The 277138-nt window shown below is 43.1% G+C and overlaps 2 protein-coding genes across 5 annotated transcripts; both read left to right on the top strand.

Moving 5' to 3' along the window:
• Positions 1-29800: 29800 nt before the first annotated feature.
• On the top strand, positions 29801-67008 carry ETF1 (eukaryotic translation termination factor 1; the record flags this gene model as incomplete). The annotated part of the gene is made up of 11 exons (XM_084638013.1): positions 29801-29955; positions 30041-30148; positions 51110-51285; positions 52413-52552; positions 56686-56824; positions 57933-58123; positions 58693-58822; positions 59945-60100; positions 60760-60824; positions 62391-62538; positions 64868-67008. The coding sequence occupies 11 exons, from the start codon at positions 29801-29803 to the stop codon at positions 64948-64950; spliced, it is 1491 nt and encodes a 496-aa protein (XP_084494139.1). The 3' UTR covers positions 64951-67008.
• Positions 67009-99856: 32848 nt separating this feature from the next.
• On the top strand, positions 99857-225521 carry FBXW11 (F-box and WD repeat domain containing 11). Of its 4 annotated transcripts, XM_084635727.1 has the most exons (15): positions 99861-100036; positions 109997-110076; positions 122612-122713; positions 165003-165065; positions 167756-167981; positions 190533-190719; positions 192147-192237; positions 205823-205960; positions 206600-206718; positions 207757-208006; positions 209275-209393; positions 210101-210211; positions 211247-211325; positions 212914-213102; positions 222986-225521. In XM_084635727.1, the coding sequence occupies exons 3-14, from the start codon at positions 122663-122665 to the stop codon at positions 213073-213075; spliced, it is 1596 nt and encodes a 531-aa protein (XP_084491853.1). In that variant the 5' UTR covers positions 99861-100036; positions 109997-110076; positions 122612-122662; the 3' UTR covers positions 213076-213102; positions 222986-225521. The 4 variants fall into 4 exon arrangements, with proteins under 4 accessions (XP_084491852.1, XP_084491854.1, XP_084491853.1 ...); XM_084635726.1 differs by lacking the exon at positions 109997-110076 and having other exon boundaries at positions 99857-100036; XM_084635729.1 differs by lacking the exon at positions 122612-122713 and having other exon boundaries at positions 99862-100036.
• Positions 225522-277138: the final 51617 nt, after the last annotated feature.

The following is a 277138-nucleotide window of genomic DNA, read 5'->3' as shown; positions in this document are numbered from 1 at the left end:
ATAGTGATGCAAAAGGGGTGTCTTTCTTGCAAGCTGGCTGGTCTTCGATCTGAATTAATTTTGTGGTAGTGAAAGTTGCTGCTGTGATATTCCTTGTGTCTGATTTTCTGGTGGCTTCAGTGGGTATCTGTTTCTGTCCTTGGATGAAGGTAATCCATCTACTGGAGACTAAGGGCCTTTCTGTTCACAGCTGTCACAGGGACTGTAACTTGCAAGTTTTAGCTCTACCTTGGCATAGCAGCCCACAGGGATGGGGAGGTTTGGTCTCCATGGCCCATTCAGACCTTGGCAACACCCAAGGTCCTAACAGCAATAGAAATTTCAGTAATGTGGACACTTCTATGCTTAAGAACTAAACTGAGACCTCAACTCGCGTCATGGGTGAGATTCAGATTTTATAAACCCAGAGGCTATAAGCTTTTTGACACAATCTGCCTTGACTGAGGGCTATTGTGCTGCAATTTTTCCAGGTTTCGTTCTAGAATCAGTAATTATCTGGTGTGAAAAGGACTGTTGGTAAGAAAGGGTTGGACTTCCTCAGAAGCTAAGCACACAGCTCCATGGGCAAATGTCTGGCTGTGGAAACGTGCACAAAATTACCTACTTTGGAGTGGCACTTGGTGTAATTGCATATGCAATTTAGACATGCAGGTGTGCATGCATTTGGCACATCCAGCTGTATGCTTAACCTTTCCACAATATGGAACTAGACCATGGTCCTGTATGCAATATCTGTTTATGGCAGGCACTGCTTAGTACTGTATCTCCTGATGAGAACAGTCTCCTTTACAAACCTAGGTTGCACACCAATGTGACCATCTAGTTGGTTTCTTCACAATCTGTTGGCATCATCAAAAGGGATTCTCCAACAAAAGTTGCTGATTGTCTGGAAAAGAGCAGGGAGAGACTTTCCTTGGCTCAGGGGTGTTTTGGGTGGTTCCTAAAAATGGTTAAATAGAACCTGTGATGGTTTTGGCTACTTCCTGCCTTAGCCCACAGGCAAGCAGCATGCACAGTATTAAACACTGTCTCAGTGCCAGAGCCAGGAACAGAAGCCTGGAATCCTAAATGCCAATCTCTTGCTTTTGGATCTAGTCTGCAGTTGTAGGACCATCAGGACAAAAGCATTGTCTGAAGAAGACTCTGCTCCTAAATAGCCTCCAGGGGTTTTAATTATTGGTCATAGCTGACCTTTACTTATTGAATGAATCTTTTCTTTTACTGCTCGAGCTCCCAGCTGCTTATGTCTGTTGCATGGAAAGATGCTGTTTTTAATGCTTATCACTAGCTCTGCCTTTTCTTTGGAAAACTAAATTATTAAAAGAGTCAAAAAGGGGTGGAATCAGGGGATTTTTCTTTCATGGTGAGAACAGCTCCCTGCTGCAAAAAACTGCTGAGCTGGCAAGAGATGCAGCATTGCCGCTAGACAAATGGCTATTATCGCTCATAAAAGGAGTGGTTCCTGTCCCAGAGAGTACCTGCTTTAGCAACATGCTCCTCTGAAGACACCTGGCAGTAGAGAGGGCGTATTTTAGATTCATTGAGTTTGGTCATTCTGAATATAAACTGATATTCATCTTGGGAAGCCTGTGTCCTGTGCAATGCTAAGGTTTTTGAATAATATGTGCTAATCCCTGCATAATAATTCAGCACCTTTTGCACAGCTGCAGTGGGGGCTGGGGGTTTTACTGGCCAACGTCTGTGCCATGTGCGTTCATTTGGGTGCATGAAAGAATCCCTCACCCAGAGCTTAGGGCTGGGTGATGCATATGATGTAAAGTCTAGGGACTCAAAACATGAAGTTCAATTGAACACGTCACTAGCAGCTGACGGCTCTGTGGGGGGACCTTGGAAAATCAGGTTGTTTTAAGTAATAATAGATAGTGCTATTAAATTTAATAGATTTAATAGATAGTGCTATTAAAACACTTGCTTCCAGGCTTAAACCAATCTCTAATGATTAGATTTTAGAAAGAGACCTACTGTGAGGGGCAGATTAGCCCTCATCTGCCTTCTGTGAGGTTCTTGCACCTTCCTATGGAGAATAGGCGCAGGTGTAGACAGGACACTGCACCAGACTGACCAGGGGGCTGATGGAGTCTGGCAATTCCTACATTTTCAGATCATATAAACTTGAGGAATGTGCCGTTTAAACCAAAGGAGGGAAAATGCAGAAAAAGCTACCAAGCATCTATAGGTTTGCACTGAAAGGAAGAGTTTCATTCAGTAAGATGCTCTGGATACCGATCAACTTTGTTCATTAAACATTAGAGACAGGCGTGAGCCAATACCCCAGATCCACATAACCCTCAGCCACTGGAAGACTCAGAATCCCAATCTGAGCCAGTTCTGCAGCTGGCCCTTCTCTGGCTAAAGGGGTGAGCCAAACCTCAGCTCCAAAAGTGCTTGTAGTTTGTGAGCTTCAAAATCTGGAGCTAAATCTCTGTGTCTTGGGCTCATTTCTAGCAATTGTTTCATTTGCCTTGGTCAGTGCAAGCATGTTGACCCCTTCAAGGCTGATTCATGTGTGCACAACTGCTGTAACTATCCTTGGCTGAAATGCAGTTTTGTAATGTTCTGTAGCAATATTTTATAGCTATAGCTGAGAGGAATGGGACTCTTTCTCCACTTTCTCCAGAGGTGCAAGCACACCATGTTACATGGCTGTGTCCTTTTGTAAAGTGCATTTCTACGCTGAAATATGACCTGGTGTGAAAGGATGCTTTCTTAATTCAATAGCTCTTTTTCCTGAGGACTAGGGTGACCAGATAGCAAGTGTAAAAAATTGGGACGGGGGTGGGTGGTAATAGGTGCCTATATAAGAAAAAGCCCCCAAAATCAGGACTGTCCCTATAAAATCGAGACATCTGGTCACCCTACTGAGGGCTGTGTCCCAACATAACTCTCAGAAAATGAGATGGATTGTAATCCTGCTCTTGCATCATCAGCGAGTTGTTAATTTGGCTCTGATTGCAGTGGTCTTACTTATGGTTGTGATGCATAAATTAAGAAAAAGCCCAGCTTGACTCTCAGATCCCAGGGTGAGTTTTTTATGGCTAGTAGTTAGAAACAAACTATCTACCTTTATATTGTAAACTGAGCTGAGCAGATCTGGTCTGGAGTGATGGAAAGATGAACATGGAAACCCATGATGATATTTTTGCACAGTGACTCTTCAGAGTAGAACCATTCCTTGAAGTACTAATCTAAAATGGAGGGATGTGACTGAACTACCAGAGAAAATTGAAGGTGTCCAGTTATCTATCTATCCCCACTAGGGCTGTCGATTAATCACAGTTAACTCATGCCATTAACTAAAAAAAATGAATCACGATTAATCGCAGTTTTAATCACACTGTTAAACAATAGAAAACCAATTGAAATTTATTAAACATTTTGGATGTTTTTCTACGTTTTCATATGTATTGTATTCTGTGTTATAACTGAAATCAAAGTGTATATTATTTTTTATTACAAATATTTTCACTGTAAAAGTTATAAAAGAAATAATATTTTTCAATTCCTCTCATACAAGTATTGTAGTGCAATCTCTTTGGTGTGAAAGTGCAACTTAAAAATGTAGATTTTTTTTTGTTACATAACTGCACTCAAAAACAAAACAATGTAAAACTTCACCACCTACAAGTCCACTCAGTCCTACTTCTTCTTCAGCGAGTCGCTAAGACAAACAAGTTTGTTTACATTTACAGGAGATAATTCTGCCCTCTTCTTATTTACAATGTCATCAGACAGTGAGAACAGGCATTTGCATGGCACTTTTGTAGTCGACATTGCAAGATATTTACGTGCCAGATATGCAAAACATTCATATGCCCCTTCATGCTTTGACGACCGTTCCAGAGGACATGCTTCCATGCTGATGACGCTCATTAAAAAAATAATGCATTAATTAAATTTGTGACTGAACTCCCTGCGGGAGAATTGTATGTCCTCTGCTCTGTTTTACCCGCATTCTGACGTATATTTCATGTTATAGCAGTCTTGGATGATGACATAGCACATGTTGTTCATTTTAAGAACACTTTCACTGCAGATCTGGCAAAATGCAAAGGTAACAATGTGAGATTTTTAAAGATAGCTACAGCACTCAACCCAAGGTTTAAGAATCTGAAGTGCCATCTAAAATCTGAGAGGGACGAGGTGTGGAACATACTTGCAGAAGTCTAAAAAGAGCACACGTTCATGTGGAAACTACAGAACCCAAACCACCAAAAAAGAAAATCTACCTTCTGCTAGTGGCACCTGACTCAGACAATGAAAATGAACATGCATTGGTCCGCACTGGTTTGGATCGTTATTGAGCCGAGCCCATCATCAGCATGGACACATGTCCCCTGAAAGACAGTTGAAGCACAAAGAGACATATGAATCTGTTAAAAACAACAAGGAGTCCGGTGGCACCTTAAAGACTAACAGATTTATTTGGGCATAAGCTTTTGTTAGTCTTTAAGGTGCCACCGGACTCCTTGTTGTTTCTGTGGATACAGACTAACACGGCTACCCCTGATACTTGACACTATGAATCGTTTAAAAAGAAAAGGAGTACTTGTGGCACCTTAGGGTATGTCTACACTACGAAATTAGGTCGAATTTATAGAAGTCGGTTTTTTTGAAATCGGTTTTATATATTCGAGTGTGTGTGTCCCCATAGAAAATGCTCTAAGTGCATTAAGTGCATTAACTCGGCGGAGCGCTTCCACAGTACTGAGGCAAGCGTAGACTTCCGGAGCGTTGCACTATGGGTAGCTATCCCACAGTTCCCGCAGTCTCTGCTGCCCATTGGAATTCTGGGTTGAGATCCCAATGCCTGATGGGGCTAAAACATTGTCGCGGGTGGTTCTGGGTACATATCGTCAGGCCCCCGTTTCCTCCCTCCCCCCGTGAAAGCAAGGGCAGACAATCATTTCACGCCTTTTTTCATGAGTTACCTGTGCAGATGCCATACCACGGCAAGCATGGAGCCCGCTCAGGTAACCATCACCCTATGTCTCCTGGGTGCTGGCAGACGCGGTATGGCATTGCTACACAGTAGCAGCAACCCCTTGCCTTGTGGCAGCAGACGGTACAGTACAACTGGTAGCCGTCATCGTCATGTCTGAGGTGCTCCTGGTCGCCTCTGTGAGGTTGATCAGGAGCGCCTGGGCAGACATGGGCGCAGGGACTAAATTTGGAGTGACTTGAGCAGGTCATTCTCTTTAGTCCTGCAGTCAGTCCTATTGAACCGTCTTATGGTGAGCGGGCAGGCGATACAGACTGCTAGCAGTCGTACTGTACCATCTTCTGCCGAGCAGCCATGAGATGTGAATGGCATGCAGTCCTTCTGCACCGTCTGCTGCCAGCCAAAGATGTAAAAGACAGATGGAGTGGATCAAAACAAGAAATAGACCAGATTTGTTTTGTACTCATTTGCTTCCCCCCATCCCCTGTCTAGGGGACTCATTCTTCTAGATCACACTGCAGTCACTTACAGAGAAGGTGCAGCGAGGTAAATCTAGCCATGTATCAATCAGAGGCCAGGCTAACCTTCTTGTTCCAATAAGGACAATAACTTAGGTGCACCATTTCTTATTGGAACCCTCCGTGAAGTCCTGCCTGAAATACTCCTTGATGTAAAGCCACCCCCTTTGTTGATTTTAGCTCCCTGAAGCCAACCCTGTAAGCGCCCCTCCCAGCGTCAGAGCAATGGCAAACAATCGGGCATCTGAGAGTGCTGTCCAGAGCACTCACAATGGAGCACTCTGATGGGGCTAAAACATTGTCGCGGGTGGTTCTGGGTACGTGTCGTCAGGCCCCCGTTCCCTCCCTCCCTCCGTGAAAGCAAGGGCAGACAATCATTTCACGCCTTTTTTCATGAGTTACCTGTGCAGACGCCATACCACGGCAAGCATGGAGCCAGCTCAGGTAACCGTCACCCTATGTCTCCTGGGTGCTGGCAGACGCGGTACGGCTTTGCTGCACAGTAGCAGCAACCCATTGCCTTCTGGCAGCAGATGGTGCAATACGATTGGTAGTCGTCCTCGTCGTGTCTGAGGTGCTCCTGGCCACGTCGGCTGGGAGCGCCTGGGCAGACATGGGCGCAGGGACTAAATTTGGAGTGACTTGACCAGGTCATTCTCTTTAGTCCTGCAGTCCTATTGAACCGTCTTATGGTGAGCGGGCAGGCGATATGGACTGCTAGCAGTCGTACTGTACCATCTTCTGCCAGGCAGGCAAGAGATGAGGATTGCTAGCAGTCTTATTGTACCATCTTATGCCAGGCAGGCAAGAGATGAAGATGGCTAGCAGTCGTACTGTACCATCTTCTGCCGAGCAGCCATGAGATGTGGATGGCATGCAGTCCTTCTGCACCGTCTGCTGCCAGCCAAAGATGTAAAAGATAGATGGAGTGGGTCAGAACAAGATATAGACCAGATTTGTTTTGTACTCATTTGCCTCCTTCCCTGTCTAGATCACACTGCAGTCACTCACAGAGAAGGTGCAGCGAGGTAAATCTAGCCATGTATCAATCAGAGGCCAGGCTAACCTCCTTGTTCCAATAACAACGATAACTTAGGTGCACCATTTCTTATTGGAACCCTCCGTGCAGTCCTGCCTGAAATACTCCTTGATGTACAGGCACACCCTTTGTTGATTTTAGCTCCCTGAAGCCAACCCTGTAAGCCGTGTCGTCAGTTGCCCCTCCCTCCATCAGAGCAACGGCAGTCAATCGTTCCGTGTCTTTTTTCTGTGCGGACGCCATACCAAGGCAAGCATGGAGGCCGCTCAGCTCACTTTGGCAATTAGGAGCACATTAACCACCACACGCATTATCCAGCAGTATATGCAGCACCAGAACATGGCAACGCGATACCGGGCGAGGAGGCGACGTCAGCGCGGTCCCGTGAGTGATCAGGACATGGACACAGATTTCTCTGAAAGCATGGGCCCTGACAATGCATGCATCATGGTGCTAATGGGGCAGGTTCATGCTGTGGAACGCCGATTCTGGGCTCGGGAGACAAGCACAGACTGGTGGGACCGCAGAGTGTTGCAGGTCTGGGACGATTCCCAGTGGCTGCGAAACTTTCGCATGCGTAGGGGCACTTTCATGGAACTTTGTGACTTGCTTTCCCCTGCCCTGAAGCGCATGAATACCAAGATGAGAGCAGCCCTCACAGTTGAGAAGCGAGTGGCGATAGCCCTGTGGAAGCTTGCAACGCCAGACAGCTACCGGTCAGTTGGGAATCAATTTGGAGTGGGCAAATCTACTGTGGGGGCTGCTGTGATGCAAGTAGCTCACGCAATCAAAGATCTGCTGATATCAAGGGTAGTGACCCTGGGAAATGTGCAGGTCATAGTGGATTGCTTTGCTGCAATGGGATTCCCTAACTGTGGTGGGGCTATAGACGGAACCCATATCCCTATCTTGGCACCGGAGCACCAAGCCGCCGAGTACATAAACCGCAAGGGGTACTTTTCGATAGTGCTGCAAGCTCTGGTGGATCACAAGGGACGTTTCACCAACATCAACGTGGGAGGGCCGGGAAAGGTGCATGATGCTCGCATCTTCAGGAACTCTGGTCTGTTTCAAAAGCTGCAGGAAGGGACTTTATTCCCAGACCAGAAAATAACTGTTGGGGATGTTGAAATGCCTATATGTATCCTTGGGGACCCAGCCTACCCCTTAATGCCATGGCTCATGAAGCTGTACACAGGCAGCCTGGACAGTAGTCAGGAGCTGTTCAACTACAGGCTGAGCAAGTGCAGAATGGTGGTAGAATGTGCATTTGGACGTTTAAAGGCGCGCTGGCGCAGTTTACTGACTCGCTTAGACCTCAGCGAAACCAATATTCCCACTGTTATTACTGCTTGCTGTGTGCTCCACAATATCTGAGAGAGTAAGGGGGAGACGTTTATGGCGGGGTGGGAGGTTGAGGCAAATCGCCTAGCTGCTGGTTACGCGCAGCCAGACACCAGGGCGGTTAGAAGAGCACAGGAGGGCGCGGTACGCATCAGAGAAGCTTTGAAACCAGTTTCATGACTGGCCAGGCTACGGTGTGAAAGTTCTGTTTGTTTCTCCTTGATGAAACCCTCCGCCCCTTGGTTCACTCTACTTCCCTGTAAGCTAACCACCCTCCCCTCCTCCCTTTAATCATTGCTTGCAGAGGCAATAAAGTCATTGCTGCTTCACAGTCATGCATTCGTTATTCATTCATCACACAAATAGGGAGATGACTACCAAGGTAGCCCAGGAGGGGTGGTGGAGGAGGGAAGGAAAATGCCACACAGCACTTCAAGCACAGCACTTTAAAAGTTTACAACTTTAAAATTTATTGAATGACAGCCTTCTTTTTTTTGGGCAATCCTCTGTGGTGGAGTGGCTGGTTGGCCGGAGGCCCCCCCACCGCGTTCTTGGGCGTCTGGGTGTGGAGGCTATGGAACTTGGGGAGGAGGGCGGTTGGTTACAGAGGGGCAGCAGTGGCAGTCTGTGCTCCAGCTGCCTTTGCTGCAGCTCAACCATACACTGGAGCATACTGGTTTGGTCCTGCAGCAGCCTCAGCATTGAATCCTGCCTCCTCTCATCACGCTGCCGCCACATTTGAGCTTCAGCCCTGTCTTCAGCCCGCCACTTACTCTCTTCAGCCCGCCACTTACTCTCTTCAGCCCTCCACCTCTCCTCCCGGTCATTTTATGCTTTCCTGCACTCTGACATTATTTGCCTCCACGCATTCGTCTGTGCTCTGTCAGTGTGGGAGGACAGCATGAGCTCGGAGAACATTTCATCGCGAGTGCGTTTTTTTTTCTTTCTAAGCTTCACTAGCCTCTGGGAAGGAGAAGATCCTGTGATCATTGAAACACATGCAGCTGGTGGAGAAAAAAAAAGGGACAGCGGTATTTAAAAAGACACATTTTATAAAACAGTGGCTACACTCTTTCAGGGTAAACCTTGCTGTTAACATTACATACATAGCACATGTGCTTTCGTTACAAGGTCGCATTTTGCCTCCTCCCACCGCGTGACTACCCCCTCAACCTTCCCCCCTCCCTGTGGCTAACAGCGGGGAACATTTCTGTTTAGCCACAGGCAAACAGCCCAGCAGGAATGGGCTCCTCTGAGTGTCCCCTGAAGAAAAGCACTCTATTTCAACCAGGTGACCATGAATTATATCTCACTCTCCTGAGGATAACACAGAGAGATAAAGAACGGATTTTGGTTGAATGCCAGCAAACATACACTGCAATGCTTTGTTCTACAGTGATTCCCGAGTACGTGTTACTGGCCTGGAGTGGTAAAGTGTCCTACCATGAAGGACGAAATAAGGCTGCCCTCCCCAGAAACCTTTTGCAAAGGCTTTAGGACTACATCTAGGAGAACCGCAAATGCCAGGGCAAAGTAATCCTTTCACATGCTTGCTTTTAAACCATGTATAGCATTTTAAAAGGTACACTCACCAGAGGTCCCTTCTCCGCCTGCTGGGTCCAGGAGGCAGCCTTGGGTGGGTTCGGGGGGTACTGGCTCCAGGTCTAGGGTGAGAAACAGTTCCTGGCTGTCGGGAAAACCGGTTTCTCCGCTTGCTTGCTGTGAGCTATCTACAACCTCCTCCTCATCATCATCTTCTTCGTCCCCAAAACCTACTTCCGTATTGCCTCCATCTCCATTGAAGGAGTCAAACAACACGGCTGGGGTAGTGGTGGCTGAACCCCCTAAAATGGTATGCAGCTCATCATAGAAGTGGCATGTTTGGGGCTCTGACCCAGAGCGGCTGTTCGCCTCTCTGGTTTTCTGGTAGGCTTGCCTCAGCTCCTTCAGTTTCACGCGGCACTGCTTCGGGTCCCTGTTATGGCCTCTGTCCTTCATGCCCTGGGAGATTTTCACAAAGGTTTTGGCATTTCGAAAACTGGAACGGAGTTCTGATAGCACGGATTCCTCTCCCCATACAGCGATCAGATCCCGTACCTCCCGTTCGATCCATGCTGGAGCTCTTTTGCGATTCTGGGACTCCATCATGGTCACCTGTGCTGATGAGCTCTGCATGGTCACCTGCAGCTTGCCACGCTGGCCAAACAGGAAATGAGATTCAAAAGTTCGCGGTTCTTTTCCTGTCTACCTGGCCAGTGCATCTGAGTTGAGAGTGCTGTCCAGAGCGGTCAGAATGGAGCACTCTGGGATAGCTCCCGGAGGCCAGTACCATCGAATTGTGTCCACAGTACCCCAAATTCGAGCCGGCAACGTCGATTTAAGCGCTAATCCACTTGTCAGGGGTGGAGTAAGGAAATCGATTTTAAGAGCCCTTTAAGTCGAAATAAAGGGCTTCATTGTGTGGACGGGTGCAGGTTTAAATCGATTTAACGCTGCTAAATTCGACCTAAAGTCCTAGTGTAGACCAGGGCTTAGAGACTAACAAATTTATTTGAGCATAAGCTTTCGTGGGCTACAGCCCACTTCATCGGATGCATGAATCTTTAGTGCATCTGGCACGTAAATGTCTTGGGACGCTGGCTACAACAATGCCATGAGAATGCCTCTTCTCACTTTCAGGTGACATTGTAAACAAGAAGTGGGCAGCATTATCTCCTGCAGATGTGAACAAACTTGTTTGTCTGAGTGGTTGGCTGAACAAGAAGTAGCACTGAGTGGACTTGCAGGATCTAAAATTTTACATTGTTTTATTTTTCATGCACGTTTTTTGTACATAATTATATATTTATAAGTTCAACTTTCATAGCACAGAGATTGCACTACTGTACTTGTATTAGGTGAATTGAAAAATACTATTTCTTTTGTTTTTTTACAGTGCGAATACTTGTAATAAAAAATAAATGTAAAGTGAGCACTGTATACTTCTGTGTTGTAATTGAAATAAATATATTTGAAAATGTAGAAAACATCCAAATATATTTAAATAAATGGTATTCTATGATTGTTGAACAGTGCGATTAATCATGATTAATTTTTTAAATTGTGCGATTAATCGCGATTAATTTTTTTAATCGCTTGACAGCCCAAATCCCCATACATTCTATCTATCTAATCCCTAAGATTCCCCATACATCTCATCTATCTATCTCCTTGCACTTATCTCCATGATATCTCATGCATAAACTGGCTTCTCATTGGATGATTTCTGTAAAGCTGTGTGTAATCCACCTTCCTACTGTTTGGAGGGGGGACTATGACAGGCCATATATGACCACAGGCTGATTTTTTATTGGGGGCGGGAGGACGGGACGGGACGGAAATCAAAATGCTCAGAAGGCTGAAAATTTTTACTCCCTCTTCTCCAAGGCCGAAGCAGCACTTGAGCAATAGCCAGGTGCTTGAGTGAAGCCGCACTACTCAACCAACTCAGACTGACATCTCCCTTGGCATTGCACTATTAGTACACAAGCAGAAGACTCCTGTTCCACACTCAGAAATGATCCACACACAGAGGGACAGAATCTCAGCTGGCGCCAACTGACATAGCTCCATTAGCTTTGGGGAAGCTACGTGGATTCACACTGGCTGAGGCGCTGAGCCCGTGAGGTTTGCTCATGTTGATGGTAGGCTTGTGTGCGCATCAGAGAAGTAAGGAATTGCATGATGTCTCATCTCTTGTAGTTATAGTGGGCAACTCTACTGAGCTGCACCTCGCCGTCATCATCTGGAGCAGGAACTGGTGGATCGGAGCTGACACTGAATAATGTAGCCTTCTACCCATAAGTCACCATTTCAAATCCAGCCCACCTTGCCAGTGACCAGTGGTTACTATGGTCTGAGTTCTGTTCAGGTGACCACATTGCTCAGGTGCGCAGACTCTGTGGTGGTGGGGGCTGTATAAGTGATCAATAGATAGATGCTAGATACACCAAATCACGTGAAATGACTGTGACACTTCATGTCTCCTTGAATCAAGGTGTCTACACCACAAAAACTGCCATTGCGTCTTGTTAGTCTCCGTAGAGCTGCCAAGAACTGAATGGGTCATCGTGACTCAACTCCACTCTCAGCTCTTGCAATGGTCCCGCTAATTCGGGGGGGCGGCCTACGGGAGGCAGCTGACAATGCGGCTGTACTTATTCACTGGCCAGAGAGCGCATTCCAGGCTCCCCGCCTGTCCGTCAGGCAAACTTCACCAGCACTGGCCTCACCAAAATACCATGCATGGGCTCCAGCTGTCACGCAAAGGCACACTGTGCCAGCTCTCTTCAGCCCAGTCTCTGATAATGCACGCTGTGACTGGCATGCTACAGGGGATGGGCTTGCCTAAGCCAGGATTCTACCTACTTGACCTCATTGACGTTGTCACTTCAGCCTGCTTCTCATCTGAAGACACACTGCCCACAACGGCCTGGCAGACCCAGCTTACTCAGCTGGTGTGAGTTGGACATCGCCAGAGCTATGATGACCTATACCAGCCGAGGAGCTGAGCTTACACGGCATTCCAGGCTTAACAGACAGCAACGTGTTGCCATTAGCTTCAACTACACAAAGGATAGCTCAGTGAGGGGGAATTGTTGGACCAGAACCTCCTTCATCGTTCCAGATGCCACGCCAGTGGCTGCCCTTAGTTACACTCAAGTAAATGGGGAGTAAGTCCAGTGGAATCTGACTGGATTTACACTGCTGTAACTGAGAGCAGACCCTTGGCCTCCTGTTCATACTTGATTTACAGCATTTAATTAACGAGACGAAAACTGCCCACAGCTAGCGCTTTCCCCTTGTGAATTGCACATAAATCCTCACGTATGCTGCTCAGAGAGGGTTGCCACTCAAGAGAAAACTCCACCGCTGTGTGGCTTAGGGTGTAGGTAAGAAACTGGACGGAACTAGCAGTGGGGAGCCAAAGAATCCTGGCTGTCCAAGCCCTAGAGCATGCGGGCATTGGGGAGACACAGGCAGCAACCCCTGGAAGGCAGGCTTCAATCTAGTAGCCTGCACTTGTGTGGCAGACAGCCAGCATTTTCAGTGACCTTGGCATCGCGACTAGAGAAAGTCGCACTCTTTTCCTGCAGCACCTTGTGCATGAAGGTACTTTGCCTCCAGCACACGGCATGTCCTCCTTCTAGCACACGCTTGCCTCTGCTTTGTTTTGCATGTGCCACACATTTATTGTCATGCCTTTGGCCTTCCATTGTCTGGCCCCCTTCCCAGCCCCCAGGTACTGTGTGAATGAGAATATCTTACATTGCTGTGCCACCTTCCATCCCAGAGGGCCTAACGAGCTACGTGCCAGTGTTCAGCCCACCCTAAGGCCCCTTGCCCTGCCCCTGTAGCACAATGGGCTGAGGATTTCCAGGCACAGAAGAAGCGCTGCGAGGTGTAGAGATCACACAGCCAACTCTATGATGCTCCTCAGTCCCACCCTGCCATGGGCTGTGCTGGGAGGAGAGGGGGGTGGCCAGAGTGCTGCTGTGCTCTGGTAAGCCCCAGCTGGCATAATGGCCCTTTGGGGGCTGTGACCAGCTAGCATCTGTGAGGGGAGCCCCAAATAGTATACAGCCACCTTTGCCCTCCTCCTCAACCCTTCAGGTCCTGCACAGAGTATAGCCCCGGGCCTAAATTTATACAGGAAAAAACTGCCACTGAATGGCTGCCACCTCTGGGATGGAACATAGCAGCTGTTTAATGGCACACAATATGGTCAATGGATTTGCCCCGGTGATGAATTTACCCCCCCTCACAGAGGACATTCCAAAACATAAACACTCCCTCCAAACAGTGTTTCATAGCTTGTTTGCCCACTGGAGTCTCTTAGGGCTTGAGCCTGCAAAACCCTACTCACATGAGTAAGCACGTTTGGGATCAGGCTCTTATTCACATCGCCATCACTGTGGGGGTCAGGATGGAATTTCCCACAATGCACAGCACGGCACCACTGACCCAGTTTTCCTCACCAAGATGCCTCTGAGGGATGGCCACAGCCCCCAGGCAGGCTATCAGATGTGATGGAGCGATGGTCTGAGGCGGGCTCATGGGATTCAGCCCAAGAGAAGAGAGCCTCACCATGCTTTGTGTTCTGTGGCACTCCACACACACACACAGTGCTGGGTTGTGTTTGCTAAGTCTAAACGCTGATACACAAAAACAAAAGAAGCCGAAAGAGTCCCTCTTTGCCCCAGCAGGCCAGTGTGGCACTGCCAGCTCCTAAAGCTACCTTGGCAGCTTTGCTACCCCCTGAACTGAGAACATGCCGCATTTGCTGGCTCCCATGTCAGATTCCCTCAGCGCTACTGTTACAAGTCGGGGTTAGGTGCCAATTAACAAATCCTTGAGATACAGCATCACTGAAGCACCATCCCAGAGGGAGAGGAGCTGGGCAGGACTAGAGCTTGCCAGTATCCACCCCTGCAAGGGCAGGGCACCCACTGCACAGTTCCTCCTCTCCACCTCACATCTTTCCCTCCCCTTCCTCCTGGAGGGCTCACTGCCTGCTGACAGTCTACAGGGTAGAACTGGAGTTCCGCATCTTTCTCTTGTGCCCTTCCTCTTCCCCACCCCCCATCATCAATATCATTCACGTGACTCCTGTCACTTTGGCTAACCACCTGGCATTCAGTCACTGACCTCCAGTGCTAAAAGTGTGAGCTGCTTCAGCTTGGGCTAAACAGTCAGGCTCTCCAGCTGGGGCTGGCTTGTGACCTTTTTGGATCAGGCTCAGAGGGAGACCTATAACACACACTGACGAGTGCATTAAACACATTCATGGTCTCAGGAACAGAGCTGATGCTGCAAACTCCTTCTCTCCCATACTGAAGCTTCTTGTTGGTGCATGTCTCTGAAATCTGCCCTTCCCTCTTCCTCGCTCCAGCAGAATTGCCCAGGACTTGCTCTGTAAAAATAAAAACATTTTTAAAAATTTCTTGCAAAGAGTAATTAGTATTTTGGACACAATCTAATTGGCTGTGCTCAGTAATACCAACACAGCTCCAGAAGGAGGGAAGTGCCCCTAGCCCTGAAGAGAAATTCCTCCTGAACATGGTGATCATCTTAACACTGGGCATGTGAGAGAAAATTCCCCTGCTTACACTGTTACTCGGGTCCGTACCACAAGATATTGCGGGTGTCCACGTTAGTTTCCATTTCATTCCTCAGTCCTGCTGATGTGGATTCAGCTGCTAGATCTGGGAGCAGAGAATGCCTACCCCCCGAGCACTCGCTGTGAAAAACAAGCCCCTCTGCAAATGTATTGTGATGACAAGGATGATACATTTATACTGTGGTAAATGTACCATAATCTATATACATACACTGCATATATAATCTGGAGAGCCAGTCCTAGCCCAAAAGACAGTTCTACCCATAACTGGCAAAGAGAACAACAACAAAAACCTGATGCTGACAGGCTAGAACTAGCTACCCAGCAGCTAGACTGAGAGGAAACCAGGGCAGGAGGCAGAGAAACTGCAGTGTCTCGTTCTGCAGCTGCTTGGGGCAGCAGCATAATAATCATTTCATTAACATACAGAGAGACTGCTTCACTCCTGTTTTAAAATAGTATTAAGTCACTGCAGGAGCTGGGATTAACACTGATGATGAACCAGCCTGGGAAATGATGGTCAAATAGCTGAATTCAGTGGTCCACACCCATCAGACAGGGGGAGACAAACTCTTATCTGTAGCAATATAGTCAGGCCTATATCCCAACCACAGCGCTAGATGCCATGGATGTCTGAGTTCTACTCCTTCTTCTGCAATTGTGTTGCTTTGGGCAATAGCTCCATGTACTAGTTTCTGAAGGACTCTTGAAAAGCAGAGTGGACAGGAATAATGCTTCCTAATGAATGAGAAGGAATTGGTTAACGGCTGCACAGTACGTGGAAAATGTAAAGCAGGATGGAAGCGCTCTGCAGCGCTGGATGAACACTGTGGAAAAATTGTCTGTGAGCAGTTGTTCAAATGAGCCTTGGCTGGGTTCATGGCTTTTTTCTTGTTCATGATTCATGGATGCTCAAATGTGAGTGAGTTACTAGCAGGCCTGAGTGTGGAAACAAACCAGTTTCAATGATTAATAAAGAATGTTCGCAGGGAGCACATTTTACATTTTGCATTGTACAGAAAGCTGCAAGTGTAGGCTTTCTTTCCAGACCAGAAAATTACTATAGGGGATTTTGAAATGCTCATAGTGATCCTGGGAGACCCGGCAGACCCCTTACTCCCATGGCTCATGAAGCCTTACATGGGAAACCTGGACAGCAGTAAGGAGTGGTTTCACAACAGGCTGAGTAGGTGCAGGATGACTGTGGAATGTGCATTTGTCAGATTAAAGGTGCACTGGCAATGCCTTTATGGCAGGCTAGACCTCAATGAGGATAATATTCCCATGGTCATAGCCGCGTGTTGCACGTGGCACAATATTTGTGAAGGGAAGGGTGAAAAGTTTCCTCAGGGGTGGACTGCTGAGGAAGAACACTTGGCAGCTGATTTTGAGCAGCCAGACACCAGGGCTATTAGAGAGGCACAATGGGAGGCTATTTGAATCAGGGAGTCTTTGAGGCAAAGTTCTAATAAGTGATGGTCACATAAACACCACCCTATACCGGAAACCTACTGACCGCTACACTTACCTACATGCCTCCAGCTTTCATCCAGACCACACCACACAATCCATTGTCTCCAACCGAGCTCTAAGATACAACCACATTTGCTCCAATCCCTCAGACAGAGACAAACACCTACAAGATCTCTGTCAAGCATTCTTACAACTACAATATCCACCTGCTGAAGTGAAGAAACAGATTGACAGAGCCAGAAGAGTACCCAGAAGTCACCTACTACAGTACGGGCCCAACAACGAAAGTGACAGAACGCCGTCACCTTCAGCCCCCAACTAAAACATTTCCAGTGCATCATCAAGGATCTACAACCTATCCTGAAAGACGATCCCTCACTCTCACAGATCTTGGGAGACAGGCCAGTCCTCGCTTACAGACAGCCCCCCAACCTGAAGCAAATACTCACCAGCAACCACACACCACACAACAAAAACACTAACCCAGGAACCTATCCTTGCAACAAAGCCCGTTCCCAACTCTGTCCACATATCTATTCAAGGGAACCATAATAGGACCTAATCACATCAGTCACACCATCAGGTGCTCGTTCACCTGTACATCTACCAATGTGATATATGACATCATGTGCCAGCAATGCACATCTGCCGTGTACATTGGTCAAACCGGACAGTCTCTACGCAAAAGAATAAATGGACACAAATCAGATGTCAAGAATTATAACATTCAAAAACCAGTCGGAGAACACTTCAACCTCCCTGGACACTCAATTACAGACCTAAAAGTCACCATTATTCAACAAAAAAACATCAAAAACATACTCCAACAAGAAACTGCAGAACTGGAATTAATTTGCAAACTGGACACCATTAAATTAGGCTTGAATAAAGACTGGGAGTGAATGAATCATTACACAAAGTAAGAACTATTTCCCCATGCTAATTTTCCCCCTACTGTTACTCTCAACTTCTTGTCAACTGTTTGAAATGGACCATCCTCATTATCACTACAAAAGTTGTTTTTTTCTCCTGCTGATAATAGCCCACCTTAATCAATTAGTCTCGTTAGAGTTGGTATGGCAACCCCCATTTTTTCATGTTCTCTGTATATCTATCTATCTATCTATCTATCTATCTATCTATCTATCTATCTATCTATCTATCTTCCTATTGTATTTTCCAATGCATGCATCTGATGAAGTGGGCTTTAGCCCATGAAAGCTTATGCTCAAATATATTTGTTAGTCTCTAAGGTGCCACAAGTACTCCTCATTCTTTTTACTTTGAAGATAAGAACCAGTAATGTATATTGCTATGCTCTGGACTACAATGTTTAATGAAATCAAGTTTTGTAAGGAAGCACTTGTGATTTTTGTGGCCTCGGATTCAATGTAAGCAAATGACTTAACTGCTTGTTTATTAGTTGCTGCCATCGGCTATCACAATTTGCGGGAGACAAATAAAGACTTTGTATCATTCAAAACATTTTGCTTTTATTGCACAAAACCACTGCAGCACCAAACACACACACAGAAATTCTTGTGGGGAGAGGAGGTATCAGGGGAGGGCCAACTTTCAGAACCATGCGTAAGTCCAGCTATCATTTGTGGAGGTGGAGTGAATGGGATAGCGAGAAGCCCCAGACAGTGGAAAGGAACTTGTGAGTGGAGTTTGGGAAGGACATGGGAAAGAGTTCTGAATGTGCTGAAGGGGAGAGCAGGCATGCATCTGCTCAGTCTGGAGTGTTATGGGGCACTGTAGCATCTCAGTTTGCTTCTCCATAACTTTAATCATCCTCTCTGTTGGGTTCCTAGCGTAGGCTTCATTTTCTCGTCCGTCCTGCCTTTCGATTTCCCTCCAGGGTCCACGTTCCCTGTTTTTGGAATCCGAGCATTGCATCACCTTCTGGAACATGTCATCCTTGCTTCATCTTGGGCACTTTCTTATCTAGTGGAGGTGCTCGGCTGGTGTGTAGGAGTGCCTTTCAAGGTTACATCTGCAGAAGCACAAGGAACAATACACAGAAGCATGATTCTTAAGCACACACACAGCATTGAAACAGTACAGTAAAATACACCTCTAGAAATATACTGTCACGGAGTCCCCAGGCGATGCTCTGGAACTGCTCCCTATGAAGCCAGTCAGGACTCTGGGGGAGTCTCCTTTCTGTGAGCAGACTGTCTTCAGGACACACAGCTCACACAACTTCCACCTTCCTGGGTCTGACCTCAAAGCATTCAGCATCCTCTGCCCCTCTGTGCACTTCCCACAGCGAGTCCGCCCAGGTGGGGTCCTGGGGGAGCCAGAGGTCCTGCACCCCAACTTCGCAGTCAGACGTGACTCTCAGCCAGCCAGTAAAACAGAAGGTTTATGAGACGACAGGAACATGGTCTAAAACAGAGCTTGTAGGTACAGAGAACAGGACCCCTCAGCCGGGTTCATTTTGGGGGGCAGTGAGCCAGACAACCCCGTCTGCATTTCACCCCATGTCCCCAGCCAGTCCCAAACTGAAACTCTCTCCAGCCCCTCCTCCTCTGGGCTTTGTCCCTTTCCCAGGCCAGGAGATCACCTGATTCCTTTGTTCTCCAACCCTTTAGCTCTCACCTTGCAAGGGGGAAGGGCCCAGGCCATCAGTTGCCAGGAAACAGGATGTTGGCCATTCTCTGTGTCCAGACCCCTGCACACACCTGCCCTCTAGGGCTCTGCAATGATCATACACCCTTATCCCACCACCTAGATACTAAAGAACTGCATAGGAGAAACTGAGGCACCCCCACAATATTCAGAGGAAACATTAAGAACAGTCCCGCTTCGTCACATCTCTCCCCCCTTCGAGACCGAACTGAGTGGGCTCACTTTAGCCAGTGACCTGGAGAAGTTTGAACCCACCAACGTTCCCATGGATGCCCCAGCATCTCTCCCATTCCTTGGTGGGAGTTACACCAGGCCATTCCAGTTTTACGCCCTTCCAGTTTCATGCCCTCCCTTAGGTTGGGGGTGGTCGATAGCACTTGCATGCCACATGTGGGAAGGTTTATGCGGCCCGTGCCCTTTTGCCACCCCAAAACCCCCAGGGGTCAAACTGGGATCGGGTCTTCTCCCAGAGCTCCAGTCTGGAGGGCTACAATTTGGGCTCTCTTGGTTAAGAGCCCCCATCTTGACCTGGGCCACATACAGTTCACTTACAGAACTAGCATGGAGACATTCCTTTCTCAACAACCTTGTCTCCCCAACAAGCTGGCCAAACAGAGCCACTTGGTTATAGGACTGTTTAACTTTCTTAACAGCTTTCACGCCATCTGAGACCTTCTCAAGGCTATCCACACTGGATCTTTCAACAGGAAAGTCAGTGGCTTCATTCACAACAGAAAACTTCTGGCTGTTAGGAACTGAAACTTTCTTGATTAAATCACTTTCACACCCTTCTGTTGCCGTAAACTGCTTGCAAAGACTACCATGAGGATTCCTTTCCCCAGGGGCTTTTCTATGCAACAATTCACCCTTCACAGAAATTCTGCCCTTACCCTCTTTACCTAGGGCTTGCTCTAGAGGAACACTTTCCTGAGCAACAACAGACTCTTTCTGGGTCTCACTTACATCCAGAATCACCTCTGGCCCATCAGGTGGATTCCTACACAATCCCCTTTCAGGCAAACTTACAGCCTTCCTAGATAAAAGGTTAGAAGCATTCTCCTTCCCTTTGCCACACAAAGTTCAGGAATCTTTTCCTTCTTCCTACAGGTTTCCACACCCTCAATGGGTAACACAATCAAATCACCTTTATGCTCTCCTTGTGCCCTGGCTAGGATCTCACCCTGATCAGACAGAGTTCCTACACCCTTTCCCAGCCACACACTAGCAACAGGCAAAATACAAGCACCAGAATTGTCTGGTCTCTGGAATTTTACATAGACACTAACTGGATGCGACCTAGTTACAGGGCCATTCTCCCTAGCAAACACAGACTTAGGACCATTCCCTTCCTGGGCTTTAGCTGAATCCAGAACCAACTCTGAGACAACTGCACTATTCTCAACCATCACAGGCTGAAAGACCCCTTCTGTCTGCTCCACAGACAAAGAAGAGCCGGACACATTTTCTTCTTTACCAGACACACAGCTTGGGATCTCCTTCCCCTTGTCCCAGCACACAAGGCTGTTCACAGACAACTGCTTGGAGACCAGGGTAGCTCCCTCCATAGGCAAATCAATACCCCTGACAGACACAGGCACATTCCCTTCACTGTCACAATTCTCCACCCAGGTAACAGGTAAGGTACAGGGACATTCATCTTCCACTATCCTCGCCTTCCCACACTGCTGACTAGACAAAGCCATCAGCTCACAAGGCTGCCTAGGCTCATCCAAACTTTCCTTACCAAGCACCTTGCCACTCCCAACAGATAACCTGCCCTGCCTGTGTCTCCCTGCACTCAGCTGGGGTCTCAGCTCCCACTGTGCTCAGCGCTGCCCTTCCTGTCCCAGTGGGGGTAGGCAGCGAGCTCGCTGCTTTCCTCACTGCATCAGAGCTAGTGTGAGCCCCCTGAGCCCCCTCTCCAGTGTGCAAGGGGACAGGGAGCATCTCTCTGTCCCACCCAGCCCCAGGGGTCTGGTTACAGGCAGGCAGGTAGCCCAAGCCTAGCAGCTCCTCTCCGCTGCCAGCCAGGTCATCTTCATTTTCACTGACCATTTCCCTCTCAGCCGATTCCCTGGATTCAAATTCAAACCCTCGGCCGTTACAGGAGCAGGGCTTGGATCCTGTCCCAAAGAGACACAGTCACTCCCCAACAGGGTCTCCCAGCTGATATCCTGGAGAACCCCAACGACCAGCCAGCCCCACCCCTCCTGGGTCTGCACAGGGATCTGGGCCATAGGCAGGGTGAGGGGCTTCATCCCTGGGACCCTCACCCAGCTCACACAGCCCCTCAGCATCTGAGGCTGCACCACCAGGGGCATTACAACAGTTCTCTCTGTCCCGGGATCTCACCACCCCAGGAATGTCTCCCCATTGACCATCACCTTCCGCTCCCACCGGAGGTCCGAGGGGCTTGACCCCAGGAAACTCCACACAGATATATAGGTTGGGACCAGGAGTGGGAGCCTGTCCACCTCCCCCGCCCCAATCTGGCTGACGGAGTCTATGGCCTTGGGACCCAGCAAGGGAGCTAGACACCGGGGCTTTTCCGCAGGATCCCCCTGGTTCAAATCGCCAGCCTGCTCAAAGGCAGTGAGGTGGGCATCCACATCCCCTCCCTCCTTAACGAGGGGCAGCAATTTAGTATCGAGGTTCCCTGCGGAACTGGCACCCCGGGGTCTATCCCCACTCACCCCTGGGAGGTCCCCTATGCCTCTCCGCTCCACCATTGCCAGTTCATGCTGCTGCTGCTTCTCCTGCAGCTCTTTCTCTGGCTCTTGCTGTCTCTCACAGTCCTCTTGCTCTCTTGGACTCAGCTCCAATCCCTTCCGTCTCTGATCCCCGGATGGGGAACCTGATCGTGAAGACCCTCATCTGGTCGGGGACAGGAGTCTGTATAGGGGAAACTGAGGCACCCCCACAATATTCAGAGGAAACATTAAGAACAGTCCCGCTTCGTCACATATACCAATCACTTTCTCACTGACCCTTGACAAGCACACATGCCGGTAAACACCCCAAGCATGGTGAGTTTACCCTGGGGTGGGGAGCATTGTACATGGGGAGATAATCAATATGAAAGAGTTGTGGTGCAGTTGACTAGGAACAATATTCTAAATTTTCCTACCCTTTTCCACAGGCAGGGGTCATTATGGCAGATATCTCATTCCTGAGGGTAAGACGGAAGAAAGAGTGCATCTACTACACACTTGCAGCTTCCACCCCAGTCCCTATGCTGCTTGCCTATGTACTGCTTTGGTCCCTGCGCAAGTGATTGCAGAATGGTTCAGGAAAATTTCCTTCAATGGGGGAAGAAACAAGTAGCTCTGCCAAGGAACCTCCGGCAGAGGATTGGCAAGTGCATCCAGGAAAGTTTCCTAGAGATCTCTCTGGAGGATTCCAGTGAAATCTCAGTGTGCATCAACACCTTATTCTGCCATAGTGTTTAGCTTCATGGGGAAATGTCCAGCACACAGAAACACAGCCAGCCTTGTACATGTCTATGGCCTCAACCCACCTCCGCACTTCACAAAGCAAAACCACTTACCTGTGGTCTCCTCTCCTGCTTCTTGCTTGCCGAATTGCAACTGCCAAGACTGGCTAGACACCTCTGGGGTGGAGAACAGCTCCTGACTGGACGAACCACTGAGCAATCCTGCATGGTCTCTACATCCTCCTCCACCTCTTCATCAATGACTTGGTCCTCAGAGCTAGGTCCACTTTCTGCCGGCTCCAGCCCCGCCGAAGTATCTATGGGGCTCTTGGCTGTGGAGGTGGGGTCGTAGCCGAGGATAGCATCCAACTCCTTATAAAAATGATAGACCTTCCTTGCCTTCTGTTACACCTGCCCCATCTCCTTGATCTTTGCTATGCACTGCAGTGTGTCCCACTCATCGTCCTTTTCGCGCACACTTCGAGAAATCTGCCCATAAGTATCGAAATTCCTACGGCTGGAGTGCTGGGACTGCACAGCCTCCTCTCCACAAATACTGAGCAGATCCGTCAGGTCCCCATTAGTCCAAGCGGGAGAGCGTTTGCTGCATGGTCAGCTGGGAAGATGAGCAAACAGGAAGTGGAATTTCAAAAACTCCCGGGGCTTTAAAGGAAGAGGGACGGACAGTTGCTTATCTGGCTTCAGGGCAGCAGAGTTGGAATTGCTGACCACAGCAGTCATGATGGGCATTGTGGGACACCTTCTGGACGCCAATTACAGTGAAAAAAATCAAGCATATTGTCTACACTGGCACTTTGGTGACAAAACTTGTGCGTAAAAAGCCTTATGACTCTTGTTGAGGTGGTTTTATTTTGTCACCGAAACTGAGGAGTTTTGTCACCAAAGGTGGCATTGCAGTGTATACACGTCCACTGTTTTGTCGCCAAAAGCTGCCTTTTGGCAAAAAACCTTGGCAGTCTAGACAAGGCCTTGGATATATGCAAGGTCTCAGCTCTCCCGGCTCCTGCTCTGGTTTCTCTTACCTTAGAAAATAACATGGACACTCATTAATAAAAGCCTTCATCAGTCGATAGTTAAGATTGGGATTTAAACTCAAAAAGTCAGGAAATTCAGCAATCAACAGTGAATTCCTTTTTCTTTTTCTTTGGTGGCATCTCCATCACAGGAGGTTGCCAGTCATGGTGGCTCATTCTGTATGGTCCTCTGCTAATCTCTTTGTGGAGGAATGGTCCTTTTGATCCACCCAGGTTTCCACCTCATCCATTCAAGATCTTCTTTTTCTGTGATCCCTGTAATTGCCAATTTCACAAGTCTGGTTCAAACTGAGGGTGTGATGCTCTGTACTTCGGGGGGGGGGGGACGGAGACAGACACACACCCTACACCCTAATGTTCATATTTATAAAATGATTCTGTTGTATCCAATGCAAACTTTATCATGTTGGGTGTCTTTGGAAGGCTCATGATGCACTGACCATGGTTGTTATAGTAATTGTTACAGTAATGTTATAGTAAGGTTATAGGTTATAATTTCATGTATATGGTTATGAGGCTGAAAATGTATCCTTATGGCGTAAAGAAAGCCCATGCAAAAACTCTCCAAGAACAGAGAGGCAGACAAACCCAGCCCAGCCTCACAGGAACAATGGACACTGGCTTTGGCAGTAACAAAAGAATCTGTTAGACCCCTTCGGCCAGAAATGTAAAGAACGTGCTCGCAACAAAATGGAATGGTGTGGCGTTGACTTGCGTTCATGGTGGGATGGACGAGGACAAGCTGGAAAAAGGTGACAAAGGTGACAGAGATTGGTCTGTCTCCCGTGGAACTTTACAGCCTGACAGCACAGATACTGAAAACAGTACTGTACTCTGACAACTAAAAAAAACAACAACAATGAGGAGTACTTGTGCCACCTTAGAGTCTAACAAATTTATTTGGGCATAAGCTTTTGTGGGCTAAAACCCACTTCATAAGATGCATGGAGTGGAAAATACAGTAGGAAGATATATATAGCAGTACCTGAAAAGATGGGAGTTGCCTTACCAAATGCTGGGTCGAGACAATTCAATTAAAGTGGGCTATTATCAACAGGATGAAAAAATAATTTTTGTAGTGGTAATCAGGGTGGCTCATTTCAAGCAGTTAACAAGAAGGTGCACTGGAGAGGTTTTAATTGGGGGCTGAAAGTGACGGCTAGTGGCATTCTGTTACTTTCTTTGTTGGGCCTGTCCTGTAGTAGGTGACTTCTGGGAACTCTTCTGGCTCTGTCAATCTGTTTCTTCACTTCACCAGGTGGGTATTGTAGTTTTAAGAACGCTTGATAGAGATCCTGTAGGTGTTTGTCTCTGTCTGAGGGATTGGAGCAATTGTGGTTGTATCTTAGTGCTTGGCTGTAGATAATGGCTTGTGTGATGTGGTCTGGATGAAAGCTGGAGGCATGTAGGTAAGTGTAGCGGTCTGTAAGTTTTCAGTATAGGGTGGTGTTTATGTGACCATTGCTTATTTGCACTGTAGTGTCCAGGAAGTGGATCTCTTGTGTGGACTGGTCCAGGCTGAGGTTGATGGTGGGGTGGAGATTGTTGAAATCCTGGTGGAATTCCTCAAGGGCCTCTTTCCCACGGGTCCAAATGATGATGTCATCAATGTAGCGCAAGTAGAGTAGGGGTATTAGGGGACGAGAGCTGAGGAAGCGTTGTTCTAAGTCAGCCATAAAAATGTTGGCATACTGTGGGGCCATGTGGGTACCCATAGCAGTGCTGCTGACTTGAAGGTATACATTGTCCCCAAATGTGAAATAGTTGTGGGTGAGGACAAAGTCACAAAGTTCAGCCACCAGATTTGCCATGACATTATCAGGGATACTGTTCCTGACGGCGTGTAATCCATCTTTGTGTGGAATGTTGGTGTAGAGGGCTTCTACATCCATAGTGGCTACGATGGTGTTTTCTGGAAGATCACTGATGGATTGTAGTTTCCTCAGGAAGTCAGTGGTGTCTCAAAGATAGCTGGGAGTGTTGGTAGCGTAGGGCCTGAGGAGAGAGTCTACATAGCCAGACAATCCTGCTGTCAGGGTGCCAAACCTGAGATGATGGGGCATCCAGGATTTCCAGGTTTATGGATCTTGGGTAGCAGATCGAATACCCCTGGTCGGAGTTCTAGGGGTGTGTCTGTGTAGATTTGTTCTTGTGTTTTTTCAGGGAGTTTCCTGAGCAGATGGTGTAGTTTCTTTTGGTAACCCTCAGTGGGATCAGAGGGTAATGGCCTGTAGAATGTGGTGTCAGAGAGTTGCCTAGCAGCCTCTCGTTCATATTCCGACCTATGCAGGATGACGACAGCACCTCCTTTGTCAGCCTTTTTGATTATGATGTCAGAGTTGTTTCTGAGGCTGTGGATGGCATTGTGTTCTGCATGGCTGAGGTTATGGGGCAAGTGATGCTGCTTTTCCACAATTTCAGCCCGTGCATGTTGGCAGAAGCACTTTATGTAGAAGTCCAGTCTGTTGTTAGGACCTTCAGGAGGAGTCCACACAGAATCTCACTTTAATTGAATTGTCTTGACTCCCCACTTGGTAAGGCAACTCCCACCGTTTCATGTACTGCTATATACATCTTTCTCCTGTATTTTCCACTCCATGCATCTGATGAAGTGGGTTTTAGCCCACGAAAGCTTATGCCCAAATAAATTTGTTAGTCTATAAGATGCCACAAGTATTCCTCGTTGTTTTTGCTGATACAGACTAATACGGCTACCATTCTGAAATCTGACAACTCAGTAGCTTTAGTTAGGATGGACCAGAACTCTGGTGGGCTTTCTGTGGGGCTAAAGAGGGGAGCCTGTGGGATGGACAGATTTGTAGAGTGCGGGATTGATGCTGGGGCTCCTGGGTTGTGTTACCAAACTCTGTTGCAGACTCAGTGCACGACCTCAGGCCTGATCTACACTTAAAAGTTAGGTCTCTATAGATGCATGGGTCAGAGGTATGAAAAAACACCCCCTGAGCACCACAGCTATGCTGATCTAACCCCCAGCATAGATGCCGCTATGTTGACAGAAGAATGCTTCCGTCGATGAAGCTAGTGTTGTTCAGGGAGGTGGTGTTCGCTCACCAATGGAAAACCCCCTTCCATCACTGTAGTCTGCATCTACACTAGGGGGTTAGGCTGGCATAGTTACGGAAAACACAGTGTGAACATACCCACAGACAAACCTCATTATCATTCATCACTGTATCCATCTGTGAAATGGATCTGATAGGAGTGGGGTTGTGAGCCTGGTCTACACATATTTTGTGCATGCTTTAAATCAGCTGGCTTCTAAACTGATTAAATTAACTCAGTTTAAGAGTGTCCACACTATGGGCCTGCCTACACTGACAAAAAAGGTGAATTTTTCAGTCGAGTTAGCTGAACATCCTTGAACCCCCTCCAGCAGTTTAACACCTTTAAGATGCTTTGAGCTGGTTGTGTTGTAATCTATCTGGCAAATGTTTTGTGGACAGGACTGAGGGGGTTACACTGATTTAACTCAACATAGTTAAAAAAGTCCACAAACTGGGACTAGCGCATCCCTTAATTATGAGTGTTTAGATGTAGTTTTGAGATTCTGAGCTGAAAGGCAAAATGTGGTTCTTATATTTAAACTAAAAATACAGAGGTAGGGCCTGTAGAAATGGCTGAGCTCAGCAGAATATTGGTCACTGCAAGTGACCTGGCTGTATGGATCTACAGAATAAAGAAGTCCATTAAGATACGTGTTTGGCTCCAGTGGCCTGTATTGTCCAGCATCCCTCTTCGAGGACTGGTACTGGGTATGTTACTAAATGTACCAGGTTCTTAGCAGCACACATAGCACTTTTCCATGGGGCTCTCATCCAGATGCTCTGGGGGTGTAATGTCAGGGCAAGCTGCTGTCATCCCAGATCTCAAGAAGAACATGGTCCCATCTGTCTATGGGCACTGTCCACACTCAAAAGCAGTGCCCCACCTGGCAGACATTAGCCATCAGTGTGGCACACCAGCGGCTCCAGCAGTGATTCTGGGAGCCTGACCAGTCCCTACAAGTGAGCAGTGTGATGAGCAGCTGACCTCAGTTTCTGGGTCTATGACACCTTGCGAATGCCGCCTCAGGCTCTTCAGGGTGGCTTTTAAAAAATTAGCAGAAATCTAATTTTTTTTCTGAACAATTAGTGAGCAACTGAACATTCACCCTGGCTCCCATTTTGAGATAATGGCTTGAAAAGACGCTGACACCAAGAAACAGATAAGAGTTCCCAGGGAATTTTGAGAGTTAGGCTGTTTCTCTCCCAGTTCTCACTGTGTCCTCAAAAGGTTAAATGAACCCCACTGCTTCTGGGAGCTGTAGCAGGAAGTGTGGAATAAATACTCACAGAGCACTGTGATTGCAACAGTGTAGTATAGTGTTATGATGGATGTGGGTCAAAACTGCAACCATCTGTCTCCCAAAGCAGATTATGTAGTGACAGTACACTGCAAGGTTGGTACCTACAACAGTGCTCTTTTACTGGTTCAGCTAGCAATGGTGCAGTTTTCCAGGGCAGACACAGCCTGATTTGTGCAAGGTTATGCAGGTTGTCTAAGGAAGAGCCATGAATTGAAACATTTCCTGACTCCCAGTCCAGTGTCTTCACTGCAAGACCAAGTTTCCTCTTGCTCTGCTCAGTAACTTAACAAACTTAAGGGCCAATCCTGGACAAGGAATCCTTGAGTAGAACAGCCTTTTGTTGGTCAGCCAGGGCATACATTAGTCGAAATGTGCAGCTGGAAAATACAGGCCCCTGCTGCATATTCCTCTTACTCCTGCAATGGAGATGAATTATTGGGTGAAGTCCTCTGAGCTGTATGATATGGTGTCAAACTAGATGATCATAATTGTCCCTCCTGGCCTTAATAATCTGTGGAGCAAGGATAATGGTTTTCCAGCTGGTGTGTGGTCATTTTGACATACGGAACTTGGTGCAACTATGTCCCTGTCAGGCCACATTTACTGTCAGACTAGCTGTTCGCCAAGTATCAGTGACTGAGCGGGTGTGTGAAACATTTCTGTGGATGTTTATGAACATAAGAACGGTCAGACTGGGTAAGACCAATGATCCATCTAGCCCAGTATCCTGTCTTCCGACAGTGGCTAATTCCAGGTGCTTCAGAGGGAATGAACAGAACAGGCAATCATCAAGTGATCCGTCCTGTTATTATCCACTACCAGCTTCTGGCTAGAGACAGCCAGAGCATGGTATTGTATCCCTAATCATCTTGCCTAATAGTCATTGATGGACCTATCCTCTATGGCTCCATGCATGGGAAACCATAGCTCCATATAGGCAGCGAAGGAGCAATAAGAGCTCCGTTTTTCATGCAGAGGGCGCTGAGAAGCAATGATGGTAAATAATGACCAGTGAGAATGAGGTGGCTTTCCAAGGATGTGCTCTGTGCCCGTGACAGCACATTGCCTGGGCAGCGTGTTTTAACACGATTCTGTGTTCAGAGTATGTGTGTGTGTGTACGAGGAGAGCTACGTAGGCCCAGCTCCTCAAAAGTATTTAGATGCCTTGCTCTCACTGATTTCCATTGGGCCGCATGGTTTTGCTGCGCTCAGCTGGACACATATGCATGAGGAGAACCAGAGGGTGTTGGGGGGGTCTGATCCAGCCTGGCCACCCCCTGCCACCCACTCTCAGTCCCGTGGCAGGGGGTGAGCAGGCTGGCTCCAGCAGGACGGGGCAGGATCGGACCCCACCTGCACCTAGGCAGGAAGTGTGGCACTGTCCCAGTGGGGCTGGGGCTGGTGTGCAAGGCTGCTGTGCCCTGGCTCTCTACTTCCATAGCTCCCGCCACGTGGGCAGGACCCGCCCTGGCCCGGTAGCCCGTCCCTGCCGCGCCAGCTGATGCTTCCCCACACGTGGTCCTTGCCCTTTAAGAACCACCACTTGGCCTGACGCGGCACTGCTGAGACATCGCGAGATCCAGGCCTCTCCCTCTGTGACCAGTTCTGCCCCCTCCCGGCCCGGAGAACTACAAACCCCGACATGCGCTGCACGGGGGGCGGAGGCTGGTCTGAGGTAGTCAGCCAATAGCGATGGGGAGAGCGCGGCCCGGCGGGATCAGCCAATGGCGAAGAGCGACTGGAAAGGCGCCGATTGGCGGATCCGGAGAGTCCCGCCCCCTTTTCTCCTCCCCGCCCTCTCCGGGGTCCCTCGGAAGTGATGTCACAGGCCCCATGTGAGCGGATTGCAACACATGCAGCGCGGAGAGGGGGAGAGAAGCCGGTTTCCGACGTCAGAGCCGCCTCGAGCCCCGAGCCGCCCCCGCCGCCGCGCAGGGAGGAGGAGCCGCCGCCGCCGGGGGGACAGGGCCTGAGGTGAGCGCCGCTCCGGGCGGGGTCGCGGGGCGCGCGGGCCGGGACTAACCGCTGTGCTCTGTGTCCGCCGGCCCGGCCGCCGCAGGGAGGAGGCGGAGGAGGAGAAGATGGCGGACGACCCCAGCGCTGCCGACCGGAACGTGGAGATCTGGAAGATCAAGAAGCTCATCAAGAGCCTGGAGGCGGCCCGCGGGTGAGCAGCAGCGGGGAGCGGGCGGGGCCTGCGCGGGGCCGGGGCTGAGGGGGCCGGGGTGGGGTCTCCCCGGTCCCAGCTGGGAGCGGACGGGCGGCCGCCACTCCCGCGTGTCCCCGGCTGGGCGGAGGCTCGGTTTCCTCGCTCTGCTGGTCCGGGGGCGGGCTGGTTTCCGCCGCTGGCCTGCGCGGGGCAGCGTTTGAACCGACCCCGGGCCGGGCGCGAATCGCTCGGGCCAGAGCGAGCCCCACCCGGGTGGAGGGGGCCTCGCCGGCGCCAGGCTTCCCGGGCAGCGGGCCCCTGAGGCTACTCCGCCCTGGGCGATGAGGGCCAGGGGGGACAAGCTGTTGGGCCGCCCTCCCCTCCCCGTGCGCGGCTCCCGCGGGTTTGGGAGCGGCACCGTCGGGCAGCAGGGCGGGCAGTGAGTGAGGAGCCGCTGGCAGCTCTGCCAAGGCCCGGCACCGAGGTGATCATGTTATGCTCATCAGTGCTGGAGCCCTGCTGACAGGTTGGCGGGATCTGAACGCGAAGATGTCCCTGTGTGAGGACAGCCAGGGTGACACAAAACATGAGGTGGAATTGATCAGGGTAATTAAATTTTTGTGTTTTGGGGTTTAAATCAGTGCGTCTTCCCCGGTGGACAAATGACCCCATAATAATCCCTTGTGGGTGTCCTGCGGCTTCTTCTGAAGAACTAAGTACTGAGCGCTGCCGTACAGGATACTGGACTGGATGGCTTCATGGTTTGATCTCATGTAAATTCCCTGTGTGTTGTGGCATTCTCCCTTAAACATCTGCATAGGCATCTAGATAAAGTTGGGGATCTAGAACAGTGGGCTCTCCGAATTGCCAGAAGTTCAGAAATGTGCAACATGGGATGCTTTGGGAGTCCAGATACAGAGGGGAAAGGAGGTTTAAGTTGGCTGTGATACCTTAACTAGCTGCTGGCATATACTAATAGCAACTGGATACATTCTTGGCAGAAAGTAAGCTATCCTAGCATTAGTAGCTTGTAACTCGAGATGTGCACATATCACTGAGTAAGTCTGGCAGTTGCCATGTGGTATGCATTTTGGTCAGAGGTGGTTTGAGATGAAGTTCCTAAAAGCTGGCATTTTCTCAGCAGAGCTAAAATGCGGGGGAATGTTAGGTGTGTATAATGAAGTAACCATTACATGCCCACACTAAGCTAGAACACTGAATGTCTGTTCCAGCTCAGGGAGTTTTAAGATATTTTCCATTCCCTTGCAGTTGTTCCAGTATCACCGGGTGGGGGAGGGGGGAAGCTTCAGCTTTCTTTAGCAGCCTCTAATAATCTGTCTAAACAGGCTGTTGAAACAAGCAGGTGCTTTCAGTGTTTCAGTTGATTTCGGCTGAAAATAAAAACCTTTGTGTTAAAGGCTGGAGTATTTTAAATGCAAGAGGGAGAGTGAAGTGCTCTCTATAGAGACACAATGATAAAAGTTTCAGTACAAAAGCAAAGCATGGAATTGATTTTTCTTTTTTGGGGGGGAGTGGGGGGGAAGAGAATTGCAGTGTCTTCCTCAAGGCACCATTGTGAACCTAGGAAATAGGTTTGTGTTGCAGTCGGTAGGTCTATGACTTGCTTCATTAAGCAAAAGCTCTCTACAGCTGTTTGCCCATGGAAACACCACAGCCCCTCTGTGTTTTTCAGCACTGAAGACTAATCCTGTGCATCTAAGGGAAGTGGGGAACTGTCTGAGTGCTGCTTTTCCTGGTGGCTGCAAGAGCACCAAGCTGAGCATTCCAGGGGCACAGCCCTCCTCTTGAATGGGGTGGAGTTGGGAACTCCTAATGGCCCAGTTATCATGTCAGCTGGATTTTAAGAATGTCAGCTTCTAGTCTGGGGTTTGTGGAGGCTTGTGCAGACAGTCCTAATGCTGGGTTGGGTTTTACCCTAGATGCAAGGGCATGCTGGAGAAAAGTGGGCTCAGGGTTTGACTTTTGTTCAGTTCTTCTGCAGTCAGCTAGGTAGAGCTTTATATACTTCCTCTACTTTCTTTGGTGTGAGTGACTAATGGTATCTTTTCTCTTTACTACCACAGCCAAAAAGTGATTGTCTTGCTGTAAAGGAGTGAGAACCCTTGACTCCCTCAAAAGCTGGCAGCTAACCCTTCTCAGAAGTATATGGTCACATTACATTATAAGCCACTGAGTCCGTCTGTGCCTCAGGCCCTTTCTCCAGTACTTTTCCTTAGCAATTTAGGTGCAAAAAAAAGAATTGTTTGAAGCTTCTTTGCCTGGATGTTGAAAAGAAGTCAGTTCTTCACCCCTTGTTTGATGATCTTACAGAGACAAGGTGGGTGAGGTGATATCTTTTATTGGACCAACTACTGTTGGTAGAAGAGACAACTTTTAGGTGTGTATAGTGAAGTAGTCATTACATACCCACACTCATCTAGAACACTGAATGTCTGTTCCAGTTCAGGGATCTGTAGGATACTTTTCCTTCCAGTTGTTCCAGTATCACCAGCTGATACTGAGCTATTCTTCAGAGCTGTGTTGACCTCATGTATGTTTCCCTGGGGGTGGTTATGGCCCTGGGTTAATGTGACTAACGAGTGTATTTTTGCTGATTATCTAGTCTGGCTCCATAGGAGCCTGAGCTATATCTACACTGTAGCCTGGAGCGAGCCGCCTACCCCAGGAGGAGTCACTTGTGCTAGCTGTGTGAACATTGCAGCCCAGACAGCAGCTTGGATGCTCAAGCCCACCAAACCCATGAGTCTGAGCTCGGGTGGCTAGCCCAAGTCTCTGCTGCATTTTTAATGCACTAGCTCAAGCCCTGCATGGTTGGGAGAGCTATGGCTATTAGAGCTATTGTGTCGCTAATGAAGACAGCTTGTATCTTTGAATTCAGAATGCAGTAGGAAACTAAGCAGGTATGGGGTGGTACAGGTGTGTGCTGGAGTTTCCTGTTAAACTGCTTGTGAAGTCAGCCACTGTGCCCTAACATCCCTCTCTGTTTAGAGAGATGCTGATGATTGCTGGGCTGCATGGAACATTCAGTAGCCATCATGTACTACTAGCATTCTGGTGCTCAGTTTCAAAGTGAATCATAGAATAGAATCATAGAATATCAGGGTTGGAAGGGACCTCGGGAGGTCATCTAGTCCAACCCCCTGCTCAAAGCAGGACCGATCCCTAATTAAATCAAGTGTATTGACATAAGCAGGGTTAGTCCAGAAAGATAGTTCTTTAGAGTTTTTGTTTGCAGTAGATGACTATTGCAAGGGTCAGTAGTGAGAGAACTCAGCTAAGCACAGAAACCATGAGCTTCAGAAAAAAGGCAGCGTGGAAACTAACAGTGAATGCAGTTAAGGGGGAAAGAGTTTTGTACAAAGGATAAAACCCTCTAAATAAAGTGTTTTGGTGCAAAGCACCAGGCTGTGGACTAGAGAAATAAGGGACACGGTGGGTGGAGGAAGAGGAGCGAGTTATGTGTTGGCTAATATATAGTAAAATCCTAGTGAAGACAAGGTAGTCTAACTTAAACTTGTGCTAGCAGGTCAGGGAAACACCAGATCCTAGGATTCATCTAGCTCTGCAATACATGCTAGAACTGCAGCTACCATGTCTTCATTAGGATTTTACTTTGGTTTGGTCTTCACTTAAAAGTTGTTGTCATAGGTACCCTGGTCAGGCAGGTGGGGGGAAAATGCACACTCTGACCGACACAGCTATGCCAACAAACCCTTTAGTGCAGATGTAGTTGTGCTGGCAGAAGGGGGTTTCTGTCAATGTAGCTAACACTGTTCAGGGCGGTGCTGTTCCTGTGCTGACAAACTCTTCTGTGGGTGTAGGCTGCACCTATGCCAGGGGTACGTTGATGGCTATGCTGACATAGGCTCCATAATGTAGACCAGGGGTTCTCAAACTTCATTGCACTGCGATCTGCTTCTGACAACAAAAATTACTACACAACCCCAGGAGGGGGGACTGAAGCCTGAGCCCTGCTGCCCTGAGTGGGAGAGGGCCAAAGCCCAAACCCCACTGCCATGGGTGGGTAGACAGAAGCCAAAGGGCTTCAGCCCCAGGCAGGGTGCTTGTAACTTGAGCACCTCTGCCCAGGACTGAAGTCCTCAGGCTTCACCACTTGGGGGGGGCCTCTGGCTTCTTCCTCAGGCCCCAGCAAATCTAAGCCAGCCTGGTGACCCCATTCAAATGGGGTTGCGACCCACTTTGGGGTCCCGACCCACAGCTTGAGAACCACTGGTGTAGACATGTTAACCAGAGGGTCCGAGACTGAGAGAGGTCTTTTAAAAACATGTTAACTAACTGTGTTGTAAAGAGCCTAGTGTAGACAGGACAGGTTATGCTCTAATGTGTTGGTTGCAGGAACCCATAAGTCGATCCCTGATGAACACATTATATCTTATGCTGCTCCTCAGATGGGGATAGGCTCAGCAACTACCTAGTAGCTCGAAGTTCTTCAGCACAGGAGAATTGAACCAGTGGAACAGGTTTTTCCTGTCCTCAGGAGTCATTTCCTTTCCCTGTGAAGTTGGAGGACCAGCTCTGAGAATTCTAGGATGGGTGGGTGGCAGGCATGATCCTGGAGAAACAGGGTGATGCAAAGGTTAGGGACTCAGAAGTGCATTAGTAAGGAAGGGTGGAGATGCGGTAAACAGTAACCAAAAGCAGTGTCCCAGTTCCATGTGCTGGGTGTAACTGAGGTGGGTCTAGGTCTGTACAGCACAAGGTAATAAGTAGACACATGATGGCAAAGCTATTCTGGCTCTTTTTTGACCACTTGTAAAATCTCAGTGAAATCTGCAGGGTGTTCCCGAAAGGGTTAACAAGTGAGTGCGATGCCAGGGCATACTTTTATCATGTCTGTGGAATAGATGAGGTAAGCAGCAGGGATGTGGCCAGAAAACTGAGGGAATGGAACAGGACTCCATATTTACCAGATGCTGACTAGGCAGAGGCCAGTACAAAAGAGGGGTCCCACCAGAGAGATTTGGGGCAACATCCCAGACAATACCAGCTCCTGGAAAGGTGGTGGGATTCCTGTCAAGGTGCTGTCCTTGGACCCTGCTCTCTTTCTCTTCAGCATCTGGCTAGTTAAGTACCCATTGAATCAAATTTCTCTTCCCTTTGCTGCTGGAAGGGAACAGCTGTGGTCAGGGAGTGTCTGATGGTCCAAACTAGCCATGTCTTATTATTAGTTACTCCCCTTTCTCCCAAGTTAGATGAGCTGCAAACTGATCGTTGTAAAAGTTAATGAGGCAGACTCCTCAGGGAATGATGAGGGAAGGAGAGTAGCTATCTGCTTCTTATTGTGTGAGTGAGAGCAGACAGGGCCTGAAAACCTACGTACTTGTGACCCTGGTGACTAAACTATTACTAGCCAGTGGCAGACTGGCTGGGGGCCAGTAAGGTGAGTGCAGTACCCTGGAGAGAAACCCAGCCCCTAGTCATCTCCAGCTGCAAGGGAAGGGGAGAGTGCTGAAATTCTTACTAAGGTGCAGTGCTTGGTCATTTTTTTGGATCATCTTTGGCTATTACATTCTTACATAACTGACTCTTCACATTGTCCATGTGCTGGGAGAGGAGTTCTCTTTGAGCCTCCTGGCTGCTGCAGCAGTGGGCTGGTGTCTCCACTGCTCTAACTATTCCTACCCACTGTGGTCTGGCTGCTGCAGAGGGCAGAAGAGAAAGGGTATTGGCCACTGTACTCCTCCCTAGCCTCTTTTTATTTGGTTGGTCCTCTTTCATCCCTCCCCCTTTGAATAATTCCCCTGCCTGCTTCTGTTGCTGCCCACAGCTTTCCCACTAGCCGTATAAAGCTGACACAATCTTTGAATTTTCTTGGTGACCAGGGTGGCTGAACTAGATAGCTGTGAAACTGCCAGACTCATTAACTTCAACTGTTGCTGCTTGGTAAACCTGAATAGTGGCTCAGTTTCTGCAAGCCATCTTGATCACGCTCTTATCAAGCTGAGGTGAAACGTGTTGCTGCCCCGTTTGGGGGGTGAATGGATTTTCAAACCCAGAGTAAGGGAGTACAAAGGAGGACTGATAGAGGAACTGTTCTCCCTACAGTAAGGAGGAACACTCCTGATGGTGCCTGTACAGCAGAGCCTAATGACATGAGCATGTTGGCCACCTAAATCCATCAGATAAACTGAGGGTATTGGGGAAAGGGAGATGATCATGAGGATGAATGCCTACTAGCCAGCAAATAATCTCCAACAACTGCATTCAGGACTGCTGAGCCTGTGAGCCCTTATGTGAATCCATCCTTACAGGGCTGGAAGAGAAGGGTGATGGAGCTGTAGCAGCAGCTCTGCACCCGAGTAGAGGGATTCCCTTTCAGGGGAAATGGATCTTGCTAAATGCTGTTGAAGGGAAATAGATCTTACTAAATGTTGTTGAAATGGGGGGCAAAGCAGAAACTTGGAAGGAGTGTTGTGGGGGCTGATAGTGTCTGCAAACACAAGTAAGGCTGACAAATGGATGGGTAAGAGTTGAGGGCAGTAGCCGGTGAAGTGACTGTGGAATACCCCTGACCCTCTAGGATTGTATAGTAGCTTTACTGGCCCATGATAGATCAGGTTTGCTTTTCTTCCAAACTAAGTAAATAGCCTTAAAAAGAGGGGTTCACTTGGGAACTAAAGCAGATGCTTCCTTTCATAGCAAAAGGAGAAATTGACCTGTTCAGAAGCAATTCTGCACCTAATCCTAAGAACTAAACCAACCGGGGTGGGCCGGGGGGAGTCTTAGTGATCGGGATCATCCCTGTGAAGGCAGAGCCGTGCAAGCTCTTGAAGAGACCTGCTGGATAGCATGCATCTCCCTGCATGTCTTAGATGTAGGAAAGTAAACACAGTAAATACAGGTTTCAGAGTAACAGCCGTGTTAGTCTGTATTCGCAAAAAGAAAAGGAGTACTTGTGGCACCTTAGAGACTAACCAATTTATTTGAGCATAAGCTTTTGTGAGGCATCCGATGAAGTGAGCTGTAGCTCACGAAAGCTTATGCTCAAATAAATTGGTTAGTCTCTAAGGTGCCACAAGTCCTCCTTTTCTTTTCACAGTAAATACAAAGTGAGGTAAAAAGACTGAGGTTCAAAGTTGCATGCAGGAATGCCTGCAAAATAGCATACTTAATAGCTGATCTGTTTCAAAACTGGTTATACTTATAACTTAACAAAAGGTGGTACCCAGTATGTGTTGCAGAAAGCTGCCATTGTTTCTGAATTTTCCTCTGACCCATCAGGCAACTTACTGACCCATGTGGAATGGCCCAGTTACAGGAGTTGCCTCAGGCTGCCATTGCTTTCCAGCCCTGTGCTACACTAATTGAAATCCATTCTGGGTAATGGCACGCTGTCAAAGCTGGGAGGGCTTGAATTAGATCTACATGCATTGTTTTGGTGCATGTTCGTACCATGCCAGTCTTGTGAGCTGGCAAGACTTTTTGGGCCCCCTGGAAGTTCACGTACCCTGCTGGCTCTGGAGAAAAGGCAGATTTAGTAGTTGGTGTGATATTGGCATGACGGGCCTCTTAACAAATGACCCATAACTTTTATTAAGTGGGGATTTTGTATGCTTCATAGCACTAACCTTGAACAGCTGACGTTACGCTCCTGTAAGAATGAATGGGCACTCTGTTTTGAGTGAGATGTCCCTTTACACTTTTGCCTAGTTCCTGTCCTGTCTGAGGACAGGGCTCTGGCTAAAGGAAAAGGTTCAGTAGGGGCATGCTGGCATTTTGTTGGTGTGTACGAGAGAGACGGCTTGTCTGTTTTGATGAAGATAATAAAGAATATATCAAAATTCAGCAACATGAGTATTTAAACTACTTATCGAAACAACAGATCTTCCTGGCTGTGAATGGCTCACTCTATCAATAGCAGGCATAGCATAAGGCCTTGTTAATACTGGGTTATGCTGCCTCAACTACACTGGTCTAGTTAATGCAGTACAGCCCTCCCTAGTGTGGATCCCCTCTGGCTATTTCTGTGTTGGGCGGATGGATTGGAGAACAGGTATTAGGCACCTTTATAGCAGTATAATTGCATCCACATGAGGGTTTGTACTGATACCGCTATTTCAGTAAACCCGCCCCTTCCCCCCCCCCAAAACAAAAAATAAAAAACCTGACAGTTATACTGATCAACATCCAAGTGGAGGCCAGGCTTAAGAAGGAACAAGCTGCAGTACCCGTTCTCATTTTGCACACACTCTTCTGGCGCTCTCCCCACAAGCAAAGCCCTTGCAGCTTGAATTGGTATCCTCATTTCCATCTTGACCCTACCCCACCTCTGGATCCTGGTGAGTGGGAGCTGGAAAACTCACTCTGTCTGGTTGAATAGGAAACTTTCTCAGTCCTGAGTCTGCAGCTTTCCCTGAACGTTATCCACTTCCGCAGAATCTAAGCTTTCCTCTTAGTGTCCCTTGTGGTTCTGGAAAAGCTCCCAAAGGTGAGCAGGAGTGTAAGCAGTTCTGTCTTCCTGAGCCTGCACTGCAGCCATCCAGCTCCTGTGTTGTTGCTGCTTAGAACTCTACCGAAATGCAGCAAAGTGCAAACTGACCAGAGCCTTGTCCATTGGGTCTGCTGCTGGGCATACCCCCAGGGTAGCTGTGAAACTCTGTAAAAAAATCAAATAGGCTTTACCTTGCTGCAGCAGGGCAAACTCTGAGCAACAGAGGCCAGCAGTAGACTGCTCACTGAGGAGAACCTGAAATCTGAGACTGGGGAAGGCTGGGTTAGCAGAGACCGCTCATGCAGCGAATGGAAGAGCTTTGGGAGGGGAGAGGATCACATAGAACAGCAGCCAGAGGTAGGAGGGAAGTATCTGTATCACAAAGGCTACAAAATTGCCTGGGAATGGCACCCTGATAGGAATCCCAGCGCTTCTAGGGCAGTGTGGTTTGACTGATCACCTAGGCACTGCCCTGGGCAATATAGCCACTTATTGCGATGTAATCCTGTGGACATTAGGTGACAAACTGTGCACTCTGTGAGGGGTAGGTTTGAATGGAAAATGGACAGGGAGAGATTAGAAAAGTTAGAAGAGCAGGGTTGAAAATTCAGGGGAGGGAGGTGTAGAAGGCAACAACACATGGTGGGGAATAAAAGGGGTTTAAGGTGATGGGGAGGAAGGATGGATACTGGTAATAGCAGAGGAAAAGATAGTGCCAAGATGTGAAGGCAGGAAGGAAAAGCCTATCTAATGGCATGCGGGGGGTGGGGGGAAGAGAGGGAGGGAACAGGCTGTATTTTAAAAAGTTGACTGCAAACAGGACACAACTGTCATCCCGCAGCAGGACTTTGGGAGAAGAGTGTGACAGTATGCACATTAACTGGGGCTACTTTCCAAGCCCTCTAGTCTTCCCTGTCTCCCTCTGTGGGCTGGAGGGATTTGCAGCCCCTATCACAATCTGTCTTGAGGCTTGGTGGGGTGAGTGGGGAGGGAAACGGGACTCTGGAATGTCTGTGAGTGGCCAGAGGAGTGCAGGAAGGAGATAAAGGTACTCCCGTCTGCACAGTCTCAGAGCATGTCTGCTTTCAAGCATCAAGCTTTAGGCGTCCTCCCATGCACTGAACAGAGTAATCTGGAATTGTAACGTGGTGGGTTCACCTTTAATAAAACCCCTTTGCCTGTTCTTGCATCAGGGTTGGGGCAGTTCCAAAGTAAATGACTCCATATTCAACCTGAGAGAGAAGGCTTGAGTTAGGTCCCAACTATTAGATCTTTATCCACCAGTAACACTACGTGAGATTTACGTTACTGAAGGGAAAATAAGTCTCTTGTTTTGGGCTGAGGGTCCCTCAGTCAAGTCTGCAGCATGTGAGAAGAGTTCTATGTCTTCTGTTTCTCCTGAAGGCTCACCTAAATCTGTTTAATAGAGATGTTGCTTAGCTTCTAGGGAGTTCTCTGAATAGTTACTGCTCTGATAGATGAGAGAAGTGCATTAAAAGTCATACAATTGACTATGTTAACTATTAACCTTAAGGAGAAGCTTTAGACTCCATAACTTAAGTTACATATCATCACTAACCTAATTCCTGTCCCATTAGTCAGCTTTTTGGAATCTCTGTAAATCTCTCTGCCTTTGCTTACAGTGTCCTGCTGCTATGAGATCTCTAGGAGGTAGAGCAATGGCTATTGTCCTGTTAGTGAGATGTTGCAGGTTAGCAAGAGACGCTTTCTCCTTGAAGAAAAGATAGAGGACTAAAACTGACAGTCAGCATGTGCTCTCCCTGTCAGTTTCCCTTGTTCCTAATAAACTTGTCCTGTTAACAGATCCCTTTGTGCTTGAAGCTAAGAGGCACCAATGAAAGTAGACTTCCTTACTTTATGGTTATTCTTGTGTTCTGTGTTCTAATTGGATTGCTAAACAGCTACTTCAGTTACATTGTATAAAGAGTGCTTTATGAAACCTGATGTTGGCCATCTTCGACCAGAGAGCCCATCAAAGCTATTAGCTGTTTAGCCCAGGCTGAAGGGAGGGCTAAATGTATGTTGTGTGAGCTGGCCATTCTTGATAAGGAGTGTTTGCAGAAAGACTGCTTAGGGTATGGCCCTTTTTTGGTAGCCAGACTTCAGGTTAAAGCAGGGGTTCTCAAACTTCATTGCGCCACAACCCCCTTCTGACAACAAAAATTACTACAAGACCCCACGATGGGGGACCTGAGCCTGCCCAAGCCTTGTCGCCCTGGGTGGGTGGTCCAAAGGCCAAGGGCTTCAGTGCTGAGGAGGGCTGGCTGATGCCAAAGCCTGAGCCTCGCCACCCAGGGCAGTGGGGCTCAGTCTTTGGCCCCAGACTCCAGCAAGTCTAACACCAGCCCAGGCGACCCCCTTAAAATGGGGTCCCGACCTACTTTGGGGTCCCGACTCAGTTTGAGAACCACTGGGTTAGAGCATGGTTTTGCATCCATGCCCCTCCTGACTAATAGGCATTGATGGATCTATCCTTCATGAATTTATCTAGTTCTTTTTTTAACCCCATTATACTTGTGGCCTTCACAACATCCTCTGGCAAGGAGTTCCAAAGGTTGACGGTGCGTTGTGTGAAGAAAGACTTCCTTTTGTTTATTTTAAACCTGCTGCCTATTAATTTCATTTGGCGACCCCTAGTTCTTGTGTTCTGAGAAGGAGTAAATAACACTTCCTTATTTACTTTCTTCCCACTAGTCCTGATTTTATAGACCTCTATCATATCTCCCCTTAGTTGTCTCTTTTCCAAGCTGAAAAGTCCCAATCTTATTAATCTGTCCTCATACGGCAGCCGTTCTGTACCCCTAATTTTTGTTGACCTTTTCTGAACCTTTTCCAATTCCAATATATCTTTTTTGAGATGAGGTGACCACATCTGCACAGTATTCAAGATGTGGGTGTACCATGGACTTATAGAGGCAATATGATATTTTGTCATCTTATCTATCCCTTTCCTAATGATTCACAACATTCTGGTCACTTTTTTGACTGCTGCTGCACAGTGAGTAGGTGTTTTCAGAGAACTATCCACAATAATTCCAATTACTCATAGTGATGACATACAGTGAGTACTATGCTTGCTCTTGGCTTATTGGTAATGTGTATTGTTACCCAGCTGTGCAGCTAGGTTACTTGGATGCTGACCTTTGTGTTGTCCTTAGGCTTAGGAGTTAAATATGCAAATGCTGAGTGGCTGCCATTCACCCTTGGGAGCTGGTTCTTTCTAAGGCAGCATTACACTCTTTTGTAAAGAAGAGCTTGCCTTCTGCAGTATGTCATGGAGCTGGATAAATATAAATCCAGGGGGTGGGTGTCCGAGACCCCTGTTCTAACTAGTCTTTCAGGACACGAGTTTTCCTCGTGTCATGTGTGTAACTGTAAAGGGGAGCTGGCCATTTGCCCATTGCCTTCCTTGCCTGTCAATTCCAGAAGTGTTTCTTCAAGCTTTTTTCTTCCCCTGCTCTTAACTTTTCTATTGAGCTATGCTAACTGTGCAGATGTGCTTCAGGACAGCTTGCTGCATGTCTTTCATATCTGATGCATTGGCAGTCAGTGTAAAGAACTCTCTGGGGTGCATCTGATTGCCAAGCTCTGATGCCTCTGGGTTTGGGAAAACTACACCATATGATGTCAAGGAAGCATTTGGAGTGACCTCTGTGCCCTGTAATCTTCCTTCACAAGGGTGCATGAAGCACTACCAAACAGCATGGTTCTTGCACAGAGCATCATTCAGGAACAGATCATGACTGAAACTGACTTATCTGAAAGATAGACACAGTGAGAGGTGGGAGTGGGAAACTGAGAAGGGGACAACTTGCTGTGCTTACTGGTGAGTGCTTTGCAATCACTTCACTATTCCCTGTGTACCCCTGAGGCCTAAAGATCTGAATATGCAATTCTGGCCTTGCTTCAGTAATTCAGGATACATCTTGCTCCAAACTGACTAGCCTAATAGTGTAGTGCAGCTAAAATCTTTTGAATTTGGAAAGTACAGTAATTGGTGGCAGAGTATGGTGGCAGAACTAAGTCTGCTAGTGAGTCATCAGTGTCTGAAGTATAAAAGTGTTCACATGGGTTACCAATATCTGCCTCACTGCTCCAGGAGCACCCTGGTGCTCCAGGCCTGCAAGGTTCCACTCAGAACATGCCCATACCTTGATGCTTTGAAATTCTTGGCTGAAAGGTGAATACAGCAGAGTGGCAGTAACTAATTCAGTTTCTGCTCCCCTGTGTGGGAGCTATGGGATATAGAGAGAGAACTTTACCCACCAATGAAGTGCAGTGACCATGGGCAGATCAGTGGTTCATTACCATCATACGTCAGTGCTCTGCAGCAGTACATGGGCAGCCAAAAATGCCATAGTCTGCTGGAATGGTAGGGCATTCATGGCAGCAATACGGCATTACCTGAGTTGGGATCTAGTAAGGAGACGAGCTGTGGCAGAAGTTTTCAGAGCAATAGTTGCAGCTTAGGGACCTCCAGAGGGGTGGGCGAAGGGAAGAGGCCAAACTAGAGGCTTCAGTGGGGAGTTGGTGGGTCTGACATGTTACAAAAGCCCAGCAGTGGCACCGGGCCTAGTTCCTGCTGGATGAAAGTATGAGGAGGTACATGACCTTGTTCTTCTCATGACCTCCTCTCCTCTTCCCCCTCCCCGCAGATGTGCCATGCATGCTGAGTGCAGGAGTCATTGCTTGCAGCAGGCCAGCAGCTGCTCAGGGGAAGTATTGCCTCTGGGTAGCATCTCACTGAGTGTAAGCAGTCTTGCATCGGCTCCTTCACTCGACACCCACCTGTCTCATCCTTGTGGGGCTCTCTCCCACAGGCCAGAGTGGGGTCCCTGTCTAGACAAGGGGTTGGGGGAGAAGAGCCTTGTCACTTAATGTCTCTTGCTTGTCAGTCTCGGTGCTTGGCTCCCCAGCTTGCGTCCAAGGGTTGTGCAGCAGCTGGTGACTGTTCCTGCAGCTACTCTCCAGAACTCCCCTCCATGGGGGGACCATCTCTTCCCTGAGGCAGTCCTTGGTGAGACAGGAAGTGGGGGACCTTGGACAATCCAAATGATCCTCGGTGTGGCATCTTTGTTTAATGCTGCCTAATCTGGCACATGGGGCTGAACAAAAGCAGGGATTGAGTTTACAGGGTGAGAACTATGTTGTGGGAGACTGGGCCCAAGCTGTCACTTCAGTCCACAATGCTGTTAAGCATTGCAACTCCCTTCAGTGCTTCTAAGCTGCTCCAGTTTGCCACAGGGTGGAGTGGGGTACTACAGGGCAGCTGAGGTACTAGCTTTGCACAGATCAGAAGTGCCTTTCAGGGCAAGGAATTCCATTTCCTTCGAATTCCAGTTCTCCCTCCTTACACCCAGATCAACAGTTAGAGAAGGAGCAGATCGTACTTTTGCCACCACAATCCCAAGTAGAGGGTCCTTCTCTTTCCCAGCTGCTATCAGATACTTGATCCCAACTTCCTTCCACCTAGCAACTGGCCCTTTTCTCGGTAGTTGAGCAGCGCATTCCACGTGGTCCAATGAAGATGCTGCACAGAACGCTAGCACCTCCCGCAACCTTCCTTTGAAAGGACGCTGTGCAGAACATGGGGTGGTGCTTTGCATCTTGGTGCACTTGAGAGACCCACACAAACGGTAATGTATTGATGAAAGAGAACATGGGGCTCTTACTGAGTCTATATTGAGAGGTGCAAAATATTTGCCACTTACAATGAGTAAATGCTCCAGATGACCTGGGTTTGAACTCAACCTGTATTTGGGCCCCATCAGTTGTTGCTTGAAACTCGCCCTGTCCAAACTGTTAGCTAATTTCTTGGCTCTCTTTAAATATCTGTGAATCATTTGTCTGCTGCTCAAGGGACATTTCAAGATTCTGATTACTTGGAATGGATCACATGGCGTTTTGCCTGTTCCTGATGGGCTGAGACCACCTCAGGAAGGGCCAGTTCTGAAGAAAGCATTTTCACTTCTCTTCTTGGAGGTTGTGTTAGTTCCTCTCTGGCAGCAGGATATGTCAGCTCCTTGAAGACTGAGCCAGGGCTTTCTATTATTGGGTGCGTTTCAAAGTGATGTTGGTCTATCAAGTCCTGAATGGGTTTGGGCAGTGGCTACTTGACACTGCCTCTCCTTGTTTCTGCGGCAGTGCTGGTGCCTATCTGGGAAATGATTACCCTGTCTGCATGCTTCCCAAAACATGACTTTCAGGGTGCCATGTAGGTAGGATAGCATTGTCAGGTACTCATCCTATAATGCTAGGTGCAGAAAACAGACTGAACAGAATTGGGGCATTGCCTAGTTGAGGGTGAGTGTCGGTATTCAGTAAAATGGTATGTGTATAAGACAGATTTAACAAGAAAACCAAGACTCTCAATGATTTTGAGACTTGTATATGCAAAATCCATGTTGAACACCCATCCAGCACTCTGAGCATAGAAATGTAGAGGTAAAGTAAAACGCCGCCAGAGCGGCAGCAGCACCTCTTCCTCCCACCCTACCATAAACCCTTTGATTTAGAGCCACGTGGTCAGCATGTGTTATACTTTCCCACTAAACACCAGTCCAACGCAGTCTCTACTTTGTGCCGGGAAGGTCAGCAAATTCAGGGTATTTCAGACCTTCGGGGGGCCAGAGCATCCCAAAGGAAAGGAGGAGGCCTTACAGGACTGCCAGCAGCTCCTGAGCAAGGGGATCAAGCTCAGGGGCCTCATTGCAGCTGTGGCAGTATGGCCTGGGGAGAGGCGAGGCAGCGTCAAGTCAGAGTGAGTTTCCAGATACTGTATATTTGCAGAATCCTGCCTTTTCTGAGCCTTCCTCCCCCACTAATGTAGCATTCTTTGTTTTTGCTGTATTGGATTCTTGAATTTAATGGACACTTGCTGAGCTTCAAACACCTGGAGGCCAGTGGTGCCTATTGATCATTCAGAAGTGTGGGCATCTGGATGAACATGCAGTACTGACTGAAACTTTCAGTGCACAGCTTCCATCAGTCTCCCATTTGGCTATGGGACATGTGTCTCAATGAGGCATAACCTGTAAGTCAATTATGTATGGCAGTGGGGAGTTGTTCTGCCCAGCCCATTGCCACCACATTAAACATGGAGGGACTTTGCTTGTATTCTCTAGTCACTTTTGGAGGGAGAAAATACGCAAGTACATCCAGGAAGGCGATTCTTCTGATAGCAGTGTCTGGGCTCGACGGTTCAATAGAAAGTCTTCCAGCTACAGTATGTAGCTAGGATAACTTATCTGCACATCTTGTTTGTGGTAGGCTCTTTGCAGTCTCCTGCAGTTAAAGAAATAAGGGCTTAGAATAGCCCTTTGAGAACATTGCTCCCAGCTTTTATTTCCTTCAACTAAAGCAAGCCAACTCTGCACTTGACTGATAGCATTTAGTTATTGGAGAGACCAGATGGGTGAAGGTAATATCTTCTATTGGACCAACTTCTGTTGGTGAAAAGGGCAAGCTTTCGAGCTCCACACAGCTCTTCGTCAGCTCTGACTACTGACATTCCTTACGTTTGCTGATATCTGCTCATTACACCTTGTGGTGATAGAGTAAAATGGTCTATTGTGGAACAGCTACTGCTCAGTTGCTTTTTCTGTGTATCTAACAAAGGTTCCTCTGATATTTCAGTGTAGGCCACTAACTCTTATTTTATGTAGCAAGGTTGGTTATAAACAGTTATCCTCCCTTGCCAGCATCAGGTCAGTACGGCAGCCTAGAGTGAGCCTTGTTCCTCAGATTTCCATCTGTGATCGCTGCTTGCTCTCCTAGCACTCTGAAAGGAGTGCTGAGGGAAGAATCGCTGTCACTATGAATGATCTGTGCAGTACCAAACCACATTGGAGTCTAGGGCAAGAGGCAGCCAGTTTGCTGAGGTGATGCTGTTTGGGAGGCTGTGTACACCCCTTCTGGAAGAGACTAAACTGATTGCCAACTTGGCTTATCCGTTGAAACTTGAAAATGTGAAAACCTGTTCAGCTCTGCCTAGAAACCAAATCCCTTCTCAGCAAGATGGCCGCCTCTGGTAGGAAGCTCAATTGCCAATAGTAATTAAAGTAACCTTTTACAAGTACAGAAGGCAGCTTGCTCCAGTGCAATGTGCCACCTGTCTTGTGAACATTCATACGGTGGCTGTGCTCTTCCTTCAGACTGTCTAGAAAAGACACAGAAATGAGCACAGCTTGGAGTGGCAGCTCCCCAAGCTGGATATTCAGCACAGCCATGCCAAACTGGTTGTCTAAAATGTCTGCTTTGGAAGTTCCACTATTGCTTCACACGAGAGCCCAGAGGCATTTTTTCTGGTCCTGCAGATTCCACAACAGCCTCCAGAGGTTGCAGTGAGATGGACGAGGCACTTGGGGATACTCCGACTGGGAGGTGCAAGAGGATTTTACAGGGAACAGGAATATCTTTAAGTGCAAGCTGTTGCTGAATGCCTCTGTGCCTGATCAGCAGGGCACAAATCTGTGCTGCTCAGTTTTTTCATTTTGTGCTTTACAGGAATAGCTTGGCCATGTAGCAGCATGATGAGTTACAGATATGTAATTGCTTTGAGACAGGAAAGCTGCTTTCCTATGGTAAGCTATTGCTTTGAGCTGGCATCTTACTAGATTTCTAGTTTCCTAGGTCCACTTAGTATTAAGTTACAGAAGCTGATGGGCCTGCCTCTCAAAAGCATTCATGGATCCCAGTTCGGGTAAGTGAAACTACTTCAGAGCAAAAAAATCGCTCTGAACCCAGAATGTTAAGACTTACTGTGTTTGGGTTGTCTGTTGATCTTCCTTACCTTCCTTTTTAATGAAAAATAATTTGGCTGCTTTTACTCACTTACCCAGCAGATGGCAGCAGAATGCTTGGCATAAACTGCTGAATGGACCTGAATAGTCATGGTAGTGTCTGGCAGAAATGGCTCAGTAAACTGGAAAATGACACTTGAATAACTGAGCTGTCTGTTTTTCCATGCCAGCTTCAAGCTCAGACAGTGCAATGCCTTTCTAATGGCAAATGGCCTTTCTAATGGCAAATGCTGTCTTACATGATGCTGCAGGAACCGGTTAACACTGAAATGGCCTTCACTGTGTGAATGGTAGTGAAGCATGTCAAATCAGAGGAAAGCACCTAGCACGTTTCACATGAACTGGGAAGGCAGAATTCATTGAAGTGCTGGGTAGAAAGCAGAGTATTAATGCTAATCAAACTCTGGCTTGAGCAGAGCAATTCGATGTGCATTCTCCCTCCTCTTTGGGCGCCTTTGCTCTTGTATTGCTAACTGCAGTAGCAGACTACAAGGATCTCTGAAGCCGGTTGTCCCATTATGGCCGAAGATAGTGGGAAGATACCCACTGTCTCATATGTTCTAGTCTGTTTTGAATGTGGCCATGAGTGTTTCATTGCAATGGGGTTCCTTACTGCTATGTTGGGATAGGATTTACAGGTGGCATGGTAGTTTGGCAATGTACTGTGGTTTCCCCAATTCCCTTAATCATGGGTTGTCCAAACAACCAATTTCACGCTAGCGTGACAGAATGAGTAATCCAACATGCAGTGATGGCTCCTGTCTCAGGGAAGCCTGCAAGATGTGGGATTGCCTGATCTGCTTGCTGCCGTAGCTTATGTAGAGCTGTGAGGGAATGGTAGCAGGAACTGGGCAAGCTGTGCCAGTACCTATGTATCAGATCTTTGTCTGAAGCTAGAGTAGGAAGATTGGCACGCTCTAAGATAGTGTGAAATTCTAGGCGAAGAGGGGCTTGAGGAGCATGGGTTGATGGGGAAAGAACAATGAAGTTGGGATGTGAAGGCTGATCTCTGCCATTCACTGAAGATCCATCAGTTATGGATGATCTCATACTGGGCCAGGAGCACACTTATGGAACCTCCTAAGTGCTCTCTCCGTATTTTGTTCTACACCAGGGCACTTTTCTGCATCAGCCTATGATCTCTTTCCATCGCTGTTCTCAGTGGAGGAGGGAGAGAGAGACTTGTGTGAAATCTCCAGGGCTCTGCTGTTAAAAAGCAGTGCACAAAGTGTATAAATCTGCACATGGCAAAAAACCTTCTCCCCTGTTGGAGCAGGACTATTCTTAATTCATGCCACACATAAATTGTTTTCAACTAATAGTGTGAACTAGGGAGATTTCTAGTCTCCAGGTGTCTCAGGATGCTTTCAGAGGAGATATCTGTAGCTGTTTTTCTGAAGGTAGCATTCATTGAAGTTAGCTCCTATTCTCATCAGCCTTTCTCTTAAAAAAGAACCAGCTGGGAGTGTTAGACCATTGCGTCTCCCACAGGTTCATGCCATTTAGTGAGGTAGCTAACTGCTTGAAAGAGTGGTACGAAGTACTCTGTGGCTGCTATGACCTGGAAGTCAGAGCTGCACTTGCAGATCCGTGGCTCACGTTCCCTTCAAGGAATAACTTGCATGCAAATGACTCTTCACAGCTGTTTTTCTGTGTGGTGGTTAGGGATATTTAAAACCAATTAGTCATTTTTAAGGTTAAGGACTTGTTTAAACTTATGCTGTTGGGTCAAACTTGGCCCAAAATGTAGGTCTTGGAAAACACCAAGGACACTTGTTCATTCAAAGGCTAATGGAAATTAAGCTTTTCTTTTAAAAAACCTTCCCCTGTGTGTTTGTCGCTCAGTACTTTGGAGGACTATGCTAGTACGTGAGAATCTGAAGAGAAAGCTGATGAGAAAATGACACCTCTACTTTCCCTCCCAAACTGAGTGGCAAAAACCAGTCTGGCTCGCAAAAACCAATCTGGCTCTTAAACTGTTCTTGCTTGGCAAAGTCAGTAGTAACACTAATTATAGTTAAAATAAAGGGATGTCCAGCTTTTCTGGTAGTTCACTTGTTTAGATGCTACATGCATCTCTTGTTCGTCCCAGGCAGTTACTAATGGGTCAGTTTGAAAAAGAACAGGGGGATGAGGGCTCCAGAAAAGAGGAGCCCCCTGTACTTAGCACTGACTCTCAAGACTTTGAATCTCATGATACTTGGTATCTGTCTTCAAACCCCAGCTCCTGGATTCCTGTGATTTTGAGAATCTCACTTTCATTTAGAAGTAAATTTTCAGCCCTTGTGGCTAGAGAAGTTCAAAGTAAACCCCAGAGGGCTCAACCCAGAAGACCAGATCAAAAGGAATCCCAATCCCATTTAAAGCCAATCTGTGACTCTTTAGGGGGCCTGTCTCATGATTTTTTTTTTTTTTGGACTCTTGGAGTTAGCAATGCTGAACGAGCAGATGTGCTTGCACAGTCTAGAAGCAGCTTTGCAATCCCATACCTGTTTGTTTAAAACTCGTTAGCTTAAAATGGCTTCCATGGTTGCGTGCAATGGGAAGGGGCTTGTGGTTACGCTGCAAACTGTTATTTCCTGAGTCACTTTCGCTTCAGACGTTTGTATAAAAACTGAAATGGAAAGAGGCGCAGAAACCAGCTTAGGATCTTCATGCTCCGTAGCTGTTGTCCTGTGAGAACAAATAGAACTGATTAAAAGATGACCCTGCAGTGAGAAATGTGGAGGTGTGACGTTTGTTTACATAGTTCTCATTAGCCTTCCAATGTCCACATCCTTTAGATGCAAGGTGACCAGGTTGGAAAAGCATGCTTCTGACAGATCTACATTGCTGACTTTACTTATTGGCAGGGGCTAATCCAAATGCTGATTTGTTAGTACACCAGTCTGCTAACAGTGCCACAGTCAGGGAGCCAATATTCTTGTGTGACGAATTTAGTCCTATTAGACGACAAGCAGTGAGTGGTGGAAGGAGAATGAGCACAGTGTGAATGGGGAGGTGATATGCCCATCTTGTCCTAGGGCAGTGGTTTTCAAACTATGGGTCACAACCCAGTATTGGGTCATGGAATGTAAGGCACTGGGTTGCAGTGGCTCTGATCAGCACTGCTGACTGGGCCGTTAAGTCCCATTGGCAGTTCTACCCGGCTAAGGCAGGCTAGTTCCTACCTGTTCTGACAACATGCTGCAGCCAGCAGCAGGTCAGGCTCCTAGGCAGGGGAGCCACAGGGCTCCACGCACTGCCCCCACCCCAAGCACTGGCTCCCAGCCAATGGGAGCTGGTGAGGATGGTGTCTGCAGACAAAAGATACACGGAGCCACTTGTGTGCCTCAGCCTAGGAGCCAGACCTGCTGCTGACCGCTTCCAGGGCGCAGCATGGTCCACGGAGCCAGGACAACCTGCCTTAGTAGCACCGCTGACCAGGAGCTGCCCAAGGTAAGCCCATGCCCCAGCTCCGAGCCCCAACCCAGAACCCCTTCCTTTATCCTAAACCCCTCATCCCCAGCTCCGTTGGGTCATGGGGATCAACAGTTTTCTTAAACTGAGTTGACAGAAAAAAAAAGTTGGAAAATCAGTCCTAGGGCATTGTTCATACCAAAGACATTCTTGTATTCTCCCCACCCTAAGCAATATGTGCTGTCTTAATTTCTGTGATTAGCCCCATTTTTTTTCCTTCCTCAGCAATGGTACCAGCATGATTTCGTTGATCATTCCCCCCAAAGACCAGATTTCACGAGTGGCAAAAATGTTAGCGGATGAGTTTGGTACCGCATCAAACATAAAGTCTCGAGTGAATCGCCTTTCAGTACTGGGAGCCATTACATCTGTACAGCAAAGACTCAAACTCTATAACAAAGGTAACACAGGGCCTGTGTGGGACTCCTGCTTGCTAAACGTTTCCCCAAGGCAAACTGTCTTTACTACAATATTTGCTTGGGCTGTTACAGCAAGCTGGCCAAAGCAGACCATAAGTTGCTGTTCAGTTGCATGTTGTCTATTGCTGCTTTGCACTAGTAAATTTCTCCCCTGCCATTAAGATGTTTAAAGCAAGTCACCCGGGGTTTGGGGGGAGCAGGGGCGGGACTCCTCCAATCCACTGCTTTGAAACCCTAGCACATTTTGTTAGCCTATGCAATCTCCAGCATGTTGGTACAAGGGCCAGCACAGTGGGGCCCAGTCCTCACTGCGAGGACCTCTGAGCACTGTCATGAGTGGGCTCCTGGTTGCCTTTTTCTTTGGCTGTCTTTGTGGGCCCAATTCTGAAACTTTAACAGTTTAAAATGGTGTGGATTCTTCAATGTTAAATCCATGCTTTCCTGCTTAACTTGGCCTTGGCTTATCTTTTAGCCTCTCTGTGTATGAAATGTGACACGGATGTGCAAATCTGGGGAGGAAATAAAGCCTGCCATCAAGGTGTACACTGGAAAAGGGTCTAATTGTGCAGCTCTTATTCAAGCAAGTAGTCTGACTCCAGTAGGACTGTGCACACAAATAAGATCTGTGGGATCAGGCCAGCTGTCGGAGAGCTGCCATGTAGGAATTGGTAGAGTTTTTATGGGGTGATGCTGTTTAACTCATTTCCACACAATAAATATTTGCCTTCTAGCTGGTTTAAGAGCTGGGTACATGTTCTTAACTTAGTCCCAGGGAAGTCTTTGTCGTCATAATGCATCAAGTTGCCAATAAATAACTCTCCTGTTGGCAAGCTCAGTCCTTTTAGCTAGCTTCTAGAAGTGCATTTGTGCATTGCTCCCCATATAGCTATGATGAGAACACACAAATTAGTCCTTCAGGTTTCTTGAAGGAACAAGTGAGGTGGGGGTGGGTAGTGGGCTGGGGGGTGGCAACTCCTGTAATAGTGTGTGGGGAAATTTGAAATTAAATCCATATGTCCTCAGATCATTGAAATCCTGGTGTTCATTGTAAGCAATACTGAATGTAATATTTGGTGATCTAAAATTATGGTACTTCGTGTCCTTTACAGTACCTCCAAATGGTCTGGTTGTTTACTGTGGAACAATTGTGACAGAAGAAGGAAAAGAAAAGAAAGTGAACATTGACTTTGAGCCTTTCAAACCAATCAATACATCGCTGTATTTGTGCGACAACAAATTCCATACGGAGGTAGGAGAAATCCTGTACTGCTCACAGGTCTTGCTGTAGCCAAAGCATGGTGATGCATTTCAAACAGCTGTGCTAGACTTACTAAATAATTCATATCGTACTTGTATCCAGACTCCCGAGAGCAGTAGATCTTAACGGGAAACCAGCCGCTCTGTGTAAATGCTGTGGGATGACTTATAACTGGCTTGTGTTCAGAAATGCATGATATTTGCTGATCGGGGTTTTCTCATGGAGAGATCCAAAGTTCTTATGTCCTTAAACTCTGCTGCAGCTAATCTTAATAACCGAAGTGGGTAATTTTGGCTGAGCCTGTATAATCCACAGGCTTTTCTTTGGAGTTGGTGGCGGGACTTGTCTTGCACCAGAGTACTGTGACTTCATTCAGAGCCATGCTTGAAGTGAGGCTTCGTAAAAAAGAGCTAGGAAAGCTTGGCAGCAAGGTGTGCGTGAGAGCTAGTGACATTAGTGCTAATGTCACTAGTTCTCACATGCACCTTGCTGCTAAGTTTTCCTAGCTCTTCTTGCTGGAGGAAATGGAGCAGCATGTTGGGTGAGGATTACCATGCACTTGGGGCCGAGCCATTCAGGTTTATTAATTCAAACCTTTGAACCAAAAGCATGGCTTTGTTTTCAGTTACTATAAAAGCAATGAATGACAGATTTTATATATAGAGAAAGATATTGATCATTACCTTCTCCTGAGGCATAGGCAGGTCACAATGGATTCTCCTTTGAGGGTCCCTCTTATCCCCCAATGGTTCAGCATATTTATACTTTTTCACATTATCTGACCATCCAATCAACATTAAGCATTCTTACATATGAGCAGGCTTCAGTTTACATCACTTGCTGTCCGTGCAATTTTCATGTCTCTCTCCCAATTGGTTTACTTGGATCATACCATTCAATGCAGGGACTTTTTGTCCGTATCTTGTGTTTGTGTTTTGTTGTACGGATTAACTTCCTCTTTTCTATGGGCTTCAACACACATCACCTTTATCCTACATAGCGCTGTAATCATGACTTACACAGCTTCATAAGGACGAATTTAGCAAGCAACACTCATGTCAAGCAAAGACCAGGCTGAAGCCAGTTAGCTTAGCATAAGTATTACCCTGGCCTGCCTAAACTCATTACACTTCTAGCAAGCACCACTCTATCCTCTGACAGCAGAGGGTTAATTACTACTCTGGCAACTGCCCTACTGAGTTGCATCAGTGACTGAGGAGGCAGATTGCAGCCACCCTTGTGAAAACAATGTTGAGGTCCCTTCCACCTGGACCAGGAGGGAGCATGGCATGGCATGCTGGAACTTAAAGTCCTTCCTGGCTGTGTTTTCACTTTGCAAAGGCCTTAAAGTTCATGGTAGAGTTCTGGCTGCACTTTGCACTTGTGAATTTTACATGCATCTTTCTGAGGTATACTTACCTGGCATCTAAAATGAAAGCATGCGACTGAAGTAGGAAGTCAGTATTTGGGGGCACATATGTGTCAGTGGCTGGAGTCTCACCGCAGCTCTCCACTCAGTGTTCACGCTTGGGTTGTCGCATCGAATGGTGATAAGGTCCATTGCTAGCCTCATAGTGGATTATAAACTCTCTGGGGCGGAGACTGTCTTTTTGTTTTGTTTGTACAAAACATGAGATACCTACTCCAATCCCACTTCTCCTTTTGGGGATATCCTACTCCTGGGAGGACTCACAAACACCCCTTTGGCCTGCCAGGAGTTGCTGGCACTGGCGGCAGCTCCCTGCCTAGGTGGTACACCAGCCTGCTGTCCAGGAGGGGCAGCGCTGCTAGAAGTTCCAGCTCACACTCTGCTGGGGAAGACCATATGGAAGAAGGGAAGGGAAACCACAAAAAAGAATAAAAAGCAAACCCAAGGAAATGGGAAAGACCAGGAATACAAAGGCATGAGACATGGCAACTGCTCCAGCATACTGTGTGGGAACCCTGAGGTTTGAGACAGGAACAGTAGTCTGCAATCTGTCACAGACATTGGGGCCTCCAACAAAGTTAGAACCTTTGGCTTCAGTGGGCTAAACTCCTTCTGAAAAATGTAGCTGTAGCCCAGCAAATAACTTCTTAGCTGGCGTTGCACTGGTCAGCAAGAGATTGTCATTTACTTTGGAAAATTGTAATAGCTAGAAAGTGATATAATAGCACCTTGTTTCTTGACCTGTCTGCTTTGCCCATCTCCACCGAGTAGTGCTTAGTTCCAGTTTTCCTAGCTCTGCTTGTGGTGCAGAATCTGTATACCTATGAAAGAGCATGTTGTATTCTATTCTGTAGTGCCAATTGCCACTTACGACCGGATGCCACAATTGCTGGTCATTTTGACGGGTAAAACGGAAGGTGCAACGCTTGACTCCTGAGATCCCAGTTTGCAGCTGGGATACAGGAGGTGGCAGCTTAGTTTTGGCAAACAGAAGTGGATGGAGGTCATGGAGCAGCAAGAGACACCCAGGCTGAAGGAATAGCCTGAACAAAAGCAGGAGGCCCTTCCATTAGGCTCTATAACTAGAACAATAGAATCCATGGCAGAGCAGTGATGAAGGGGAAATTACTGGTGACCATTTGATACTTAATTTAAATTAAGAGTGAATCAGGAACACACAGATTTTAGTCACTTACATCTTGGCAATTGTGAGATCTGCTAAGATTTCCTCAAGATTCTTTATTGCATGTGTGAAATTGAAGTAACTTCCCAAAAGGGGTTTGAACTCTGAAATCTGTCTAAAGAGTGGATTTATGATCACTTTTTGATACCTTGGCTGGAATGCTCTTCCTGGTCACACAATTTGCTTGGCTCTCTCCCAGTTAAATAGATTGCAATGTAATAGGCCACTACTACTACTACACCTCATAAATTTAATAAAATATTTAGCTTGGCCCAGGTCCTCCATTAAACCTTTATTTTCCTGATATTTAGCTCAAATACTGGATTTTGGATAAAGGTGACTGACGCTTTTTGTTCCATCCATTCAGTCCAATAGTCTACTCTGGGAGACATGCAGACAGCTTAAGCCCTGTGATAGCAAGTTAACAGCATCATTTCTCCAGCATTCAACAAGCTGCTGAGAACTTGTCAATTTAAAATTTATTTCAGGAACCAGTTAGATTCTGAAACTCCTGAATTAGGATTGGGCAAGAAACAATCTAACTTCAAATGCTAATCTTTGCTCACTGGCTACTTTAAATATTCCTCCCTGCTTCCATAAACTGGAAGTGGAAGCAGTTTTTGGAAGGAGGCAATTGATAAGACCTAGCCAATGAGCAACCATTCTAAGGCTTGCTGGCTCAGAAGGGAACAGTCAACTCAGAACATGCTGGAGAATCAGACCCTGCTTAACCTTCTTCACTGCAGTAGGAAGAAGACATGAGATATCTGACCTTCCAATAGGTGTTGTGGCTGTGTCCCTCTTCCACCCATAGCAAATAAATCAATAGAACTGTTATTACTAATCACCCATTAGTCTGTAAGGCTGAGCTTTTGTCACAGTTGTCATGGATTTCATACTATCAACATTGTGAGTCTCTTGCTGGTAGACATGTGATAAAGTTGAAATTCCTTGATAGCGGCCAGCTAAAGATTGGGCTGCATTGTTGACTAATAAAGTAAACCTAACAGCATTGCACTGATAGAGCCAGATCAGAGGACTATGTGAGACATAATCCCCCAGACAGGAGTATTAGGAAAACTAGTTTAGCTTCCTCTCCACACATCCAAACAGAATAGGATTTTAACTTGAAGAGCTAATTTGGATACACAGAGGTAACCCTCCAGTTTTTTCTCCTGCTAAACCTGTCCCTTTAAGCAATGGACAGTTGGTCAATGGCACTGCAAATGATGGGGACAACTTGTGTCTGACTCCAAGCACCGGCATCTTGCTCCAGCAGTGGTACCGGGTATAAGAAAGTAACTAAGAATCAAGAGTTTTCTCGGGTATTTTTGTCAATTTCATCTTGGCTGCTTCATAAAAATATCCATGATCACCAAACCATTGTTTCGGTGATCTGTACTGTGCCTGGTGTTCTCATTTCATGAACTGCTGCTCTGCTTAGTAATCAGACCGAAGTGCTGATGTTGGCTGATAGTGGTTATTACTAACCATGTTGTGTTCACATTTCAGGCTCTGACAGCACTACTGTCTGATGACAGCAAGTTTGGTTTTATCGTAATAGATGGTAGTGGCGCACTCTTCGGAACTCTTCAAGGAAACACAAGAGAAGTCCTGCACAAATTCACTGTGGATCTCCCAAAGAAGCATGGTAATCAGTAACAAAGATCTTAACTGCCTCAAGCAGAAAGGGAATGTGGAGGCAGGGAGAGGAATGTAAAGTACAATTAGTGATTCCAAGGCAGTGTGTAATTCCACACTCAGGAAGAAATATTTAGCTGACTTAGACAATGAAATGTTAAGAGACAGACACATTTGAAAGAATGGAACCAGTAGTGTCCAAATCCTGTAGTCCATTTCCCTGCCATCTTCTGTCTCATAAACTGTTAGCAAATCAACATGACCCATATAAAAGGACACTTTCCAGTCAAATTTGACCCCAAACTTGGTGTTCACAAATGAATTTTCCAAAACAAAGACCAGTAGCTCTTAAATTGCAGTTGAAAGTGCCTTTGAATCTTGCCCTGAAAGTGTGTGCATTTCAAACACTGGCCTATTGCATGAGAACCCCAGTGGAACTGACTTGGCCCCTTGTGCTGTCAAAGCAACAAGAAATGCCAAAAGGTTTAATGGTACTGAGTTCAGTAAACTAGACTCTAAATGTTCAGTCTGATGTAAGCAAGGATATTATCTTCCTTTTGTCTCTAAATATTCGTGAATTAAGTACTTAACCAGCAGTTGCTTAGTCTTAGTTGAAACAGAAAGACAGTTAACTAATTTTGCCCCAGCGGTATCCCCATTAAGGAAGTTTGCCCCAATGTAGCTAAACCCGTATAGACCCCTACTGCAGAGGTACTGTGCTAGTATGTAGCAAGGCTTAAGTTAGTACAGCATAGTCTGGTGACGTACCAAAGTAAACTGCATTGGTGTAAGCCTCACTTCTCCAGGAAGAGCGTGTGCCGGGGGAACTATCAATTCAGTTACATTACTGCAAATGGCCTTAATGCGAGCAAATCTTAGCCATTCTTCAGTGTTTCCTTGTGACATGTTTTCATGTGGGAGACATGTAGAAAGTCACCTGATGGGTGGGTCCTGCCTGTTCACTCTTTGCTGTTTTGAGTTCCCTTATCTCTGCTTGTGATAGACTAATTTGCATCATATCTTGGGTTCCGTTGCTCTACACCCAGTTGGGGCCACACGCCAACAGGTTCTGTGGCAGTAGACCTCAATGGCTACATCCCATCTGTTCTCTCTGAAAGGTAGAGGAGGTCAATCTGCCTTGCGTTTTGCTCGTTTGAGGATGGAAAAGCGACACAACTACGTGAGGAAGGTAGCAGAGACGGCTGTGCAGCTGTTCATTTCGGGTGATAAGGTGAACGTGGCTGGTCTCGTTTTAGCTGGATCAGCTGACTTCAAAACTGAACTAAGTCAATCTGACATGTTTGATCAGGTAAGTGAAAGTGGACTTGTGCTAAATGAAACCTACAGCCTGCCTGCTTACGGACTGTGACTAATGTCCTCATGGTGCTAGTGGTGGCAGTGGCTCATGGCTGACACATGCTCTTCAGGAGAGACCCAACTAAAGTACCTTAATGTAAGAATACAATTAAAATGTAAAATTGTTGTATTCTGTAGGGGGGCCCCTTTCTAGAAAGGGAGCTATATCCCAGTGACCTGAAAGAAGCTAGGATTTCACTTAGTAGTGGAGCATACCTGATGGGATGCTTGTCTTTTCTGGCTAAAAGTGGAATTCATGTTTTTGTTATATTCCAAAGCGAAAAGCAGAGGCTTTAGTAGAACTCAACTCCTCTAAACTTGATCTCTTTGGCCCTGCACTCTGAAAGTTGTAGTTACACACTGAATGTTCAGAACTATTTTGTTTCACTTCCATGCAGAGGTTCAGAAGTCAGATTACCAGTGTAGCTTTTGTCAGGCATTTTTATTCTGATGAGTTTCTGAAGTAGTTTTATGGCAGTGCTGCTCAATAGGTTGGCTAACACTGACTTTCTTTGTATGTAGAGGTTGCAGTCCAAAGTGTTGAAACTAGTTGATATCTCGTATGGTGGAGAAAATGGATTCAATCAAGCAATTGAGTTGTCCACTGAGGTCCTCTCCAATGTGAAATTCATTCAAGAGAAGAAACTAATAGGTATGAATAGGCCTACATAGCTAGCCTCTCATGAGTTGGATACCCATCCTGCTTTAGTACTCACCCCAGTGCTGCTGCTGGATTCAGTGCACTAGCTCAGTCCTCATGTGAAAGTTGGGCAGAAGGGGATGTCACTGATGACCTCCATTCTCCAAGCACCACCTCAAACACTGCTTTCAGCTTGGAATAAATCCTCCACTCTCTTCTTTCTGCCTTGCCACAGAAGTGGTTAGGGCACTGCACCTGGGTTCAATTCCTTGCCTGCTACTGACTTGCTGTGTGACTTTGGGAAAGTCACATCAACTCTCCCTCAGCTCCCCATCTGTAAAACAGTCCCTTCTGGCTGTAACACATCGTTCATAGCATCCGAAAAGGAGTCCCCACCTGTACAGACTAAACAGCTCGTTGGATGTTACCTGCCTCGATAACAATATTAGACTGATGTGATCTTGTGAATAGCCTGCTAGGGAATGACTGGATCCTTAAATACCCATGGAAATACAGCTGGAGCTGATGATGGAGATTGCTCTCCCTTTCCTACCAGTTTGCCTCCATTGTGATCTTTCCATCCATTCTACCCTATTCTTTATCCTTTCATCAGGGTCAGCTTTAGTTTCTCAGGCCTCCTAGTACAGTCGGGGAAAACTCCTCTGCTCTGATCTCTCCCATCTCCAAGAAAATGAGGATTAGACTTTTGCTTTTCTTTGAAATTGCAACAGAAATGATCCTCTCGTCACACACCAGTAGGAAAGCTTAGTAAGACCCACTCTGGGGGATTGTAACAGCAGCTGCCTTACGCTGAAGGGGAATAAAGTTTAATGCCTGCTTGTGGTTGGTGGCTCGGTGTCAGGTTAGCCTCTCCATCTCACTTCGCAGTGCTCCTGAGAGAGCTGCCTAGCTGGCACTGAGACTTCCAAGCTGAGGGCTCTGGGTGACATGTTGCCAGCTCCCTAGCTGGTGATGGATCATTCAGATTCTGCCTGGAATACTAATGAGTGGCCTGTATAGCCAGGCACAAAACCGTCTCGCTTTACTGTAGCTTTTCTTCAAACGAGGCTTAGTAAAACTTCATGTGACATGATCTGTGTTCACGAGTGTTTCTCTGGTTTCTCTCGAACGCAGGCCGATACTTCGATGAAATCAGTCAGGACACGGGGAAGTACTGCTTTGGCGTTGAAGATACACTGAAAGCTTTGGAAATGGGAGCGGTAGAGATACTGATAGTTTATGAAAATCTGGATATAATGAGATACGTTCTCCACTGCCAAGGCACGGAAGGTATGTCATACTTCAGAGCTGGACTAGGAGCCTGGAGGGGATTAGCTGTTCAGTGTTCCTTGGGAGAACTCTGCTGTTAGGCAGGAGCCTGTGCTTTAAAACCTCCCTTTAAGGAGTTTTTCACAGAAATCCTATAGACAGTCACTAGCTTGTCACTTCCCTACTTGCATGATGATGTGGGAGGAGAAACAAGCAGAGACTGGGTGGGGTGGCATAGCAATGGTGGGAGGGGGGCTTGGCTAGGCAGGATATAGCTTTGTGAAATAGTGTTTAAACCCTGCGTTGTGATTGTATTTACACTTCCATAATACAGTGGGAGATTGACTTGACCCTGCAGCATCTAGCCACCAGCCCATTTCCCTCTCTCCTCTTCCCCACCCCCCTTCCATCACCACCACCACCCACATTCCTCCATCCTCCTTTTGGCCAGATCCAAAATTCTCTTCCTGCCCCAGCAAGGGCATTACATGTCCAAAGACCTTTTCTGACTTGGCACCTCATGTGCTCAGAGCCTCCATGTGCAGTCTTGCACTGTGCGTTCCCAAACACAAAGGAAGGGATTCAGAGACCTTTAAGACCCCTGTGTTGCACTGGCTTCTGCAGAGTTTCTAGCCTGCTGCTAGTTGCATCAAATCTCTAACACTGTTTTTCTCTCTCAGAGGAGAAGATTCTATATTTGACACCAGAACAGGAGAAAGATAAATCCCACTTCACAGATAAAGAGGTATTTCAATTCCTGGTCTTGTAGTACACTCAGAAAGGATGATTATGCTGTACAGGTGCACGGCTTTGATTGACTCTAACTATGCTTAATGCTCCACACTTAGCTAATGCTTGAGTGTTTCGCACCAAATTATGCTCTCTGGCTCCTTACAAAGTCTTGATTTGATGGGCTGCGCTGCAGTCTTTCCTATTCGCTTTAAATGTTACTCCAGATTCTCACCTTGTTGGCTTTTTCCTAATTGATTTCCTTGCTGTTCAGTCTTCATTCTCTGGTCAAATGAGCTTGAAAGGTGAAGTAAAAGGGACTAGGTGAGCACAACTGAATCTAGCTCTTCTGCTTGAGCACATTCTTTTTGGTCCATTCCTCACCGCCCCGCACCTCGTGCAGCAGTTTACACCAGCGTGAAACATCGCCATTCTGATTGGGTGGCATTAGCACTGGTCTAAATGACTGCTCAAGGTGCAGGGCAATGGAGAATCGCCCCCTAGATATGCTAGGGTTGGTGGACAACTATCCACCATAGTGTGTACATTTGGGGGTAATTCGCCATCCTTAACTAGAGGACCTTAAGTGCTTTTCCATACAACTTTCCCCTTTCCTTGACTTGTCATGGAAGTCAGGCAGGACCCTGTCCCCTTGGGAAAGACAGCCCTGAAAAGAGACTGAGCTGCTGCAGTTTGACCACATGGCTAGTGTAGCCACTTCCGTCTTGTTTTGTTTTGCTGTTATGGCTGCCATTTAGAGGGCCTGCCGAGGGCCCTAATAGTGGTGGCGGCACAAGGCTCTCGGCTGTCGTGAGAGTGGTCAGTGGTGGATAGACCTTTAAACCACTGATCCCCCTGCCTTAGTGCTCATCTAGGACACACTCTGTTCAGGGCCCTCAAAATGAAGAGCATTCATGGGATGATTGTAGGGTGTCTGGTTAAAATGGCCACATTCATCCCACTGCCTTAGATTCCCTCCCCTGCACTCGCTCCCAAGTGTGGAAACTAACTGTAGACAAGACTTTCCAAAACTTCCTCTTTCTGAGCTCTCCCTAGCAGGCCCAGCACCAGAGTCTCTCTTCAGGCCTGTGCCGCGGGCATGCCTGGATGCCCATCAGCTACATGCTTAAACAATGGTGTGCCTACAGAGCCAGGACTCTGACAGCACCAGCAGTCCTTTTGTTTGTGAGACCAGAAAGTGCTTATGAAGTTAATGTGAACTGGGACGAAAGAGACCCCTCAGTAGATGCCATGATAATTGAAGTCAAAGAAACAGCGCTTAAGCCGTGCTTGCTATAGTGGCACAGGTACGGCACTGTAGTTATGCTACTGTAGCACCCATAATGCAGACACTTCCTAGAGCAGTGGGGTTTTCTGTCATTGTAGGAACTCCACCTCCTTGAGCGATGGTAGCTAGGCTGATGGAAGCATTTGTCTGTCGACATAGCTAGGTCTGTGTCACAGGTTAGATCTGCATAACTGTGGTACTCAAGTGTGGATTTTTCACCCCTGAGTGCCATAGCTGTTGACCTAACTTTTAAGTGTAGACCGGGCCTTACTTTTTTTTTTTCTTTGTTTTTAGACTGGCCAGGAACACGAACTTATAGAAAGTATGCCCCTGCTGGAATGGTTTGCTAACAACTACAAGAAATTTGGAGCAACGTTGGAAATTGTTACAGACAAGTCACAGGAAGGATCCCAGTTTGTGAAAGGATTTGGAGGAATTGGAGGTAAATTGCAAGAGGAAAAACTAGGCTAAGCCGAAAACGTTGGCCCTATGTAACCTGCTGTTAATCTGGTTCTGAAGCCAGAATAGGAGAGGGTACATTCCCATAGTGTCATGTTTCTCTCTGCTCAGTGAGTCAGTGACTGTCTTCAATTATCTATGTAGTAAGGGCCCCATTCAGTAAAACAACTTTGTGTACGGTACATCATATAGCAGGGGATCTCAAACTGTGGCCCAGGAACAACTGGTGTTCCACAAAGCGCATTTTGGTTCTCAGTGGAGAGGTGGCTGGTCCCATGATGCTGGCTCCCCTTGTATCAGCTGAAAAATGACATTACTGCCCTATCACTCCAGTGCCCATAGTCCTAGAAGGATGAACTTCCTGATTATTGTTCACTTAAGCATTGCTAAGGATCAGGGCCTTCAGAGCACTTGGGGGCGGGAACTACTCTGTCAAATAGAACTCTGCTCATGATCCCCAGTGTCAGACATTTTACCTAGGCCCTCCTTGGGGGGAGATGAATTCAGAGCTGATGGGTGACTCTCAGGTGAAGGCCTAATCTAAATGATTTCATACTGCGATAACTGTCGGGTGATTTCTTTTATAGCTAGTTACACCTTTACACCCCACCTTGTGGACCTGTTTATGCCAGTACAAAGGCTTTTTATACCCACTATAGCTTCTTCCCCTTTCTGTATGGGAGTGAACTATCCCAATATAACTGCATCCATGCCAAGGAGTTGTACTGCTTTAGTTATACTGGTGCAACTTGTCTGGGTGTACCCTGTCATTTTAGCTGCAGAATGGATGGTGGGGTCACATCCACACTAGACTCCCTGCCCTGTACAGTCTGCCTCAGCCATATTCCAGGTGTTGGGTGGGGGAGAAAATCAGTCTCAGAAACTGCCAGCAATGGTGCTAAGTGGAGCAGGGTTTGACAGTTGTCTGTCTGTCCAGCTTGGGACTACCAAGTCACTTCACATTGCCACGAGTACTGACTAGCCCAATGTCTTTCAGTTACGGGGTCTCCAGTGGGAGCCAGACACGCTAGCCTGCTGCAAACACAGACTCAGGTCTGAACAACATCCCCCAAAAGCTGCAGGCTTAACTGAAAACAGCTTAAGAAGTGTTCCTGTCTCCAACACTCAGATGCCTAGCTCCCAATGCGGTCCAAACCCCAAATAAATCCGTTTTACTCTGTGTAAAGCTTATACAGGATCAACTCATAAATTGTTTGCCTCTATAACACTGATAGAGATATGCACAGCTGTTTGCCCCCCCCCCCCCCCCGGCCGGGTATTAATACATACTCTGGGTTAATAAGTAAAAAGTGATTTTATTAAATACAAAAAGTAGGATTTGAGTGGTTCCAAGTAATAGCAGACAGAATAAAATAAAACACGCAAGTCTAAGCCTAATACAGTAAGAAAAGTGAATACAGATAAAATCTCACCCTCAGAGATGTTTCAATAAGCTGCTATCACAGACTGGATGCCTTCCTAGTCTGGGCACAGTTCTTTCCCATGGTACAGCCCTTGTTCCAGCTCAGATGGTAGCTAGGGGATTTCTTATGACTACAGCCCCCTTTGTTCTGTTCCACCCCCTTATATAGCTGTCGCCAGCACATGGCTATGTTTACTTGTAAGTCTTCCTGTATACCTATCTACAGTCAGTTGTCCTAGTTGATGGGAGCCATCAAGATTCCAAACCACCATTAATGGCCCACACTTTGCATAATTACAATAGGCCCTCAGAGTTATATTTCATATTTCTAGTTTCAGATACGAGTGATACATTTATACAGATAGGATGACCACACTCGTAGATTATAAGCTTTGTAGTGATACCTTACAATAGACCTTTTGCATGAAGTATATTCTAGTTACATTATATTCACACTTACTAGCATATTTTCATAAAATCATAGAGTGCAATGTCACAATAAGAATTTAAAATTTCTATAGCAGGGATAGGCAGTTATTTTTTGTCACGGTCCAGACTCCAGAGAAACATTTTTCACACTGCAGTAATAATCAGTAAATAGATTTCATGGTCCATTGGCGGTCCGGATTTGGCCTGTGGTCCACCTATTGACTACCTTTGTTCTATAGCATCTTAATTCCACACAGACCAAATACTAGACTCTGTTTAAAAAAAAAAAAAATTGTGGTCTCCATCCTCTATGGTGCAAGTCAGTTTTGAGGAGATCCACAAATTGCTGACTAGCCCATACGTTAAATGGATCACAGTGTATTGTAAGATATATTTTGTACTGAGCCCTTTCTGGTACATTGAACTAGGAAGAAGCTAAAAGGTGTCTTGTTTTTACTAGGTATCTTGCGGTACCGAGTGGATTTCCAGGGAATGGAATACCAAGGAGGAGATGATGAATTTTTTGACCTTGATGACTACTAGGTAGTCGACCTGGGTCCGGCAAAACGTGCCTCCCCCCTCCAGCATCCAACCCAAGGAGCAAATGGTGGAAAACCCAACAGATCCCTGCCTTAGAATTGGAACATTTCCAGAACTTGATCCATAAGCATTGGATTTAAAAAAACAAAACCCTACACTTTGATTTGTCATAGTGTCAGTACAGCAGCAAACTACTAAGTTCCTGTATGCCACTTTGGACTAATTTAAAAGAATCCCAGTTTTTACTCTTACTCGATGGTGAAATTGGTTGCTCTTGTATTTTATGAAAATGATTTTTTTAACCGTCATGATACATTAACTGCTGTAAACCTTCTTCCTTCAAAAATTAATAGAAGTAAGATCATACTGGTTTGTTTCTTTTATTTTGATTGGAGAAAATCAATTGCTGCATTTTGCAGTGGCATGACCCATTTACATGGCATTCTCAGCTTAGACTGCAGAAGAAGAAATGTAGTGAGTTATTGGAGACACTCTTTCTCTGTTTAATATTGGGAGAATAAGAGAAGACACTCAGTGACAAGGTGTGGCTGGAACATGCAGATAGCTTGGGGGGCTGCTTTGACGAGCCAAACTCTTACCTTAATCCGTTTCGCAAAAGCGCTACTTGTACAAATTAGGAAGCACACTTCATTGATTGCAATGGAAATGCTACCAGAGTCTTAGCGGGCTTAATTTGGGAATTGAGTGGTGTGGCCTTCACTCTTTTCAGTCTTGACAGAAATAAACACATGATGTAAGGGAAGTAAGGTGGAACCCCTTTGGGTCTCTCTCTCTTTTTTTGGTAAGATTTTCCTATTTTTGCTTTAGGACTGCATAAAATTTCCTTGATTATGTGAATTTGATTGTTGGTGAACCCATAAATGGAAGCAGGTATTTCACAGGAGCAACTAACAAGATGTGACTGTGATTAAACCCTTGGCACTGGTGGATTTGGAAAACTTGATGCTACTGTTGAACACTAAGGTACCCCATTGGGAAATCCCAGCTCCCCAGCACCAAGGACTTCATAATGGATCAGCAGGTGGTCATGTACATCTGAGACTGAAGTCTAGTCTAGCCTTAGAAGTGGGTTCAAACTTCTGATTATACCCAGACTCTCAAGCAATGTCTTTGTAATACCTATTAATAGAATACATTTTGAAATTGTAGAAATGGTTACGTTTACCTAGAGCCAAAGGTTAAAATCAGCATTGGCACAAGACCTTTCTGTTCTCTTGGGATAGCAGTTTTCTGATGGGTACTCTGACACTTTAGTGCCTAACTGCTGTCCTTCACTGATTCTTCCTCAGTCACTTTTAGCATGTTGGTTGGAAGCCACTTTTTGTTCCCAAGTGGCATACTTGCATATCGTTCCAATAATCCTGTTTCACTTGAATGGAGGGGAGTGTTTGTCTTAAAACATAGCTTCTGACTGTCACACTGTACTCCTAGAGGTCCAAAATGACTGTCAATGTGAGCAATATAACTTGTACCGCTGTTTTATAACCCAGCAAACAGGTAGTGTTTGCCATTGTCTACAAGGGATGTTCCCATCAAAGCTGGGGTCTATGAAAGTTTCGCAGTTGGGTCTGCTACAGATTTGCACAAAACCCAAGCGCCAGTGAGTTTGCGGTCTTTGAAGCAGTATGTTTGGATTTTGCCATTGTAAATGGGTCTAATGTGACATGACAAGACCAGAAAAATTGGATGTAAATTTACATTTTTGAATATACTGCTTGTTGTTTCACATGATACATTTAGGGTATGCAGCTCCTTTTTGTAGTTTTTATTTTTACTATTTAAGTTTGGAAATGATGCCAAATTTTTGTATTTCTTTAATCAATGTGTTCTCTTTGGTGATATATATTGCATTATATATTGATGTGTATCAATATATACTGATATGTATTACACTTACACATACAAACACATTAAAAGGTGGGTGAGAAATCCTAGCCTTCGCATACTATATAGCCTCTGCAGAGAGATCCCAAGCAGTGATATCTTGGTGTTGTGATGTACAGAAATGGAGAAGAGTATTAAACCATATTTAAGAATATAGCATGGACTCTTGATTTTCTTTTACTACAGTAATTACTCTTACGGGGGTGATGTTGCTTTACTGGCCTCATGAACTCTCAGCAGAGGCCACCTAGTCAAACAACCTTATTCAATTCTCAAACCTAGGTAGAGCATCTTGTTTCCATTTAGCGCAAAAGCTTCCCCGACTGGCAGCCCAGAGTGCACTGGTCTTTGTTTGGCTTCCTAATGTTGAGCTGAAATGTAGAATATTAAAAGCATGAGAGGAAAAAACAAATCAAATGCAAGCACTCTGGAACACTGATAAATGCAGTTCTTAAAGATTAGCTGCTTGTTTGTGAACTGAGCGTGGTAAGTGTTGGGCAGTGCCTGGGACGACTGCAGAATGGTGGGTGGTCATCTTCTTGAATGAGATGCAGAAATCACATTCCTACTAGTCTTGTATCAAAGCAAACTATCAATGCTTTCTAACAGCCTTGTCCTCTCACCCCTGTGTTAGTCTGAGTAAGGTAAATTCGGTTCAGGATAGTGCCCAGTACTTGTGGGCCATCCTGTTCTGTGGTCAGTGGTGTTCACTTTCTGTCCCAAATCATTACATTAAATGGGGCCTCCCCAGTAGGTGATCACATTTTCATTAGAGGGGCCAATGATTGTAAAATAGCATATGTACACTTGGTTGAAAGGTGCTTTCATTTAAGCTTCCCTGTTTATGATATGCACCAGGAGTTTGTGTTGTACTCTTGGATAACTGCAATTGAAACTTGTTAGCATTGGCCAGCTTTGTTTTGATATTAGGCTGCATTGTAACTTTTGAGCAGTGCTATTGTCATGGGTTAGTTTATCGTACTGAAATGTGCTTTCCATATGGAAGATGAGCTGGCAGGCTGGGGTTCATTAGCCCCGACTGCTGCCCTGTGTGACTGATCTCCTCACCTGTTACAGATCTCTGGATGAGGTGAGGCTTGTTTTCCTAGCACAGCAAGGGTTGAAGGAACAGATACCAAGTAATTGACATGGTAGCTTGGAATAGTGGAAAATGGAATCATTTTTAATAGAAGATAAAGGGGAGAATGCATCACTGCTGTGGAACTTGTCTGATGGTGGAAGAAGACTGAATTTTTATACCTTCGAGGAAGGGAAAGCAGCATGAGCTGAAACAGCACAAACAGCCTTCATTGTCAGGCATGGGATTGCAGCAGCCAGTTGGGTCTTCCCCAGCTGTTTGACACACCTCCTGGCCAGGTGCAGGATTGGGCATTTCACAACTAAGCAGCTGGCTGTACTGGTGCTGAAATGATTCAGTAATGAGTGAGAATCTAATGTTTCTAAAGTGCATTGTAGTGGTAGCCTGAAACTTCTGGGGGACTTACATTGGAAATAAGAGATCACGTTGTAATCCTTAGTGATTCCTTGTCATAAAAATACAAGCTACGTCTCCTCTAAGGGAGCTAGGGCTGGCGTCTGAACTCCAGCTTGGCAGTAACTTTTTCTGTACCACTAACAGCCATCAAATCTGGTTGCTAGACCAGCCTCTTGTGGCAGACTACTGGCGCCATGGTTCCTTTATATCAACACTCCAAACTATGCATCGCCGATCCAGCTAATCTCACTCATCCAGCTTTGCTGTTCTGCAGTGGGCTTTTCCTCTGCTCCGTAATCTCAGGCAGAGTCAGATTTGTGAGCTGCCAGTAAGGGCTTGGCTCCTGCTTCTGGAGAACTCTGCAGTTGGATCCTCCTCCTGGTGGCAGCAGGTAATTTCCAATCCCCTGATCCCAACTTTAGAGCAGCAGAGAGCCTATTAAACTACCAGCTTGGCTCCAAAATGGCTTCCTTCTCTTCCTGCAAAGAAAAATAACCACCTGACTTGCTGGGCTGCCTTGTTCCTCATGCCAGCCGGACAAGCCCACCACGAGGCACCTCTTTGCACTTATGGCCTGCTGTGCTCCCAGCAGCCTTGCCAGGTAAGGAGATTTGCAACTTTTCTTCTTCTACCAGCTTATTTTAGCTCCTGCTCATTCTTCCCACCCACTCTTTGCTGGGAGCAATTTCCTGGCATTTTCCACCTGCGCCTGGCAACTCCGTAAGATGACGAACACTATCCCTGCTTCACCCTCGGCTATCCAGCAGAGCAAAAACAAGCAGGGGAAGATGCGGCTGAGATCTCAAGCGCAGGCATGTGTCAGTGCTGGATCAGCAGGAGGACTTGGTGGCCCAGTCAACACCAACTGCTCCTTGGGTCCTAGCTCTGTTAGGCCACCAGCTCTCTCCTGTATCAAACATACAAATGAGGTTCCCATAAACCATAGATCTCAAACCTGTGCCTCAAGTAGTGCTGTCTCTCACCCTCTGGTCATGCTGCTGCTGGTTGCCAATGCATCTCTGGCTGGGGATACGTGCTGTTCCTTATTGGTCCTCTCCCCATCAGCAGAGGTGACTGCAATAGCCCATGGTCACCTCTTACAGGCAACAGTATGCCTAGAGCTTTCACCTAATCCCTTCCAGCTGCCTTCCCGCCACAAACGTGCAGGGGTCACATGTGGCCTACTCAAGCCAGGCTGCCTCATGCTTCCTTGTGGGAGCTATAAAGATGGACTCCTACTTCACACATTCACCTACTCTTAAAGTAGTATCAAAATCCAATTTTGCCTGCATCCCATGTTCCGCTAGTGCCCTGGAGAACTTGGTGCTTGGGCCTGATGGTGGTGTCCTTAAATCAACTACTTATCTTCCAGCTCAGGGATGATTTAAAAGTCCTTGTCTTTTTCAGGTATGTGGGTCTAGGGAGACTCTGGCAACAGCATGGATATTTGAATGGAAACAAAAGACAGGCTGTTCCACAAGGACACCTGACTATGCTAGTCTTGATCTACGAACTCTGAGTAACAATTGACTTCATAGCACAGAGTAGAAGAATCAAGATGAGATCAGCACAAATCCGTCAGGTCCTAGAAAATGTAGTGGATGGTCAAAAATGCAGCTCTGTGGAGCTGGGCAAAGGTCGCTTCTATACACACATCTAGCAGCCCTCCAGCAGAATAACAATCGGAAGGTACATGCGCCTCGATACAAACTCTCCAGAAGCAATTAATGAGCCAGCAGAATCAGGCTGCTGTAAGGGATTGGGATGGACTCCTATTCAAGTGGGTGTACTACTGTGCTGCCATAAGGCCATGACTGCTGTGACCCACAGGGATTCTCTCTACCAAAGGCAGGTCCAGAGCAGATTTGCTGGTCTCCCTATGCTGGGGGTAATTGCTGCAGCCATCCGTGTCAGCCTTGCTGTAGCTCCAATGCAGCTTTGTTCTACAATCCCTCTGAATCTGTTGGGTGGCAGCATTGTTTAGCTTGGGGGTTCTCAACCTTTTTCTTTGAGGTGCCCCCCCAAAATATGCTATTAAAACCCTCCACAGCCCACCTGGGCCTCAACTACTTTTCTGCATATCCAGTAGATTAAAAGCCAGGGCTGGTGTTGGGGGGTAACCAGCAGGGCAAAGTTGCTCAGGCTTTGGCTTCAGCCCCGTGCGGCTTGGGCTCTGGCTTTCTGCCCTGAGCCCCAGAGTGTCAAACACTAGCCCTGCTGTCTGGTTTATTTTGGCAGATGCTCTGAAACCTGCTCACAGTGCTCCTCCCCTCTTCTCCCCCCCCTCCCCCCCACCCCTGCCCGGCGGCCCTGGACACCTGGTTGAGAATGGCTGGTTTAACTCACCAGCCAAGTAATATCCAAAAGTTGCATATCCTCAGACTTGTGATCGCTGGCATTTAATCTGCAGAGCTGGCAATGCTTTGGAAAGGGACGCAGACTCGAGTCTGATGGAACGCAGCTGAGTGTGTACACTTCCAGACAAAGCTGCGTAGAATCCTAAAGCTTAAGCTCACAAGAGACCATTAGACCCAGTGTAGCCTCCTGTATATCTCAAGTCACTAAAATTCACCCAGTGACCCCTGTACTGAGCCTAACCTGTTTCTGACTAAAGCATAACTTGTGTGTTTGGCTGAAGCACGTCTTTCAGAAAGGCATCCAGGCTTGATTTGAAGCCATCAGGAGATGGAGAATCCACCACTTTCTTTGTCCAGGATGACTAGCAGAGCGATTTACCTCTTGACATGTTGGGAACTTCTTGTAGAGCATCCTGAAAGAGCATTTTAATCCACTGTGAAGGTGGTAGAATCAGGCTGGGATCCAAAATCCTGTTCCTATCATCTTTTTGCATGGCTACCCTGTTGAGATGCAGAGATTTGAAAAAGTAACTTAATAGTTTGGCTCAGATCTTCCATCTGACCTTAAAATAACCCAGGTAGTCTTCTGAGCACGTGTTGCTTATTTGCTTCTGCTAGGGCTGCCTCAATATGCAGAGAACTACTTTTGTGCCTAGCTGGGAATGCATCCTGATAATTCAGTAGCTAAAATTTGTGAAGGGCTTTAACTCATGCCTATCAGAGTACCTCTAATGTGGCATGTGCCTTCTCATCAACCATCAGGCACTGGTTCCTTTACAGAATTGGTTAGTTAAGGTGAGTTCCTCACACTCTCACGGTTGTTTTAGATAAGGTAAACTGGCCATCTGCAGCACTTGTACACTGGCTCCTTTCCCTGGATGTGTTTGCATTTGTTTAATTGGGCATCAGATTAGAGATGTTCAGGCTTTTTTTCCACTTTAGTCTACTTTCAAACTACCTGAACCAGTCAGGAAAGAGGTCCACGAATTGGACTGGTTAGCTAGTCTGCTTACCATTGTTTAAAAATGTCCCACATTCCAACTTCTTGTCCATCTGCACCGTCATTAACCACCTTACGTCCCTTCTGCTAAATCCATGTCCTCTTCTGATATGTTGCAACCTGGAAGTCTGAACACTTTTTTGCATTTGTATGTGAATTGTTTTGGGGGGCTTCTGTGGGAGGTGCTGGAACGGCATTAAACTGTATCCCAAATGTGAGAAGGAAGAGGGGTTGGACCTGTGAAGAAAAGAGGAGCCAGCTGCTGAGGGGATTACTGGAGAAGCTTCCATTAAGGGCTGGGTTGGAAGGAAGCGCACGGTACCTTGAGGTACTGGGGTAGTGTTAGGAGCAGAAGGGCTAAAAATGGATGTGGGGCTGTTTCTTGGGGTGTTTGGGATGGTGGTGGGGGAAGTGTTATGTATATGTGGGAATTGTTGCATCTCTGTAGGTGAGGTGTTGAAATGTTGGCAGCACAACCCTGCATGGTATTTAGGTGGTGTCAGTTACTGGGTAAGTGCACCCCTGTCCCCCCGGTCTCGGGCTGGTCTCGGCCTCAGGCTGGCATCTCAATTATTTTCCAGGAAGGGGTCTCTGTAGGTCTAAGCTGTCTGTAGCCAGCTCACACCCCGCCACCCCTGCAGGCTTCCTAGAAGTCTGGCTGTCATTCATTCCCTTAACAAACCATTTCTCCCTCCCCCTTCTCAAGGGCAGAATCAAAAGTTGTTTTGAGTCAAGTCCTAGCCTGGCAAAGCAAAGTTTGCCTCTTCTGTGGATATAAGGGCCTCAAAAGAAATAGGGGTACCAGCCAACCCCTCAAAAAAAAGTTTTTCCTATTGGCTGGTACCCCTAAGTGTTTATCTGAAGGTTGCTTACCTAGATCCACCGTGCTACTTCCCTGTTGGCTTTCCCCACAGCCCCTTACTAAGGAAGATCAATGAAATCATACAGGCATGTCTTAAATTAGATATATACTCACTTCACCTCCCTGCCCAGGTCAAATACCATGTTCATAAAACCAGTACATCTTCCTATGCTTAAATTATTACATAGCCTCATCACCACTGGCCCAGGACAATTCCCGTCCAAGAGGAGGATACGTGTCGTGACTGGCTGCATAGACTTTGCAGCTGTTACTGGATCTGTATATCAGGGCTGCAGTGTACTTGTTCTGAGCTTTACCTGTGGGAAGCAAAAGTTCAGTGAAGGTGCAACCTCTCTGATTCAGCAGCTGTGCACAGGTTTGGTTACACACTTGTTTGAAACCCAGCAGAGGAGGGTTTTCATACCCAACCCTATGCCACAGCAGGTCTGCCCCTTGGACCAGCAGTAATCAACCAGTCTCTACTGCCTTTATTTCACTCAGAAGCTGTGTCTTGCCTTGTACAAGAACAGGTGCCAGAAGAGAAATTGGGAATATTAAGAGGGAGACATAAGGGGCAAAGCTCTGAGTCTGACCTGCTTTGGGGCAGCCTCATTCCGGGATGAAGTTCAGTCCAGTCCATCTCTGTAACTATCTCCTGCTGGGAAACTGTCTAGGACAGAGGTGGACAAACTGCAGCCCACAGGCTGCATCTGGCCCATCAGACCTTTTAAGCCAGCCCTCAAGCTTCAGCTGGGGAGCAAGATCGGGGGCTTGCCTCGCGTCGTATGTGCCATGGCTCCGTGCAGCTCCCGGAAGCAGTGGCATGTGTCCCCTCTGGCTCCTGCACATGAAGGCAGCCAGGGGGATCCACATCCTGCCCCCACCCCAAGTGTCGGTTCTGCAGCTCCCATTGGCTGGGAACTGCAGCCAATGAGAGCTGCAGAGCGGCATCTGCGGATGGGAAAGCATGCAGAGCTGCCTGGCTGTACCTCTGTATAGGAACCAGAGTGGGGACATGCTGCTGCTTCCGGGAGCTGCTTGAGGTAAGCGCTGCCCAGAGTCTGCACCCTGACCTTCTCCTGCCCTCCTTTGGCTCCCAGCCTGGAGTTCTCTCCTGCACCCCACCCCCGTCCCAGCCCAGAGCCCCCTCCTACACCCTGAACTCATTTGGCCCCACCCCAGAGCCTGCACCCCCAGTTGGAGCCCGCACCCCCTCCCACCCCTCAACCCCCCAATTTTGTGAGCATTCATGGCTTGCCATGTATGTACTGAGCAGAGGCAGCTGGGAGCGCAGGTAGAAGGGTAAGATTAAGCAGCCTGAGGGAGGAGAAGAGAACATTCCTTGGTGGCTGAGACAGCTGGCAGGCCTCTGTCTAGCCAAGGGCATTGTTGTTTCCCCCTCCAGTCCCAGCCTGTGTTGAGTTTTCCCGTGTTAGTGAGGCTGCGTGAGTTGCATGCAGCTGCCATAAAGCAATCTCCCTTTGACATTCCTGATCCCCACCCAATGGCAATTCTCCAGCCTGAATACCAGCCAACTTCAATATTTTCTCCTCAAAATAATGAGTAGGTAAGTAGGGCAACGCTGCCCGGTTAGGTCCGGTATCCTCTGCTAGCTGAGCAGAGGGGGAACTCCCGCAAGTCATCCAGGTGGAGTCCTGGACAGAGACTCCCCTTTGCGGCAGCTGGGAAGTACTGTCATAAGAGTCAACGCCTCAGGAAGCTGCGCAGGCGAATACCAGCTGCTGTATGCTCCTCTGCTAATCGCTTCCTGGCCGCCCACAGGAGACCGGGTGCTCCAGCTTCTGCCTGACACCAGTCGTCCTCTCCTGTGTGTGAACACCCTGCTGCCGGTTTGACCTGGTTGTCCGATTAAGTGGGAGGTGAGGCGCAATGGCTGGGAATGCAGGGCAGCACCTACTCCACATAAGAGTCTCAACCCATCCCAGCAGCAGTCCTCTTCCACCCAGATTCATGCTCCATAAACACCCTTGGAACACCCAGTTTCCCCCAAGCCTTTTGCATGGAACCTTCAGTGTTCTTGGACTTTTCCTCCTGTTGATTGTATTTCTGAGATATCCACAACGTCACGGAGGGGGGCCGTGAAATGACTTATGGACCTGCAGCTGTAGAATACTGCTCTGCAGATCTCATAGGTGAGAGAGAGAGAGTGTGTATTTCTAAGTCACAGAACTGAGTGGCTGCTGTGCACCACTCATCCTCCCAGCGTGGCTTTGTTCTTGTCTGAGTTACAAAGTCGTCAGTAAACCCATGTGCAATCACACTGGAAACAATGCGTGGGGGAGACCCAGGTGGGAGACGGCATGATCCCGCGCCGCAGCGAGGGGCATCTACAGCAAAACAAAATGGTGGTGAGCAGGGATGTTCCCCCTCCCCCACCTTGTGGTTGCACCTCCTGTGATACACAATCTGTGGCAACCGAATGTCACAGTGCTGGGCCTGATGTAGACCGCTCTCCTTGGCCCAAGCCTGATCCTGAAACTAGGGTCTCTGACCTCCATCCCCTGGGAGCAGATGGCATGTGGGGGCCGTGCTGATGGCTTCACTTCCCCCAAACACAACTTAATCGTAAAATATCAGGGTTGGAAGGGCCCTCAGGAGGTCAGCAAGTCCAACCCCCAATGTGGAATGTTAATGTGGAATCTCCCTGCATTTCACAGGAATCACTTCCTCTGTCTTGATTCAGGCCCCTAGAATGAAACTGAACTCGCGCTGGCCCTTGAAAATGTGTTCTGGTCATCACATGCCTTCCGCGGGTGTAATGATCTGACCAGCTGAGGGGTCTTGTGAGCACCAAGGAAAGCAGAGATTCTGAATCACAATTCAGTATGTTATCAGCAGTAATTACTTGTACTGCAGGAGCAGCTAGAGGCCCCTATTTTGCAAGGTACAGTACAAAGCCAGATGAAAATATGGTCGGGCCCCGGAAGAGCTTAACTGTTTGTGTTGTCCTTTATCAAATCAGTCTGCTCCTTGTTAATCAACTTCTGGATTTTCATGTTAGCTCAGATTGTTGCCAGTGCATTTTATATTGTAAGTTAGTATGGGATCCATTGGATTTAAGCATTATGCAGAACTGCCAGCATGCTTTGGTCACTGGAGAATGCTTGAAATACCCTGAAGGGCAGCGGAGAGGGTACTTTTTTTTAGGGACATTCAGAGCTAAAATGTTCCCTGCCATACACTGGAACAGGATATTGAAATGCGTGATTTTTTTCTACATTCTCTTTTCACGTGTTCCTATTAAACCAATCCCTTTAAAGCTCCACCTCCCTTTTCCATGTCCCCTGCTCATAGATGAGCTGGGAGTAGGTGGTGGTCAATGGGGTTTGGCCTGAGGCTTGGTTTTTAAATGATCTAGAGCAGTTTAGTGAACCTGCACATGAGCGTATACATGTTAAGCAAAGCAATGGGCAGAAGCAATAACCTGGCTGGCCTGCTCTCTAATACCTTCTGGGACCATGGGGTAAAGGGAAAGGCAGATTCCATCCTCTCTGTTGCTAAAGCCTCTTCTGGTCAGGGACATGAATGACTGGATCTCAGATATAGACAAAGTAGCAATTTACGTATCAGCCAAGCCTTACCATCCCAGCTGCCCCCTGCACCAGGCCTTGGCATCCTCTCAATCCACTCTGTTCTTGCTGCCCCCGAGTGAACAGCACATCCTCATGACACTCAGCAGTGTCTCACGGGGGCTCAGTTAAGTCCAGAACTGCTGGAGGGAGCTTCTGTTGGGTTGGTTGTTAAATAGAAATATAAGTTTTATCTCTACTTTGTTGGTAAGACTCTCTGGATAACAGCTGAACTGGCGCGGTTGTGCCGGCAGAGCTGCCATGCAATGAAACCTCTCTAATACAGAGAGCTTAATTTGTCATGAGACTATTTAAAACTTTTGGTCTGATTCCCATTTACACTAAGGCCCCTTTACACCACAGCAGCAGTGTTGAGGGGCCTAGGGTAACTGAGAATCAAGCCCTTTGTCTTTGGTTTGGCTAGCCCTGACTGACTCATATGCCTCATAAATTGTTCTCCTTTGGCCCTGCAAGGGAGGCTGTAGGCCAGGGGTGGGCAAACTTTTTGGCCTGAGGGCCACATCCAAAACTGTATGGAGGGCCGGGTAGGGAAGGTTGTGCCTCCCCAAAAAGCCTGGCCTACGCCCCCTCCCACTTCCCACCCTCTCACTGCCCCCCTCAGAACCTCCAACCCATCCAGACCCCCCTGCTCCTTGTCCCCTGACTGCTCCCTCCCGGGACCCCCCCGCCCCTAGCTGCCCCCCTGGAGCCCCATCCCCTATCCAACACCCCCTGTCCCCTGACTGCCCTGCCCCCTGTCCACACCCCTGCCCTCTGACAGGCCCCCAGGACTCCCACGCCTATCCAACTATCCCTGTACCCCCCAGAACCTCCACCCCATCCAACTGCTCCCTGTCCCCTGACTGCCCCCCGGTACCTCCTGCCATTATCCAACCCCACCCCCTTACCATGCTGCTCAGAGCACCAGGACTGGCAGCCGAGCCGCCTGGCCAGAGCCAGCCATGCTGCCACGCAGTCTAGAGCAGCGGGGCAGGCCGATAGCTCTTGCAGCCACGCTGTCCGGCAGGAGCTCACAGCCCAGCCACCCAGAGCACTGGTGGCACAGAGAGCTGCAGCTGCAGGAGATGGGGGACAGCAGGGGAAGGACCGGGGGCTGGGCTAGCCTCCCCGGCTGGGAGCTCAAGGATCAGGCAGGCTGGGCTGCAGTTTGCCCATCTCTGCTGCAGGCTCTGCCACACAAGTAGTGTTGAAGAAATTGCATTTGGGCAAGTCAGTCTCTAATTTAGGAGGCTCTTAGGTTCCTTATTAGGGTGACCAGATAGCAAGGCTGAAAAATCAGGACAAGAAGTGGGGGGTAATTGGTGCCTATAGAAAACAAAGCTACGAATATTGGGACTGTCCCTATAAAATTGGGACATCTGGTCACCCTATTCTTTACTGACAGTTTAAACTGACATTTGACTGACTTGAATTCAGTTTTTTGAAAAGAGAAATAATTGTGAAGTGGGATGAGTCATGGAGTGAGGGTTTTGTCTTCAGTTGTTGTGTATCTGTTTTTAATATAGTGCTGAGGGTTCGGACATGATTTGTTGTTTTATCATTCAATTTCTTGATGTCTGTGGTTTGTGATTTGAGAGTTGGATGTTGTTGAAGCTCCATTGGGCAACTACAGAGCAGGGGCATTATGACCAAAGACCAATCAAAAGGTGGGAACAAGGAGACAGGTAAGCATCCAGTGCAGCCAGCTCTCTGCAAACCACACCAGCAAGTGCTTGGCAGAGCCCCAGTTGGACATGGACTACAGTTTGGAAGCTTATAGCAGGGTGTGAGCTGATCACTTGCCAAGCTCAAGAAGCTGTTTCCCCACAATGTAGATAATTGCCCCCATTGACTAGCTGTAATGTGGGTTAATGCTGGTTTTGCAATCCCCTGAAACAACAGATGCTGGAAACAGGAGCACCGCCTAGACGACCGGACCTGGTGTGGTAAGTCCAAGGATCCTATGTAAATAATAACCATGACATAAAAACAGATTTGTCTCTAGACTGAATGGTTCCAATTAGCTGCTCTCATAGAGGAAGTGCCTCTCTCTTTTCGCACAAGTAGGCAATTTTTGAGCACTTAATTTGTTTTGCTGCATTCCCAAGGGCTGCTAAATTGGTCCTGGTCTCTTCACTGAGATGTAACATTAGTAGATATGACTTTGATAGATTTTGATGGATTAAGCCACTTTGGAAAGGCTCCATGAAAAGCAGCATCCAGGATACAATTAAACAAAGGGATATAGAGGTGGATGGGGCCAAAGACACGGTTCTAAAAACAAGATGTTTCAAAGTGTGGACACCCACAAGAAAAGTGTCTCCTTTCCAGGAAGCAGGTGTCTGTCCCACAAAGCTCTTTTGTTGCTCTGTAGCAGTGGTTCTCAAAGCCGGTCCGCCGCTTGTTCAGGGAAAGCCCCTGGCGGGCCAGACCGGTTTGTTTACCTGCCGCGTCCGCAGGTTCGGCCGATCGCAGCTCCCATGGGCCGCGGTTCGCTGCTCCAGGCCAATGGGGGCTGCAGGAAGGGAGGCCAGCATGTCCCTCGGCCCGCGCCACTTCCTGCAGCTGCCATTGGCCTGGAGCGGCGAACCGCAGGCAGTGGGAGCTGCAATCGGCCAAACCTGCTGACGCGGCAGGTAAACAAACCGGTCTGGCCCACCAGGGGCTTTCCCTGAACAAGCGGCGGATCGGCTTTGAGAACCACTGCTCTATAGCACTCAAGGTTTGCAAATGTTGCAAGATACAAGCTGAACAGGGCAGGGGCAGCTTCGCTGAAATCAGTCAAAAGAATTGGGCCTGCTGTCTCCAAGCCAATTTGGCCCACAGCCTTGTGTTACTATTATAAATTATGGGACCCCCTTGCTGGCCAGCCAGTGCCTGGGATTTTCCAGACCTCTGATGTTCTTTGCTTTTGCTAACTCTTCTTGTGTGCAGCTTTCAGACTGCCGGGATTCCTGCTTTGCTGGTGAGGAGACAAGTCCCTCACCTGGTGGAATGAAAGGTCACTAATAGGGGTGGTGTTGCTCTTTAGATGGTCTCACTGGGGCCCCTTTGAGCTGCTCCTGTGGTGTAACTGGGCCCCATAACTAGTTTGTCAGAAGAGGGAGGGAGGGGCTTGGGAGCACGCTGCAGTGTGGCTCTTCTTGGCTCGCTCAACAGCCCCAAGCTGGAGCAATTATGAGTAGGGTTGCCAACCCTCCAGGATTGTCCTGGAATCTCCAGGGATTAAAGATTAATCTTTAATTAAAGATGGTCATGTGATGAAATCTCCAGGAATTTGTCCAACCAAAGTTGGCAGCCCTAACTATGAGCAGCCCTGACTCATACATTCACAGCTCCTGACTTGTGCTGATATCATATAATTGTATATTCCTCCAGTGTATTTTAAGACTGAATCTCTGCCCGGACTAGGTGGTAATGACCAGTCCTTCTGCAATGAGGATAAGTTAAGCTTTGTGAAACCCTGCTCAGCTGATGCTTCCCCAGGTGAGCAGAACCAGTCACAGCAGCTCCTGCAAAATCTCAGTTTCCTTTGAGTTTCTGCCATTTCCAGTTGCAAATTTTAAAAAAATAAAAATAAAAAAATGGAGTACAACCAATACAGCAGGCGCTGCGGTTACGCGGCTCAGCCTATAGGGGGAGCTTCACTGTCTCCACTCCCCAGCAGCAGGGAGGTGCATCTGCCATTACTTTAGCTGCATCTTCCTGGCTCCATGAACCTTAGACTGACCTAAGGGGCTGGGCTCCTCTGCACTCCCCTCCCTTGGGCCAGGCCTCTTTCCTGCCCCCAGCCAGATGAAGGTAAACCCCAGAAAGCTGCTGCTTTGCCATGCTACAGCCTGCATGCCCAGCTCCAGCATTGCCCACTCAGGCAGAGGGAAAGAAAGAAAAGAGATCCCAGCAACTCCCGTGGCCCCCTCCTTAAGCAAGGAAGGCTAGAGCAGCAGAGCCCTGGGCTTCTCCACAGCAACTGCGGCTGCAGTGCTGCCTGGGGCTTCGATGGGAACACAGAGGCGCTTGGCACAGGGGAAGAGACTAGGCCTGGCTGGGGAAGAGGAGACAGCTGCGAAGAGCTGCTGCTGGTCAGAGGGGAGAGCAGAGGAATTTGGTGGGGGGTGACTGGTGACTCAGTTAGGGTCTGGCTGAGCCAGGGGATTGAGCAGAGTGTGCATGGCAATGGGGTGTGTGTGTGTGTGTGTGTTATACAGGGTCAGATTTAGCTGTGCCCTTTCTCTTTAAGGATTGAAGGTCTGCTGAGGGGGCCAAAATGGGCAGCTTTGGTTGCAGCAGCAGAATTGGGTGTACTCCAAGGGTACGTCTACCCTGCAATTAGACACCCGCAGCTGGTGCGTGCCAGCTGATGGGCTCACGGGGCTCAGGCCAAGGGGCTGTTTAATTGTGGTGTAGACATCTGGGCTCGCCTTGGGGCCTGGGCTCTAGGACCCTGTGAGATGGGAGGGTCCCAGAGGTCTCCCAAGCATTACACTGCAATTAAACAGCTCCTTAGCTGGAGCCTGAGTCAGCTGGCGTGGGCCAGCCGCAGGTGTCTAATTGCAGGGTAGATGTACCCTGAAAGACCTGAGAAGCAATGGGGCTTATGCAATCTAGGTGTGTTTTCATACCAAGTTAAATAAAACTACAAATTTCAAACTGCCCCGCTCTGGGAGTGTAAAGTGCATTTTAACTCCTGTTGAATTGTGTGCATGTGTGTGCACATGCTTGTGAGAAAGTCAATGTCTGGATGTGCGTGCAGTGTGTGTGGGGGCCAGTTGTGTGTCTTGATGTTTGGGATGGGCTATGAGATTTTTGCCCTGGCTGGTACATTTTCTTGCCAATTTTGCAAGACTATATATACAAATAAAATATAAACATTGGATGCTGATAGGGTGACCAGATGTCCTGATATTAGTCTTATATATGTCAACTATACTTCCGCCACCCCTCCCCCTGAAAAAAAGTGTCTAGATTTTTCACACTTGCTATCTGGTCACCCTGTATGCCGAAGCTGATCTTCGGTGACGAGCAACAGTTGGGTTTTTACTTGAGACTGGCTGTTAAAAGTCAAACACGTGTACAGGAATCTTTGGGGATACTTTAAAATAGCTGCTGAACATTGTTGCCCATTGCAGCTGATGGTTGCTGCAGATTTTACTTTTATATAAGCATCCTCTGGCGATGTGGCACCCAGAATTCACTTGGCTGGAAGGGAGGTAATTTGGAGGGGACTAGTCAGGTTGGTTTGGGGTCTCTTCAAGGTCAGGGATCTGCAAGACAATTTAGCAATTGCCAGTTACGTTCCTTGCTCCCCAAATATTTTTTGTGCTTCCTTCAAATGTTCAGCTAAAACACGGTTTCCAGCAGATGCTCGCTTTTTAGATTTGGTTTTCCTCCCAAGCGTGCCCTTGGACAAATGGCATTTCCCAAGTAGACCGAGAGGGAATCATTCGTCTGAGTTGGAATTGGTCAGCAGCTGCCTCTAGATTGCCTCTTTTTTTTTTTTTTTAACATACACAGCAGCATTTTTTTTTTTAATTCCAGAAGTTCAACAAGCTGCGCTGTTCATTCACTTCCAAAACCAGGATGTATAGCACTAGATGACGTCTCCGTGCTGCTCTTGCCCTTTGTTTTTATCTCATTTCGAGGAGGAACAAGCCCCCGCTGCATCTGCTTTGTAACTGTTGGCCACAATTTATTTTACAAGCAGTTCTTTCATTATTCATTTTAACAATTGTATATTTATGCCTTTTGTGATCTTCTGCCTGGGGATTTAACCATCTCAAGAACCAGCCCAACAGGTGAACTATCCAGTTTCTCAGCAACTCAAGAAAAACTAAAGGTCATACATTTCCATGGCTTACATGCCAGTAAGCTTACTACAAAGCCTGCCTCAGTTCTGTGCATGAGTTAAAACCCATGATGAGATGTGGATGCTATAACAATAGTCCCACACAAGACAGGCAGTGGTATAAAAGCAGTCTCTGTGTAGAACTGTGTTGCCCAAACTCCCAAAAGCTGAGCTGCCCTTCAGGAAGATGAAACCAAGAGCACTCTGCTTCAGCCTGCCATGTGTTGGTAAAGGCCCTGTCTTAAATAAGCAGTCACTTACAGCAGATTGTGTCCATCTTCCTAATTCATCAATTATAAAGCCAGAAGTGACCACTGTTGTCATAAATATAAAGGGAAGGGATTAAGAAGCTCTGATACAGTACTATAAAATCTTCTTACCTGTAAAGGGTTAAGAAGCTCAGGTAACCTGGCTGGCACCTGACCAAAATGACCAATAAGGGGACAAGATACTTTCAAATCTGGGGGTGGGGGAAGGCTTTGTCTGTCTGTGTGATGCCTCTGCTGGAGACAGATCAAGAAAGCAAGCAAGCAATCCGGCTCCTATAGAGTGAGTAAGTAATTTAACTAGAAAATGTGTTAGATTTTCTTTTGTTTTTTGGCTTGTGAAATTCGCTGTGCTGTGTATTTTTTTGTAACTTAAGGTTTTGTCTAGAGGGATTCTCTATGTTTTGAATCTGACTGCCTGTGAGATTATCTTCCATTCTAATCTTAAGAGTGTTTCTTTATCTTTTTTTGTTCTTCTAATAAAGTTCTGTTTTTTAAGAATCTGATTGGGTTTTAGGGTCCTAAAAACCCAAGCCTGGTCTGTGCTCATCTTGTTTGTTCTCAAACCTCCCAGGAAAGGGGGTGTAAGGCTTGGGGGGATATTTTGGGGGAATAGGAACTCCAAATGGTCCTTTGCCTGATTCTTTGTTAAATCACTTGGTGGTGGCAGCGTACCCTCCAAGGGCAAAGAGTTTGTGCCTTGGGGAAGTTTTACCCTAAGCTGGTAGAAATAAGCTTAGGGGGTCTTTCATGCGAGTCCCCACATCTGTACCCTAGAGTTCAGAGTGGGGAGGGAACCCTGACAACTGTGATCACCTAGTCTGACCTGCCCCTATGTGGCCCAGACAGCTGTGGTACCCACTTCTAACACGGATGTCCACTTGTCCACTAATCTCCCATCCCCCTGCTTCTGAACTTATTGTCCCAATGCAGGGGCCATCTATGCCACCCAAACATAGGAATGCTCCACCGCAAATCATGGCTTCTCAAAGAACTAGGCAGCTCCGAGCAGGTGCAAACTGTACTATTACACAGCAGGACACAATCTACACGCATCACCTATATCCATAAGTGGTCTACGTTCATGGCATGCTGTTCTGCCAGGCAATCCGCTCCTACTTCTGCACCTCTTCCAGTCATACTGGACTACCTTCTGGAGCTCAAACAATCTGGGCTTTCCTTCAGCTCCATAAAGGTACATCCAGCAGCAATCACAGCATTTCACCAGAAGATCGGTGACACCACTATCTTCACCCACCCTATCACAAAAAGATTCCTCAAAGGCATCCAGACCCTGTTCCCAGACATCAGACCACCCACTCAACCATGGGACCTCCACTTGGTCCTCACATGTTTGACACAAAAGCCATCTGAACTACTAGCATCCTGCTGTCAACTAGACCTATCTATGAAAGCTGCATTCTTAGTGGCAATTACATCTGCCAGATGTGTAGGAGAACTTGGAACTCTCATGGTTGACCCACCCTACACTATCTTTTTTTAAGGCTAAAGTCATGCTCCAAACGCATCCCAAATTTCTCCCAAAGGTACATTCATCCTTCCACCTTAATGAACCTATCCATCTACCTACCTTCTTTTCTAAACTGCATGCAAACTCTTTTGAAACAGCAGTGCACACACTTGATGTGCACAGAGCAGTGTCATTTTATTTGGATAGGACTAGGCCATTCAGGACTTCACCTAAACTTTTTATCTCAATCGCAGAGAGATCTAAGGGCAAATCAATATCCACCCAGAGAATATCCAACTGGATATCAGACTGTATTCATTTATGCTACCAACTAAAGAAGATACATCCTCCAACTTCTATTAAGGCACACTCTACCCGTTCTATGTCAACGTCTGTTGCATTCCTATGTAACATTCCCCTCATAGACATCTACCAGGCTGCCACCTGGGCTTTGGAGCACCCCTTTCCCAAACACTGCATCCTTCCTCAGGGACCCTTGACTAACACTCGAATGGCCAGAGCTGTGCTGTCCACAGCTTTCTCACCAGATCTGAAGTCCCTATCATCCTAGAGATACTACTTTTCAGTCACCTGGAGTGGAGCACCCACAGGGACCTCTCTCTCTCTCTCGAAAAGGAGGTTACTTACCTGTCCACTACCCACCCTCCTCCCCTCTACTTCAGAGTTTGGAGTGATCCCCATTGTAGAGAACGAGCTGAGGAGTCACGGCCGCGCATGCGCTGTTAAGGCACCAGCAGCATACGAGGCAGGCACTGCATGTGCACAGCCCATGTGGGTACTACTGTACAAATCTCTGAGCGATGGCGCAGTGACGCCCCAGCACCTGGAGTGGAGCATCCTCAGGGATGCTCCTCTCAAAGAACGTCAGTTACTGCACAGGTGAGTAACCTCCTCTTCTACTTCCATCTCTACTACTGACTTGCTGTGTTGACTTGGGAAAGTTATTTAACCACTCTGTGCCTCAGAGTTTCCATCTGCACAAGGTTAAGGCTCATCTCCGTCTCAGGGTATTGTGAGGCTTAATTGTTTGTTCAGCACTTTCACATCCCTGGGTGAAAACTGCTATGGAAGGGCCAAGTATTATTATTCTCTGAGGGCATTGCAGGCTCCTAGGTTGGGAGTTATAGTGAGAAGCCATGGATTGTGGTGCCTTCCGTATGCCCATGACATCCATGCCTGTCTTATCTGAACCAGATGTGCTCTACATGGGGCTACACCTTAAGACTTCAGAGACTTGGACTAACGTGGCTGCTTGCTTGTGAAGTGTGGCATCTCCATGAACACTGTCTGCCAGTTGATTTCCTGGTGAAGTTCTGTTTGAGTCTTAAATGCTTTGTGTCCGATCTACTTGGGAGGTCCCCTCTCCCTCTGTTTGATATTGGCCTCAGCAGGGGTTCCTCTAACAGGGAGGTGGCTGCTGCTAGGTATTTTCTACATAGATCCCAGGACTTTGGAACTCATTTTTAGCTTAGTTCCAAATAAACCTGAAACTCTTGCTATTCAGGACGCACTGCAAAACCCATCTGTTTCCTCCGGCTTTTGAGGAAAAGGGAGAGGACTTGGTGTTGAGATGTAGAGGGAGAAGAGCGTTAATTGTTTCCTATATTGTGTGGTTTAGCTGATTAGCTTAGTGGGTTGGGGTTGAGGCTTTTTACATTTTTATGCCCTTTGGGCCAGATTTTCAAGGACATCTAGGTGCCTAAAGATGCAGATAGGCACCTAGTGTGATACTCAAAAGCACCTAAGCAGGTTAGGTGCTTTACTCTCATTGACATCTATGGGACTCGGACACTTCTCTAAATCTCACTAGGTGCCTTGCTGCATCTTCGGGCACCTAAATCCCTCTATAAATCTGATCCTTTTGTGACTATATATTTTCTAAGTTGTGCAAAGGCCTAGAGCTCTGAGAAATAAATGAAAATAGGAAACACTCAGACAAGAGCTTGTTTAACATTAAGGGCTAAATTCATTCCTGGCATGACTCCACTAAAATCCATACAGTTGCACTGGGGTGAATTGGGTTTAATGTATTTCATCAATTGTTTGGCTATCGTGATGTCTCTTTTTTGTCTCTTCCATGCTGTTCTTTACCTTCCTACTTGGCCGCATAAGCCTCTAGTCCCTTGTTAGGCTTTTGTTTTATTTGACTGGGTTGGATTTTGATTTTGTCTTCCCCAGCTGGATCGTAAACACTTCCCTCTTCTGCACTTCATGTTTCTCGCAGGCATGAAATTCCATCCAATTTTCTCTAGCTCACTTTGCATTCCTTAAACATCTGCTTTCTTTAAGTCCAATGTGTGTGATTGACCATTCTGCAGACCCTCCTTTACATTTCAATCTTGATATGATCTGATCCTTGCTGATCTTCAGCTTCTGCCTTGTTTATTATACCTGGCTCATCTCCATTTAGTGGACCAAATTCAGAGGCGATGTGTAAGGTGATGTTACTGAAACTCACCAGGGCTGTGTCTACACTTACGGGGGCATGTAAAGTACAAGCACTACACGTGTAACTACATGCTACAGTGAAAGGCAGGCCGTGTCCACACTGGTAGCTGCATACGGCAGTGACACCCACCAGTGAAAGGCTCCAGCACCAGTGAAAGGCTTCGGCAGCCCCCTTTGCTGTCATGAGGAAAGGCTGTGGCAATAGGGAGGCAGCAAGATGCTACATTGCTATTTTTTAGCCGTATAGATATGGGAGGCACTGCTTGGGAGTGTAGAGAGCCATGTAGGGAATTACACTCCCAGCTAGAAGTGCAGTCATACCCAATGTAACAAAGATTCTCTGTTGTGACAGTTTGGTGCAGCAGAGGGGTGTGTGTGTGTGTGGGGGGGGGGGCATTAGCCAGTTACAGCTACCTGACATTCTGGCCATTTCTGCACCAGCCTCAGCAACATTTGGAGCAGCATGGGGGCTGGTCTAAATTCTTTTAACTGGCAATGATCCTCCACAACCATCCTCCAGCTGGGAAGCACAATGCTGTGGCCACAACTCCACTTCATCCCCTATGTTGGGACCAAAAGGAGGGCTCAGTAGCATAGGAGCTGACTACCAGCTCTACACCTGCTGGGAACTCCCGGTTCCTACCTCACCCTGGGGAAATCCTGAACGGGGGAGATAGAAACAGTCTCTGACTCTTTCCATCTCCAAAGTAACACAAAGGGGACAGAGCAGGGCAGAGAATGTGGCCCAATCTGTTAATTAGGAGATCAGTACCTCTCCAGTTCAAGTGCAGATCATGTAATCCAAACAGGCACTGAGCACTGAATCCAAACCCCTCCTCCCTACCCCAGCCAGTACAGTATTTAATCTCCTCCTTCATAATACAGGTTATTATGGAAATTAAAGAGATGCTATAAATATGTAAAAGTACACCAAGTCTGCTAAAAGAGCTGGCATTCATTTCCAAAGTTTCCATCTGTTTGAAGGTGAAACTTGTGGTTGCATGCCAAAAGGGGCAGTGGGGATCTTACATCTCAAACTGCCTTGGATTTATTTTACTCCGTGGGCATTGGAAAAAGACTTGATGCAATCCAGCTTGCATTTGTTGCCACAGAAGAGATGTTTGATAGTCTTGGTTGAACACTGCCGGTGTCTGAGAGCAAGCATGTGAGCAAATCCAGGGCAATAATCCCATTGCAAAGTTTAATAGATGAAAATAATAACCTGAAAAAAATAGCTCAGACATAGGAAAAAAAATACGCTGGTGGTTTTTCTTTCTCTTACCAAGATCCACAGGTGATTTAATCCATCATTCTCCTGGTGCTCTAACTGAAGACTTCACATGCTAAATTGCATTTGTTTTTCTTGTGTCCTTTTTCACCTGTCATCTGAGCTACTCCCATGAACTGTTACTGTTTTGCTTTGTAAGGTGGATATGCCTAGTGGGGGGAAATTGGCATATATTCTTCCAATCCATCAGTGGAGTCTCTCTCAAGAGGTGGGTCACATAAACATCTTATTACATCTGGCAAGATGTCTTGGCCACCAGCTACACAGATGTTAAGTGGTAGCATGTGGAGTTGGAGGGATGAATTGCCAGTGCTGCAATATGAAGGATTTAGTACCATTCAACATTTTGATGTTCATTGGCTTCACTGGCCAGCTGAAGATTGGCCTGTTTACACAGCAAGACCATACAAACTGCACTAGAGGAACAGTGTTTTGAGGAGGGGCCTGCTCATTTTTGGCAACAGGTAAGACATACAAATCCACATACTCAGGGTCATTTAATTTCTAGCTTCCAACAAATCTTTCCCAGACCCTTTCCAGGTATGTCATGCCCAAATCTTGGTCAAATGAGCAAAGCAAGGATAAAAGGACTTTGTGTCCAGGACCTACACAGGGGCTGGGGAGATACTCCTTTCTCCTAACATGCAGGCAGAATCCTGAGTGACGTAGCATCATCTACATGCTGACTACACACATAATTAGGACCCTACCAAATTCATGGTCTGTTTTGGTCAATTTCAGTTGTAGGATTTTTAAAATAGTCAATTTCACCGGTTGAGATATTTACATTTGAAATGTAATGGTGGGGGTCCTGACCCAAAAGGGAGTCATGGGATTGCCACCCTTACTTTTGCCCTGCCTGGGGAGTGTAGCGGCTGCTGGCCTGGCGCCCAGCTCTGAAGCCAAAGATGCAGCCAGCAGTAGCAAAGAAGTGAGGGTTGCAGGGTAGGGGAGGGGTCATCAATTTTGGGGGAGGGGCAGGGCTGGCCTTATGGGTAGGTGACCACCCACAGCCCCATGATCAGGAGTGCTGTGGTTCCTTCCCCCACTCCTCCTCCAGCCAACCAAAGGCTCCTCTAACTCACGAGCACTGGGCAGAGCTGGGCGCATCCCAGCCAGGGTCTTCTACTATGGGCCGGGCAACAGCTGCTAGTCCCAGCGGGGCTGGGGAACGATGGGATTTCCTTTTCCCCTGCATGGCCGCTCCTGCGCTGAGTCAGACCTAACTCCAGGAACCTCCCCCAGATGCAGGAAGCTCTACGGGTGCACTGCCTTCAGAGATAGGTCTGACCCAGCTACAGCAGTGGCCCCTGCAGGGGAAGAGGAAGTCCCATCCCAGCCAAGACTAGCAGCTGGAGCCCAGTGCACGGTACAAGCTCCCCTTCCCTACAAAAGCCAGATTTCATAGTCTGTGATGTGTTTTTCTCAGCTGTAAATTGTGTAGGTCTTCACACATAATGTGACCAGTGGATTCCACACAGTCATAAACTCATTGGCTATATCCTTGCATTTCCCCTACTTCCCAAATCCCCCTATGCATTTGTTGAGAGGCCCCACCGTGGCCTGCAAGGGGGACGTTATACTCATGTATGCTCTCTTGATGGCTGGAGCTACCTCACAGAGCACAACGGCACTGGTTCCACTTATCCAGGCCTTCTGCGACCCTTATTCAAACTGAAGCAGCAAGCACTTTATCACAAAAGAGCTTTTGTTTTGCACATTTCACCAACACACTCCTTTCCACTCCAGAAATCCTGGCTCTGTGCTGTAAATTCTTCTGTGTGGAGATTCCTTGTCAGAGAGGGATCAGTTAACCTGCAGGAGCTCCATTAGACATCAGATAATGTGACACAGTTGGAACTAACAAGCACTGTTGCTTTGGCTATTGTGTGCATTATCCTGTCTTTTATATAATTTCAGTTCTGCCTGGTAAAGATAGGAAAAATGTCAAACTGGTCACGATTCATTTTCTGCCAGGCTTGGGCTTTGCTGATTTATCCAAGTAAAGTCCAGTGTTCTTTTGATTCCTCCTCACTCGCAGTAATCTGTCTCCTAATCTAGTTACCTTATGTCATATGAGATCTGTATGAGGAACGGTTGTTTATCCCTTAGTGTCTGGCTGGAGTTACTGTATCTATTATTAGGCACTAGTAAGAAGTTATTAAAAATCTGTTCATTTTTTCAGTGCTTTAAAAATCCATCAGCACCCCATCACATTTCAGATAAAATATATTTTCCCCTAAGGTGGAAATAAACATTTTGATCCTCAGAGTGCACTTGTCTCTGCCATTATAATAACATTTATGATATCATCCTTTCACCAGCTATATGTTTAAACAATTATTTTTCTAAACAGGCTCATTTGCTATGTAGCTGCCCTTGTATTCTAGTGTGGTAACTTGTTACTGCCCATTTGGTGACCTCTGATCCTTATCCAATCAGCAATGCATGCAATACAAATAGCATGGGCAGAATTCAGTGTTTATTTTTGTATAATTTTGAGTGATAATATCTATATTTTAACTATTTTTTTCCGATTTTTATCAATTTAAATTTTCACAGTGGGGGAAATTCTGAGGGTAGAGTGAATCAATAATTATTTCATGGCAGGTGACATTGAGATTCAAAAAGATCAGGTTTATACCTGTGAAAATACAAATTCTCATCACATGTGAAAACATCACATGTGAAAATATACAAAGTAAATATCCTTAAATCAAACTCTAATTTCTCAAGCTGCATTTTTCTTTCTTTGCCTAACTGTAAATTTTGATTTTTATTGATGGAAATATTTTTTCATTGGTTTGCGTGTGTACAGTCATCAATGTTTATTGCTATTTACCAATAAAGATCTAATCCTTCCAAGCCGAAATACAAATCATAGGGCCTGTATTTTAGAGGGTGAAATAATTAGACGGGGATTTTCAAAGGAACCAAAGGAAGTTACATATCAGCCAGTGCCCACTGAATTAAGCCTAACTGCATTTCTATTCTCTGTAAAAGAGTTTTAGATCCTTCTGGAATCTTAAATTTCCTACACCAAGAAAGCTACTTAAAATTCCATGGACAAACCACTTAGTATCAGAGTCCACATACACTAATGAGGATTAATATGACAAAACAGAGGTGAATTGGCAGATAAAGTAGCTGTGTCACTTAGGAATGACAAGTCCCCCGTTCTCTAGCCCTGAGTTCCATTCTCCCAAGTACCTGCATGGAGTTTCACCATCATTTTGGTCACTTTGCCACACCATGTAGAGGGAGGTAAAACAATAGAAATATGTGGTGGGCCATGCACTGGCAAAAAATAGCTAAGCCGGGTGCTCACCATTTCGCACAACTGTCTTTCACCCATTTAATACAATCTGCATAGTCCTTTGACTGGCCTGGTGGTGGAGAGTGATGGGGGCAAGGCCTGTGTTGGGGGAGGAGACTCCTAGCCACTAGTATGCTGTGCCCAGAACAAGTCCAGTAAAAGTTATGCAAAGTTGACAGGGCTTTGAAACCGCATTTCCTTCCTTAAACGGTTTGCGATTTCAGTCAACGGCAGTATGATTAGTAGGCCAGAATAGCTATTGTGGGGAGAGAGGTTGGAGATGAACATAGTGAGTCCTTCTGTGTGGTTAGCTGGGGATCCCTTGCTTTCACTAGTTTTGCTGGTCCCCCCAACACACACTGCTTGCCCTGTTTCTGATTGTCCTCTCTGCATGTCTCTGTGTATGAGAGAAACACAAGGCCTTTATACTTATGTAGGGAGAAGGCACAAATGATGATGATGGATAACTGAGCTGGTTGAAAAATTTCTGCTGCATCAGTTTTCCTCAAAAAATGATGATTTGACAAAATCAGTGTTTTGTGGGAACATATTGATTTTGTCCAAATTTTTGACAGTTACCTTAACATTTTGTTTCGATAACGTCAAAGCACTGTGTTGTGACAATAGTGTTTCAACTTTACTCTGATACAGTCACAACACAGCGCTTTGACTTTCTTTGTGAATGCCCCACAGCTTTGGAATTCGCTTCCAACTTGGTTTGAAATAGCTCAAATCTGATGACCTTCAGGGTACATTGCTAGGCTCATCTCTTTTCCCAGGCAGTTGAAAATAGGAGTGGGTGTGTGAATGTGTGTGTGAGATTATAATTTTAAGGGTGGGAATTGTTTGAAGGAAGGGGATTTTTTTGCTGCATTTAGGATGTATTTTTGTTGTGCATGGCTAGGTACTTTTAGTAGCATTTTTATGCATCTAAATAAATAAAATAAATTCCTCTTGGAACCTCCTGTGGACTTGAAGCAGGCACTTACGTCACTAAGGAAAAGAGTCTGCACATGCTATTTTCACTTGTTCATACTCTAACCATTTTTAAAGAAACATTAATATAGTAAAGCACACATTCCTCACTGAGGATTCTGCACTGGCCAAGAGTTAGATCAAATCTCTTTAGGGATGTTAGTCAAACAAAACTAGGAGGGTATAAAAGCATCTGAAAAGAACTGTTGACCAAAAACCGCTTTCCCCCCACACCAATAACTCAAAGAACATGGAACAGTTTTTGTTTAGCCTTTTTTCACACACACCACAGCACCAAAAACGACATTCAGAATTAAAGAGAAATATAAAAAAATTCAGGCCCAAAGATAATTGTTAGGAAAGTACTTAGAATGAAAGTTACTAAGTCAGTTGTCATTGCCATGGCTACAGCGTCATTAATGGTACACTGTTATAGCAGATTGCTATTTGTGATGTTTTTTTGCCCCTAATTTCCAATGCTTACAGCTGCACTGTGTCCCTGCTGCATCATCAGATCTGAGCCTGTGTGACCTTGGTAACCCAAAGCACCTGAGATTTAATCACCACTGCTTTGTCTCCAGACTTATTAACATACTGTCCCTCCAACCGCCTTTTCTCAGCCAAAGTCTGCAGATGCTTGAGCTGAATCTGTCACTCTGCATCACCATGATGGAGCTGGTAGAGGATGATCCTGGCTCTTTGCTAGCAGGCTGGGTGCCTGGAAACGGAATGCAGACATTAAAGAGTTTGGCAAATGTTTGAAAAAGCAGCTCACTGCTAAGAATGCTGATTGCAGTTATTTCGATGGAGCTTTCTGGGACACCATCCTGTGGTCAAGCAATTTAATCGTTCCTTGTAAGTGTGGTTTGTGTCAGGGCAGTGCACCTCCTCTTTTCTGAGCTGTTGTGTTCGTCCCATTGTCTGTCTGTCTGCAACTAACCTAGATAGAAAATTTCTCAGGGCAAGGATCAGCCACTGGCTTTTAGAAGCTGAGCATTCTCAGTACTCAGTCAATAATAATATTGTAACAAATCTTTGGCCACCTAGATCTTTATAGTTGATCCTATGCTGCATACCAGGGTCACTCAGAACTTAAGAGCAGCAATGGGAATAGAATTTAGATACACCTGCTCCAAAAGTACAGGCTGCTACCACTTGAGCTAAAGGAGAATCTCCATTGGATGTTAGCAATATAAGGTCTAAGACACATATTTAAGCATGCCTCATTTCATACAATAGAGGGCACTGGTACACACACAACAATCAATGCATTATGTACTGCCCTAATCAGACAGTTGGTCTTCAAGAACAGGCATTGCACAGGAGTTCAGTTCTCAATTCTAACATAAGTGTACTAAATTCTTTTAATCTAGGACTCTGACAACCATGGCAACTTGGAATTTCATGGCAAGAGCAGGGATCTAATTCAGAATTTCCTCCTCCAAAAGCACAGGTTTCTACCATTTGAACTAAGGAGCAATCTATCAGCTTCTAGCAGTATAAAGTTTGACAGAAGCGAGCATTTCTAACTCCATCCAGTAGAAGGCAGTGCTGCACATACATACTAGTCTGTATGTTACTATATGTAAAACTTGGGCTTTACCACTGTAAGTTGTTCAGTTTATGGGGAATCACCTTTCAAATCTATATTTGGTTGTGGTAGCAAGAACTGTTTTATTTAAACAAGACAAGTTTTAGGGTTTTTTTGTTTTTGTTTTTGTTTTGACTTCTGAATTACAGGGTGAATTGAAATGGAAAGCATTATTACTAAGGAAGCAATAAGGATGACAATGAAAAGGTTAAAAGAATGTTGGGAATTTAAACATGAACCCCAGTTATGTTTAGTTAAAATAAAAAATAATTATGGTAAAAATAGTTATGGTAAAATAATAGTTATGGTAAAAATAAACTTTTATTAAAACCTCATATCAATAGATTTCTAGGTCCAGGTTCAAAACTCTGTATAGAAATGACAGATATCTCAATTACTTTCACTGCAGCCCTGTGGAGGAAATTCATCCCTCGGCAGAGGCCAGCAAAACATCTAAGTTAAGGCTGATTTTGAGGGCTTTAGTGGTATTTATGTGATCCATAGTGTGGCGAGAAATTTCACCTCAGTTGCCTGAAATGCAATGGTAAATTCCACTTCCGAGGGAGAATGAGTAAGCATAACTCCATAGAAATACACTGGAGCCCATAGGAATATATAGCGGTCATCCATAGGTCAGTTAAGAGAAACCCCATAGGAATATATTGTAGTCCATAGAAATACATGAGGCTTCCAGACAGGAAGTAGCTAGGATTCATCTAAAGGTCAGCTAAGAAAACTCCCATAGGAATGCACTGAAGCCCATAGGAATGAATAGGGATGATAGGATTGCATCATTTCTGGGTGATGCAATCAAGGCATAGGATAACATCACTTCCTGTGGAGGATGACTTATCCCAATCCCATAGAGATACATTGTAGCCCCATAGAAGTCTATGGAGTGGGCCGAGCTACGGAAAGCTGAAAGCTGATTGGCTGAGCTTGGGAGAGCAAATCGTATAGAAGGACGACAGCCAGCCAGCTAAAGTTCTGTAGGGAACGGACCGGCAAGAGAGTGGAACGCTGCCAGACACCTGTAAGAAGATGTCTATATAGAAGAAGCTAGCTAAGAAGAAACATTGGAACTCTGCAAAGAAGGAGCTGCCTGCAAAGTAGCAGCTGCCCACCTAAGGTTCCAAGGTTGCCCCTGGCAACGGCTGCTTCTACCACCTGGCTAGCAGAGGCCACTGCAGCAGCTATCACAGCCACCCAACAGGCTCCTGCTGTTTCTGCCTGAGGAGCCACTTCTACCTCAGGAGCAAGAAGCCTCATCAGACTGCAGCCATTGCAGGAGATTGCTACCGGCGCCCCCTAAACATCACACTCAAAACATAGACCGAGCAGAAGGATCTCTAAGACAGTTCAGAGGGATTGTTAAAAAACCCTTGTAAGTCCAATCTTTTTTATTTACCATCCTAGCATGTATGGGTTTTGCTTTTAAATAAAGCTGGATGCCTGTGGTCTGAGATCTCTCCCTACTCATTTAGTAACTGCCAGGCCAGTGCTTACTGGATGTTTAGTTTTACATGTTTACTATTGAATGTTAGTTAATATATTGTTATATGTTTAATTGCTATATTGTTATAAGGTATAGAGTATTAATTGAATGATTATATTGTTATATGCAGTAGAGATAATTGAAAATGTAGTGTTGTCATTTGCTGCGCTGCTTCATTCCTTTAATTGTAACTCTATTATCTCTGTCTCTACTCTTTTACTGTACCCACTCACTTCTAAATAAATATTTTTGTTTTCGAAGAATTTACTGCTTGTTTACCTATTCTTGATCAGAGGGCTGTATCCATGTCCTTTCAAGGGAAAGTTAGCCAACTGCGGCTTTTCCTGGAAATTCCTTTAGGCGGGCCACAACCTTAATTACCAGAATAGAATAATTAAAAATAAAAGATTTTGAATTAAAAGCAGCATTTGTATACAAACATCATTGGCTTAATTTAATTGAATAGAAATCTTCCGGTAACAATAGACCCTGTGCTAGCCCTCTGCACACACATGAATTTCACCCACTGTTGGTGGGATGCCAATAATGATAATACTGCAGTGGGTATGAAAATGATGCTAGCAACAAGTTTGCAATCATGGTGAAAAAACTTATCCTAAGTTTCTGAGTGGATTTCTAATGCAAGCCTATATGTGACATCTGCAAACCTACTACTTGCAAGGGTAACACATTTTATGCAGACTGTCTCCATCCTGAGGACTAAACTCAATCATCACTCGCCCTATAGAACCAGGACCATGCAAAACTCAAATGCATACACAGGGGATGAATATAAAAATACTCACAGAATGGGACATACCTATACACTCTCACAGAATGGCCATGGGACATACCTACCATAGATTTAGGGGACAGTTTCTTTCACTGTGTGGATGTATAAGGTGGACTGAGTTAACTATTCATAGCTTTTAACCCTTCATTCCTGACTCATAAATATTTCTGTATACTTTTAATTGATTGTCACTGGTAGAAGGTTGCAAAGCTCAGCTAGTAGCAACTACAGTGTAGTAGTATTTTTTCTTACTTATATATTCTGTCACTGCTTTTTCTCTCACCATGGGCTTTAGTTGTTTTACATGGTAAAAAAATCAATGAAAAGAATATATATGTCAATGAAAACAATTGCCTTTAAACAAACAAATATTACAATTAAGAAACTGAAAGTGAAACTCACTATAAACAAGAAGTGAAATTGATTTTTTAAGGGGTATAAATGACAAATAACATCCCATTACCCTATGTACAGATGGAGCTAGCAGTAACCTCAATTTCTTAATCTCATATCTTAATACTTTCCAGCTGTACTGGTGTGTGCTTAAGTCTTTAAGGAATCTGGACGTAAAGCTCCGTTGTATTGTTTCAACTGTCATTTTGGATAGAAGAGAAAACATTCAACTGTACCATTAAGATGAATATCAGTCAAAACCCTTACCTGAAAGTTAGGGTTGCTAGAAAGGTAGTGCAAGAGTTACAAAAAAGAAATGCCAGGAATGTTACAATTAATAAACCGTACATTGTGAACAGGTATGGAAATGGTAATTGAATTCAGCAACTAGGGATAATGGGCACTCATTCTCAGTTACACTAAGGCAGCTTTTCATCCCTCTGGCAGTGGAAAGGGGCAGAAATGGCATCTAAAACCACTCCTTTGTTTAGGGGCTTCCCTGGCTGGCATAAAGCTGCTCTCAGACCACAGTAATGGGGGCTTATAGTCATCTTTGTGTTCTCCATTGCTGCCCCAAATGCAGCAAAAGGCAAATTGGGACTCAGGCCAAACATACCACAATTCTGAATTAAATACTAGAATATTAAACTGTGTGAAATTATAAGTGTGACAGGATCCTCCTGGGGTGCACCCTGGGACTGTGGGATTGCTGTGCCCTCTGAACTCTCTCCAGCCTGGGCTGTCTCTCACAATGCCTTACTAGTGACCAGCAGCAACTCCTCCAGGTGCTGTTATCACTCAGCACAACCACATGTGGAGACCCCACACCCAACTAGATTGCATGAATGCTCCCAGAGTCACTCATGAATCACACAGAGATGGATTTTAAAAGATGGATTTTAAGTGATATTAAGTAGTAGGCAAAAAGTGAGACTTGGTTACCAAAATAAAATAAAATATAACTATACAGTCTAAACTCTCAACCCTATTAGACTGGGCAACATCTAGATAAAGCAGTTTTTCTCACCCCACTGGATATTGCAGTTCACAGTATACCGATTTCACCTTTGAAATCTGTGCCAGTCCCCTCCATTGGAGTCTCAAGTCTTCAGCATCCTTGTTGCTTACAGTGTAGGTGGGTGAATGAGAAAGGCCAAGCATGGGGTCCCTGTGGTCTCTTTTGTGCTTGGAGAATGCAAGTCCAGGAATGTCTGGGGGCATTGCTGAGTCTCCAGGCAAAGTTGAGCAATTCCCCTGGTGTGGCCTCATGCAGGTGAGTCATTGAATTGTAGCTCACTTGCTGGACAATGGCTATTGACACCCCACCTGGATATTGGTTACTCTCCTTGTTGTTGTCTCTGGGAAGTTAATATCTGGCAGATTCCCCAACTTACAGTATGTTTTAGTGACAACCATACAACACATTCACATAACTTCATATGCATTGATGATATACATATATGGATAGAGAAATGACTTTCAGCAGGTCATAACCTTTTCCTTGGTATCTTACAAGGCAAGCTTTATATGTTAGATCACGATTATATAAAAATGAGGAATATGGGGGTTACAGGGGGCTCCCCCAACGTATAGAATGTCATAATAAGGGCCTTATATCTTTGAGTGACCTGGATGAGCTTTTCTCTGTTCATTTTATCCAACTGCCAAAAAAGTGGCTAAGCTTGGGAGAACCAAGGTAGTTAGTGCAGAGCAGGGTACTGGAGGGACTTGGGGCAATCTGGGGCAGGAAGGAGAGTGGAAGGCAGCCAGATGGGGTGGTGGTTGGAGGGGGTGGGAGAGCTTTAAGGCATTGAGTAGGAGGCAAATGAGAGCAGCCTCATCCATTTTATTTCCCATTATACCCCTTCAATCCATTCCCCTCTGAGACTCTGCTTCCCTCATTCTTTTCCCCCTTCAGTAGAGGTTAAAGTAAGGGGGGCAGTGGAGGGAACATAGATCCCTCTCTCCTCGATGGCTGGTGCTGCTGAAAGTCTAAGGAGAGTTCTTGCTCCTGTTTCAACCTACTTTAACCACTGCCCCTTTTTAAGCGCTTTTCCTGTTCTGTTCCTAACCCTTAAGTTCCTATTTCTCTTTAGCTTCTGCCCCTACAATGGTGTTCCCTTCTGGTAAGGGTTGGAGTGGCAGTTGGATGTTGCCAACTCCTTTCTCTATCCTTGCTGGCAGATCCATTCTAGCTGGGCTCCAATACTAGGAGCACTGAGAGCGATGGAGAGGTGCTACAATAGCCCCGACACTCAGGAGGAGTCACTAAATTGCAATCCTGCTCAGTTCCTGAAGCCCTGCTGGGTGCATGAAAGACACTGCACTTGAAACTGGAGTGAGCACACAGGGACTATAACATCAAACCTTATGTAATAATTTGAATGTTCTCAAATGTAAGAGCATACAACTACACTAATACAGGAATTTCAGGTCCCACCCAGAAACTGTTCAGGCCCAAGTTTGAGAAAGTCTGATGTAATTTTCACTTAATCTGCTTATGACCCCCTCGAGGCTATATTCAGTGAGAAAAGTCAGAGCACAATAGTGCTCTGGACCTACCCAGTTCCTGCTCCCTATGCCAGGTGGCTGCATGGAGGTAGTTTCTGAAAGGATCAAAGTGAGGGAGATCTACTGCGTTTAAGTTGGTGTCAAGGAGATTTGAGTCATCAGAGAATAGGCCTATGTGAGGATAAAAGACTATTATTTTTTATTACTTATATAGTAATGTAGAATTGTATATTGCTTTTTAACACAGTTAAAGATATAGATCCTGCTATTCAGAGGTATTGAGCACTTCAACTGCTAGCCAGGTCCCAAGGTCCAAAATGCTTGCAAAATAGACTGATTTGAGTACCATGTGATGGGGTGATACACGTAGGGAGGGTAAGAGTAATGGAACTGATCCTATGACAGTGCAATCATGTGGCAAGCTAACAAGTTTTAGGGAGCTTGATATTAGGGTTGCCAACAGGCCCTTATGACAAGGGACATCCCTTATTTTTTCATCTCTGTACAACAAGATCCGGAGTTGCTGAGTGTTGCAAAAAGCAGCAAGAAATGAAAATATAGGTGAGTACTGCTTATTATTAATACTAATACCATCAGGAGAAGTGGAGTGTGGTGCTAAGAAAACAGTCCCTTATTTTTAAAATATGTTTGCAACCTTACTTGGTATGGCCACAAGTTGCTAACCCTGACCCAGAAACAGTCAGGGATCCTGCAGCACCTAATAGCCATGGTCCTGGGGGGTCTCTGTTCCACACGGCATGTTATGGAGTGTCCTGCAGGTGTCTCTCACCCAGGTGCTGGGCAGGCGGGTTTGTCTGTGTGACAGACCTGCCCGGGGGATGGAGAACGCAAAGGGGGCATTTCTGGTGTATCTCAGGGAAGCATGCACAGGCAGGTGAGAGGTGCGCTCAGGCCCCAGGCATATCCCCTGTCACCCCCACTCAGGCTAGGGAGTGCCCTGCAGGCCTAGCAGCCTGGACGGGTTGAAGGCACGTGAAGCTGTGACCCCACTCCATTCTCCATAATAGCCTCTGGCCCAACTTTCAAAGGACTCCAACTCCCAGCAAGCACTACGATGGCCTCCTGGCCCAGCTTCCCCGGATAGCCTCTGGGCCCGATACCTGCTGGGCATTGTAGTCCTTGCCTCGCTGAGTGGGGAAGGGGCCGCGGAGCTTGCCGGGAGTTGTAGGCTCTGTGGGCGTTCCGGTTCGAGGGGTAGGGGGCGTTGGTGCGGCGCTTCCTGTTCCGGGAACGCGGCGCGGGTACGCCGCGGCGGCTACAGCGTGCGTCCGTCCGTCCGGCGGGCGGGGGAGGGAGCAGCTGGCGGTGCGGCGGCGGCGGCCCGAGGAGCCAGTGGGGTTTCGGTTCCGCGCTGTGGGAGGCAGGCGCGGGGGGGGAGGGGACGAGGAGCCGCCCGTCGCTATGGAGCCCGACTCAGTGATTGAGGACAAGACTATCGAGCTGATGGTGAGTGACCCCCCCCGCCGAGGCCCGCCGACCGGAACAGCCCCCCTCCCCCCCGGGGGCTGTCGCCGCTTCCCCAGGTTCTCCTGTAGGCCGGGGCTCCCCTTCGTTCCGCCGGCAGGAGAGCGGCGGGGCGGAGAGGGCCTGTAGGTTCCGCGCTGAGCCAGGAGTAGGCCCCGCCGTGGGGGGAACGGGCCTAGGCCTTGGGAGCCGGGGGCGCTGGGACTAAAGCCCGCCGCGGGGGGGCTCCCTCCTACCCGCCTCGAGCGAAGGTGACATTTGAATTCGCCAGGGCCTTGTGGAAGGTGCGAGATTGGGATCATCCCTCTGCCCCCCAATGGCGGCTTGGTGAGCAGGGCTGGGCTTTGAGAGCCCCCTGCCTTTCCTAAGGTCAACAAACGAGCCTCCCGCACCCTTCGTGGCATCCCACTCTAGTCCCGCTCCTGTCCTCTGGCCCCCACATTCCCCCCACTCCTATTCATTGTTCCCCAGAATAACCTCGTCCTGTCAGTCAACAAATAAGCCACTCCCCCCAAAAATAGACCCCCCCCCCAACCAGGCTCTCAAAGCCTTCGTTATGAGAGCTATTGGAAAGGGCCTGTGATTGGTTTTATTTTTTTAGGATTTGACAAGTAGTTTAAAAGATTTACTGAATTCTACAAATAATTGTTGATCTGCATGGATTTTGCGGGCATATGTTAAAAAAATGCTAACTAAATGCTTTTTTAAACAAGATGACATTCAGAATTTAGTCATTGTCCTTTTTTGTTCGTGGAGATCCTCCTGAGATGCAGCATCTTGTTTTTTAACTTTCTCTTGAGTATAGATTATAATGAAACAGTGTTTGCTACCTGGTCTTTTTGAATCACTTGGTTAAATAGATTACCAAGTACGTAAAGGGGTTTGTCTTAGAATGTAAAAAAAATTATGCCTTAGCATTCAGGTCTGTTTCAACCAAATATATTTTGTAATTAATACTGTATTTTTACAGTGATTAGTTTATATAAAATCTTTTTGGAGTTATTTTTACTCCTTAAGCCTGAAGTTTTTAGTTTGTTTGAAAAGAGATTTTTTTATTTCAGTGAGCAAGCATTTACTGAGTTAATTTATATTTTACAGTAGCAGCAGTAAACCTTTTGTGTATTGTTCAATGCAGTAAATAATTCTCCAAACTGTAACTTAACAAAACCTGGGTACTACAGTTGATGTACCACAAGACTAAATGTTAATGCCGATAAATTTAGGTTGCCAGAAAGTTGGCTGTGGGGAAGATGGAGGGAGATTTTTTTTTATAAAAATAGTAAGAGCAGTCACAAAACATTAGAGGAATTCCAATAAGATCAATTTAGGGGGGGAAATTATGTTTTTAAATTAGTTGCTGGGGAAGATTAGAATGAGTGATCAAGATTAATATTTTCTGTGTGCTAGTGTGCCTGCACTAAACATTACCTATTAATTAGAAATTTAAATGTGATGGTGCATAGCTGTCCTTGTTCTGTTTTTGTACGTTGCCTAGCACAATGGGGTCTTGTCCATGACTGGGGCTCCTATGCACTACACTCGATAATTGCCTTGTTCTGTTCATTCCATCTGAAGCATCTGCACTGTCCACTTTTGGAAGACAGGATGCTGGACTAGAAGGACTATTGGTCTGAGCCAGTATGGCCAATCTTCTTTCAGAGATACAAATAATGTAGATAATAAGATCTCTCTTGCATGCTTTGACTGACCATTGGAATTGTGCTAGGTGCTGTATAGGCATAAGATGACACAAATTGGCATTTTTTAGGCACTTCCACATGCTGTTAGTAATCTAGTTGGAGCAAACTGCCTGGTTTGGGAAGCCTGTGAACTCCCTTTATAAAATTTCACAGCACGGCTGAGCATTGTTATATCTTGTTCTTTTTACTAAGTAGCAGAAATTCGAGAGCTTCTCTGAAAGTCATTTTACTGTCATGCTTCCTGCATTTCATTAACTCATTGTTGCTGATCATGGAGGTCTGTAGCTAAATAGCTGTTCTTAATGAACTTACTTCCTTGATCCTTACTGATTTAGTGGTGCCACATTTTAATGTTGATGACATCAGAATCGCCTTCATGTTAATGGCTTGTAATGTTACAAACAATAGCTGGTGATACCAGTCAAGGCATCAGTTGGAGGAAAAATCTAGTTGTTCAGGAATGAGTTTTATGTAGATACAAGTAACAAATAGGATTGCATATAAAATATGCAAGCTGAATTCTAGTGGCTATTTTATGTCATATAATGGGTGGTTACTCATGGTGGTTGTGTGCTAAAATTTAACGTGTCTTTAAGCCAGGTAGGTAGAGTTCTTTTGCTTAGCTTTCTTGGCGGTCTTTTGACTTCCTCATCTGCATTTTAATAATTTCTGTTTTTGCTGTGTTGCTAACTAACAGAAGCAAATAAAAATTTTGAATTATTTAATTGTGGCAAACCTAGTTATGATCACTTCTGGGAAATGGGGGGGAAAAGCAATGATGGGATTTTGAAAAAATACTTTAAAGAACAAAAATCAAAGCTTCTTTGTGTTATGCAATAGGAATCCAATAAAATGTATGGATACTTTGGCTAATGTATGTATAGACTTGCAGTGCTCGTAAAGAGTGAATGTGTGGGGCTAAAAGCCAGAGCTTCTGTTTTCTATAAAATTAATAAAAATAAAGTTTAACAAGATGAAGAGAAAAAAATTATTTATATAGAAAACAGTTTGTAAATATGGCTGTATTTTTACACTTACTTTCAATGCAAATAAAGGCAGTATTAAAACATACTTTTGTTTCTGAGCTAAAAATTATACTGAATCTACACAGTCTCATAATCATTTTTTTCACAACTTGATAATGTCTTGCCTTGTTTCTCAAAAGAGATATTAGGCTTAGGAATCTGTGGAAAACTGGGAACTGTTAAGTAAGCACAAATGGAAAGCACTATGTAGAAAAAGAAGAATAGCCAAGGCCATTTGAATAGAATATGCAAGCTTTTTTTTGTCAACTGTTCTTAATGTTCGCCAGCATCTCTAAAATGGAGACCATTTTAAAACACAAGCTTTATTTCAGCACTTTTGCGTTTTAGAATGTTTCTTATAAGTGAAATAAGATACAAGCATTAAGATTATAAAGGCAAGCTTTTTTGTGCCTCCCTGTTTGGTATAGCAATTAGCATTTTGGTTACTGCATCAAAGGCTGGGAATGAATGTGTTTGACTATATGTGTGACTTTTTTTTGTTTTTTTGCAAATGTCTGGTGAGTGTTCTCAGTAGCAACTGGAATGTAATTCTGAGTGAATTCAGGGATAAACAAAAGATAATGTATCAATATTTTAATAGCACGAGAGTTTCAGAACATGATGTTCTAGCTTTCAATTGTTCCTTAGCTTGATTGCATTTATTAAAAAATCTGAACACTAGTGTGACGATGGTTCTGTTTGTAAAGCTAAGTGTGAAATATTTTAAGGTTTCTAAGTTGCATCTGTTATGCTCCAAATAAGCTTTAGTGAGTGTGCTGCCTTTGCTCATTTATTTAAACATTCTATAGGGCAGCTTGTATTTTAGATAACCTTATTTTACTTTTGCAAATCTTTCCACCTTGACGTTTTAACTTTACTAGTACTTAGCCTCTGGTGAAGATGGTCGATCATCTGGCAATGTTACTTTGGGGCTTTTATGTGGTATTAGTAGCTAAGGTTGAATAGCCTCTTTTTGCAGGCATGGAGTACGTTGCTTGAAGAACATACTCTGGAAATATGAAACCTGGAAGTCTAACTTGTTTCTAGACTCTAGCAGATGTGCCATCTGGACTATGAAATTTAATCTGACACAATTGCTATGACTATAATATCAAATATCATAGTAAAGTAGTAGTTACCCAGTTTTGGTGAAATGCATTGTATAGACTGGACAAATCACTAGAAAATACACAGTGAGGAAGTAAGCAGCACAGATAATTGACTAGAGTGGTCCCAAAGGCTTTTTTTCTATCCCTAACTTTCCATGAGCACATAAAAATAACACTTTTGAATTACACTTTGTAAAGTTAGATAAACTTAACCTTCCTGCCACTCTCAAGAAATCAAATTATTTTCTGCACTTAATCCTAAGACGATACGAAAACGAGCAAAATTTTCACCCATCCGTTTTGATAAATGGTATTTTTGGCTCCAAGTTCTGAATGGAATTTAAACTCTGAATATAATGTAACATTCAGTTTCATTATCCTTTCAGTAAAATCCATTCTGTGGTCTTTGACACTACTAGAAATATATATTCATCAAAGATGATTGATGACAACTTGTGTGTTTTGTTTTCTGTTTAAAAGTGTCCTTTCCATTCTGCTACACTGTTTGTTTTATTACCATGTTTTTTAATTGGTAGCAGAAAATTTATTGGTGACTTGTGATTTCCAAGGAGGCACTAGAGGGGAAAATATTGTATATCTAATATAAAACAAAATACATATTTGTCAGATTAATGGTGCACCATAAGATCTGGTTACAGGTAGAAACACAAATTCTTATTCTCAGGCCTTAGGTGTCTTGGTGGATCCATAAGACTTGTTTATCAAGGTAGGCAGCCAAGCATGTTCAAAGATTTTTCAAGTGCTGATCTTGCTGTCTTCAGTATTTCTACAACACTCTTGGTGTGCATGTCACTTTACAAACACAGATCCCTGCCCTGAAGAGCTTACAGTCTAAATTTAACATAACAATGGAGTGGGAGGCTTATAGAAGGACAAGGATTTTCAGTAAGATTAATTTAAGATTTGAAAAGCACCTGTTTATACCCTTCTTAAACATGTGTTTTGAAAATGGATCTATGAAACACATCCTCCTTAACAAGTTACTTTTATTGCCTGGAGCTTCTGCCCATCTAATACAAACAGCCCAGCATTTAAGTGCCTCAGTGTAAATAATAAGTGAACTACAATTGAAGCTCCTGCCAAAAACTCTCCTCCTGCTCCTGGAAAAGCCATGCAATGTGTGCTGAAGGTCTTCAATCCAGAAGGCAACTGAATTCCAGAATCAAGTGTTTCACATGAGCACACCTCATCAGCAGCTTCTTCCCAACCAGGTGGGTGCTAGCTTAAGCTACCTGGATGATCACAGTTGGGGGAGGTAGCTGTGACCCAAACAATGTAGGACTTAAAAAATAAAAACCCTTCAAGATTCCACCTGGAAACTAATCTGCAACTCAGGCAGCTCTCAGAGCAGCACTGTAATGTACTATCTGTACAAAACACTGCTAAGCAAGTGAGCAGTTGCATTCTTCACCAGCTTAAGTTTCTAAACGGTTTTAAGGTGCAGTCCAGTGGCATGGGCCTAGGGATGTGCAGGCTGCTGCTTCCTGCAGCCCCCATTGGCCTGGTGCGGCGAACCGCGGCCAGTGGGAGCTGCAATCTGCTGAACCTGTGGACACGGCAGGTAAACAAACTGGCCCTGCCTGTCAGGGGGCTTCCCCTGGCGGGCCACGTGCCAAAGGCCTGATCTAAAATATTGGTTGTAGACCTGATGGACACCACCACAGTGTTGCTAGAACTATGGAGTTACATGCCAATGCATTCGTATGATCATCTTGCACTTGTATTATCTGAAAATTTCAGTTGGACTTCTCCTGTTTCTAAAACTGATTGGAAGTGCATGGTATATCTCTGGGTACCTTGCATATTTCACAGACAATGGTGATTGTATCAGCATCCTTAAGCAGGATTATTCTAAGCATTACTGCAGACTTGAACTTCTGGTATTCATTGCATGATCTTTCCTGGTTACTTCAGTGCAGGTTGTACCATGGGGCTTGTGGATATGTTTTGAAGGTTGAATGCAGCACCCTGTTTTCTTTCCTCCTTTCCTTCCCTGTCCTCTGAAACACTCTTGCTACCTGATGTGTCAATGCGGCATTTGTTCTTTGATGCATATTGTTTACTGCAGTAATGTTATCGACTTCAGAAGTCACTGTTGCACTGGCATCTTGACCTTTTAATCTTAGACCTTTTTCCTACAGTGGTACGTTTCTTACTGCTTTTAAGCATTGTGGCATGGTGTGCAAAGTGAAACTGCTATTGCTTCTTACTTTGCAGCTCAGAGGTTCTAAATGAAGTAGATGGTATAGTAAGTATGCCAACAGGAAAGGAAAAGATTGGGGAGAATAGGGAAGCATAGAGGTAAGGGAGTGCTGCTCTAACATGGATTTTTTTTCAAAGAAGGGAGTGAGGAAACAAATGGAAAGAGAGAAGTAGGAATATATACGAAGTAATTTTAAATGAGTGTTTATTAACATACTTCATTATGTTCCTGCTTTTTCCTATAGTGACATTCTTTTATACTGATGTTACTATCTATGTTTTATTGTTATATTCTCTAAGTTCTCAGTGTGACATTTGCAGCCGAGTATTGTTAGTGGCTCATTACTTGTAGAAAATATCCACTTCTCTGAACTTTTCAAATTTGAATGGAGAAAAGATTGTGTCAGTGGGCACGACCATACATTTCCACTTAGTTCTTTCTCTGATGGGGGGGGACACACTTCCCATATGCACCCATGTTAGCATTAAGGACATTTTATTAAACTATGGTAGATCGTAAACATTTTGCAAGCCTGTGGCATAACAAAATCCTTCCTCCCAATTTGTGATCTCCCTGATGTGACTACTCTGGTTAACCTGCTTTGCTATACTGTACAGCCCATCATATTCCATGTAGTGTTTTCCACAAGTTATCTCCCAGTGTTTTAGTAGTAGATGGCCTGTACCTTCTGGTGCTAAAATACTTGAATGCATGTCATACTTAAAAAAATAATTGGTTTGAGAAAGGAGTAACTTCATAAAACTCAAGTAAATTTGCTTCCAGTAAAAAGAAGCTGGGGAAATCGAAGACACCTGTTTATTCACACACAGCTATAGCCCTGGCAGTAGTAATCCAAGCTTTTCCACACAGTTGCACTTGTGCTTTAACCTTCATCATTAGGGGTTAGAAGGTATTTCAGCTACCAACTTTCACCCAATAATTTACAAATAAGGGTGAAAATTGTGGTGGTCTTTTTGATGTAGGCACCTGTTCACTAGGAACTGAGAACAAGGGTCTTTTTTTATATAAGCTGCTAAATTGCTGTTAAGGATCAATTTTAAGTAACTGATTGATTTTTTTTTTTTTTTTTTTGAATCAGTGACCTAGAGGTGAAAGGCTCATGATATTGTGTCAATTCTGTGAGCCATACAGCTGCATCAGTAATTCTAGTTTTGATAAATTCTATCCTTGAATATTAAATTCTAATCTCTATGGATCTTTACAACTTGTATGTCATTTGTGGATGTACACTTTTCTGCGGTGATGGCTGAGATGACTTCATTTTATTAACAACTTACTGAGCTTTTAAAAATATGTAGCAATGCCAATTGAACATAACATTTTTAGTCTGTGGCAGCAATTTTTACAACATGTTAATTTTAATCTTCAATCTTTGTGTATGGCAAAAAGTTTCAGTTTGGTTCATTGAGCATTTATAGTTGATTAGAATTGTTAAACAAGAAGATTTCTTTGCCCAGACAACCAAAATTAACAAGGAAAATTTGACATTCAAATTGGGTCTCTATGAAGCAGGTTTTCACTTCCAAAGTAATTGAGACCTACGCTGCAACATATTTACACAGAACTTTTTGGAGATGCTTTCATGGTGACTTGGTCATTCCTTCTCATGACCTTCTGACTCTATTGTTGCTTGGAGAAATGGTTCATTTAGTTATTTTGGGTGGTTTTCTTTCTACCTGAGAAGCTATGTTGTGCTCTTCATGTTTGAGAGTTATATGCCTAGACATCTTGTGGCTTGCTTAGTTGTGATGTACATGGCAACTACTGAGGTCCTTTTGAAATCATAGATTGGACGTAATGTCAAACTCTCAAGTCCATTTGTCATCTTGAAATGTTATTTTGCAGCAGACTTATTGATATGTCTGCAGTATGTAACAAAGGAACACAGAGGTGCAGAAGATCCTTTCTCCGGTTGGTTCCAGGCAGTATCAGATTTGATAAATTAGTGGTACACACAACTAATGTGAATGATGGCAGTTTTTCTCCCATCTTTCTCTAAAGTCCCTTTGTTTTGATGTATGTGGCACTTCCTGAGGAGATACTAGAACAATGAATGCACTGGTGTGTGGGAGGGGTTGATGAGGAAAGCAGAAATATTGGAACATATGGCCCTTCTGTGGCCCTGACAGTATCTTCCCAAGTTCTGGAAAAAGTTTTCTTTCCTAATGTGGGGATATATAGATACTCTAAAAAATTATCTTTAAAACTTTACTTTTTTGAGCAATATCTGGACCAAGGGAATTCAGTCTCTTTAGGTTACAGATCCACAGTCAGTGGTGCAAGAGGCTCAATAAGAGATCTGCAGAATTCATCTTCTAGTGGTTGTTCTTGAAGGCTTCCTCTAATACAAAAAGAAAGGGAGTACTTGTGGCACCTTAGAAACTAAGGTGCCACAAGTACTCCCTGTTCTTTTTGTGAATACAGACTAACACGGCTGCTACTCTGAATCCTCTAATACGGTGGTTCTCGAACTTTTGTGTGTGTGTGGACCACTTGAAAATTGCTGAGGGTCTTGGCGGACCACTTAGTGATCTTTCCAAATGTTTGTACTGTTAGCTAACGATTATAAAGTGCTCTGGATAAAAGCACATTATATATTAAAACAACCCCTTAATTAACTTTTTTTGTTCTACAAATCACACAACTCATATTTTAATATCAGTAGTCTTACCTTTCTAATGTGATGTGTGCTCTCTCCCCCTCTGTGGCAGCCGCTGAGCTGGGGCTGGGAAAGAGGGTGGTCTCTCTCCCGCCACAGAGATGAGGCTGGGAAGGAGGACCATCTCTCCCTAGCAGCCGCAAGCCTGGAGCTGGGGAAAGTCGCCTCTTTCTCCCCACGCCTCTTCTAACCCCACTGCCCCCTACCGCCTATTTCCCCCCCAAGGCCAGCACCTCACCTTACATGTGCTATGCCTGCACAGCTCCACTAATTAGGTGGGTGGCCCTTCATTCTCTTGTGTGTGGCTGCCCAGGTGTGCACCTTAGAGAGAAGTACCTGAATGGAGCTCACGGACCACTGGTGATTCACAGACCACAGTTTGAAAACCTCTTCTCTAATAGGTTTGCCACTTAAACCCACTTTATAACCTGAATATACACCTAAAGGTAGCATATGAACTGCCTTTGATTTTAGGCTTTGTCATTTGATTTTGGCAGTATAAAGGACAAATTTTTCTAATAATTATCTTGATTAAGAGAATTATTTATCTTACCGTACAGTCTTCTATGACTAGTTTTTCAGAAAGACAGTGATACTACAAATATACTGAATTCTGGTATGATTCAGATAAGAGAAGCTGTTAAGGTTACCTGTTTCTAGGGACACTCAGGAAAAATTGAATTTGTTTTGGGACTCAGAAAAAGGCCAAGAATCATTATAGTAAAATGGTTCAAAACGTGTGTGGAGGCAGTTTTAAAAAACATTTTGAGAGAGAACCAGCATCATGGGTTAATAAGCGATGTCTGTTTTGGAAACCTGTAAATTAACCTTCTATTAATTAATGAAACATTTTCCCTGGGTGTAAATGGTAGTTGAGGCTTTAGCACATGCTTCATTCTCTGAGTTATAGTTTGTTCTCATCCCTCTTAATCTTGGTAAAGAGATTTTTTTGACCTAAAAGCACTTGTTCTGGATTGGTTGATTCAGGGCATGGGAAAGAGCAATTTCTTCTCTGTAAATTAGTTTCTTTGTCTTAGATCCACCAATCCGGTGACCCCTCTAAATTTAGTTGCTACTGGAGTCATGGTAAGCTGTATAGGTTGCCTTGTCTTTCTAACAGCATTAGGAGTACGTAATTGGGATTTCGTTCAAGAAAGAAGTAGGTACACCAAGCTGAAGATGATTGGCTGCTCTCTTTTGACAGACAAGTCTGAGAAGGAAACCCCATTCGAATCCCCATTCATTCTGGATTGGTGGATCTGGAGCTCAGAAACAAAGTTTCAGGTAAGAAATTACCCTGTACTATATCTTACTGCTTCTGCTTAGTTGCATTTGTCTGAAAGTTCAACACTTTGCTTTTTCTGCATTATCTCCCTGAAAATATTAGAGGATGAAAAAACGTTAGCTATTTACCGTGTGTGTTTTAGTTTAAAAACAATAAATACGTTTGGTATATACATGTATAACTTTTTAGCAAGTTACTTTTACTCATGGATACATTTTTAGAACAGACTACAATCCATAAACTTTGTATCTCCCAGTGAAATAGAAAACCATATTTAGGCATGCATGGATGTTCAAAGTAGGTAGTATACATGATAACAGCTTGAGTAAAAAAATACTCTGGCTTTTTTGGAGGGGCTAAAAAAGTTGAGACTTTCAGGACCATTTTTGTTAGGCTCAGCAATGTAACAATTAAGGCTTATCTAGCCTATGATTTTTAACCATGTACTATCGTGTTCTCTACAATTTACAATTGTTAATTTATACAAGGAAAAAGTGTTTTTCTTTGTGTGCAGTACAGTTTCTAATTGTGCATGTATTGACGAGCTAAAACACAATTAGAAATTCTAGTGTAGATAGCATTTGTTGTATGACATTTTTAAACTCTTAATAAAAGTTACATTTAGAATGTAGTTAGTTTATAAAACACAAATAAGTCAGTTTGAATGATTGGCTTTCATGAGCAATTTTTGTTGATTTTACAGTAGATTGGTATAAACAAATTGCTTTTGCTCAGTTGTAGTTTAAGTGACCTACAATAGATTTCTCTCTCTGAGAGAGATTGAAATATCTCTAAAATACTACAGTGTTACATTTTTTTTTTTTTTTAACAGCCCTCAAAGGTATTTGTGTGTAGTAGGGAGGTGGGGATCTATTTTAAGTACACAGGAGATTGCTGGACAGAAAAAGGGTACTTGTTTTAAGTTAGCAGAGGGCTATCTAGGCCTTTTACTTGTGCTGCCATCCAGCTTTACTCTCACTTAAATTACTTTATAGACTTCTCTTGACAAGGTATTCCATATATTTCCAGTGCTCTTCATCCTCTGTCCTCTCATTAGTGTATAATTCCTAATGGTAGTAACACTAAACTCAGCGTGTTGAGGACAACACACCCCTTGTTAGCTTTTCAGGAGTCTCCCGTTTCCTGTATTTTTAGATTTACATCTGATTTAACCTTAACTACCATCCAAGTTTGATACTTCTGGGGCATCTCTGTATGTTCTCTTCTGAAGAGAATCATTACTTGTATTTAAAACAATTCTTAAGTTAATCAGTTTTTAATATAGAAGTAACTTTTGTGGTTAGGTCTTGTGCTCTTGTGTGATGTTTCTTGTTTTGCTGAATTATACACTCATTTCCTTGGTCTGTAGTCTTTTATTTATATATGAAAAATTGTAGTGAGGTTTAACAGATTAAAATATAAATTAATGATTTTCCTTACTGGCGTCTGCAGCTTTTGGGTTTCATTTTATTTTGGCTGACTTGGATCTTATTTGGGTAGGACGAGGGAAGTCCTGGGTATGTTTCTTTCTGTTGTATCATCAATTTCTGAACTATGAAGGACAAATTGAAACTTTCAGGCTAACCTGAATTTAAGAAATATTTGCTGCTGTTTGAAATTGGAGAAGATCACATGTTGTGGATTTTTTGGGTCCTATGTACCTCTGTGGCTGAACCTAATTCTGGAATTACAATGGGAAATATTTTAGAGTAGCAGCCGTGTTAGTCTGTATCCGCGAAAAGAAAAGGAGTACTTGTGGCACCTTAGAGACTAACCAATTTATTTGAACATAAGCTTTCATGAGCTTCAGCTCACTTCATCGGATGCTTATGCTCAAATAAATTTGTTAGTCTCTAAGGTGCCACAAGTACTCCTTTTCTTTTTAGTGGGGAATATGCTACTGATGGCATATTTGGTAGTTATCTGTTCTTTTTTTAAAACCATGAAAATGCAGCAGTGAACTTGATGTGGTTTTTGAAAAATGAAGAAATCAAAATAGGGAAACTACATTCCTGGTTGCCTTATGCAAACCATTTAAAATAAAAATTTAAAAATTGAATCAGAAAATGAGCTACTCTTGCAAATCAGGAATACTTTAGTCACTTGAATGTATGGGATTTTAATACACATTTATTTGTATGAAATTCAGTTTTTGAAAGATAAAAAAGGACTGTTCATATTGAAGTGAATGGCGCTACTTGCTTTGTAAAGTTAACCACATATACAAGTGTTGAGGGTTCAGGGCCTAAGTTTTGTCCAGTTTTTAAATCTTTAAAAATAAGTGTTTATAAAACACAACACCATTGGAAATGCTTTCACAACTTTTTAAAATTGCAATTTGTTTAAACTTTTTTCTGCAATATTTGAAACCTGAAAATGAAACCCTACTTTATAATGTGCTAAACTGAGGCTTTAATTTGACCAATTTTGCAAATGTTAAATACACTCTACCTTGTCTGCAAGACTGTTGGAACATGTTAGTTATCAAATCTTAGCACACCTTTAAATCATAACATAGACAAGCCCATTGATGAGAGATCCTGAGCCTGCTCTTTAACTCTACCATAACTTTTAAGACCATTTTCACACACAATTTTCTAATTGCCTAACTGCTATGCAGTAAGCCGTTGCTAGGTCATCTGACAACTCCACACTTCCACTTTCCACCTCTCATCTTCTCTTCAGATCTGATACACTGTTAGGATGATCTGCTACTGTTTCCAGACAGGTAGGTGACACTACTCTTTCTGGTGTGAGAGAGCGTAAGGTACTGCTGTTCATTTTGTCCTTCCAAAAAGACTATTTTAATGTAACACAACTGATTTGCCAGTCTAAAAGGGAACATAACTTTTTTGAATTTTCAGAACACTATTAGAGTTGGGGGTGCATGTGTGTGAGGGAAAGTAAGTTTAATTTAGATGTAATATATGTTGGAAAATACAGCTTTGTCTCAAGATTCAGTTAATACCACTTAGTGACATTGATGTAATTGTATTAGTGTTTTCTCTGGTAGTCCTCTTGGGTCTTTATGAAAACAAGATATTGCATCTCATGAGTCTTTTCCTGATGAACAAATTAAAATGGAGTAAGATTTTTTTTACGCTCAAGGAAAAGCACTTAAATCTCTTCCCCCACTGAAATTATATTCCTTTTGTAGCAAATATGTACTTTGGTCTTCAGGAACAAAGTGGGACTGCAGTTTTGATCACCCTTCTGTGAATTCATATTGTCCTGTGTTGAAGAACTGTTTGGTAATAGGGAGAACTTGTCTAATAGATCAAATTACTTTCTACTTATAGCTTACTTTAAACTAACTTATTAATGTTTTTGTAAGAATCTTCACAAAGTTCAAGGAAATTATACACAGATCTTGAATGACAATTGGAAAGCTGTATCACTGAGTTGATTTTTGAATGCTTGTCATTTGGTTTAACTGGACTATTATCTAATGGATGAGAGACTCAGTGATCAGTTTCTTGAATCTTTTTAGCACTTTAAACAATAAAGAAATGACAAATTTTCACAAAGTCTTTAAGATGAATTTGGTTGATTGCAATAGAGTAGGTATGCGCTGACTTCTGAGAAACTCAGTCTTAAAGCATTTTAGTTAATCTCAAGTACTAAAATGGCAAAGTAAATTGACTCTGTTGTACAAAGAGAGTTTTCTTGACTTGTGAATAAAATGAGAAGGTAACTAAGTGCCCTTCCTGAGTTGAAGTAGAACTTTGATTTCATAACCACTGTTCCCTCTAAGCTGTGCGCGTGTGGACACACACACAGATCCTAAACCCTGTGCAGAGGGCGAAACGCCATGTGCACAAAAATTTGCACAGAAGAAATTTTTTGCGTACATGGCCTGTCAAAAATTAGAGGGAACATTTGTTCATAACATGCATTTGGTACCTCACATGTTTTTGGAAATATTGCCTGAATACCATGTTTACTACATTCGATTTAGAATGTAGACACTTAGAACTGGATACACCAGTTCCATTTTGTTTAGGAGTAGGTGGTAATGTGATGCCACTATTCCAAAATATACTTTCTGGGGACTATGTGCTTACATTGCATGTGCACATGTGGCTTTGATATTAAAGGGGGGAGAGGTACTGTTGGTCTGATATAAATTGTCATGGATTTTAGAACATTTTAATAGAAATAGGTTGCACAAGACATCCTGAACTTTGTGTGTATATTTCAGTGCACAGCATAAAAAAATGCATCATTATCAAGCCAAGCTGCTACTTGTGAAAACACAGTTTATAAGCATACTTTTCTAATAGAATTTGCACTCTCCCACCACATGCAAATCTTCAAAATACTTCTCAATACCTACTAGTTCTGCTTATGACTATATTGGGTGAGTCATGTAAGTAAGGTAAAAATGCGAGATAAGGTCTGTGTGATACCTCAGCTAGCTGAAGGGGATTGACTGCAGCTGGTGACTACTCCCTGCTGGGTGTAAAATACTGAAGGCCCTTGAATAGCATTATCACTTTACAGTTTGTTCTGTGATTTATTCTGCTTTTTTGGGAGGGGGTGGAGAGGGGTCTAAACCTAAATTAAAATGCGACTTGTGATCATGGAATTTCTTTCAGAAATGGCCATGTCTTGTTTTCATTCACTAGGACAAAGCTTTCTTTTTAGTGTTCCTTGTTAAGAGGACTAGGTGTAGACTACCAGTGAAGATGTCTTCTCTCTATCCCAGACCTAGAACAGTATTTTAAGTAGCAGCAGTTAACCCATGAGTCTTAATTTTCCAATGCTGAGTGCTAATGCACATATAAGCGTTAAAGATTAGCCGAGGCAGCTCCAGTTCCACTAGTGTTGAGGTTAAACCAAAGCAAATTAAACTTCACCAAGTTACAGAAGACTGTGATAACATGCATCTCTTTTGTATCCACAAATCAAGGGAAAGCAAAGGCTTAACTTTTTCCTACTGTAGCTTAATGTTGCAAATATGGATCTCTCTATGGGGAAATCCAGAATACTAACTATTGATTGACTAATTCATTGGCACAAGAGAGTGGGCTAGGGATGACATTTCAGACTCTGGTTTTAAATGTGACTCTTAACATAACTGAATGGACTTTTGGTTTAATTTTCTTAAACTGTAAAAGAAATTGACAGCTCTAGAATGTGGATAGATTGTGTATAGACTGTTCATGTACCTATAGCTTAAAAAACCCAAACCTCTAAAAATGAGGCAGTGTGCTTTACCTACTATTTAAACCTCATTTGATTTGTTGTGTCTTTATCTTTGTCATTCTAAAATACCAAAATATCATGTCCGTATTGGACTAAGTCGGCAAATTCTCATTTTTAAAGACAGAGCTGTTCTTTTTGGCATAGAAACAAATGTCCAAAACCCTAAATATTTTTCTGCACTCTGGTACCTTGAGAGCTTAATTGATTAAAGTGTGTGTACTTTAAAAGAATCATCCCCAGGTTGGGACCTTCAATGCCAAGTTTATAATACTTATAACATCTTAAACAAAAAGGAATTATAATAAAAATGTTGATACCCTTAACTGTAGCAGTGTAATGTTACCACAGTTGGATACAGAATGAGTATTGGTTCCACTTTGGGGGACACTTTTTTTAATATAACATTTTCCTTGAGCTATCCCTGGGGGATGTTAATAAACAGACTGATAGTTATGAATGATTGTAAAAGTTTCAGAAACATTTTGATCTTCCACTTCTAGATGAATTTTAATTTTTGACTTTTGAATCCAAAGGTTTCTTGACTTGGAGAGTTCTTTAACAAAAATAGCTGAAATCAAAATAGCAACACTGTTTGCATATAACCGCTCTAGAACTGTTGGTGCCCTAAACAACAAAGCTTACAAGGGAAGCAGTTTGCATCCTCCCCCTTAAGGATGCCACAGACAAATTCTGGTATATATGGAATGAGAGAAAATTTCCACATCATGAATCCTCACCTGAGAAGTCCTAACTGCCCACCTTTCAAGACATCACGAGATGTTCCAATCCTGTTGTTTGCTGTGATGGGTCGTAGGGCAGCAAACACTTCTACAGGTAGCCTAATTTTATATTAAAAAAAATTAAATATTAAGATCTTAAAGTGCCCCTTCTGGTGTCAGACAGCCAAATTAGTTGATTATTGTTTATAGGAGGTTAACTGATTTTAATCAGAGTGAACTGAATGTAGATCATTTTAGGAACATGGGACTTCTGAAAGATCAGAACAATGGGTGAGCAATGTATTTTTCTGTCTCTGATACTGATCTATATCTGATGCTTGAAGAATAGTATTGAGGAAAAGGGAACAATCTGTAAGCCCTATTACCCCCAAATAAAATAATTCACCTGGAAAATTGTGTGACACTGTACTTAGGAGTGTGTGACTTCCTGACCAACCACCACACACAAAGGTAATCATTTTATGCCTTGAAGCATGAGATTTGATTAGCCTTAGCTTAGCCTACTTAACTCCAAATGTTGGTCATCATATCAGTTTCACTTATAAATGCATTTACAATTTGATTGTGACCATCTGTCAGTGAATTATGCAGAGGACCTATATGCTGTCAAGTATTGACTTGAATATAACACTTTTCAGCCATTAACTCTGAGTGACTTCCAAGCATAAAAGTGTCTGACCAATTTGTGGCATTGCTTTGTAATAAATATTCTATGAAAACCTATCAAACTGTTCTCCTTTCAGTCTAGTATCCCTAGTTTAGAATCATAGAATCATAGAATATCAGGGTTGGAAGGGACCTCAGGAGGTCATCTAGTCCAACCCCCTGCTTCTACCGCCTCCCTAGGTAATGCATTCCAGTGTTTCACCACCCTCCTAGTGAACAAGTTTTTCCTAATATCCAACCTAAACCTCCCCCACTGCAACTTGAGACCATTACTCCTTGTCCTGTCCTCTTCTACCACTGAGAACAGTCTAGAACCATCCTCTCTGGAACCACCTCTCAGGTAGTTGAAAGCAGCTATCAAATCCCCCCTCATTCTTCTCTTCTGCAGACTAAACAATCCCAGTTCCCTCAGCCTCTCCTCATAAGTCATGTGTTCCAGACCCCTAATCATTTTTGTTGCCCTTCGCTGGACTCTCTCCAATTTATCCACATCCTTCTTGAAGTGTGGGGCCCAAAACTGGACACAGTACTCCAGATGAGGCCTCAGCAATGTCGAATAGAGGGGGACGATCACGTCCCTCGATCTGCTCGCTATGCCCCTACTTCTACATCCCAAAATGCCATTGGCCTTCTTGGCAACAAGGGCACACTGCTGACTCATATCCAGCTTCTCGTCCACTGTCACCCCTAGGTCCTTTTCCGCAGAACTGCTGCCTAGCCATTCGGTCCCTAGTCTGTAGCTGTGCATTGGGTTCTTCCGTCCCAAGTGCAGGACCCTGCACTTATCCTTATTGAACCTCATCAGATTTCTTTTGGCCCAATCCTCCAATTTGTCTCGGTCCCTCTGTATCCTGTCCCTGCCCTCCAGCGTATCTACCACTCCTCCCAGTTTAGTATCATCCGCAAATTTGCTGAGTGCAATCCACACCATCCTCCAGATCATTTATGAAGATATTGAACAAAACCGGCCCCAGGACCGACCCTTGGGGCACTCCACTTGATACCGGCTGCCAACTAGACATGGAGCCATTGATCATTACCCGTTGAGCCCGACAATCTAGCCAACTTTCTACCCACCTTATAGTGCATTCATCCAACCCATACTTCTTTAACTTGCTGACAAGAATACTGTGGGAGACCGTGTCAAAAGCTTTGCTAAAGTCAAGAAACAACACGTCTACCGCTTTCCCCTCATCCACAGAGCCAGTTATCTCATCATAGAAGGCAATTAGATTAGTCAGGCATGACTTGCCCTTGGTGAATCCATGCTGACTGTTCCTGATCACTTTCCTCTCCTCTAAGTGCTTCAGAATTGATTCCTTGAGGACCTGCTCCATGATTTTTCCAGGAATTGAGGTGAGGCTGACTGGCCTGTACTTCCCAGGATCCTCCTTCTTCCCTTTTTTAAAGATTGGCACTACATCAGCCTTTTTCCAGTCATCGGGACTTCCCCTGTTCGCCACGAGTTTTCAAAGATAATGGCCAATGGCTCTGCAATCACAGCCGCCAATTCCTTTAGTACTCTCGGATGCAACTCGTCCGGTCCCATGGACTTGTGCACGTCCAGCTTTTCTAAATAGTCCCTAACCACCTCTTTCTCCACAGAGGGCTGGCCATCTCTTCCCCATGTTGTGATGCCAAGCGCAGCAATCTGGGAGTTGACCTTGTTTGTGAAGACAGAGGCAAACAAAGCATTGAGTACATTAGCTTTTTCCACATCCTCTGTCACTAGGTTGCCTCCTTCATTTATTAAGCGGCCCACACTTTCCTTGGCTTTCTTCTTGTTGCCAACATACCTGAAGAAACCCTTCTTGTTACTCTTGACATCTCTCGCTAGCTGCAGCTCCAGGTGCGATTTGGCCCTCCTGATTTCATTCCTACATGCCCGAGCAATATTTTTATACTCTTCCCTGGTCATATGTCCAACCTTCCACTTCTTGTAAAAGCTTCCCCCCCCCCCCAGTTGGCTCCTCTAGCACTTGCACCAGGAAATTGTCCCCTACGCTTTCCAAAAACTTCCTGGATTGTCTATGCACCGCTGTATTGCTCTCCCAGCAGATATCAGGAAAATTAAAGTCACCCATGAGAACCAGGGCATGCGATCTAGTAGCTTCTGCGAGCTGCCGGAAGAAAGCCTCATCCACCTCATCCCCCTGGTCCGGTGGTCTATGGCAGACTCCCACCACTACATCACTCTTGTTGCTCACACTTCTAAACTTAATCCAGAGACACTCAGGTTTTTCTGCAGTTTCATAGCGGAGCTCTGAGCAGTCATACTGCTCCCTTACATACAGTGCTACTCCCCCACCTTTTCTGCCCTGCCTGTCCTTCCTGAACAGTTTATAACCATCCATGACAGTACTCCAGTTTTTCAAGAGAAGAGTTTTTTCAATCTCTTCTCTTGTAAGTCTTGTCATACTTTTAACCCATTTTGGTGCTCTCTCTGGAGCTTTGGAATTGCTGTGCTAGTAGCTAGGAGTATGAAACTGTTTTCTGCAGTAAGAAACCTGAGTTGACTTAGCTGTGGAAATTTTCCCCCACACTCTGGCCAATGATCCTGTTTTAAAGTGCTGTACCCGTCCTATTGTGTTTAGTGTGTCTCATGTAGAGATGGCTCTGCTGCAGATTTTGGGGTGCATTTAACTGTTCTGTGTTTTTAATAAATACAGCGCTATATTATCTGGGCACCAAATAGAAAATTAATAGTTGTCATTAAGTACGTCTAAGATGAACTCTGCTCCTGACCCCAGAAAAAAATGTTTATTTCTCCTTTTTTCCTGTGGTGGACAAATCTGACATGGTCTGAGATAAAACCACCACATTCACTTTTACTGTCCGTTACGCATCTTCCTCTTCAGTCCTCCCTTTCTCCATCTGGGTTTGAGATCATCAGTTTTAGATCATCACAGTTTTAGATCATCATCTAAGGTCCTGTTGGGCTAAAATGTGGAAACTACCAGCTTAGATCCAAATTCTTACTAGAAAGCAAGAGGTACAACAACTTCATGTTCATTACATTGACTGTGATAGGTCTTCTGTGCCTCCAGTTGTAGATAGTGGGTTGTTACACCAGATCAAAAAAACAACTTTTTTGTTCTTTGTACTGAAGTGCATAAATATTTCACTTGTATTTTCCTGTTTTATTGTGAAATCTTATGTGCGCTATTTGAAGCTGTCTCATGTTTAGTAAAGCATAATAGTGATATAGCTAAGAGTCTTCGTTTTTCCTTTATAAATCCGTTTATTCTGGAGTTTGGAAGAAAAGGTTCCCATGTGGCTTAAACTTGGCATGAAAATAAACAATGTTTCTGCCGAATGGTTTAACTAACTTGAAAGTTTATGAATTGCATATGGCTCTCCAAAACTTCATAGTCTTTCAGTCATTTAATTAGGGCATTTTGCAAACACAAATGTAGTAAGTGATCTAGAAACTGGACTGACTTTCTTTAAATTAATTGAGACTAAAGTGACCAAAATATTTTAAAACTTTGTATAACTATAACTATTGTAAAACTATACCTGAAATGTTTATGAACTTGCTTCAATCACTAACATACAGTGACATGCTTCATGACATTGAAGTATATATGGGTATATATGCCAAAAATCAGCTTTCGAATTAAATTTTTTCCCTCATATAGGCTCAGAGATATAAACCACTAAATATACCCACACTGTGATTAAAAAACCTATGGCACTGAGTCTCAGGGCTCAGATCAACTAACTCAGGTTCATGGGGTTTGCTCTGAGGGACTATAAAATTGCAGTGTAGATTCTCAGGCTCTGAGACTCCCAAGAGTGGAGAGGGCCTGAGTGCCAGACCGAACCTGAATGTCTACATTGCACTTACATAGTCCCGCAGCCTGAGCCAGCTGACATGGGCCAGCTGTGGTTGTGTGCAGTTCACCAAGCTACCTGAGAATTTTTTGAGAAGCCACTAAACCAGAGAGTGGAGTTTCAGGTGAGCTGCAAACTTTGTGTTAAGTTTAATACCCTACATCTTTATTAGAATGAATGTTTAGATTTAAAGATTGCACATTTTTATTCTAAATTATTTTTGAAAATTTTAACTTACTTGCCAATATTTTCTGAGATTAGGATTTTGAGCTTCCCCTACTATAGCCAATGAATCGCTTAAAACAGTTTGGGAAGTGAAGCTTTAGGTGGGGGTACATCAGCTATTGTGGGGCAGATAGGCTTCTAGACTTGAAATTTGGTAGGTAAGTAAGTGAAAATCACTTTTTTTTTTCAAATTTTAAATATGAACTTTGCAAAAACTAATACAAGTTTATATGATTATGCTTGAGTATTGGAGGCAAAATTATTTTACCTTCTTTGGAGTGGTAACATTTGTAGTTTTACATCTGTAAATGAGATGTATGCATCTACTCAGTCATATCTTTTCAGGCACAGTTCAAATACATTCAGAGTAGAATAGAAAATATGAATAAGTTCTGAGGTTGGCCATAATCATGGTATTTTTGGCCTTCATAGTTTTTATTTTTTAGCATAGTGTAAAGAATTTTAATTTTGAACTGAAAAACATAAGGGAACTTACAAGAAAATATGGTTTTAACCTCTCTTGCTCTGGATACCCCTTCTAAATTTTGGCACAATAACTGTTTTTCAAAGGTTTTCATCTGTGGCCTCATAATGGGCTGCTTTAACTTCGATGTACTAACTAATTTGGCAAGTTTTTAAATGAATGTGACTTGGTGTTTATAACAAAAGCTAAATAGGGCACCTGTGAATGTGAAAAGCCATTGAAAATTAGGACTGTGCCGATCGTAGAGTTGGGTTTACCTGCTGCTCAGTAGTGAATAACTGAATCCTTTTGATTACTTTTTCTATATCTTAAGTGTACTGGTAAATCCTGAAAATTAACTCTCTGAAATATGGCATAATGAGATTCCAAAGTTTTGTGTGACTTCCACATCACGTTGCCCCAGTTTGCAAGTAAAAACTCTTTTCTAACCACCAGTGCCAACAACTTGGAATCTTGTAGTTGAGCTCGTTCTTTCTGCCTTGTCATTACCAGTAATCTTCCCTCACTTATGCCTATGGTGGAATACTATTTTTTCTCAGTAACTCATTCAATGAATAGCAGCACATGTATAACTGAGAGCAGAATTTTGCCCTGCAGTTTATACTTTTGTTTAAAAAAAAAATTATATTTGAGGAAGAATAAAATTCAGCTCTTTTCTTGGGCTTCTTTTTATTAGAAAATGCAGTCAAATTAGACAATGACCTTGAGTAGTTGTATTAACTAACATGCTGTTTAAAGGAGACTTTGCGGTCCAGTCTAAACGGGGGCAGGTTGTGTTTGACATAATCAATGGGTGGACCTAAAGTCTGACTTAAGTCTTGTGTAATACCATGTTAGTTTAATCCAGTGCCTCAGGTTTGTATTCTGATGACTCCACCTTTTCTATTGAAGACAAGCCCATAGTTCTGTGTCCTAGGACAATGCAAAATTTAAAAAGAATTCATAAAAATTTATACTAAATCAAGTATGACTGAGTACACACATGAAGCAGATTGATTAAGATGGTGCCACTTTTATGTAGTCACTTTTCTGACCATAACAATGCTCGAATGCAAGATTCTGAACTAATTCAAGAGCAGAATATGTTGAAAATGAATTGTGACAATTCTGGTACTGTGTTTTGTAGGCTATAATATTCAAGTAGGTGCTAGGAGCGAGCAGTTGTGTAAATCAACTCGTTAGGCTTTATGTGACAGAGGGATAACATATTTTAAAAGAATCTTCCGTAGTTGTTTTGCTGTTGGTCCCTAATCGTTGATTAACATAGAAGTAAACAAATACGTGTCCACTTTAACATACTAATGAGTTGCCTGCATTAAGTGATTTGTGGCATCTAACTGCTTCTTCTCTTCCTTCCTTTTTGTCACCCTGCAGTGTTCTGTGCCAAGGTCTTTGTGGCTAGGCTGCTCCAACCTGGTAGAGAGCATGTGCGCACTGAGATGCCTGCAGAGCATGCCCAGTGTCAGATGTCTCCAGGTGCCTTTCTTCTTTCTTGTTGTAAATGTGTTATGCGTATACTGTGAACATTGTTAAACTCTCTCGGGGCTCTGTTTAATCAAATTAAGTCTGCTAAACATTTTTTGTGCATCCTTCTCTGAAATCTTCTACCTAACTTCTTCTAGGAATCATTAAGAGAGCTCTGTGTGAACTTGATTATTTTTTCAGTGGGGGGTGGTGAGCTTTTGTGTTTATTGCTTGAAGTTGTGATACAAATAGTATAGTTGTGCATGTTGCCTGTTACATTTTGCTTTTTCATTTTTGGTTTAAAAACTTGTTTTAATGAGCTTTGCCAATTATTTTAAAAACTACTTGCAATGTTCTAAATGGCCTATAATACAATTTTTGATTTTTCATATAGAGGAAGAGATTTTTATTAGTGTGATCCTGGTTACATCATTGTTACCATCATTGTGCATGTTTGAATACAGAACAGTTTTGTTAGCAGACAGTCCTAGAGCTGTTTTGACTTATTTATTTATATAGTTCTTGATTTAAAAAAAGATAATATGGTAAAGATGGGAGCTCCTATAAATGCAAGACCAATAAATCTTAAATTCCTTTGCTCTTCATTTGTAGTAAATTGTGTAAATCAATCCTGCCTAATTTATAGGCAGTGACTGGATGGGGGGGAGAATTTCTCTTTACGATTGTTTGGGCAGAGCAAGTTTACAAAATAGCAAATTAAAAAAAAAGTAGTTTGTATTTTTGGTATGAGTGAAATGTTTTGAATCCACAAGAAACATACCTTTGAAAAGAAATACAGAGCATATGTAGTAATTTCTATAATATTTTCTTAAGTACTATACACTAATACATAAAATGTTTAATAGAGCAAATATATACTGTCAGTATCTCTCCTCTATCTGTATTGTTAAAATATTAAACAAGAGCAGAGTTCAGTGGTGCAACCTGTTTCATGTGCACAGGAATTTAAGAACAGAAGGAATTGCTTTTGTGAATAGAAGTCGTAGCAGTTCAGGTTCTCTTTGAATTTAAGTGAACACCCTTCAATGAAATAAATCTTTCTAAAAATGACCTCTTATTTCAAGAAACCATCTTTTTTTAGTTCTGGTAGATTTGAGGTTCTCATTTTAAAGTTTCAGAATGCTTCTATCTCAATACAAATGTAAACAGTAATAGGAAAACTCAAGTATCACTTTTTCAGAAGACTTGTGTTTGAAAGCATTGCTAATAAACTAAATGTAAAAGTAAGAGAATTTTCTTCCCTGCTATGTGTCTAGGGTTGGATAGCATAATCCAAGATGGATTAACATTGTAAAATCTAACCATAGGTTGACTGAAATGGAAATTCCAGTCCGTAGTGTTACATTGCTTGCGTTATTGTATTCATGATTTGGCTTTAATACAAGCCAGTCTCCACCTTATCCCATACCCATGACACATCCTGAAGTAGGAAGAAATATTTTTTGTACTGTTAACAGCAGGGGTTCTCAGTTTTTCCATGTGGGACTCCAAAACCAGCTGCAGGTTTTCGTCATAACCATAGTCCTTCAGTTACACCCACAATCCATTGTGGCTGTGAAGTATTGTGGAATTTGGTTCACAGAAATCATGGTTGGTTTTTTGAAGGGGCTGGTAGGCAATGGTGAGGGAGATGAAATCTGCTGGGTGGTATAAAGTAGTGGTGGGTTCGGTGGCCTATACTGTTGTTTTAAGGCTTGTTAGAAGGTGGTAGTGAATAGGTTTAGGAAGTGGTTGACTGCTGTGAGCAGTGGGGCTGAGGCAGCTGCCTGTGTACCACCTTTAAATAGTACTCCTCATAGTTGGTAGAGCTGCTCCTCTTCCCTTAGTTCACCAGCTTCTGAGAGGCCTTTGATATCACAACCCTCAGCCACCCTCGCGACCCACTTTGAGAAGTTTGGGTTTCAGAATGGGAAGGTTGTCTAAAGCAACACTTACCCTACTGGACCGTTTAAGATATCAGTTTGCTGGGCTGCAGATCTCAAGGAGAAACTATTGCAGGATCCCCACATGGTGCAGAAGTAAACTTTCAGAAATACAGCCCAACCTAGCTGATAAGTTCAAATTCAATGTTATTTCACACAGGGTTTACACCCATTCGCTCATAGCAGACTTAAAGTTCAGATACTGCGAGGCATCCTTTACCATTGAATCTCAAATAGCTTCAAAACTATCACAAACTCTTTGTAATCAGCTCTTCAGACACTTCAGTCATTAGTCAGTATGTTCAAAAAATCAACTTAGCCAAGTGGTGGTCCCCATAATTTAATTAAAACGATTCACAATATTAATACAAGAATACATATGAGATGTCCAGTGGATATCATTACTAGTAAATATACAAAAGAGATACAAAATCAGAGCTATTACTAGATAACCTTTCATAGTGTCATCTGATAACTAGATGGTATGGTGCTCTATAAAGTCTATAGATAGAAATTTAGACTAGAGGAGAATGTATATTAGCTTGTGTGCAGTATATTCATTATATTGGACACTCACTTTGGCCATGTTTCCTTTTATGCTATAGTTTACCATTAAAGGAGCACGTTAAGAAATATACTGTATATTGATTGCCACATTGGAATCTGGAAATCTGTGCGATATCATTGATGTGACATGTTATAATTATGCAAGTTACTGGCTAGTGAATCTGTGATGTCTGGACATACATCATGAAGCCCTTAAACATTTTCTCAATTTGTGATACTTAGTATTTGTGAGCTCTCATCTGAGTTTGTTTTAATTTTAGCTGCCATGTCAAATCGTCATTACATGGACGTGCAGTGAAATGTTAATGTCAGAGCACAACATGCACAGGGTGTAGTATCCGTTAGTCTTAGCAGATGGCACTAATAAGATCCAATAGTGTCTGAATGTTCAGATTCCATCTCCACTGATGGGATTATTGTGAAGTTGGCCAGAGTGGGTTCAGTATTGTATGCAGGGATAGAAATGGTTTTTACAGTGTATGATTCCTGTTTCAACTCTGGAGATCTACTCTGTAGAAATTCCTCCCTGGCATTAGTCCTGTATGTTGCAGCTTCTGAGCTTGAGCATTGTCTCGGTATCTTTCTGTTTTGGATAAACTCTTTTGACAGTTTGTGTAGAAAATGTGTGGTATAATTTAGTGGGAGCTGTAAATGGCATAAGATTTGGCAGGGTCCTGTTTAAGGATCACTGACCATTCATATTTGACCCAAAACATAAATTTCTGGAAAAGCCAGCTTTTACAAAATCACGACAAGTGGTATGCATCCAAAAAAAAAAAAAAAAATAGGACATTTGTTTTTAAGGAAGTAATTTCCCTCTGATGTCTGCAACCCAAATATTGCCACACTGGGAATCTGAAAGTGAAACTGACTTTGTCTTCATTCTTATGATAGCAGACACATTGATTGTCCTTCACTTTTTCTAGGCTAGATGTCTAAGTTGTTTTAAAAATCAGTATTCAGGTAAAAAGAATTAGAGTATATACACTAGCTGTGCTTCATGTTCCCACAGGACAAATAAAAGTAGGGCAGTGGCTAATGCAGTTTCAGAAGGAGAATTAAAAGTTACACAGGTAACTCCTATTTGCATTATGTGCACAAAAACCTCCTGCACAGATGAGAGAATAGACCAGAATGAGGAAGAAGTGAATACTCAGTGGCGTGTGATTGAAGAATGACTTCAGTGAGCCCTCGCTGAATCTTTGACCTTTTCAAATTGTGTAACGCTTCAAGAGTAAAGTATGATCAGCTTAAAAGATGAATCCTGAGATTAGATTTACTCTGACCTTAGTTTGCATAATGAGAAATGTCATTAGCATTCATAAAATTATCCAAACCCTCTTCAAATCCAGCCATAGGATTTGACCAAAAGTCCTTGAAGCCAGTGAACTGGATCTTATTCTCCAAATGAGAGCTGACCATTGTTCATCTATTTGCTATGCTTTTTTCATGCAGGCAAATTTATTGTTTTTCATTGCTGTGGCATGCTAGTCAGGCATCTTCAGTCTGTTGTGGATTTTCCAAGTTGACTCAATCAGTGTATATGGAAAAAAAATATTTTTTGCCAACATGCATTATTTTGCATTTCTGCAAGCTGAATTCTGTACCATGCTACTCTATTGCTCAATACATTTAAAATCATTTGGAGAGTCTCAGTCACATTTACTAAGTGAAATATTGTCATCTGGCGCTTATTATTAAGATGGGTATATTAGAAATGCCTTATGTAAGTACTTGCTTGTTCGTTATAAATATTGGGGCCCCATTTTCTTGGCCATTTTACAAGCTTAAAATAGACTGTCTGTGCACCCAAAATGTTTACCATCTAGAGGTGTTATCTTGGAATTGAATCCATACAGGTGGACCCTTGCACCTGTGCAAAAAAAACATGGACTTCAGTTGTTCCTCTGACATGGATCTGATTGCAGTATCCAGGACCTAAATGAGAGATTAGTAAATTTAACCTACTTGTGTTGAGCCACTAGTTCTATTTCTGGTTTTATAACATAGTAGTTAATGTAAGAACATCCAGAATTTTGGGAGTTTATCTCAGTCTTGAAATTTTTACCTGATGCCTCCCAGTCAGGGAGAGAAAAAGCTGATGCCATGCTTCTCCAAAGCCGTGCTCCTGCATTGTAAAGGGTAAAATATTGTGTACTGTATTTAATTGTAACTCAGTTTTCTGTTTCATTATTTTAAAATAATCTGACTTTACAAGGGCTAGTGCAACAGCAGCAAGACATCACAAGTATTCAAATTTCAAGAAATATATTTGTAGATTAGCAAGAGCTCGTCAAATAACACAAAAAGTACTTAACTATTCAATCAGTATTCCTTCCCACTCCTATGCTCACTGTGCAGCCACATACAAAGTTTGGAAACTTAAACAGATGTTTCAGAGGGCTAAACTTACTAGCCATGAACAGATAAAGAATCCAGGGAGGGCCAGTGCCCATGTGAAAAGCCAGCTTGCCTCTCCAATATCCCAGAAAGGGGAGGGTGGTAGGATCTTCTCTGGGGTCTCGGTGTGGATCCTGCTCAGGTGCTCCAACTTTTATATCAGCCTCCAGTGTCTCCAATATTTTATCCCTTCCAACAGGGGATCTCCAATACAGTACCCCTCCCCATACCTTAATTTTTGGGTTTTCCCCCCTGACAGTGGGTTAATTGTCTGCCTCACCATTAATTGCCTCACAATCTGTGGGACTCGTTACCACGGGATGTTGTGATGGCCAAAATTATAGTTGGGTTCAAAAAAGAACTATAGTTCATGGAGGGTAGGTCTATCAATGGCATATAGTGTATTTTGTAAAGCAAATGAAAACTTAGTAGTGTGAAGATTCAGTACCATCACTCTTAAAACAAAGTAGAGAGAGTCTGCTTTTTTGTTAAACAACAAAGTGCAATTTAGTATTCACTTGCCTAAGCTCCCTTTTGGTATTCTTTCATAACAAAAGTAGCTTCCCAAAATAGTAATGTGGTATTTGGGTCTATTATTCAAACTCCAAATGTCAGTACAGATAATGGAACTTTTCATATATTAACAAATATTCTTTCAGTTAAAAATGAAATACTGAACCTTTCATTTGTGGCTGACAAAGTTGTATGAACATTAACTCTCACAACATACCTTTGAGCTAGAGATATGTTATCAAACCAATTTTAGGCAGACCAGCTTAGGCATACAGAGGTTACATGGCTTGCCTAAAGATACACAGTGAGTTAGTGGTAGGTGGGGAACAGAAACCAGTCCTCTTGACTCAGTCCCTTACTGTGTAATTAGACAGGCTGCTTCCCTACAAACCCTCCCTCCATGCTTAATATCACAAGTTAGAAAGTGGTAATTGATGGTCTGTCACAGCTCAGTTTGTGCGCCTTTTCCAAAGTGTTATTTTTGTGGTTGTGCAGTTTTAAGAAATAGGTTTCTATGAACATCCAGACAACTGAAGGAAAACTTATTAAAAACTTCCAGAGGCAGTTTCATGATTAGATATTGAATTAGGACATAAAGTTCAATCCATGTCATCACTCAGTAATACATATCCTGGCATCATCTTCTGATTCTAGTTGATAAAGAACCAGTCTTAAAAAAAAACGTAATCAGGTGGATTGAATATGCGGTTAGAAGCCAAGCACTAGTGAGTAGTAATTTTGACTCTGCTAATGATTTCCTCCATGGCCTCGAGCAGATCATAAAATATTTGTTTTTCATTCTGATAGGTAAGAATTATCATTCATTTTACACATCTTTAGGGGTTTGTGAAAATTAATATTGAAAAGCTGATTATCATTGTTTAATATTGATAGCAAGAAGATGTAATCAAATCTGACTAGAATGTTCAAATATAAATCTCAATTAGAAGGCCAAAAACTAAACCAAAGCTGCATGACCCTCCTAAAGTTGATGTAGCTGTTGCCTCGGTAGAGGCAGTTATTTCTTCAGAAGGCAGATTATTAGATTTTGTAACAATAGCGCCTCTCTTGCATCTACCTGCTTTCCATCTGAGCTTAGATGGAAAGTATTTAAACACCTACCTATCAGTAAGAATCAGACCTGAAGGCACCGCTGTTTTAGATTTTTTTTTTTAGCTGCTGCTTCTGTATCCAACTTATTCCTAGACTCTGTTTCGCTTCCAGACCAAAAGCAGTTAATGAAGCAGCCAGAAGACAGCTTTGAGATTAGGACGTGATAGGCATGCATCCAGGTGGAATATCTGTGGGGTTTTTTTGTTTTGTTTTGTTTTTTTTTTAAATAGGCTGAGGATAGGATTACCAGGGAACTCCTTGACAAAGTAGTGTTTAAGGTGGCAGATGAAGGTCTGTCCCATTTTCCAGGCAACAGGGGCGAATTTAGATCTTACAGAAGTAAGCAGCCCTTCTAAGCTACGTTTTAAAATTCCACGGATCATAGGTGCTGTTCCTGAGGACAGTAGACCAGGACAGGTGGTAGACCCAGCTTCAAAAGATGACCACTTTGCAACAAGAACAGTGGGTAATGCCCTCCATCTTTTAGAGGACTTGGGGCCTTTCTGGAACAGATTCTTCTGGTATTCAGAAACTGTGCCTTCACCTTTTTGGTAATATGGGAGATGTACAGCCTTTGCTGGCCATTTCCCATAAAATTTCATAGATCTACAAAACATGTTCCGTTTCCCATCTTCCCAGATAAATACTTCCAAATGGGTTTAAATTCATCAGTCTTGAAAAGGGAATGCAACCAAGAGACCTGTTCATCTTTCTTTTGGTTCCAGGCAGTCTGGCAGAATTGAGCAGTTGTGGTCCTGAAGTCAGTGAACAAATATTTCAGGAAACTAAAATTTAGAATGGAGAGACTGAAATTCTGGAATGGATGCTGTCTCTCAGGACATATATCTAACACCTCTCAATAGAAGGGAAAGTATCAGAGGGGTAGCCGTGTTAGTCTGTACCCCCAAAAACGAGGAGTCCGGTGGCACCTTAAAGACTAACAGATTTATTTTGGCATAAGCTTTCATGGGTAAAAAACCCACTTCTTCAGATGCATGGAGTGAAAATTACAGATGCAAGCATAAATATACTGACACATGAAGAGAAGGGAGTTACCTTACAAGTGGAGAACCAGTGTTGACAGGGCCAATTCAATCAGGGTGGATGTGGTCCGCTCCCAATAATTGATGAGGTGTATAGACGACATTAACATAGATCAGAGTCCACAGATGATCTTTACTATAGTGGGCAGTAGAAATCTTTGCAGACACCTCTTCACGTTCACAAAGCAAGATTTGATTTGACCTGCAGTTATCTCCTGAGATCTTCGAAGGGCCTTTTCAAGTCAGGACTTTTAACTCTTATCTGGTCACACGTGGCCTGCACGTTTGAATGTGGGGCTCATTTGTCTTAATTTATGCTGCAGGTCTGCTGGCTTTAGCAAGAGGCGTCCTGGAATATAGATCACTGGAGCTTGGGGTCATCTGTCTGGCATTCACTAAAAGATCACTTGAAACATCACCATCTTTTGGTGATAATGGGCAATCCTTCCTTATGGCCTTTGAAAGAATAAGGGCATCAAATCCTCTTGTCCGCACAAGAAAGCAGTTTTCCTGCTCAAATGAGCTAAAAGATTTTTCTTACACATGGAAGAAAAGCTCAGTTCTATAGATGATTGTTAAGTAGGCAGGAGGTAGAACCACCTGAGCCTTCCCTAGTGACATTTTAAATTGCTAACCTAGGAATTCTGAGCTCCCAGTTATGCACCTGTTCACATCCAAGCAGTCCATCATGATTCACAGGTTCTACTCCATGAACAAGAGGTAGTAGCTCTGTATATCCTCTCACAGTGCTGGCCCAATAGCAGTGCTTTATGCTATTTGCTGTCCTGTCCAGAACAGTGTGGAAAAAGTTACGGTCTTGGTGATTATCTGAAATCCAAGCCCAGTATAATCACTATATATTGCCCTTCCAGCCAATCTTTGAAACGCTGCTTTTGACGGTCTTCCACAAGGAAGCAGAGACTACTGTTATAGTAGCTGTCAGTCATTAGGTGAAATAAGGAGCAAATTAGTGAATATAGGCTACAGTTTTCTCAGAAGTTGTAACTGATTTTAATCACAGGTCTTCCTATGAGAACCATTTTATGATTGTAGTTGTTAAACTGTAGGAACAGCATGTGGAATTAGGTGATACATGCGTCTTTAGTATGTTTTCTAGTGCTTTGCCCAATAGTGCATCCACCATCTCTCTTGAGAGTGTTCAACAGTCTAATATCTCACTATAAGGATATCTATTTATGTTCAGTTGAAATTCAGAATTTCTTCTAGTTTCTGCCTTGTACTGACTTAAATCTTCCTTCTTGGAGTATACACGCTTCAAATAAATTGGCTCTATCCCAATCCCATAATAATTGTTTAGCCAAGATCTAAGTAGTTCTCTTAATCTTTCTGCCTCTGTTCTTTTTAGTCCTTTGTTTTGAACTCCATCTAATTTGTCTGCCTCTTTCTGGGACAGAGATATCCAGAACTAAATGTAATGAAGATGCAGTATCACCAGAGTTGTGTATAGAGACTATTTACTTCCATGCCCTGTGACATGCCTTTGTTTATATGGCCCCAAATTGCTTTGGCCTATTTTTGGATAGATCAGGTTGCAAAATCATGTCTAATTAGTCCAGTGTTTCCCAGTCCTTCAGCATTATTACTTCCCAGTTCTCTTACTCCCAGCTGTACTTGTCTGTTGATTCTCTCCCCCCCAGCCCCAAAATCTGGATTTCCTTACCTTATTTTGAGCAGAATCTCCTTTTTTTTGGGGGGGGGGGGGTTACCTGTATTTCTGATCTCAGTAGGCCTCTGTTGTCCTCATGCTTTTAATACAGATTTCATTAACATGCATTCAATCTTTTAAATTGTTGCTGAAGATGTTAAATAAGTTTGGATCTCTCAATGATCTCTGATAAAATACTAGACAACTCCCCTGGATTTGGTATATTGCCATTTACTACTGCTCTCTGTTTACGGACCTTCAGTTAGTTTACAGTTCATGAGTATATTTGTGCCAGTCAACTCAAACTAATTTTGCATGTAAGATTTAATGAGCTAATATCAAATGCTTTATGAAAATCTAAAAATATGCTAGGAGTCTGGTGGCACCTTAAAGACTAACAGATTTATTTGGGCATAAGCTTTTGTGGCCAGTCCTTGCTTACAGACAGTCTCCCAACCTGAAGCAAATACTCACCAGCAATTACACACCACACCACAGAAACACTAACCCAGGAACCAATCCCTGTAGCAAACCTCGTTGTCTACTCTGTCCCTGTATCTACTCTAGTGACACCATCAGAGCACCCAACCACATCAGCAACACCATCAGAGGCTCATTCACCTGCACGTCTACTAATGTTATATATGCCATCATGTGCCAGTAATGCCCCGCTGCCATATACATTGGCCGAACCGGACAGTCCCTACATAAAAGAATAAATGGACACAAATCAGACATCAGGAATGATAACTTACAAACACCAGCAGGAGAACACTTCAATCTTCAGGACATTCTATACCAGATTTAAAAGTAGCTATACTTGAACAAAAAAAACTTCAGAAACAGACTTCAATGAGAAACAGCAGAACTAAAATTCATTTGCAAATTTAACACCATTAATTTGGGCTTGGGTAGGGACTGGCTGGCTCATTACAAAAGCAGCTTTGCCTCTCCTGGAATTGACACCTCCTCATCTATTATTGGGCGAGGACTACATCCACCCTGACTGAATTGGCCCTGTCAACACTGGTTCTCCACTTGTGAGGTAACTTCCTTCTCTCCGTGTGTCAGTATATAACGCCTGCATCTGTAATTGTCACTCCATGCGTCTGAAGAAGTGGTTTTTTACCCGCGAAGGTTTATGCCCAAATAAATCTTAGTCTTTAAGGTGCCACCGGACTCCTTGTTGTTTTGGGGGATACAGACTAACATGGCTACCCCCGATACTTAAAAATATGCTGTATCTTTGGCAATCACTTGTCTAATTACTTTGGAGTTTTCAAAAGCAGTCAAGTTTGAAGTTTAAGAATATCTGTGTATATTATTTATCCAGAAACTCTATTTATAATATACACAGTGCTGACTCCATTTTCTTGTAGTTGGACAATTCACTTTTCGTGGTTTTGTGTGTGTGTGGAGGAGTTGGAAAAACTACAAGTGACTAAACATCAGATTATTCTAAGGCTAGGGTTTCTGTAATAGAATATATGTTGTAATTTTGCATCTTCTGACACCAGCTTTTTTTACTATAAAAATGTTGAAGTAGTCTAATTGCAGCCCTTGCAGTCTTCAGTTACTTTTGCAACCTCTTGGGCGGGGTGGGCTGGGGTGGGAGGGAAAGTACTTCTTGATGTGTTGTGTAATTGTCTCTTGAGCCTAATCTGTTACTGTGTGTTTATACTCATTTAATAAACAAACGTATAATGTAGGATTAACAAGCTCATACTCTTCCTTTGCTCTTGGTCTCAGACAGTAGATCATACTAAGTGCTGTCAAAGCACTTCCTTCAGTGATTCTTTAAACATTTTGTGATTCTTTTCACTTAGGACTTTAATTAAATAAATCTGTTTATTTTTAAGTAGAGGAGAGTGGTTATTTGCTCTACTTGTCTTACCATGTATCTAGTGTGTCCTGCTGCCCTAGCATCTTACTGTGAACTAAAGCATCCTCGTCAGTATATTTCCTGACCAAAAGAGCAGAGGTGCTGTTCTGTGACTTTTGTTTTAAAGTTAGGAAGCCTTTTGTATTAACACTTGTATAAATTTTATATCTCAGTGTTCTCCCCAATGCTCGTTAAGTTTACAAATATCCTTACTGGGACAGTGGCCAAATTTTGACCATTTGAGGGGACTGTGTCAGTAACTCATTAGGCAACTGAAAATCCCACCTAATTTGTAACAAATGGAGCAGATTGCATTCATCACCCTCTATGGTATGCAGATGGAGCAGATAGAGACAACACACTGGGATATAAGATGTGGCTAGGTTGCTCATATATAAATATGAGCATTTCCAGATGATGTGTAGTCTTCACTGTACAGCCATCTTACAGGTGGTCGTAATTACAATTGGTTTTGTTAGGGGGTGGGGTTTTTGGTTGCCTGGCAAACTGCTAATTTGTAAATTTCTGGACAAAGTCTACCTATCTCACCTGATGTAAGTAGTTGTAAATTTACGAAGAGTAACACTTGCACAGGCAGAACCAAGGGCCTTTCAGTGGATCTTCATCCTGCTTGCAGCTTTGAGAGCCAAACCAGTCCTGTCAAGGACTTAGCTGTCTCCCTCTAAACAGCCTTCCAGTTTGCGCTGCCTTTGCAGCTGTTAGTGTGCAGACATAGACCTCTTTGCTGCCTTAGAATTCTTTAAAATTTGTAGTAAATTCATTTACCAGTTCAATAGCTGTTTTGTCATCTATTTGCATGTAGGGCTGTTTTGTGTAGAATTATGTGCCTAGGGCAAGACTGTTTCTTTGACTCCCTACTGAGAAACTTCACTGAACTTCTCCCTTCTGCACCAGCCATTTTTCAATGTTCCAGGCCAAACAGAAGAATAAAAATAAACCAAAGATCTGCTTCAGCTTATCCCCTTTCATAGAATGAGGTTCTGTCCATTTTCTTGCTACTAAGACCCAGGGCTTTTACCTTCTCTCAGCCTGGAAAGGGCATGTCACTGAATCTGAAGAAGGAAGCCTCTACGGAAAAATGTACCCCAGTTACTTTCTCAAGCACAGATCAGTGATCCATGGGTAGTTCTTCAAAAGCAACACAAACTACCATAACCAGTTCCGCTCCCATTGATTGCAGCTCCAGCTGATCGGTGTCCTCAGTTCCAGCAAAAACCCATCCCATCCCCCAAAAGAAGAAGAAATTACAAAGCAAAACTAGCCCAATAGACTTAACAGCTAGTGTGTAAGAGGCCTTCCTTTCAGGCCTGTCAACTCTCAACCAGTAGTGTGCCAGTCAGTGTATTGCTTAGGATCCTCTCAGCCAGACACTCAAATTCACACCCTCCCCAGCCTGAATCAAGATTTACTGGAAGAAGGAGGTTCTGACCATCTGGTCTAGCCTCATATTCAGTGGTGGTATCATGAGATTTTCTCTCCTAGGTAAAGCACCTTGTTTTTGAGATCCTCCCCAGTAATCCAGAGGCATCTTTTTCTCTGGTGTATGGTCAGATCACCAGAGATTTAAAGGACCACCCACCTAAATCTTTTGACTCCATTGAGGAAAAATTAGTGTATCTTGCATTTCTCTTCCTTTATAAATCCAGAAAAAGAATCTTCAGGTGCCCCAAAATAGTAGAAATAATTACAGGGCCAGTTGCCGGAGAAAACTGGTATAATGCTGTTTCAACCTTGGCATTCCACAGTGTGACTGGGATAACTAAAACTGAGGCATTAGCCAAAGGGGAAAGTGCAATTTATAAAATCCGAAGTAGGTTATCATTGTCCTTTTGTGGCCTTCTTGTGACAAACTGCTGTGCAGGTCACAGAAAGGAAAACCAAAAGTAAAAGCACTAGGAAAAATATGCGTACTTATCCTGAGAGGAAGTACAACTCTGTCATGAGAGAATGAAGAAATGCAGAACAGACTGTTTGCAGGTGTATTTTTAGACTGCTCTGCCCGGGATTGCTGGTCTGTCACTTCCACAGGAGAAATGAAGAAGGAGCAGGAAGATAAGGCAGTGAAACAATGAAAGAAAAAATTTCCTTAGGATTTGAAATTGGACTCATACATTACCCTGCATACACACTGGCTGATGTCCTACCAAAAGAACCCATGACAGAAGGATGGAATGCTCGTTTGGGAGAAGGTAGGAAGCAGCCTTGATGGCCCTACAAGCATTAATAGTGTCAGCTTGCTGTTCTGGGGCCATTCGTGGATGGACAGATGCTCTTTTGGAAGCCCTACATTGTAAAGCTAAGAAAATTCAAAGGACTTAAAAGGTAGTCTGTTCCAAAGTTTCTCTCAACTCACTGGATACACTGCAGTTCTTGCCATGTAGAGCTATCCTGTATGAGTGATTAAGATCCTGGGAAGGAGGCAACTGCACTCAACTCCGAGCTGTATCAGGTATATTAAAGCGGAGAGGTTTTTGGGGAGCTGCTTGACTAACTGGTGGTGGAATCCTTCAGTAAGTTCAGAGATCTTTCTCAACCTAATAGAATATAACAGAGACAACTGAACAAACTTTTGTCGAAACCCATCAGCCAAGTATGGTAAAACTGATACAGCAGAGGAAGGTTTCTCCAGATGTGAATTTGCTGGACAGAGTACTTTCATGACTAAACAGTCTGACTCCCAGAGTTTTCACTACAAAGTGGGAGAACAACCTGTTCCTCATGGAAAAGAAATGGCTTCTCACCACATCAGGCAAGTGAGTTTTAGAAACTATCCAAAAAGATTTAATAGAATTGGTCAGGATCCTTAACATAAATTTGTTCCTGTCTCCAGCCTAAAAAAATAAAACCTCACAGAAGTGATCAGATGTGCATCAGCTTCCTTCACACCATCGATGAGTTTCCTCAGCACAAGATAAGCTGTAGTCTGTATCACATCCTGTTTTAGTGCCCTAGTGATCAGTAGAGCAGTTCATTACCTCACATTTCTGAACAAGCATGTCCCAAAACCTTGAAATCCAAGATGGAAACACTCCAGACTATCCTGGTGGCCATTGGATAGGAATCTATAGTTTCTGTGCATGCCCATCTTAGTTTCCATGGATTTCTGCCATATGCCTTCAGGAAAAAGCATTTCAGGGCCGGGCTATATCTTTTGGGTTATTTCTTATCCCAAAATGTCTATATAAAAGACCTCACTGCCTTAGCGGTCTTCCTAAGAAGTGTTTAGATGTTAAACCTCCCCTGGCTGAGGAAAGGGAAAGTGTGTAAATGGGGATATGATCCACACTTTGGAAAATAGTTGCTTTCTAATAAAAGCCAACTCAGACCCTTGCAATTATCCACCTGGAAGCCTGGACGGACATGATCATTCAGTCTTAATGCAAGCACATATGTTTCTCGGTGCAAGAGAGGCCGTGATCTGCATCTCATCCTGTTTCTAGTGACTGTCTAGGAATTCTCCATTGGACCAGCTTGTATCTCCATGGCCTTTACAGGTGCTCCTTCTATTACCATCCCAGTGTATGCTTTCTTAGTCCATAGCAAGGATTAAAATTCTTGCAGAGGTAACTAGATCCCTCTGCTAGTGGACATGATTTGGCCAGTCACTGTGATATCAAAGTCTGGAGGGCTGGGGAGCTTGTTTTTTTTATGGGGCAGGGCAAGGGACATGCCTCAGTGAAAGAGGAAAAAGATATTATTGTACACTGTTAATAAAATCCCATTGTAGAACGTGTTGAAGAATTTTTAATTTTCAATAGATATTCGGAAGGAGTGGAAATGATTGAGTTTGACATGTATATCCTTTCTTCAGTTACTCTGAAAGCAATACATTCCATTACTGTTTGAGGCTGTCATGATAGGCATCTTAGAAATACTTTGTATAAATTAATGTTTTTTCCTTTTGATTTCTTAAGTGTTTTTCTAGCTGTAAGTTTGCAAGTTTTGGAAAAACATGTTAATGCAGTTAGACCTACTTCTAAAAATAATAGAAGAACATGTCTGCCGAGAAATGCCCTTTAAAGAATTCCTTATCTAGTCAGGTGCTTGTAGAGGAGGAAACAGTGAGTAAAAATTAAGTCAATAAGGGGGAAAAAAACGTTTCTACTCTTTAAAATCAAGGCCTTTGTTAATAAATAAGGAGATAATTTAACAAGTGTTTGTAGGGAATATGAATGTGTTGAGGAGAAAAAATTATGTTTTGCACTTGGGTTAGGCTACTGAATACACAGATTTATTAATGATGACTAATACGTAAAGTTTAAAGAAATGGACCTGATCTTCCCTACTTTTGACATGGCTGTGGAATCTTTAATTGTAGGATTGTGTCATGGTAGTGGGATTAAAGTTGGAGGTGAATGCATTTATATAGATCATCTAGAATTAGTGTACTAATTGACAACTTTAGAGTATCAGAACACTATGTGGGGTGGGCTAGGGGCCCTGTTTTTAAACTGAAATTTTAGTTGGACAGAAAAGTTAAATTCTAAATATTGCTTGTATCAAAGAAAATTAAGGTTTAATTAAATATTTTTAAGTGGTTTCCTTTGAGAATATTTCATGGAACTCATTGCAGAAAATATTTGTTACTGAATAACAGTGGATTTAGTTTATCTGGTTTTATAAGATGTTCAGCAGCTATTACTTAAAGGCCTATTCTAGTTGAAGAACAAAACTAGTGAGACAATGAGCCAAATCTAAATAGATTGTCATTTGTGTATGACTCTGGTAATTGCATGCACAGTTGTGCACAAAATTGGGAAAATCATACCCTCTGTCTCCAGCATATAACAATCTGTTGAAGAGATGAGTAACAATAGGAGTGAAAAATGCATAAAATCCCAGAAGGATATTTCTGTAACATCACCAGAATCCAAAGAACCATGCAGGACATTAAGCTCAGATGAATGCATCAAAAATTCGGTCTGATATTCGGTCTGAGTTTCTCCATACCTTTGTCATGGCTGTAAAAGTGCCATAGAGATGACAAAGCTATGTCCCACAGAACTTTTCCAAACTGAAAATCACTCTGTAAACCCAAGCTGCATATATTCAATCCCAGAGCACAGCACCATTTACTGAAAGGAATAACCCTATTTCACAGAAGATCATCCCCCAGATCAGGAATGATCTCCTGGTCCATCAAGAATAAGTTAAGAGCAGGACTATCAATCCTTCCAAGAAGCTGCTCTGTTCACAAACGTAGCAGTTGTAGAAACAATGACACAATTGGGACAGCCACCTGTTACTTCTGGCCCTGTCATCCCTGGATGGTAAGAGTATAGAGAATACCTGGAACTCCTAACAGGTGGTCACAAAAAGAAAAGGAGTACTTGTGGCACCTTAGAGACTAACCAATTTATTTGAGCATGAGCTTTTGTGAGCTACAGCTCACTTCATCGGATGCATACCATGGAAACTGCAGCAGACTTTATATACACACAGAGATCATGAAACAATACCTCCTCCCACCCCACTGTCCTGCTGGTAATAGCTTACTTAGAGTGATCATCAAGTTGGGCCATTTCCAGCACAAATCCAGGTTTTCTCACCCTCCCCCCCCCCACACACAAACTCACTCTCCTGCTGGTAATAGCCCATCCAAAGTGACAACTCTCTACACAATGTGCATGATAATCAAGGTGGGCCATTTCCAGCACAAATCCAGGTTCTCTCACCCCCTCGCCCCCCTCCAAAAACCACACACACAAACTCACTCTCCTGCTGGCAATAGCTCATCCAAACTGACCACTCTCCAAGTTTAAATCCAAGTTTAACCAGAATGTGGGGGGGGGGGGGGTAGGAAAAAAACAAGGGGAAACAGGCTACCTTGCATAATGACTTAGCCACTCCCAGTCTCTATTTAAGCCTAAATTAATAGTATCCAATTTGCAAATGAATTCCAATTCAGCAGTTTCTCGCTGGAGTCTGGATTTGAAGTTTTTTTGTTGTAAGATAGCGACCTTCATGTCTGTGATTGCGTGACCAGAGAGATTGAAGTGTTCTCCGACTGGTTTATGAATGTTATAATTCTTGACATCTGATTTGTGTCCATTTATTCTTTTACGTAGAGACTGTCCAGTTTGACCAGTGTAAATGGCAGAGGGGCATTGCTGGCACATGATGGCATATATCACATTGGTGGATGTGCAGGTGAACGAGCCTCTGATAGTGTGGCTGATGTTATTAGGCCCTGTGATGGTGTCCCCTGAATAGATATGTGCGCGCAGTTGGCAACGGGCTTTGTTGCAAGGATAAGTTCCTGGATTAGTGGTTCTGTTGTGTGGTATGTCGTTATTGGTGAGTATTTGTTTCAGGTTGCGGGGCTGTCTGTAGGCAAGGACTGGCCTGTCTCCCAAGATTTGTGAGAGTGTTGGGTCATCCTTTAGGATAGGTTGTAGATCCTTAATAATGCGTTGGAGGGGTTTTAGTTGGGGGCTGAAGGTGACGGCTAGTGGCGTTCTGTTATTTTCTTTGTTAGGCCTGTCCTGTAGTAGGTAACTTCTGGGAACTCTTCTGGCTCTATCAATCTGTTTCTTCACTTCCGCAGGTGGGTATCGTAGTTGTAAGAAAGCTTGACAGAGATCTTGTAGGTGTTTGTCTCTGTCTGAGGGGTTGGAGCAAATGCGGTTGTATCGCAGAGCTTGGCTGTAGACGATGGATCGTGAGGTGTGGTCAGGGTGAAAGCTGGAGGCATGCAGGTAGGAATAGCGGTCAGTAGGTTTCCGGTATAGGGTGGTGTTTATGTGACCATTGTTTATTAGCACTGTAGTGTCCAGGAAGTGGATCTCTTGTGTGGACTGGACCAGGCTGAGGTTGATGGTGGGATGGAAATTGTTGAAATCATGGTGGAATTCCTCAAGGGCTTCTTTTCCATGGGTCCAGATGATGATGTCATCAATATAGCGCAAGTAGAGTAGGGGATTTAGGGGACGAGAGTTGAGGAAGCGTTGCTCTAAATCAGCCATAAAAATGTTGGCATACTGTGGGGCCATGCGGGTACCCATAGCAGTGCCGCTGATCTGAAGGTATACATTGTCCCCAAATGTAAAATAGTTATGGGTAAGGACAAAGTCACAAAGTTCAGCCACCAGGTTAGCCGTGACATTATCGGGGATAGTGTTCTTGACGGCTTGTAGTCTTGCTACAGACAGCCCCGCAACCTGAAGCAAATACTCACCAATAACGACACACCACACAACAGAACCACTAACTCAGGAACTTATCCTTGCAACAAAGCCCGTTGCCAACTGCGCCCATATATCTATTCAGGGGACACCATCACAGGGCCTAATAACATCAGCCACACTACCAGAGGCTCGTTCACCTGCACATCCACCAATGTGATATATGCCATCATGTGCCAGCAATGCCCCTCTGCCATTTACATTGGTCAAACTGGACAGTCTCTACGTAAAAGAATAAATGGACACAAATCAGATGTCAAGAATTATAACATTCATAAACCAGTCGGAGAACACTTCAATCTCTCTGGTCACACAATCACAGACATGAAGGTCGCTATCTTACAAGAAAAAAACTTCAAATCCAGACTCCAGCAAGAAACTGCTGAATTGGAATTCATTTGCAAATTGGATACTATTAATTTAGGCTTAAATAGAGACTGGGAGTGGCTAAGTCATTATGCAAGGTAGCCTATTTCCCCTTGTTTTTTCCTACCCCCCTCCCCCCCCCGACGTTCTGGTTAAACTTGGATTTAAACTTGGAGAGTGGTCAGTTTGGATGAGCTATTGCCAGCAGGAGAGTGAGTTTGTGTGTGTGGTTTTTGGAGGGGGGTGAGGGGGTGAGAGAACCTGGATTTGTGCTGGAAATGGCCCACCTTGATTATCATGCACATTGTGTAGAGAGTTGTCACTTTGGATGGGCTATTACCAGCAGGAGAGTGAGTTTGTGTGTGGGGGGGTGGAGGGTGAGAAAACCTGGATTTGTGCTGGAAATGGCCCAACTTGATGATCACTTTAGATAAGCTATTACCAGCAGGACAGTGGGGTGGGAGGAGGTATTGTTTCATGATCTCTGTGTGTATATAAAGTCTGCTGCAGTTTCCACGGTATGCATCCGATGAAGTGAGCTGTAGCTCACAAAAGCTCATGCTCAAATAAATTGGTTAGTCTCTAAGGTGCCACAAGTACTCCTTTTCTTTTTGCCAATACAGACTAACACGGCTGTTACTCTGTAACAGGTAGTACATCCTATGAAAGTTCCCATTCACTCTTAAATATACAGTCCAGCCATTCAACATGAGACTTTTGCAGACCAGCCTGCAGTCACTACTCTCCCTTTTCTAAGTTGGTTAATGAAGAAGCTGGCAAAAATGCTCGATTGCCACCTATTAGCAGCTGTTATTTTGGATCTTTGTCAGACTCCAGATCAGGACATGGCACAGACAGCAGTTGTTGATCTAAATAACATCCTCCTGTTCATAGTCAAGAGAACTGTATCCCTCTTCATCTTGTTGGACCTCTGTGGCATTTGATTCCATTGTGTCCAAAAAGCTCTGTGATAAACATAAGCTCCTTGAAATGATTCAAACTGACCCCAGAGATAGGCTAACTGTTCATCGACCTCCAGAGCCTTCATCTCCAGAGTCTCAGTGCTTACTTTTACCCGTATAATTCAACATCTTTCTGAAACCGGTGGGAGACTTGGTGATCTGACTAGGGCTGAAGGGCCTGCAGTATGTGGGCCCCCATCATCTAGTTTGTATTAAATCTAAAGAGTCCAGTTACCCAGCTTTAAAACCTAGCAAAAATCTTCACTTGAATGAAGAAAAACCAGCTAAAGCTGAACCCAAGGAAGATTGCAAAAAGGGCTCTGAAGAATTAGGAGCCTCTGTAACATCGCCCGCTGTTGGCATCTGTCCTTAAATTGTCAGTCCATGGCTTTAAAGTCCTTTAGGAATTTTCTGTGTTTTTGGATGCCCAACTAGCCATGACTACAAAAGTATACTTACAGTGGTGACTGGCCAGATTGCTGTGGCTGAGAGGAATATCATGAACGGGTACAACTCAATGAGTGAGCTGTCAAATCTATAATAGATTAACATAAAAAGTCATAAAACGCTGAAAGAATATTTGCTCTAACCTTATTACAAGAATCCAAAGAACCATGCTGGCCGTGAAGCTTAAGTCTAAACATGTCTTTAGAGAAAAATGGGATTTATAGGAGACATGGCCCTATTTTTGGAACAGCCAACTGTTTCTAGTTTTTTTATTGTGCATTATTCATATTTCACTCTTGATACTGTTGCATCTTTATATAGACTTTCCTGTCCACTTCTACAAGTGTCCCACATTTGTTTACTCTAACAAAAGAAATTTTTAAAATGAACAAATTAAAATGAGGGCTAGCAAAAAGGATTTGCATTCTGGAATTTGGTGGATTGTATTGGTTTCTCTAGTTTCCACAGTACATCCCAAAGGTTGGATAAAGTAATTATAGATTCTTATCTCTTTACATTACCAATTTAAACTGCCAGTCACTGGGAGGAGGGGGAAGGAACAAGAACAAATATCAGCGGATGCAATTTTGCTTCATAGGGAGATGGAGAGGGGTTGTGGAGGAAAGGAGTGCAAATATCTGAGCCTGAAAACTGGGAAGAACAATTGGGGTGTCTGTAAAGAAAACAGTCTTGAATATATAGTTAAAACTGTCGCTGCTTTGACGTTTCAATCCAGGAGTATGCAGTAAAATTTTGACACTGAATACATGTGGTAGTTTTGATGTGACTGCGAATCACTTAAATTATCTTTTGTTCACCTACTTTTTTTCAGAATGCAGTGTATGTACTTGTCACTCAATTCATTTGCTTAGTTATATGCTTGTACTCCTCTTTTATTTGTATTTTTCTCCCCTACAGCACCATTTTGTTCATGGGCATAATAAAAAAACTGCTTCAGAGATCCTGGCTTTTTGTAAGTTTTATAAAACGGAAGAATATGATCAAAGGTATTTTGATAGTAGGTATACAGAAATTAAGAGAATCATAAATTGGGAAAAGAACTGTTTAATAGTGATCTGGAATAAATATATATATGTTTTTTTACTTTGGTGAATTTTGTGCCTGTTTAATTGGGGAATTTATAGCACCACCTTAATATAGGCAACCACTGTTCAATCTTCTTTATACAGCATTCCTAAGCCACACATGTTCTATCTTGGACCATTCTTGATTGTGTATTTTCTGCCAGTTGGGAGACTGGTGGTTTTGTGGACAAGTGGGGTTTAAAGTGAGATCACTAAGCTCATTTTCACATATAAACCTGAACCATGGATTCAGCCTATATCCCCCAAGAGGACCTTGGAAACACTGCTCACATCTTCAGCTAAGGCCCCTTAGCTTGCAAATATATTTACCCCTGATCCTGACCAATATATTTCCTAAATTCGAGGACTTAGTTACTTGCCTTTCTGCCTCCAAGAGAATATTAAGAGGATGTTGAACTGCACTCTGCTTCAACAGATTTATGTATTGCGTAGTAGGGACTGCCTGTTCTTTCTGCCTCCTTGGTTTAGATATGCCTTAGTATGGAAGTTCTAATAGAATTTCGACTTAAAATATGGAGGACTTTTGAAAAGCAAAATCTCTAATAGATGCATCTGAAGAAGTGGGTTTTTTACCCACGAAAGCTTATGCCCAAATAAATCTGTTAGTCTTTAAGATGCCACCGGACTCCTTGTTGTTTCTCTGTAATAGAGTATATCTATAAATCCATGTGAACCTCCTCCAAAGATTGATGTTACTTTTGTCACGTTTATTGGTAAACAACCAATAAGTATAATCAGCTTTTAAATTAATCTAGTACTTCCCCATCAGATTTCTACTCTGCTCTTTGTTTATAGGGAAATTAAAAGGTTGCTGAAAACTGTTAAACACACTTTTGCTATTCAGAAAGCATTTATTATAAAATACTAGTTTTAAAAACTTACGTTTAATTTTTAAATCCTTTTTTTGACAGATAAATCTTACGCTCATCCTACAGAATGTATTTTAATTTCAAGCCAATATTTTAAATAGGTGTATATAAACGGGCCTGAAACTAGGAGGAGGAAAAGTGTGCTTATGGAAAGGAGGCATAATTGGCAATCCACAACTCAAGTCCCATTTACTACACTAGTTTGAATTCATCCTTTATGCAGCTGATGGATTTAAAGTCTTTCCTGAAACTAAATTGCCACATGCATCTAATGGAAAGATTGTTTTCCACCATAGTGCTTTGCTTAATACTTAAAAGGCCTGTATTTTCTGTTTCTAAAGTTTATTGGAAATTATATGGAAAAATTAATTAGGTGAACCACAGGAAGCCAGGTTATCAGATTTGTTTCACACAGGAGAACTGGGAATAGTATGTTGAATTCAATAAAAATAATTCAGGGAACTAAATCTTGAAATAACTTTGATTTTTGTAAATTGCCATGTCATATCCTCTCCCCTTCTGAAATGTAGTTGCGTGATGTGTGAAGGTAGAAAATCAATTTCATAACTAAATATTCCATTAATCTTCGATACCATTGGTATTTACTCTCAATTGTGAAGCTAATGCTTTGCTTTAAAACATTTTATTTTATGTGGAGTATGATACATTTTTCCATTCTAGGCAACAATGGAGTATTATTATTTATTATTAAGTTGTACATCCTTTTTACGGAAACCTTTCTAGATAATTTTATGGTGTCCATATATCTAAAGAATTTAATTCCAGAGAGAGCTTGACTGTCGATCATTAGACAATAGTAGCAAAGCTTTCACAGGGTGAGTTTATGATTAAATGTCTTGTTTGGATAGCTGATTAGAAAATAATCTTTATCTTTTCTTGGACGTATGCATGTTGTGTGTGTGACAGGCTTTAGTCACATAAGAAACGATGAGTGTCTATGAATTTGAGAACAGAGAATTATTGCTTAGAGTTGTGCTGGAGAGAAACTGCTGTGGTAGCTGCTGATGCGAAGCAAATGTGACCTGCTGAGATTCTGGTACAGTATTGTTAGTGAGTATCATAGGCTGGCCATTTACATCTGGATGCCATTAGTATTTAAGAGTTTTCTGTGTTGAGTCAGCTCTTTTTAACCTTCAGTTTGAGCTGGGCAGCAGGCACTATGAAAAGTGTTAGAACTAAGCTTAAAAAAATTAACCTTAGGTATCTGGTAGATTTTAAAATAATTTTCCCTTTGGGAATAAGGTGATTCTGCATGAGACTGTAATGCTTTGTTTTGAGAGGTAGGGATGGAAAAATACATTTTAAAAGGTAAATTTGTGGTCACATGTGGGCAGTATACCAAAATGTATGTAGTCTACAAGTTTTGCAGGTCTTCATGGTTCAATAATCAATTGTGCAGGGATGACTCAACTGCTACAGTTCTATAGTACAGTACTGATTGTCCTTGTGCAAGATAACACCATATTAATGTGATAGAAACAAGCAGTTTGAGCCCTGATCTCTCTACTCCAGCCACTCTGAATATCACGTGTGTTAAACCACAGTTCTTGTATATCTGAAATACCGTTATGTATTGAATGTGTTAGGCTTGATCCTGCAGTTCTTACTCAGATATATCTCTTTTGGGAAGTAATTAGGAGATCATTTTTAATCTGATAAGGGACAGTGTCAACTTGAACTCTGATTTTTTTTTCAATGAAAAAATAATTTCAGGAACTATACCTGCTTTTGGAACCAGCTGCTGTGGTTTTAATACCCATGTTTCCCTATCTTTTTAAATGCTCTCTCTCCCCCTCCTTACTGAGTGAAAAATGCTAGCAAGCTAGAAACTAACTGAATATATAGGGAAACTGACTATATAAAGTGCTGTAAAAAGCGCAATGTTAAAAAAAATTCTCTAATGTTAAAGTAATCATAGAATTGTAGAAATGTGGGACTGGAAAGGACCTCGATTGGTCATCTTGTCCAGTCTTCGTCTTAACACTTGAAACAATAGTAAACAAAAATTTTCTTTCAAGTTGATCTTGCCCCTGTTTAAAGCCATTTACCTACTCTATTACTGTAGTCCAGGGGTTGGCAACCTTCGGGACACGGCCCATCAGCAGTAAAGTGCATCTTATTAAAAATGTTACTTTACAGGTTAGCATGTTTTTTAGCTTTTAAAATTCATACGCCAAAATCTAGAGGTTACTTCTGTTGTGGCTTTAAGTGGGACACAAAGAGTGAGGTATCTGTAATCTTTTGTGTGAAAGTTTCCAGTCCAGAAATGGAATGAACACCCTTATTGAGAATTTCTTAGTTTAAGTGAATGCAGCAATAGAGGTTCATGACTAGCCTGTGGATACATCTTTAAAAATCAAGTAAAACAAAACACACACAGTTGCGCCCTTTTTACCACCGTAAATTTCTGCACTAATCATCTAAGGGGATCTCTTGCTCCAGTATATCTGAAACTAACTGGGGGCAATATTTGAAAGCTTTCCACCCAGATTTTTAAAGCACTAAATTTACCTGTTGCTTAGTATAGTATCTTAAACTTACACATGGCAAGAAATGATCAAGTATGTTTTAAAAGGTTTTTAATAAATTATATTTGGCATTTTTTGAGTCTATTGCTGGCAGCAACAATTCTTCTAAAAAGGGACAGTGGTGAAAAAATGCAACGACCTGTTTACAGGACTTCTGAAATGGACAGTGAGGCATCAGGCTTACTAAATATTGAATCAGATCTGCAAATTCAAATGTTTACAGAAAATACGAATATTAAATTGTTAGTGACATATGGCAAGAGCTGGTATTCTAGAAACAAAGTTAAAACATACAGTGCTAATTACCAGATATCAAAGCACAGTGAAATTAAACAGATAACTTGTTAACATTCAAAAATGTGTAAAATACCTGCCCGCATCCCTTTGACTTTGGGTTAGGATGAAGAGAGGGCTTGCAGATACCAGACTCAGTTGAGCTCAGTTCAGAAAGATAAATGACTTTTTCAAAGCAGAGAAACATAATGGCCAATATTTTGAAGTCCCTGTTGATTCTGAGTCAATGTATGGGTGCCCAACTTTTGAGACTCCCTAAAAAGGTCTAATTTTTGGAGGGTGACTGCCCAGCAGAACTTCCTGAAAAGCAGGAACTGTTAAGATGTCTCAAGTTGGGCATCCCAAATCACTAATCATTTCTGAAAATATTAAGCAATGTTGTCAGATTTTAAACAACTTCATTAGTATTGATAGTTAAGGCCAGAAGGGACTGTTATGATCATTTAGTCTGACCTGCATCACAGGGACTGTAGAACGATCACCTAATATGTCGTGCACTGAGCCCACAGCTTGTGGTTGAATTAGAGCCATGGTTTTCAGTCTGTGGTCTGCGGGGCCGTGGACTATGACTAAGTTTTCCAAAGGGGTCTGCACTTCTGACGGGTTCCACCTGGAACTGGGGTACCACTGAGCCCCCCCTTGACCCACCAGCCTGGGCTCCCTTTCCACTGTACTGCTGTGACCTGCCTGCCAAGCCCTTCTCCAGGCTCCAGCCTGCACTTTCAACAGCACACATTCAGGTAGGGATACACCCAGCTGCAGTTACATGCCGATGCTGTGATCAGCTCTGCATGGGGAGGCTCCAGCTAAGGAACTTCCCAGCTACTCAGGCACATGCCCATCTTCAGAGTGTAAACCCAGAATTATACTGTCTTGCTCTGCACAGGGAACTGTACAGCGTAAGCTCATGAAATTTGCCTCCTCCCTCAATGTGGAGAGAGAGAGAGAACTTTCTGCGCTGAGTTATGATTTCCACCCACACTGGTTTTCTTCATCATCATCATATTCCTATTACGCCTCCGGCATTTAGGGCAGTGACGAAGCTCCTACACTCCTCTCTCTTTCTGGCAGTCTTTCAATGGTTCCCCTGCTGTGCCCCAGGTTTTTCAGCTCGGCTTCCACAGCTCTTCGCCATGTTTTTGGGTGGGCTCGTTTTTGCTTGCCTTCAGGTGTCCATCTTATTGCTACTATGGTGATGGAATCATTTTCCATCCAAAGCACATGACCGATCCATCTCCAATGCCTCCTGGCAATGATGGTACTCAGATTCTCTTGGCTGCACTGTGTCAGTAGATCTTGGTTGAGATTGTTCTGTGCCAAAAGATAACGGAGGATTTTTCTGAGGTAGGTTGTATGGAATGAAGACAGTTTGGACATGTCATACTTTCTCATTCCCCAGCATTCTGCACTATAAAGTAGTGTTGAAAGTACGCAGCTCTGATAAATCTTGAGTTTGGTTTTGGTGTTGTATTTGGATGATTTCCAGACTGCATTTAAGCTCCTGAAGGTGTTCCTGGCTTTATTGATTTTGTTCCGGATGTCCTGGCTTGTTCCACGGTCCTGGCTGATGGTGCTGCCCAAGTATGTTTCTACATTGGAACATAATCCTCTATCCGTACTGGTGATGGTGAGGCAATATTAAAGGTCATATCATCTGTCTTATTGCAGTTGATTTTCAGTCCAATTTGCTGGCTGAATGCATTGAGTCGAGTTGTTTTTCTTATATATGGTGTTGGGTATGTGATAGGAGAGCGACATCATCTGTGAAGTCCAGGTCTTCAAGGGATGAGAAGAGGGTCCATTTAATACCTCTTGGCATGTCTTCTGTTGTACGCCGCATTACCCAGTCGATGGCAGTGTTGAAGAGGATTGTAGACATGACACACCCCTGATGTACTCCTGTTTTGACTTCAAAACTGTGCTCACTGTGATCAACACTGCTTGTAAAGTTGAAATAGAAGCTTTTGATGTTGATTATATGGAAAGAAATTCCATGCGCCATAGGCTGGTCCTGTGAATGCTGTCAAAAGCCTTCTCAAAGCTTATGAAATTTATGTAGAGTTCCGTTGCCATTCTAAGCACTGTTCTGTTATGTTTCGTGGAGTGAAGACTTGGTTTGTGCATCCATGCCCTTTCTGAGAACCAGTTTGCTCTTTTCTGAGAATGCTATCAACTGCCTCTGATATACGCTGGACTATGGTCTTACACAATACTTTGCTTGGCACAGATAAAAGTGTGATACCACACCAGTTAATACAATCACTGAAAGTTCCTTTCTTTGGTATCTCTCACTGTAACCCCATTGGTCCACTCATCTGGCACTTTTTCCCTTTCCTAGACTGATGTAAATAGGGGGGCCAGGATAGATACTACTAATTTAGGATTTAGCTTGAACAATTCTGCATTCAAGTTATCCTTACAGGAGCTTTCCCATTTTTAAAGGATTTGATGGCTTGAACGATGTTTTCCTTAGCTGGGGTTTCAGTGATGATATCGAGATCATCTTCTGCCTCCTGGATGTTTGCTTTCTTTTTAGGTGGCTCCCTGTTCAGCAATTCTTTGAAATGCTCTGTCCAGCACATTTCTTGTTTTTTCGGTTGTTAGTAGGTGTCCTTGTATGTTCCTCATGAGTTTTGTTGGCGTCTGCCTTTTACCACTGATAAGCTGCGTCATTTTGTAGATGGTTCCTTGTTCACCACGAGCAGTTGCATTCTCTGCTTGTGTTGCCAGATTATCAATATAATGCTGTTTGTCCGCTCTCACAAGGCATTTGACCTCCCAGTGTGCCTTGCTATACTGCTCGTGGTATTTGTCCTTTAGCTTCTGGGATTTTGTTCCCAAAACTTTTTTCTTCAGGGCTCATCTGGTTTCTATGGTGGTCCATGTGCTGAGTGTAATCGGCTCCTTCCTTCTCTTCTGCCTGTAGCCTGGACAGGCTTCACTGCTCTGTTTATAAATTGCTGTTACTTTGTCCCACTTCTTGTGGATCTCCTCAGCTGCATTCCCCTCCTCTTCATCAAGGTCTGCAAGTGCTTGAAACCTGTTCTTTAACTGCAGAACGAAGGCTTTCTGTATTACAAGGGACTTCAGCTTGTCAATATCATAATGTCTATGTCCCTTGTTTGGTGGACTCATACTTCTCAGTTTTAGCTTGATGGAGGCTGTCACAAGGTGTTGGTCGCTGCCAACATCTGCACCTCTTCTCACTTTTACATCTGTCAATGAGCATTGCCATTTGTCATTGATCATGATATGGTCAATCTGGTTCTTATCTCTGCCATTTGGAGAACACCATGTCAGCTTTGTGAATTTCATGATGTTCAAATAGGGTTCCACCAATGACTGGGTCATTGATATTACAGAAATCAACAAGCCTTTCTCTGTTTTCATTCATAGTGCCACACCTGTGTCTTACCATTGCTCTGTTGTTTGTGTTGTCCTTACCGACCTTGGCATTCAGGTCTCACATGATAGGTTGTGGCGTGGTACTCTCTCTAACTCTGCCTGTAGCGCAGGGTAGAATTTGTCGTTTACATCTTCATCACTGTCATTTGTCGGAGCATAACACTGAATCAGGGTGATATTCTGTTTCCCTTTCAGTCAGGCTCTATAAGTCTGCTGTTGATGGATTTCCTTTCAAGCAGGGATTGCTCCACTCCCTTCTCCAAAAGGATGGCAACACCCTCCTAGTGTTGTCCATCATCCCGTCCAGAAAACAGCAGAGTTTCTCCCGAGGCTGTTGTTGATCTTCCTGATCCTGTCCATCTGCTTTCACTGACACCCAGGATGTGTAAGATGTAGCGTCTCATCTCTGCTGTGACGTGAGCTAGCTTCCCTGCTTCGTACATTGTCTGTATGTTCCAAAAACCAAGTTTGGTTTTTGTCTTGGTGTTGAGCACTTCAGTCTTCATGCCAGTGACTTCCTTTTGGCTTTCACCACTGGCAGTCATATGGGTCATTGACTCCTGAAGGCCATCGCACACAGTCATTGTTGATAATCATGTCATAATGTCATCATAATATCACTATGAAGAATATGGGGTGCAGTGTCACAACCTCCATTTGAAATATTTTAGGGGTGGTCCACAAATGAAAGAGTTGAAAACCAACCACTGAATTAGAGACTTGCTTTCAGAAAGACATCCAGTTCTGATTTAAAATGTCATGTGACAGAGAATCTATCCCATACCTTGGTAAACTGTTTCAGTGGCCAATTATTCTGTAAAAAACGTAAAATAAGATTAAAATTGTGCCTTATTTTCAGTTTGTTTTTCTAGCTTTCACTTCCAGCCATTGGATCTTGTTTGTCCTTGTGTGTTAGATTAAAGAGCCCTGTAGTGTCATACATCTTCTCCTTTGTGGTATAAAAGACCAATTGCTAGTCTGAAGTATAACTTTTCTATAGCCTGCCTTTGGGACAAATTGTATGGGTGCTGAAAGTTAAGGAGCTGATAACTATACTGAAATAGAATAGATTGCCAACCAGTGCTACAGGATGGCATTCACTCCTTAGGAAATTCTTTGCCAAAACATTAAAAATTCTGTGCCAAAAAACTAAAAACTCTGCACACAATATTTTAAAATTCCGCAAATTGTATTTGTCAATGAATAAAATGTGGAGGGTCCAGCATGGAGAGGGAGGGAGGGATAGCTCAGTGGTTTGAGTATTGGCCTGCTAAACCCAGGGTTGTGAGTTCAATCCTTGTAGGGGGCCGTTGAGGGATCTGGGGCAAAAATTGGGGATTGGTCCTGCTTTGAGCAGGGGGTTGGACTAGATGGCCTCCTGAGGTCCCTTCCAACCCTGATATTCTATGGCAGCGGGGAGCACAGGCTACTGGCTGCCCGGTGATGGGAGATCACCCTGAGGTCGCCCCTCTGTGTCAGTCGTCCCCCTCTCCCGGGACACAGACTCAGCAGTGAGGCGGCACCTGATCCTGACACGGCGCAAGGGCCAGGCTTTCCCCAGAAACACCCCAGGGCCCCTCTGCACCAGGCACACCAAGTGTGGGCAGGCAGGCTCAGCCCAGCAGGATCCAAATGTGGGGGGGATCCAGGTGTGGGATGAGAGGGTTCTGTGTGTGGACAGCTCAGTGTGGAGCTATGTGTGGGAGGGATCTGGATGCACAGAGGCTTGTTGAAGGGTTCCAGGTGCAGGGGCAATGGGACTCTGCAGGGGAGTCCAGGTGAAGGTGGCTGGGGCTCAGTGGGGGAGTCTGGGTGTGGGGGGCTCAGGCTGCTGGGGCAGTGGGCTGTGGTGGGGTGGGGGGCTCAGTGCAGCTGATTGAGGCTCAGTGGGGTGGGAATTTGGGTGTGGGAGGGTTAATTGGGGTGGTCCAGGTGCAGTGAGGGTGGAGCTCATTAGAGTGGGGGTTTGTGTGTGGGGGGCTTGTCAGAGGGTCATCTGGGTGCGGGTCTGGATGTGGGGGGGCAGACCTTGGTGGGTGGGTCTGAGTGCGGGGGGTGGGGCTTGGCAGGGGTGTCTGTGTGAAGGGGGGGTCTCTGGATGTAGGGGTAAAGCTCAGTGGAGTGGACGTTCTGGTGCAGGGGGCTTGGTGGAGAGGGTTATGGGGGAGAGGAGGAGGAAGGAAAGCTCGGCAACGTGGATTCCAGTTGTGCGGGATTAGGTGGAGGGGGGAGCATCTCGATGCATGGTGATCCTTTTCCCTGCAGCTGAGGAGCGATGATGGGGAGGGCATGGAGCTTCCTGCAGCTGCGGGAGGTTTCTGGGGGTGGATGTGACCTGGTCCCGGCTGCTCTTTTTAAAGGGGAAGAGCAAGTCCTGTCCTCCCCTAGCCCAGCCAGGACTAGCAGCTGAGCCTGGCGCAGAGTTGGAGCCACCGGTGGGGGCGTCCCCCACTCCCCTGCAGTGATTTACCTCTCTGCTGGCTGCTCTGGGTCCCTGAAAAGATGCCCACGCTGCTGGGGAGAGTCATTTTTCTGCGGGGAAGTAAAGAAATCTGTGGGGGATGTGAGTTCTGCGCACACACAGTGGCACAGAATTCCCCCACGAGTATAAACTTCTCGCATTCTTGCTGCTCATTGCTCTGAGGAAGGATATCTTCCTCTATCACCCAGTATAACTTTAAAAAGAATGATTTTTCAGCTCTCCCGCTTCCTAATTTGGTTTCATTAGCCCTGATAGAGAGAGGTTTAAAATAACTTTGATTTGGTGATGAGTTGGCGGGTGGGGTGGTGGTGAGGAGGGGAGAGAAAAGGGAAAAAGTGGAGGGAAAGATTTTAAAATCTAATGTAAACTAAAAGGACTGATTGTAGCACTGGGACTAAATATTGCTATGCAGCATTAGGGTGAGAGTGAAGGGGTGTGGGAAGGGGGGCCATTGCTCAGAGGATTGGGAGATATAGGGGCAAGGGAGAAAGAGCTCAGCCTGTATTTCAGTACAACTTGATAATGATCTTTAACTCTGACTGTATCCTTTATTTAGCCCAGGACTTGGAACTCAACTGTGAGAGAAAAACTAACCAATTAAACAAGAAATTCAAAAATTTGATCCAGTGAAGCCAGTGTAAACCCCTAATGCACACTTAAAAGCCATTTAGCATTTGCTTGTCTCAGTTTAGGATAAATTGGCAACTAACTTAAGTGGAAGATATTAACCAGGGTGGATAAAAATCAATGATTTAAAAAAAAATCTGATTTTTTTGATAAAATGTTTTTTGAGGAAAAAACCCATCTAAAGATAGTTTTAATTAAGATAAATTATAGCTCAAAGATATCTGATCATGGAATAGGGATTATAAATTCTAATTCTATAGTATGAGACTATATATTCATGTAATGTTTAAGAAAAGTTTTATAAAGGAGTTCCAATAGTTCATGGATTAGGGACCCAATCTTATCAGGTTCCAGCAGCTTCTGTATAGATTATTTAGGTTAATCTTTTTATCTACCCAATGGGACTCAGTGCTCAGTCTAGAAGATAACACTGCAGTTCTCAAACTGTGGATTTGTGTCTCCAGAGATAATATGCTTGTTAACAGCAAAAATGTTTAAAATAAATAATATATAGAGGTGAGAAATAACAGACCTCCACCCTATTGTCCCTCTGCAAATTTGTGTACATCTCTCTCTTTCTCTCTCTAAAAGTTCAATGTATAGAAGATTGTTGGGGGGTGGAATAGATCTGGACAAGGAGAAGTCTGGAGATAAATGTGAGAAGGGAGGGACAGGCAGTAGAAACAAAAGTGAAACTGTTTGAGCAGCATATTCCAGAAGTCTTGAGGTCTTTGAGTGTAGCCTTCATTGATTTGAGATCTACCATACCATTCTCTCACTAGAAGGAAAAACCTATAATGGCAGCAGGCCCTAAAAGAGACCCAGTTTGGGAATATTTTAATGAAGTTCCCCTACCTGTGAAGAATATGTATGAAGGTTTAACAACCAACAAGAATGCACTTTTGTGTCAAAATCCATGATTAAATTGAGTCTTCCTGATTATTGATTTAAATCAAATCCACTCTGATATTAACCCAATGAAGCTTAGTACTTTTGTCTTCAAAGTGTCCTATAAACAGTAACTACAAACAAATGAATGGATAGAAGCAAAATTTTAAAAACAATTGTCATTGACTTATTTTACACCGTATATTTTCCCCTTCTCAACGAGGGAGTCTTATCTTAGTCTTCACTGCCCAAAAAGGGTGGGGGTTTTTTACAACAAGATAAGTAACCCATGTTAATTATCGCTCTGAAAAAAAGTAGTGGAGAGACAGGCTCAGGGAGTTTTTACTGCTGCATGGCCTAGGAGAGGTCAGCACCCCACTTCCGCCCCCGGCATTTAACCTAACCAAGCTATGTTGCTGTAAAAACTGTCTGCACCTCATCTCCTCTAGGATTTTACAGCAAGACAGCTAGTGTGCATTAGTTATTTTGCTTTAAAAACACCTTTTTTGGCATTGAAGATGTAGCCTTATTACTTCGTTACTGATTATTGCTAATTGGATAATTCCTTGTTTTTTTCCCCCCTCCAACTGTAACTAAGATAGAATCTCTGCCCACTTCCTTCCACTGTAGCCTGCCATTAAATGCAGGAGTAAAATTCTTTCTGCCAAGACAGCAAGTGAATCACTTCATTGATTGGTATAAACAAATACTGGCAGATCTCCATTCGTGCCAATAGTTACCTATTTCTAACCTTGAGGTTGGAACTACTGCAATAGTAGAATTTCCCTGCAAGGTGGCATCTGTGGACTTCGAACATAAGAATGGCCATACTGCGTTAGACCAAAGGTCCATCGAGCCCGGTATCCTGTCTGCCGACAGTGGCCAATGCCAGGTGCCCTAAAGGGAGTGAACCTAACAGGTAATGATCAAGTGATCTCTCTCATGCCATCCAGCTCCACCCTCTGAGAAACAGAAGCTAGGGACACCATTCCTTATCCATCTTGGCTAATAGCCATTAATGGACTTAACCTCCATTAATTTATCTAGTTCTCTTTTAAACCCTGTTATAGTCCTAGCCTTCACAACCTCTCAGGCAAGGAGTTCCACAGGTTGACACAGTGCTGTGTGAAGAACTTCCTTTTATTTGTTTTAAACCTGCTGCCCATTAATTTCATTTGGTGGCCCCTACTTCTTAAATTATGGGAACAAGTAAATAACTTTTCCTTATTCACTTTCTCCATACCACTCATGATTTTATATACCTCTATCCTATCCCCCCTTAGTCTCCTCTTTTCCAAGCTGAAAAGTCCTAGCCTCTTTAATCTTTCCTCATATGGGACCTGTTCCAAACTCCTAATCATTTTAGTTGCCTTTCTCTGAACCTTTTCTAATGCCAGTATATCTTTTTTGAGATGAGGAGACCACATCTATATGCAGTATTCAAGATGTGGGCATACCATGGATGTATATAAGGGCAATAAGATATTCTCCTTCTTATTCTCTATCCCTTTTTTAATGATTCCTAACATCCTGTTTGCTTTTTTGACTGCTGCTGCACATTGTGTGGATGTCTTCAGAGAACTATCCATGATGACTCCAAGATCTCTTTCCTGATTAGTTGTAGCAAAATTAGCCCCCATCATATTGTATGTATAGTTGGTTTTTTTTTCCATTATGCATTACTTTACATTTTTCCACTTTAAATTTCATTTGCCATTCTGTTGCCCAGTCACTTAGTTTTGTGAGATCTTTTTGAAGTTCTTTACGGTCTGCTTTGGTCTTAACCCATTTACTCTAACCATCCACAGGAAAAAGAAAAGGAGGACTTGTGGCACCTTAGAGACTAACAAATTTATATGAGCATAAGCTTAAGGAAATATAGTAACAAAAAATACGGCATTTCCTCATCCCTTGTTTTCATACACTTGAATTAAGACCAGTGCTTTAGTGATCTAAACAAATGTATAGGGCCTTGTGGGCCTATTTTCCTGTGCCTGAGTGAGTTCACTTCTGTGATCTTAAGTGAGTTGGGGTTACTCACCAAACACTCCTAAAGAGCTTGATTTATTTTAACTGAAAGATAAAAGACCATACTAAATCAGCAAGTGAATTTATAAATGCAAAACATCTTGTAGAAATAAACTTTTCACCTGGCATAGGTATTTAGTGTCTTCTAACTGAATATTTGAATCAGCCTACTGTTGGTGGTTTGCACAACTGTCAGTCCACTAAGCTATTTGAACAGGTTCTCCTATACTTAAAGCAACAGCAGAAGCTATGAGTATGCAGAACTGTAGTGATGGGCTCTGCATCTCTGGCTTGAAAAAAATATTTTGCCCTTGTGTTCTTTCCTAGAAAAAGCCAACATTAAAGTTGCCAAGTCAAGCGCTCAGAAGTTAGGAAATGCCAGAAGAAAGGTGACCTTTGAAGTAAGGTGGGATAATCTCCATTTTACAGATGGAGACCTGAGGCACAGAGGCTAAGGTTAAATTAGAACCTGTGAAATGTTTTATTGATAACTTTTCCAGCATCTTACAGAAGTGCTGTGGCAGAGGCAGGGTTACAATCTAGTTCTCAGGGTAGAATTTAACTGCCTTAACCAGAAGACTATCCTTTCTTTTCCAGCATTCCCCCGTTCTGATTGCATTACACCTTCTAACTTCTGCAGCAAATGACACAGGATTCCTACAGGCAACAGTCCAATACAGTACACAGTCCTGTGTCCGTCCTTTGTACTAACATTGCAATCTTATTGCTCTTTTAATACAATGGTTTAAATGTAATTTCTTCGTTTTCAAAAAACAAAGTAAATTGAAAAAAAACCCACATTCCCATTTTCTGGAACCATATTGGCTCTCATAGTTCACACCTTGTTCTGATCTTTAAATTGACGACCCAGACCTCGGGCCAGTGGAGTTACTGGTAGCAGTAACAGTTCTTTTCCACTATGGGGACCAAGCACTAGGGGGAGATGGGACATTTTGCTATTGGGATTTACAGCTCTTTCTGGACAACAGAGGAATGGTAAGACTAAAGCTTTTTAGAACCTTTTGCTCCTTCTAACCCCAGATGTCACTGCTTTTGTCTCTCCCAAATTACCCCTTGTCCCCACACACATGGCACCTTCCACCCTCCCTCCCTGCCCATCCCTTTGTGCTTGAGTCAGGCTGTTTCCTTCTTCCATGCTTCCTGAGTCTAGTGAGTCCACTTTCTGCCTGGTCAGGCCTGGTGCTGCAGCAGCCCCTGGCGGACAGGAGGTTCAACTGAAGGGAAAATTGTTCAATCCATGTAGCTCAGGGATAGAGCATGCTCAGTCACGACCTGAGGATGAATCATATGCACTCCAGTTGGCATGTAGAGGCTGAGTGGGGATGGAGCATGCTCAGTGCAGATGGAATCTTTGGTGCCTGTAAGCCTCTGCTGATCATGTTAAAAACTGCAATTTTTCAGGGTCTCATAATGGCTAAATTTCAGAGGATTTTCATGACTGCAGAAAGCATGTCTAGGACACCAGGGTGGCCCCCTGCTAAATTTCAGATCCGTGCTTTAAAGCATGGAGGTGTTAGAGCTACTCAGTTTAAACTGTTGTGAGTGTTTTTTAACAGGGACAAATCATCTTCTTTCCTAACCTCATTCTAGGAAATAGCTGAACCTTTTTTTATGAGACTTTCTGTAAAACTTCAGACAAAGACACCTGACATAAAAATCTTTTTAGCCAGAACAATTATTTTGGCAAAATTACAAACAATTGAAAACAGGATTTTGTGATGGAAAGTATTACGCAACCTTAAATTTAGGCATTGCTATCAGCACAATCTGTAATTACATACACAAAGCTAGGTTAAGAGTGTTTAAGATTGCAAAGTCACACACAGTAGTTAGGAAATGCCAAAATTATGTTTTGGGATACCTTTTTTCTATCCCCTTGTGTATGTTATCATAGTCTTTAATTACATGATTGCATTCTAGGTTTTTTTCTGCAGGTCCCCCGTCTCTATCTGTGCAGGGGATGGACGGTGCTTAAGAAATACGGTGACTGTACAATATTTCTTATCTACTTTATTCCTTGTGTGACACGGTGCACTCTTTATTGTACACCATCGAAGAAGCCTTGCAACATACACAATGATTAATTTCCCCATGAGCTTTTCTGTGGTGCTCCTTTCTGGAGTATCTGAATGCTAATCCTTGTTTTAGGGATAGGGACAGTTGAGTTCCAGCACTTCTGAAAATCAGATCCCAGGTATGTCAAGTTCAGTGCACAGAAAATGAAGAAACAGTGGCCACCTGAGAAAATGTTGATTTGTGTGTCTTGCTTAGCATCACATAAGAAGTCTGACAGAGTAAGGATCGTTTCTGGATGGCATCTGACTAACTTAATCACAAGACTATCTTTTCTCTTCTTGTAGTCTCCTTCCCCATTCTCTTCTCTCTTTCCAACTTCCAGACCATTTGGGGCAAGTGTCCTATGGACATTAGCCAGGTTCGCCCCACAAACCTGATTCATTTGCTGAGCACATGCGGCTTATGTAATGAATGAGGCAGGGGTCTGGTGGGGGGAAAAAACCAAATAACACATTATTTTCATAATGCATACATACAAATGAGCTGAATTAAGGTTTCATGACCAACCTTAATTTTGATATTTTTGAACTTCCAGGTATGAAACTTACTAAGTGTCTTAAAAAGGAAAAGGCATAAATTTGATTATGTTCAGCTGCTATACACATCTTGCATGATTTGAAATAAAACAGTGGATCGCCTATGCATGAGAAGCCCTATTTTACAGGCGGCAAAGCTGGTGATGGAGGGATAGCAGTTTGTTTGAGAGGCAGTGTGGATAGGTGAGTTGGACTTGGGTCTGTCATATTGGAGATTTGGGTTCTAGTTCTGTGTTGCATAACTTCTCAGTGGGGTATGAGGCCTTCCTCAAAAAGGATTGTGAGAGTTCAGAATTACTAGTTCTAATCAGAAGAAGTGAGCCTAGAACTCATGGTCGTCTGGTTTTCAGTGCAGGCAAAAGAAGACTTTGATAGGGTGTAGCAACATTAGGATTTGTTTTGTCTGTGTCCTGCATGGGGTGAGTGGTATCTGAAATGCTGAAGTGAGGTATACCAGCAGTGCTATAGAATGTGGGTGTGGCATGTTGCCCAAAATGGCACTTCCTTTACCCCAGGTGTATCCTTCTGTACATTTCAGAGTTCTGGGGGTAGTGGAGCTCTTCAAAAATGTCACAAGTATGTCTGTAATATAAAGTGTCAGAAACCCTTAATACAGGGGTTTCTGCCATCCCCCTTACAATAAAGTGGACTGATACTAACCACATGGTTAGATGAACAGAAAAAGCAATGGTTAAACATAATCAAGATTTTGGAACACTTTCATTTCTAATTATTTTTAAAAAATTAGTCTTAGTGTGTTAATCTCGGGGAAAACGGGTTGGAAATCTATATGCAACTTTGACATATGTTGTACAATATACACTAGAATAATAGTATTTTCTTATGTAATTGGTACTTACGTTATGCCTACTCATATAATTACTTTTGTCATCAACAATTACTGATTATGGTTGGGAAGATTTATATACGCAGGGCATATAAAAGAAAATGGAAGATGTTCTGAAATCCTGATTACGTTTAATGATTGCTTTTCCTGTTAATTTATGCAACATGGTTACTATTAGTCCAGTTGATTGTAAGGGGGATGGCAGAAACCCCCTGTATTAAGATTTCCTAACACATTGTTACAGTGTGAAGTTTTTCCAGATGTACCCGGGAAGTGAATTGGCTTTAAAATTTTGGCATGTTCAAAAAGTTCTATATTTAACTAAAATTCAGTTTTATGCTATACTAGGTTTATAATATAATTCATTACTGTGCTTTTCATCTGCATTGGTTTTTCTTTGTTTCCCCTTTTCTGTTTTATTCCCCTTTTTTCTCTCTCGTCTATAAACAACTCCAGTTGGTTAACTTTGTAATTTTATGGCATCCTCTTGTAGTTGTACCAAGCGTACTCAGTTGCATGTTTCAGGGCATAAATTAATTGATGCATGGGTCTAATAATGACTCTTGTATCCACCTATACTCAAAACATTGTTCAATTGGTTACATGATTATGGGGATTTCACCAGTTTGTGAAGCATCTGCTATTCCCACAATTGGAATTTCTGGCTTGATGGGCAATGGTCTAACCCACTTGTACAAAATTCTTGCCACTTATCTAGGAGTTGTAGATTTTATTGATAATCTAAACAGAATTAATAAAAACTTATCAACTTTGTGGGAAGGGATGTATGTAAAATATTCATGGTAAATTTTATAGAATTTGTCAATTTTCTAAAGCATGTTCTTTTCAATATGTTTCCCGTGTCCTTTTTTCTCATTATTTATGTTCCTCCTCTTCCTTTCCATATAATATTTTGTGGAGTTCCCACACCCATGAGACATCAAAGTTTTGCCTTCCAGCTCAATAACTCTTCCGTGTCACCTGTCTCTGTTGTTCATTTGTACAGTTTGATCCTTATTGCTTAGCTGTGTGGAGCTCAGAACCTAAACAGTCAAAATGTGCCCTAGGATACTTGCATGCTGTTGCAGTTTCTGCATTAGGGGCCTAGGGATCCATCTAAGGGTCTCAAGGCTCCACAAATTTCTGTAAGGATTGAAGAAAATAGGAATTAGAGGGATAGATTGGAAAACTAGGAGTCAGAACAGGGCAAGGAAGATCAGGATTATGAGAGAGGATGTAAGTATATGCTTTAACTCCCTATTGTGGCAATTCCACACACATTCTAGTAATTTAACTAAAAGATTCATAGACAATATTATGCATATATTAATACTGGGATAGTCTCTAGATTCCAGAGGAACTCAGTTGTATCGTTACCACTGCCTATTAGTCCAATTAGTTAACACATTCCAATAGCAGACTTCTATGGATATAACGTATTAGCCAGTGCATTCTAAACCTCTATCCTAATAAACCAGGCACTGTTTATTTTTAACACATGCTAGCTGATTGAGTTGAATCCTAGAAATTTCTGTGTAATCAGCTATCATATATTAAAATATACTCTCCCTGGGCTCTACTAAAGTTTATTATTACATGTTAGCTAACATTCCCATAACATAGCATTGAAGTGGGGAAAGGCTAAATGTTAGCCAAGTGCAAATACAAAGCCAGGGAGAGAAACACAACTTTATATTTCTTTGACTATATTACAAACTAATTGTTTTGAAGATGGCAGTGTCCTTGAAAAGGATCTGCAAATTAAATACATCACTTACAGCATGCTCCACACTATACAAGAGACAGGTGTCAAGACAGTCTCTGCTCTGGGGAGTGTACAGTGGAAGATTTATTATAACTATAATTTTTTTATTTCTTGAATAAATGGGGCTGTGGAGTTACTGGTTCATTTTATGGAAGACAAGGTGTAAGTGAGCAGAACAACCTTTTAGTCACTGCTCATTTTTCTTGGTGGTAAGGGGAGTGAGGAAAAATGACTTCTGAGCCATTTGCGTTGAGATGGGGAGGGAGCAAGAAACAGGGAAGTAATGGGAGTCGAGTCCAGGTGGGATGGCAGCTCAGAATTGAATTATTTGGGGAAACAAGACTGATTCAAGTATGCTGGATTTTTTGAGGGGAGTGGCAACATTTTATCTTTCACCTGGGCTGGTCTGCTGAATACACCAACCCCAAGTCATCAGATTAAAAGAGCATTCAATCTTCTTTTCATTTCAGTTGTTTGTGGTCCGTTACCAGTGAGTTTTTTATACTATGCTAGCATGTAAAACTAACCATTCTTTTTTTACATTTATATTTCACCTTTAAAGGGAGATGATCTATACTCTTCTTTTAACAGATGCAGCTAATTTATTCCATTGTTAGTAGTTCTTAGGCATTTGCACCTGTACTTCCTGCAAAATTTCCACTTCATGAATATTTTTGGCTTTGTGTTATCCTTGAGAACTCACTGGGCTTTTGTTAGTCTTCCAGTATCACTTATTGGTATGGATGGGCAGAGTACCAATAATTATTGTCAATTAATTTGTGCTCCTTCTGGATGGTTGTGCAGTAGCAAATAGAATCATGCATAAAAAGAGGTGTTTACATCAGTGACAGTACTGCTGCATTTAAAAGCCAGAGAACACAATCCCAATGAGATGATAATTTTAAAACATGAGGCAAAGGTGTGTAGCTTTTTCAAGTGTAATTGTGTTTAACATATGTATGTCACCTCGAAGCGTATGAAAATTTTAAACAAATATAAATAGTACTGTCTCTGTCTGTATTTGGACTCCTTCTCCTCCACTTTTTGCTGTATTTGTCTCTGCTGCTTACATCATAAGCAGGTGAGTTTGCTTTTTTTCTTCCAGGCATATTCCTCTTGCTGGCAATTCACAATGTAATTCTTCAAAAGTGGGATACGCCATTTCTCTGTAACAGGAAGCCAGGCAGGAGGGACTCAAATAAGTTTGAGGGAAGCTTACAGTTAAAAGGGGGGTCAGTGAGTGTAGCTTTATGGGTGATGCTGTTTTATTTTTCTAGTAAGCTTCCTCCTTTGGTGTTGAAATAAAGCTGCATTCTGTGATTTGCTGTTATCACAGGACAAAAACTGTATAGAGGAAGAGGGAAGGGTGGTAAATGTGTTCAGAACATAGCCAGTACCCTGGAAGGGAGGATGGCTCCTAAGCAGTTGTGTGTACAGTTTCTATCAGAGAGAGTTCATAATGGAAGAAGACCCCCCCCCCCCCCCGACCAAAAAAAAGAAAGGCAGGGAAGCAGGATAAAATATACACTTGGAAGTAGGTATAAAACTCATCTTAATTCCACGTTTTTCCCCAGAACAAGTGATATATAAAGGAGAAGGGAAGAGAGATAACATCAAAATATACACACCTGTAGAAATATTTATAGTTTTCATTTTTAAAAAAATACACAGCTTTCCCTGACAGCCCCTTTACCAATCCATTATCGATTGGCCAATTTTTTGTAGGTATGAGTGATGGAGGGGAGGAGAGGGAATGGGTGTGTAGGGTGAGTCCAGTGAATAGTGATTGCAGAGGTATGAGGGGAAGCAGTGAGTAAGTTGGGATTCATGAGTGTGATTTGTGGAGAGAATGCATGACTGTTTCAGTTTTAGTGGCAGAATCGAGTGAGTGAATGTGGGCAGGTAGTGGAGAAAAGAAGATATGAACTGAGGGAAAAGGAAAGTTTGAGGGGAGGATGGATGTTGAGGGAGGCGGACGTCAGGTTTTCCATTTAAAAAAAAAAAGGGAAGGGAAGAAAACAGGAGAAAGGTAAAGAGGGAGAAGAGAAGTTTGAAGTGAGATACATACTGGTGAAGATGGAAGGGAAAAGATATCAGAATTCTTGAAAGGAAAATAGAAGTAAAGGGAAATGGCAGCTGCCAAATCTCTTGGGACATTAAAAACTGTAAATGGCAATCAGCTACAAAATAGTCTGTAGAGAACAATCTTGCACTCCTGATAGATCTTTTATGTCTAATATATGATCTAATATTACATGAGTAAGAGGGTGTACTGACTGGATTTTTTTCACCCGAGACGTATGTATTTTGACTTCACATCAGAAGCTGCTTGTTTAATCACTTCAGCAATTTTCCTGTTCACCTGAGGGAGTTTAATTCTAATTCATAAATGGACTTATTCCCCATTGAGATAATTAAAAAGGCTAGATGAGAGCCTGTTGATGGAAACTGAAGAGAGGTCAGAAGTGGAATTATCTTTACTGTAAATGGAATCAGTGAACATACTCTAGTTCACTGGAAATCTTAACATTTATGGTATCTAGATTTTATGTGACTAGAAATCTCTTGTAATGTTTGATAGGAAAATAAGGTTTTATCTTTTTTAGATGTGCTTTTCAAAAAGTTTGCACAGGCATGGAATTGCCACAAAATTTAAACACATGCAGAGGAAAATTCAAATAATATTTCTGTTTTTTCCTAGAACACATCAGTAATGGAGGATCAGAATGAAGATGAATCTCCAAAGAAAAATACCCTATGGCAGGTATGACTGAGGTTCCCAAGGGAAGGCAGTAAATGATATATAGATAGTTGGCATTATTTTCAATATGTCTGCCTTTGAGAGAGCTTACTCCTGCTAGTTGAATGTCCCTCTTATACATAGTAGACTTGATGCCATCGTATATTTAGCTCAGAGTGGAGTCCTCAGGTTGAAGATGACAGTGATGGACAATTTTATACATGACTTGTTCTTTCCAGATTTTTAAAACTTTGTTCACTCTACCTTGAAATGAGATAATTTCAGCATCAAAACACAGGTTTCAGTACGGATTCATAAAATAGAGAGAGACAGTGCAATGGCCATAAATGGAAGGAACAAGGTCTAGCATTGTCCTACCACTGCAGGAAAACTGACTGTGGTGAAATAGGCATAACAGATATTGTTCTCTAGAGGAACGTGTGTGTATTCCAAGCTTGCTGCCTTTATGCTCTGAAACACAGTATCAGGAAACCTCTGGATTTAATTTGATCAATTATTGCCAGATAGTAATCGGTCATCTTCTTCTGAGAAGTTCAACCTGCTATATGGAATGCGGCTTTGACTAGAGTTGACTCTAAAACAGTCACATGGTCTCAGCCTGAGAGACCAGCAATCCGTAAATCTATGGATTTATTTCCCAGTAAAATAAACAGTCAAAATTGCCTGTCCATAAAACCTTGTCCTTTTAAAACAAACAAACAAACAACAAAAACCGATTATAGGGCAACTTCTCCTTGTGTGCTGATGTTTTTATATTTAAACAGTCATCTCCCTACCTATGAACTTTACTCCCTGTACAAGAGGAATAATCCAAAGGATGGTGTGGTGTGTGTGTAACTATTGTCATGTATAAAGAAGAGGTAGATGAATAAAATGTAGAATGTCAGTAACAAATGCTTTTTGAGATATCACTGCTCAAACCGTAACCTTTCAGACTTTGTCACACACCATGTGCAGGATGTTATGCGTTTTTTCTGTGAAAAAGTAAAGGGAAGAGGAAGACTGTGATGTGTGGCTGCTTGGTTACATGCTCCTCTTCAATTCTATTCTCTTTATTTTCCCTTTCTGGGTGGTGTTTGTGGCCATGTTTGTATCAAATCTTCCCTGAAAACAGTTGAGGTTACAAGCAATCCCTTACTTGTTTAGTTCTTTCCTCCCTTATATTTACTACCCGTGCAATTTTGGGGTCTTGCAAATTTGAGGTTTGCTCAACTTGTACACCAGAGCAACACCCAGCAAAGAAAGGCATGAAACAACCACTCTGCTGGTTTAAGTGGTATTTATTCTTTAGTTTCAAGAGGCTTTTGAAAACTTAAGGAATCCTAGAGCAAACTGAAATTAGCAGTATCACTGCTTTTCCTACAAACTCTGCAGACATACCCTGAAATGCTCTGTGGATCAATTTGCACATCTAAGGGTATGTCTACACAGTTGGCATTGAAGCGCAGCTGTGGCAATGCTTTAATGTGGCTGTGTAGTCGCGGCTCCAGCTCTCCCAGCACTGCAATAAAACCACCTCAGTGAGGGGACTGGCTACCAATGCTAGGAGCATGGCTCCCAGCACTGTAGCACTATCTACACTGCCACTTTACAGCACTGAAACTTGCATCGCTCAGGGGGGTGTTTTTTCACACCCCTGAGCAAAGAAAGTTTCAGTGCTGTAAGTAGCAGTGTAGATAAGGCCTAAGTGTCTGCATATAGCATAGTGGATTAGTGCGTAACACTTTCAGATCTGGAAGCTCTAGTTTCACATTTTCAGGGTACTAGTGAAGCTTAGCCTGCTTAGTCAATATACTATAGTTAATATACTATAGATCTTAGTGGAGCTGTCCTGTTTCTTGCTATCACTCTTTCTGCCTAAACTGCACGATGTCTTGTCATCCTATAATAGTGCTTATTAAACACTAGGTGGTGGTGTATGCACAGTGATGGTTAGAAATTCTTACCAAATACTGAGAATGTTTGGTACCAAGAAGTATCATGGAAGTAGGCAGTGTGGCCTTGAACTTTCTTCTTCTTGAGTGAAAAATTTAACATCTGTATTGTGTAGTGGTGTGGCATCCATGGCAATATCTGTTACGGCACCCAACTGGAAAATTAAAAACCAAGGTCCCATTTAATGGTCCTAGGTGTTGGCATTTGCACACTGTCAGGTGGCAGGAGTGGACTGTCATAAGGAAAGGATATATAATTTACAAATTCCTGTCAGTTTTAAATAATGGGGCAAGAAATGGGCAGTGCAATTTTTAATTTCTAATTATTATCGGCACTTCATATCTTTTCCCTGATTTGTGTTGTATAATTACATCCATTGAAACCAATGGAAGTTGTGGAAGGAATACAACAGTAGAAAGTTGTGGTGTGAATAGGAGAGCCTTTCCCCTATGTTGAATGAACACTTCAATGTTACTTTAAATAATTGTAAATGGGAAGAGATTTTTAGTTTTTCAGTGTAATTGATAATTTATAATTATATAAGAAAAAAAAAACAATTTCAGTAATCTCATCTATGAAAGCAGAATGTCCAAGTTAATCTTTTTGCATAAATGGCTTTTATTATAGACTTTAATATTTCATTCTGTTAAGATGCACTTCCTTGCATTCTCAGCCCCTTTTTCAGAGTTCAGGTTACTCTTACCTGACTATACATGCTGATATATAAGTATTAACTTTTATATTTTTTTTAAAAATAGATAAGTAATGGAACTTCATCCGTGATAGTCTCAAGGAAACGACCATCGGAAGGAAACTACGAAAAGGAAAAAGACTTGTGTATTAAATATTTTGACCAGTGGTCTGAATCAGATCAAGTGGAATTTGTGGAACACCTTATTTCACGAATGTGTCACTATCAGCATGGACATATTAACTCTTATTTGAAGCCCATGTTACAACGGGACTTCATCACTGCTTTACCAGGTAACAAATGTATCTATAAGAATTGGGAGATAAGTGTATATTTTACTATAGATAAATGTAGATTATAAATCATGTACATTTTTCTGGACAGACACCATATTTTTATTTTTGCCTGTTGAGTAAATACATACGAGAATAACTTGTCAGCCATTTCTGTGATTAATTGAACTGGCCACTGGATGCCAGTATTGTTCCACATAAATACAGTTTAACTAGTATGTTTTAAAGAACAGTCTGTGTTTTACTTGGATCTGAATTGTTGTAAAAGTTGCTTTTCAAATGCAAACTTTATCCTAGATTTCTTTTCCATAGCAAACCCTTTAAAGTAGAAAATACCATTAGCCTGCATGGCTTTGATTTGTGAAGCCTATACTGCATTTTTTGTTTTGTCCTAGGTTTCTCAAATATTTTTTAAAAGTGAACTTAAATCTGTCTGCTTTGATAAGCTAGTCTATACATTTGGCTTTCTTGCTACTGACTCTTAATCAAAAAAGTTAATTGTAAAATTTTTATACAGTTCAAGTTTGATTCCTTTCCTCAGTATCTTGTATGTTAACAGACTGTTCATACCTATGCATACTCTATGCAAGTCCACAAAGAGGATGGAGCCCTATTGTTCCAGGTGCATATAATCCCTGTAGCTTTAGACTTTTTTTGTGCTTGGCAGGCAACTTATATTTCCGTCTCCTGAGCAGGAGCAACAAGGAGTTGGTTCCCTGGATTTTGTTCTGATTTCTGATAGTGAGAGGCAGCTACCTTTAAAAAAAAAAATAAAATAAAATAAAAAAGAGTGAATTCAGCATGTGGTGTTTTATGATGATTAAAAAAAAGTAGATACAATAGAATCACTGCAGGATATGTTGGATATGAGAGAAACCAGTTGTCTTTTAGGAATTCAAGAAACCACCTGATGTAGGGGACCCTAATAGTTGATGTAGTTTAACCAGTAACTAATGAAACATTGAGACATTATCCAGAACCTGGTCTACCCAGCCATTGGAAAAGCCTGCTAATTTAAATCCAGGCAGTCATGATAAAAGTGACACAAGTCAGTCAGTCAAAGAAATTTGCTTCAAATGCTCTGTTAGTGTAACATTAGGAGCTGCTCTACCTAACAGCTGTCAGTTTTCTTTCTTTGTAATCTTGTGCCTCTCCTAGCCTTTCATGTTCTCCTGTTTTCCCGTATTTGTATATTCTCTCTCCCTTGTTTGCTTTGACCGTCTCTTGTTCTGTCCTCTGCACTGAGCAGTCATAAAAACAAGAGCTAGAATACTAGATTGTTATGCACATCATTGTACTTATTATTTGTCGGATGACACCAGCACAACATACCATGATTTCTTTGATGTTTGAATCAAACAGGCTTGAGCTACTGATAGTGACAGGCAGCTGATTGAATTGATGGAGTGCTGAAAGGGCAAATCTGTCAGAGCTAGATGACTATAAGAACGCAAGCAGCGCTATTCTTGTTTTCCTTCTGTCTATCCTTTTCCCAACTAAAATTGTAACTGCTGCCCTCTAGGCATGCAGAATATTGTTAAGACCTCAGCACCTCTGGGAAACCTGAAAACCTAGTAAGGGACACCATAGAAACTGAGAGGAAAGGAGAAGAGAAAAGACTCTAGGAGCCAATGATGTATTATGAGATGGAATCTAGTTTTGATTATAAACATTCATGTTGGTATTTTACTTAGTTACTTATACATAATTCACTTACTTCAAATCTTCATATAAGGGTTCATGACCGAAGTGGTGGTGTTTTATATGACAGTAGTGGCTAACAGTCCCATTTGAGATTGGTGCCTCATTGTACATACACAACAGTAAGAAACAATCCCTATCCTAAATCATTTGCAGTCTTGAGACAAGACAAACAAAGGGATGAAAAAGCAGGTATTATGCCCATTTTACAAATGGGGAGCAAAGTAATGAAACCAACCAGGTACACATCCATTTTACATTGCTGTTGCCTGCATTTTTTTCCACGGGGCAGAGAGAATTTTCTACTTGTCCCAGAGGTGCCAGCTCATATTTAAAGTGGACACCATTCTAACAGGCAAGGTGGGGGTCTGGGCTTCAGCAGTTGCGGACAAAGTGGGAGTGAAGAAAAAAAGGGACATTTAAAAGAACTGGACAAGAAAAAAATACAGAAGGAAAAAAGGTAGAATATGAAGGGAAGGGGGAAAGATGAGATCAATATTTTGAGAATTCAGCTTTATACAAGATTTTTCAATCTGATTTAATTTTGGGTTGCTTCTTTCTAGTGAATTTCCTCGCTTTTTCTGCAGAAATGACACCGCTCGGCTTTTAGATACTGTAGATCTCCTGCCCCAGTATCTTTTTTTTAACGTGGGTATCTGCTTTATATTTTCCTTGGAGATGTTTAAAAAGTGTGCAACTTAAAAATCAGGCCTGCCTGGTCAAGGCATTTATGCAGAGTGGTCTTCAGTTAAGAAAGTGGATTTTTGAACACAAGTTTGAGTTTGCAGCTGCTTTACTTTGAACTTCAGTGTGAAATCTAGGTACCTGTTACCAGGATTTGTAATGATCCAGATCACTTATTCATATAACAGTCATATAAGTCCTCTTATTTACATATACACATTTATATTTATTGTATATATTATATTAAATACATTAAAATATGTCCTCCAATGTTTGACTTTCTCTTTCTCATTTTCCCCATTCTTTCCAAAAATGCCATAACAATGCTTATATTTTCTGGTCAGTTGCAGCCAAAGTTATCCTGTCAGTTAGTTTGCTGGATTGTATTAAGACGATTTAAAACGTTTGCTGCCAAGGCTCTTACTATCCATAAAACAATGTACGTAAAAAAAATCTTCCTATCAAGCAAATATTGACCTTGTGAACATGAAAATTAATGTACATTTTGAATTCAGACTTCTGTTGGAAAATGCCTGACATTTTCAGAAAATAAAGGTGGCAATTACATTTAGAAATGTTAATAAAATGCTAACTTCAAGTCCTGTTCGTTTGAAGATAACATTCCTCTAAGGAGTTCAGTGTTTCCACGCACACAGTGATCAGCTTTGCATAGTTGCTCCTTTTTTCAAAAAATGATTGTTGATGTTTCTGACAGCTGTAATGCAGACGTGATGTTGAATGAAGCAGCTTTATGGTATAAATTGCGCTTGTCCTAGGTTTTAGCTTTTTTTTAGTGTGATTGGAGAAAATCTCATTGTTTTACGTATTCATTTTTAGATACAGCATAAACAGTGAAAGCTTCATTGGGAAAAAACAGGGTTGTTTTCCTTCTTGATCTTGAATTTGGCCTTCCTTTTATCCTGTAAAATCAGTTTTGTATATTGCATTTACTATAAGCTTCTTATACAAAGTTTGTTTTGTCATGCACAGGAAAACTCTATCTTTTAAATCTAGCAAGCTTCCTTTTTGAAAGTATATCAGAATATATATTGGGGAATACTAGAAGTGTTTTTATACTAAATATATATGGCGGGGGGGGGGGGTAATCTACACTTAAAGAAATCTAATGGAGGTGGCATAGATGATAGAGAATACCCATCCCAGATATATTGACACACATGTTGGAATCCTCTAGCTTTGTAAAAGGCAGGTTTGACAAAATCCACACCATTGGTTATTATAGATTAGGCACCATACCTAAATACCTTTAAAAAACTGGTCCTAAATTTTTAGGACTGTTTTAACTTTGTCATGTAGAATTGTATTCTCTATATGTAAAGGGTTTTTACTAGCCAATTGAAGACAGGTTTCAGAGGAGCAGCCGTGTGAAATTAGTAGCAGCTAATTAAAGTGTCTAAAAAAAAAAATTCATGACTTAAACTCAGTTTATTTTACTGTTATGTATTGTGAAAATGCCTAGCATTGTGATGTTTGTTTTTACCCAGCTCTTCTGGAGATATTTTAAAAATTGTGTACTAGGTGTATAGGGTATTTGTCTTGGATCTGTGCAAACATACTTTTTTATTGTCATATCACTGTGTGAAGGTTCTTATCCAATCATTCATTCAGAACAACTTGCCATTTTAAAATTGTTTAGTTTTTGCTTATTAGAGCCCCAATCCTGCAGATTTCAATGTGTGAGCAGATCCCTACATCCACAAAGTTTCCCACTGAGTTTTGTGGAACAAATGGAGCGCAAGCCTTCATTTTATGCATTGGAACTTGCAGGATCAGGGCGTATATGCAAGTTAGTCTTTGTATGTTAAAATATAGATTCTTCTTGATGCAATGTTCCAGCTGTAACATTTTACATTGCTATTCCTTATGCTTTATAGTTAGAGGTAAGGATGTTGGCTTAGAGAGCTGCAATTATGTGCTGTGCTTGAACCTGTGGTATGTGAAAGCTATTGATTCAAACCATTTTAACACTTTCTGCAAGATATAAACTGTACGGCATTGTTCAATGTTAGGGCATATATTGTATGATGTTTCTTCTTCTTTTAGACATTTTATTTTTATCCTCATTCTTGGAGACAGATTAATTCTGTAAGAATTTAAGGTTAATTCCTTTATTTCTGTAATTATTTTAAAATAGGAAGTTGTTATACTGAATACTTGTCATTTAAGACATTAAAGTCTTTAACTTTTTGCAATTTGTAGTAGATTAAGAATCAGAAATAACAAGTACAAAATATTTGTTTTTCTTGTTTAATTTATCCAAACAAGTCAAACTAAGTGCAAACCTCTCTGAAACTTTTAGTCGTTCTAATCACTTACATAATCGAAGTTAATCGGATCAATTGCAAACATTGCCATTTTGGTTTCAGTTGTACAGGAAATAGATTAAAAATGACAGAATTGCATAAGGGATTTAGAGAAATTACTTGAAATTTATTACAGTTTGTCTTGTGCCTCGATACCAGAGTACAAGGAGTGAATGGCTTGAAATAAGTATTAAAATTATTCTGAATCTGTGATGTACATGTTCCATCTTCAGAACGTAGTTTGCAGTGCACAGCATCTTTTGTGAACCTTTGATCTCTGAGAAGAGCTGTAGCAAAAGGCTCACGGAAAATTAAGCATATCAAAAAGGACAAGTGTGCACCCTTGTCTCATCCATGTTTGCAAGGGAAGGTTTTCTTGCACTAGGGGTTAGATTAAAATGAATATATTTAACAAAATTAGAGCCTAAGATGGAACTGACGGTTCATCTTGAGTGAATGGCCAGCTTTATAGAAACATTCTTTGCATCCAGAAAAATTGTTGCTGCTGTGGAGAGATGAGAATAAGCTAAACAAAGATGCACAATAATTTAACATCTGTGCCAGATGCTTCTGGGCTCTGATTTAATCATTTGAAAAACATATCTATACTAGAACACTTACCAGACATATTATAAATAAGCTGTGCAACCCTTAGGGTAAGGAACATTTGGTTAATCATGTTACATATGGATACATTTTCAGAGTCCCCCAAAGGGTTTTTACCTCTTACTTGTCACTCCGTATTTGTTTTCTGTAAAGATACCCATCATAACCTATCCCAGCTCTTGGATGTGATCAAGTTAGAAATTCTCCAGGTTCAAAATTCTAAAGCTGTTGGCTCAAGGAGACGTCTTGCATCAGTCCAGCAATAGAATGTAGAACTGCATTGTGCTCCAACTGCCATTAGAAAATCACTAGGCATATACATTTAGCTGGAAAAGAGAAGACGGGGGATAAAACAGTTTTCAAGTACATAAAAGATTGTTACAGGGAGGAGGGAGAAAAATTGTTCTTCCTAACCTCTGAGGATAGGACAAAAAGCAATGGGCTTAAGTTGCGGCAAGGGAGGTTTAGGCTGAATTTTAGGAAAAACTTCCTAACTGTCAGGATGGTTAAGCACTGGAACAAATTGCCTAGGGAGGTTGTGGAATCTCCATCATTGAAGACTTTTAAGAGCAGGTTAGACAAACACCTGTCAGGGATGGTCTAGAAAATACTTAGTCCTACCACTAGTGCAGGGGACTGGACTAGAAGACCTCTAGAGGTCCCTTCCAGTCCTCTGATTCTGTAATTTCAGTTGGCTGTTTGAAATCTGAGCCATGCTGCAGGTACAGTTGGGACCTTGTTGCTCATATATCACTATATCCATTATATTTAATAGGCAAATGCCAAAATGGTAGACTTCTCCCCACTTCAGTTTTTTAAGAAGTCACATTAAAAATCCTACAGCTGCTAACTGCAGAGGCTACCTAAACCTGTGATCAGTCTCCCATCTCAATTTTTTATCTACAACTTTTTTTCCTCCCTTTTCTGCTCAGGTATTCTTGAACTGAAACACTGTATAAGGCCTTACAGTTCAGTACAACTTTTTTGGGATGTTGGTAGGGTTAACAAAACGCTTACTGTAAAAACTAAGTTTTAGTAATCTGGAACTGAATGTTATTAAATGGGAAGTAGGTGCCAATTGCGAAAAGTAGAACCTGTAGGAAAGCTCAAACTCTCTCAAGGGGTGTTGACTGTTTGGTTACCACGGGCTGTGAGCAGGTCTCAGTAGCTCCTTAGCTCAGGGGTAGGCAAACTTTTTCGCCCAAGGGCCACATCTCGGTATGGAAATTGTATGGCGGGTCAGGAATGATCACGAATTTGGGGGTTGGGGTGCAGGAAGATGTGTGGGCTCTGGGCTGGGACCGAGGGGTTTGGAGGGCAGGAGGGGTATCAGGGCTGGGGCAGGAGCTTAGGGTGCAGGAGGGGGTCAGGGGTGCAGGCTCCAGGCGGTGCTTACCTCAAGTAGCTCCCAGAAGCAGCGGCATGTCTCCCCTCCGGCTTCTACTCAGAGGCATGGCCAGGCAGCTCTGCGAGCTGCCCCGTCCGCAGGTGCCAGACAATGGGAGGTGCGGGGGTGGCGCTTGGGGGTGTGTGTGGGGGGGGGGCAGCTGGCTGCTTCCATGCATAGGAACCAGAGTGGGGACATGCTGCTGCTTCCAGGAGCCACACAGAGCAAGGCAAGCTCTGGATCCCGCTCCCCGGCTGGAGCTCGAGTGCTGGATTCAAACTTCTGGAGGGCCAGATGCAGCCCCGAGCTATAGTTTGCCCATCCCTGCCTTAGCTGCTTCCTCACTGAGCAAGACTGGAAAGATAGAAAATAATACTGAAGAAACTAAAGCAATTTTTGAGTTTTTAAACAAATACAGTGTGTCCTAATGTGGATTACTTTCCACAAATCACCCTTTAATATTTTAATGGGCAAAAGCATGGAAGAGATTGCAGGCCATGGTGTTATACCAATAAATTAAAAACCAGCAGGATCTTATTAAAGAGGAAAAGGCAAAATACCACATTTATTGTGCATACAGAAAGAATCATCGTAAGCAGTTAGTTATAGCTATAACATTCCATTCAATCTCATATTTATTCACACATTCATATACACACACACAAGTTCTGCAAGGTTCTTATCATAGTTACCAGCCTTAGAGTTGCTCATGCCAAGCCACTGGCCAGGTGGCCTGGACGTGAGGAGGGAGCAGGGCCTTGTCAGATGCTCATCTGATGCTCCTGGAAGTTGGTTTGCAGAATCAGACCCCAAAGTTCTCACTTTCTAGAGTCTGTTTTTATAGGAATTTCTTCCTATGCCAGTCTATGGGAATTGCTTCATCATGCTGTTGCTGAATCAGTCAGCAGATAGCACATTCCTGACAGCTCCATGCTGCTAGATGTTATCTTGTTCTTTGGTTCTCCCATTCTTGAGGCTGTTGGGTGGATTCCAGTCTGCCCTTCTGGGGTCCTCTGGTTATTTCCACTTGACGCCTTCTTCAGCCGATGGACACTGGATTCTTAGGCTGGCACCTCCCTGATCATTCAGTTATTATCCACACCACGCATCCATCCACATACATCCTCTATCTCTATTTTAATCACAATTGTTAATATAACAAAAGGGCGGGAGTCTCTGGGAGCTGGTTCTGTTGTTACAGAGTATTGCTTTGAGTCTCTCTGTGTGAATTGCTTTGAGAACAGACTCTGTCTTAGAATGTACTAACGCAATTAGCAGCTTGCAAGTTTCACACACAGAGGGAGAGAAACAGTACCAAAAACCAAGAGACCTCTTAATTAGTAATACCCTGGAATTTAAACTATGGGGAATCAAACTCATTTGTGATTTTAATACAGAACTTCTTTAATATGATCCAACAATGGCCTGCACTGTTTAATTAAAATATCTGTAATTCTTCAAACTCTCAGTTGTGATTTATAAAAGATAATTCACCCTGAATGGATAGAGATGAAAAGATGTGTGAGGAAGTGAATGGCTGGAGTTGGAGGAATGAGGGGTTGAAAGTGGCAATTTTAAACTGCCCCCTCACCCTAAGGAGCCAACCTGCATTGTGGCCATTTCAGTCTCTTAATTGGGAGCTGCTCATTATTCCAAATTTAACTCACTTTCTTATCTATAAATTGACTACTGGTTGACAAACTGCTACTGAAAGATCAGTAGGGGTCAGATAGGGGCTCAGATAGTTCACAGAACTTACTTTGAAGGAGTGGAGGGAGAATGCTAGCAAAAATAACGTTCAGATTGGTAAAGTATTTAACTTTTTCCCTATTTTCTCATTTCACGAGGAGGTATCCATAGAGGAAGGAGATATTGCAAAACTCCCATGAAACTACTTTTTACGTTGTATAAATGAGCCATATTGTCACATGGGTGACACATTACAGATTCTCCTGCAGTGGTGAGAAACACCTCTATCCACTGGGGAGGGAGGCTCATAAGCATTTGCTTCATTACTTCAAGTTGTAAGAGTCGAGACTAAGCAGAGCAGAAGACAAGGATTCTGCATTCTCATTAATCTCCTGCTGACCAAGATGCATATTTGAGCACACAGAACTGGGGAACTTTTCTACTTTCCGGCCTGGAATTGCGCTCTCTATTGGCATGGCTTCTGAGAGACTAAAAGCTGATAAGCTTGTTTCTGAAAAGATGTCTTGAGTTCTTGCTGCACAGGAGCCGATAAGAAGAATGTACACATTTGAGTGGAAAGGAATAGATAACTTTACTTACCCCGAATAAACTGCTTGATTACATTCCTCACCTTTTATCCTGTTATTACCTCACTGAGTGAAGGAATCATCTTTTATTCGATCAACTTTTGTTGGTGAAAGAGAGAGAAGCTTTGGAGCCACATAGAGCTCTTCTTCAGGTCTCTGTCAGAAGTTGGTCCAATAAAAGATACTACCTCAACCATCGTGTGTCTCATATCCTGAGACCGACACTGCTACAACTACACTGAGTCCTTCACTGCATGTCCTCCCTTATCCTTGCATGAATATATCAAAAGGTTTAGTTAATTAAAAAAAAATCTAAACAAACCCATCTGTAATGGGATGATGGAATCATTATGAAGTTTATAGAATCAACATTTTGGCCGTTGTGCTTGTGAACTCAGTTTTTGGACATGAAAGATCATTTTTCCAGGTGATAGTGACAAACTTTCAGTGAGTTTCAGGCTCCAACTTTATGCTAAGCTGTTGAGTGCTATGAACACCACTTCAGGTGGCATTAGTTCCTGCTGATATTTTCTCATGCTTGCATGTCTGTCCTAACTACGGCAACAATCTAATCTGTTTTCATCCAGGGAGTGTAAATAAATTTCATCCACTCTGGTGTAAAATAAACTTACTACAATTATACTTCAGCTCCCTCCCACACAAATCTTTATTTTTACAAACCATGGTATGTATGCTTTGTTTACACTTCATACTGCTTGTAGTTTCTCATTGATGATGCGTGTGGTTTTATAGAGAAATCATTAGAGCTTTGTCATTTGTTGAGTGTCTTTAGAGAAAAGACAATTATTTGTGATTGTTCTGCTTAAAATACACATCCAAAAAGATTATCCATCTCCCACCCACCTTTCTGTAGAACTGAAGATTTGTTGTAGTTGCGTTGTTGTGAAGAGACTGGTGCTTCATACCCCCTGCTGGATGCAGAGTGGCTTTTTAGTATTTTGAGGTGGTCTTAAATTTCATTTGTATGCAGGTGCACAGAATGATCTGTATGAGATATATCTTCAGAGTACAATTACAAAGTATACCTTTTGTCTCTTGAAAGATTTGCATTATGTCCAACAGGATCATGCAGTTAAACTAGATATTGCTAGCTTACTTCCTGGATCTTAACTTAACTGTGTTAAGCCTTGATGAATTTCTCTGTAAAGAGTGATTAGGGCAGGGAGATGGATATGTAGTGCTGCTGTTGCAGTGATGAAAATTTAGAAATATCAGGAAAACATGTAGTTATGTAGTGCATGAATAACTCTCATATAAAAGTTCCAGGCAGTTTGCTCTGAGCTGTTATAAATTAATCCCATATTTGGCTAAAACTATGTAAAAAGATACTCTTAAAAACTACCTGTTTTTGAAAATAACTTGTCTGAAAGAATTAAGCTCCCTTTTTCAGACTTCAAAGGAAGAAGTTTAAGTAGTCTTTGCTTGGTACTGTCCATTCTGAATTTTACACCTGTGCGAATGCTAGGAAAATGGAAAATATTTGTGGTCTCTGGCTTCCTTTCTCTTCAGTGGAAAAAGTGATAATTATGGTATGCTTTTCAAAAAGCAGTGGTAGAATGTTTAGTCTACAGGGTTTGTTCTTACAGGGTTAGGTTGTGGTTAGTAAGTACTGTTATTAAAGGAAAAATGGTATATCATTCAAACTAAAGGCAAATCTTTACTACTTCACAAAGGAGATAGGATATTGCCAGAGACTGTCAAATCAATTTTGTTGCAGATACCATGTTACTTGCCTTTTACAGTTTTCAGGCTGATTAAGAAAGGCTTCTGATTCTTCTAAATATGCTGACTGTTTCTTTTAGTATGTCAAATATTATTTGTACTGAAAAGACATTAATTCATAATAAAAGGTAATTACATTGTAAGAGTAACTGATTTCACCTTTGTGCCTTAATTAATAAAGGTTCAATGAAAGTTAAATGAATTTTACAATACTTTGCATGTTCTTATGCAAATCATGGATTTTTTTAGTCAGCATGCAACTTCGACCTTTGTAATAATATCTTATGTTGCCTTTGCCTAGAAAAATAAGGTCCCTTCTGCAGCTGTTTTGTATGTAAAAAAGTTGTACACTGTATTGAGCAAGTAAAATCCTGCCAAAGTTCTTTGAAATTTGTTTCTAAAATAACAAAAATCTGTGCAGTCTCATGATCTAAGCTACTGTTTCATATCCAGCTTTAGTCAGTTGCATGGAATTGACATCCCGCATTTGGGTTTCATTTTCATACAGAGTGATATTTACACATTGAGCTTTGAAATCTCTGTGGATTTTAATTGTTTTAATTTATTATTGAAATTAAACCAAACCTTCATCTGGTACCTATAATCACCAGCAGCTGTACCTTTTCACTGTTCTATATAAAACTACCAGAACATTCGGGGGGAGGGGGGGCGATGTTTTGTTTCTCTGAAAAGTATACTAATAAATGCTAGACGAGCTTATTAAGGAAAATGTTTAGTTTATGGTCTCTTTCAATTCCAAGTGTGTGTTTTTTTAAATCTGTAAACAGACATGAAGTGTAAAATGTGTATTTGTAGACTTTTGATGGTATTCTGGATCTGAACTACATATGTTTTTTAAAATATGAGTTGAATGAGAGATTCCTGCTTGCTGTCAGAGGTACTAATAATGGGCCTGTCGTAGTAGCTAGGCTTTGGACATGTTACTGCTGAATTCATTTGGATAAAGTACACATGTTCACATTTTTAGTTTGATTTGATATAACTAAATGTGGACATTACATTTATGAAAAAAGAAAAGGAGTACTTGTGGCACCTTAGAGACTAACCAATTTATTTGAGCATGAGCTTTCGTGAGCTACAGCTGAATGCATTTCCACTGAATGCATCTGATGAAGTGAGCTGTAGCTCACGAAAGCTTATGCTCAAATAAATTGGTTAGTCTCTAAGGTGCCACAAGTACTCCTTTTCTTTTTGCAAATACAGACTAACACGGCTGCTACTCTGAAACCTAACATTACATTTATGATGTGAATTACCTGTAAAAAAAATTGAAGAATCAAGGCATACTGGGCAAAATATTTCTGGGTAATTACACTCTACAGGTGGCTTTCCAGAGTGGAAACTTGATGTATGTCGATAACACCAAAAAAATACTGCAGTTCTTTCCCCCTTCTTAAAAAGGAGCATTTTTTCTTAATATGAGTTAATTGAGTTTCGTTGTGTGCAGAGTAACAGTTAAATCAGGAAACTCTTATTTGTATCTAGTTTAATTTCATAGTGGATCCATAGACACACCACTATGTTTTATTGGTATTGGTCTATTAATACGCACCTCAAGTGTGTTGCAGCTGTGTGCTTTCAGTCACCTGAGATGTGGATTAATGGACCATGAAATGTGCATCACTGTCTTAATTCTGAGATTGGAAAGATGGTAGCTGGTTGGATCTAACTTCCATTCTAACATCTTATTTTAACTTCTTTAACTTTGGGTTGAAAAATAGTTTTGACCTAATTAGTACCACAACTACTCGGAAAGCAAAAGAGAATTCTTGTCAAGTCTGAATAAAATTAACCAACTATGTTTTCAAGTACAAGTTAGTAATTTTTTTTTACAGAGTTGTCTAACGTGTATCTTAACTCCAAAATAACTTGTTGTTGCCCCTTCAAACTTTTTGTATAGTCAAATCTTCATGAAAACTCATGCTGTCTAAAATTATGATTGGACTAAAATGTTAGAAATGTATGGATAGTTTGGATTCTGCTTCTATTGAGATAAATAGTTTTTTGCCTCTGACTTCAGTGGTAGTAAGATTGCATGCTGCATGCAAGAGCATCTTCCCCTGAGTGTTCATTTTGCAGTACAGGAAACATTGTGGGCTTGGGGAGACATCACTGCAACGGTTCACAATCAATTCATGTATGGAAAGTTCTCTCTTAGCTATAATGGCTAGAAACTTCATTGTTTAAAATGAAACTTAGATGTTGCAGAAGATGACACCAACTTGGTAGTGCACCCATGCCCAGGTTGCAGCCAGAGATTCCATCAAAAGGCTGGTTGTTGGTTTTTCTTTGTAGTTCAAAATTTAAAATATCAGGCTGTCTGATTTTTAGGGTTTATATTTCTTTGACAAGTGGAGTGTGTTGAAACTTTTGAATAATTTAAGCATTTTTGAGGTTGACTTAAAATTTCAGGAAGGAGACATTTTTTATGAAGCTTATAATGATTTTTTGTTCTTTTTCTACCCATTGAAATATCATTGCTCTACCAAATTTGAAACTTTAGGTAGCTTTGGACACTGACTTGTACAAGTGACAATTTTCAAAGGTTCATATTTTTTTATCCCCATTATTTGAAAACTAGGCATGAGTTTTCATCGTTCAAGTTGACATATTAAAAATGAAGAGAGATGGATGTTGAGATGGAAAGATGGTTTCCTTACTACTGTTAGTTCCATCAGCTCACTTCGCTCTGATTTAATAATCTAATGATCTAGTCAACACACTTAATTTTTTTTAAAAGTCTTGCTTTCACAAGAAGATGCAATTAGAAGAAATTACAAAACCAAAAACATTGTTTTAAAAAGTTTAAATTGCTAAATATAATATAAATATGACATCACTTAAAAACCCCAAGTGATTAAAAGAAAGAAATGTCTAAGGACCTCATAAATGTCTACCTACATAATGAACATAAATGTGTATTCTAATAAAGTACAAGGAAATGCATATTTCATCACTACATAACAAATTTCCTTATGATCAAAATGCTGTTCCATCTTTAACCTCAAAATTTAAACCCAACTCTCTTGTCTGAAAGCATATGCTTTCGCACCCCCATTCTCTGCGAGTCTAAACTTCTGACTGTTAGAAATTGGTACTGGATGATGAGATGGATCACTCAATAAATTGTCCTGTTCTGTTCATTCCCTCTGAAGCATCTGGCACTAGCTACTGCTGGAAGACAGGATACTGGGCCAGATGACCATTGGTCTGGCCCAGTATGGCCATTCTTATATATAAATTACATATGCGTGTACTACATATATGAGATTCTGATATAACTAATTTTAATGTACATCAACAGTTTTTAATACACTTTATATAGTTTTCTCAGATGAGTTTTTATACTTGATTATGTGAGCAGTGTAAAATGTATGAGGCTTTCGGTTTTTATATGCTTTGAGTTTTTGAGTGATAAGTCCACTGTTGTCATTTAACAGCCTTAACTGATTTTGAAAACCAAGCTGTTTTTTCCTTTTGGAAAAAGGCTCTCTGAATTTGTTCAAGCTCAGTTTTACAATGTTTGTGCCATTGAGAAAATAACAAAAGTGGCACTAGCCCCTTCACCATGGAAGGGGCTTCAAAATTAAATCATACTTCCGTTATTGTTTTTATGTACAAGACAGCATAAGCACATTTGACTAGTAATAAAACATTTTCACATTTGATGAGCTCATGCTATTAAAATGTAATTTATTTCAGTAGCTAAAACAGTTAACTATAGCTCTACAGAACATAAAATAACTAAGGCAAATATTCCAGTTTATTTTAGGGAGCATAATCATTTTGTTTATTACCAGGAGATGGCAGTAACAGATAAATGTATAAGATTTAGCTTTTATGCTAACTTAATATGAACTTTCGTAATATATTTGCCCTGTCACTTTTTTCCATTTGGAATTATTTCTCTACGTTTGACATTTTGAAGGAAGATACATTTCATGCCATGTTTGAAAGACTGGCACTTGATTACATTGCTCAAAAATGTAAAGTAAATCAATGTCTGAAGTGTGTCTGCTCTCACCTTTCTTCAGGTATATGGTTGAATAATTGCTGGATAAACTTCAATTATGCATGTTTGTTTAAGGTTAATCATAAAGTTACTAACACCCCTGCATCCCAAAGAGAAAAATGCAGTGTTCAAATGGAACCTATGTAAACCTTTACCTTTTTGTGTTAACTTACAAAGTATTGCCTTTTTTCTTAACATTTTCTCTCCTGATTGAATGTTTGTGTTCCTGCTTGCAAGTAGATTTGGTTAGAAACTCCCCCGACCATAAGAGTTGAAGTCAAGATAAATGGTGTTCTGCGGGGCAAAAACGTAATTTTAAAAATGTGCCTGTTTTACCACTAACCCAGTAGTGTCCCCTGTAACTTATTTCAATCTCTTGTTCTTACCTGGTAATCATTCATCACCTGGACTATACATCCTACACATGTTTAGCAGTCTTGCATGATTTTCTATTAGCTCACCTGTTAGTAATTGCTCTCATGGGTGAGTGCAGTACCATTGCTGTGTGATTGAGAATGAGGGTTGTAATGGTAAAGAGAGCATTTAGCTTTTGTGGTAAACTTCATTAACCAGGGTTTGGAAAGTCCACTTGTCAGTGACAAGTAGGAAACTTTCTCAGGCATCAACTTTTGCAGAATCTAAGCTTTCATTTAAAAAACAGTTCTAGTTCTTGTGGTTGTGAAGATAACCTTCCAATGTGAACCTAGCGTAACTGATGCATTATTTTTTTCCTGAGTCTGCAGACAGCTCCAGTGCCTCTGTTCTTTTGCAAGCTGCAGATGATAGAAAGTACCTTACGTTAGAAGGGAAAGATAACATTTCTATAGTTTACACTGGGAGATAACTGGAGTTTTGGAGGTACGGATTGACAAATGTCAGAATTTTCAGATCTGCTGATTCTGTAAAAAGCTAATTATGTGGGCACCAGAATCATTGAGCTCATTTTAAAAATGACTTCTAGAGGCTAGATGGTCCAGCAGTTTAATGTATTTTTGTATTATTATAACTTAAGTTTAGTTCCCTCAGAACACTAGGTTATGTATGCACTTTCTGATCTATTACAACAAATGTTCTGTAGATTTCAGTTTTTACAGTTAATACCAAAGTTTTTGTATTTAGTGTTGTCGCAGGGTGTGATACAACTAAATTATCAGCCAAACAGAGCTATATCACCTTTTAATTGTCTGTGGATTCATTGCTTACCTAACCATTTATCTAAATATCATCACTGTTAGGCATGTTAACATCTTTACCCTGTATTTTTGTAGAATTACAGGGGTAGGGAAAACTAAGCAAGTAGTTTGGAGAGGCAGGTCAGTGAGTGGGACCTGGAGCAAGGGCTGTATAGAGGCTTTTGAGATGAAAACAATACAGTGGAATGGGAGCCTGGGAACCTTTTTGTTTATCCAGTAACCCCTATGTTACAGTATCGGGGTAAAAGGATTAATAGCCATCTCCAGCACTCCATTCACTTTGGAAGTTATTAATGCTAATGTAAAAAGTATTTTATTTTTCCTTTGTCTAATGTTGATCATAGATTCATAGAATATCAGGGTTGGAAGGGACCCCAGAAGGTCATCTAGTCCAACCCCCTGCTCGAAGCAGGACCAATTCCCAGTTAAATCATCCCAGCCAGGGCTTTGTCAAGCCTGACCTTAAAAACCTCTAAGGAAGGAGATTCTACCACCTCCCTAGGTAACGCATTCCAGTGTTTCACCACCCTCCTAGTGAAAAAGTTTTTCCTAATATCCAATCTAAACCTCCCCCACTGCAACTTGAGACCATTACTCCTCGTTCTGTCATCTGCTACCATTGAGAACAGTCTAGAGCCATCCTCTTTGGAACCCCCTTTCAGGTAGTTGAAAGCAGCTATCAAATCCCCCCTCATTCTTCTCTTCTGCAGGCTAAACAATCCCAGCTCCTTCAGCCTCTCCTCATAACTCATTGATTTGCTTGTCCTGTGTGTTGGGGATGGTTAGTATCCTGCATTGAGAATATGGCATTGCATTAATTTATTAGACACTAGATGTAGTTGTTCTGTATAAGTACTCTTAAGGTTATTGATCTGAGCTTGTTAAAAAGTCGACTTAAGCCACAGTGTTTAACTAGCAGTTTTCTACTGAAATCTCAAAAATACATTACAACTGTATTAAATGTTTCCCTTCTAAGATACGGGTATATTTCCCCTTTCCTCCTGCACCTCCCACAGCATCAAATGAAAATGGTCCAGTCAGTACAGCTTTATTGCCTTCCTTATTTTTAGCCTGTGAAGGTGTTCTTACTGTTTGCTACAAATTACTACATTTGATTTCACTATATCAAATCAGTTATTTAAAAATAACTTTTAAAATGACCACTTCATGATTGAATTTTTTCAAAAAGTTAATGAAATAAGAGCACAATCAAATGAGAGAATGGTCTTTTGGCAAAATTGTCCTAAAGAAAAGCAGGATTTAGAAAATTAGAATTGCAATAGGTATTAGAATTAGTGGGACAGGTGCAGGTTGGAAGAACAAGTTTACCATAATGATCATGCTATAGAGAACACCTCAAATGTCTGCTTAAATATGCTGACATAGCTGGTGATATTGGTGCAGTCCTGATAACTGTTGAGTGAAGATCCATAATCAGAAAGGGAATTGCCATTTTGGAGGCAATGAAAGTTGGGAACCGCCTACTGAAAAAGGCTTGCTTGTTTGAACTTGGTGATATAGGAAAGATAGGACGAATAGTAAAAGGCCAGTATGGTTGCCTCAGGAATTCTTTAATGATCTGAAAATCAAAAAGGAATCCTACAAAAAGTTGAAAGATGGATGAATTGCTGAGGAGGAGTACAAAGAATAGCACAAACATATAGTGACAATCAGGCTACAGCACAAAATGAGTTACACCTAGCAAGGGACATAAAAGATTCTTTAAATACATAAGGAGCAAGAGAAAGATGAAGGCAAGTGTAGGTCCTCTACTTAGCAGGGAAGGAGAGCTAATAACTGATGACATGAAGATGGCTAACATGTTTAATGCCTCTCTTGCATCAGTCTTCACTAAAGAGGTTACCAGACACTGAATACAATTAATATTAACAACCGGGGGAAGAATTGAAAACCAAAACAGTTAAAGACAAAGTTAAAGAATATTTAGGTAAGTTACATGTATTCAAATCAGCAGGGTACTTAAGGAACTAGCTGAAGCAATCTCGGAAGTGTTAGCAATTATTTTATGTCGGGCAAATATAGTACCTATTTTAAAGGAGAACAAAGACGAACCAGGGAATTACATACTGGTCAACCTAACTTCAATACCTGGAAAGATACTGGGACAAATTATTAAACAATCAGTTTGTAAGCGCCTAGAGGTTAATAGGGTTATAAGGAATAGCCAACATGGATTTCTTCTTGACAAATCCATGCCAAACCAACCTAATTGCCTTCTTTGACAGGGTTACTGACCTAGTGGATGACACCACCTCTTCCCCACCCCCCCGAGCGATATAAGTTACATCAACTTAAGGGGTAGTGTAGACAATCCCTTTGTAAACGAAGAAGAGGCAAATCAGAATTAGTTATCCTACTCCAGTCATTTGAATGACGTTTTTAAATAGAAGACAATTATAATGGCTCATGGTTCATTATCTTGAGCCTGTCGTCATAAAGCAAATATTGAATGATTTACACTAGTAGCAATATTTATAAGAAATCTCTACAGCTAAACCAAACGCAAAAGCAGTCCATGACTAAGTCCAAAGACTAAGTTAAACTCAAATGTTTCAGTAAGATTAAGTGGACCAAAAATAAATGCAATGTTGAGGAATTTGATAGTTTGAGAACCAGTTGAGAAACCTTAGCATCCTCTCTCCAAGGATATGGGTAACTATCCACAGGATGTCACCAGAGAATTATTTTGCCTTAGCTACTGTATCATAAATCCCAGAAATGGGTAACCCTCTTTATCTTGGCTTTATAAAGGCAGTATAATATTACAATTTAAATACCTCTAACTACAGAGAGAGAACAGATACTACTCCAGCATCATCTCTTCAGAGATGATTTATAAGCTTGCACCAGTGCTCCTGCTGGCAAAAGTGGTACTTCATTAGCAAGGTTATGATTTCGTCAGTTATTTTTAGTAAATGGACAGGTTACAGGCAGTAAACAAAAGTTAATGGAAGCCGTCGACCTCTCCTTGACTTTTACTAAAAATAACTGTCGGGGTGGCCCTGACCGAGAGCCCAAGCACCGGGGTGGGGGATGGGAGGAGAGAATGACACATGACTGACAGTTCCTGCTGCTGCTCCGGGGAGGACAGCTCCAACTCCAGCCCTGGCTGCTTGGGGGGACGGCTCTGGCAATTGGGGAAGAGGGGAAGAATAGCTCTGGGCCCAGGCCCGAGGGGGAGCACACACAATACAGCTCTGGTGTCAGCCCACAGCTGCAGGGGAGAGGGGAACTCCAGCCCCAGCCGCAGCCAGTCCGGCGGAGGATGAAGCCAAAGAATTCACTGAGATCCATTAAAGTCACAGAATTGATGACTAAATCATATCCTTTACCATCAAATTCTGACAAACCTAAACTTCCTGGGCCAAAGAGAGACTTTAGCAATGCCATTTTTGTGACAATGGAGTCAAAAGAGACTCACAAGTAAAGGAAAGTTATACCAAATGAGAGCCCATTGGCAGAGCTCTCTTCTTTGGCTGCAAGAGATGCCAGAAGTCATATCAAGAAAATATGTTTAGCTCTGTATTTCTCAGTCTGTTCCCTAGAGTTCCAAGTTTCCAGATCAGTTACTCAAATATTGGCTTGACCAAGGAAGTTAATGCATTTATTCAGCGATTGAGAGAAGACGTTCTTCCAGGTGGCCGTTGTTTTCTAATTACACTTGCTGCTGTCATGCACTCTGCAGCAGATGTAATTATATTCTGAGAACATTAATTTCTAGTTTGAAAGCTCTGATTACTGGAAGAGGCATATTGCAATGGCTGCATTTTTAGACTATTGTTTGCTTGGACACACCGTGTAGATCAACTACATTCTCTTGCCAAAGTCCAAACACACAAATGTCCAGAAACTAGCTCACGTACTCAGACAGATGCAGGTCATTGTTCTGTACCATGTTCCCTCATAACAGAACCCATCAGATAAGGTAATCTTTATTCAACAGCTGGACTACAAAGTTAAACTTTTAGGTGTTTTGGGTAATGTCAGTGATGCATACAACTCCACTGAAGTCAGTGGAGATGTACCCAATGGTTTTCCAATATATCAGTGTATTTGATTATTTATATGGGGTGCTGCAGGCATTCCCTTATGCATCTTATCTTTAGTCTAGATATTAATTTCTATCAAGAGTACTAGCTAATAAGCAGATTGAGCTCATTTACAGCTGAACAAAGGTAGAAACAATTTAGATAGCAGGTCAGGGATATATATTCAGATTAGTCTTTAAAAGAATTAGGATCCTACTTTCAGAAGAATATACCCACTTAAGCATCATTGGTGGATTGGTGAAAAGGCCTACTGAGAGAGGTCCATCACTCGTCCACTGGGAAATCACTATTAGGTCCATTACTCATTTCAAAGAGCCTGGATTTCTGCCATATTAAAAATAGCACTAATCAGAGAATTCCAGTATAGATACCTTAGATTTAGCAGATAGAATGTCAAATTGTAGCAAATAGTATGTGTCAAGGATTTCTTTGCCAAGTGTAAAAGCTTCTGGGTGACAATTTCTTTCACTTGCTACTGTGCCTCTTGATGGCCTCGTTTAAACTTAGCAGTGCTGAAGAGCAAAGAAAATAGTATTAATTTAAGAAGAGATCTATTTAAAAATGTTTTTATAGAGTCCTTCACTGAACTGCATATTAATTAGGCAAGCTTTGTGGAAATTAATGAAAGGTGAAGGGAAGAGAGGAAATGGCAGAAGAAATGGCTATTGAGCAGTTTTAAATGATATCCATGCAATCCAGAATCAATAACAAAGCACTTTCTGAAGATGATGACGCAGATTTTGCAATTACGAAGTCAAATTAGGTTTATCCAAATTCTTCTATATAAATTATAGAATCACAGAAATGTAGGGCTGGAAGGGACAGACAAAGGTCAAGTCGAGCCTCCTTAGCTTCTGAAGTAAGTTCAGGAGTGGTCATGCAGCATGTTCTCAGGTTGTGGTAACGTCTTAATGGAAGAGATGTGTTTAACCTTGACATTAGAAAGTGTTCTCACAAGGGGTTGGAACAAGAAATTTTTTGGTGGCCTTAGAGTGCAGCCACCAACTCTTGGGGGTGGCCGCTCTGACAATTTTTCCTAAAATACTTATTTTACTGTGGGAAAAACAAATAAATATGCACATGTCGAAATCATTGTAATTTATGTCGGGTTTTTTCAGACTCAATAATAAAAATAATGTACAGTTGTCTCTATTCTTTATGGACCTAAACAGAATAGAAACAAAATAAGGTGCTTTGCACATTCTTCTCTTTTTTGTTGTTTCTTTGGTTGCTGTTTTCTTTTTAGACTTGCTAGCTAGCAAGTCTGCTCCTGTGAAAACTGATATTTGTATGTTTGTTAATATTGCTTTTCACAATAGACTTACTCAGCCCTGGCAAGCCAGGGGATAAATGAAGCTCTGAAGAGAGAGGGGGGTAGTGAGGCAGTGGAGGTCATGGGTGATGGGGGGGGGGTTTGAGCCTGGGGCCAGATCCCAAAGCCCCACAACTGGGGGATGGAGCCTGAAGCTCCACTGCTGGAACCCAAAACCCCCATGGCCAGATCCTGCAGCCCAACACCCCAGGGCTGAAGCCAGAAGCCTGAGCCCCACTGCCCCTGGGAAAGGGGGGAACTCACACTGGTTGTCTGCTTCTCTGGTGTCTGTGGCTCCAGAGGCAGGCAGGGCCAAACCCCTACTGGTGGCCCCTGGGAAGGGGTGAATGCTTTGCCGCTCCCCACTTCTCCCTAATCACTGCCCAGGGGGCTGTAGCCACAAGAAAACCCCCTGGTGGCTGCGGTGACCAAAGTTGAGAAACGCTGCTCTACAGCATCCTTTCCAATACCTCTCCTGACCATCTCACAAGGATATGTCTGCATTTGCTCAAGAGGAATCTGATCATATACTGTGTTTACTTACTCTACATTGCCAGGGTAGGAGTTAATCATAAAAAGGAAGAATGGTAAGGGAAGAGAAATATGAAATGTTTCATTTGTGTTGTCATTTAGCAAACTATAATATTCTGAAAAAGAGTTCAGCATTCCTGCCCCACATCTGTGGTGGAATTAACATGGAGCAGAAAAGGCCCATGATTTGAAGTCCAGGAGCTGCAGAATAATTGTTGTGATATTAATGCACTGTGCTGATTTACTCGCATAGCCCAGCTTTCATAGAGTGGAATTCTGGTATGCAAAAGATGTTAGAAATAGAGGATAAAGAATTATTAACTTGTTCAAAATGTTGCTTCTTGTATCAATTTGAATTCATTGCTTCCTTACTAGTAGTTGTATTTTCTTATCTAACTCCTAAGCTTGATTTTCAGTGCAGTTGGAGTGTTTTTCTCTGGTTATTAGTACTTCATTTTCAAGTTTGATTTGTTAGATCATAATGCCACTTTATTTTCTTGTGCAGTGTTAGGTAATTTATTCATAATGATACAGCACTAAGCCTTTCTATAAAACAAATATTTGTGTTATTACTGCTCTAGTGCCTTAAGTAGAACCACGTTATCTTTTTCCTGAGTGTACACGCAAGCTGAGATCATTTAGTGGTTTACTGTCAAGACTGACATTTTTGATTATTTTTTTTTTTTTGTAGAGCAAGGCTTAGATCACATAGCAGAAAATATCCTTTCTTATCTTGATGCCAGATCGCTCTGTGCAGCAGAGCTGGTGTGTAAGGAATGGCAGAGAGTCATCTCTGAGGGAATGCTATGGAAAAAATTGATTGAGAGAATGGTGCGCACTGATCCACTGTGGAAAGGGCTCTCTGAAAGAAGGGGTTGGTAAGTACCACAGCAATATGTAAACTAATTCACCCAGCTTTGTAGGCTATTCGTAACAAGTGTCCCTAATCCAGTGTTCTGCCAAAAGGTAAATTTATGGTATTGTTACTCCTCTGAAATCTTCTATGGAAAAGTGTGGGGGTAAGGGGTGGTTAGGAAGGGCGGGGGTCATAAATTGTATTAAAAATCTGTACTTATTTAATTTGCTCCCTTTTTGGTCAGATATCTTGCTCCATTTCCCTACCCACCCCATTGCTTTTCGCTTTTGAGTTCTTATGGTAAATTTTACTCTGCAAAGTTTAACTTTAGCAGTTTTTTTGCATATTTATCCATATTACCTCTGAACTGTAATGTGCAACACTGAGTACAGAAAGCTACTCAATATGCTTGTTAGGTACTTTGTCAAGTGAAATTGACTCAATTCAGACTGCTGAATTGGAATTAATTTGCAAACTGGATACAATTAACTTAGGCTTGATTAAAGACAGGGAATGAATGTGTCATTACACAAAAAGAAAAGGAGTACTTGTGGCACCTTAGAGACTAACCAATTTATTTGTCTCTAAGGTGCCACAAGTACTCTTCTTTTTGTGAATACAGACTAACACGGCTGCTACTCTGAAATCTGTCATTACACAAAGTAAAACACATATTTATCCTCTCCCCCCCCCCCCCCCCCCGGTCCACCGCCCACTGTTCCTGTCAGACGTTCTTGTCAACTGCTGAAAATGACCCACCTTGATTATCACTACAAAAGGTTTTTTCCCTTTCCTGCTGGAAATAGCTCACCTTACCTGACACCCATTGTTTCATATTCTCTCTCTATATAAATTTCCCCACTGTATTTTCCACTGCATTTCATCCAGTGAAGTGAGCTGTAGCTTACGAAAGCTTTTGCTCAAATAAATTTGTTAGTCTCTAAGGTGCCACAAGTACTCCTTTTCTGAAACATTTCTTTCTTGGTAATACTTTGTTTCAGATTTGGGATAACTGGGTTTTCCCATCTTTTTCAAGTCTCTGAAAGTAGAGGGGGAGGTCCCTCAGTGTGTTTTTCCTCTCTAGCATCTTGCTTTAATGCGCTCTGTAATAGCATGACAATGAAACTGCTGACTCTGACTCAAGACCTGGCAAAGGTGGGAAACTCAGGAATCTAAAAAAGCCTGTCAAAATAGCAAATCCCTATTTACTGAACACAATGAAAGAAAATGATTTCCTTTTTTTGAACCTCAGATATTTTAAAATACAGTTGTTATTGTTATTTAGACATTGTCTTTTGTGTGGGTTAAATGACTTTAAGGTATCAAAAGTATTGTTTGAGAATGTATATGCTAAGTTGTAGCTTAGTGCAGTTATCCATCGTGCAGGGATTTTTGGTTTAACATGTCATACTGGAAAATATAACTTTTTGTTTGTTTGTTTTTTGTTAGGGATCAGTACCTGTTTAAAAACAGACCCACAGATGGCCCTCCAAATTCATTTTACAGGTCATTATACCCAAAGATAATACAGGATATAGAGGTATGTTTTCTAACACAACTTTTTCAAGCTAGTACATTTTCCTGATAGTTTTACTCTGATATATATCCTGAACAGTATGGTTTTTAAATATAATGTTATGTAATTGATTACACTATTTCTAGTACTAATTCTCGTTTGCCAGGAAAATGCGGTAAACATGCAGTAATTTATTGGATAGAGTAAATACAATATTAAGGTAACTTGTTAATGTCAACATTAGAAGCATGTTTCTTTTTCTGAAAGATTTTGGGACTTTTCAGAAATGAATTATGAAGTCTGACTTAATGGAATTATAATATTTAATAGTCTCGTTCACCCCCAGACAATCACATGCATACTGTAAAACCAGATTTTCTATATAATTTGATTATCCTAACTTTTTTAAAAGTCCAGATTTAAACTTCGAATATTAAACATTCAAATACCAAGATCTATTTAATATTTTCATTTCTGCCCTTAATTTTAAGAGACTCAAGATAACAAATATAGCTTTTCTTACAAGGAGTGCAGAATTTTGTTGTCTTTCTTGAATGACTGTAGTAAGAGTCTACAATATGGTTATAACAAAATGCGTTTTAGGCATAAAGATGAGGCAGAAATGACTTTCTTTTGTTTGACAATATGTGATATTTTGCTTACCTTGTAAAAGAGCTTCAAAGTTATGGCTCATTTACTTTTCAGCATATGTTTTTGACAGATTAAGGTCATCTTGGTGTTCACATACTAGAAGAAAAGCTCAGTCTTATCCAGTTAGCTATGTATCTGCCATAAAAATGTGTTACTTAGACCAAAAACTGTAATGCATTTATTTCAGCCAGGTGATGGACATAAAAGTTATTGGTCCAAAATTCATTAGTGAAGAAACATGTGTTTGTTGGTTAAGGCAGATGTGAACTAATGGAATCATTCTGTTATGGCAAATGTGACCTTGTGTGGCTGGCACTTCATGAACAAAATTACTCAAAACTCCAACCTGTCTGTAAAATTTAGCTGCCCCACAAATCAACTGTAACGCTCATTTTCAAATATATATTTTAATAAGCTACTGTTAACAATTCAAATGATCTTTTTAAAGTATAAATCTGAACATAAAATTAAAGCCTCAGCAAAACAAAATGAGCCACGATATTAGTACTTGTTGGTTGTGCACCATACTCCTTTACATACTTGTGTGGTGAGAGAGCTTGTTTTATCCTTTTCTTTTCTGCATACAAGTTCTTTCAGCATGGTTGAAGTTGATTTCCTGAAATAAGATCCTTCTGGTATTGGTTAACCCTTGCTTTGCTGTGATTGGCACCTGGCTTAGGCAGGAGGCTTCCTTCCATTGCTTCAGTTTTATTTCTTGCTGGAGCCCCCTTCTCCAGTAGTAAGAGCCAGATCCTGTTCCCATTCAAGTAAGTAGGAAAAATAGCAGGATTTGGGCCTAAAAATTCTGTAAGTGATTATTCGAGTGGAGCCATCTTAAGATTTGGGATCATGCACAGATTCTTAGTTGGAAGAAGTGAGAGTAGATCTTATGCCAGTACTCTAAGCAGTAAAACACCCTGAAATGTATTGGGCGTATAGATGGAGGTAAATGCTGAGATCACATTTGAAAGTGGGCTGTTTGTTGAACGCTCTTTGAAGGAGGAAGGGAAAAGAGTTCCTCAAAAAAGATTGGTATCTTCAAAGGAAGGAACCTTTTGAATAGGTCACTCTGATGACCCCATTGCCGCCACCAGATAAGGAGGGAAACACCCTACATACAGCGTGTGTGTGCTTGCTCCCCCCCTCCCCCCCCAGTAAAGAAAAAACAACAAAAGCAGTGTGAAAATACAAAGTGGTTGAGGCTGTCTTAAACGATGTAGTAATTAGACTGCTTTATATTCGAGTTTTTGACATTCACTCTTCCTATGTTGATCTATTGACAACTATAAATGGGGCATTTTTGTCGGAATGCCTTTGATAGTGGAAGTGTTCTGGAGCATTACATGCAGGATGTGCAGCAAGGTATCTCAGGCCATACACCTTTAAATACTTGTGGCGAGATGACTTGTCATATCCTCCTAACCTTCTCTTTATTACTTGCATCCTTTGCATCCATATGGCTATAAAAGCCACCCCCCACCAGCCAAAACCCCAAAACCTCCCCTGACATCTATGATTTAAAAAATAAAAATAATAAAAAAAAAAAAATCCAACCTTGCATGTTTTCAGTGATCTTACAAAGTGAGGGGGAGATATCAGTGAAATCTATAAGTCGGATAGACATTTTCTTGTAACTGTACAAGTTTTAGAGAAAATTAAACTTAAGATTGTAAATTCAAAACAATAGCTTAAAAACCCACCTTAATAGATCCCCTGTACTTAATTTTTTTTTTTATTTTTTTTGTCATGGAAATTTTTGAGAGTATACATCTTCAGAACAAAAAAAAAAAAAAAAAACCCCAACACAACAAGCAAAGATACCAGGTGTTTCAAAATCTGGAAATGTAGACTCAAAGTTTTCTATTGAACTGTAACTCTTCTCCCATAACTGCCATTCAAAATACATCTGGTCCTGGCCTGTCACGTCTTTCATTAAATGAGGTTCCTCTGGAATCTGTGTAGTACTTGTAAAATGTACAGGGACAAGGTGGCTGCCTGTGACTGAGGCTTCTGTTGGAACAAGGATAGGTGAAAGTGATATGGGGTATGTAATGTGTTTCTCCTGTAGTCTCTTAATTATACTGAGTAGTTGGTTGGGTGTGGCACATTGTGTTGGGGGGCATATGTGTGTGGTAATTGGGCAACTGTTGGTGTAGCTGGTATGTCAGTGGGCAGAGAAATGGAGGAGAATCTGGCTTTGAAGGTGGTATTTTTGTAGTCAGCAATTGGTGCTTACGTTTATACACTGAATCTGGAATATTACCTTACCCTGTAGAAGGTATGGATTGTCTCATGAACTCACGTGAAACGAGGTGAGCATACAGGATCAGAGTTAAGGTGGTTTAGAGAACCTTAACTCTTTCCTTTTTATACTTTCATAACATTTTGGTGTTTTGCAGGTATCCTTAACTTAAAATGTCCTGGCCTTCTAATGCTTGGTATATGTAAAATAAAATATTCTATCAAGTCTTTCCCCAAAGTTACTGATACAAACTTAGAGCCATAATTCCATTTTAACATTGTCTTTTCTCTAGGACTCCCTAGGGCTTTGAAGAGGTGGTTTGATCAGTCAAGGGCTTTTTAAGTTAGCAGACAAAGATATGACAAGATCCAATGTCTTGAATCTGAAGCTGGACGGAGTCAGACTTAGAAATAAGGCATACATTTTTAACTGTCAAGGCAATTAACCATTGAAACAGCTTTCTTAGGGATTTTGTGGCTTCTCCACCTCCTGAAATCTTTAAATCAAGATTAGAGGTCTCTCTAAAAGAGATGCTCTATCTCAATGACAAGTTACGGGCTTGATGTAGGAATCACTGGGTGGAATACTAAGTCATAATATTATTCAGGATGTCAGACTAGGTCAATGGTCCCCAACGCGTTGCCCATGGGTGCCATGGCGCCCATCGGGGCATTTATGTGCGCCCGCCATCAGGGCCGGCACCAAGGAATGAAGAGAAGAGGAGAGGAGCGCTTCCGGCAGAGAAGTCACCGCCGAAATGGCGCCGAGGAGCGCTTCTGGCAGAGAAGCGTCACCACTGAAATGCTGCTGACAAGCGTCGCTGCCCGCCACACTCTTCTGAAGGCATGAATGTGCTCTTGGCCACAGAAAGGTTGGGGACCACTGGACTAGATGGTCATAACTGTCCTTTCTGGCCTTAAGATCTGTACATTTATAAAACACTAGTCTGTACTCTTTACTGGCTGTCAGTGACATCAGGTGAATTCAAGGGGATGGCTACCACCCACCAAGCCCCACATGGGTGTTGGCCACATCAGACACTCACTCTTACATAACATGCCATCTTTATTTGTCCAGGAAACTTAAGCTAACTACTCAAAGGGAGCCAGGTCTTTCAGTTACAGGCTCTCACTCTGGAATTCTTGTCCATATTGAGCAAACAGACATGCCTTTGTCCAGACAAGATATGAAGTCTCTCTTGTAAAGCCAACTCTCACTTCCAGAATCCCAAGCATTCAGCTTATACCAGCAAAATTTTCCTAGTCTTGGTCCTGCAAAGTTGCTGATTTGGAGGGAAGAAGGAAGAAGGGTTGAGGAGTTGTGCAACGGGATTTGTTCTCAATGCTCAAATGTTTCTTTTCAATCTAAGCCCTGGGAAATGTTCCCATGTTCCAGATGTTTCCATCCTGGATTAGGGTCAATGCTTTTAGTACCCTGAGTTTCTTGAGCTAGTAGTCAAGGGTCGGATAATTTTTTTCTCTTATAAGGTCCCATCATTTCTAATTCTTCCTCTCAGAACAGGTTGTTCACACAGTCCTTCAATTGGAAAGTCTGCAACAGAAAAAGCCAGCTACAGCACTTGGACCCCCTTTCTTTAGGTATTGCTGACAAAAGGGAGGAGGTAGAGGGACAAGGCCTGATTTAATTTCATCACCTCTATTCTTGAGTTCTTCAAAAGATCATGCAGAAAACTGCTGTAAAAATACCAGACTTCATCTTAGGGGCCATTCAGGGTCTGAAGGATTTTCTATCCTTGCTGATTTTTAGAAGTAGTGTTGCTCTCTTACTTCAAACCTTGTTCTATAATATCTACCTGTAATATCATCCTTTGTAAGCTTTGTGATCCCTACACAAAAGGAAAAAGAATTTGTTTGTGTGGAGATCATCTGAGTTGGTCCAGTTAACCCTGTACTTAAAAACAGTCCACAGATATTGTGGTGCAGATAAATTGTTTTAAATGGACTACAGTAATAGACAAATTGCCAAATAGTAGGGTAAGTTCTATAGTTTTGATACCACAACTCCAAATCCCTGGACCTCTTCTGTATGATCTATGAAGCTGGACCAATTTATCCCTTTAGAATTAGCACAGATATAATCTATTCCTCATGATCTGTCAAGAAGATTATTTGTACATGTTCTTCATATCCTGAAATACATGGGAAGGTCCTTCATCTTGCTTCTGTGGAGACTAGTCTACTTAATTATGATGAGACTATCAAATGAGATTTCCCTCAAAGAATTTAGGGAAGAATGTGGCCAGGCCATCAAATAGACTCCATGTGTTCTTCCAAAAGTTAAGGGAGTTCATATTTTTAAAAATACAAGCTAGCTTTTAAAACCTTGGACATAAGAGGCAAAACATGAAGAGGAAAGAGACTCTTCAATGCAGTCATTACTAAGGTTAGGTGGGGAAAGATCATGCCTATCCAACCCCCTCTTCTCCCTTTCCCTGACTGCCCCCACAGGACCCCTCCGCCCCATCCAACCGTCCCCTTACTGCCCACCGGGGCCTCCTGCCCCATATCCAACCCCCACCCCCTTACCTGTACCCTTATCCTTACCATGCTGCTCAGAGCAGCAGGACAGGCTTATTTGAAATCCTGGGAGGTGGGCGGGCACAAACCATGCTGCAGGGGAGGGTGGGCAGTGGGGGCGGGGCCGGGAATGAGCCTCCCTGGCTAGGAGCTCAGGAGCTAGGCAGGACGGTCCTGTGGGCCGTTGTTTGCCCACCCCGATCTAGACCATCCCTGACAGGGGTTTGGCTAACCTGTTCTTAAACCTCCCATGACAGATATTCCACAGCCTCCCAAGGTAGTTTATTCTGGAGCTTAATTACCTTTACAGTTAGGAAGTTTTTCCTAATGTCTTACCTAAATCTTCCTTACTGCAATTAAAGTGCATTATTTCTTGTGTCGTCCTCAGTGGTTAGGGGGAACAATTTATCACTCTCTTCTTTATAACAGCCTTTTACATAGTTGAAGACTGTTATCTTTTCGAGACTACATTCAGTTTTTCTGTCTTTCCTCATAAGTCATGTTTTCTCAACCTTTAATCATTTTTGTTACTCTCTGAACTTTCTCCAGTTTGTCCACACCTTTCCAGAAGTGTGGTGACAAGAACTGGACACAGTACTGCAGTGGAGGCCTTCTTAGTGCAAAGTAGAGTGGAAGAATTACTACTTGTGTCTTGCTTACAACACTGCTGCTAATACACCCCAGAATGATGTTCACTGTGGTGTGTTGTGTTTTTTGTTGGTTTGTTTTTGTTTTGGAAACAGTATTACAGACTCATCTTTAGTTTGTGATCCACTAGAACCCCCAGATCCTTTCTACAGGCCTGGGCAGTTATTTCCCATTTTGTGTTTGTGCAGTTGATTATTCCTTCCTAAGTGTAGTACTTTGCATTTGTCTGTATTGAATTTTATTCTGTTTATTTCAGACCATTTCTCCATTTTGTCTGATCATTTTTAATTTTAATCCTACCCTCCAAAGTGCTTGTAACCCTCCTAGCTTGGTATCTATCTGCAGACTTTATAAGTGTACTCTCTATGCAATTGTCTAAATCATTTATGAAGATATTGTATAGAACCAGACTCCGGACAGATCTCTGCGGGTGCCCACTCAATATGCCCTTCCAGAATGATTGTGATGGGGGACTTCAACTACCCAGATATCTGTTGGGAAAATAATACAGCAGGGCACATAACCACCAAGTCCTGTGTTTTGAATGGTTTTGTTAGTTGTTTAAAAAAAAAAGCCTCATACCTCTCTTCATTCTGGTTAGGTGGTCTATATTAGACGCCTACCATGACATCACCCTTTTTTACCCCTTGTATCCAGAGACTTTCAACAGGTCTGCCTCCCACTTCTTTCTCAACCTCAGTGCAGGTGTATGCATCTTTGATATTTCTAGCACTCTTCTGCTTTCCAGAGGCTGGGGGTAGGTCTACTCACCAATACATTGCTGGTGTTCTGCAGTCCCCCATATTACTATCTCTCTCTGGCTAACAGGCTGTAACCCTCTATCTTGTAGTTTTGTAGTAATTTTTTCAAGCCTTCAGATAACAGCTTTAATATTTAGGTCTTAAATTCTGCAGAATTTAATGACTTCGGTCCTGATACTCACAAGGTAAAGCTTTTCCACTGTTCTAGTGAGTTGATTAGTGAATTTTTCAGACTCCCTTATCTTTTGCCATGTTTTGTCCTCTTCTGATCTTTGAATATGTAATGTAAGCATGATTTACCCAAAATTGAACCAGGGGCATGTCCTACTCAGATCTAGTTTGGCTTTCAGCATTATCTCCCTAATTTCTAGCCTTGCTTTATTGCAGACAGTTCTTGAAAGCATATCTTGATTATCCTGACCAAGATGGTTATTAAAGCAAGACAGGAAGCCTTTGATTTGCTCACAGTGAATGTTTTCTGGTACATTTTCAGCAAAGGTGATCTTTTTGTGTCTTTATTAAAACTTTAAAAAAACTTATTCTGAACCTAGATGTATGATGCATCTAGATAAGGGCATAAGCACGGAATAATAGAAATTCATTTTAGGGAACGTTACCAAGACACTTAAAGAAGTTTTTTATCAAGCTAGTTGTTTCTAGCTCTTGTAAAAGTCATCAGCCTACCTAGCTGATTTCATACTGTTTTTTATTTTTAATTTAATCTTATGTTCTACAGGTTTACCTATTGAACCTTTATACCAGTGGACATGTATTTCTTCAGTTTATTTTACCGAAGGAGGCTATTGTGATAAAACAACTTTTCATTACTCACAAGGACAAATTGGTTGCAGTCCTTTTTCTAAGCTAATCCTTCCCTTTCCTCCTTGACAGTCTCACTTGTATTTTCACTTAATGGTTTACCCATGATAAAGTGTGAACTTCCTTGGTGAGTAGACCCTAAGCCATCAATTTCTACAGAATATAAGCTTATATTTAAAAGTTAAAAAATTCTCTTGTGCTTGTGAAGAGAACTTCAAGAATGTGACCTGATGCATGCATTTAATGAGGCTGCAGGCAGGGCCATCCTTAGGAGGGTGTGGGGCCTCTGACATAGGTGCAGAGTTTTTATCTGGCAAGGGGTGCTCCCCCTGGCTCTTCACAGGCCCCACTCTCACTGCACCCCTTCCTCCAAGACCCCCCCTTCCCGGCCATGCCCCACCCCCACTCAGCCTCTTCCCCGTTCCAGTTCTGCCCCCTCCCCCAAGCATGCTGCACCCTCACTCCTCTCCCCTCCCCCTAGCGTCTTAAGATGCGGTGAAACAGCTGATCGATGGTAGGCGCTGGGAGGGAGGGAAGGAAAGGTGCTGATCTGCGGCGCCCACTGTGGGGAAGGGGAGGTTGGTAGGGGGGCTCCTCACCTGTCCACCTCCTCACGAAGCACGCAGCCCCCCAAAGCATGGGGCCTGGGGCAGTCACCCTGATTTGCCGTACCCCAGGGACAGCTCTGGCTGCAGGCATACAGCTCCAGTGACATAGCTGCTGCTTCTACCTTTCCTAAGCAGTAACTGAGTGAAAGTGACAACTCTGCTCATTTTCTCTTCTGCTCTTCAGAATCCTGGGGGCAGTGATGCAGCAAGGATTATATAAATTTAACTCTGCCGTTACGCAGAAAATGCTACAGGAGAGGGAGACACCAGACCTACTCACAGGAGTAAGATCCAAAAAATTGAGGCTGGGGTAGAGTAGTGGAAAGATTCCCAGCAGCCATGAGGTTCTTACGGCCCTAAGGCTTGGGGAACAGAGAGGACCCAGGGAATTATGGAGCACTCAGTCTAACTTCAATACCTGGAAAGATACTGGAACAAATTACTCGTCAGTTTGTAAGCACCTAGAAGATAATAGGATAATACGCAAATGCCAGCATGGATTTATCAAGATACAAATCATGCCAAACCAATCTAATTTCCATCTTTGAGAGGTTACTGGCCTAGTAGATGGGAGGGGAAGCTGTAAATTTGATGTAGCTTTTTTGGTAAGGCTTTTGACACGGTCCCACTTGACATTCTGATAAGCAAACTTGGAAAATGTGGTCTAGATGAAATTACTATAAGATAGGGTACATTACTTGTTGAAAGACTATATTCAGAGTAATTATCAATGGTTTGCTGTCAAACTGGAAGGATGTATGTAGTGGTGTCTTGCAGGGATCTGTCCTGGGTCAAGTATTGGTCAATATTTGCATTAATGACTTGGCTAATGGAGTGGAGAGTATGCTTATAAAATTTGCAGGTGATGCCATGGTGGGAGGAGGAGTCACAAACACTTTGGAGGACAGGATTAGAATTCAAAAGGACCGTGACAAATTGGAGAGTTGGTCTGAAATCAACAAGATGAAAATCAATAAAGACAAGTGGAAAGTGAAGGAAAATCAAATGCAAAATGTGGAATAACTAGCTAGGCAATAATACTGCTGAAAAGGAGTTATAGTGGATTATAAATTGAATATGAGCTTACAATGTGATGCAGTTGCCTCCTCACCCCCCCCCCCCCCAAAAAAAAAAAAGGCTAATTCATTCTGGGGTGGTTTAGCAAGAGTGTTGTATGTAAGACATGGGAGGTAATTGTCCCACTCTGCTTGGCACTGGTGAAGCCTTAACTGGAGTACTGTGTCCAGGCCTGGGCGTGACACTTTAGGAAAGATGTGGACAAATTGGAGAGAGTTCAGAGAAGAGCTATAAATATGATAAAAGGTTTAGAAAACTGAGCTGTGAGGAAGGGTTTAAAAAAGCAACTGGGCATGTTCAGTCTTCAAAAAAGTTGTTGTGGTCCAGGGGATCTGTTAGGTCTTCAAATATGTTAGGGGCTGTTACAAAGAGACAATGATCAGTTGTTCTGCATGTCCACTGAATGTAGGACAAGAATTAATGGGCTTAATTTGCAGCAAAGGAGAATTAGGTTAGATATTAGGAAAAACTTTCTAACTGTAAGGATAGTTAAGTGCTGGAATAGACTTCCAAGGGAAATTGTGGAATCCCTGTCATTGGAGGTTTTTAAGAACACCTGGCAAACACCTGTCGGGGTGGTTTTAGGGATACTTGGTCCTGCCTCAGAGTAGGGGTGGGATGACAGGTTTTCAGCTGCCATTGACACAAAAGGTTGTAATATTCTAGGAGGAAAATCCCTCCAACTGTTACTAATGTTTTAGCAAGTAAACTGAAGGAACTTAAAACGGTTTCCCCAGGGAAGCTTGGAAATGGTACTGCCCCATGCCCTTCACCAGTGGCTGACTCCTATCTGTGCTGCAGGAGATACAAATTCACTGCTGCCTGTGAGGGTGAACCAAGTGCACTTTTTACTATAACACATATGAAGGTCAAAATATAATTAAGTCAAATATGTGTGTTATCAAACAAACAGTAACTTAGCAGGTGAATAATCTATATTTTTAACACATCCCATGAATAATATAAATATTGTGATGCTTAACCAGGAAAAAGAACACTTCTGAATCTGAAGCCTTTGCCTACAGTCAGGCGTTGCTTAAAGAACTAACAAGGCTCTATCATCCCTGTCTATCCTGGGCCGCTCTTTGCATATCCTCTATGTTAAAGCCCATTAGTTTTCTCTCTCTCTGTACTGTTCAACAGATGGATTCTTTCAGACATCCCTTTTTTCATGTTCTTCTATATGACCAGTCATACACCTGCCATCAGAGATGTTCTGGCTTCTTTCCTAGCATATCCCAGATATTTCCATCTTCCTTTCTGGGTAACTTTTGGAGATAGCTTTTCTAGGAAACAAAACCAAATCAACTTTTGATTTATTCTTTTTCATGATTAAAATGAATGATTCCAAATTACCTTGATTTAAATTATCTGCTCTGGTTGGATGAGATTCTCCTCTAGTTTATTATCCTGTGAGGGTACAGTGTATTTGATAGGTACTTTCAGCTACCGATTCTCCTGTTTTTGACTTTGGTTATAGAAGTGTGTGAAACTGTGGGTGTGTATATGCTGTAGGAAACTGGTATTTCCCAGCATTTAAGTTTGTCTGGCTTGTAGTTCTGGGAACTGAGTTTAGAGGAGGTTTTATTTATAATTTGAAGCTTTATTGAGGGGATGTATATAAAAATTACAGGTAACAAGAGGCAGAGGTTTTGTAATTTGTGTGTGAAGAAACCTTGGATTTCTGTAGCATTAATTCCGTAACGTTTGCCATAGTGCATAAAATGTAATAACGCCTTCCATACAAATACCTACCCGCTTTGCATACACAGAATTTATTTTAAAATATCTGCTTAAGGAGGTTGCAGGTGAAATCTTTGTCAGCTTCACCTTTGAGTAACAGAAATTTCATATAGCAAGAATCTTTTATGTGGTTGCAAGTACTGTATTTAACATGCTCCTTTGTAGAGGGTGTTCCAAGTTGCCCACCCACTCAGCTGTATTTGTCATCTAAAATGTTATTTCTCTACACTCACATCTGTTTCCACTCTATTGCCAATTGTAATGCTGCTGTATATTCTCTGTGTATCGTGGCTACTTTCCCAGTATATTGAAAATTTATGCCGTGTAAGGGGATTTTACAGGTTCTCAAAAACATGAAATATTTTCCCACAGTAGCCACACCACATAATGTCTAAATGAAATGACATCTACTCTCAGAATTAAAATATACACCTGCACATGACTTACTGCTTCATATTGCTCAGACAAATGTATAAATAATATTTCAGTTTCCTTCATTTGTAGCCAACATTTACATATGGTAACCTTATTAAGTAGCTTCCAATGCTGAAATTTTGAGTATTGAACTAAATAGAAACAGTGACTGACTTAAAATGAATGTCTTTTCTTCTGTTTCCCAGAACATTAAATGATATTGCCCTGCAGTGGGCAGGTGATACTACCTTTTAAAATAAACAAACATAGCTAAATACTGTAAACCAAAAATTAAATGGCTACCTCTTCCCCCTGCAAAAAACCCCAAACCAAACAAACCTAAACAAATATTGTAATGCGCAATATAATCTCTGCCAGGCACACTACAATAGAGTCCCAGGGCTAAATCTGGCATGGTGGTCAAAAACTCAATACATACAAGCAGAGCATAATTATTTAATGCTCAATGTACAAGTTGCTGACCAACAGTTTGAAAAACTTGGAAGCATTGGCTGACAGGTATTGCTGATCTGAAAATGAAAACTGGCTTCCTGCCTTAATTTTCTTGTAAATTTCACCAAAGGGCAAGGAAAAAAGTGGATGATTTGAAAGCATAGCTTGCTGTTTTGCTTACCACCATATCATCTTGTGTAAGCCAACTGTACCCTTCTGGCACTTCAGGAACAGTGTTGGTGGGGTAAATAGGTATGTGGTCTCCCTAGAATGCCTTATGAGCTACCATTGGACAGCAGCTTTTTTTTTTTTAATTGGAAAATCAAATTTTGTCTTGATTTGTCCTTGAAAAATCAGCGTTCTGTTCTTGGATGGTTTTGCAGGCTTTTGGAGGGAACCAGAAGGAGGGACAAAACGTAGTTCAGAACTCTGATTCAGAGTTGAGGAGCTTCAGTAGGAATGCTCTGATAGGTTAGAGGGGGGAGCGGAGATTATAAATTGAGCATAGCATCAAGATATCAATAAGTAAGATCTCCAGAACAAATCTTCAGTTCATCAACCACTTGATTCCCATTCACCTGTTTTTTCTCTTTCAAACATTGCAATCTGTCATATGACTTATCTGTTTTTCTGTGTGTTTACAAAGAATGAGAAATATCCCAATGTATCTGGGGATTCCATATGTTCTGTGATTTTGTTTTTGTTCCACTGCACTGATTCTTTTATGATTACTATTATAAATCTTCTAACCAGGATTCCTGATTTCTTTGAAATGGCTCAGCATGTGTTCTCTTGCCAACGTAAAGTTGATTAAAAGATAGAACGTAAATCTGCTTTTAATGTTAAATTGATTACAGCCTATTTGTTAAAATATACCAGATTTGAATTTTCTATTTCCCCAACAAAGCGTACACCACAAAATCAAAGTGAGAGGCTGAATTACTTCATAATTAAAAGCGAATTTTAGGAAGAACACATAGTGGATAACATCTGATAAAGAATTTAAAGGCAATTTCCCAATAGTTAGTTTTCATTTTTTATAACAGTCCATATTTCATGTTTTCATTTTATTTTTTTCTTGGTTTTCATCAGGGTTTAAAATGAGATATATAACCAAAACATTTCCAAAAGTTGGTTCCTAAGAAAAATAGCATCAGTTACTATATTTTGCTATTTGACATATTAGCTGAAGTTTTCAAAACAGATGTGACCTCCATTTTGGACTTTAAACAAATTTGTATTATTGTTCACCCTCCCAAATGAGACTGAGTGTAGTGTGATGTCCATGAATTATAAAAACAGAGGCTTTGTAACCTATATCAGATGATGGGATTGATTAAACGAGCAAACTGAATTTTTCCCATTATAAAAAGATATCTAAGTCAAGCATTAGAGATCCTGGTGCAAGATTGGTGGGTGTAACAATGAGGAAAAGTTATAGCTTTGTCTTGACAAAATGCAAAAGTCATAATTCTAATTAGTCCTATTTTACGTATTCGCTATTGGAAATTAAAAGTACGTTTTCCCAAAAGAACCAAATATGTCGGGGTTCATGGAGGAATTTTACTGATGTAAATGTCCAAGAAATCATGTTTTTAACAAACATACACAGCTTTATTCATCACTTGGTATAAATAGTTTCCCTCCTCTTTCTAGACTATAGAATCTAACTGGCGATGTGGACGACACAACTTGCAAAGAATTCAGTGCCGCTCTGAAAATAGCAAAGGTGTCTACTGTTTACAGTATGATGATGAAAAGATCATCAGTGGCCTAAGGGATAACTCCATTAAGGTAATATATTTCCTTCCTCTTTATTTAGAGAGATGAGCCACTGCCTCTGTCTTGGCTTTAGACTTGGAAAGGAGGCTGTCAGGTGCTGCTTGTTTCCTTGGGGCCCATCTCTCCTGTCTTTTTGTGGGACAGTGTTTGTGCAGCACTTTCTGAGGATGGCATGTTTTGCATGCTCTCGCAGGGGAAGCTGGTAACATATCGCTGCTTGTGTTTTGTCTCATGAATGGTGTGGATTGCCAGTCATGGCAATTTTGACCAGATTGAAAATCAACACCTTCTATGAAATCAGGTTTACTGTAAACAGATGGCTTGTGCCCCGTTGCTTGGCTGCATCCTATGGTTTTGTTAATGGTTTGGATTATTGCTAATTTCTGCTCTTTCCCTATGAAACAAAATGTTTCCTTATGAACGACAAACTTCTGTCTCATGGTTGGCAGTTTCATAGATCTGTCCAGCATGTGCTTGTCTCCTTGGCAAGGCAGGAGAACATAAAAACAGAAATGAAGGCTCAAGGTCCACACCTGGAAATTGCAGGAGAATGTGCATGCTGGAATGCTCATTGATTCTCTTTGCCACCACTGGTCCTCTCTTCACAATAGTGAAAGCCAAAATTTCGACCCATATCTTTGTTTTTGACAGATTTGGGATAAAACAAGCTTGGAATGTTTGAAAATATTAACAGGGCACACTGGGTCCGTTCTCTGCCTGCAGTATGACGAGAGAGTCATTGTAACTGGATCTTCAGACTCTACAGTGAGGTGAGCTTCAAGTATTAGCATAATGAACTCAAGTCTGGGGCAGGGGCACTCAAAACAAATAATCCACTGTGAGTACTAAAGTGTAAGGACCACTCCACAAAACAATATAGTACTGTGCCTTTAAAGGCTAGGCACATGATACAACTTAAGACCGTATGCGGTATTTTCTAGCATCCCCAAGCTTTAGAGTTGCATACTTGTAGGATTTGAATTTCAAAAGTTTTGAAAGACTATAAACCCTCATGATTCAGAGCATAAGCCAACATCTGACTGGGATAGGAAGAAACTTTGATGTTAGGTGGGTTATTCCATGATTGCCCAATTTAGGGTTTCTTGCATCTTCCTCTGAAACATCTGACCACCACTGATCATAGGATACTGATGTTGGATCATTGGCCGTTCCTGTATTCTTAGGTTTAAAGTTTTATGTGATTTTAACGCTTAATAAAGGGGCTGTAGTGACAGCCCTGGAGACGGCAATGCTTGCCCCAGGTACAGCACAGTCAAAGTCATTGCAGGTTTCTTTGGCGTGTTCTGTGTTGCCTTGGCCTGGAGGAGACTTCATTCTCCATGTCCAATCAGTTCTTAATCTCTGAGAGGGGCATTTATGGTCTCTTTTGTGGTGTGGATGCCATTGCACTCAGACTTGAGGAGAGATTACCGTATCTTTGTTTCACATGAACTAGTGGACAGCCATGGGATGGCAGTAACTTCTAGTTGCTACTGACCTGGGCTTGAACTGGCATCTTTCATATAGGTGAAAGATTTGTATCTCATTACCAGTCCTCTGTGTAATCCATTGTCAGCCTTTGCTTGATTTGTGGCCTTTATACATAAGCCTCTTTGTCTGTTAAAATGACTTCTGGAAGCAAGCCATGAGACTTAGCAACTTTGGGCAGCCAGAGAGATAAAATGGTTGAGGAGGGCTGTCCCTCAGACTAGCAGACCACTCTTCATTGCGAACATTTCCTGTTTGTAATGTGTGTAGTCATGTCAGTTAATTCAGGATAAATTTCATTTTTCTTCCCCCCCTACTAGAGTTTGGGATGTAAACACAGGCGAAGTTCTGAACACACTGATTCATCACAACGAGGCAGTGCTTCATCTGCGTTTCAGTAATGGCTTAATGGTGACATGTTCAAAGGACAGGTCCATTGCTGTTTGGGATATGGCATCACCTACTGATATCACCTTGCGTCGTGTGTTGGTTGGCCATCGTGCTGCTGTTAATGTTGTAGACTTTGATGACAAGTATATTGTCTCTGCATCAGGTGACAGGACCATTAAAGTAAGTTAGAAGAAAGAGCCCTGCTCTGTTTACTCAGGAAACTGCAAATCAAAATGAATGATGTGTGCCTAAAAGTTTTAAAAATTCCACTTCAAAAAAACAGAGTTGTTGAATGTGTGCTTAAAATCCAATTCCCAAATGTGTATGTGAGCAGTTCTGTGGCTATTTCTTCATCACTCATCTATCACTTCCTGTTAGATGTTAAAGCCTTTATGCAAATAACTTGACTTGTAACATTTTTTGAGGCTTCTGTCATAAAGTTATAAAAAACTTAAATTCTACTCACGATTAGGTCTTGAAATTGGCTAGAAAATTAAACATGGTACTTTTCTGTGCTTTTTTTCCGAATCATTTGTGTTTTCTATAAATTGGCAATCCTGTTCTAGACATGAAATTTATAGGCAGCCACCTTTCCCCATCATACCTTCTCCGCAACTAAACCAAATTTTGCCATGTTTGAGGGATTAAAATGCTGTGTTTGAAGATCACCAGATCATCGTAGTTACCCCAGACTTACTATACAACAAAGATGTTTCCATCCTTCCCTCCCTAGAACCACAACTGATTTAAACTGTGCTAAGAGCTTTTTGTGGCAAAGTTATGTCTGACACCTGCCAAAGGTACTGTATTCTTATGGAAATGACCCATTAGACCCTTTACAACTTTAAGTACAACTTCTTAAAAAAAATGCACAAGGATTCTAAACAATTCATTTAACATTGATCCTTGTGTTTCCACCCCCAACCGCTCTTCTCTCAGCCTCAAGTCAAGTGTGTCTGGTCTTGTCTTCAATAAGTGGTAGATTGTTGGCCATGTCAATGGTAAAAAATAGGTTAATGATATTCAGACTAGTCTTTTGTGTCAAAGCTGGTTATTTTGTGATCTGATTACTAACCAGCCAACATTTAAATTCAATCAGAATTCTAAAATTACTTGAGCAATGCTTAATTGCTTTACAAAAAGTTTAAACGTTTTTAATATTTTAAATTTATGATGATTTAGTCAATTTGAACAGATTTATGTATTATAGCAGTGTTGGGAGGACCCAGCTGGGTTTGGAGCCCCATTGTGACTCACATTGTACAAATACAAAATACACCATGGTCCTAGCCACGGAAGAGCTTTCAGTCTAAGCTTTCATTCAGCTTTCCCCTCAAAGTACTTCTTCAGAGTCCTGATTTTTTTTAATGAAGTTTGAACATAATTTCTGTTTAACTTATAAAACCTCAAGCTCTCTCAAAATTGAATGTTTTTAATTTTCTCCACAGGTCTGGAGTACAAGCACATGTGAGTTTGTTCGTACTCTAAATGGGCACAAGCGTGGCATTGCATGCCTTCAGTACAGGGATCGACTAGTTGTGAGTGGATCGTCAGACAACACCATTAGGTGCGTGGAAGACAGTTGTTAACAGCATATTGGAGAGAATGTGCATTTGCAAATTTAAAAAAGGATTTTTTTCTAGGTCTCTTGAACCTGCCCTACGGTTTAATAGCACAGTAATCTTTTAGCTTTTGATATGTCTTGTCAACATTAGAACAGGCAACCATTGCTGAGGAGGGAACAGGTAATATATAACACATACTCAAGCAAGTGCAGCTCACAAACTGTTGGGCTTATGTCAGCATCTAAAAATGTAATGTACAAATCTTAATACAGTCTATTGAACTGAAGATCATTGGAGAAATTGGAAGTCCAATTAAAGCACCAGGTCATTTCAGTTACTACATATACCTCTGATACACATGGCTTTATGTGCAGAATAAAAAGGGAGATGGATTCAGCAATAAAATTCATTTATATTGAAATAGTCACAAGCTTCCAGCCTTTACTTTTAAAATGCATTTAATTTCAAAAATGATCAATACAATTCCGTGGGGCAGACTGACTAGGAATGTGTCTGAGTTGCAGTGTCTCCCTTCTGGGGACTCTGTACAGGGGCCTCAGATGTACTTTTTTGCAATGTAGTATGGTTTTAGTTTTCAGAGAACCAATAAAGGTTATATTCAAATGGAAATTGCAGCATGAGTAAGTGGATTGGAGCGCTAGTGTCACACAAGAGTTTCTCAAAGATCCATTTCTTCTGTTTTCTTAAGGTTATGGGATATTGAATGTGGTGCCTGTTTAAGAGTACTAGAAGGCCATGAAGAACTGGTTCGATGCATCAGATTTGATAACAAGAGAATTGTTAGTGGAGCCTATGACGGGTACGTGCTTCAAACATGCTTTGAGAAAGTTATTCATGTATCTCCTAGTAAAGCATATTTCTGAAAGTTCTCATCCCTAACACACATAATGAGGATTCTCCTTTGGTTTGCATCCTGCTGTCTAAGTGATCTGGTTATGACAGATCTACATGTAACCTGGGTGTCGCCCACTTCCTGTAGATTTCAATAATGCAGACTACCTATATCCTGAATGTAGCCTTTGAATATTATGTATTCTGTTTTATTCTGCAGCTCCTTCCAGTAACTTGTTTTAGGCCTCTTCAACTCTGTTCATAGGGGTAGGTAGGTAGCTCTAGGTCCCTGCAGAATTAAGTATTCTACTAATCAAGTTTATATGGCTTTGCTGTACAGCACAAGCTGGTTAGAATGGGCAAATAGCTTGTCTTAAGTAGTGTCTGTTGTGAATAGACATTTCACTTCACTTGGTTTCCTCCCCATAGACATCACTCCTTGAAAAACTCCCTACTTCCCAACAGGTCTGTCCGCCTTTTTACTAGACACCAGCACTGAAACTGTATTCTGAGGCGCCACGCACACTTTTGAAATTGCAGCAACACAGTCCAGCAGAGAGGCTGTAATATTTCTGTTCTCTGATAGGAGCCTTAAAGTTAGTGGTGTGGGGCTGCTATGAGAGCATCAGGGAGCCGCCTGTAAAGGAAAATGGCCTAACATTGAGTGAATTCAAGGAAACTGTACAGGGACATGGATTATCCCATTGCTTTTATTCTCCTTGTTAGCTTGTCACCTCTGGTATTGGGCTGAATTGTAGTTCAAGTGAACAGCATAGGTCTGTTGAAGGCAAGTCAGGAACTCCTTTCAACTTGAATTGGTTATTTTGATTCTACCCTTCTCCTGGGATCTGTAATCCTAAATAGATTCCCAGGGGCTGTTCTCCCAGCATTTCATCGGTAGTATGCTAGAGTTTGAGGTCTTCTCAGTTTTAAGTTCATATGCAAAATATTCCTCAGATGCAGAAATGAATAATCCTGTTTATGCTCTTGTTTCATTTTATAGCAAAATTAAAGTTTGGGACTTGCAAGCTGCTCTTGACCCTCGTGCCCCAGCTAGCACACTATGCTTGCGTACATTGGTGGTATGTAAACATTGATACATTTGGGGTTTTGCACAATTATACTATTTTATATTTGGCAAAAGTGAACATTTTAATGTTAAATTTTATTGCAAATGCATCGAGTGTCTTGAGGTAGATAAGAAATTTAGTGCATTCCGCAACTTCTGCTCTGTTCCCAAAGCTGGGAACAAATGAAGAGGATTGGGCATGCTGCATTGTGCACTGAATTCTTATTGACTCTGAGCATAGAAGAAAAATTGAGCTGTTAAGCTCTTCTGGCTTGGTATTCTCAAATGGTCTAAAAATGTAATCAATATGACATTGCATCCAAATCATTCTGGTTCCTGGGGTGGTATTTTAATATCATATAAATATTGTACCACTGGCTTTAAATAAATGGACTTCTATTAAATGGAAACAATTTGCAATACTATCAGCCTTCCTTAGCCCTTTCTCCTAATTGTAAAAATGGAAAGAATAGATGCAGGAAGGGAGGGGATCTTGTGGTGAGATTACCATAGGAACTCTAATAATTTCAAAGACTACTACCATATTTTAAGTGGCTACCTTAGATTTTTTTTTTTAATTTAATAAAGGCTTTGATTTATGGCAATAATAGGGAAATGGGTAGCTTATTGTATTGGTCATTGAATATACAGGGCATTTCATCTCCAGATTCAAAGCTTGAACCTTGTCCGAGTCAGTAGTGAGCAGAAGTCATTGCTTACATGGTATCTATTTGATGGCTTATGTGAAATGATCTTGGCTTGTCCACTTCCTGCAGAAGAGCCCACAGCACTAAAACTGTAATTGGCTCCCTTATCAGCAGTCTTGGCATAGAGATCAAGTATGGAATGGGCAGGGGGACTCCACTGACCTCTTATTCTTTGAGTATAATTCAATTACTGTATGTATTCACTTCAGACTCTGGTCACTGGGTTATCAGTATGGCACCTTTGGCCAGTCCTTCAAACAGTTTTAAAAAGGTACAATGCCATCACTTACTATGGTGGATCAGGAGGGCCAAGCACAGACCTTTGCAGGGTCCTGTACTAGTGCAAAGTCCTGGTGCCATTTTGGTATTGCTGTTTCTGCGAAGAGTTCCTGGAGGGGCCACTTTTAAAATTCTTTCTCAAGAGCGCATATTGAAACACTGCCTACTTTTACAAATAATTGGGCCTGGAATGGCTTAGGAAGTAGCTTATGGGGACTGCACAATACTTTAAGTAGCAGCACTATTTAACATACAAAATCTTTTTGTGCAGCAGATAAACCCTGACAGCTTGTCAGCACTAGCCAGTCTTTTTTTGTTTAAGTGGCTTACTCTCAGTTGGCAGTCTGTCCAGCTTACTTGTAGTTCTCTCAGCCTTTCTCTTTCTGGTTCTCAACTTCATAGTAAAATTCATGGTCTACGCAAACTTTATATTGAAGCCACTGTATTTGCTGCAATATTTAAATAGCAGTAATTCTTCTCAGACCTGTGTATGAACCTTGACCAGCAAGTCAAAACTTTCATTTCCAATTGTGTGTCCAAATGAGTGTTTGAGTATGAAATTAGTGAAAGATGATCCATCTCCTGGCCTACTAACTGAACTCTTACTGTTTATAGGAACATTCAGGACGTGTGTTTAGACTCCAGTTTGATGAATTTCAGATCATTAGTAGTTCCCACGATGACACAATTCTGATTTGGGATTTCTTAAATGTGCAACCCAGTGCCCAGAACGAGACACGCTCTCCATCCAGAACATACACTTACATCTCCAGATAACAGTCTGCACTTTACTAGCCTCATAAGGTAAACTCTTTTGTATTTAATGTCTCCTGTACTTGTGTATTCACTGTCATTTGCCTGGTGCTGGTCATAGTAATTTATATATCAGCTGTCACTGAGTTCTCTCAATGTATCTGCTGTTGATGCTGCTGCTGTTTGGATCAGGAAGCCTTTGTGTTGTGGTATCAGGCTTTGATGCTTAAAGCCTGAAACATCATAGTATCTAACTCATCTTCTACATCTTCACTGCTGTTCCTCCTGCCTCTAATCAGGTAGTTGATGTACTAATTGCTATGTTTTTGCAACACATTTACAACTAGGTTGTTTAAAAAGATATTCAGTTGTCATAAATCTCAAACTGAGAATCAGGCTGGATTTGATTTAAATCACTGGGCTTGTCTACATTACCCGCAGGATCGACGGGCAGTGATCGATCCAGCGGGGGTCGATTTATCACGTCTAGTCTAGACACGATAAATTGACTGTCGAGCGCTCTCCCGTCGACTCCGGTACTCCACCAGGGTGAGAGGCGCAGGCGGAGTCAACGGGGGAGCGTCAGCTGTCAACTGACCGCAGTGAAGACCCCGGGGTAAGTAGATCTAAGTACATCAACTTCAGCTACATTATTCACGTAGCTGAAGTTGTGTAACTTAGGGTATGTGTACACTACCCATGGGATCGGTGGGTAGTGATCGATCTATCGGGGATTGATTTATCGCGTCTAGTGTAGACAGGATAAATCAATCCCCGATCACTCTGCCGTCGATTCCTGTACTCCACCGCTGCAAGAGGCGGAAGTGGAGTCGACGGGAGTGGTGGCAGTCTACCCCGCACCGTGAGGACATGAGGTAAGTCGACCTAAGATACGTCGACTTCAGCTATTCTATTCTCATAGCTGAAGTTGCATATCTTAAGTTGATTTCCCCCCACCCCCCCCGCCCCCAGTGTAGAGCAGGCCTTAGATCGATTTCCCTCCCTCCCTCCCCGCCCCCCAGTGAAGACCAGACCACTAGTCAGGAAGACTCGATTTAATCATGGATTTCTACATAAAAGTGCATTCTTGTTGGTTGTTATAACCTTAATATATTTTCTTCAAACTCAGAGATAGATGTAGGTTTAATTTTTTAGAAGGTACACACTGTAAATTTTTAAGTGATTTATTTTGAAAACTTCAGATTAGTTTTACAGCTATATCAGAAAATGATATTGCATTTACCAAAGGTAATTGAAGCGTATATTTATGAAGCCATTGGGAGATGAGCTATCTCTAATTCAACAGGTTAATCATTAATATTTGGAGGATTTTCTTGCCATGCTGTATTAGGAGGAGAACATCACCAGACAGACATTTAAATTGTTTTATTTAACTAAAACAACAACATTATGTATTCTAGATTTTTTTCTTCAACAGCAAACATATAATATTTTAGCAAAACAAGCATATGAATTTTTAAATTTAGTTAAACATTCAAGTTTTTTAAAATCAGATTTGTTTTTGTTTGTTTTGAACTAAAATAGTTAAATGAAATTTAAAAAAACAAAACAAAAATTAAATAGACTATGTCAGCCAGATCAACATGAGAAACTTAATATATTGGCTTCTGCAGCTAACTCAGTCGTCTTCACCTTCTTTTCCTGTTTGTTCATAATCTGAAAAAGAAAAACAAGCTTTCCTGCTTTTTCAGGTCCCAAACAATTTCTCAGTTTGGAATGAATTAGTCCAAAGAAAGAAAACATTCTTTCTACACCAGCAGAAGAAGCTACTGCTCTTAAAAGTGACATTATCACTGCAACAGTCTCTGAATCCAAGTGCCTAAGTGACTTCCACCAGTTCACTGGTGTGACTTTCTTTACAACATCATCAGCAAACATATATTTCTTGAATGGTTCACCCTTAGCTCTGAAGTTTATTATAGTTGGCATTCTGGAGGGATGATCGCTGGATGTCCATGTCATAGCCAGCTCTTCTTCAGCAGTTAAGGTTTGACCCTGGTACAGAGTATTGAGATTATTTGCAAGAAAACGAGCTGGAGATAAGTGCTTGTCTCATTCCTTTTTTTTAAATGCTTGTAATTTAACTCTGTCATTGCATATTTCTCTCTCTAAGATTTCACTCAGTTCTTTCCAAATTTCAACAGCATCAGTAATAAAACAGCGATTTCCCTGCCTTTTGTTCAAGGCTACAGAAATAGGCTTCGGGGTACTCAGCATGTGTTCAACATTTTTCTTAAGCCGAATGTCAGGAACTTTGCCTGTGATAGTACCATCTATTTTTTCACGATTTTGTTCACAAACTGTCATCAGATTAGGCCAGTTCTTGATCTAGTGCTCAAAACAGTCCACTACTGAGTTCCATCGCACGTCTTGTGGGAGAGTTAGCTTGGTTCCTCCCAATTTTTTCAGAGCAGCTGCTGCAAAGTGGTTGTTACGGAAGTATTTTGCAATTTCAACATTAGCCTTTGTTTCTGGAACACTGAAGTCTGAAGGAGGTGCATCAAATGAGCACTACAACCGTATGTTATTAGCTTGGGACTCGCTCCACTCTCTTCTAAATAATTTCTTTTCATCTTGGATACATTTGCAGCATTGTCTGTGACCAAGCTGCATACTAGACGTTTTAATTTTTTTTCACCGTTTGTTATAGCTTTTTCTGCTACTTCTTGTAAGTATTCTGCTGTGTGTGCATTTCCTGATGTATCAATTGTTTCTGTAAGGAAGACATTCCCTTCTTCTGTTGTCACACAAGCACATACAACAGGATCATTGTGGACATTTCTCCACCCATCAAGACTCAGGTTAAAAATTTTACCCTCTAGACCTTTTGCACACTGCTCAGTTTTTTTCATACACTTCATCCAACAATTGCCTGCGACATCTGCTCTGTTGGGTGGACTGTATCTTAGTCTTAATGACTGAACCATGTTAATGAAGCATGGGTTCTCAATCATACGGAAAGGAGAGTTTGTTACATAAACAAACTGGGCAATTTTTTCATCAGTTACCTCTTTTTGTAATCTGCTGGTTCTTATTACAAACTTATCTATGGTTGTTTCTAGATGATGGAGATTTGTTTTCCTTTTTGCTACAGGTGATATACTGTGGCTATGTGACATATATGATGTGACTAACACTATAGAAAGTGATGGTGATCTTGAAGGTGGATAGTCTTCAGAATCCTGTATGTTGAGGATGGATTCTCCTGAACATAAGTCAATGCAGTTATTTAATTATTATTACCATACTGCTGCTCATTTAGTATTACTCATTGCATTCACTGACACTCAGTACTACTTTAAAGGTGAAATTGTAAAAGGAAGATGATGTGCCTATTTCAGCTCTTTATTTATCACAACTGCATCTAAAATGATAGTACCGGAGAGTAACAACTATATTTTTTCTTCAAACATGAGAATTTGAGAATAATCCAGAAGGAAGACAGGCAGCCCTTAAGAAAGCAGTATGTAATCAAAAAGTTTACAAACCTGAAGATCCTGCATGTTCAGACATGTTCTTTTCATCACCTTCAACGCAGCTTCCTCCTGAGAAGGAACACTTCTCCTGATGTTGTTTCATTCAGGCAACCAGGCCTTGCATTTCTTTCTTGCATTGTTTGTTTTTTGCACGCATGCCTGTCTTACCCACCGGTAGAGGAACTTCATTAAACTATTCACAAACTGGGTCTCTTTTATGGCCTGCTGCCATTATAGGTTTTCCTTTCTAGTGAGAGAATGGTATGGGAGTTCTCAAATCAATGAAGCCTATACTCAAAGACCTCAAGACTTCTGGAATATGCTGCTCAAACAGTTTCACTTTTGTTTCTGCTGCCTGTCCCTCCCTTCTCACATTTATCTCCAGACTTCCTCTCCTTGTCCAGATCTATTCCGCCCCCAGCAATCTTGTATTAGTTTAACTTTTTGAAACTTTGCACTTTTAGAGAGAGGTAAGGGTTTGACTCTGTGTACACAAATTTGCAGAGGAACAATAGAGTGGAGGTCTGTTATTTCTCACCTCTGTACATTATTTATTTATTTTATTTATTTTAAAACATTTTTGCTGTTAACAAGCATGTTATCTCTGGAGACACAAATCCACAGTTTGAGAACTGCAGTGTTATCTTCTAGACTGAGCACTGAGTCCCATTGGGTAGATAGAAAGATTAACCTAAATAATCTATACAGAAGTCCCTGGAACCCCATAAGATTGAGTCCCTAATCCATGAACTACTGGAACTCACTTACAAAACTTTTCTTAAACATTATATGAATATATTGTCTCATACTATAGAATTAGAATTTATTATCCCTATTCCATGTTGAGACATTATAGCTCAAAGGTATATCTTAGTTAAAACTATCTTTAGATAGGTTTTTTCCTTCAAAAAGCATTTTATCATAAAAAATCCAATTTAAATTAAAAAAAAATCCATTTAAATTTAAAAAAAAAAATCAGTAATTTTTATCCACCTTGCTGAGAGTGATGTTAAACCAAAGGTTCTAAACTGTCACACAGTTTAAAAGTTTCTACAATTTAAAAATAACCTATGTTTTTACCATTAATTTTAACGACCGTCCATCAGAATTTTTATTAGATACTTTTGGCAAGTATGCTGTGCCTCCTACCTGCACATTTTCTGGTTAGAAATGGGAGGATTCTTTCAGAGCCTAAAGCTTATCACGTAGTGTGTGTGAGGAACCTCAGATCCAGTAACTAGACCGAGGGCACTGGGAGTTGGGACTTTCAGAAGTACTCAGAGCTGTCCTGATGTTGCTGTGAGTTTAACCCTTTATTTCAGTGGAGAGCAGTGTAAGGCCAACATGAAGCACTTTTCAATATTCCAGACTCAGATTCTTTCCTGGGCTGCTCTGCTGACTCTGTGTGAATTTGGGCATGTCACATAATGCCACTTTCTACATTAGTAGTATGGAGATGAGAGATTTTTTGCTGAGCAGATCTGCCCTTTGTCAGAGAACATAAAGTGACCTGTACGCCAAGATTTTCTTTTACCTTCTTTGGGTGCTGTGAGCCTTAATGATCTATAGCACTTTAAAATGCTTCATGTGGAAACTGTTATGTAATGGAGGCATGCTTGAGCTGTAGCTCACGAAAGCTCATGCTCAAATAAATTGGTTAGTCTCTAAGGTGCCGCAAGTACTCCTTTTCTTTTTGCGAATACAGACTAACACGGCTGTTACTCTGAAACCTGTAAATTACAGTAACATTGAAAAAAGTATTCTTGCACATTACAGGCCACAACTTTCTATGAACTTTTAGAGTTCAATTAGATTGTGCTCCTCATTGAGGCTTTTATCTTTCTGTTTCTGGGACTAGCCAGCACTGCCCATCAGTCTCCAGTAAACTGAGATGTATGCCATTTTGACAAATATTCATCATAAATGACAATTCCCTGTGATAACCACAAGTAATAAAAAAATGTTTTCAAAAGGATAAAATACATCATGTTAGGAAGAGTTTGAAGCCATCAGAAGAGACTCACATGAAGTTTGACTGTTTCCATTTCTCTGCAGTAGTCAATATGTATTTAGTTGTCTAAGTATATTGGGTAAAAACTCTGCTGTAGATCCATTTGCTAGACCAGTGGAGTATTTTTCTTATGTCATTCATGTGGTTGCCAACAGTTGCACTTCATACTACAGACCCCCCCCCCCAACTTATGCAATCGTTCCGTTCCTGAAAGCCTTGCGTAACTTGAATTTTGCGTAAGTTGGAAACGTATACCTGTACATTATGCAAATATTTCCGCAACTTGAAAAAGCTATTTCGGGCTTATGGAACTTTTTCCGTCAGTGTGAATTTGCGTAAGTCGGGTCTTGCATAACCCGGGGAATGTCTGTATATATAGTAGTGAATGTTGAGACTTGGAAACAGAGGTTGCCTTACCAGGTCAGACCTGAAGCCCATACAGTCCAATATCCTGTCTCTGATGCCAGTGGCCAGTACCAGATGCTTTAGAGGAAGATCAGAAACCTCAGAGTACAGTTATGGAGTAAGCTTGCCCATGGGGCAATTTTTTTTCATGCTAGAGGTGATTAGTAGTAGTGTGGCTTATGCCCGAAATCATGAGGTTTTATCTCTTTTAAAAAGTGTTTTCCTATCAAATGTAACTGAGTAGTCTCGTCCATATAAATGAGAGAGACAAGGTAGGTGAGGTAATATCTTTTATTGGAGCAGCTTCTGTTGATGAGAGAGACAAGCTTTCGAGCTATACAACAGAAGTTGGTCCAGTAAAAAAAAAATTACTTCACCCACCTTGCTTCTCTAATATCCTGGGACCAACACGACTATAACAACACTGCATTCCATATGAATGTCTCTTCTTGCTTTAAGTCTTGGTAAGCTCATGGCCTTGATATTTTGTAACCATGAGTTCCACAAGTTATTTCATTGTTTGCAGAAGACCTTTGATATTTTCTAGGGGGTAGTCATCTTGTTAGTGAAATGTCTTTTTTCTTTGCCTCATGAAATTCCATTTTGTGTTTGTTAAGATGTAAATCATTATAAATTGAAGTTCTTCCCACTTGCATGCCTCAGGAAAATGTTGGCAGCCTATTAAACTAATAACAGATCTCATGAAATTCCAAAGAGAGAGAGGCTGGTTCCTTCCATCCACCTGAACCCAGTGACCCATTTCCCTTCCTCTGGGGGTACCCGATTGGTCTGGAGCTCCCTCAACCCCCTGAGTGGAGGAGGACAGAAAGAGGGCCAGGGTAGGCTGGGCTTCCTCAACACCCAGGAGCCAGCAGTCCATCCCCTGTAGAATAACAGCCGTCTCCTGCTTCCTGTTACAGACCTGTAGCTCAAGGGGTAGCAGTGTGTGCTGCAGTGCTGAAGGCTCAGTGTTCAAGCTCCATTGACAATGCATGGCTATTAATTGTTTACCCTTTTCCTTAAAAAAAGAAAACAAAAAACCTCAAAGAAATGAGCAAATTTTTTTTAAAAAAGGTTAGAAAATTAGGTTGCAAATCAGTCACTTGAATTAAGAAATGTCAGTTTCATGGTTGCCCACACAATCTTTAATTATGCAGTCTCTAAATGGGAGTGGCTAATTTACCTTTCCTACACCATTCATTAATTTGAGTACATCTATCTTCTGTTAACTTCCACTCTAAATAATATTAATCATCTAAACACTGTAATATAGAAAAAGTTAAGTGTTGGCTAAAGGAAACTGTAGAAGTACATGAACAAGCTTTGAGAAATTAAGAATTGTGCTGCAAGACAGCTAAAGGTTAGCATGCATAAAACTCCCTTATTGGCCGTTTATACTCTCCTTAAAGGAGAAGACCAGAGGTCTGTCTGCTAAATTCATTTTGTGTACCAAGTCGGCAACAAGCTTAAAAGGAATGTCAGCCTGGCCAGGAGAATGGGCAGTTTCAGAACCCCTATTAGCTAGTTCCTTCAGCACTGCCCACCTATGGCTTACAGTGTTTGAAAATTCATATTTGTTTGAATTGTTGCAATATTACTGCAGTGCCTTCAGTGATGGTGTTGGCCTACCTAAAGTTGCCACTGGTTGTGCTTCTAAGGATGTGATCAGACTCCTGTTAAAATGGATAAAAACTACCATTGGCTTTAATGGGAGTTGGATCAAGCCTAAAGGAATTGCATTCGCCATAAACAGGACAACTTTCATATTACAGGTTTCATGGGTCAGTATTTGGGAGACAGCAAATGCTAACCATGTGCTTTACACCCTCCCCAAACAATTTCCTTTTTTCTGATTGATTGAAGCCTTTAGAACAATCTACCTGGTGGGAAAACCTCACTTTCTTAGTGACAAAATAAAAATCCACCAGCTGACATGTACCAATTACATATTTTCCCCACAACAAGGTATAGATAGTTTTGAATGGCTTAAAGGTTGTGCTGAAATATGATTGGGAGGGTTATATTACCTTCCAATCATGGAAGCACTATCATATTTTTCATGCCAGTCAGAAGTATAAATACATAGGCATTTAAAAGTCCAGTATAGTTTATTTCAATCCACTCCTATGCATTTTAGTCCATTTGGTCAGTAGTGCACCAGTCTCATGATTTATTTTCACTCTTTCTCTTGCCCCCTCACTTGCAAACTCACTTTGATTACGGTAAGATTTGTTGCTGCAAAATGAACTGTTTTTGGCACTGTTAGCAACTTCCCTGCAGATTCCATACATTTAACACGGTTTGGAGCAGTTTATATGTCTGACTTGTCCTATTACACAGCGAACTGAAAACATGCAAAGCTGCATATCCTTGTAGTTGACTAGTCTTGGTAGTTATGTAATTGTTTCTTGGAAACCACACTGTCATTTTCCTGAATTTTTTCATAATCAGAAATCAAAAACAAATCTACATAAAATATATCACTGTAAAATATCCAGTATTTTGTTATATTTAATGGAACAATTGTATATGCTCCCAAACACTGTATGTCTCTGCGTTCTCAAAAGAAGCTTTGTACCCATATTTATAAGTCTCTGAATGTGTATGCCTCTTCAAAGTGAATCATTTTTGACAGCACTGGCAGGGGGTTATAAGAAAGTTTTATTGCCTTCTGTTGAATTCCTTTTGTTTATTGTAACATGATAAAAATTGTTACCATATGATAGTCTAATATTCTTATATTTAAGCACTGGGGGAAAAAAGATGTTTTAAACCTTCAGCTATGAAAGTCTCATGAATAGAGCAGTTCATCAAAGTCTGCAGCATGTTTTTTGGGAATGGAAAGTGAAATTTAACCTTAGATTTAATTATTTTAAGCTTAATTACAGTAAGAATTTTCAGTTTGGAAAAGCTATTTAATCAAACAGTGTAATCATATAACTGTGTGAAAAGGTAGCTCTTGTGGAAATATTCTAATTATCTGATTTGTGGGCTCATTTCTCAAGATCATTAAGTCTCATTTTCATGTATAAATATAACAAGTAACTGAACTTAATAGTCCTATTAAAATAGAATAAAGGATAGTTTACATGGTTAGATTGATTTTAAAAAAAAAAAGTGAATGGTTTCACAAGCCAATTTTCCCAATGCAACTGTTTAGACCTATGATTAAAAATTCAATCCAACCAGATATAACGTATGTATATTTGTAATGAAAATGGATAATATTTAGGTGACTTCTGTATAGTGTTGTGTGGTGTGGAGAAGAGGAGGTTGTTTCCTGAGGTGTGTTAAGAGTAGGTTGAAATTCCATAAGGTAAGTTTTAACCTTGAACGAGGCCTGTTGTGCCAACTACTACACTTTCTCCTCCTCCCCTGCCAGTCTGCCCCTAAAGACCTAGCAAAGACTTTTGTTTTATATCACATGTAAGGAAAAGGTCAGTTTAATTCAAAGTTGCTATGTTTATCGGGCCGAATTTTCAAAAGCTTAAAAGGGTGCAAATCCCAATCCGTTTACAAATGTGATTTAAAGTATGGTCCAGGTTCCACAATCAATAGAATTAAAATGATGCCCTATAGTGGTGGTATTGTCACCTCTTGAACCTCTAAGGGTATGTCTGCTCTGCAATTAGACACCTGTGTCTGGCCCATGCCAGCTGAGTCTGGCTTGCAGGGCTCAGGCTAAGGCTCTCTTTAATTGCGATGTAGGCGCTTGAGACCCTGATCAATGGGCCAACTGTGGGTGTCTAATTGCAGTGTAGATGTACCCTGTACTGATTGCATCATTCTAAAGGAACGCTGGTCCCTTTAGCACTTTTGTTCTAAGGAGTCTGTGCTATACTGATTGGCATATTTAGACTCTTTATTTTAGCAGGCTAATGCCTTCATGTGCGCTCAGAGTGCCTAGGGGTGTTGTTCTGTGGTGGATACCAAATAGCTTCTGACATATGTCTACAAATAATAGATTATATTTGGCCTGATTATAGTTTCCATTGTTTCAGCTTGTCTTTATCTTTTTCAGGGTTCCACAATCTTGAACTACTGGATATCTGGCTACTACATGCCTGAAGATGTTGATTCGCAGCTAAAGTCAGAATTGGTTATAGATGCTGTGTAGATGCAAAACAGCACAATTCTGTATCTCTCTTAATCTTTCCTGCTCCCCTTCAATCCCCAGTGGTCTCCTCTAAGGAACTTACTGCAAATTCACTGACTTCAAGTAGATGAAAATCAGAAGCCTGCCCTTCACTGCAGTGAAAAATCCAAAGCTTCATGTGTAAATTGTCCATATAAACTGAACTATGATGGCTTGTTTTCCAGAAATAAATCAGAAGTCAAGAAAGGACTTGGCCTAATTTATATTGCTTTGCACTTTTGTCTGACTTTAAAGAAAAATATTCTCCAGTGAAATTTGGGTGCCAAACACATACCCAGAATGTACAGAGTTTTGCTTTCAAAGTCACCATGCTCCTTTCGACTTCCTGACAAATTCAGAGCCTGTTTTGTTTGATAGGGGTGTACATTGGACTATTAGAAATATTTCTGAATCTATCAGTAATATTTTTGGATTACAGTTTACTTGTTTCTGCACCGATAATTTCTTTTAATTTAAACATTACCTGTAAATCAGGCTAGATTATCTAAACTAGTTGTATCGCACCGTTTTTTTTTCTTTTAACTGTGCCCTGTAATACAACTGTCCTACCCTTCCTAATGTTTGGTACCGTAAAATCTTCCCATGTGTGCTTGCCTCAGAATTTCAAATACTGTATAAGCATGTAGATACAATGTACGAAACAGTTTAACCTCCAGGTGCTAGAAGTCAGGATCTCCTGACACTACACACTAATACAAAATGTGTTAGCACTTGGCAGCAGGACATTCTAACTACTGGCACTGAAGGGATTAATATGAATTACCTAGAAATATTTCTCTGCAAAAGGAAGTTTTCAGTATTCATTAGGATTTTTTTTAATGGGAACTACATATTTTAAAATGTAATTTCTAAACTTTTTAAAAATTAAAAAAAAGTTTAATTTATGTTCTGTATCTTATATTTTGTGCCGCAGTATTTACAAAACATCTTTTTTTTTTTTTAAATTGGTAGATTACCACACATGCCTACAGATGTCCTTCCATAGCATTAGTTTGGCTGCTCAATGGAAAAAATGCCATCAGCTAAAGTTAAATTTATTTAAATATGTAACTTGTAACAATTGAGGTGGGGTAGAGGCCCCTTCAAGGAAGTACTATGATGACCAGACTTAAAGTTGAATTTAAGATCACTTACCCATAGCTGTTACACTATGACCTTGTTGTGATGCCATGGTCAATATTTCTCTTTGTTAGCATGTCCTTATTAGGAAATGTCTTAGTAGTTCCTTCTTACTTTGTCATGGTTCTCCTGTCTCTAATTTATACAGTCACATTTATTTAATCATATTTTTCTTTGTGAAAGCAAGACCCTGATAAATGCCATCTTTATAGTGTTGTCCTATTAAGTTGCCATGTATGACTACAGTTTTCAGTAGTTTTCTTTAATGCTTAGTTTGAAAATGCACTAAAACCAAGAGTGTGTAAGATATACCTATTGTCCTGGGGGAGAAATATGTTGTCTCCAATATGTAGCCAGTCATTTCTCTAACATTTGTTGTGTATTTCGTTTTCTGTTGGCAGCACTTTTTGGTTTCAGATTTTCCCTTTTTTGTTTAAGGGGAGTTAAAGAATGTCGGTAACACTTTAGATGACCAGTGATTTAATACTAAACTTCCAGTGCAACAGCTATGGTTAGATGTCATCCACCTTTGTCAGGCATATTCAGAGTGAAGTGTACATCAGATGTTACTCAACTGTTAGAAAAGTGCAACTTACAGTTAGTCCTCTATTCCATTGAGAGAGAGCTGTTGGGATCAGTGTTTGTTAGAAATTCCCTTTAACTTGTTACTACAAAGATATTTATTTCTTTGAGATCATCAAACCTCATGAAGTACAGAAGATATCATGTTTTGATAAGCGTCTGTAAGATCTCCTTTTGGTAAGCTTGACAGTAGTTTGTGAAAGTGGCTTACTTTATCCTTTTCATCTAATAGCTTTAATATTAAACTGTTTTTAAAAAAGACATCAGTTGCAGCCCTGAAGAAAAAGCTATTTGTTTATGAAGAATGGAGTCCTTTTTTATGCATGTGTAAGATTAAATTCATGTTTTTCCTTGGGAGATAATGGTATTTGAACATGCAGTCTCACCTTCTTTGATTGTGCTTTGTGTAACATAGCAGTGGACTTTGTGATTGGCACCCAAGGAACTTGGCTCCTGGGACTCCTGGCTGCACTCTGGACTTTGTTTTGCTAACCATAATTGAGCAATTGTACATTACTGCTATATTAATGTTTCAAAGCACTGGGATAGTCTAATTCTAACTTGTAATTATGTTTGCCAATGACCCGTTTGGAAAGTTTGTGTATGAACAGCTGATTGAAACTGTTAAATTGTACAGATATTGTTCATGATCTAAAGCTTTGTACCGTGGAATGTGCTTAATAAAAAAAATTGAACTTCATTTGTCCAATAAATTGCTAAGTAACATCATCTAACCCAATGTCAGTATTATGCATTAGTTAATCCAAGCTTAATGCACAGTTCCTTCAAATGCTAATTCAAAGCTAATGCTCTTAATACAATGTTCCCATACTTTATTGTATTATGTTATAAAAACTTTTCTAGCACTTCAGTGCTTCTAACCAATAGTATAATGATGTGTAGTAATTCAGTGCTGGCTTGCGAGTGGTGTGACGCATAAGACCGAAGGCCAAATACTTTAGAATTTGAAACTTTCCTATGGGGGGGCACAACTGCATGGCCTGGAACGTGTTAAAACTTTTCTAAAATGTTTGTCTTAATTCCTTTGAGTTGTTTACTAGCTACAGATCAGCGTCTGACCGAGCTCAACGTGTTTATTCCTTGCCCAGATTGTTTCACAAGCAGCGCTTCAAGTGTGCTCATGATCAGAAAAGTGACTCAACATATCTGCTTTAGTAAGATTCTGCTCTGCCTCATGCATTGACAGAATTGTCAACTGAGTTCTGATGGGTTCTCCAAGCAGTTGGTGATCCGTGGTGACAATCAGGGACTCTAATCTGTACCACATTCTACTAAAGCTGTGACATCAGTAGAGAGAGGAGTTTGCTTGCTTCCAATTCACAATGTCCATTTGTGATGGCACTGTGACCAAAAACAACACAGAAGCCTTGTCCTGCTGTGAACCTTGTAAATTGGCTATGCGGTTTGGTGTGAGTGAAAAGGTGTGGGGAGAGAAGAGACACCTGGAAGAAATTATATACAAAGTTGTGGAAAGTTGGAAATTTAACCTGTATGGCTGGTCAATATTGGGTGTTAGTTAATTCATCACTGACAGAGGTATCTGTGCAGTTGGCATAATACTGTACAAACTTCCTACCTATACTTGCACTCGGTACTGGGGATCACTTTTCTGCGGGTGGTGCCATTTTTTGGGTAAGACTGAAAACAAGAAGCGATAACCTCAGTGGTTATTAAAGGTACCATGAACCTTTTCCTAAAACTAGTGTCCTGGCTAGATGCCAGTTTTGCTAATTACATACCATCTCCCTAAATTTCCCCCTATAACTTTAACTTTATTCTTCATGTCCCATCCTGGTGACTGTTGGATAATGCTGTTCAAAATAACTTGACTTTCACTCTGAATACGGATGTGTTTCAATGAAAGGGAAGTGATCCCTATGTATATAATTTTGAATGTGTGTTTGCTCATTTTAGATTAGAGGTTCTAAGTAAAAGGTTACAAAACACTAATTTTTCTAAATCAGTCTGAAAGGCTCAATGAGTCACTTTACCTGACTAAGCCTTTTAAGCATGTGAGATTTCTTGTTTTGTTTTTAAAAAAAACCTAGAATGTAAGACTTTCTAGGTGTAGATGCACTCAGACTAAACTTCTTCAAAAAGTTTTATATCTGGTTCTTACTAGGGTGGCCTTTGATTTTCTCAGCAGTCAGCACTATTTGTGATACAAAATTACATCAGATATTTCTGCCTTGTTCCCAGTGGAATTTTGTACTAAATTAGTCAAGACATACTCTTTGCTTGGCACACTCACACCCTTGTATGATCTCAGGATTCCTCTTGACTCCTTTTTCTTACCATAATTGAGAGTGATATGTTGTGCTATGCATGATGCAGCAATATAGCAGCAAAAATCGGGCTCAAAGCACAGGGCATCCTGCAGCCAAAAATTAGGAACATCTGGAAATGGGTGGAAAGGAGACTGAATATAATCCAGTTTCAAGGTCTGAACTAGCCTTGTCTATTCAAACACACACTTCATAGTAGACGTGGACTCAATTCTTCTCCCTCCACTTCTTCCCCACTTATTCCTTTGTCAAATTTCAGTGTTACTGAGCACTGTGTATAATTGCCCCTTGATAACTTCTGGAAAAAACCAAGTCTCAAATGTTGATCTGTTTTCGTAACTAGATCATTGTTAGATCCATCTGTTCATTGCTGGAAGGTTTTTTCAGAGCTCCTGATTAGTCCAATGTAAGAAACACCATTGTTCCACAGAGGAAAAGAAGGGTTTACTGTGAGAGATCTGGGATGATGGTGTGGGTTTAATCTTGAAAACAAGGTCCCATCTGCTGTGTGTACATATTAAAGATCTGATGCCTGAAGACCAAGGGGCTTTCCCTGATCTCCTTGACCAACATTTTCTTTTCTACCTTGAGTGTGCTGTGCATTAATTTATCTGCTGATTAGCAGACAGGCACCCTGGAGTTGGCTGCATTCAGAGGCTGTGTATGTACATAGTTTGTAAAGCATTTAGAGATGAAAGGTGCTGTGTATATATGAATTGTATTACAATTGTATTGCGACCTAAGAGATTTTTGAAACTTGCAGGTGAAAACTTAGTGCCCTCAGTGTCTAGTCCAGGGGTCAGCAACCTTTCAGCAGTGGTGTGCTGAGTCTTCATTTATTCACTTTAATTTAAGGTTTCGCGTGCCAGTAATACATTTTAACGTTTTTAGAAGGTCTCTTTCTATAAGTCTTTAATATGTAACTAAATTATTGTTGCATGTAAAGTAAATAAGGTTTTTAAAACTTTTAAGAAGCTTCATTTAAAAATAACTTAAAATGCAGAGCCCCCACAGACAGGTGGCCAGGACCTGGGCAATGTGAGTGCCACTGAAAATCCGCACGTGCGCCTCCTTTGGCACGTGTGCCATAGGTTGCCTACCCCGGTCTACTCTAATGGGGTTGTGAATTAGAACTGTAGGCTTCCAATTATAATCTCAAACAAAGAATATTTGGCATTGGTGACCGATGCTCCAATTGTTCATTTCAGTTTAATTCCCATAAATCTCATTTCAAGTCACCACAAACTGAGGTTGGCTACTGTACAAGTGTAATTTTGAGCTAAATAATAGAGCACATCCCAGCAAGGTGCTAGGAAAAGGATCTTTACTAAGCTAGATTTATTTCAATTTGAGAGATTTTGATGAACCTCTCTTACTCTGGTAATGCAGATTTAAATAGGTCAGGGGTCTCAGTGACTGATTAGGGTTTGTTTTTTATTTAAGGGTAAAAATGTAGTGCCCAGAATGTTGTCCATTTCCCAGGGAAGCTCAATTGGGACCAAAGACAAAGGAAAAGATCCATCACATCTGGAGGTCACTTATAGTGCTTATTTTCATGCGGGAGAGGAGCTGGGGATCCAGTGAGATGTTCAGGGCAAGTTGTGTATGAATATTTATTATAAAGTGGGAAGGGGTAAATTCTTCAGTGCCTGCCTGATAGTCCTTCCTGCTCATTAACATGGCCCTGACCCTAACCCATCAGTTTGATCTGTGCTAAAACAGCATCAAGTCTTTATATAGAATTTGATCAATGTATTTAATGTGACTCCCCTTTCTTATCAGAACTAAATAAACTAAAACCAGCGCTCAGGCTACATCTGCATGTGGGATTTTGGGAGACGATACATTTCAGAGGGGGAACCCACAGCCAGGGCTGCCTCCTCAAACTCTTCTAGGTCTAATAAATTGATCTAGTGTTGCATATGTACATGGAAGATCTCAAGTGTTCGTATAAATTCATAAATTTTGAGGCCAGAAAAGACCAGTGAGATCACATACCTGCATCCCATAGGCCACGGATTCACTGAGTAATCACCCAGTAATTTTGCTCATAACTTCTGTTTGAGCTGTATTTTTCTTCAAGTGCTTGCACAAGTCAATCCCATTCTAGGGTGTGTGCCCACATGCACAGTTGTTGGAGGCGTTTGCCTTAGCGGTATCTGTAGGGTCAGCTGTGGTGCCCCCTTGAATGCTGCACTCATGCGTCAGTTTGTTAGGCGCCGCCGACCCTATGCCTTCTCAGATCCTTCTTACCGCACACGATGGTTGGTTGGAGCACCTTGTCTTGCAGATCGCAAGAGCATTAGCGGTTCCTTTCAGCCTTTATCTTCTTTGTGTATAGTTTGTAGGTACTTAGCCAGCCATTAAGTTAAGTGTTAGGTTAGTTGATAGTTGTGAGTCCCGACTGGGACTTGTCCTGGAGCGGGGCATGCCTTGCTCTCCCAGCTTCAAACCATGCTTGACATCAGTGACCCCCACGACAGCTGCTTGAAGTGTTTGGGGGGAATCCCATAGAAAGGACAAGTGTCGAATCTAAAAGCTTTCGATGTAGAATCCAAAAGGAGCAGGATATCCACTTGAGGGCCTGCCTCATGGAGGCTGTGCTTTGTCCTCCATGGGAGCTCTCCCACTTGGACCCCATGCCGAGCACTTCAGCTTCGGTGTGGAGTGCACCACAGGCACTGGGCTCTGCCCCATACTGTTCCCCCTCACCGGTGTCTAAGAAGCAGCAAAAGAAGAGGAGCTCCCTGGCACCAGAAGGAAAAAGGGCTTTGGGCAAAGGACTGATGTCAGGCCATGTGCCTGCCCCAGAGCTTCACGGGGGTACTGCTGAGGTCAGACCCTCACCTGCCCTAGCCTGACCAGGGATCTGACTCCAGGGAGCGGCAGGGTTCCCCGGTCTCTCCCAGGGCCCTCATTGCGTGAAGCGGCCCTGGCAGCTAAAGAACAAGTAGGCCAACCAGCACCACAGGTGCTGCACCAGGAAGCAGGCTCTGCTAAGACCCCAGCATCTAAGGACAAGCTGATCATGCGCCTTCTCATCTGGTCATGAGTGGTCCCTCCATCTGGAAGTGGTCAGCTTCATCATCCACAAGTGGGGAACTCCCCAAGTGGACCTGTTTGCGTCCAGACAGAACAGGAAATGTCACTTTTTTTGCTCAATTCGGGGGATCGACAGAGGCTCTCTGTCAGACGCTTTTCTGCTCCCATGGTCGGGGGCTCTGTTTTATGCCTTCCTTCCAGTACTATTAATTCAGAGTCCTCATGAAGATCAAGCAGGACAGGGAGAAGGTGATCCTCATAGCACCGGCTTGGCTGCACCAGCACTGGTTTGGCACAGTGCTGGACCTCTCGGTGGCTGTGCCGTTACGGCTCCGGCTCCAGCCGGACCTGCTGTTCCAAAACCATGGCAGTCTTCTGCATCTGAACCTGGCAATTCTGCACCTGATGGACTGGCTGCTGCATGGTTGAATGAGCAGGAGCAGCAGTGCTCGGCTGATGTCGAACAGGTTCTGTTGGGCAGCAGAAAGCCCTCCACCAGAGTGATCTACCTGGCCAAATAGAAGCGGTTTGCCTGCTGGACCTTAGATAAAGGCATTTGGCCTGAGCGGGCCTCGCTGCAGTTAATCCTGGACTACCTACTGCATTTCAAGCTCCAAGGCCTGTCCCTTTCATCTATCAAGGTCCACTTGGCTGCTATTTGGCCTTCCATCCGCCACTCGAGGGTGTCCATTTTTGCCCAGGACATGATGGCCAGGTTCCTCAAGGGCCTTGAGCACCTCTACCAACATGTCAAGGACCCTGTTCCTCTGTGGGACCCGAATCTGGTGCTGTCGAGTCTCTGGCTTCCTGCTCTCTCCTTCTGTCCTGGAAGGTCGCTTTGCTGGTCACAGTAACATCCGCTCGCCGGGTCTCTGAGATTAGGGTGCTCACCTCAGAACTGCACTGTGTACAGTCTTTTACAAAGACAAGGTCAAGCTGCGGCCACACCCATCTTTTCTGCCCAATGTGGTCTCTCAGTTTCATACAAGTCAGGACATTTTCTTACCTTTCTTTTCCCCAAAGCCACATAAGTCAGAGGAGGTGCGTAGGCTGCATTCCCTAGATGTCAGGAGGGCACTAGCCTTCTACATTGAAAGGACCAAGCCATTCCGCAAGTCGACACAATTGTTTGTCTCGGTGGCCGACAGGATGAAAGGTCATCCGGTGTTCGCTCAAATAATTTTTTCTTGGATCACCACCTGCATTTGCTTCTGCTATGATCAGGCGAAGCGATTGTCCCTACTTGATCAAGGTGCAGGCCTCTAAGGCAGCTTTTCTGGCCCAAGTGCCTATCCAGGACATTTGTAGAGTGGCCACCTGGTCATCTGTCCACACTTTTACATCCCATTATGCACTTACCAGCAGGAACAATGCTGGTTTCAGTAGGGCAATACTACAAGCCACTAAACTGTGAACCCTGAGACCACCTCTGTTGATACTGCTTGTGAGTCACCTAGAATGGAATTTACATGAGCAAGCACTTGAAGAAAACAGCATTGATTCTCTGTCATGCCACGTAAGAAACTGCTTTGAGTCTCCCATATTTAATTAGAATCCTCCTTATACCCTAAAATAGGTGCTTCTCAACCTTTTCCCCTCTCCTCCCCCCACACATGTTCGTTTGACAATAAGGGAAGGGCAAGGCACTTGAGACTCCCTCCCCTAGAACCATGATGGTGCTGCAGGTCTTGCTTTATTGGAGCTCTGTTTGTCTTGTGAAGGTGAGACATGGAGGCATAGAATATGGAATGAGAGCTGCTTGCTCAGAGTCCTTATGCTAACATGTCTTGGATATTTTGGCACTGAGTGTGCGCTGAGAAATAACCAAAAATAAAGAAGTGTAACTAGCGTGTTGGAAAGGCAGAGTGAGGGTAGGAACATCTGCTTAGGCACTAATGTGTGTGTCCACATAAACAAGTTATTCAAAGCACAATGCAGCTGCATAAGCATGTGCAATAGCTAGAAAAACAGCCACTCTCCAAAGAGGTTGGTCGTGTAGATGGTCAGATTAAATCACACACCATTTTGGTTTGGTTGGTCGCCCTGTCCAAACCAGAGCTCTATCAATGGGTTTAACTCTAGGAATGGGTCCTAATTAGATCTAATTATGTGTGGTTTAACTATCATTCTCAATTAGTGGGATGTCTAGAATCCTGTTCTACATGGTAGGGTAGTGTATTAGGTTGCTGGAGATGGGTATGAGCTGAAGAATCAGTGGGGCACTTAAGGACACTGATGTATAATGTAGCAAGAGCAGGAGTTTTCCAAACTTTTTTTGGCATGACCCCATTTCAATTAAATCTTTTCTGTCAGGACCCAAGACAGCATGGAGGACTCCATTTTGAATAGGTCACACCAAATGGAGGACAAAATGGTGTCCTCTGCACAGTGTGATCCCATACGTATGGTGCGTGCAAGGTCACACTGTGTGGAGGAAGCCATTTTGTAGAGCAAAATGGCATCCTCCATGCATCGTGATCTTGAACAAGGTCATGCTGTGTGGAGCAAAATGGCACCCTCCACACTAGGGATTGCTGTGACCCCATCTGCTGGTGGTGCAACCTCATTTGGGTTTGCGACGCACAGTTTGGGAACTACTGAGCTAGAGCATCTCCTTGTCTTGGCAGGTGCAGAACAGAGCACTTTTGTTCTTCGTCTTCACTGAGTTATCTCCCCCACATCACTACCGCAGTGTGATTTTCTTCATAAATCTCCCTTTCTGCTTCACTGCCTTTAAATGTTTTTCCACTGAGCACAACCATGCTGCTCCTCTCCAATTCTGTCCTGCTTTTTCTTTCACCGTTAAAAAAAACCTTTTCCAATATCAGTCATGTCAGCATGGTGGTTATCTCAGCTAGGTGCAATGTCAGTCTGAGCAGTGCTGCGTGGACTACATTGACAATGGAGTCATGAGGGTGCTCCGGACATTTCAGCTGAAGGTGTCATCTGATATCTTTCCCAGGGCACCAGACCCATACCCTTCTGCCCAAATCTGGCTCACTACAGACTAGGGGCATGGAAATAGATGTAAGAGAGCACTGCAGAAATGCAAAGAGAGGAAAAGGAATATAATTCTCTTCATTGCCAACACTCGCAGAGTGTGAAGGGAAGGATTTGGTTTGAGACTTCATTGTTGGAGGAACTGCAAATTGTCTTGCTGAAGCATTCAATGTTGAGGGAGCGGGGATGAAGGCACACTCAACAAACTCTACTACTACTTGCTATATGGAAAGAGGCCACGACTTGGTGGACAACTGAGACAAACTGGACCGTTTTCCAGTACTGTGCTTGACACCATGAGGTGACAAGAATATAACCAGTTAGAAACAATCGTTTTCACCTCATGCATGTAGTTGTCTACTGCCTACTGGTGATTGTACTAATATTGTGTTGGCAGATGTGGCAAAAGTAGCAAATCCATTCTCACCATTTCTGGCTACCCAGGCCCACCCTTATTTCTGGACAATCTCTAGAGAGAGTTCAGAAAAGGGTGGTTGGGACCCTGACAGCATTCCAGTGTAAAAGAGCAGGAGCTTACTGGTATGTTGTTATGGGTTTCAGGCCTTACCAGTTGAGTGTATCCCAGGGGTTCTCAGACTTTTGTACTGGTGACCCCTTTCACATAGCTAGCCTGTGAGCGTGACCCCCCTTATACATTAAAAACACTTTTTTATATATTTAACACCATTATAAATGCTAGAGGCAAAGCGGGGTTTGGGGTGGAGGCTGACAGCTCGCGACCCCCCCCATGTAATAACCTCACGACCTCATGACGGGTCCCGACCCCTAGTTTGAGAACCCCTGGTGTATCCCAACCCTCTAATGCCATAATGTGTTCTAAAAGGTGTCATGTAATATATTAATAAAAAGCTCATATCCTACTGATCATTCATACGATTGTGTGGTATATGTACAGTGCAAATTCAAATTACAAATATATTGAAAGTTAGGTTCTTAGTTTCAGAGTAACAGCCGTGTTAGTCTGTATTCGCAAAAAGAAAAGGAGTACTTGTGGCACCTTAGAGACTAACCAATTTATTTGAGCATAAACTTTCGTGAGCTACAGCTCACTTCATCGGATGCATAAGTGGAAACTGCAGAAGACATTATATACACAGAGACCATGAAACAATACCTCGTCCCACCCCACTCTCCTGCTGGTAATAGCTTATCTAAAGTGATCACTCTCCTTACAATGTGTATGATAATCAAGTTGGGCCATTTCCAGCACAAATCCAGGTTTTCTCACCCTCCGCCCCCCCCCCCCCCCCCGCAAACTCACTCTCCTGCTGGTAATAGCCCATCTAAAGTGACCACTCTCTTTACAATGTGTATGATAATCAAGGTGGGCCATTTCCAGCACAAATCCAGGTTTTCTCACCCCCCCCTTTTTTTTTAGTGTTCTTTTTTTTAGGTTCTTAGTGTGCCTGCCAGACAGGGCTAAAATTAACCCACTCTAGACAAAGGAATGTGATTCTGCCACCTTGAAGGTATTTCCAAGGTACATTTAGAGACAATGGGAATATATTTTCATAGAAGGCGAATAGGATCATCAAGCCAACCAGGGGACGATATTGCAAGAAACAGATCAGTTTGCATTTTAGCAAATACCTGCAGGGGAAGAAGCTAGCATGAGATTTCCTTCATTGGGAGACTCCATGTGGCCTTCCTCACAGCTTGAATGAACTTTCTTTGGGGGATAACCTTCAGAAGAATCCATTTCAATGGTTCACTGGACTATAAAGAGAGGGGCAAAAAGCCCCAAAATATCTCTCAAATAAGAAAACAAATCTAGCACTTTTGACTTTGTGGCAGATCCTGACCAGAGCGTCAGCCATCTTGCTCGGAGGTAGATTGGTAAGGAAACTGCTTTGAACCAAGGCTGTAGCTTGTTTTGTTAAGTCTTAGCCACCAGAAAGCATTTTTCACTTTTATTTACTTGTAACCATTTCAAAATCTATCCCTTATACTTGAACTCGCTTAAAATTCTACCTTCTTTTGTTTGTTTTACTTTTAATTTATACCAAGCCAGTGCTGTGTTTGACTTAGTGATTTTTAACTCCAGTTAAAGTGGTAACCTGGGCATTTTATCTCTTCAGAAGTGCGATTGATGATAGACTATTTAAGTTTCTTACAAAGCGCTGGAAGCAACTACGTGGTTACTGAGCTTGTAGCAAAGGCAAAAAAGCCACATATGATCACAGACGTGAATTTTACTAGCATGCGAAGGAATTGAGAGTAACATTAGGTGTATGTGGAGGCAAAGAAATTGAAAAAGTTCCCCTTTCAGATAACATAAGTCGGCTAATTGATGACATGTCAAGTGATGGTGCACAGAGAAAAATTAAAATCAAGCAGAAAATTTGCATTGCAGCTTGATGAATCAATGGATATCAGTGGCCAGGCTCAACTTGGCTAATGACAGGTACGTTGATGGAGACAGTTTCAAAGACAATTTTTGTTTTGCAAAGAACTGCCAGGTCCTATGACTGGAGAGGAAATTTTCAGTGTGACAACAGCCTACCTTGAGGAAGGAGAACTTCACTGTTTGTATTGATGGGGCAGCCTCCACAACTGGCTAAGTGACGGGGTTTATAAGCAAGATCAGTGTACAAAACCCAGATATGTTGGTGACCCACTGTTTGCTGTACCGTGAAGCTCTCATTGCCAAAACACTGCCAGAAAAACTGTCTTTAGTGTTAGATGGAGCAGTAAAGATGTTAGATGGAACTTTATAAAATCGTGGCCCTTAAAATCAAGCCTTTTCTCCTTTCGGTGTAAGGAAACGGAGAACCGGAGTTTACTTTTGCACACTGAACTATGCTGGCTTTCCCATGGAAAAGTTCTCTCATGCTTGTATGAGCTGAGAGAGGAGATCAAAATGTTCCTAACTTTGGAGAAATCGTGTACATAGACTTGATCGCTGATATGACATGGTGAGGAAAGCTTGCTTACCTTGCTGACATATTCTGCTACATCAATGAAATGAACAGGAAAATGCAAGATAGAAATGAGCATGTTCTCACCAGCACAGATGAACTGCATGGGTTTAGGTCTAAATTACCTCTCTGATATGAAAAAGTAGCAAAAGGAACAATAGAAATGGGCCCCTTGGCAAATGCAGCAGATCCTGCTAGCAGTATTTTGGTCAAAATAATTTCTGAGAACTTAAAAAATGTGGAAGAAAAATTCAGTTAATATTTTCCTTCAATTAATATAGATTTCAACTGGCTCTGGGATCCTTGGAGTTTCTCTACAATGCAAAGTGTTAAGAAGTTACAATAACTGCTCCAGGCCAGCTTGCTGAATTAAGGATGGACCACACTTTGAAAATAAAGCTTTGATGATACGCTGTTGGACTCTTTTGGGTTGAAGGTGGCAGACAAATATCCTGTAATCTCTGACCATGCTTTCTCCATTCTGTTACTCCTTTCAACAACATTCCTGTGCGAGTTACATTTTTTCAAGTCTGACTTACATCAAGAACAAACCGTGTCTGAGGATGGTGGAATGAGAGCTCAGAGTGGCACTGTCAGCATTTCTTCCCAGGATTAAATGAGACTGAACATCAAGACAAGCTCAGATGTTTCATTGCAGGGTTTTTTGTTTATTTTTAATTTTTTTTAATATACGTTGTTGTCCTTCATCACAGCCTGTGAGTCACAGTGTGCAGCGCTGCTCTGTTCATCGAATTCAGGGCAGCATTTTGGAGTTCCATTCTGTGTCAGATAGTGCTAGGCTTGGATCCCTGATGTGGAGTTTGGCATCTGATGTTGCTCACTTCCAAAGCCATACAAAAGAAGTGGTGCCTCAAAGAGGAAAAGCTAATACCGTAAGTCTTGATACATAATAATATTGTTGATGTTTCTTGATTGGTACAACTTAAGACACCCAGGGCTAAAGGGCAAGTGGTGACACAACCCCATGATCACCTGGATTGCACCCCAGAATGTGACAGAGCCTACAAAGCTTTTCTGATGTCTAGTGCGTAGGCCATTGTGTTAATATTTATTTAATGTGTGTCAGCCGTGCAAGTACCATTCTCGCTCTGTGTAAGCAGACAGTGCCCAAAGGTTCTATCTGCTGCTTAGCTCTTCTTCAGGCCTTGCTAGCCAGATGTGCTATTTGAGAAGAGAAATTTACAGCTAACCATTTTCCACTTAGATGGCTTCACCTTTGCTGACTTCTCTCTTTTCCTGGATACCCCGTTTATATTTAACTGAACGGCACTTCCCAACTATGCAGACAAAAATCACATGAACATTGGTGGGAGTTCAGCTGGAGTAAATACTGCAAGATTTGGCCATAACTTGATGGTTTTTTTCATTCATCCTTTCTCCTTTGTTCATATCAGATACTCTTGAATAGAAAAGTTGTTTAGGCATCAATCAATTCTTTATCTGGCTTTCATCTTACATTCATACCAAACCAGCATATCAGAGGCAAATTCGATACTGTAAAAATAACAACTGTTCCCTAATCCAATTGAAGTAGATCAGATACAGCAAAACTGACTTCAGAAGCAGTCGCCATCTTTCATGAACAAACACTGCTTAAAGTCAAAAAGCACATCTCAGTCATTTCATGAACTATATTAAGGAAGCATCTGGAACAACCTATTTGTCTTTTCCTCCCTAAATTGCATAGAGAAGCGTGCAAAAAAGCTTACAGGGAACATTACAGAATCCTCCTGTGCTGAAAGGATCTACGGGACTTTCCTTTTATCTGTCAACCTATCCCCCTTTGTAAACAGAGATCAGTCCTTTTACTCCTAGCTCTGGAAATGCTGTGACGAGAGGAAAATGTATAGGGTCAGACTGAGAGCAAATTTCCTTCAGTAACTTGCAAATGTGAACTCCCTTAACTCCTGTACACAGAGTGTAAACGTTTTGGAATGTGTTAGTAATAAGAAAATATCTAGGCAGGGGTTGTAGTCTGTTTTTTATCAATCATTACTCTGAGTTCATTTGCTCCTACACAGTTCTGCCTCCTGCTTGCACAAGCCTACCTCTCTCCTGGCTGGCAGGTTGTGACGATCGTGGGAGGCTGTGATCACAGTGAGTGAGGCAGTCCCTTGGGTGACTTGGGCAAAACCCATGGAGAGCTTGGCAGATGAGGACTGAAACCTGGACTCTGACCCAGTATTCCACAGGAAGCCAGTGAAGAGAGCTGAATCCTGGGGTGATGTGGTCTTGGCATGCTGTCCTACTCAGCAAGCCAACTGCTGGGTTCTGAACCAACTGGAGATTGTTTTTCAAAGGTTTAATTCCTAGGTACAGTGTATTAGTGATGGAGCCTGGAGGTCGTGAATGGGCAGATCACTATGACCAAGTCTGACTGTAGCAGGAGGGGTGCTTTCTCCTGGTCTGGCATAAGGACACTTCTGGGGACAATGCCTATCTGTTTATCCAGAAACCATGAACGCTGCAGGTGCAAATGGCCTTGATGCAGGTGGCAGGTTCTTCAAAGTGCTTTCCTTTTTCCCTGCCAGCATGTGCTCTGGATTCCAGTTCAGCCAGCTGCCCTTCATTCATACTGCAAACAGGAGGAGGCTGCACCCATAGACAATGACAGGTTTGGAAGAAAGCAGCGCAGATTTGCGGCGCTAAGTGTGAAACTCAAGCTGCTGTGTCCAAGCTGCTCTATGCTCTTTCTCTGTATGTTGCTCTTTGTGTATTTGTCAGGATAGCTTTATCTCATCCCTGTTGCAATCGGTTCACATTAGGGGGCAAATGCTGTTTGACTTCACCTCAGTTGTTTCTGTTGGGCTCCAATCTTCTGGATCCCTTGTTCAGGCACTAAGTAGTTGAAACACGGCAATCGGAATGCTAAGAGTGGGCCAGGAGTAGAGAGGACACTGGCATACATGGTCTTCCCCCTTATGCCAACCAGGTAAGAAACCCCAGAGTCAAGTGTTTCCTCTTTTGACCTGAGCAGCTAGCCACATAGTTGGAGGGGTGGTGTATGTGGTTCCAGTTGGGAGGAGAAATTGGTGAGGAAGGAAGGTGTACCTTTGATGCAGTTTTATTAACAAAACATTTACTAAGTCCTGTTTCCCTGAACATAGGAAGCATCAAACAGGAGAGTTTCCTTGCTCACCTTTTCAAGCCTCTTTCACACACAGGCCTGGTGTACACTAGAAAATTAGGTCAGTTTAACTATGTTGGCCGTTGTTAAGAGGACCTAAGTCCCCATGTAGATAGCGTTAAGTTGACGGACCAGCGTTAAGTTGACGGACCAATTCTTCCATAGACTTATCTATCATCTCTTGGGTAGATGAATTACCTATGCTGATGGGAGAAACCTCTTCCATTGGTGTGGGTAGTGTCCACACTGAAGTGCTACAGCAGCATCGGCATAGCTGTGCTGCCATAGCATTTTAAGTGTAGGCAAGCCCATAATTAAAGTTCCTAATTGTGCCTTTGTTTTGGGCAGTGACCTGCACCTTTTGGTTTGGATTGGAGACCGCAATTATTCCTTAAAGGAGCTCAACTGTTTCTAGCACATTAAACTACCCACCAGCTTCTCTGAGGTGTATCGCAACCTCTAACAATAGTATGTGCTTCAGAACCAAAATGGTACATAGTGAGCTGCTTGACGAAGGGTGACTCTTGTGGTTTCATGAGAAGTAATGCATGATGTTGTGTCTGTCAAAATGGTCTGTCTACTATTACATGTTTCTCCCTTTAAGATTGTTGTGTTACTAGGCTGGATGTCAGTGCTGAAGAAGTGGCCCAAACAACAGATTCTTGGAGGAGAAGATTGCAGTATGGCATCGTTTGGACACAAGGTATTGTCACTTTGGGCACAAGGAACATTTATGAGAAACAGCCAAGCAATATATTTAAACCAGGGTAAGTGTGTTCACACTGACAAATGCATTCCATTACTACATGGGGTGAGGAAACAGACTTAGTTTGGTACCTCATAAAAGAACCTCCTGGTACAGGGGTGCTGGAGAGGAGAACAGTAGGGCTCTTCCAGAGCTAGGTGCTTCACAGCTGCACATTAGAATTAAAACACAATTTATAAAATGTCCCAGAGGTGAGGCAAAGGAGGGCTCTGCTTGGTATTTGCAGAAACTGGAGGCACATCTCTTCATTAGCCACTAGTCTTGCAATGAGCATATTAGTGGAGATGCCATGGTGACTGTATGATGTCAAAGCATAGTCCTGTACCAGGGCAGGATGGTCTCTCTCTAATCCTCTTGACGATCGCGCCCATGATGTGTGTTCAGAGGCATCACTGGGATTTTCAAAAATAAACGAAGGGCTCTGAAGCTGAATAAAGTTAAGGTAAGAATGAGACTTCCTGGGGAACTGCAGTGCAGGGCCTGAGAATGGGGGATGCAGTGTCCTTTAGCTCTAGATTTGAGTGTGCTACTGCACTCTGTTTGTTGAAATCAAGAGTGGTCAATACCATTTGGAGGCTGCATGGTGATATAACCCACATGTTATCATGCAGCATTGAATTTGTTTTTAAGCCGAAAGAAAAGGAGAGAAGCAGTAGGGAGGAGACATGGAATATAGTTGAATCTTCTATCACCCAGCACACGTGCAGGTAGAGAGCAGGGTGAGGCAACATAGTAAGAAGGGCCCAGAGACTTCTAGAAGGAGGACTGTGGCCATTACAAGATATGCTGAGTACCTTTCCTCAAGCTACACAGAAAGTTTCCATTAAATGCAAGCAGTCCTGCAGGTTCTACACATTCACTATGTGAGAGCTGAGCCAATCAAAGCTCCAGAGCTGGGGGTGTATAAAGAAGCTGGCAACAGATCTGTACATTCAGCAATTGATTGACAAGGACCAAGAGACCTGTGCTGTAAAGGCTGCATTCCCAATCCCTGAACCACTTTGGATACAAGCTGAGGAGAGAGTCAGACATGAGCCAAGGGACTGGAATTGTGACTGGCTGAAGGGATTTTTGGCCTGTTGACTTGCTGAGGTGCTTGGAGGGGAAGTAAGAGGCTGTAATTCTTCTTTGAGTGATTGCTCATCCGTATTCCACAATAGGTGTTCGTGCTCACCACATGCACTGGTGCCGGAAGTTTTTCCCCTAGCAGTACCTGTAGGGGAGTGCCCCTAGCAACGCCTGGAGTGGTGCCTCCATGACGCGGTATAAGGGGCTTTACGCACTTCCCCCACCCTCAGTTCCTTCTTGCCACAAGTGAAGGTGCATTGGAACTACTCTGCTCCAGCCTTGCTGTAGCTCGTCCCCAGAACTGCTTGTTCATTCATTGTTGGTACCTATAGTTAGTTAGTTGTTTAGTTAGTTTATTTTTGCGAGAGTGCCTGGGCCAGGGAATGCCCCGTGCCTCGGGTTTTAAGTCGTGTGACACTTGTAGGCTTGTAGACTTGTAGACACTTGCCAGTGAGTGATCTGCACGCGGACTGTTTATGCTGTTTGGGGGAAACCCATCTCAGCAAGATTTGCAAGTCATTTAAGCGTTGGCCCAAGAGAAAGGAACATTAGGTTCCGGGCTATTCTGATGGAGTCAGCGTTGACCCTGGCTCCGGCGCGCCGCTCTGAGTCGGCAGCAGGCACCACGGTGTCAGTGTGCAGTGACCCTTCGGTGCCGTCGACTAGTTGGCACCACTCTCCGTCCACAGGACACACCAAGAAGGCTAGGAAGAGGCCTTCTTTGCCGCAGCACCAAAGTAAACCTGGGACAGAGGCTAGACCCATGTCAGGCAGCCCTCGATCCCCACTGGCCTCTCGGCCTCCAACTCAAGTTGAGTGGAGTAGCCTGGCCCATTTGGAGCAGGCCTCCCCAGATGTCCGGATGCCCTCCATGCCGGAGGCCTTGCAGGCAGCCAGGGATGTTATGTCCATGCCGGTACAAGGAGCACTGCTGAGGTTGGCCCCACGCTCCAGAGGCAAGCCACCGCTGGGATTTCCACAGTTGTCCACGGCTCGGTACTGGGCTCGGTTGAGGGAACATTCCCAACACTGTTCACCACTGGCACTTTGTCTGGTGCCACGGCACCTGCTGGAGAATCAGATGTCCTGAATGGGTATATGGGCCAAATGGGGACAAAGTCCTCACAATGCCCAAGTCAGTGATCACCTCCCTAAGGTGGTGGTCCTCCCCGAGAAATATGCTCCAAGGGGTCCCATTCAGGGGCAGAGCACCGTTGCTGGAACTGGTCCAACACATCCGACCTGGGATGGGGGACCCATGTGGGGAATGTTCAGACCAAAGGTCTGTGGTCAGCCCAGGATCTGACCCTCCATATAAATGTCAAGGAACTCAGGGCGGTACAGCTGGCGTGCATGGCCTTCCGCTCACAGCTGAAGGGCCGGGTGGTCAGGGTCCTCATGGACAACACGGCCTCGATGTTCTACATCAACAGGCAAGGCAGAGCCAGATCCTCTGACCTCTGCTGTGAAGCCCTCAGGCTGTGGGACTTTTGTATAGCCCACGACATCTGCCTGCAAGCCTTCCATCTGCTGGGTGCCCAGAACGCGCGGGCGGATTGCTTAAGCAGGGACTTCTCCTCTCAGCACAACTGGTCTCTCCACCTAGAGGTTGCCCTGCCGTGGTCATTGCCGTTCCGCCTGGACTTGCTCTCCCAGGACCTGGGCCGCCTCCTCCACCCAACCTAGTGGCTCTCCACCTCATGGCATGACTGCTCAATGGTTAGGTAGGGAGGAAAGGATGTGCTCAGAAGGGGTTCAGCATGTCGTCCCAGAAAGCAGGCGGCCCTCCACATGCCAAGCATCCTTGGCAAAGTGGTCTCATTTTTCCAGATGGGCAGACGAGTGGGGATTTTCCCCAGTGGCCACCCCAATCCATCTTATTCTGAACTACCTCCTTTACCTTAGAGCCCAGGGCCTGGCACCTTCATCAGTCAAGGTGCACCTGGCGGCCATATTGGCCTTCCATCTGCTGGTGCAAGACCAAACGGTATTCTCCCATGCTATGACCGGCCGATTCCTTAAGGGGTTGGATCATCTCTTCCCATATGTTAGGCCCCCAGTCCCGCAATGGGACCTAAACCTGGTGTTGGCCCAACTCACAGGGCCCCTGTTTGAGCCGCTAGCCATGTGCTCCTGGTCAGAGCTCTTGTGGAAGGTGGCCTTCCTGGTTGTGATCACATTGGCTAGGCGGGTCTCGGAACTCAGAGCCCTGACCTCCAAGCCCCCGTACACAGTGTTTCATAAAGATAAGGTCCAGCTCCGCTCACACCCTTCTTTCCTCCTGAAAGTGGTCTCTGCCTATCACATGGGTCAGGACATTTTTCTGCCGGTCCTCTGCCCCAAGCCCCACGTGTCCAGTGAGGAGCACCACCGCCACATGCTGGATGTGAGACAGGCTCTGGCTTTTTACCTGGAGCAGACTAAACTGTTCAGGAAGTCCTCGCAGCTGTTCATTGCCTCGGCCAAACACATGAAAGGTCGGCCGATCTCCACTCAGCGGCTCTCCAACTGGATCACCTTGTACATCTGTACCTGTTATGACCTGGCGGGACTCCCTCCATCACCAATTATGAGGGCACACTTGACTAGGGTGCAGGCCTTGTCGGCTGCCTTTTTGGCCCACGTTCCTATTCAGGACATTTGGAAGGCTGCCACATGGTCTTCAGTTCACACATTCACCTCGCATTATGCGATCGTCTCCCAGACCAGGGAGGATGCCGGGTTTGTCAGAGCCATACTCCATCCCGAGAGTTTGTGAACTCCTACCCACCTCCAACAGATATAGCTTGGAATCACCTATTGTGGAATACACATGAGCAATTGCTCGAAGAAGAAAAGACAGTTACTCAAGGAGCTTGGCTTGTTTAGCTTAACTAAAAGAAGGTTGAGGGGAGTTATGATTGCTCTCTAAATATATCAGAGGGATAAATATCAGAGAGGGAGAGGAATTATTTAAGCTCAGTACCAATGTGGACACAAGAACAAATGGATATAAACTGGCCACCAGGAAGTTTAGACTTGAAATTAGACGAAGGTTTCTAACCATCAGAGGAGTGAAGTTTTGGAATAGCCTTCCAAGGGAAGCAGTGGGGGCAAAAGATCTATCTGGCTTTAAGATTAAACTCTATAAGTTTATGGAGGAGATGGTATGATGGGATAACATGATTTTGGTAATTAATTGATCTTTAAATATTCATGGTAAATAGGCCTAATGGCCTGTGATGGGATGTTAGATGGGGTGGGATCTGAGTTACCTAGGAAAGAATTTTCTGTAGTATCTGGCTGGTGAGTCTTGCCCATATGCTCAGGGTTTAGCTGGTCGCCATATTTGGGGTCGGGAAGGAATTTTCCTCTAGGGTAGATTGGAAGAGGCCCTGGAGGTTTTTTGCCTTCCTCTGTAGCATGGGGCATGGGTCACTTGCTGGAGGATTCTCTGCTCCTTGAAGTCTTTAAACCACGATTTGAGGACTTCAATAGCTCAGACATAGGTGAGTTTTTCCACAGGAGTGGGTGGGTGAGATTCTGTGGCCTGCGTTGTGCAGGAGGTCAGACTAGATGATCATAATGGTCCCTTCTGACCTTAGCATCTATGAAACTGGTGTTCTTCAAGATGTTGCTCACGTTTATTCCACATTCCGCCCTCCTTACCCTCTGTTGGAGTTGTCTGGCAAGAAGGAACTGAGGATGGGGGGAGCACGCAGCGCCCCTTATACTGTGCCATGGAGGTGCCACTCCAGGGGTCACCAGGGGCGCTCCCCTACGGGTACTGCTAGGGGAAAAACTTCTGGCATCAGTGCACGTGGCGAGCATGCACACCTATTGTGGAATAGACATAAGCAACACATCTCGAAGAACACCAGTTACGGAAAAGGTAACTGTCTTTTCTCCTCAGGCTCTAGAGAACCCCAGTCATCTCCACTCATCTCCAAGTTCCTCATCAATGCACACACATTCCACATGGCCTTTGAACACTTGTCTTCCCCATCATGGTACTGTTCCAAACCCATCAGGACATGTCCCTCACCAGGCAAATCGACTGCTTGCTGCTGCTGTAACTTGTAACCCTTTCCACCATGCGCCCCCTTGATTGTTCGCCTTTCTTCATCATATAGTATCTTAACTTAGCTTTTGTCTCACAAATACTTGGCAAAAACAATTATTGCTCTGAAACAATTCATACTGGAGAGTGTGTGACTTGCCATTTTATTTGCCTGTTTTAAAATGTTTCTGACATCCAATTAGGGAACAGAAGCAATACCAGGTGAGTTAGGTGATGGCTGGCAGTGTGTCAAAGCAAACAATTTGTGAAGAGACCCATGTTCTGAAAACTATTCTTCTAAATCCCTGGCAGCTACCTACAAGTAGTCAATGTGACTAAAGAAAAGCAGGATCAGTTTATGAAGAAACTGCAAGCCCCCAAAAGAACTTTATAACAAATAATACTGGAAATGAAGAGTTCAGTCGTCTCCAGTCTCAGTGGTAAGGGTGAGCAACTAGAGATACAACCATTCCAGTTCTCGGGGGTGCAAAGGATGGGTATTAACATGAATTTTGTGGCTTGCTTGCTGTGGGTGGAAGAGGACAATTTAGGAATTGTTGGAAGTTTTGCTGTAGCCATGCTGGTCCCAGGATATGAAAGAGACAAGGTGGGTGAGTGAAGATCTTCTACTGCACCAAGTTCTGTAGGTGGAAGGTACAAAGTTTTGAGCTTTGTAGAGCTCTTCAGGTCTGGGAAGAAAGCACAGTGTAGGTATTGACTGGTACCCCACTGGGGACTCTTGACAACTGGGCAAGGCAAACGGCTTTGTCTGATACAGGCAGGAGTGCTAAGGGGAAGGAGTGACAATTGGACAGGCATATTCTCATAAATCCACACTCTTTAGGAGCTCACCCTGAAGCATGGCTAACTGGCTGACATAATGACACTATTCTGAAAAAAGGGCCAGATTCCAAACAGGAAATTACAGGCCAGTTAGTTTTATAAGAGATGTGGGGAAAGCTTTAGAAACTATTTCAGGGATCTAATGGAAAACACCTGGGGAAGTGCAGCTTGGCTGAGAAAAGCCAGCTAGCTCCAGAACAGGAATGCTCTTGTCCCTACTTTGCTGGAGGGTATTGCAGCAAGTTCATACACAATGACTGGACATAAAGGCTACTGCCTGTTTGTCACAGCAGGTGGGGAATTTTCTGTCAATTTTTTTCAATGGAAAATGCAGTTTTCACAATATCAAAACATTCTGCAGGAAAATTTCAGCTTTGCCAAAAAATTAGACTGATAAAAATCAAAATGGATTATTTTGCTTTCGACTGTGATTCCTCCGCTGTCTCATGCCCCATTCTCCTCTATGACCGGGACTCCCTGCTTGGACTATATCTCCTATGATGCACCACAGTCTCCTTTCTGGGAGTCGTGACCACAGTGCATTTTGGGAGATGTAGTCTGGCTGAGGAGCCTCACTCATAAGAAAATGAGGGCTTGAGGCAATTGAACTACACCTCCCATGGGGCTTTGTGGCAGCTCAAGGGGACACAGATTAATGTTGAACTAAGCCAAAATGAAATGGAATCAAATTTTTTCAGAGCTTAGGTTTCTGCAGAAGAGTTCAATATTTCAACTATATTTCAACTTTGTCCCAGTTGGGGACAAAAAAAGTCAAAATATTGGAATTTCCTGAGTGACAGGAATTTTGCCAGGCTCTACTATTCATCCTATCCAGGATCTCTTCCGACAGTACTTGCAAGCACTTCCTCCAGCACCTCTGCATGCTCAATGATTCATTCTTCATTCAGCTGATGAATCCCAATCCATCAGATCCCTTTAAACAATAAACCATAAAATTTTTAAACAATAAAAATACTGTACGAGCAAAAATCCTAAAAACATCCTGTATTCTGAACCAAATGTGGCTCTTTGTCTCCCTCTATTGGCTAGAGTACTTAGAGATTTTTAAATCTGCTACAGCCTTGAAAGTAAGAAGTCTGGGTGTTTAGCTCAAGCAGTAGAGGTTAATGCTTTTTAGATCTATCAGTCACAGGTTCAACTTGCCAAAATCAATGTCCTATGCAACATCAACATAAGAATGGCCATACTGGATCAGACCAAACATCCATCTAGCCCAGTATCCTGTCTTCAGACAGTGGCCAATGCCAGGTGCCCCAGAGGGAATGAACAGAACACGTAATCATCAAGTGATCCATCCCCTGTAGCCCATTACCAGCTTCTGGCAAAGAGAGGCTAGGGCACCATCCCTGCCCATCCTGCTTAATAGCCAATGATTAATCTAGTTCTTTTTCAGGGTGGATTTGATTTAAATCATAATTTAAATCACTCATCAGGAAGACCTGATTTAATTATGGATTTCTACATAAAAATACATTCTTGTTGATTGTTATAACCTTAATATATATTCTTCACAACTCAGAGATATGTTTCATTTTTAGAAGGTACACACTATACATTTTTAAAGTGATTTATTTTGAAAACTTTTCAGATTAGTTTTACAGCTATATCAGAAAATGAATGATTGGTTATTTCATTTACCAAAGGTAATTGAAGAAGATAGTTCACCTCCCAATGACTTAATAAATATCTCCAATTCAAAAGGTTAATAAATATATGGAGGATTTTCTTGCCATGCTGTATTAGGAGGTGAGCATCACCAGACAGACATTTAAATTGTTTTATTTAACTAAAACAACGACATTATGTATTCTGGATTTTTTTCTTCAACAGCAAACGTATAATATTTTAGCAAAACAAGCATATGAATTTTTAAATTTAGTTAAACATTCAAGTTTTTTAAAATCAGGTTTGTTTTTGTTAAAATTGTTTTGAACTAAAATAGTTAAATGAAATTTAAAAAAAAACAAAACAAAAATTAAATAGACTATGTCAGCCAGGTCAACATGAGAAACTTAATATATTGGCTTCTGCAGCTAACTCAGTCATCTTCACCTTCATTTTCCTGTTTTTTCTTTTCCAGATTATGAACAACAAGCTTTCCTGCTTTTTCAGGTCCCAAATGATTTCTCAATTTGGAATGAATTAGTTCAAAGGAAGAAAATATTCTTTCTACACCTGCAAAAGAAGCTAATGCTGTTCAAAGTGAGATTATTGCTTCAACAGTCTCTGAATCCAAGTGCATAAGTGACTTCCACCAGTTCACTGGTGTGACTTTCTTTACAACATCATCAGCAAACATATATTTCTTGAATGGTTCACCCTTAGCTCTGAAGTTTATTATAGTTGGCATTCTGGAGGGATGATCGCTGGATGTCCATGTCATAGCCAGCTCTTCTTCAGCAGTTAAGGTTTGACTCGGGTACAGAGTATTGAGAATATTTGCAAGAAAACGAGCTGGAGATAAGTGCTTGTCTCATTCTTTTTTTTTAAATGCTTGTAATTTAACTCTGTCATTGCATATTTCTCTTTTTAGGATCTCACTCAGTTCCTTCAAGATTTCAACAGCATCAGTAATAAAACAGCGATTTCCCTGCCTTTTGTTCAAGGCTACAGAAATAGGCTTCGGGGTACTCAGCATGTGTTCAACATTTTTCTTAAGCCGAATGTCGAGAACTTTGGCTGTGACAGTGCCATCTAATTTTTTCACAATTTTGTTCACAAACTGTCATCAGATTAGGCCAGTTCTTGATCTAGTGCTCAAAACAGTCCACTACTGAGTTCCATCGCACGTCTTGTGAGAGAGTTAGCTTGGTTCCTCCCAATTTTTTCAGAGCAGCTGCTGCAAAGTGGTTGTTACGGAAGTATTTTGCAATTTCAACATTAGCCTTTGTTTCTGGAACACTGAAGTCTGAAGGAGGTGCATCAAATGAACACTACAACCGTATGTTATTAGCTTGGGACTCTCTCCACTCTCTCCTAAATAATTTCTTTTCATCTTGGATACATTTGCAGCATTGTCTGTGACCAAGCTGCATACTAGACGTTTTAATTTTTTTTCACCGTTTGTTATAGCTTTTTCTGCTACTTCTTGTAAGTATTCTGCTGTGTGTGCATTTCCTGATGTATCAATTGTTTCTGTAAGGAAGACATTCCCTTCTTCTGTTGTCACACAAGCACACACAACAGGATCACTGTGGACATTGCTCCACCCATCAAGACTCAGGTTAACAATTTTACCCTCTAGACCTTTTGCACACTGCTCAGTTTCTTTTTCATACACTTTACCCAGCAATTGCCTGCGACATCTGCTCTGTTGGGTGGACCAGGGGCAGTGAGTTATATACACTCGTGGTGCCCGGGATCCGGCAATATTTAGTGCCCGGGGGCCCGACTCCACCAATGTTTGGGGCCAGGTCTCTCCTCCAGCCCTGTCTGCTGCCCCCCCACACTTCCCCCGAATGTCCCCCGGCCCCAGAGCCTGCAGCTCACGCTGACTCTGCTCTGCCGGCTCCCCGAATCAACTGCTGCCACAGGGTCCTAGGCCCCCCATTCACTAATGGCAGGGCAGGCTGCCCTTACCCTGCCCTTCCACCCTAGCCCTGAGCCTCTCCAACACCCCAAACCCCTCAACCCCAGCCCTGAGCCCCCATCCCCCACACCCTAATCCTCTGCCCTAGCCCTGAGCCACCTCCCACACCCCAAACCTCTCATCCTAAGCCCCACAGCCCTCACCCTGCACCCTCTCCTATCCCCAAACTCCCTCCCAGAGCCTGAACCTCCTCCCCCTTCCCACACACCCCCTCCTGCCCCCAAACTCCCTCCCAAAGCCTGCACCCCTCATCTCCTCCTGCACCCCCACCCCCTGCCCCAGCCCAGAGCCTGCACCCAGCATACAAACTCCATCCCAGAGCCTGCATCCCAGACCCCCTCCCCCACCCAAACTCCCTCCCAGAGCCTCAGGCAGGTGTGGGGCGGAGTTTGGGGAGGACAGGTTCTGGGCACCACCAAAATTTCTACAAACCTGCCACCCCTGGGGTGGACTGTATCCTGGCCTTAATGACTGAACCATGTTAATGAAGCATGGGTTCTCAATCATACAGAAAGGAGAGTTTGTTGCATAAACAAACTGGGCAATTTTTTCATCAGTTACCTCTTTTTGTAATCTGCTGGTTCTTATCACAAACTTATCTATGGTTGTTTCTAGATGATGGAGATTTGTTTTCCTTTTTGCTACAGGTGATGTACTGTGGCTATGTGACATACACAATGTGACTGACACACTATAGAAAATGATGGTGATCTTGAAGGTGGATAGTCTTCAGAATCCTGTATGTTGAGGATGGATTCTCCTAAACAAAATAAGTCAATGCAGTTGTTTAATACTAAATGAGGAGTATGGTAATAATACTCATTGCATTCACTGACACTCGGTACTACTTTAAAGGTGAAATTGTAAAAGGAAGAAGATCTGCCTATTTCAGCTCTTTATTTATCACAACTGCATCTAAAATGATAGTACCAGAGAGTAACAACTATATTTTTTCTTCAAACATGAGAATTTGAGAATAATACAGAAGGAAGACAGGCAGCCCTTAAGAAAGCAGTATGTAATCAAAAAGTTTACAAACCTGAAGATCCTGCATGTTCAGACATGTTCTTTTCATTACCTTCAACGCAGCTTCCTCCTGAGAAGGAACACTTCTCCTGATGTTGTTTCATTCAGGCAACCAGGCCTTGCATTTCTTTCTTGCACTGTTTGTGTTTTGCACGCATGCCTGTCTTACCCACCGGTAGAGGAACTTCATTAAACTATTCACAAACTGGGTCTCTTTTATGGCCTGCTGCCATTATAGGTTTTCCTTTCTAGTGAGAGAATGGTATGGAAGATCTCAAATCAATGAAGCCTACACTCAGAGAGACCTCAAGACTTCTGGAATATGCTGCTCAAACAGTTTCACTTTTGTTTCTGCTGCCTGTCCCTCCCTTCTCACATTTATCTCCTGACTTCTTCTCCTTGTCCAGATCTATTCCGCCCCCAGCAATCTTGTATTAGTTGAACTTTTTGAAACTTTGCACTTTTAGAGAGAGGTAAGGGATTGACTCTATGTTCACAAATTTGCAGAGGAACAATAGGGTGGAGGTCTGTTATTTCTCACCTCTGTACATTATTTATTTATTTTATTTATTTAAAAACATTTTTGCTGTTAATGAGCATGTTATCTCCGGAGACACAAATCTACAGTTTGAGAACTGCAGTGTTTTCTTCTAGACTGAGCACTGAGTCCCATTGGGTAGCTAGAAAGATTAACCTAAATAATCTATACAGAAGCCCCTGGAATCCCAGAAGATTGGGTCCCTAATCCATGAACTATTGGAACTCCTTTATAAAACTTTTCTTAAACATTATATGAATATATTGTCTCATACTACAGAATTAGAATTTATAATCCCTATTCCATGATGAGATATCTTTGAGCTATAATTTCTTAAGTAAAACTACCTTTAGATAGGTTTTTCCTCAAAAAACATTTTATCAAAAAAATCAGGTTTAAATCAAAAAATCAATTTTAACCTCCCCCAAATCATTGATTTTTACCCACCCTGTTCTTTTTTGAACCCTGTTATAGTCTTGGCCTTCACAACATCCTCTGTCAAGGAGCACAGGTTGACTGTGCATTCTGTGAAGAAATACTTCTTTTTGTTTGTTTTAAACCTGCTGCCTATTAGTTTCATTTTGTGACCTCCTAGTTCTTGTGTTCTGAGAAGGAGTAAATAACACGTCCTTATTTACTTTCTCCACACCCGTCATGATTTTACAGACCTTTATCAGATCCCCCCTTAGTCGTCTCTTTTCCAAGCTGAAAAGTCCCAGTCTTTTTAATCTTTCCTCATACGGCAGCCGTTCCATACCCCTAATAATTTTTGTTGCCCTTTTCTGAATCTCTTCCAATTCCAATATATCTTTTTAAAGATGGGCTGACCACATTTGCACAGTATTCAAGATGTGGGCATACCATGGATTTATATAGAGGCAATATGGTATTCTCTGTCTTATTATCTATCCTTTTCTTGATAATTCCCAACATTCTGTTGGCTTTTTTGACTGCTGCTGCACATTGAGTGGATGTTTTCAGAGAACTATTCACAATGACTCCAAGATCTCTCTCGAGTGGTAACAGCTAATTTAGACCCCGTTGTTTTATATGTATACTTGGGATTATGTTTTCCAGTGTGCCTTACTTTGCTTTGTATTAACTTTTCAGTTCACCTTTAAAGGGCTTCTTTAAGTGAGAGTTCAGGTTCTTGGTGCCAAGAATTCAGACATATGGCCACTGGAAGAGCAATAATCACTAATTTTGAAGGAGAAATGAAAGCGATGTGTATAATTGGAAGCTTATCCTTGATGCTCATTTTAGGGTCCCATCCATAGCAATGACTGAAAGAATTGGCTGATCTTGCCAATGTGGGGAAGAAGACTGAGAGAGAATGTAGAAGGTTTTCCCTTCCAGACTTGGAGAACAAGCTGTAAAACATGTTCCCACTACTTGTTTATAGATTCTTCTAGTAGGTGGTGAAGTTCCTTAGCTCCAGCATGTTCATGTGAAATGTACCAATCTATTAATAATTTCCCTTTCATACAGCAGTGCAAACAAGGTGGCTTGCCTGCCAAGCTCCATAAACTATCTTCTGATCCCTTGCAGTAGCCAGTATGGTAAATCTGCCCACTAACTGGGTGGCCTTTTATCTTCAGACAGGTTTCAGATGGAAGTTTCTTAGTGGAAACAGCTTTTCTTGTCTGAACTCTTAGAAGAATTGCAGTTTCATCTTTTTCTTGGCAAAGTGTAGCGCAAATAAAATGAGACGTCTGTATCTCTTGTGTCTATTTTTTCCAGAGTTTTAGATTTTAATTTTTTTTGAGAAAGCTTGGGGTATTTATTTTAATTTGTGGGAACATAGTGCTCACAATAAAAGTGAATTCCTTCTATAATTATTCTGTTGAGACAGGAGCTGGAACTACTCATTATGGTGGAATTGAATGTAAACACGTTCTCCTGCTTTTGCGATTTGATAATGAACGAAGTTTTCTCAGTTGAAAGAATTGGATAGGAAGAGCAAAGGGCCAAAGTGGGATCTGGCAGGGCCAGATCTGAGTGCCTCATCACAGTGGGGTGCTTTAGATTTCATAGATATCTATTAAGGCCAAGAGGGATCATTGCAATCATCTAGTCTGACCTGCATATCACAGCTCATGGAATTTCACTCAGTGAGTCCTACATTCAGCCCAACAACTTGTGCTTCAGTTAGCTCGTCTCTAGCTTGCATCGCTTGCTCCTGTTTCAAACCATGGGGAATGTGTAGGGTCTCAAATGCGGGTGGCTGGTGGCTTCCTATTGCTCTCCATGGCAAGAAGTGGCTGATTTAATCTGGGAGTCCTTGAACTCCTCATTCATGCCAGTTCATCAGATGCTACAAAGGGGAATATTCTTGAGGGCTGCCTGCCTTTAAAAAGTTATAGAAATTCAGTCCCTCTTCCAAATGAGTGAGTTGGGATTTAAAAGAAGTGGGAAAGAAGCCATTGTGAGCATTGTGCGAGCAGCGTACTGTCTTTGAGAAACGTTGTCATTGTTACTTTTGTGATACACTTTCTTTCTGGGGGAGCTGTGGCAAGCAGCAGGGGAGTTTTTCTGCCTTAATCTCTCTAGCTGGAGTCAAATATGGTAAAAAGTTGAAATCTCAGCGATTTCTATAATCAGCATTGTCCAATGGAATAAAGTTCTGTTGGAAACATTTTGACCAGCTTTCTTGAATAGATTCAGTCAATTCATGGAAGTTCACAGCCTGGTTCTCCAAGGTGTTAAGTATATATTCTCTCCTCCTTCCATTCATGTTCAAGCAGGAATTAATTCAGGCCTGTGCTATCCAGGAGGTCAGGTGAAATGATCACAGTGGACTCTTTTGGCCTTATAATCGGTGTACACAGAGGTACACGTGTCTTGGTCTTCTCTTTGCTAACTAGCTAACATTGGCAAGTAGGCTCTCCCCTTACTACAGGGAGCACTGAATACGGCGGTGATATTTATTTACAGAGGCCTCTGAAAAATTTTGGAGGTTGACCACTGCCCGTTGATCATTTTCCTAATGTAATGTCACCACTGTAAAAACACTATTTCCCTGGGGGTGGGGGAATCCAGTTTAAAATGCAGGATCTTGTTGTACATGGGGTTCTGATATCAGTGCAATGAATACACTAGTCAGTGGATGTGCTAGATGACCTAGCATGTCTTTCCTGTCTCTAACTATGGTGAGTCTCTGATTAGTTTGACATGTGTGTATGTGCATTTCATCCTGCAGACTGATTGTCTGTACTTCAGCAGTTCTTTAGACTTGGGATGGGGAAAACCGGTTGAGGGGAGGGGTTGGGATTGCTGGAAATGTGCACTGTTGATCCCAGATCCCTTTGGATTGGTTTGGCCAGTTCTATTCAAACACATTCTAACCACCTCTCCCTGACGTGCACACACCCGTGGTTCTTCTCGGCATGCACTCCAGGCCAGGACACACACCCTTGCTACAGCGTAGAGCAAACACCATGATAATTAAGAAGTGAGGGGAAAAGTCCAAACCACCAGGATTTGGCCTGAACTGCAAACATTTCTCTCTTGAATGGGAATGCACTGAGTCAGGAGTTAGGAAGCAAGACCCAGGGAACTGGACAGGATGCTGTTGCCATTCTGCCTTCTGTTCTGTGGACAGAAAAACTTCTATTGTTTTTGTTTGTGGAGCCTCGATACTATGGTGATGGTCTCATGCTTAGCTGTATAGGTGAGCTTCTGAACATTGAGTGCTGGGCTGATTCAGGTACATCAAAGCAGGTCACCTATATTTGTTAATCCTTCCAGCCCGGCTGCTTGTTGCTTCTGCCCCATTGAGTGTAACATGCATCGATAGACACTCACCCATAAGTGACTTTCCCCACCATTTGCATCCCCTGTGAATTTGGTCCAGGGCAACTGGCCCAAGGAGCTGATGATCAAAAATCAGAGCAAAAACAAAATGAAGGGAGCTATGGGTCATGAGAATGAGATGGAATCTGGTGGGCACAACCGAGGTATGAAGAAGCGGGAGTGCAGTTCTCCGTGGTGAGCGTGTGGTAACCGTTTGCTTTGCAGAAATGCCTTTTTCATCAGCAGCTGGCCCAGGGACTGCACATTTCCTGTCCCAGGCAGAACTGACCATGGGGACCCTCAAGCTTTCTAATTCTAAGTGTGCCTTGCCCAGAGCTCTTCCTGGGGGTGAAGGTGACTGACTACCCTGAAGAAGTTCCAGATGGTTCCACAGACCAACTTCTGTCTGTCTAAAACTGTCCTGCTTGCAGGGCCCCATCACCCCCATCTGAGGTACAGAGGGTGACGCAAGCACATCGCTGTGGTGCTCTGCTTACTGCACTGACTCCCTAGCCAATGCTGTCCCCAGTGTAAAGGGCTGATCTGGACTTCACGGCCCACAATGGACTGTGTCTCAGCCATGGGCGGTGTGTGAACCATGGGCTTAGGGAGGGTAGCCCTGGTCTGTCCGGGGCCCCACTCCTCTCACTCCCTTTCCCCCACCAGACCCACCCCAACCCACATAGGGCAGGTGGACAGGCAGCATGGCCTCTAGCCCCACCTCCAGAGCAGCAGGGAGGCAGGCAGCTGAGTGTGGCAGGCGGGTGGGCAGCACAGTCCCCCATCCACCCTGGAGCGCTGGGTGGCTGGAGAGTCCCTGGCTGCAGGCTGGTCCCCACTAGTCCCAGCCCAGGGCATGGGTACCAGAGCCCTCCCAAAAGTGTGTGTGGGGAGGCAACTGAGGTGGAGGTGAAAGCAGCCCCTGCCCTTGTCCCAGGCCCCCCACCCAGGGCTGGTGGAGGGACCCAGACTCCCCATAGCTGCCCGCTTAGCTCTCTCCAACCCGGCTCTGGCTGGGGGGGGGTGCAGAGCAGCAGCCCAGCCATGATAAGAGCCAGGTGGGCAGCTGTGGGGAGCCACGGTGGACCCTCTACTTGCCTGTGGTGCAGGGAGCCAAGCAGCGCTCGGCCTATGTTCTCACCTGACCAGACTATGGCTCCCTGGGTCCCTCAGTTCGGGCACCACTGGCCCGGGGCCCCGACCACATGGGAAGGAAGAGCTGCAGCAGAGCGTGGTGGGAAGCAGGCGAGGGTCTGGGGGTGGATTGTGGGTGGGGCCACGCAGGCAGTTTAGGTAGGCTTAGCCTTCCCCTGCCTTTGATACTCGCCGCCCATGGTCTCAGCTCTCAGTGACAGCTTCTCTTTCCATGACCATGGTCAACCATGGCAGCTGTGTTCATTAAAGATGCTGGAGCTAATTGTGTCTGAGGTGAGGTTCATCAGCTCAGGGGGACTGCGCTGTCTTGCCGTCTGGTCCATGGCTGTGGAACCCCATTGCAGTAGATTCACTGGGACAAGCTCTATGGTCAGCGAGATACAAGGACCTGTTTCTTTACATCAGCTCTTTCCCTGTAACTGCCTTAGCCCTCAATAATGTGGCTTCTTTATGTGAGGGAAGGGTGGAGAACAATCTTCCCAACTCCATGGTTGCTTTAGTGAACATGTAGGCACTTGGAGAACACTCAAGGGGGTGAGAGAGACTTCCACAGAGGAGCGGAGCACCTAGCCACGCTGTACAAATGTAGACAAGCTGGGGGAAATAAGTTGGTTGAACTCTTTTTGAACCTTTCCATTAGGCCCAGGCTGAATTTGTGATCTGGGGGAAGGTTTGGTGCTGGGGGTGAGAAGTTGCTTTATTTTCTGTGAACTGGCTCTCCAGTCTGTAGAGCCTGTTGTGAACTGGGATTTGGGCAGTCAGGTCTAGTGGTAGGAGTCAGGAAGCCAGTAACTGGAGCCAAGGGGTCGGAGCCAGAGTCAGGAATCCAGTAGGGCTGGAGCGAGGCTGGGAACAAGGCAGGCACTGGAGTATCGCAGCTGTACGAGTGCGCATTGAGTAGCCAGAGCTCGGTGCTGGTCCTTGGGCTTAAGGGCAGGCTTGCTGACTTCCTTGGCCAGTCAGGAGGAGTGGTCAATCTGGCGGCCCTGCTGTGGCTCGGCCATGCTCATAGGCTTCCTGGAGACTGGGCAGGCACAGCTGCAAGTCCTTACTCCTGACAGAGCCCGTCCAAATCGTACATTCGGTATCATAGTTTTTCTGTGTATTGCTAAGAAAACTAACCCAGTGGAGACCCCTCCTGGGTTCAGCTGCACCATCCTGAGCCTGTGTTGGCTGGAGAATCCATGCAGGGTGACGGCAATGTAGAAAGAGAGAATTCATATCTACTCTGCTTACATCACTGCAGACTCCTTCTCTCAGTTTAGACTTCCCCTGTGTTATAAAAAATAAATCAATCTGCCTCTGCAGATGAGCCAAGAGGTGCAGCTGTCTGTGCGATCACATATGGTCATCCCAAGCCAGGCTGCTGCCAGCCCAGCTCCCTGGGGAGGTGTCATTGGCACATGCAATAGCTGGCTGGGGGTGATGACGCTTTTGTGGCCGGTGCTGGGCAGAAGCAGGCTAGACGGAGACCACAGACTTGAACCCAAAGAAGGACAGGCAATGTCCTTTCGCCTATTTAGTGTGGGACATAGTGGAGCCCAGCAGTGTGCGCCATGGGGAAATGGCGGATAACAGGATGGGTAAAGAGAATTCTGAATCTTGCTGCAAACTAGCTCTTCATTAGTCCATCGTGTCGAGCTGATTTCAGACTGGTTTTACCCTGACCAATCTCTACTTAGGCTACTCTGAGATCAGAAGCTGGCCTTGAATTTTTCAATGGCCTTTTTCTCGACTGGAGTAGTTATTTGATCCTTTATACGAAATAACATCATAGAGAATTCCCTGCCCGTATGCCTTTCCCTGACCTGAATGGGTAAGGGTGAGCAGCCTGTGTGCTGATGCCATTAGTGAAGAGAAAGCGGTGACTGTGATGTGTGAACACATGACACTGGGAGCTGAACTGAGAATTCAGCTGCTTCCTTCGAACAGGCCATCTGGGCTCATTGTACCCATCCTAAATATTTGTTTTGTCAGACAAACAGCACTGTATGCCCGTTCTGATTTTCCAGTCTGCTGCTCACAAGAATGTATAGCACGTGCTATTTTAGATTGGTTGCATGTGTGCACAAACGTACAAGTGTATTGAATTGGAGTTACAAATAGTGAGATGTCAGATCATGGCTAGTTACAGCAAATAACGCCTCCTTGGGCCCCATTCTGCGCCTCTGAGGAGCTTGCCTTGACATTAAGGAGAATTCTGCACAAAAAGGTGTTGATCAGATCCATTATATAAAAGAAATACCAGCAATTGGCTGTAGGGCTTGATTGGCCGTGGCTCCGCTGATGCACAGCTGAGAAAGCTGTGCCTTAATGTAATGATTATTCATCCTATTGGACAGCAGCTGTAGACTGGCATATCGGGGAGGGGATGAAGTGAGAACCCATGCTCTTCTGTGCAACAACTGATCCCTGCCTCAAGGACTGGACAAATATTCTAAGAGAAAGTTCTAAACTAGATCAGCTGAAGTTCTAAGAGGTGAAGATCTGTTGAAGTGACCCAGGTGTGTTCTGAGCCCGGTCATTGTAGAAGCCATTTTCATTCTCTCAGTCTTAGGGATCCCACCCCTGACAAACAGTGCTTTCCTCCCGAATCACATTTCAGGACCCACAATCCTTCCTTCACACGTTTTCCCAGACAGCAGCTTTCCAGATCATCTTAATGATTCCTGCTGCAATAACAAACAGGCAGCCCTGAGAATAACTTCACACTTAATGGCTTGTGCCAAGAATCTCGCCCCTCGGTTCTTCTTTGGGTGTTTTCCCTCCAATCCATCTGCACAAACAGAAGTGGGCCAGCTTTGCACCTCAGGAATGAGGAGATAAAAAGGCAATCATTTATTTTTCCACCAAAGTTAGAAGCATTTTATAGAATTTGCTAAAGTTTTTGTTTCAGGAAATTTCATCATGTCTCCAGGAAAAAAAAAGAAAAAGGTTTAATTAGCCTCAGATTTTCTAACTCCTTTTTCATTTTTGTAATATGAGGAGGGTGAGGTCATCTGAAGGTCACTGCAGTTAGTGTTGCTTTAGTGCACCTCTGTGCATACCTAGTTTCTGCAACAGTTTTTCCTTTAAAAACAGGCCTTGGCCTGCTGTTGTAACAACCAGTTTCTTTGGCAAGCCATGCACATTCCTCTAGCATATGGAAATATTTTTTTAAACACGTACCAGCGTATGCTTCTTATAGGTGAAACTCTCCATCAGAAATGAAACAAATGCTTCCAGAGTAGTTTAGTGTTATATAAAATCCCTCCATCTTTTAACGGAAGGCTGCCATTTCCTACTAGCTAGATTTGAGTTGTAGTTAATGTCAAATAAAATGCTGCTGGTTATCCAATTAATAAATTGTTTTGCTTGGGTCAAATCTAATTTTCCCCGCTCCCAAGATTTCCGGCTGGCTTTTACTTGATTTTTTTCACAGCATCCATTGACAAATAGAAGATTCTTTCTTTCAAGCTTGGATTAGCTTGATCTTCTGGTTTAATCTGAGCAAAACCCCAAGTGCCAAACTGTATTAAAAATAATGCAACAAGCATTGTGCCAGGTGCTGTACAAACCTACACAGATGGTTCCTAGTCTAAACAGCTTATGATCTAAACAGACAAGACAGAAAACATTTGAGAGAAAGGAACCAAGGCACAGAGAAATTAAGTGACTTGTCCTTGGTCTCACTGGGACTATCCCATGGCAGAGCCAGGAATGACGCCCAGATCTCCTGAGTCCCAGTCTAGTGCATTAACCCCAAGGCCACCCATCTTCCTTACACTAATAATCTTTCCTTTATGCTGATCATTTTAGGGCAGCAGGACAAGGCGAGTCAATCACTGGTTGAAGTCAGTGCATCTTTTGTGTTGGCAAATTCTGCATGAGATGAGCTGAATAAAAGTTTGTGAGAAGAGCTGTGTCATTCTAACAGGTGTCTAGACATTGTTAATGACAGATTAATGCCCTCAGTAGGATAACAAGATTACCTGCATATTTCAGTCTGAGATGGGGAAGAACTTGATTGAAATACAGTGATGGTTTTGTGTCGTCTTAGTATAGATGATATGCTATTTGTAGTGCCTGTTTGTGTGTGTGTCTGTGTGTGAGAGTGAGCAAGCGCTCTGATATCAAGAAGTGCTAGGGTTTGTAGACTTACAACCTCGAGACCAAAGCCAGAGATGGGAGACTGGGCAGGTAACGTGGCCAAGGAGAGATTGAGACAGAGAGGCACCTCTGTATTCCAGACATTGGATTAAGAAAAGTGCAAGCAAGCTTGAAGACTCTGTCAGAAACCATACAAGGGGTCTCGTTAAAAATAAACAACCATGGGGAAAAGCTGCCTGGCACTGGGAGAGATGGCACCACGCTATGGAAAATAGAAATGGAGGGATGGCCGGGACCCGAAGAGGTCACTTAGTCCATCCTCCTGTGCTGAGCCAGGACTAAGTACACGAAGCGATACTATGTAGCAACCTGCCAGTGGATCAGAATTAGACGCTGCTGATGTGGATGCTGGCTCAAACATAGAGCAAACCCCTGTCCTGGGTGGACCTTACTGACAGATGATGACTGATACGGAGGTTATACGTTGCCAGCACTTGCACAGTTTGCCATGCCAATATGTGCTTATTGAATTAGACTGAAATTGTATTTCTAAGAGACCTGAGATCTCTCAGAATGTTCCCTTCTAATCAGCCTCATCAAACCAAGCTGGTCTCTGCACATGTATTAATACAAGATCAGGGTTGAAATTTTAATTGCACAAACACCAAGATATTAAATCATGGCTCCCACTGAGGCTACAGCTTGTGCCCCTTGTATACGTAGAGTGTTTGCATTTATTGTGCATGGTAATGAATGTTCTATGCTCTACATGCGGCATGTCTGAAGTGCTGCTGTTGTGGGACTCAGAGTTCAATGACTTTGGGCCATCTGAGCTATGATGTTGTATTAAGCTAGTCAATCAATCTTCCTGCAAGCCCATCTGGATGCTCAAATGCAAGAGGAAAGTGCATCTGGAGAGATTTTGAAGTGGAAAAGAGCCTCCTCTTCTCCAACATATGGAGTGAAAGGGATTTTATTCAAATTTTAAAAAACCTCATCTTCAGACAGATATTAAATCTAGCCTTTTTCAAACCTAAAAGTGACATGGAATATCATGACTGGATTCAATTCACCTTATACTGTATGGAGGTTAGGGTTTAAAATGTGGTTGTGTTCTAAAAAGTGATGACGCAAAAAGGCACCTTCTTACTGAGCAAACCTGCCCGTGTGTGTGCGCGTGCACGCACATGTGTGTGCGTTCATAGCCAGACTGGCCCTCTGTGTGTGTACACGTGTGTGTGAATTCACAGCCAGACCTTCCCTCTGCGCATGTGCGCTAACATTTACAATCAGACCTGTCTGATATGTGTACATTCACAGTCAGACCTGTCCTCTGTGGGCAGTCGCAGTCACAGTCAGACCTGTCCTCTGTGGGCAGTCGCAGTCAGAGTCAGACCTGCTCGGGGCATGTGTGTATGTGCCAGCGCATTCACAATCGAACCTGCACGCTCTTGCTGGATGTATTCAGACAGACTTGTCACTTCAGTGACAGAAATCCCATTTCCTCTTCTTTTTCGTCCTGGTAGCCCTGCAGAGCCAGTGCATTTAAGACTGAGGCCTGAATTCATCCCTGTGCAGGGACTGAGAGAGACACCATGCACCTCTTCTGTCCTGAAGCCACTGGGGCCAGCTTGGCTCCCAGCACCGCTCAGAGCCTCTCTGAGAGCTACCGTAGCATAGGCCCTGGTGGCAATGACCCTTCCTCCCTCCCCAGAATGCTTCCTGCTGGGACAGGCAGAACCAGTTTTATGTATGGGCTGGGGATATTCCCAGAGGGAGCTTTGACACTGATGAGGTGTAGGCCCCTGCTCAATTTCTCCCTAAAGAGAGGCAGATTCTGTTCCATTTCATACAGCAAAAGAATTGTTCACTACGTTCCAATCACCCACACCTGGGCAAGTCCACTGCAGGCAACAGAACTGCACAGGCATCCCTGAGGGCACAATGTGGAGGCAATGGGGGTTGCACAGGCATCCTTGGAGGCACAATGTGGAGGCAACAGGGTTGCACATGTATCCCTGAGGGCACAATGTGATGGCAATGGGGTTGCACAGGCATCCCTGAGGACACAATATAAAGGCAATGGGGTTGCACAGGCCTCCCTGGGGGCGCAGCGTGATGGCAATGGGGTTGCACAGGCATCCCTGTGGGCCTAATTTGGCCTGTGGAACCTGTATGATATTTGATGCATGGAAGAGCCCTATTTTACTGCCTGAGCTCACCTTGAGGTTGTTGGTTTGGCAGTTAGAAAAGAAACTTTTATTGCAAATTGAGCCCATTTTACCTGTAAAAACCCAGACAAACAATATCTAGGGCCCCACACCATGCCATTTTTTTACAGACTCACTTTTTGGAGCCGGATGCAGGAATTGCTGGGAGTGTGGGAAGAGCCATATTTTGGGCTAGCAGGACATTGCTACATTGGTGATGGTGTTGTCCTCAACTTAGCTGCAATGTTGTGGGGCTGCATTATCCAATGACAGTCCTCCAGGGGGAGCCAGCACATAATTGTCCTGGGACAACAGCAATTGGGAGGTATCCTTGTGTAAGTAACCTGACTCCTCACCCCGAGCTGACGTGTCAGGAAGGGAATAGGTGCTGTGGTCTGCACTGGTGACATTACTGTTGGCAGATTCAGGAGCATTTCCTGCATCCTTTATATGGCTGTGGGGAACAGTTCCATAAAGTCGCTCCCTGGGGTCCTTTCTGACGCCTCTTGCGAGGCTCTCTAATTCCCCCTGGTGGTGTCCGCTATCACAGATGCAGAATCTGCCCTTTCCTCGCTCCTCCTCATAGCATGAACGCTGCTCTGTGCTCAGGTCCCTCTCTTGCCTCCACATCTCTGCTGCTGCCAAGATAACCTTCCTCTCATGCCAGGCTGGCTGTCCCCTCTCCGTCCTTGGCTTTCTGTTCAGGCTTCCCCTCACAGCACTGCCTAGTGCAGTCTCAGCTGGCAACTCTTTCCCTTCCCCTCCTGCTGCCCACTCCCCAAGCAATCTTCTCATGTGGTGGGACCAACCTGCCCTGAGGGGGTATAGCCTGTGGCCCAGGCGCCACTTGTACCCCTCCAAGGCAGCAGTCTTGAGAGGCATATTGGCGTGTGATTATGAATTGGAAATGTGCCCTGAGTGGGCCCTGCGCTTTTCACCCTGAGCTGTCGGAGTCGGGTTCTCCCTGCGGAGCAGAGATCAAGGGCCGCTTCCCCTGCAGCAGCATCAGCAGCCCTCTGTGAGCCAGGGCTCGGAGCCGCTCTCCAGGGCCATCCCCAGCTATTTTGGTGCCCTACGCAGCCCCCCAGGTCTTCACGGGGGGGGGGCAGGCTGGCCCCAGGTCTCCATTGAGGGCTCGCCACTTCCTGTGGGAAGTGGAGTGGGCCGGCCCCAGCCTGCTCTGCTCCCCCAACTCCCAGCCGCGCCGGGGGTGGGAGCCAGGGGAGCGGAGCAGGCTGGGGCCGGGGCACTCCACTTACCATGCGGTGAGTGCAGGGTCGGGCCTGGCTACAATCTTCCGGGGGCAGTATGCAGCGGTGCAGGGCATCAGGAAATTTGATGCCCTGCGCAGCTGCGTGGTTTGCGTACGGGTGAGGACGGCGCTGAAGAGCAGCTCTGGAGTCTTGGGAAGAGCAGACTTAGAATCATAGAATATCAGGGTTGGAAGGGACCTCAGGAGGTCATCTAGTCCAACCCCCTGCTCAAAGCAGGACCAATCCCCAATTTTTTTCCCAGATCCCAAATGGCCCCCTCAAGGATTGAACTCACAACCCTGGGTTAACAGGCCAATGCTCAAACCACTGAGATATACCTCCTCCTCGCCTTGGAGTGTGACTGGCTCTTCCTGAGCTTAGGGAGTGTCTAGCAGCAGAAGGCTCCCCTCTCTCACAGCCACCCAGGGCAGCCCAAAAGGGGATGCTAAGAACCAACAGCATCCCTGCTCCCCTGCTAGGGATAGCTTTCTCCAGCCGTTCTCTCAGCTGCTCCTGAATAGGGCTGGCAGGGGCTGGCACCTGAGGGGGACTCCCCCACTCCAGGCAGCAGGGGACTTTTTTGCATTAATGTGTTTGACCTGCACTCACTGACCATAGAAGCAAAAATACCTCTTCTGTGGTATCTTCCCAAGCTATGTCTCCCACCCCTGCCTCTCCTGCCCCTTGGTCAGCCCCACGCACAACCCCTCCCCTCACTCTCCCCAGGAATAGCCTGGCACAACAGGCCTGACACTGCTCAGTGGCTCGGCAGCCAAGCCAATGGTCTATTACATGCCAGTGAGCGCTCCCCCCAGTTCCTAAGCTTTGCTCCTCGCTGGGATGCCAGGTCCTCTGAGTATTGTGGAAGGGTGTGAGAACCGCGGTCATTGCTCTGAAGTGACTGGTTGACTCATAGCAACTCTTAGCCAGATGGAGTGTTTCCTGGACATGATACCTTTGTAGGTGAGTGAAATGGGAGATGACACTGGAAACCCCACAGTGAAGTGCCTGCATAATATGCAGGTTAGTGCATGGCCCTTGGGCTCCCCAGCGAGGTCAAGAGCCTGTTTTTTGAGCTCAAAGACTAGCTTCCCTAGCTCAGGTGATGGGGGCTGGTGCTGAGGAGCCCTGGGAGGCTGTGTCATCTCCTCAATGAGCAGGAAAAAAACAAGGGTCACAACAGGAATATTTGCCAGCTAGAAAAGCAGGGGAAAGCAGCAGGCAGTTGCCAAATGGGTACTTCAAGGCTGCCACTGCTTGTGTCTGCCAAATTTAAAGGGCTGATTCTCAGAGAAGCAGGCTGGGGAAAGGCCTGAGAAAGCAGAGCTCTCCACCGGGCACTTCCACTTGTGAGCCAGGAATTGTAAAGGAAGGCGATTGGCATGGAAAGGGCTGAGTTCCTGAGTTTTTGAGGCCAGGCATGTGGTTAGCCAGCATGCCAGCCTGGAGCCCGATGTCTGAAGTAGCTGTTCTTTATACAGAATGTTTTCATAAGGGATTCTGAGAGGTGGTTTTGGCCTCTGTTGTTTGCTGCGTTTAAGGTACAGTGCTGCAGCCCCGTTGTGGATCTGTCCCCCATCCCACCAGAGATCCCTTGTTAATGTAGAGATACAGCCAGAGGTTCATTACACTTGGGTTCAGAGCAAGGTCTCCTTTTTGCTGTCACTGTGCTTATTGCTCTGTAAAACAATATCCCTCTGGCATGATACCACTGGCCTGTGCTTGCTGCATGGAATGGCTCGAGAACACTGAACTGGGCAGAAAGGCAGAAATGTCCAACCATGCTCCAATACGATCACGTTTCATGGAGCATGGTAAGGCAATAAACTTCCAGGAGGGCTCTCTTGACAAGGATTGGAAAGAAAATTGGAACAAAGGAAGAACAAATCAGGTTCATGGCAAGGACTAGGTGGAGCATGGATTAGCTTTCCCTTCGAAATCACTGTCAAGGGCAAAGAAGTGTGTAGTTTTCCCCCCACGTACAGGGTCTAGTTCATCTCTGCAGATGCAAATTACAACAGGCTTGGCATTAAGAGTGTGGGTAAGAGAAGCACCAAGGAACATTGGATGCTGCTTCTAAAGAATTCAAACTGCTTGGGTCTGCAAAATGGGAAATTGCATAACAGCATCCACATGCACAGCCCTCCCAATACCACTTCTTGGCCAGCTTTTTCTATATTTCTCCTTGTACTAAATTATTTTAGTTGATGATGTGGAAAGTACCACTCTGGGAGGATGCAGGAGACAAGTATTCAGGAACAATCATTCAAATTCTGGGCCAATGTCTCCAGACTTTAAGCATGTGAAAAATGTGACTCAGGTGAGCAGTCCCACTGGGTTAATTGCATCAACTCAGCAGGGTGTTTGCAGGTTCAAGCCTTGTCCAGGCTTGTGCCTCTTTTGTACATTCACAGGGAGTAAATGAGTGTGAATTTTACTTGTGCCAGAATACACCCCTGTATTCACACCCTACACACTATTGTAATAATCCTTGTACAAAGTATGCCTTGTAAAGTATCATCTAAAAACTCAAACTTGCTGGTCAGTGTTGTCCTGATAAAATGTGTGGCAACATTGCATGTGAAGTTTTAAGTTCCCCCTGTATGATGTTATTAACAAATGTTCCAACCCCCACAGCCCTGCCCAGGCAGAAGGTGGCAAACAGGTCTGTCCCTAAATGAAGAAATATGTGCTTGCCTTAATTGGCATTTAAGCAGTAAACAGCGTCAGCAAGTAGGAAGGGAAACAAAGGTAGCACAGACAGGTGAGAGAAAGCCATCAGGGAACATTCTTCTACACAGACTCTTAGTCTCCTAGTACCCAGCTGGAAATGTTTTTCCAGAGGCGGAGTGAAACTAAAAATGAGGGACAAACACCCCAAGGCATCCCCTCCCCCACTCCCTGACCATCGCATTCACTGCACCTAAAGAGACAAAGGACGTATTTGTTGGGCTCTGGTGGTGGGGTCCTGACCTGAGAATTTGATCAGTAATCGGCTGGAGAATGTGGTGAGAAACTGCTTGAATGTATTATAGTTTGTTAGGCATTAGTAAACATTATATCTTTATTTTTCTTGTAATCATTTCTGACTTTTATAACTCATTGCTTGCACTCACTTAAAATCTATCTCTTCGTAGTTAGTAAACTTGTTTTGCTCGTTTATGTAATCCAGTGTGTTTAAATTGAAGTGTCTGAATAATTATTTAAGGTAATAAACAGCATATTATTCCCTTAAAGGAATAATGGACTTAATATATTTGTACTGTCTAGGAGAGGGCTGGGCAGTACAGGACATACGTTTCAGGGGGAAAACCTGAGACTGGGGGTGTGTTGAGGACACCCTGCAGTACAACCAAGGCTGGTGAGAGTCAGGATGTAGCTGGCAGGCTGCAGTTACACACAGACACTCAGGGTGTGGCTTGGATGCTGGAAGGCTATTTGTGAGCAGACCAGGTGGGAGTTACTTTAGGAAGGCATTGTTTACCAAGGTTGCAGGGCAGAGGTGACATAGCCCCCAACTGGTCTCGACTGTACCCTGGTATGTCGCTAATACTCATGGTGAGCAAATGTTAACCTAGCATGCTTGAGCACTTGCAGCAGAGATGGTGTATTTCATATGAGATGGGGCATTGGTTAACATGGCCGATGGACAGAATGCCACACAAAGCCATTGAATGAGCCCAGCAAAGATCTGGCTGCACCATTCCCAGCTAGGCCCCACGTGTCTGCAGAATGACTTTATATGAATGAAACGAAGAAAATGAATTTAAACTGTGTATATAGCCAGTAAACCTTACAGTAGCCCCATTTTTCCAGCAATGATGCCTCTGGAAAGCAGCAGAGAGGCGTGGCTCAGTGCTGATAAATCTTTAATTTCTTACCTCTGCCTGTTTCACCTAGTGTCTGGCCTTTGTTACCTGGAAGTTTTGTGCCAGTCCCACTCTCCTTTCTGCCTCTGCTCCCCTGACTGCTTGGGCTCCCTTGTCTTCCCTTGCGTGATTGGCCTGTTGCATATGAATGGAAGTCTTTTACTGAGTCTTGCTTTGTCAGAGTGTTTCTTTGGTGTAAAATGAACTGTGATCAAATTTCGAGGTGTGGTGAGTGTTCTGACCTGGATGCCATATGTCCATGAAAAAGGCGAATGCAGTCCTAGGATGTATCAGGCGAGGTATTTGCAGTAGAAACAGGGAAGTGTTAGTACCATTATACAAGGCACTGGTGAGAATATCTCATCTGGAATATCGTATGCAATTCTGGTCTCCAATGTTTAAGAAAGAGGAATTCAAACTGGAACAGGTACAGAAAAGGGCTACTAGGCTAGGGTGATCAGAGGAATGGAAAACCTACTTTATGAAGGGAGATTCAAAGAGCTTGACGTATTTAGCCTAACCAAATGAAGGCTGAGGGGAGATATGATTGCTCGCTATAAATACATCAGAGGGAGAAATACTAGGGAGGGAGAGGATTTATTTCAGTTAAGCACCAATGTGGACACAGGAACAAATGGATATAAACTGGCCATCAACAAGTTTAGGCTTGAAATTAGATGAACCATCAGAGGAGTGAAATTCTGGAACAGCCTTTCAAGGGGCAAAAAACCTAACTGGCTTCAAGATTGAGCTTGATAAGTTTATGGAGGGGAAGGTATGATGGAACTGCCTGCGATGGCATGTAGCTGATCTGCAACTGCTAGCAACAAATATCTGCGTTACTACAGAGAATTCATTCCCAGTATTTGCCTGGTGGGTCTTGGCCACATGCTCAGGGTCCAACTGATGGTCATATTTGGGGTTGGGAATGAATTTCCCACCGGGTCAGATTGGCAGAGTCCCTGGTTTGTTTGTTTTGTTTTTGCCTTCCTCTGCAGCCTGGGGCATGGGTCACTTGCAGGTTTGAACTACTGTAAATGACAATTTCTCTGTAACTTGAAGTTGTTAAATCATGATTTGAGAACGTCAGTAGATCAGCCAAAGGTTACAGGAGTGGGTGGATGAGGTTCTGTGGCCTGAGATGTGCAGGAGATCAGACTAGATGATCACAATGTTCCCTTCTGGCCTTACAGTCTGAGTCATCCCTGAGGCTTAATGTTCTGAGCCCGATGAACCAAGTGAAGTAATTCCCTGTGAGTCCTAAGGGTTCAGCTAGCTCACAAGCAAGGGTTTAACCAGGTGACCCCACGGCAGGTATATGAGCTCCTAATAAACACAGCCACTCCAGTCTGCTCAATGTCACTATCTGGTTGTGGATATGCCCAGCTGCCTGGCAGTTCTGACAGACTGTCCCTGCTGCTCCAGCCATGGCAGGTCACCTGGCTGTCCTGACAGCAGGTGATACTAGAAATGGTGGGGTAGTAAACACAAAGATGGAGAAGAACTGGAGTTGATGGGGAAGGTATCCCTCCTGTCATGAGAGTTGTAAAATTTTTCAGTTATGAGAGGCAGTACGGTCTAGCAGATTTGGACCCTGGGGCTGAGAGTCAGGAGTGTCCAGTTTGGCGATCAATCTGCTGTGTGAAAATAGGCAAGTCAATTGCTATGCCACAATTGGGTCCTGATCCTGACTGGAGACTCTAGGTGCTACCATAATACAAATAATATGGGCAGTGTTGCAGCTATTATTCCAGGGTTAAATTCTCTCTCACGCTCACAGACACACGGCATATATATATCTGCTGGCAAGCTGAAAAATACGAAATGAAATACCATTGTATAGGATCTGTTTACAGCTATATGTGTGCTGGTGCTGATCCATCAGCAGTTCAGGCCATGTGCTGCTTGGGGTGAACTGGGAGGGAGGCCCAGTTAGAAAGCAAGTTAGCAGAACATCAATTTCTGACTGTTGTTCTTGGACAGGATCTCTTTTGCCCTCACAGTTTCATTTTTCTCTTGCATCTTATGCCCACAGAGAGACAATGCTGGGTCCAAAGCCAGTTTGTCATTTTCAAGTGGTGAGGGCCAGGTTTTCAACAGAGCTCAGCTCCCATCTAGGAACCAAAATAAGTGGCTGAATTTTCAAAAGAACTCTACATGCTGGGTTCTGCTGGGTGCTTTTGACAATCTGGCCTAATTGTGGATGCCGAGTACTTGGAACCCTGCCCAATAGTGTAGATTCCAAAGAACTGATCTAAATGTCTGCTGGTGGCTTGTGGGTCCACTAGCTCCAAAGAGACAAATAGTTGTCTTGTGAATGTCTGTTGCTAGTTATCTATATATTTCAATACATCCACACCATGTTCTTCTAGATTTAAGATTCTAATTTTTGCTGTGAGTGGAGCTGGCTAAAGTGTTTGAAATTATAATACAGCATTTATTTGACAAATTTAGACCTTTTTACTGTTAGTTGGTTTCCTGCAAACACTCCAATTTGTGTGAATATGTTGTTCGGAATTATCTGAATACTCCAGGTGAAACTGTTTCAGCCTATGGGCTGTGGATGAACGGTTTGCTTTGATTAGCTTTTGACTATTTGCTGTTGGTCATTCAGAGTGTGCTATTAATGACTTAAGATGGGTGGTATTTTTTTTCCTATATGACTGGATAACTGAAACAGCAGTGAAATCAGTGACACAGCTCGCTGTGTGAAGACTTCCAGTAGGAATGTTAGTGAAAACACACATTCACGTGAGACTTGGTGGGAGTTTTACTTCTTCCACCACCATCTCCACAGTTTGGAAGCTCCTGAACCCATGAGTGCATTTTAAATTTATTCCACATGAAACGTTCCAGTGCAGAAATTGACTGGGCCAGGCTCTTTCTTAGCCAGTGCACTGAAGGAGACAGGACTCCTAATGAGATTTCCCTTTAAAGATGCTAGTCTGCCAGCCCAGACGCATTTTGGGAAATAAGGGGTAACCAATCAGCTAGAAAAATTTCATTGCTACCACATGTTAGGCACATATCTAGTGGTCTTGACAAGGGTGGATGTAGACATGGGAAGTCGTGCAGGTTTTCTGTATCATGTAATGTTTAAACATTATCGGGCATCCAATTTGAAAAAATCATAAAATCACAAAAAGGGCCATAACTCATAGAAATATAGTTCAACTCTGACCAACATTGTCAGGAAGCTTCTAAATACAATTGATAATGCATCTATGTACTTAAAATAGTACAGTTTGGGAAATATTTAGCCCCAGGTGCTAGATATTATGCATTTTCCACAGCCTTTTTTGCCTTTGGATCAAGCAAAAGAGCGTAGTCACACAACAATGTGAGCTTGTTTGTATCATGTAACACAGGGGTGGGGAAACTACGGGTCACATCTGGCCCACCAGCCGATTTAATCTGGCCCTCGAGCTCCCGCTGGTGAGCGGGTTTGGGGGCTCTGTGTGCGTGTGATGCAACTCCGCACGGCTCCTGGAAGCAGTGGCATGTCTCCCCTCTGGCTCCAACGTGTAGGGGCACCCAGAGGGCTCCACATACTGTCCCTGCCCCAAGCGCCGCCCCTGCAGCTCCCATTGGGCAGGAACTGGTCGTGCCTTGGTGTAGGAGCCAGAAGAGGGACGTGCCACTGCTTCCAGGAGCTACTTGAGGTAAGCACCACCCAGAGCCTGCACCCCTGAGCCCCTCCCGCACCCCAATCCTCTGCCTCAGCCCAGAGCCGCCTCCTATTCTCTGAACTCCTCGATCCCAGCTCGGAGCACCATCCTGCACCCCAAACTCCTCATCCCAGCCCCACGCCAGAGCCTGCACCCCCAGCTGGAGCCCTCACGCACCCCCTCTCCCCCGTCTCCCAATTCCCTGCCCCAGCCTGGAGCCCCCCCACACTCTGAACCCCTCGGTCCCACTCTGGAGCACCCTCCTGCACCCCAAACTCCTCATCCCCAGCTCCACCTCAGAGCCCTCACCACCCCCGCACTCCAATTCTTGCCCCAACCCAGAGCCCCGTCCCTCACCCTGAACTCCTAATTTCTGGCCCCTCTCCAGAGCCTGCACCCCCAGCCAGAACCCTCACCCCCTCCACCCCAACTCCAATTTCGTGATCATTCATGGCCCGCCATACAATTTCCATACCCAGATGTGGCCCTCGATCCAAAAAGTTTGCCCACCCCTGATATAACACATCAAAATATTTGTCATTATGTGTACAATGGACTGATTTGGAAACTTTCTCTGTCTGCAATTTTTATGACGTTATACTGGTAGTTAGACCCTTACTCCCCAATTATAGAAGATCTTTTTGATGCTGTTTGGCTGGAGACATAAGTTTAAAGCACACATGGTACAACCATAATTATCGTCTTACTATCACTGAGAACTATGACAATACATTTAAGCTGCTTATACAACAGTAATAACTCTTAGCAGAAGGACCGTAGAATGTCTCGTATGAATATATCATGTGAATTACAAATTATAACCATGTACTCTTATGTAACCTCCTACATATAATTGAGCTACTGAGTGTCTAATGCAGCAACCCCTTCAAGCTATATTTACTCACAAAAATAGACACGGTAATTTGCAGATGATTGAAACATTTCTCCTCCCCCTCTGAACCTGTGACTGACGTGTTCAATGCTCTGTTGTCACACTGCCAGAGCTGCAGGCATCAGCGCTCATACCAAATCTTCCCTACCGGCATTTGCATCTCCTTGTTGCCTAGGCATTCTCACAGCCATGCTGCACAAAGGCGAGGAGGGTTTCTGGAGCATTGGCAGCACCATCATGGGAGGCCCAAGCTGTCCCATGCTACTATCAGCCAACCGTTGTTGACAAGGGACGCTTGAAGATGCTGAATTGTTGCATGATTCCATATGTACAACTGATGATTTGCACGTTTCAGATGCTCCCCGAAGGAGTCCGTCGTTGGTGGCAGTTTCTCACTGTTTTCTTTTTAGAAAACAACTTGTAGCGCACATTATCCATGGTTTCTTACCACAGTACAATAAAAATACCAGGCTGCCTCTGTCCCTTCCTCTATCTGAGATGCATTGCTTCGAAGACCTTTCAAGCTGTCTGTGAGCTGGGGATTCTCAGCTTTTGTCTTCATCTCTTTCTTTCCCATGCCACTGAAAGCTGAAGTAGAGTCACATCCACTGACCGCATGAATGTTTGGCAGAATGAGACACTTCGTTCCCAGCCCCATAGCTACTCTGTGCATGGGAATGAATCTCTTCTCTTTTGGCCAGTGCCAAGTTTTGAAATAGAATTAATCTATTTCCAAGAATAGAGCAATATCTTGGGCACAAAGATGTAACATCTGAGTCCAAGCTCCACATTAGTACCCTGTTTACTCCAAGCGTTTGCTCTGAATGAGCAACATGCATGACTCTGCTGCCTCATTATCTGCCTCGAGGTCTGGTACTGAAGAATGTTTGCCAGGCACTACCTTCACTGCTCGTGCAATGTTGTTACACCCTCCATCCAGGTATACTTCATGACCAGGTGATAATGTCAGTTTACATTTCACAATGCAGTCACTTGGGAGAAAGTTGGCAATGTCTGATTTATTCTTTGAAGCTGATCTCATCTTTAAGTTTTCCTTTGGTAATGGAGTAGGGTTCTGAACTTCTTGTGTTCGGACATTCCCCTGTAGGCTCTCTCAGCAGATTTGATTGATTCTTCATTTGCATAATTGTCACCACCAACAGGTATATTTTGTCATTTTCGTTCAAGGCTAATGTTCAGCAGCTGATCAGACAGCGCCCCCAAAGTTTTGCACTTGACAGTTTCAGTGCACACCATCTGCAGATGTATTGTGAGGTCAATAATGTTGGCTCGTCAGATGCTGGTAACTCAACAGTTGACAGATTTTTTTCTCCAGCTAAGACAGCATGTTGCTCTTTTCGGTCTGTCTTAGAAATTCATCCAAGTTGAAGAGGGAAAGTGGACAGGTGCCAGCTCATATTTCATCAAACTCTGGTTATCAACATCTGGACTGGACAATAATTGTCAGCTTGTTGAATATCTCATGACCAATAGTTACAGTTTGTGCTGTCTGCTCCTTCTTTTGTTCAACTGTTTTGTTGCGATTACCAAATGATTTGAGATAAAGCCTTTTTATAGGATCAAAGATTTGCAACCTACTGCTTCATTTCTTATGTGCTATTCTCTCTGATCATGCACAAACTTTCTGCAATTTCAGGTGGGGGCCCAATAGACATTGCAATGTTCACAAGTGGCTGTCTTGTTGTCTGGGCTCGTTCTAGGTTCAATGCTCAGAGGATTTGCTATTCTTTCAGTCACAGCTTTTATAATATCTTGGACAGCAGTTTCCTCTGCAGCCATCCACATTGTGGTAGCTTCTTTACAGAGATCTTTTGAAGGGTGCATCCCATATATTTGTTTTGTCATTGCTGTTACAGCTGCCTTAAAATGTGCAGTCTGGTAATGTTTGGTCAGAGCCTTATCTTTTGTGCAAAGATGCTGATGCTTCCCACAGTCCTTGTTGAGAAATTGCTCAATGGCCATCTCATGCCAGATGCCACTGGCGGGTCTGGCAGTCCAGTGTACTGCTTCCTGACTACCAACTAGGGCATGATATATATCTGACTTCTCCTCCAAGAAGTCTGGCTTCTGCTACATTTATGCAATCTCATCTAGCATAATTCACATGACCACATTGGAACATGGTACAAACAAGCTCATACTGTTTGTACCAGACTTTTGCCAATCTCAGTCAAAATCAGACTTTCTTTAAATTATGGACCGTTTTGTGATTTTTATGATTTTTTTCAAATTGGATGCCCGATAACGTTTAAACAATATGTAATACAGAAAAACCGCACCACTTCCCACCCCTACAGCCACCCTTGTGATGACCACCAGCTATGTGCCTAACATGGTAGCAATGACGTTTTTCTAGCTGATGGGTAACCCTAACTCATTAGTAAGACCCCTTTTCAAATCTGGTTGGTAGATTATGCCGACTCAACAAAAAGTTGTGCATAGTGATCTTTTGCATGTGAAATGTATGGCCAGGTATTCATCCTTGGGCTCAACGTGTGTTGAGGTGCTGTGTAGTAAGAATGTCTGCCTCCCCTTAAGCAACAGGAGTAGGAGCTATTCGGAGTGATGGATGAAGAGACCGGAGGAGCTGGCTTTATGTTAGCCCTTTAGATCGCCATGTCTCTGGAATGCTTCAAGGGCTAGCCAGCTGGCATTTGTGCTCTGTGTTCTCTCTCCAGCATTTTCAGTCTGTCTTTTCATCTATTGTGGATGGGCTTCCGCAAACTGACCTCACTCTGCTACCATTAAAAGTCAATGGGAAACTTCAGTAGGAGGAGCAGAGTTAGGTCAACACTGAGCACTTTTGCAAACCTTCCCCTAGATGTACCATCACAGCTTCCACTGCTGTCTTTGGGATTCTATTCCACAGATAACCACCTCCTGCTATCTGGGCTTTGCTCCTTCAGCTCCCACGCTCCTCTCAGCACCAGCTCATACCCTTCTTGTTTTTAAACCTATCACCCCAAAAAATGTTGGGAGCAGCTTTGTTCTTTGTCTCCCATCACACCATATCTATTCCAACCATAGCCCATTTAATTCTGTTCTTGTATTAAACACAGACCTGACTTTCCTGTCCCCACTTCAAAACCATAGGCCAAGTTTGCCTACTGACTTTTGGAGCCTCAGTTTTTCTGGTTGCCCAACCTGAGACACACTAGAAGGGGCCTGATTTCCAGAAGGTGTCCATCACCTGCCCTGAGAAAACCAGGCCCCTTTATGGCATCTCAAGCTGGGCGCCCCCAAAAGGACACACCTGAAATTACTAGTCATTTTGAAAGTCTTCTCTATAATATTAGATGCCCTTTATTGTCGTATTATGTGCATCATAGTGGTGCCTGGAGGCCCCAACTCAGATCAGGTTTCCATTATACTAGGTGCTGTACAGACAGAGTGAGAAACAGTCCTTGTCCCAAACAGCTGACATTCTAATAAACAAGACAGGCAACAGACAGGAGAGGCTCACAGAGGTGGGGTGATGTACCCACTGTCACTTACTTGTCCTTTTCAGTCATTCAGTTACATACAGGTTTAGTTCATTTTTTAAATAGACACCAGATTTTTTTTAACACAGAAGTAGTAATGGGAACACATTTTATTGCATGGTTTTTGATGGTGTCTGGTTTCTTTTACTCTCCGCTTTTTAACACGCTGTCTCAGTAACACATTGTCTTGACTTCTGAGTGGTCAGCAAGGGTTTGGATTCTTGGACTGGGCTATTTCCTTGACAGGAGAGACAGGAGTGGAGACAGACCCTTTGTTCCTCGTCTATTTTATTGACAAGTTATTTACACCCTCCAACAGGCATTTTTGTTGGCAAAGCTGCAGCAAATAACAGGTGCAGAACTATTTTCCGAACTCCAGCAAGAGCAGCTTTGTGTCGCAGCGCCTCCAGCCAAGAGCAGGGTGTTTTCTGTCCAAAGTGTCCCAAGACTCTGAGAGTCTTAAATCTTCTCCAAACTCATTCAAGCCCCATGGTATGAACACATGCTTGGCTTGTAACTCAGAAATCATTCCCCTCCCATGCTTTTGGCCACCTGGCTCTGGTGTTGAGTAAGTGGGTTGATCCCCTTATTTAGTTGATGCCAGCCCGTCTGGGGTTGTCTTGCTAACACAGAGTGGGCTGTTTTAGCTTATCATGCCTGAATGGAATTCCTGCCATTTGGACAACTCAGGCTTGATTTGGCCCCTGCATTGTGCAGTCATTTACACCATGCAAAGACAGTGCATGGTGGGTATAAAACATGACTATATATGATGCAAGGCAGTGGAGAATCCTATGCATTTAAATATTCCATTCAGGCCTTATGGGAAGGGGATGTTCAAAGAATCGTAGACTCATCATAGAAAATTAGGGTTGGAAGAGACCTCAGCAGGTCATCTAGTCTAATCCCCTGCTCAAAGCAGGACCAACCCCAACTAAATCATCCCAGCCAGGGCTTTGTCAAGCTAGGCCTTAAAAACCTCTAAGGATGGAGATTCCACCACCTGCCTAGGTAACCCATTCCAGTGCTTCACCACCCTCCTTATGAAATAGTTTTTCCTAATATCCAACCTAGGCCTCCCCCACTGCAGCTTAAGACCATTACTCCTTGTTCTGTCATCTGCCACCACTGAGAATAGCCTAACTCCATCCTCTTTGGAACCCCCCTTCAGGTAGTTGAAGGCTCCTGTCAAATCCCCCCTCACTCTTCTTTTCTGCAGACTAAATAACCCCAGTTCCCTCAGCCTCTCCTCATAAGTCATGTGCCCCAGCCCCCTAATCATTTTCGTTGCCCTCTGCTGGACTCTCTCCAATTTATCCATATTCTTTCTGTAGCGGGGGACACAAAACTTGATGCAATACTCCAGATGTGGCCTCACCAGTGCCGAATAGAGGGGAATAATCACTTCCCTCAATCTGCTGGCAATGCGGCTACTAATGCAGCTCAATCTACCGTTAGCCTTCTCAGCAACAAAGGCACGTTGTTGACTCATATCCAGCTTCTTGGCCACTGCAATCCTTCGGTCCTTTTCTGCAGAACTGCCAGTTAGCCAGTCAGTCCC

This window comes from Lepidochelys olivacea (genome assembly GCF_965140295.1).
Source record: "Lepidochelys olivacea isolate rLepOli2 genome assembly, chromosome: 8".
Classification (NCBI taxonomy): domain Eukaryota; kingdom Metazoa; phylum Chordata; order Testudines; family Cheloniidae; genus Lepidochelys; species Lepidochelys olivacea.
This window is presented reverse-complemented; position numbering and strand designations above follow the sequence as displayed.

Bases quoted from the DNA above. Each gene is read 5' to 3' on its own strand.
- FBXW11 (XM_084635726.1), top strand. From the start codon at position 99,992: ATGGAGCCCGACTCAGTGATTGAGGACAAGACTATCGAGCTGATG. The intron at 190,720-192,146 runs GTAAGTACCACA...GTTTTTTGTTAG, and splicing joins CTCTCTGAAAGAAGGGGTTG to GGATCAGTACCTGTTTAAAA. The intron at 192,238-205,822 runs GTATGTTTTCTA...TCCTCTTTCTAG, and splicing joins AGATAATACAGGATATAGAG to ACTATAGAATCTAACTGGCG.